The sequence below is a fragment of the Ceratotherium simum genome, chromosome 20, assembly GCF_057802395.1.
Source record: "Ceratotherium simum simum isolate JZ-2026a chromosome 20, ASM5780239v1, whole genome shotgun sequence".
NCBI lineage: Eukaryota > Metazoa > Chordata > Mammalia > Perissodactyla > Rhinocerotidae > Ceratotherium > Ceratotherium simum.
In genome coordinates, this window is record NC_141919.1 from 53,846,057 (window position 1) to 54,134,414 (window position 288,358).

General features: G+C 46.0%; 2 protein-coding genes across 3 annotated transcripts; one reads left to right on the top strand and one right to left on the bottom strand.

Moving 5' to 3' along the window:
* The first annotated feature begins 18,986 nt into the window (after positions 1-18,986).
* SHC3 (SHC adaptor protein 3) lies at positions 18,987-150,756 on the top strand. Its single transcript, XM_087444789.1, has 12 exons — positions 18,987-19,838; positions 58,806-58,876; positions 99,598-99,661; positions 102,029-102,148; positions 105,338-105,391; positions 109,837-109,888; positions 117,125-117,251; positions 125,973-126,123; positions 127,322-127,409; positions 130,602-130,760; positions 134,649-134,944; positions 145,189-150,756. Exons 1-12 carry the CDS (start codon positions 19,383-19,385, stop codon positions 145,315-145,317), a joined length of 1,767 nt encoding a protein of 588 aa, XP_087300915.1. The 5' UTR covers positions 18,987-19,382; the 3' UTR covers positions 145,318-150,756.
* Positions 150,757-153,185: 2,429 nt separating this feature from the next.
* Positions 153,186-167,636, bottom strand: S1PR3 (sphingosine-1-phosphate receptor 3). Of its 2 annotated transcripts, none has more exons than XM_087444790.1 (2): positions 167,312-167,636; positions 153,186-156,986 (listed from the first exon to the last, which is right to left on the bottom strand). In XM_087444790.1, exon 2 carries the CDS (start codon positions 156,842-156,844, stop codon positions 155,708-155,710), a length of 1,137 nt encoding a protein of 378 aa, XP_087300916.1. In that variant the 5' UTR covers positions 156,845-156,986; positions 167,312-167,636; the 3' UTR covers positions 153,186-155,707. The 2 variants fall into 2 exon arrangements, with proteins under 2 accessions (XP_087300916.1, XP_004428365.1); XM_004428308.3 differs by lacking the exon at positions 167,312-167,636 and adding an exon at positions 165,871-165,968.
* Between the last annotated feature and the right edge of the window lie 120,722 nt (positions 167,637-288,358).

Here is a 288,358-nt window from a genome sequence, read left to right on the forward strand (position 1 = left end):
ACCCCAGACAGCTTTGCTGTTAGCAAGGTGCAGTGCAGCTAACTTCATATAACATCTTGTACAAGGAACAAATGATTTTAATGCCAAACCTGTAATATTACTGGGAGAATCTGAAGGGAATGGTTTTACACAAAATCATGCCTTAGTTTCTTTTTTTTTTCAGGAAGATTGGCCCTGCGCTAACATCTATTGCCAATCTTCCTCTTTTTTTTTCTTTTTTTCCTCCCCAAAGCCCCAGTACATAGTTGTGGATCACAGTCACAGAGTTGTAGCCCTTCTATATGGGACGCCGCCTCAGCATGGCTTGAGGAGCTGTGAGTAGGTCCACGCCCAGGATCTGAACCGGCGAATCCCGGGCCGCCGAAGCAGAAAGCGTTAACTTAACTGCTATGCCACTGGGCCCGTCCCCTTAGTTTCTATTTTATTTTTTTGTGAGGAAGATCAGCCCTGAGCTAACATCTGCCAATCCTCCTCTTTTTGCTGAGGAAGACTGGCCCTGGGCTAATATTTGTGCCCATCTTCCTCCACTTTATATGGGACGCCACCACAGCATGGCCTGACAAGCGGTGCCTCAGTGTGCGCCTGGGATCTGAACCCGGGCCGCCAGCAGCAGAGTGCATGCACTTAACTGCTACGCCACGGGGCTGGCCCTCTTAGTTTCTATTTTTCATAAAAAAGTTGTTCTAAATATTTTTCTTAAAACAGATTTTCCAGGCATAATTGGCATACCATGAAATTTACCCATTCAAATATTCAACAATTTTTAGTAAATAATCTTCACAATTCAATAATTTTTAGTAAATTTACAGGGTTATACAGCCATCACCACAATCCAGTTCTTTTTTTTTTAAAGGGGGATTGTCACTTTATTATTTTTTTTGATTTTTGTTTATTGCAGTAACATTGGTTTATAACATTGTATAAATTTCAGGTGTACATCGTTATACTTCTATTTCTGCATAGATTACATCATATTCACCACTCAAACACCAATTACAACCCATCACCACACACATGTGCCGAATTATCCCTTTCGCCCTCCTCCCTCCCCCCATCCCCTCTGGCAACCACCAATCCAATCTCTGTCTCTATGTGTTTGTCTATTGTTGTTATTATCTACTACTTAATGAAGGAAATCATACGGTATTTGACCCTCTCCCTCTGACTTATTTCGCTTTGCATAATACCCTCAATGTCCATCCATGTTGTCACAAATGGCTGGATTTCATCGTTTCTTACGGCTGAGTAGTATTCCATTGTGTGTATATACCACATCTTCTTTATCCATTCGTCCCTTGATGGGCACTTAGGTTGCTTCTAAGTCTTGGCTATTGTGAATAACAATGCAATGAACACAGGTGTGCAAGTATCTTTACGCATTGGTGTTTTCAAGTTCTTTGGATAAATACCCAGCAGTGGAATAGCTGGATCATATGGTAGTTCTATCTTTGTTTTTTTGAGAAATCTCCGTACTGTTTTCCATAGTGGCTGCACCAGTTTGCACTCCCACCAGCAGTGTATGAGAGTTCCCTTCTCTCCACATCCTCTCCAACACATGTTGTTTCCTGTCTTGTTAATTGTAGCCATTCTGACAGGAATGAGGTGATATCTCATTGTAGTTTCGATTTGCATTTCCCTGATAGTTAGTGATTTTGAACATCTTTTCATGTGTCTGCTGGCCATCTGTATATCTTCTTTGGAGAAATGTTTGTTCAGGTCTTTTGCCCATTTTTTAATTGGGTTGTTAGTTTTTTTGTTGTTGAGATGCATCAGTTGTTTGTGTATTTTGGAGATTAAGCCCTTATCAGATGTATGGTTTGCAAATATCTTCTCCCAATTGTTAGGTTGTCTTTTCATTTTGTTGATGGTTTCCTTTGCTGTACAGAAGATTTTTAGTTTGATGTAGTCCCATTTGTTTATTTTTTCTATTGTTTCTCTTGCCCGGTCAGACATGGTGCTTGAAAAGATGTTGCTAAGACTGATGTCGAAGAGCGTACTGCTTATGTTTTCTTCTAGAAGTTTCATAGTTTCAGGTATTACATTCAAGTCTTTAATCCATTTTGAGTTAATTTTTGTGTATGGTGTAAGGTAAGGGTCTACTTTCATTTTTTTGCATGTGGCTATCCAGTTTTCCCAACATCACTTGTTGAAGAGACTTTCTTTTCCCCATTGTATGTTCTTGGTTCCTTTGTCAAAGATTAGCTCTCCATAGATGTTTGGGTTTATTTCTGGGCTTTCGATTCTATTCCATTGATCTGTGTGTCTGTTTTTGTGCTGGTACCATGCTGTTTTGGTTACTACAGCTTTGTAGTATATTTTGAAATCAGGGAGTGTGATACCTCCCGCTTTGTTCTTTTTTCTCAGGATTCCTTTAGCTATTCGGGGTCATTCGTTGTTCCATATAAATTTTAGGATTCTTTGTTCTATTTCTGTGGAAAATGTTGTTGGAACTTTGATAGGGATTGCGTTGAATCTATAGATTGCTTTAGGAAGTATGGACATCTTAACTATGTTAATTCTTCCAGTCCAAGAGCACCGAATATCTTTCCATTTCTTTGTGTCTTCTTCAATTTCTTTCTGAAATGTTTTATAGTGTTCAGTGTACAGATCTTTCTCCTCTTTGGTTAAGTTTATCCCTAGGTATTTTATTCTTTTTCTTGCAATTGTAAATGGGATTATATTCTTAATTTCTCTTTCTGCTACTTCGTTGTTAGTGTACAGAAATGCAACTGATTTTTGTATGTTGATTTTGTATCCTGCAACTTTACCATATTCGTTTATTATTTCTAAAAGTTTTCTGGTGGATTCTTTAGGGTTTTCTATATATAAAATCATGTCATCTGCAAATAGTGACAGTTTCTCTTCTTCCTTTCCAGTTTGGATCCCTTTTATTTCTTTCTCTTGCCTGATTGCTCTGGCTAGGACTTCCAGTACTATGTTAAATAGGAGTGGTGAGAGTGGACATCCTTGTCTGGTTCCAGTTCTTAGAGGGATAGCTTTCAGTTTTTCACCATTGAGGATGATATTAGCTGTGGGTTTGTCATATATGGTCTTTATTATGTTGAGGTACTTTCCTTCTCTACCCATTTTATTCAGAGCTTTTTTCATAAATGGATGCAGTATCTTGTCAAATGCTTTCTCTGCATCTATTGATATGATCATGTGATTTTTATTCTTCATTTTATTAATGTGGTGTATTACGTTGATTGATTTGCGAATGTTGAACCATCCCTGCATACCTGGAATAAATCCAGTTGATCATGGTGTATAATCTTTTTAACGTATTTTTGTATGCGATTTGCTAGTATTTTGTTGAGGATTTTTGCATCGATGTTCATCAGTGATATTGGTCTGTAATTTTCTTTTTTTGTGTTGTCCTTGTCTGGTTTTGGTATCAGGGTAATGTCAGCTTCATAGAATGAGTTAGGGAGCTTCCCCCCCCTCGATTTTTTGGAAGAGTTTGAGAAGGATAGGTATTAAATCTTCTTTGAATGTTTGGTAGAATTCACCAGGGAAGCCATCTGGTCCTTGACTTTTATTTTTGGGGAGGTTTGTGATTACTGTTTAGATCTCCTTACTGGTGATTGGTCTATTCAAATTCTCTACTTCTTCTTGATCCAGTTTTGGAAGGTTGTATGATTCTAAGAATTTATCCATTTCTTCCAGATTGGCGAATTGGTTGGCATATAGCTTTTCATAGTATTCTCTTATAATCTTTTGTATTTCTGAGGTGTCTGTTGTAACCTCTCCTCTTTCATTTCTGATTTTACTTATTTGTGCCTTCTCTCTTTTTTTCTTGGTGAGTCTAGCTAATGGTTTGTCAATTTTGTTTATCTTTTCAAAGAACCAGCTCTTGTTTTTATTAATTTTTTCTTTTGTTTTTTTTTTGGACTCTATTTCATTTATTTCAGCTCTGATTTTTATTATTTCCCTTCTTCTACTGATTTTGGGCTTTGTTTGTTCTTCTTTTTCCAGTTCCTTTAGGTGCATTGTTAGATTGTTTATTTGAAATTTTTCTTGTTTGTTGAGATAGGCCTCTATTGCTATAAACTTCCCTCTTAGGACCGCTTTTGCTGTATCCCATAAGTTCTGGCATGTCGTATTTTCATTTTCATTTGTCTCCAGGTATTTTTTGATTTCTTCTTTGATTTCTTCGTTAACCCAGTCGTTGTTCAGTAGCATTTTGTTTAATCTCCACGTATTTGTGGCTTTTCTGATTTTCTTCCTATAGTTGATTTCTAGTTTCATACCGCTGTGGTCAGAAAAGATGCTTGGTATTATTTCAATCTTCTTAAATTTATGGAGACTTGTTTTGTGGCCTAATATGTGATCAATCCTGGAGAATGTTCCATGTGCATTTGAAAAGAATGTGTATTGTTCGGTTTTTGGATGGAATGCTCTGTAAATGTCTACTAGGTCCATCTGTTCTAGTGTGTCATTTAAGACCAATGTTTCCTTATTGATCTTCTGTTTGGATGATCTATCTGTTGGTGTAAGTGGAGTGTTAAAGTCCCCTACTATTATTGTGTTACTGTCTATTTCTGTTTTTATGTCTGTTAATAATTGCTTTATATATTTAGGTGCACCTACATTGGGTGCGTAGATATTTACAAGTGTTATATCCTCTTGTTGGATTGTTCCCTTGATCATTATGTAATGCCCTTCTTTGTCTCTTTTTACAGTTTTTGTTTTAAAGTCTATTTTGTCTGATATGAGTACTGCTACCCCAGCTTTCTTTTCATTGCCATTTGCGTGAAGTATCTTTTTCCATCCCTTCACTTTCAGTTTGTGAGTGTTTTTAGGTCTGAAGTGTGTCTCTTGTATGCAGCATATATATGGGTCTTGTTTTTTTATCCAATCAGCCATCCTATGCATTTTAATTGGAGCATTTAGTTCATTGACGTTTAAAGTAGCTATTGATAAATATGTACTTACTTTCATTTAAAAAAGTTTTTTTTCTCCGTGTTTTAGTAGTCCTTCTCTGTTCCTTTCTTCTTCTATACAGAATTGATGGGCACTTTAGTTTGACCTCTGTCTGAAAGCTGTACTCTTTAACTCCCCTCCTCCCTCATGTTTTTGATATCATATCTAACCTGTCTTGTGTGCATTTTTATCCATTACGTTCTTATCATGGAAATAGATAATTTTTCCTATTTGTGGTCTTCTCTTTTCCCCTTAAATCAGTCCCTTTAACATTTCTTGTAGCACTGGGTTCTTGGTGACAAACTCCTTTAATTTTTGCTTGTCTGGGAAATTTTTGATCTCTCCTTCCATTTTGAATGATAGCGTTGCTGGGTAGAGTATTCTTGGCTGTAAGTTTTTTCCTTTTAGCACTTTAAATATATCATGCCACTCTGTTCTAGCCTGTAAGGTTTCTGCTGACAAGTCAGCTGATAGACTTATGAGGTTTCCTTTGCATGTAACTTGACATTCTCTTGCGGCTTTTAGGATTCTCTCTTTATCTTTAATTCTGGACATTTTGATTATGATGTGTCTTGGTGTGGGCCTCTTTGGGTTTATCTTGTTTGGGGCTCTCTGTGATTTCTGTACCTGGATGTCTGTTTCTTTTCTCAGGTTAGGGAAGTTTTCATCTATTATTTCTTGAAATAGATTCTCTGCCCCCTTGTCTCACTCTTCTCCTTCCGGGACACCTATAACACGGATGTTAGTGCGCTTCATGTTGTCCCAGAGGTCCCTTAGACTGTCCTCACTCTTTTTAATTCTTTTCTCTTTTACCTGTTCAGCTTGGGTAATTTCTTCTAGTCTTTCGTCCAGCTCACAGATCTGTTCTTCTGTATCCTCTACTCTGCTTTTGATTCCCTCTAATGAATTTTTCATTTCCAGTATTGTATTCTTCATTTCTGATTGGTTCTTTTTTATATCTTCCATTTATTTGTTGACATTCTCACTGAGTTCATCTATTCTTCTCCCCAGATCAGCGAGCATCCTTAACACTCTTTGTTTGAACTCTCTGTCAGGTAGGTTGCTCATTTCTGTTTCACTTAGTTCCTTTTCTGGGGTTTTGTCCTGTTCCCTTACTTGGAATGTATTCCTTTGCCTCCTCATTTTGACTCTTTCCCTGTGCTTGTGTCTACGTATTAGGTAGGTCAGCTACATCTCCTGCTCTTGGACAGGTGACCTTATATAAGTGATGCCTTAGGAGGCCTGCAGTGTGCTTCCCTCAGTTCTCAATGTTCCAGGGGTGACCCCTATGTGGGCTATGTGTATCCTTCTGTTGTGGCCTGTTTGCTCTCCCTGTAGGCGCCCAGGGAGGCCGAGTTATGCTCCTGGCCAGCTGTTGTAATGCTCAGCTGCTTGTAGTTGTTGTGGGCCCTTCAGTCTCTTTATCAGGTATGGGGAGCCCCAGCACAGTTGTCTGCAAGTTCTAATACCACATTTGTGTTGCAGTATTTCTTTTAAGTGAGTAAGCCCCCAGGGTGGCAGGTTGTTCGGCTCAGGGCCTTACAATTGCTGTAAGCCTCTAGCCTATTAGTTCTCTTTCAGCTCTCTGAGGATTGCAGCTGGGTGGGGCTGGCCTCAGGCACAGGAGCACCCAATCGTTTCAGGCTTTGGAAGGTGGGGCAAACCTCCTATGTGGGTCTTTGAGAAGCACAAGTCTTCTGCAGCTGACAAGCCCCACTGCCCACAGGTCCACACACACAGTCAACAGAGTCCTGCCCCATGTACCTGCCCCGACCTCCCGAAGCGGAGCCAGTCTCTCCATGGAGGGAGCCCCACACACTCCGCCACCGCCCCACACTCTCCACCCACTCCTTGTGCACACCCTGCCCCACTAACCTCGACTCAGTTGCCAGGCTGCAGAGAATCCAGTCACCAATCTATGCAGGCCCACAAGTTGCCTGAGGGCTTGTTGTTGGGTGGGGCCAGTCTCTAGGGTGGGCTGCCTGCCCTGGCTGAGCTGGATTAAATCGGTGCTCTAGCGGGTGGGGCAGACCTGGGCTAGCAGGCCCCAGGGAGAACTCCAATGGCATCTGTGTCAGCACGCCCACACCAGGCCACAACAATGGCCGCCGCCAATGTCCCAGTCCCTGGAGAGGTCTCACCTCTCACCGAGATGCACTCAGGGCCTATTAGGTGAGTCTCTTTTCACGACAGCGCTGTGCACCTTTCTTTCTGGTGATTTTAGGATGCTTTCTGAAATGGGTGAGTTTGTGTGTGGGCCCTTTAAGAGCCGGTTTTGGTTTCTTTGTGAACCAGCTTTTCTTGGGGTTCTCCCCAATGTTTTAGTAGCAGGCAAAGTCAGATATTATGCCACTCATCTCGATTGTGCTGGGTCCACAAAATGCCCCCAGCGGGGGCGCACCCAGCTCAGGGCCCCGCTCCTCCAGGGAAGACTGCGTACCTGTGAGCTGCTCCCGGCAGCCGTGAAGCTGGCGGCTTGTGAAGGCGGCATTTTTCCTCTCCAGAAGGGAGTCTCTGCCTCTTCCACCTCAATTAGGATTGTCCGTTGTTGCAGGAGTTCCTCTTATCCAGTTTTCAGTTCTGTCTCAGGGGTAATTTTTCCACAAGTAGTTGTAAATTGGCTGTGTCCGCGGGTGGAGGTGAGTTCAGAGTCTGCTTACACCTCCATCTTAAGTTCGCCCCCCTCCCTGGGCATTTCTAATACACCCACACCACACAGGCACCTCCCAGCCCTCAATCCTCCCAGCACAATTAGAGGGCATTTGGGTTACACTAACATTCAGTGTCTACATTATTCTGATTATGCAAATGTTACTGAGAACTGAGTCACACACAATACTGCGTTTATTCTTCCTTTTCTGCCCCAATTCCTTATATTCCTTGGAGTTGAAAGGTCGCCTATTTCCTTGGCTTAGCATTCTTTGGACTTATGAGTAGAACCCCAAGCCCCACCAGGAGCCTCTCACTGTGTCAGTCGCACATTCCTGAAACGTGCGCTCCCAGTGCTCTCTGCCTGCTCGTGCAGGGCCTTCTTGGGACCACCATCCTGGACTTTCCCCTTCCTGCGATCTTGGGTTGGGTGCAGTTTCCCACAGCCCATGCCTTCCTCTTTTAGGTATATGCCCTGTAGGGGCATGGGGGAGCACATATCCTAGTAGCTCCTGAGAAAAGATGCTGAATTTTTCGAGACTTTGACTATCTAAAAGTGTCTTTGTTCTGTCCTCACCGTTAGTTGACTGTTTGAGTATAAAAGTCTAGGTTGGAAATCCTCTCACCTCAGGATTTTGAGGGCATTGCTCTGGGGAAGTCTAGCTTCCAGTGTTTCTGGTTCCTGATTCTTTACATGTGACCTGCTTCTCACTCTCTCTCTCTGTTTCCCACACAAAATGGTCTCTCTGTCCCCAAATCCTCAAGTGCCTTCACTGATCGCGTTGGGCACCTGGTCAGTCTGGGACATTTTGCTGCCTTGTTTCATTGATGGCTTCCTCCCCTTCCTCTCTGCTCCCTCCCTCCATCCCTCCCTTCCTTTTCTCCTTTCTTCCTTCCTGCAGCTCCTGTAATTTGGATTACAGATCCTCTGGTCTGGTCATCTAATTTCTTATCTTTTCCCTCCGATTTTCCATCACTTTGTAATTTTGCTTTGATATCTAGATGTCCTCAATTTTATTATCCAATCCCTGTATGAAATGGATTTTTAAATTTCTGTCAGGTTTTAATAATTGAAAGATTCTTTTTTTAATTTAAATTATTTTATTTTTATGGTGAGGAAGATTGGCCCTGAGCTAATAATATCTGTTGTCAATCCTCCTCGTTTTGCTGAGGAAGATTGGCCCTGGGCTAACATCTGTGCTCATCTTCCTCTGTTTTGTGTGGGACGCTGCCGCAGCCTGGCCTGACAAGCGGTGTGGAGGTCCATTCCCGGAATCCGAACCTGTGAACCCTGGGCCACCGAAGCAGAGCGCTGTAACTTACGCCACTCGGCCGGCCCCTCTTTTTATCCTTTTAATGATATTTTCTTTTCCTTCCCTCCTTCCCCTCCTATCTTTCTTTTTTTGCATCGTGTTTTGTTTCACAGATGCAAATCTTACCTCTCTGAGCATACTTCTAATAGTTTTTGTTTTTTATGCTTTTCTTCTCTCTGCATAGTCCGTTTCCTCCAAGCTGCTTGTTTTCTGTTTGTTTCAATCACTACATTTCATGTGAGAAGTTTCCCCAGGTGTCTCGTGCTCTCTGCTTCTCCACCTGTACTGGGCACCATGTGGGGAGGTGCCTGGGGCAGTGTCAGCGGTCAGCCCTGCCACACGGTGACCTGTTGGCACTGTGTGCTGGGGCCAGTCAGTTGCCCAGGGAAGGAGCCAGCACTGTCCAGTCTGGATGGGGCAGTGCCGGGGGAGGAGCAGGAGGCCTTCACGGTAGACTTGTTGTAGGCAGCTTTGCCAGACCCCTCTCCCGTGGTGCCCTCACTCTCATCTGTGCTGCTGTCCCAGGGCGGACACCTCCCTCCCACCTTCTCAGAGCAAAACTAGCTTGTCTTCTGCAACGCCGGCAGGAAGCTGCAGACCGGACGCGTAGGTTGGGAAGCAGAGCTGGCATCCAACTACTTTTAGACAGTTGTTCAAACAAGCCTCCTATGTCAGCCCCTCCCCTCTGCTCCTACGTCATGGGCTCCTGTAGGGTCAGTCATCAACAGTCTGACCGTCTAGTGGGGCTGAAGCTAAGGCCTTGCTCTGCCTTAAGTAACCTGTGACTGTGAAGCTGTTACTTAACCACTCCGTGCCTCAGTTTCCCCACCTATAAAACAGAGGCAATGATAGGGCCTAAGTTGTTAGGGCATTTACAAAGGTGAAAGCACACCTAAAGGACTTAGAAAAGTACCTAACACATCTTTTTAGCTACTATTATTATTTGGGGGCTCTTGGTTTAAGTGTCTGGAAGTTCTTGAGGTTTCCAATGTGCAGCAAGCTTTGGGAACTCTGTTGCAGAGGGATTTCACATTGTATTCTCCTGAGCTCCAGGAAGACGCCATGCTGGGAATTCACCACGATTCTGTCTCACCAGCCCTCTCACCTCAAGGTCCACCGCCATGCTGTCCCCAGATTCTGGCAGATAGAACAGTTTTGGTCTGTTGTGCCTTGTGGCTGGAACACGCCCAGGGGTTTAGTTTTTAGTGTGGGATCACCGGCTTGCACAGCTGAGGGGTCAGCAGGCCTTATTTACAACTGGGCAGCATCGTGGTCACCCAGGAGCCGCCCGCACCTGCTGAATCAGAAACTCCAGGTGGGGCCAACGATCTGTGTGATGACAAGCCCCCCGGGGATCCTCAAGCCTGAGAACCACTGAACACAGCATGGCTGCTGGTGGCTGCAGTGGGAAAACCTACAGGCTTTGTGGTCTTGGCCTTGCTAACTGCCTCTGAGACAGCGAAGACCCTTCTGGGGTACCAGCTGTCTGCATATTGATGCCCCCATGTTGTTACTGAGTCTCCACATGAAGGAGAAATAATACATATAATTAATATGTATATTATACAAACATTAGTTGTATATGTATGTTAGTATTTATATAGCTATGAATAAATCATAAGACACAATACGTCCATGTGAAAGAGCAAGAATACCTATAATTAATATATAAACATTATACAAATACAGGCTATATAAGTATATTAGTGTATATGATTATGTATAAATCATAACACATATCCATATAAAAGAGAATAGTAATTATAATTAATATATATCAATATTATACCAATATAGATTATATAAGTATATTAGTATATATGATTATGTATAAATCATAATGCATAATATATTAGGTAATATGTAAATAATTACATAACATAATGTAACTATATTATACATAATTATATACATGCTCAAATATTTTTTTGTAAAAGGTAAAAACGGTAAATATTTGATAATTATAGTAAAAACTCACACAGAGTCTGGTAGAAATAATCTAAATTGAAAATAGCCGAAACAATACTGTGAGTCCAGAAGGATGAGTGTGAGGTTCAACGGGGGGTCTCCATCTGAGGGAAAGGTGTGGGTGAAGGTCCGCACAGGTTCATGTCCACAGGCAGACGCCCCCATCGAGGTCGGGGGAAGTCTCACCACTTTTGGTTTGGAGCCAAACAGTCAGAATGAAGGCAGAATTACGGCCCTCTCCACCAGGCAGGAATCCAGGCCCTTGAATAACCATCTTGCAACCATTAAATATGAGGAACCGTTTGCAACTATGAAAACCACAAAAATAACAAAAACCAAAGCTGGTGAGGTTGCGGGGACACAGGTTGTCTGCTCCTAATAATTGCGGCCTGCAGGGAAAAATGATGAAGGACTTCAGGAAAGCCACTCGGCAACACCAACCAAGAGCTATGGGAGTTTCTATCCCTGTGATTTATGCTGAGAAATAATTCAATGACACAAAATGAGGTGGATGTGCAAAGGCTCCCGTTATGGCGACGTTTACGGTCCTGATAAATTAGAAACAACCAAAGTGTCCAGTGATGGAGAGGCCTAAGGGAATTATATTTTCTCCACTCCATGGAACATTATTCAGCTATGAAACGTATTTGTGGAGATTATATTATAAAATAAAATGTCTTTAAAAATATATCCCAAAGAGGAAAAATGAGGAACACGAGATTGTTTTCACATAAAACCAGACATGCACACGGCTGAGGAATTGATGGGAACACAGAACCCACTAAAATTCTTCTAAGTGAGTTAATTCTTCTTCAGGAAAAGCTATAATTATTTTGCAGATGAAATAAGGTTCTTGTACACTTTAATCGCACAACTCCTTTCAGCACGCACAGCCTCCCAGCTCTTCCTAGTGTGCAAGTCCTGCGGTTCGCTCCCTGCTCTGAGGTTGTCCCAGGACTCCTCTTTTTGAAGGGACAAAAGGGCTGTTTGTTTTCCGGTGTGCCTGTTGTCAGAGAGCTTTAAAGCCTTGCCCTTCCTTCTCCACTTCCCCACCGAGGCTGGCGTGTCGACGGCTCACCCACAGCTGACTTTGTCCCCTTCTGTGTGTACCATGGGTGATGACCTGCCCATCTCCCCCAGAAATAATAAAACACCTCATGCTGAGCCTGCCAGGCTCCTATGTTTTGCTGTCTGGTCCCCATGACATGCGTGTAAGGAGGTCGTAATTGTGTTCCTATCCTCCTTCCACAGAGGTGGAACTGAGCAGTGGCAGGGCTGCATGAGGAGCCCCCGCTTTGTGGACTGTTCTTGTGGGGGCTGGAGTCAGTGGCTGTGATGTGAATCCCTTCCCCGCTAGCTGGGTCACCGCAGAAAGTCACTAAACCTCTCCCGCCTCCGTGTCCTCATCTGTAGAGTGGGGTGTAGGACCTTCAGGTTAGGGTCGTGAGGATCGTATGGGCCCACGTGAAGGGCTCAGCACCGCGGAGCTGCCGAGTGGCCCCCACTGAGGACTCCGGACGAGTGACCCCACCCCGTCGCTCAAGTGGGCGTGCAGGGCTGCAGCTGCCTGGATGGAGGGACGATGTTTAAGCATCAGAAATAAAGAAACACAGCACTTGTAGGGAGGCGCGGGGGCCGGGAGCTTTCCCTGGAGCTCGCCAAGGCTCAAGGCAGCCTCTGGGGCGGGAACCTGGTCTAGGGCCGAGGTTCCTGGGAACTGTCCTCGGTGCTGAACTCTGTGCGCACGCGCAGTTTCGGCACGCAGGTTTCCCCCCGCCGGGGGACCTATTACGGAGCATTCTTATACCACAGATATTCCCACACCCAGGAGGTGGGCGACGGATACCTGAGGGTCCCTGCAGACAGGACGTCTGCCTCCTCAGTCTCGGGACCCTCCCCCATGTCTGGCACCCATCCCACCCTCCACAGTCGGTCTAGGGTGTGGCTCTTGTTTCTTCCCTTCTAAATATCCCGTGCTCTCGTTCTCTTTTCCTCTAGTGCCAGGCCACGTCGTCGTGGGGAATGAGTTCCCTTCCGTCCCCAGCCTCCTACCAGGATGACCCAATCTCTGGCTTCAGTGAAATTGAGACCTCGTCTCCCTGGCCAGTGAGGCTGCCCCCTCTCCCTACTTATGCCTGGGGGCACCATCAGGGACCTTCCCTGCCACTTCCCTCCAATGTGCGCCCCAAATGATTCAGGCTGCCACCTGCCCAGGACGTCAAGACCTCCATGCCCACCTCCTTCAGCGGCCACTTCCATCCTGTCCTTCTTCTCTCCCCACAGCCCGTCACCCGCCTCTGTTGGCCCGCCATCTCCTCTCCCTCCCTCTCCCACTTGCATCCGCGCATGAACCCTCCACCTACTGACTCGCTTTCATCCAGCTCATACATAGGCAGATGAACACTGTTAGGGACACACCTCTGCTCTCCGGGCCACCACAGAGTCATGGCGGGTTCGTGATGCCAATACCTTTGCTCTTGCTCATTTGTCAGCAGCATCTTCTGTTCCCCTCAGCAGGCATTCTAAATGTTCACATCCAGCTCAAATTCCTTACCTAAATGGACCACTCTCACTTTTTAAGCATAGACTTGTCTTTTATGATACAGAGAAAATCAGGTGTAACATCTGAATTGGGCATAAAAATCTTTTGGCTTCTTACTGTGGCCACAGACAGACTTATGTGCAGACACACTCACTGTGCCAGCTCTGGTCCACCTCCCCTCACCCTGCCCAGCCTGCTCTGCGCCTGGGAGGCTGCCCCCTCGCTCCCCATCACCAGGATCCCTGGACCTCTGGCTTCCCGTGGGTTTGGCCCATGGGAGGCACAAACAGGAAATCAGAGAGTGAGGAGAGAGAGGCTGGGGTATTTCTTCACTTTCCCTCTCCATCATTGGTTCTACTTCTCTGTCAGTGACTTTATTCCTCCAAGACTACAGATCCTCCTGGCAGCCCTTCCTCCAAAATTTCAACTGGAATTCCACTGGCTCCCCAGATTCAATTGCCTTCCTGTTCCTTCAGCCCTAAAAGTGGGAATGTCTTCTGGCTCTTAGGAATCCCCATGTGTCACCAGCCCTTGGACTTCCTTAACCCCAACTCTGAACATGTTTGTTCACTAAGGTCTCTTCCTTGGAACCAACTGTTTCCTACTCAACTCCAAATCATCTGCTTCCCAATTCCTCCCTCTCTTCACCTTGCACCAGGGCGATAGCTCCACCCATACTCGACCCTCCCTCTTTCCCAGATCTGCATTTCTCCCATTCTGTTCTGCTCCCTTACCCTAGACACACCCTCACTCTTCCATCACCCGCTCTGTACTCTGCGGTACTTCCAGCCATCGCCCTCTACCTTCCCTTTCATTTCATTCCATCTTCTGGAAAGTATGATTTTTTTCATCCATTTTCTCATCTCTCATTCAGTTGGCACCATCCTGTGATGTAAGTGGTACCCCTCCATTCTCCCTGCTAAGGTGTCGTAATGGGTAATCACCACCTCCAAAGGTGATCTCAACACGTACCTGACTCAAGCTCTCTGAGTCGGGTGATGCTGTGGCCATAAATGTGGATTTGGAGTCAGACAGCCTGGCCAGTTGCTAACCCTGTGTGGCCCTGGCACGGTTTGTAACCCTTCTGATTCTTGGTTTCTTTCTGTGCAGAACGGGATGTAAACTCTATCTCACAGGTCATGGGATCTGAAGGAGATGATGGCTGTGCATTGTTTGGCATGTGGGGACGGTCGATGAAAGTATTATGATTACCACCCCTGCCCTTGTTAAATGCCACTGATTTTCTCTTGAAACAAATGTTTGTGTCCCTCAAAATTCTTATATTGAGACCCAACTCCCAATGAGTTGGTATTTGGAGGTGGGGCCTTTAGGAGGTGAGTGGGTCATGAGGGTGGAGCATCCTTATAAATGGGATTAGTGACCTTATAAAAGGGACCCCACAGAGCTCCCTGCCACTTCCATCACGTGAGGACACAGGGAGAAGATGGCCATCCATGAACCAGGAAGTGCGTTCTCACCAGACACTAAATCTGCTGGAGCCTTGATCATGGACTTCCAGCCTCCAGAACTGCGAGAAATAAATGTGTGTTGTTAAAGCCCCCAGTCTGTGGTATCTTGTTATAGCAGGCCGAGCTGAGTGAGACACATGGCATCCATCAACCCAGGTTTCCGTGTGTACCCTCCAACTCCTGACCATTTTTTCTCAGCTCCCACCTGGGAGGTCTGGCGTTTCCTAGGGATCCCTCCCTGTCACTCTTCCTAAGTTTGCACCAGCCATGGAATGGCTCAATGTCACCTGCACCCAATGACTTTCAGGTTCCAACCTCCAGCTCTGCCTGCCCTTCAGCACCAGATAGCTCCCCACGGAGGGGCCAGCACTCATTGCGCTCAGAACCCGCACTCCCCTCCCCTCTGGCCATCTGAGATCTTCATCCTGGTGGATGAGACTCACTCAGCCTCACCGTCCAAGTCAGAAGAGAGGCCTTTGCTCAGCAACTCTCTCTGTGGGAGGTGCAGAGGGCCTTGCCCAGGCTCCTCCATAGCAGGCCTCCTGCCCCGCTGCGGGGTGGATGGGCAGGCTGGCTCCACAGCCCACTCCTTCAGGCCTCAGCTTCAGGGGCTGCGTGGCTGGAGGCCATACTCCTGGGGCAGCTGAGTGAGTGAGGAGTGAGGGATGAGGGAACAAGGGGGACCCTGAGGGGGGCTCCCCGCTAGGCACACACCCCACTTCTCCCCTCTGCCCATCCTGAGGCCTCCTGCTGCTTTCCACGGAGGCTGGTCCCTAACAAGCATCTTGTTCCCCAAATTCCACCTGAGTTCTGCCTCCAGACGAGGCCCCCTGCCGCCCTGCCCCACCCATCTGTCATCCAGTGGGCTCACCTCCTCACCACAGCTCGAACCCACCCTGCCTTCCCTCCCGCCCCCTTGCCTGCCTTCAAAACCCCAAGAGTGGTCACCTGTACTGTTACCTGCCACCCTCTCAACTCCCCACAGCTGCCCTATGTCCACATAAAATGAGAACCTGACTGCCCCACCCCTCTCCAGCCCCTGCCAGCACCCCCCAAGTCCCCCCTCTCCCCTCCCCCCCCTCAGCCTCCAGACACAACACTCGCTTCCAACCCAGCCAATCTACACAGGATTCTGGAAATGCTCCGGGGCTCAGGCCCTGAGCCTCTCCTCACATGGTCTCCTCCTGAGGCGTCTTTTCCCCTCCTCCACCTGGAAGACCCCAGCCACCCCTCGCAACTCTGCTGGGGGTCGTCTCCCTGCTGACGTCAAAGTCACCCCTGACATCCTCAGGCCAAGCTCAGCATACTCCCCTCTGCATAGTGTGTGTATCACACATATCCAAAAATCGGCACAGCATACAGGCTATAATATTAATTTTAGATTTCCTGCCTCTCTTGCTAGAATGAAGCCTTCTAGGGGGCAAAGCCACCCTCCCCAGCCAGGAGAGGAGTCTCCCCTAGAAACTCCAGAAGGAGCCACCCCGCACACACCTTCACTTTGTCCACATGTCACCCGTCTCTGTGACCTACACGCTGGGAGATAATCAATTTGTGTCTTTTTAAACCACTGATTTTGTGGTTAAGACAGCAATAGAAAACCAATACACTCTTAAATTAACAAATTTAAAAAGGAAAACAGCAATATTCTGGAAAGGCTACCGTAAACGACCTGAGGCTGCCTGGCTTTCTTGAGTCTCAGGGCTGCCATTACAACGGCTTCCTTTTGTCTGTTCTCTTCTGTGTTGCCAGACTATGAAAATCTCATCTACCATCCACCTCTGTGTTGTTGCAGGCTGATACACCAGATCCTCCGGCTTTCGGGACAGTGTCTAAAGTAAGGAGCAAAGCCCCCAGGGAGGGCCCTTGGGGCTGTCCTGGGAGGGCGGGGCGTGGCTGCTGGGCTGGGTTTGCAGCTTCTGTTCTGGTGCTGGGAGACTTGGGGGTTTCTTTCTGCTTTTCTGCTAGGTTCCAATAAGCTGATCCCATCTTCCCCATACGTGAGATGTTTTACTGTGTTCTTGGAATATTAATCACTAGCTTTGATAACATATCTTCTTACACGTAGTAAATTAACATTGCTATTTATTTTGAAATGGCCAATCTTCCTCCACCTACCTCCTCATAGGAAACAAAAGTCTCCCGTTGGTTAAAGGGTTAACCGTGTAGCTGTGGGTTTTTTTTCTCCTTAGAGATGCAGAATGTGCCGCGTGTTCTGTGTTCCTTTCACAAAAAGAATCAAGGGCGAGGTGCCTGGGTTTTCAATGTGCATTCGCTGTACATTCATAATAAATGCTGAACCGAATGGCACATTCATGGCTTCTCTTTGATGTAAATGAACGGCTGAATGAAAGTCTGGGGGCACAGCTCACCTCCAAGGAGGCAATCCTGTTCACACTCGGACCTGACCAATGGTTCTTAAATTCCCTTGAAAATTAGTTTTTCCTCTCCTCATATCAGCGGTCCCCTTCCTTCCTGCATCTTTGTGATCAGGCTGGCTTTTTTCCCTTTTTTTCCCACACTGCCGTTGGATGAAAGATCCCGCCTTTGATTGAAATGGAATCTTCCACTATTGAGCAAGCTTTTGTTGAATGAGTCATTGGGGCGGCTGCTCATTGGCTGGGGCCGCTGGAACCAGGGGATTGCCTGGCGCGGCCCAAGGCCCCGCTTCATTCACAGAAACGCTGGCTCGCTCGCTAGCCCTTTCATTCACACAAACAGCATTTCATTCACATTTTGCTGTTTTTGTCTGCTTCTAATGAAGATCACGGTTTGGGAATGATAGGACATTTTTGCTTTAGATTTGGGGGGGCCTTGACAACCGTCACAACCATCTGTGGGGTGTGCATTTGCTGTTGCTATGCAAGCAAGGGGAAGGGAAAAACCAAGTGCCATGCGGCCGCTCTGCTAGGCCTGCGGCCCTGGGAGGGGAGCCGCTGCCCCTCTGCTCCTGCATCGCAGCGGCTGGCCTCCCCGGCTGCCATGAGTGGCCCTCGTTACACCTGCTCCATAAGGCTCTTCAAGGCTCGGTACCTCATGTGTCACATGTCTAGCCGTGGGTGTGAGAAGACTCAGGGCGGCCTGATAATGTGCTAGAGGTAAATGCATTTGCTTGCACAGAAGCAGCCGGGGAACCTGGACGGGAGCATGTCACAGCTGGGCAGGTTATCTCAACGAGTGACGCAGATGAGCAGAGCCCACAGCAACAGGGATCGGTGGGTTTGAGTCTTCGCAGACCTTCTAGGGGCCTCCAGGGCCCTGTTCTCCTACTGAGAGGAAAGAGGCCTGTGTGTTTCACTTGCAGCCCGAGTGTGACTCCTGAAAAGAAAGCATTTTTCCTGCGTATTTGATGTGTAACCAGAGCAGTCGCATTTTCTTCTTCCTTACTGCAGAGTTGCAAGCAGCAACTGAAGGGACACTGAAATGCATTGGGAGTGTTTCTTAGGCTTTTTTCCAGAGCTTGAACATTCAGTTGGAAGAAAGCTTCAAGGGCAGCTCCTTTTTTGGGATGGATTTCTGGAGCCTGGTGCCATTAATCACAGAAGCTCTCTTCTTCTATTCTGGAAGTAGGCATTCGACAACCCTGACTGAGAAAGGCTGCTGTGAACTAGCAGGGAGGGGGCCTAACCAGCTCTGTGCAGAAGTTCATGTGCAGGTTTTTTTTTTTTTTGGAGCAACTGCATTGCCACAAAGACACTTGTCATGGCTGCTCTGTGGATGTGAAAGGAAAAAAGAAAAATCCAGGAAATTGGTATTTTATGTTCACCCGGGAGTGAATATTCCCTTTTTTCTTTGCTATTTAACAATTCCTGCTGCTTTCCAAATCAGAATTCATGAGGATCCGCTGAAGATCTTATTCTTAAAAAGCCTTCGTCACATTTTAACGCATCACGGTCAGACACTTTTTGGCTCCTACAGATGGGCTGCACAGGGAAGAGAAAACCCCAGGCTAGAATAATGGGTTTCAGAAAGTTCACCTGTTCCTCTGAAGGGATTGGATTTACCTCTGGCACAAACGCTGCCTTGGTGGTGGTGGTGGGGAGATGGGGAGGTGAGAAACCAAAGGTTGGAAGAAAATATCTGGGAAGGTAGAAAAAGGAAATTTGAGAATTGATTGGCTCTTGTGTGCTGTCAGTGGGTGTATGTGTTTTTTTTCCTCTTTTTTTTTTGCTACAGGAAGTGATTTGCAGTGCTCACCGAGCCTTTGTTGAGAAGGGTCTCCTCTCGGCGTGAGTCATGCTTCTGCTGTGAGCAGCCCCGAGCAGCTGGGCGCTCATCGGAGGAAGCTATGACTTTTGCAAAGCTCACGCGCCGCCCTCAGCAGCCGAGCCCGGGCCCGGGGCTGCGCGGCCGCGGCGGCGCAGGCTGTTAGCGGTGGGCGGCCGGCGCCGCTGCCCCCCACCCGCCGGCTGTCCCGGCGCCGAGTCCCGCCCGGGACCGCGGCTCCTGCTATGCGCGGCAGCCCGCGTCGGGGCCGGCACCTGCAGCGCCCGGGCGGATGCGGCGAGCCCACGGAGGGGCATGCTTCCACGCACCAAGTACAACCGCTTCAGGAATGACTCGGTGACATCGGTCGATGACCTTCTGCACAGCCTGTCGGTGAGCGGCGGCGGCAAGGTCTCGGCGGCGCGCGCGGCCCCGGCGGCGGCCCCGTACCTGGTGTCCGGAGACGCGCTGCGCAGGGCGCCCGACGATGGCCCAGGCAGCCTGGGCCACCTGCTCCACAAGGTGTCCCACCTGAAACTCTCCAGCTCGGGCCTCCGCGGCCTTTCGGCGGCCAGGGAGCGGGCAGGCGCGCGGCTTTCGGGCAGCTGCAGCGCGCCCAGCCTGGCCGCCCCGGACGGCAGCGCGCCCCCCGGGCCCCGCGCCCCGGCCATGCGCGCCGCCAGGAAGGGCCGGCCTGGCGACGAGCCGCCGCCCCGTGCCCCGCACGCCAGCGACCAGGTGCTGGGAGCCGGAGTCACCTACGTCGTCAAGGTGGGTGCGGGCGCCGGCAGCCGGGGGGGAACCCGGGTGCAGGGCGTCCGCTACGGTGGGTCGCCTGGGAGGCCAGGAGGTGCGCACTCCTTCCCAGCCAGCTTGTCTGGCCGCGGGAACAGGGCACCGCCGATGCGCCCGTTGCGCATCCGTTGGGAGACGGTTTGAAATCGGTGACCTCACTCTGTCCTGGTTTCCCTTGGCTGCACTCCTTTGGCATGCCTTTGCCACCTCGTTTTGCCATGTGTCCGGCCAGTGCCCCTCCCGGCGTGGGCCCTTCTCCCCGGGGACTGTGCATCAGGCCTACCCCTGGGTAGGCACTAGGGGAGACCTGCGCAGCCCCTGCCATGAGAAATGCCGGTGGATCACCACCTCTGCTCGGTTGGCCCCGGCGGCAGGTGGGCGGTTTCCTTCCCCCACAGCAAGCATGTCCAGCTCCCTGCAGAGCAGGGCAAACGCGGCCTGCTTTATATAAGACAAGCTGCACTTTGTTACCCAGCAAGGCTGTCTTTGGGGTCTGCCTTTCGTTCCATACCTACCAGTTTTGGTTTATAGCAGCAGAGAGAGAATTCGGGACCGTTTTCCCCGGGGAATGTAGTCTGCCATTTAAATAGGCCTAAGGGGGCTGAGGTGCGTGGTCTGGAGCTGCTTGCTGGAAAGGAGAGTTTTCCTCCAACACAAAGACTTATAAGATCATGCTCGATGTGATCCACAAAATTCCTCCCTCATGCAACTATTTTATGATATTTAAAGAACAAATACTCAGCAGCGTCCATTCGGCCTGCACCTGATTATGCCCTCCTGCCTGTCAGGCAGCAGCCCCACCACAGTGCTCAGCTGTGCAGACAGCCACCAGGCCAGGGAGGAGGCTCAGAGGTGCATTATTTCAATCGGTCACTCCAAGGCTTGGCTTTTTATTTAAAGGAAATGAGACACAAACTCCATCCCCATGGTGTTGCCAATAACATTGACAAGCCTGCAGGATGCCCGGTCTGTATATATTGGCTACAGATCCAGTTTAAAAATTCACCAGGCCACATCCTCAAACCAAATGTTGTATCTTGCTAATCTTGGAAACAAAATATTAAAGGAAACAGTTAACTTTGTGGATTATTTTTAACTGTCTAAAAAGTCCTGACAAAGGAATGTGATCATCAGTGTTAAAAATGGGCCTCTTCCTTCTGAGGCTGCTTGTTAATTTAATCTTCATTTTAGCTTCTGAAAACTCATTAATATGTTTTACAAAGGGGATGTAGATCAACATAAAATATGCACATCTGATTGAGTTTATCATAAGAGAAAATGAATATTCTTCTTGTGTTCCTTCTTTAAATTATATAACCATGAGCCAAAAAGAAAAACAAAAAACAAAAACCACTACAACTTTGAGGTGAAGAAGTGACACCAGAGTTTGTTACTTCTAGTGTGTTAGTATAATTGCTATCTCCAAAAAAAAAAGCCTATGTTTAAAATAGATGAATAGACCTTGACACAGTTTTTACACCTGTCATGTTGAACATAAAGGGTAGTTTTCAAATGGAGGAAGAATTCTCAAATTTATGCCTCTAAAGTTTTCCTTAAAAAAAATCATTCACTTTGCTTAGGGCTTTGCTCTCGCTTTTTGAAGAATGAAGGCAGACATCCGTGCGGACTGTGACTCGTGGCTGAATCATGGTGGGTGACTGGGACCAGTCTGCTCTGCTGGGCCACTGTTGAGTCAGGGGTAACAGTCCAGCAGCAGTTCTCAAGTAGGCAGAGGGCTGGGTCTGCCCAGAGCCTTCTGGATTGTAGGGTCAGTTTGTCTAGCCTCAACTAAAGGGTGGCAGTGACCTGGGGCACATAGTGTGGCTAGTTAGTGCTGGGGGCCATTGCCTGGTCCATCCTCCCCTGTGGACAGTGCAGTCGTGTGAACATGAGCTCAGGCTTCCCTGGAGAAGTTTGACCTCACACGGCAAAGGAGACCAGACACTGCAGGGCATTTTCTCCTGTGCACATTCCATTCACATTATTGTGCGGCCCTCTCTTGGTCTGCGTTTCCGCATGGCCCATGTTGAGTTTAAAACCATGAACTTCTTTTCTTGAAAAATTGCAAAACTGAAAAAAAATCTTACTTTGGTATTATGTGCTGATTTACAAATAGTGTTATTGGAATCTTTGCTTTAAAAGATGTCTGGTAGACATAAAGGGGCAATTTTATAGTCTCTCTGTATGTTAATTATAAAATCTAATGGTTTAGGTGTGGGAAAGAACTTATTATCCCCTTTGATTTAAATTTATTTCTAAATTAAGGAAAATCCCCAAATGTTTTCCAGTTTCCTGGAAAACTCCTATGCTGTATAATTATAGATGTCCCCTCATAGAAATACCTACTTCCAGACACTGTTAGGATATCGCACACAAGATTTATTATTCTCAACTATTTCAACTTAATCTGCTTACATGAAAGTAGAAACTAAAAGATAGAAGTCTGGTACGTTTTGATCATCTAGGAAGCATCACAGTATTTGAACAGCAGGTTGTAAGATTAATTAATGAAGGAAGTAAAATTTGACAGTGGAAGAGTTCCTGAGCAACACTAGGGCTCAAAGCTCGGGGCATGTTTAATTAGCGCTCCACTTGGTCTGCTGCTAGTAACAGCGTGGGGTCATGCAGGGGAGAGGGCTCTGGGGCACGCAGCCCCAGGTTAGTATTTCTGTCAGGCGGCCTCACTGGCATCACCTTTGTACCCTCCAAATATGCCTGACACCTGGTTTTTTCTTTTGATGACACAAAAGGGAAAGAACAAGGAAATATGCCCTTGATAGAAAGAAAAATCCAACAGCAAAGAACAATGAATATTTTCATTGCAATTCAATTTTAAAACTATCTTAAATTTGGACCCGAGAGGCCAATAGAAACGCAGACAAGTAGGACTCCGCAGCTGCCCCCCTTCAAGTTCTATTGCCCAGAAGTCTGAGCTGGCCTGGACCCCGAGTGCCCATGGATGCTGCAGCTCATCCTTATCGAGTTCCAAAGGCAATATTGAGGTCTCCACTGAGAGATGCACAGAGCAATGACTCCAGGAAGGAAAGACAGATGTGAACCGTTGGGGGTCCATTCTTAAGGATAGCCACTGGCCGAAATCGAAGTGCCTTCCAAAGACCAGCGCGGCCTTGAGGTTCAGAGTTGACCACACCTGATGGCGGGCAATATTGTGTGGGCTGCGCGTGGGTTAGCTGCTAGCCCTGGCGGTCCCCCAAAGAAGGGCTCCACCTTCTAGCTCATCACACCCCAGACTCAAAACAGGGTAAGAATCGACCACATTTAGTACCCACCAAGTGTCCATGGCACGAATCAGGAGGCCCACGTGTACAGCAGTGCCTTTAGATGTTCACCCTCACCATCAACACCTGGAAGGCAGGTGAGGCGGTTCATAAATGCCTGTGATGGCCCCTTAGTCTCCCGAAGGGTTCAGTCTGCAGAGTGTTGTATCTTTACTGACAATGTACGTTACGAGCTATTTACAGGTGATTCTGACAATCAGAAAACTACTGAATTATTTCCTGATATGCTGGATTGTTTTTCATTTGGAAGGAAGCCTAGTTTTTACAAGAACTCTAAAAATTATTTTGTTTCTCTCATTTGTGAACCTGATGATATTTAGGTTGGCAGAAAAAAATTCGTTTTATTTATATATGTTCTATTGCTCTGTATAGATGGTCTTTATAAATTGCACTTACTCTAGAATTTATTCTTAATTGGTATTTTTCTTAGTGCTGTGTCCCTTTGATGACTGAGCACAGGTCACACGAAGCAGCCCTCAGCAACCTTATTTCAGGATCAGCCAGGATGTATTATTATGGTCGGGTTGATTGAATTTTGTGTTAATTCTAGATTAAAAAATTATTCCTTGATGTGGAGTGGAGCTTTAAAAGCTGATTTTTTTCTTATAATTGTTGAAAAAAATCTCATAATATGGATAGCTTACATGTAATTATTGCCCAAATGGTTTGAAAAACAGTTTAAGAAATTTTTTTGAGATTAACAGACAGAATTATTAATTTGATCTGGAAAGCATGTCGTCTCTTTTTTTGTGACGCAGGTATAGCAGGTGCATTAACTGTGCGTGTGCACACACACACACCACACCGTACACGCACCACACACACCACACACACCACACACACCACACACACCACACACACCACACACACACACACACACACCACACACACCACACACACACACACCACACACACCACACACACCACACACACCACACACCACATACACACCACACACACCACACACATACACACCACACACACCACACACACCACATACACACCACATACACACCGCACACACCGCACACACACACACAGGGAGACAACTTGTGATGACTTTGGCTGTTTTCTTTCTTGTTAGAAAATAGCAAATGTCATATTTCTAGAAATACCTGATTATCTCATTCATTTCTTTTATATTTACGTTTAAGAGGAAATAATTCTGCCAGGTGCGCCATTGATGAGACTTCAGTCCCGTGAAGAGCAGGCTTCTTGCTCCCCCACCTCCTCGCTGTGCTTTACCTTTGAGCATATGTCATATGTTTGAGGAATATGTGAAAAGTATCATTTAAGCAAAGTCCTGGTGCTGGAACCCCTGGGTAGCAGATGTGTAAACCCACGTGAGAGGCCGGCTTCCCAGCCAACGGCTCGTCCTGAGGGGCGTGGGAGCCGGCAGCCCTCACTTGGTTGTGGCGCCTTGGAGCAGGAACATGGCCTGGATGTGGGGTGCCTGGGTGGGGGCCAGGAGCCCCGGACCCCAGCTCCACTTGGCCACCTCAGAGTGTGGGGCTCGAGAGGTCAACCCTCTGTCTAGATGTTTCCATGCCTGCTGCAGGAAGTAGAGGCATGGGTTGTGCTGGGCCAGGCTCCTGTGACATGGGGACCTGGCCCAGGTGGAGGTGGTGGGTGTCATGGCTGGGGCAGTGCCTTGTTCCCATACCTTGTGTGACTGGAAGAAAGGGACCCTGCAGTGGGATGCACTGCAGTGTCAGGGGTGTGCGTACCCCGGTCAGGTGCCTGGGGGGTGGCTGCGGCCAGGGAAGACCCCACAGCACCAACCAGAAAATTTGCCGGGGTTCAGAAGGAAGTGCAATGAAGATGCAGCATTTTACAGGGAAACAGCCAAGGACGAATGAAGTTAAATGGAATTATTTACTTCAGAAATAATATGGTTTCAGATGTAATGGAAAGGAAGGACCAGTTGTGTGTACTTCCTGGGTAAAGGGCAAGAAAAAAATGTTTGAATTTTAGCAGAAAAGATCTACAATGTGTAATGGAGAAAGAATACCTTTATGGTGGGAGAGACGAAGCATAGGAATGGCCTACTGAACGGGTGGATGTTGATCCTGGGTGAGTGCGTGTGTGTGTAAGTGCACAGCAGATTGGATGCTGACCACGGGGTGTGCGTGTGTGTAACTTCATAAGATGGATGCTGACCACGGGGTGTGCGTGTGTGTAACTTCACAACAGGATGGATGTTGACCACGTGGTGTGCGTGTGTGTAACTCCACAACAGGATGGATGTTGACCACGGGGTGTGTGTGCGTGTAACTCCACAACAGGGTGGATGCTGACCACGTGGTGTGTGTGTGTAACTTCACAACAGGATGGATGCTGACCACGTGGTGTGTGTGTGTGTGTAACTCCACAACAGGATGGATACTGACCACGCTGTGTGCATGTGTGTAACCTCACAACAGGATGGATGTTGACCACGGTGGGTGTGTGTGCAACCAGACGACAAGCCTTACAAGTTGCTTTTGGTCCTGCAAGTTCACAAGTACCGATTTTCAATTGAGGTAAAAAAATAACACATTCTGTCCAGATGTGGTCTCTCCCTACCACCCACCACCAGGGCGACAGTGGCCCGTTGATGCACGTCGGTCTTTGCCCGCCAGCACTAGGGTTGGTGATGTTTCTCTGATGATCATCTCAGAGTTTCAGAGTAGTCTTGAGCATGAACAAACAGAATGGCACTTGTTAAACTTCGGTGGGGGGCCAGGAGTCTCTGCATGAACCCCCGGGTCCCAGCAAGATGCCGGCCCGAAGGCTGAGTTTCCAGGATTCGGGCAGGGCCGTGCTCTTCATCTTGTGGGGAGTCAGTGAGCAGGTGCTGCGTGGACCCCCGACATGCCAGGAAGGAGAGGACCAGTCGCTGCTCTTCTTGGGAAGCTGGCACCTTCTTGGATCTTTTTGCTTCTGCGCGGTGCCTCTGGCTGGAATCACCCTCTGCTCTTGGCCAGGCAGAGGCTGGCTGCTTCCTGCATCCACGGAGCCTCTGGCCCTCGGACTCTGGGCTCAGACTTGCCTTGCCTGCTCCACGGCTGGTCTGGCCAGTTCCGCCACCGTCTAGCGGACACCTGGGTTCTAGCCATGATTCCAGGCCCCTGCTGGGAACTGTCGGGAAATCTGGAAGCCGGAGGGAGAAGCTGCAGAGAAGGGAGAGCCGTGGGGGTGGACCGGGGCTCACCTCGTCACTGGTGTCCCCGTTTCTGACACCCCTGCAGTGTTGAAATATCTGAAACCACTCAAAGCCAAGGCTTTCTGAGAAAAAAAGGCTCCAAGAGCTCGTCGTTATGAGCTGCTTCCATTAGACTAGAAGCCTTCCTAGTGTGGCATCTGAAATGTGGTTTCCTAAAGTGAAAGCCCTCCAAGGAGCCTTTCCTCTCTTCTGTCTATTGAATGGCAGGAACAGCAGCAAAGATTTCATGGGTTTGTGGCTGTGGGTCGCCCACTTTCCCAGAGTGGAGGCTCAGACAGCCCCCTGCGCCTCAAGGAATGCAGGTGTCACACCTCGTGTTATCACCCGAGGTAGGAGAAGGTCCACTGGTGGGACACTCAGCCATCTTGTGTGTCTGTGGAACAGAATCTCAACCAGGGACAGAGGCCGCAGGAGGGGAAACAGAGGTTTCTATATCAAGGTGTGTCACCACTAAAATGGAAAAACCACGTGTTTTTTCTAATTTGCAAATACTACTAATAGCAATAATAGTAACTTTTAGATGTAGTGTTCTCAATTTAAGATTTGCTCTCATGGATTTTTTTAAAAAAGTATTTGAAATGTGCTTCTATGTGTTGGCTTTGAACAAGTTGAAGAACAAAGAGCAAGTAAGTATGATCAGAAAGCGGAAGTGGCCAGGGCCGGGCCCCCGCGGGAAGCTGGGCTCGGCGGGAGAGAGCGGGAGGCCAGCCAGCCAGGGCCTGGGGTCAGACGAGGCACCGTGGGCCCCTGAGCCCATCCTGAGTGCGCATTCTGAGAAGCTTCCATGCTTTGTCCACGTCCACGTGACTGCGGGAAGCTGGGGCGTATCCAGAAACGTTGGTCCAAGCAGGCGGCTGTCAACCTTGGCGCCCTGGCTCATTCTGCCGGCCTGTCCCCTTGAGGACCCCTCCCCACCCTCCTCCTGGTCTCTGGGCTGGAGACGCTGCTTTTTAAAGGATTGTCATTTGTGAGGCCGTGGCGGCTGCACTACGTCAAGAACTGAGCTGTGATTTTTTCCACTGGAAGTAGCAACTCCCGTGATAGATAATAACCTTGTTTGCAGAGTGACTTATCGACTCACATGGGAGACAAAAATGAGATTCCTCAAATGACGGCCAGAGGGAGGATCCTGATGTTCCAGGGTCGCCCACAAACTCTTGCACCCACTCTCTCCCTCTGGCTCTGTTTCCCAACTCGGTTAAGACCCCCAGGGCAGGGATGTGCTAGTTAACGGTTAACACCTGGCTCTCTGGACAAAAAAGTCAGGATTTCTAGTATTTGCCAGTCTTTGTGGTGTAAATAGCCACTGCCCTGTGCCCCTGGGAGGTGGGGGGCAGATGTGCAGTAACACAGAGTCTTAACTCCAAGAGTGTAGACGATAGTAAAGTGTCATACAAGGATTAGGAAGTGTCGAGTTTTGAGTATTTATTACCTTTTAAAATAATGTAACTGATTTCTGTAGACAGCCTCCTTCGGCCTCTTCCACCCTAAACCAGCCCCCCGCCCCCAGCATCCCTTCTTTCCCCTCAAATCCCATCCTTCCTCATTCCCTTCCTCTCATCTAATTCACGCTGACATGTGACAACTGGCTTCTTCCAATCCATGCACAGTGTCTGGAAAGGGTCTCTAGTGACCCCTAATTTTAGAATCTAAAACCCCGTTTCACTTCTTTTTCTGCTCGACCCCTCCCCACAGCACCTGGTGCTGTGGGCACACAGCATCACCCCCAGACTCCTGGCATCTGCCCTGGAGAGTCTTCCTCTTTAGTTTTTGTGTGGCCCTCTTTTCTTCTTTCTGTTTCTGGATTGTTTGTGAACAGTCTTACTCTCTCCATTCATCCATTGTTAATTCATTCCTCCATCAATATGCCAATCAATCACTGCATTCAGTTGGTATTGAGTTCCCATTCTGGGGTAGGCCTGTGCCAGGAGTTGGGATGAAGAGGTAAATTAAACAGGCATGCTTCCTGCTCTTTTTGTTTCAGTGGGGCAGACAGATGAGAGAAAATACCAAGGACCACATTGGCGGTGGGGATGCGGAAATCAAGGATGGCTTCTCCGAGGAGATGATACCAAAATGGAGCCCTAAACAATGAGTGGAAATTATCCAGGAAGATAGGTGGGGTATGTGTGCAGCTGTGCTAGTGCATGAGTGTGTGGGGAGCCCATTCTAGGAGAAGGAGATAGAAACTGAGAGTATCCAGCATAGCTAGAGTGTATGGAGTCAGAGGGAGGGTGACGGGTCCCCAGGGGGAGGCCAGCGCCAGGCAAGGGCAGTGAGAAGCCACTGAAGATTTGCTAAAGATTATTCTATCTTCTGTGTGAAAAGGTGGGAATGAAAATAGAGGCAATTAGGAGAGAATTAGGAGGGATGACGGTGGCTTGGGCCAGTGTCATGGGCCCAAAGCCAGTGGCGTCCACTGAGTCCAGATCTGCATGGCTTACTGTCTACGCGACATGTCCATCCACCGTTTCTGGGGCCTCTTAAGTGAAGCGTGTCTCAAAGTGAATTCACGACCTTTCCCACCTGCCTTCTGCTCCTTAGTTGATGGTGTTACTGTTCACTCACTTTCCAAGTTCAAGACTGAGTGCCATCCTTGAATACCTCCTTTTCCTGAACCCATTACATCTGTTCAATCGCTGAACCCTATTTCTACTCAGCAGGGTTTCCAGTCTTTCTTCTTTTCCTTTCCCTTTGTCCTGATTCATACCTTCTCCATTTCTAGCTGTGATCATTACAATAAACTAGCTGATCTTCAAATTATTGCTTTGGGAAAGACTCTTCTTTTTAAATTTAATAAAAAATGTGATATAGTCTCACTGAAATGTTTCAAACAAAGTTTCCCCCCACTCCCTTCCCAATACTTCTAATTTTCTTCCTCTCACAAATAATCACCATCCACTGTTTACTATTTATATTTCCAGATGCACACATACATACCTTTTTCTTTTTCTTCCTTTCTTTTATCTTTTCTTCTTCCTTTCTGTTACACTAAGCTAAGTATTCTACATATATTGTTCTGTGACATGCTCTTTTCACTTAGTATCCCTTGGAAATGTTTCAATATTAATACCTGTAATTCTGCCTCATTCTTTTTGGCATTTGCTTAGTATCAAATATGTGGATGTACTAAAATGTGTTCAAACAGTTCCCTATTGTTAGACATGTAGATAGTTTCCAATTTCTCACAGATACTAAAATAATGAACATTCTTCTACATGAATCTTTCCACTTGGTCAAATATTTTTGCCTGTGTGTACAATAAGTTTTACCTAATATTAATCCTTTTCTTTTCTTATCACATTGGCAGGACCTTGAGTAGAATGATCAATTCTATTGGCGAAGGTCACTTTTTCATTCTTGGCTCCAAAGTGAGTCCTTCTGTACTCAACTTATTAAGGCGGAAATTTATTGTTATAGACACCTTTACAAGTTAAGAAAAATTTCCTATAACCTTAGTTTTTCCAAATAAAAAAAAATCTGAAATGGTTGTTGAATTTTTCAAGGGTCTTTTCAGCATTTGGTGAGATGAATATATATTTTTCACCCTTTTCCTGTTGAAGTGGTGAATCATTTATCTTTGTAAAACACACGTCTCCTCTTCCTAATTGATAGCCCTCTGTGCTGCCTTTGTGTGCAGAATTCAGTGTGACTCATTATTATTATTATTACAAATGTTCACGGTTTGGCTTCAGCTTCACTCCTGAGCTTCCTCTCCTGCTCCCTAACCCCTGACACTCCAGCACCGTGAAGCAACTTGTTTCCCCCAAACCAGATGCACCTCTGGCCTTAGCTGGACTGTCCCGCTCTCGACCCCTTCTCTCCACCCCATCTTGGCCTAGAATAGTGCTCTGCTCACCTTCAGGACCCAGCAGCTTTTCCCTCCTGCCTCGCTCATGAGGACAGTCAGTGATCTCTTCTCAGGACCTCCACAGCTCTGTGGACTTGTCTTTGCAGTTATCGATTCAGTCCACACTAAGTGGGAGCCCACTGGCTGCCTGCCACTGGCCCCTGGGACCCCAAGATGAATTAAGTGGTCTCTGCTTTCGCGGAAATCATTCTCTAGAGGGGGTCACATGTGTGTGATATAAGGCCATGAGTTGTGGGAAGGGCGGTCAGCCGGCTCTTCCAAGACTTCCCTGGGGCAAGAGCCTGTGATTAACACTTAATATGTCACGATGCAGGAGTCGAGGTGGCTGCAGGACACTGGGGAGTGTGACAGAGCACAAGAGAGTGGTCAGGAGGGTACCCTGTGGCCCACCTGTGTATTGTTGGTCATTAAGAATGTAGCTCCAGAGAGGCACATTTTGAACTCTGTTCTGTTTAAAAATTCCTTGGTAATTGTCCTTTCTGTGAGCCGTGATGTATGACCCAGCCTGCCCAAAGTCTTTACAGGCTGTTCCATGAGGGGGAGCATTATTAGCAGACCCAGGAATTCTGTTTTTCCTGCCCTTTCTCTTTAAAGCTAATTACAAGAGGGTTTCAGTAAGAGAATCAACTTTAATGAGAGCCATGAGTGATCATTATTAAGTTAAAATATTGTATAGCAAAATTTCACCAGGACGTTCCAAACAGAAAGCTAAACTCCTGAACACTTCCCTGTACCCCACCTCTAATTAAAGTGCATGGATTTGTGAAAAAGAGCAAGGTAAATGAATGCACCAACAAGTATTTTTTGAGGGCTCAATTACGTGCCTTGTCCTGGGGAAGGTATTGTGGATTTTGAAAGAGATGCAGGGCGGCTTTCCAAAAGGAACTTGAGACCCAGTTGAGCAGGAAAAGCTGCTCCATTTTAAAAAGGAAGAAAGATTCGTGTTCGGTAAGGGCTAGTGACACGGTGGGAGATCAGAGGTGGGCTGGAGTTATCAGGAAAGGCTTCACAGAGGGGTGGGATTTTTTCTGGGTCCTGAAAGACTGTCCAGATCTGGGTAGGTGGAGACTGGAGGATGTTCAGGGCAGGAGAATCAGAGTGAGAAGTGCTTTGGAGGCAGGAGTGGGCACTGCGTTTGCCCAGGGGATGGGAAGACGCTGTACCACAGACTGGCACAGTCTGAGGGAGGCCGAGATATCAGCTGCCAGTTGTCAGTTGCACGAGCTGTAGCCTCTTGAGTCTGAACGCTTTCTGTTTAATGGAGGGACCAGTGCAGTGCAAGGCCCTTGCTGGACTGCTCTCGATGACCCCTCCATCTGGTGACGTTGGTAGGACTGACCTTCCTTACCAGGTGGCAGTCCTCGAGGGAGCTGGAGGTGTGTTCCCCTAGCCTTCTCCTCTCCGGGCTAAGCCTTTCTCACTCCGTCAATGGTCTTGATCTCACTATGTCCTGGATTCTCTTATCTATTTACATCCCAGTTTGTAAATTACATGTAAGAGATTCTGCTCATGTGAAGAATTTGGTGGAATTGCAGTTCTGGCTGGGTTGGTATATATTCTATTTTTAGAGTTTTGTCCTGTCCTAAGAATAATTTGGCCCTTAGTTCATATGCCTGCACAACTGAGAGATAAATTCATCTTTGTCTAAGATACAACTGCTCCTTTTTCCAAGAAAGAATGATAGGACTTTCTTTACCGCTTGTTTGTTATGACCTACAAGTGGTGTTATTGACAATTTTCAAAGTCACACTTCCTTTTATTAAAAGGCTCAATGTAGACTCATCTCTGTGACCCCCCTCCCACCTCTATTGCTTACTATACCGCATTCAACTACTGTGAGTTTCCAACCATCAGCCTCTGTCACCAAAACTCAGAACTGCAATTGAGAAGGCCAGTGGAATCATCACTGGGAATTATGCCACCCATCAAACAAAAAGAATGTCCCACAATAGAATGGTGGAATAAGTTCTGGTGCATTCACACCGTGAACTAATATGTAGCCATTTGAAACAGTGAATTAGAGTCCAATTACGATTGACTGGAAAAGATTTTCATAAGGCATCGTTGGGTGAGGAAAGTGTGATGCAACAATATGTGTGTAATATGAACACATTCTCGTAATGGAACAAATACAAAAATGCTTGTATATATCCACAATTATAGTCGGAGACTTCGACAGCCCACTCTGAGCAATTGGTAGGATACTATGCAGAAAATCAGCAAAGATATCCAAACTGAATGACCTTATCAACCAACAGGATCTAGTAGATGTACATAGAGTGATCTACAAAATCACAGCAGAATAAACATTCTTATCAAGTGCCTGGGGAACATCCACCAAGATGGACCATATTTCGAGCCATAAAACAAATCTAACCAAATTTAAAGTAACTGAAATCGTACAGAGTGAGTTCTCTTGCCATAATGGAATCACATTAGAAATCAGTAAGGAAAGACAACAGGAAAATCTGCAAACACTTGGAAAGTAAACAACAAGCTTGTAAATAACCCATGGGACAAAGGGGAAGTTGTACAGGAAATTAAAAAAATACATAGAATTGAAAGAAAATGAAACTACAACATATCAAAATATATGGGATGCAGCTAGAAGAGTGCTGAGAGGGAAATTTATAGCACCAAATGCTTACATTGGAAAAGAGAAAAGTTCTCCCACTGATAACCTAAGTGTCTATCTGAAGACACTAAAAAAGGTCAAAATAGAGCCACAGCAAACAGTAGGAAGGAAATAACAGAACAGAAATCAATGAAATAAAAAACAGAAATCAAAAGAAAAAAATCAATGAAACAAAAATCTGATACTTTGAAAAAAATAAGTAAGATGCATAAACCCAGCAAGACCAACAGGGATAAAAAGAGAGAAGACAACAATCATCAATAGCAAGAATGAAACCGGGCTGTCTCAACAGGTCCTGTAGTCATGACAAGGCTTCCGAGACAGTGGGCCCTATTCTCAGTTGCTGAGTCTAGACCACAGGCTGATGGCTGTTCCCTGAGAGCAAGGAGTGAGGCAGGCTCCAGCCAAGGGGCATCCAGATAGAGTCTGGTCCAAGAAAACTAGGCCTGGTGTTGGGGGTGCCCAGGCCTAGTGGGTCTGCAGGAAAGAAGAGGCTGCCTGGGCTAAGAACATGGCTGTTGGCTACACAGAGGGGTGCTAACAGACCATCAGGCCATCTTGTCCAATAATCTTTTTATTTATTTTTTTTGGGGGGGTGAAGAAAACCAATGCTCTGGGGAGAGCATGCATTTTCTAAGACCCAGCAGCTAGTTGAGTGTCAGAGCGAGGTTGGGAGTGGGAAAGGGAGCCACGCTAGAATAAAAAGGGCGGGTGTGCGAGGCCTCCTTTGCACATTAGCTGGAACGTGGCTTTAGCTGTAATACCAGTGTGTATTTTTGGACCATTTCTCTCCTCTTTTCCTTTGACTTTGAAGAGCAGATGTGGCCTATTGCGTGGCTGTGGTCTACTTTTAACCAAACCCCAGTCATATTTCCTCTCTCTGACTCAGCTTCCTCGTCGTAAATGAGACGGATGACACACGCCACCGGCTAACATTTCCACAGGCATCCTGGCTCTTTTGATGCAAGCTTATATGACATTTGTATTAATACAATTTTCTCTGTGAGATGAAAGATTAAAAGAGAACTGTCGCACTAGCTAAGGAAACTTAGGCATAGGGTTCGGATGTAAACAAATGGCTAATTTCTTCCCTGAATTAACTGTACGGGAGTTGAAAAAAATCTGACAAAGGAGGTAGGAGAACTGAAAGTGGGTCGTTGTCTCTGTCAATCCCCACCCATGTGTTCCCACAAGGCTGTCCTGTGGCGTTCCGTTCTTCACATGCCTTGTGTGCCCGGCCACACCGGAAACACATTTCTGGCTCAGAAGGAGTCAGGCTTCACTCTCAAGAACAGGTGCCCCGGGTCCTCTGGACACACGGAGAGCTTTGCTTAACTCTTAATCTTCCCCTCCCCGTGGTAATGCCTGCCATGTAGAGGCACCTGAGACTCAAGCCCCTTGTCTAAAATAGGGGTGACGGCAGCACCGTCTTCATAGGGTCCTCAGGAGGAGTAAGTGTGGGGGGATTGGCACAGTGCCTGGCAGGTGGCAGGCGCTTACTGAAGGGCCACTGTTAGAGCCATCACAGCCCTGTTGTTGAATCCACAGCTCACCTCTCCAAAGTCCCACGAGTCAGGGCCGGCCTCCACCTTCAGTCAGAGGCTGATTATTCACTTGCTTTATTCAAGAGAGAGCGTTGTCATGTCATAAGACTGTGACTCTGGCTCTGTGTCAGCTCAGCCTCCTCACTCATTTGAATCTGTCCCACGAGATGTGATGCTGCAGCGCCATTCTTGTTACCACCAGGCGGACGTGAGGTTGGGACTCGATGAGATGAAGGCTGGAAGTGACCGAGGGCTCTTCCTGGCCACAATTTTGGGTTCTCAGCTTCACAGCTTCTGCAAATAACCTGCATGGATGTTGGAAGCAGATGTCACGGGGGGTGGGTGGTGTCTATGTGGCCACAGCTTCTGGTGTCAGTGTCGAAGTTGACCAGTGTTGATGAAGAGCTTGCCAGCTGCCCTGTAAGCCGGTGAACAGAAGCTGAGCTGTTCTAGGGCTTCAAACAACATTTATCGTAATGCCAAGTTATTTTGGTGGGTTGATTATAAATGATTTTAATTTTTTGATGCTTGTTTGTATTTTCCAAATTTTTGGAATGAACATACGTTATTTATCAGAAAAAGATGAGCATTAAAAACAAAATAGTTTCATGAGTTCTGTTAAAAGCAATGATCTTTTATCCTTTTTATTGAGTACATAGAAGGCCATGCAACCTTGTGTTCAGCTCGGTGAGCACATACACACATCACACCCACTCAAGCACCTGACGGAGATCTAGAGCATATTCCCAGGTCCCGCTAGGCTCCCTTGTGCCCCCACCATTCAGTACCCTCCCAAAGGATCCACTATTCTGACTTCTGCCACCATTGATCAGGTTATGTCCATGACCTTTTAAGTGAAAAAATACTAGCAGTGTTGGCCAAATTAGCGCTATTGAGTATGACCCATTCCTTTAGTGTGGATAGCAACTTTTCAATAAATTCAAGGCTATTTTTAGAGGAAGTTTTATAGATACATAACTTTAATCATACAAAATCCTGTATAAAGTAGATTAGGCTAATTAGTTGATGGAATCGAGAGTTTTCCTTTTCTCAGATAAATGTAAATATTAGTAGCAAATAATTTTAACTTTCGTGTTACTAAATCAAGTCATTTTGGACCTTCAAATTATTTGATAGCAATACCAGACAGAAGTACGCTGTGTTCTACAAGTGGCGACTGGACAGTGGTGGACTTAAACATTGTGAGATGGTGAACGAAGGCCTTAGTGGTGGACTCACTGAGAGGGTTGGGCCACAGTTAAATTGAGCAATTCTAAAGGATGTTTCAAACCTAAAAATTCTGGAAAAGAATTTTGCTTGAAGTTAAAGTTGCCACGTGTTCTATAAGTTGATGCCACTTGAACTCTGTCTGATGGCGTGAGTAGTGGCACTTACCTGTGTTCAGGACCATGGTCACCACTGGGGAGAAGAGCCTGCTGAGGGATTTGGAGGAAAGAGGTGACGTTCGGAGCCCACCCTGGGCCTTGGGCTCTCACAGGCTGTTGAGTGACAATCTACCAAGTCAGAGTGAGATGCGGGTGGGGGCTCGTTTATAGTGTAGTTTACACCCCACATCTTAATCCTAGTTCCCCAGAGAACAGTTCATCACATGTGGCCACCTCCCCTTATAGAATCTGAATACATTCAAGTCACAGGGGGTCGGCTCCACTAACAACAAAATCCTAGGAAGAGAATGGACGGTTACTGCAAATCCAGAAGTCTATTCACAACTTACTGAATGGGGATACTTTTAGTTAATAATGTTTAGCTTTCTTTTACGAAAGCAACACATGCTAATAATAGAATAAGTAGAAAATAGAGAAAAACATAAAAAAAATTAAGATCACCTGTCATCACAATCTTCCATGATAACTCTATTAAAATTTCCATGACTTTTTTCAGCCCTTATTTTCATTTATGCAAAATTTAGATCAGGCTCAATGATTCTCCAAATCATTAAATGTTATTGAAAGACATGGTTTTTAATGGTTGCATAATATTTGATCCCATTAATGTATTATAATTTGCGTAAATATTTTTTAAATTTTTGAATATTTAGGCTGTTTTCAATATTTATGATTACAAAAAAACGAGTGTTCAATTATTTATTCATTTATTTAATAAATTGCATGAGTTTATGTAACATGTCAGACTTCGTACAGGTGCTAAGGATACAATTGGGGATTAAAAAACAGCTGTGGATTCTGCCCTCATGGAGCTTACATTCTGGTGAAGAAGTCAGAAACTAACTGAATAATCAAACAAACTTATTAAGTAGAGACAATTAAATAACTAATAAATAATTTAAAAATGCAACCATGCCCAGAATAGCCAAAACAATCTTGATAAAGAAGAGCAAAGTTAGAGGACTCACACTTTCTGATTTCAAAATTATGTGATAGTGGCCTGGGTATAGACATATAGATTAATGGAATAGAATTGAGAGTCCAAAAATAAACCCTCACATTTGTGGTCAATTGATTTTTGTCAAGAGTGCCAAGACCCTTCAAGGGAGAATTGTCGTTTCAACAGATGGTGCTGGGACAACTGAATATCCACATAGGAAAGAATGAAGTTGGACCCCTTCTCACATCATATATAAAAATTAACTCAATATGGATCACAGACCCAAATGGAAGTACTAAAAGCATAAAACTCATAGAAAACATACAAGAGTAAATCTTTGTGACTTTGGAGTAAGCAATGATTTCTTAGCTATGAGACCAAAAGCATAAGCAACAAAAGAAAAATAGATAAACTGAACTTCATCCAAATGAAAAATTTTTGTGCTTCAGAGGACACTATCGAGAGGTGAAAAGACAACCACGGAATGGGAGAAAATACTTGAAAATCATATGTCTGACAAGGGACTGACATTCAGAATATATAAAGAACTATTACAATTCAACAATGAAAAGAAGAATAACCCAACTAAAAAATGAGCAAAGGATTTGAATAGACATCTTTCCAAAAAAGACATACAGGTGGCCACTAATCACATGAAAAGATGCTCAACATCTTTAGTCATTTAGTTACAGAGAAATGCAAATCAAAAACACAGTGAGACACCGCTTCACCCCCCGTGGGACAGCGAAAATAAAAAAGATGTACAATAGCAAGTGTTGGTGGTGAGGATGTGGAGGAATTGGAACTCATACGTTTGGTGGGAATGTAAAATGCTGCATGTGCTTTGGAAAACTGGCGGTTCCTCTAAATGTTTAACGTGGTGTTACCACATGACCCAGCAATTCCACTCTTAGCTAGATACTCAAGAGAACTGAAACGTGTTCACACAGAAGCTCATCCGTGAATGTTCACAGCGGCATTCTTCACAGTAGCCAAAAAGTGGAAACAACTCAATGTCCATCAACTGCTGAATGGACAGACAGGAAGTGGTGTATCCATATCACGGAATAGTGTTCAGCTATAAAAAGGAGTGACGTGCTGACACATGCTGCAACATGGATGAAACTTGAAAAACATTGAGCTGAGTGAAAAAAGCCAGACACAAAGGGCACATACTGTATGATTCCATCTGTATAGAATGTCCAGAATTGGCAATACTGTAGAGACAGAAAGTAGGTTAGTGGTTGCCAGGAGCTGGGGAGAGGATGACAAGTGACTGCTAATGGGTCCCTATCCAGGTTTATTTTGGGGGCGATGAAAATGTTCTGGCATTAAATAGTGGTTGTACAATATTGTGACTATACATACTAAAAATGTCTGAATTGTACACTTTAAAGGATGAATTTTTATGGCATGCAAGTTATATCTCAATAAAAAATAATTGTAAAAGATGCAGCCGTGTTAAATAAAAGGAACCAGAGGCAAGTGGGGACTTGATTCCATCAAGGATCTGAGGTCTGAATGTAAGTAGCGATTGTGTAGATGAGGAGGGGAGGAAAGTGTTCTAGAAATCAGGGGCCTAGTGTGAATGGCCTCAGGAGGGGTGGGAGAGGCCGTGCCTTTTCTCATTACACCTCTCGTTATTTCCTAAGATGAGGTGGAAGGGACTTGGCATTAAAATGTAAATAAAATCTCATTTCTGAAGCAATAGAGTTCATTGTAAAAATGACAATATTCAGATAAATAACAAGATGAAAATAAATGACCTCCTGCAGAGTTGGCAAGAGGGAGGGAGAGGTGCTCCCACACACTGTGAGTGGACGTGTAAGTCGGTGCAAGCTTTACAGAAAGCCAGTTGGAAATATTTATCACAGGGGGTGCTGTGGATGAACAGTCGATGTTCAGTATACAGTCTGTATCTTTGCATCAATTATGCACAGTGTTATCCATGCCATCTCGTGTATTTCTCACAGTAGTCCCATTCTACAGATGAGCAAACAGAGACTCCACAAGGCCCGGTGGTTTGCTCAGGTTCACATGGGTGTTCAGCCACGAGGTGGGTCTGTAACCTAGGGCCATATAAGTCCAAAGTCCACTCTCGTCTGACTATCAAGCAGAAATAGATGCAGGCTTTACAAGGCCTTGTCGTTTGCCAGCCAGGGAAAGTGACGTGTATGTGCCTCTCATAGAACTCCGGTCTCGTGACTTAAAATAACAGGAGGCAGAGGAGTGAGATTTGAAGTCAGTGATTTTTCTTGTTCACTTGTGTATCTGGGTGCTTGGCACATAGAAGCACGAAATAAATTGTGCTTGAATCGTGTAATCATGGTAGACTTGGCTTAAAAGTGCAGTTAACATTTAGACTTAAGATTAGATAATTAACTCAAAGACTGTATATGCATCTTAATATTATAATTCATTGGAAACTCTAAGCATGTGATTCAATTGGGAAAATGTCAACTTACTGATCTTTTAGGAAATGCACGTGTAGCCCCAACTGAATGTGACCTGTACCCATTCCCGGTATTACTCTAGATGCGGAAAAATCGGCGCCTACGTTAAGCTGAGAGAAAATGTTGAAATTTATAGCAATAGTGTTATAGTTTACTTTTTTCTTTCCTGAATTTGTCTTTTTTTAAACTTTTTATTTTGAAATAATTACAGCCATATTTGTTGTAAATATAATGCACTTTTTGCTCCTTTCTTCCTCTGCTAAGATTGGCCTTTTTTTTTTTTCTTTAGCCACAAATTCACAGTCTCAGACACTCATTTGGATTAATATAGCTAAGGGGAAAGGCCTATTTAACAGCAAAATATCTAAATTCCAGTATAATTTCAGGGAAATGCTGTGAGAGAATGTTCAAGTACATTACATGTCACAAACCAGTACAAATTGGTGCTAATAAGTGAAATAAAAAGTTAATGAAAAAATTAGCATTCATGAGATTCCTGCATTATCAAATGAAGTGTTATAAGCTTTCTAGCTCAGATCGCTGGAGGGGTGTTGAAAGCTCCTTTAACTTCATTAGCCCTTGGTGAATACGTTCAACAGACATTTATTTTGTACCTGTTACAGGTGAGGCATTAGGAGTGCAAAGAGGAACAAAGACACAGTCCTGCAGGTTGCTTTGGGTGACAGAATGTGTAAACGGGTGCTGAGCCAGCGCTGGGTTTGGGGACAATGACGTAGGGCCCTAACAATGTTTTGGAGGCCAGTGGGGGTGTTAGGAAATTGACAGGTAGGGAGGGGATGGTAATGCTAGAGAGCCTTAAAGGTTTAAAGGTTCTCTATGTTGAATTTCGGCAACACATCCGTCTTACATTCTCTGTGCCAAGCATTGTGATGTGATAAAAGTGTGAAAGGCATTGTGCAAACAGGCAAAGAGTCCACGGCAACAGAACACAGAGAGTGCTCCCACGAGACAAGGCAGGTTATCACTCGGGCATGGAGGGGCGCTTTCTCTGTATCTGATATTCCATATGGATCATTAAGGACTGGAAGGGCTCAGAGAAGGGAAGAGCGGAGGGAGGAGAGGGAGGAAGGGATTGCAGGTAGGAGGAATCACATATGGGGACACGGGAGCTGTGACAGGCTGGGATGGAGAAGGTGGGGATGAAAAGTGTGGTTTGACAGGAGTATGGGTGGGGCGTTGGCACGTGAAGCCCAAAAGATAGGTGAAGGAGAGACCGATCATTTATCCACATTTATGACCGACTTTCCCGGCTAGAGTGCATCCTCAGTCGTGCAGGACCTCACCTGTCGTGTCGTCTGGCGTCCTACCCAGTGCCTGGACTAGTGTTTGGCACAGAGTGGAGCTCAGCCAACATTTACCAGATGAATGATGTGGTCGAAGGGCCTTCTTGGCCAGTTAGAGATGTGCTGTTGGGTGTAGTTGAGTTCTTCCATCCTCGCCTCACTGCCGTGTCGTCACCATATTTCACGAATATATCACAATTTATTTATTCATCACACTGTTGATGGATATTTGGTTTTCTTTCCAGTTTGGGGCTCTTGTGAATAGTGCTGCTGTAAATATTTTTTGCACATTTCTTTTGGACGTATGGATTCATTTCTCTCAGAGTGGGACTGCAGGTCATAAGGTATGCACAAGTTTAGCTTTGGAAGAAGATGCCAAACAGTTTTCCCAAGTGTTTGCTCCAATTTACACTCCTGCCAGCAGTGAAAGAGAGTTCCTGTTGCTCCACATCCTCCCCGCACTCGTGACTGTATTGCCACTTTACAGCCCTGGTGGGTGTGGAGCGCATGCGTCCTGGTTCACTGTGCATTTACCCGATGACTGATGACATCGGCCGCCTTTCATTTGTGTCTTTGCCACTTGAAATTACCTTAAAATATAATGCACAAGGTTAAACTAGTATTTTTCTAAAACTAGCTCTGATATCTGAAGTTAATCAGTGTCCCAGCCCAAAGGGGATGGGAGCCTCCCCTCCTCTCATTTCCCTTCTTTGCCATCCTCCCTCTCAATGCTCATTCTACCTCCCGTGTCAACACGGGACTTCAGTTCCAGATTATTATTATCTTAAAACACAACCACAAGACACTTAGACTTAGTTGATTTCATTGATTACTAAATATTGTGTCTTGTTTCCCATTTCTTTTTTTTTGGATTTTATTTATTTATTTGTTTGTTTATTTATTTATTTATTTATGTGAGGAAGATCGGCCCTGAGCTAACATCTGCCAATCCTCCTCTTTTTTTTGCTGAGGAAGACTGGCCCTGGGCTAACATCCATGCCCATCTTACTCCACTTTATATGGGACGCTGCCACAGCATGGCTTGACAAGCGGTGCATCGGTGTGTGTCCGGGATCCGAACCCATGAACCCCGGTCTGCCACAGCAGAGCAAGCGCACTTAACTGCTTGAGCCACCGGGCTGGCCCCTGGATTTATTTTAATTCTTGTTTGAGCACAACCTCAAGTAATTCTTTCAGAGTGAGTTTCTGTGCGGAAAACTTTCTGAATCTATGCATATCTGAGGATGTTCTCTACTTTTCCCTCACCCCTACAGTATAGGTGTTGAATTCTGGTTTCAAAAATTATCAAAAATTATCTTCCCTCAGAGTTTTGAAGATGTTGTTCCATTGTCTTTTTGCATCCAAAGTTGCTGATGAGAAGTCTGTTGTCCTTCTGCTCGTTCTTTTTATCTGTGTATATATGTATTTTATTTTGTTTATTTATTTATTTATTTTTTGCTTGAGGAAGATTCCCCCTGAGCTAACATCTGTCCAGTCTTCCTCTCTTTTGTATGTGGGTCACCGTCACAACATGGCTTGAAGAGTGGTATAGTCCGAACCCTTGAACCTGGGCTGCCAAAGTGGAGCATGCTGGACTTAGCCACTACACCACAGGGCCAGACCCCTGTATATATGTATTTTAAATTGTGGTAAAATACGCATAACATAAAATTTACCATTTAGCCATTTTTAAGTGTAGTTCAGTGGCATTAAGTACATTCACATTGTTGTGTCTAATTCTTTCTTAAGTAATCAAATACTCCTCACCTACATCTGAACCTTCTAGAATTTTCTCTTTATCATTGTTGTTCTGACATTACACCAAGACACAGAAGTTTTTGTCCATTTGTGCTTGTTTAGCACTTGGTGGAACATTTCAAAGGAGGACTTGGGTCTTCAGTTCTGGGAAAATTTTCTCTATTTCCTCTTCTCTGTATTCTCATGTCTGCATCTCATATTTGATGGGGGTTGGAATGTCTCCATCTACCTTCCATCTCTCCTAAGTTTTCTTCCACTCATCCCGTCTCTTTGTCCTTTTGTGCTGCTGGTGTCTGTGTCGTGGGTTCCCAGCATCCATCTGCTCCTCCCACGTGAGTAGCAACAATGTACTTCAGGGGTGGTCTTGATTGCTCTACGCCCATCACTGTAATCACTCTCCCCTGTGAACGACTGGCTCAGGAACCAGGATGAGGCCAGCACAAGGCAGCGAGCTCCCGGGGCGTCTGTGCCCCTGTGCCAGTCCTCTGCTGCGGGCATGGTGTTTGTGACTGCCTTCTTAGTCCTCTTCTGCTCAGCTCTCCTCTGTCAGGGGAGCCTTGATGTGGCTGGTCCACCCACAGGCCCTTTCTTCTGCTCTCCACTGTAATTAGGGATTCATCCGGTCTCTATAGCCCTTCTGCCACTACTGGGGACTGAGTGGAAGGAGGTGGTGCCGTGTGCATGCAGACTGCCAACGTTGTCCAGAACCTTCATTAGTTTTTCAAACAGAAATTTTTTTTCTCAAGTATAATGTAAATTCATTTCCTTCTTAATTTCCTTGGCTTAGTTAAGCCTCCTCGTATTTCAGGATGACGCCCACTGTTAGGGAAAGGATATGTCCTTGCCAGTGCCGTAAGTCCATCATAAATGGAGTGAGAACGTGTCCTCCACCCCGTCCTGTTCAGAGCTCAGCTCGGGTTCACACCAGGAAGTCCCCGTCTCAGGCAGATGCTTCATTGAGACAAAGGGGGCTCCTTATGTAATTTTAAAAAAATTACCAATGCCGTGAATTACCAAAGCTTATGAACTGTGGAAAATACAGAAAGTATAGTTTTAGGATTTTCAGGATGAGTTGATATTATATTTAAAAATCCAATAAGTATATTTAAAAAATATATTTTAAAAAAATGGTGAGGGGCCAGCCTGGGGGCGTAGTGGTTAAGTTTGTGCACTCTGCTTTGGTGGCCTGGGGTTCGTGGGTTCGGATCCCAGGCATGGACCTATGCACCACTTGTCAAGCCATGCTGTGGTGGCATCCCACATACAAAATAGAGGAAGATGGGCACTGATGTTAGCTTAGGGCCAATCTTCCTCACCAAAAAAAAAAAGAAAAAGGTCAGAAAATAAATCATCCTTAATCCTACCAAGCAAAGACAGCCCTGGGCAGCAGGCAATTGAGATCAAGAGCCAGGGTCTGACCTGAGGTGGTCGGAGTTCAAATGCTGGCTCCTCCTGTGATGCTGTAAGCTCAGCATGCCACCTCTCAGAGGCACGGGTTCTCCAAGGGTGGCCTCTGAACAGACGTCGGCATCAGGCCCCACCCAGACATACCAGTTGGAAACTCGGGGTGGGGCCCGCACCCTGGGCTTCACGAGCCCTCCAGGTGCTTGCAGCGACGCTCAAGTTGAGAACCTTCACTCTAAGCAACAATTTCTTTGATTTGCTCTTTAGTGATGTAATTATTTACATAGTAATGTACACGGATACATTCCTGTTGTAACACCTAAGTCATGTACGGAGTGAAAAAGCCCAAGTTCCTCTTCACCAGCGTCAGGTGTCAGATTCCTTCCCAGCGGTCCCAGCAGCTACCAGTTTGGTGCCGTTCTTGCAGACCTTTCTGTGCATACGTGCAGACTTGCAGACGTGTGCCACTAGAACTATGTAGTTTTGTGGGTTTTCCCTTTTCAGCTTTAACATAAATGGTATCATAGTGTGCATATTTTCCTGAGGTGAGCTTTATTATTATTATTATAATTTTATTATTATTTCACTTGCCTCAGAGATCTTTCCAAAGTAGATCAATCTTTTCCTTTTTAGTTATTGCTTGGATTGATCATGATTTATTTAATTTCTTGCTAATACAAATGACTACACAGTGAAAATCTTTGCACATGTCCTTTCGTAAAATATGTGAGAATTTCCCTCAAGTAATTTCTCACAGGAGAAGTTTTTGGATCAAAAGAGAAGAGTGCACATCTAAAGTTTTGAGTCATTCTCTGAAATGCTTGTACCGATTACGGTTCTACCGACAGTGAATGAGCACTGTTTCATCTCTCTTCCACCGACACTGATATCATTAAATGTTCCAATTTTTGCCAATTTTCAGTCTCTCGTTGTGGTTTTAAATTGCACAGCTTTGAGTACTGAGGAAGTTTAGCTCATCCTCCCGCGTTTGGTGGCCACCTGGGCGTCTTCTGGAGATTCCACATTCCTACTCCGCCTCCGTTTCCCCGTTGTGGAAAGGAGCTGGTGATAGTGCCTGTCGCGTGGGGCTGTTACAGGGATCACCTCTCAAGTGTCAGCACGACGCCGGCACACAGTGAGTGCTCAATAAATGTTCGCTCTCATGATGAACGTTTTGGTGTAATTCCTTCCATTTCTTTACATGTAGATTTTGAAAGGCTTGGTTGTAATCATGCTGTGTATATAATTTGGGTTTTTTTCATTGACTACCTCACGTCCTTTTCCCCAGTAATTGTGTAGTCTTCATAAATAGGCGTTGATGACGTAGTCCATCCAGTGGCTCGACAGCACTGACCGCCAGCCCCTGAGGGGGGCTTCGTTTGTGTCCTTCTTGTTGTAATAAATGACGGTTGATAGAGCATCTTTGTGCATGAAGCTTTGGGGGGTAGGGGTAATTAAGATCTGTTCCTTATGTTATAACTTCAGAAATGAAGTTTCGGGAGCAAAAGCACTGTTTAGACCCTCTTTCCATGTAAAGCGAAATTATTTTCTGTATGGTTATACAAATATTTTTAAAAATATTTTTATTATAAGAGTAAATGTGGGCCGGCCCCGTGGCTTAGCAGTTAAGTGCATGCGCTCTGCTGCTGGCAGCCCGGGTTCGGATCCCAGGCGCGCACCAATGCACCGCTTTTCTGGCCATGCTGAGGCCGCATCCCACATACAGCAACTAGAAGAATGTGCAGCTATGACATACAACTATCTACTGGGGCTTTGGGGGGAAAAAATAAATAAATAAAATCTTTAAAAAAAAAAAAGAGTAAATGCATACTTATTTCGAAACACCTCCGACAGTCCCGAAAGGTGTGAAATAAAAGTACAAGGCCACCTCCCTCCCTCAGCATCATCCCTGTGACATGCCAGCTGTGGGTCTTGCCTCATCTTTTTTCTATATAATCAAACATGCACACACACGCACACACACACACACACAGAAGCATGAATGTGTGTTTGGTTAGGCAGAGAAAACTTGAGGAAAAAGAAGGAATTTGTCAGTTTGGATTATTATTATTTTAAATAAATCCAATATTGCCTGGCTTTTTCTTTTCATTTCTTTTTTTTTTCTTTTTTTTTTTTTTCTAGCATTTTCACACATATTTTGTTATGATTTACCTTATGATTTCTCAGGTTCATGGAATTTCAAGCTATACTTTGTCTTTCTTTAAATCAAACCCTTGGGAATGGGTCAGGTCCAGCTGTGGTGCTGAACAGCAACACCGGGCTTGTGACGCAACCCAGCCCCAGGCCCCAGGAAGGGTGCCTCCGGCTCTGACAGGCTGGACGCTTCCCAGTGGAGGGCACGGTGCTTCCTCCCTCTCCCTGAAGAGTGAGGGACATATTTGTAATCTGTGTATTGATTTGCAGTTTTCGAAGCGCACTGACATGCTAAGGAGCACTGCAAAGGCTCTGCCCCTTGGGTCCCGGACGTTCCAAGCAGCCGCAAGAGTGGGGTTAATTTTGGGGCCTGGTGTCTTCGGGGCGGCAGAGTGCAGCAAGCGCTGCAAGGCCCCTCTGGCTCCTGGCTCTCCTTCGAGTCCCAAACGCTGGACAATTTTCTGCTGTTATTGGATCTGGGCGCCTCTGTCCCTAACTTCCCGGATCCCATGAGGACTTTCTGCAATTCCGGCTCCAACATCGTGTCCCCCTCTCGCCCACCTCCTTCACCCCCTAAGACTGGGGGGTGGGGCAGGGAAGGACAGACGTGCTGCCAGAGCCGCAAGGACAGTTCTGATGTCACCCTGGCCCTCGGGCTGCTCACGGCCGCGGCTCTCCCATGTCTGTTTCTGCAGACCCCTGAGACAGGAGCCACGGCTCTCCAGGGTGAGGCGAGGCCCACCAGGTCTGTAGAGGGTGACACGTCTGTGACGAATCCTTCCCAACTCTGTTTGGCTTCCTCCCTTTCCGTGCATTTGCAGCAGCTCAGACCCACAGTTGCAGAGAACTGTCTGTATCAAGACTCTTATAAAACAATGGCTTTTGTCTTAGGGCTGTTGGCGGTTATCGTTGTTTTCTGATGTGTCGAAGGAGTAGCATTTTCCTTTACTTTCCCCTTGCCCCAGTGAATAGGACTCTTGCAAGCTGTAGCTCTTTTCTGATGGCTCTGTTTCTTGCCCACACACTCCCCTCGTTTCCTTGAATTCTTGAACAAGCCAGCTCAGTTTATTCCGTCAGTGCCATCCCCCTTTCTGTTACGGGAACTCGGTCTCCGCCCCTCGATGCTTTTGCTTTTAATGTTTCTCATTCAGAAAGCTAATTTTATTCTGTGCCCTTGAGTTATTATTTTTAATAACAGTGCTGTTTGCCCATATTTCGCTGTTTCCTGAAGAAAGACCTCAGAAACTTGATTGGAATTCTTTCATTTTAATATGAACTTCGGTTTTCACAAAGTCCGTCTACCACCGTTATGCCATCGGCTTCCTAAGCTCTGGAGTTTCTGATGCCCTCAGACGGGGTTGTGTGTCCAGGGATGATTGAAGGAAGCAGGAGGCTCCTGAAGGTGTTCAGAACAGACCTCCTAGGATGTGCCACTTTGGCATGTGGACTATGTTGAGCTACAGGCGGGCAAGACCCTGCGGCCTCGGGAAACTTTTACCTCTCCTTTAAAGAATTTAAATTGGGGGCCCTGCCCATAAGAAGAGTTGTTACTGGAAATACATTTATGACTCATCTGTACGGCAGGGAAAACCTCTTATTGTCCCATGAATTACCTCCTCCCCCTGAAGCCTCAGGCCCTTGTCCCATTCCTCAGTGCAAGATGGCATATAGACCTCACTTTACCTTTATGTCTCTGACCCTCTCATGTATGTGGGGTTCCTGCACATATGCATTTAAATTTGATTTTCTCCCATTAATCTGCCTAAATTTAATTCTTAGATCAGCCAGAAGAACCTATAAGGGTAGAGGAAATTTTCTTCCTTCCCCACAATCTAAAAGCCATAACATTCTGGGACTCTCAATGTAATCTAGAGTTTGAAGAAATATAATACACCAAAACGTATGCCCTTTTTAGCTAAGTGTGAACTGTAGCTGAGCCCTCAGCCACGTGTTTGAAGGTGCCCCTAGGAACCTGGACTAACATGTGCATGTAATAATATTATTGGTATCTCAAGCCACATGGTGTGCCAGGTGTCGTTTGAGACACTGTACAGGTGGGTCTTATACCTACAACAAATCCAGAAAGTAGATAACATCATCCATGTTCTCATTTAGGGAAAGCGAGGCTCAGGGAGATTTAATTTAAGAAAAAGATACTAAAAATCTAAGGCTACAACTATTAAATAGAAGAACCAAGATTTGAACTTATGCAGCCTGCATACAACACTGATCAGATAAAGAAAGCTTGGAAAGTTAGATCAGTCCCTATACAGACCGATCTCAGACTTGAGTGGACTGGAGAATCCCTGGGTAGCTTGCAGGAGGTTCCGAGCCTGCAGGTCTAAGTTCCCAGATGATGCCAGTGCTGCTGGCTGGGGACCCCACTGAGATCCACTGCCCCAGACGTGCAGTTCGTATGGATGCTGCTCCATGGTCCCTTCTTCGATTTCCCAGCAGTTATCCTTTGTCCTGGCTTTGGTGCGTGTCTTTTGCCGCCCCGTGGTCTGGCTTTCACAGGCGTGACTTGTAAGCCACAAGATCCTCGAAGGCGCAGTGAGACCTGTTCAATTTCTCCTTACCTGAGCATCCTAACAGGTGCAGATAAGTGCCTATTAATTGCCACACAAACAATGTAGGAGATTCTACATGTAATTAGCAAACAAATGCTTATATTTTTAATAGCTGCAATTTAATGATTACTTAGGTATTTTAAAGTAATTAAGAGACACTTTTTTTGGTCCAGTACCAGAAGGCTAAAGGGCAAATTAGTACGCTAATAACAAAATAATCGAGATATAACAGGCTTTTCTACAGGTGTAGTATGGATGACATCCCTATTTATAGGCCATGCTTGAAAATAACAAGCCAGTTGTCGTTAGTGCCCACGAGTTGATTCCAACTCCTAGGGACACTGTGGACAGCAGAACTGAACCCTATCTGGTCTCTCACCTTCCTGCAGTGTGTCAGACAATGCTCCACTGCTATTCCTAGGGTATTCATGGCCAAATTTTTTGGAAGTGGGTGGCCACGTCCTTCTTCCTAGTCTGTCTAGTCTGGAAGCTCTGCTGAAACCTGTCTACCATGGGTGACCCTGCTGGTATTGGAAATACCGGTGGCATAGCTTTCAGCATCACAGCAACACACAGCCACCACAATGTGACAACCAACAGACGGGTGGTGTGGTGCCCTGACTGGGAAACCAACTGGGGACATGTTGATGAGAGCACTGGATCTTAACCACTAGACCCCCAGGGCCTGGGCACCCCATAATTCCAAATGAACTTTAGAAGGTGCCTCTAATAGTCACTGAGGGTAGAAATCACAGGGTTAATGATTCATAAATTCTCCCACCCTCTCTGGCTGGGAAGGTTTGGGACTGAGGAGCAGTTATGTCTAGCTGTGCAGCTCTCAAAAGCTGCGCTGTACTGTGTCACTCCTGGACGGGAGATGGTCCAGGCAGTTCCAGCAAAGCCCCAGGACTGTGGCTGGGGTCACACATTCATCCCTGACAGATTGCTTAGGCCGGGGGATGGAATTCAATGACACCTGTCATAGGAGTAGCCCACCTGAGGGACATGGCTGGTCTCACTAACCACCTCACTCCCCATGGCGTCTACAGAACAGGGTGGCTCTCCAGAGGATGAAGGAGGGTGGCTCCAGATCCCTTGTAATTAGAGTGACCAGACGTCCTTGATCACTTTGTGATCAATTCCGCGTCGTAGTGTGGAGGTCCAATTTTATAAAGCATTTTTTTTTTTTAAGTAAAGTAGCCAGGATTTGAACCCAGTTCTTTCTTTTTTTTTTTTTCCCTCCCCAAAGCCCCAGTGCATAGTTGTGCATAGTTGTAAATTCTTCTAGTTTTCCTATGTGAGCTGCCGCCACAGCATGGCTACTGACAGATGAGTGGTGGGGTTTCATGCCCGGGAACCAAACCCAGTCCACTAAAGCGGAATGCGCCAAACCTTAACCACTAGGCCATCGGGGCTGGCTCAAGCGTGGTCTTTTTTTACTGGTGGAAAATATCTTTAATTCTTCATTATTTTGTACAAGTAGTAAATGAACACATTTTGTTACAAAATGTTTAAACATTACAGACGTTTTCAGAGATAAAGCCCTCCTTTCCTGTTCCTCCTTCCCACTGCATCATCTTCCTCTCCTCCCTGTGCCCTCTGTCTCCAGAGGGCACCCAGTGAACCAAGCCCCCTCGTGTTCACACTCTTGGGTGGCCCCCTCTCCTTGAATCTGGGCTGACCCTGTGACCTGCTTTAACCAACAGAATGTGAAGGAAGTGACAGTGTCTCTTGGAGACTCTAAGCTTAAGTCATTTTCAAGATGGCTGCATTGGGAATCATAGTGTGGCTGTGCCCTGAGTGCTTAACCACACATTTATTGATAAACATTTGAGGACGGGGCTCAAATCCTCACTCTGTACAGGCAATGAAGTACTATTTTGTACATACAGTTTCCTGCACGTATGCATGACTAGAGTCCTACAAATACTGTTACTGAGTCCAAGGGCACATTTTCCATGTCCACAGATACTTCCAAATAGTCTTCTAAAAAGGTTTCACCAAATTACACTCTCTACAAGAACATGTGACACGGCACATTCTCCTACTTCTTCACCCAATTTGACCATTCTGCTGGATGAAAAATTGTATCTCTTTCTGGTGTTTATTTTAATTTCTCTGATCGCTAGTCTTTACAGATGCGTACTGGTGAGTTGCCTGTCTTCCTCGGTGAATCTCCTGCTGTATCCTTTGCCCATGTTTTCTACTGAGTTGATGGATTTACTTAAGGACTCATAGAAACTTTGAGTACCCTGCACATTAATTTTTTTTGTTAAATTTATTGCATTTTTCAGAGTCGTTCACTTGCCTTTTCCTGTTGTTTATGTCATTTGTCTTTTCCTATAAAAATTTCTAATTTTCATGAGCTCACTTTGAGTTTTAGGTCTTGTTACAGAAATATTATTCTCTGTTTTCTTGTAATGCTTCTATAATTCCGTATCTTAGCTTTAGCTCTTTCATCCTTTTGGGATTTATTTTTGTGCCTGGAGTAAGGTGGGCATGTTGGAGAGGGCATGCCATTCTACACCACAGTGTGCATAACACACACCTTATGCAACCATACACAACAGCCAGGGGCAGGGCTGTCTCCATCATTCTTTTCCTAACTTACAGCTACTCATATCCTCACTTTTGGCAACTGGCTCATCTTTTCTTCAGTGATTCCCACAGATACATACTTTTCTTCTGGGCTCATTCTAGTCCCTTGCATGATTTGTCTATTCCCATTTCAATATCACATCATTTTCATGAGTTCCTTTTCATTTTTGTGTTATTCACAAATTCGTTTGTGTTCTCAAGGATCTTTCTTTATAATATAAACTTTGGAATTAATTTTTCAAGTTCTGGGGGGAAAAATCCTGTTGGGACTTTCATTGGCATCACAGTAAAATTGTAGATTAATTTGGGGGAGAATTGGCATGTTTTTAGTATTAAATCTTCCAATCCAGAAATCATAATGTGTCTTTCCAGGTTTTCTTTTATTTATTCATCCTTCACTAAGGTTTTCTTCAAGTTGATCATGCACATTTCTCATTAAGTTTATTTCATTTTTTTTCTTTCTTGCGATTGCCAGTGAGTTATTTCCCGCCATTATATCCCTGCTTTCTTTTGCTAGCATTTGCCTGATTGAATGTTTTACCTTCTTGGTATTTTCTTTGTCGCCTTATTTAACACACACACACATATATTTTTAACCAATGTGAAAGGCTTTGACCTTCCACCGGGGACTGTAACTCATTCCTATTACTGGGATCACTGAGGTGTTTGGACCTGTGACTGATATTTTATTTTATATTTTTTCTTTGCCTTTCATTTGTGCATTTTCTCTTTTCCCTCTTCTTTTTGCTGGCTGGGCTGTCTAATTTGGAAATCGATCACCCTAGTCTTATTTTTACAGTGGTTCACAATTTTTTACACGCTTATGTAGATTTACACTTTTCTACTGCTTCCTAGAATTCCCCAGTTCAGGACCCACCTCCACACAGCGCAGCAGCCTGTGGCACCTGCCCCTTCTCCTCCCCAACTGCCCTTTCCTATCTGTCCTCCACCAGCGTGTGGAGATTGTCTGAGACTTCAGTTCCCTGTCACTGTAAAAGCAAACATATTTGAAGTTATGCGTCAAAAATTATCAAGGCCTGAGGTGTACTGTAACTTTCGTTAGTTCTTTTCTTATCAGTGTTTCTCGTAGCCCACATCCTCCTCTTTTGTAGTCATTGTTTCTCTGGAATAATTCTTTGAGTGTCTGTGGGCGGTTAACTTTCTGAGTCCTCGCTTTGCCCTCCCACTTGAATGCGAGTTTGGGTGGATATAAGATTCTTGGCTCAATACTTCTCTTCCTCAGTCTTTCAATGATGTTATTTGTCTTCAGGTATTTGGTGCTGAAAGGGAACTTCCTTTGTATGTAACCTGTTTAATCTTTCGCTTGTGGAATGCTTTCAGGATGTTTCTCTCTTGATTCTTTTGTGCTGAAGTGAAGTTATCATGTGTCCACAGGTGGATCTTCTTTCATATTTCTTTTAGAACCTTGAAAATATAAACACTCCTGGCTCCCTAAAGCACTCAACATTTCATTCTCTTTGTTATTGAATATTTCTTTCTCTCTATTTTTCTTTGCTTTTTCTGGAATTCCTATGAGGCAGATGCAGGAACTTCTGCATCGAACCTCCTGGACTTTACACTTTCTTTTGTGTTTCAGTCTCTTTGGTGCTGGCAGGTTTTCATAGGTTCTGGGAGGTTTTCTGGGCTCCATTGTCCAAGCTTTCATAATTCTTCAGTTTTGTCCAACTCTGCAGCCCATTGATTGAGTTTTCTATTTATACCTTAAGTCAGTGGATTTTCTCTCTGCTAGCTCCATGCTAGATATAAGATGGAAAAATCAAATGCTCATTCCAAGTGTGACCAAAACTTTTAAAAAAATGCCTTGGAATTCACTGAAGAACAAAAGTATAGGATATATATTATAAAGATCACAAAGTCTTATTAAAGGCAGTAACTAATATCTGAAATGGAGACAACTCATGTTTATGGATAAAAAACTTAATAACAAATATGAGTTCTTCTCAAGGTAAAATGATATTTTTGATCAGAATCCAAATAGTTTTCGAGGAGTGGGGGAACTTCACAAAATGATTTCAAAGTTCTTAATGAAAAATTCATACAAGAGACGCAGGAATTGACAAATGAAGTGTAACAGAATAAGTTCAGGTAAAGTCCTGTATGGAATTAGGAATTTGATATACGTACCGCAGAGCTGGCCCATCAATCAGGGAGACATGAATGAATTGCTGCGTCAGTGGTACTGATGTAAGTGGAGTCCATTTGGAGGTTAAATTGTAACTCATGCTATATCCTATGTGGACAAATTCAAAATAGATTAAAAAGCTAAATTAAAAACATTAAATAAAACACTTAAATAAGTGAATACATAGACAAATAAATAATAAATAAATATTCTTAAAGTAAAATTTAGGAAACTGTTATAAGAATCTGGGGACAGGGAGACCTTCTTAAACAAGGTAGACCACTCCAAAGCCACATGTGATTATAGTAATTACTCCAACATTACTACAGTAACAACTCATGTTACAGAAAATGTAGAACCATCAAAAGAAAAGTGATTGAATGGGAGATTAACATCCCATTAATCTATAAGAAAAAGAGGAAGAACATAATAGAAAACTGGGCGAAAGATATGAATAGTCAATTAACAGAAAAAGAAGTGCAAATGGCCAATAAACAAGTGAGAAAAATTACATAACCTTATTAGATATCAGGGAAATGCAAATTTAAACAAAAAAAGAAATACTCTTGCCCATGATAGGCAAAGATTCAAAAGACTGATGCTATACAGTGTGATGAAGGGTGGAGAGGAACAAGCTTGCTTAGACATTGGTGGTGAGAGGACACATTGCTACAGACCCTTGGGAGGGTTATTCAACTCTGGGACGTTGGGGGTGGTATTCACACAGCACTGTGAATGCGACGGTGGTGCTAACCGTGTAACTCTGGGACAGTGGTGGTGGTTGTATTCACATAAGTCAGTGACAGTAATGGAGGTATTGACATAGCTGTGCTGGTGGTGGTGGTGGTGGTAATTGCATGACTCTGCTATGTTGGTCATGGGATTCACAAGGCTTTGTGTTTTTGTTGTTGGTGGTATTCACATAACTGTGATGGTCATAGTGGTATTCACAGGATTCTGTGTTGGTCGTGGTACATACGTAACTCTGCGATGGTGTTGGTGGTACTCACATAATTCTGTGACACTGTGGTTTACACACAACTCTATGTTGGTGGCAGAGGTATTCCTATCACTCTGAGACATTTGTCATGGTTCTGACATAATTGTGCAATGCAGTGGCAGTGTTCACATAACTGTGTGATGTCGGTGGTGGTGTTCGTGTAATGCTCCATCGGTGGTGGTGGTATCCAAATAACTCTGTGATATGTGTCATGGTAGTCACATAACCCTGCTGTGGTGGTAATGATAGTCATACAACTACAATGGTGTGGTGGTGATGGTATTCAAATGGCACTGCAATGTTGGCCATGGTATTTACATAACCCTGTGTTATGGAGGTGGTAGTCACATAACTCAGTGGTCATGTTGGTGGTAGTATTCCCACAACCACATCATTGGCTGTCTTTTCACACAGATCTGTGATGTGGGTCACGGTATCCACATAGCCCTGTTGTGGTGGTAGTGTTTACATACACTCAATCTGCAGCTGTGGTAGTTGCATTTATGTAACTACATGACGTTGTTGCTGGTGTTATTCCTATCACTCTGTGAGGTTGGTTGTGGTATTCACATACCACTATGATGTTGGTAGAGGAGGTATTCAAAAAGCCATGTGGTGGTGGTCGTGTATTCACATGACCCTGCAGCATCGGTGGAGGTTGTATTCACATATGCTATGAAATTCATCACAGTATTCCTATAATGCTGTGACATTTATTTGTCATGGCATTGGAATGATTATGCAGCACTGGTGGTGATATTCACATATCTTCTGACTGTGGTGATGGTATAATTCAGATAACCCTGTGACTTGGTCATGGTATTTATGCAACTCTATGACAATGGTGGCATTGGCATTAACATGTCACTGCAAGGTGGTGGTGGTGGTAATCACATAAATCTGTGACTTTGGTCAGCATGGTCACATAACTCAGCCATATTGGTGGTCATGGTATTCACGAAACTCTGCAATAGAGGTGATAGTATTTGCATAACTCTGTGACTATAGTCATGGTGTTGACATATCTCTGTGACTTTGTTGGTGATATCCTCGTAGCTCTGCCATGGTGGTTGTGGTATTCAAATAACTCCATGACAGTGGTTGTGGTGGTCTTCACATAACTCTGTGATGGTGTTGGATGTGCTAATCCTATAACTTTGCAAAGTTTGTCATGGTCTTCACATAACTCAGGGATGGTGGTAGTAGTATTCACATAACTCCTCAGTACTGGTGTGGTCTTCAGTGGTTGTGGTAGTCACATAACTGTGAGGTTGTTGGTTATAGTCGCATAACTCTGTGATGTTAATGGCAGTATTCACATACCTCTTCGATAGTGTTGATTGTAGGCCCGTAAATCTGAGATGGTTTGGGTGGTGTATTCAAATAACTCTGTAATGGTAGTTGTGGTGGTATTTGTGGTGTTGGTGGTGGTATTCACATAATTCTATGATGGCCATGGTGCTTATATTTACATAACTCTGTGATGCTGGTGTTCAGATACATTCAACAATGTGACACTAGTCGTGTTATCCAACTAACTGTATGATGACCATCATGGTATTCACACAACTCTGTGATATTGATGGATTTGGTATTCACATAGCTCTGCAACTTCAGCCATGGTAGTCACATAACTCTGAGGCTGGATGTGGCATTTTAGATAATTCTGTGGTGGTCACGGTCATATTAATATAACCTTATGTTGGTGGTCATGGTACTTGAATATCACTACAGTGTTGCCAGTGGTATCCACATAACTGTGACGGTGTTCACAGTATTCACATTACTCTGTGATGGTGGTGGTGGTATCTATACACCTGTGACAGTGTTTTGTGCTGGAGTTCTGTGATGGTGGGCATATTATTTGGATAATCTGCAATGGTTGTTGTAGTCACACATCTGTGATGGTGGTCATGGGGTGTTCACATAACACAGTGACTCTGGATGTGAAATTTGCATAACTCTGGAATGGTGGTGGTGATGGTATTCACGAATCTCTGAGAGGTGGAGGTGTTGCTATGGACACAACTCTGTCACTTTGGTCATAGTAATTACTTCTTTTTGTAATGTTGCTAGATGTGGTATTCACATAACTCTAGGACATTGTTGTGATGTTCCTGTAACTGTGACAGTGCTGGATGTGGCAATCCCATAACTCTGCAAAGTGGGTCGTGGTCTTCACATATCTTAGCAACAGTGCAGTGGTTTTCACGTAACCCTGCTGTGGTGGTGATAGCATCCACACTACTCTATGGTAGCTGTGGTGGTATTCACGTAACCCTGCAAACTTGTGACATCGTCATGGTGTTTACACAGTTCTACAGTGTTGGTCATGGTATTCACCTAACTCTGCGATGGTGGATGTGCTGTTTGCATAACTCTGTGACTTTGGTGGTGGTGGTAGTCACATGGACTGTGATATTGGTCCTGGTATTCGCATGAATCTGTGATGTTGGTCGCTGTAATCACGTGACCCTGCAATGTTGGTGGTCGTCTAATTCATGCATCTCTGTGATGTTGGTCATGGTATCCTCATAACTGAAGGTGGGGGTGGTATTCAAATAACTCCTTGATGTGGTGGTAGTGGTTTCACATAACTCGCAATGGTTGGAGTAATAGTCACATTCTATGAGTGTAGAGACTTAGGCTCAGAGAGTTTAAAGTTTTGCTTCAAGTTACATAGCAAGACATGACAGAGTCAGGGTCAAATTCAGGTTTTCTGAATAATTCAAATTCCGTCTTTTCTGTACTACACCGTTCAGTCTCTTCCTGCTAAATCTAAATTTAAAGGCATTGTTATAAAACATTTGTAGCTTCAAACTCACTGAGGGCTTTGGAACACAAATATTGTATCTCATCCATTCTAGCTGTTTATCTACAGTTCTAGTAATGTCCACGTATTCACAAATACATATATATTATCATGTGTGAAACTGATAAAAAATTTAGTTACAAATTCAGATGTATGAATTGAATTTCTGGAAATTTATATTAAATAATGCAGAAGAGGGCTTTCCAGTAAACCAAAATAAAGCATCTTTGAGGGTAATTCATAGTTTGTTTGTTTATAGTTTATAGTTAACCCAAAATATATTTATTAAATAGCGAAGTTTAATGTTGGTGAAAATGTTGGTATTGTAGTGTTTTTGTTCTTTCTTTAAAAATTACAGACATCTAGAAGCCTGTAAAGGACTAGGAATCTGTTGTGAGGATGTTGGGGTCTGGGTGGTGGTTACACGGCAGGTATATGTTAAACAATCGTTGAATTATACATTTAAGATTTCTGCATTTTACAGTATATACGTTATACCTCAACAAATGTTTTTAAAAAGGTACTTATTTTTCTTACATCACAGCCTATCACCTTTATATTTATATATGACTGAAACAAAAGCTTCATTAAGTAGTATTTATTCTAACTATATAGACGTTTCATATAAATGGAATCCTACAATGCCTTTTGTGTCTGGTTTCTTTCACTTAGCATAATATTTTCAAGTTCATTTATGCTATAGCATATAACAGTACTTCATTCCTTTTTGTGGCTGAATATTCCATTTTATGGGTATACTACAGTTTTTTTATCCATTCACTAGTTGATGGACTTTTGAGTTGTTTCCATCTTTTGGCTATTGTGAACAATGCTGTTATGAACATTGATGTACAAGTTTTTGTGTGGACATGTTTTCATTTCTCTTAGGTATATACCTAGGAGTGGAATTGTTGGGTCAAATGGTAACTCTAGGTTAATTTTTTGAGGAACTGCCAGACTGTTTTCCAAAGTGGCTTCATCATTTTACATTCCTACCAGCAGTGTTATAAAGGTTCCAATTTTTCCACATCCTCCCCAACACTTGTTATTATTTAGCTTTTTTTTAAATAGCCATCCTAGTGGGTGTAAAGTGGTATGTCATAACAAATAATGCTTTCGTAAATATCTTGCATTTGATTTGCATTTTCCTGATGGCCAATATGTTGAGCATCTTTTCTTGTGCTGATTGACCATTTCTTTGAAGGAATGTTATTCAGATCCTTTACCAGTTTTTTATGTATTTGTTTATTTTTTATTGAGATAACATTGGTTTATAACATTCTATAAATTTCAGGTGTACATCATTACATTTCAATTTCTGCATAGACTACATCATATTCACCACCCAAAGACTAATTACCATCCATCACCACACACGTGTGCCCAGTCACCCCTTTCACCCTCTTCCCTCCCCCCTTTCCCTCTGGTAACCAACAGTCTAATCTCTGTCTCTATGTGTTTGTTCGTTGTTTTTATCTTCTGTTTATGAGTGAGATCATACAGTATTTGACTTTCTCTCGTCTGACTTATTTCACTTAGCATAATACCCTCAATATCCATCCATGTTGTCACAAATGGCAAGATTTCGTCTTAAAAAGGTACTTCTAAATATAATGAAAATATTGTGGGTTTCAGAAAAGTCGAGTGTAGTGCCAGTCTAAGCACTCAGGATATGTTCTTATAGATGTGACTTATTGCTTTTATAGAAACAGAACAAAGAGTCACCATTAATACAGAGTTGAAGTTTAAGAAATGTGCATGGCTTCCAGAAATGTCCTTGATGTGGTTAGGAATTGTCTCCTCACCCCATTTCCCAGGCTCATGATTTGCGTTTGTTCCCCTTGCAGTACTTGGGGTGCATTGAAGTTCTACGCTCCATGAGGTCTCTTGACTTCAGTACAAGAACGCAAATTACCAGGTAAGCCCTCTTGAAAATGGAATCCTGTGATTTTATTTCAGAAAGGAATTATTTCAGAGGTTAACAGCCTAGAAATTTCCAGAGGAAAAGGCTGCCGCCTTGAGTGCTGGTGACTGGTGACAGGGAGTCAGGACACGCTGTGTCTCAAGACTTCTGCATGGTCATCCGTGTTTGTGACGTGTGTCTCTTGATAGAGCACCCTGGAGGACACTCTCCACTTCCAAGCCCTTTCTGTTATTAAGCTGTAGACAAATGGAGTATTTATGTTTGTTTCTCTAGTATATGAAACCCTGATACTAAACTGATATTTTAAAATTTACTGAACTGTGTTGTTTCTTTTTAAAAAGAAAGTCGAGGTGTCAGGAGAGAATTTTCAACAGTTTACACAAAGAATAAAATGCATAGAATTGCAAGTAGAAATATGCATGGGAGTAGTAGTTTAGAAAGTAGACTAAGGGGTCAATGATTTTGAACAGGTGAGTATATTCTCCACCATCAACTAGATTCTAAACTTCGGGAGGGCTGTTCTGTATTTAAGTATTGTTTTTATAAATTCATAGCCAGTAGAGCTTATACCTTTAGAAAAATGCCGACTTTGAGTCATCTTGAAGAGGAGAAGTGGAAAGCTAGGACTGGGTCTGTGAAGTAGCTACATTTCTGTGGACGATGAGCTTGTGTTGCTTTGGCAGTTGTGGAATTCTTTAATCTAAACAATGACCTCGGAAAATACCTCATGTTTATTTCATTGAAATTGCCCTATTGTGTATCTTTGGGTTAGCCAACCAAAGTCTAAAGATTGAGCTTTAGAAAGCAATTATTTGTAGTAATTAGCTGCTAAATAATCTACACACCTCAATTATGTTTTAAGCACCACTGTGATGCCTCTTCTTCATCACTGAAGAAATTTGTGCTCAAAAGAGTTGATGTTTCTCTCTGAAGGGACTCAAGACACACATGGTGGGAATGAACTGACATTAGTAATCTACACTAAGGGAAGAATTCATCTTCATATATTTGTAGAAAATGGTTTAAGAAAATTGCCAAGGCAAAGGAATGGTATTTTGTAGTGAGAGCATTTAAAAGAAAAGTCTGAACATTAACTTAGTCAATCATTCATTCATCCGACCCATGAAAAGTCACATGCAGTGTAGCCTTGTGGGCAGGGCACTCTGCCACATGCCTGGGGAAATGTGGGAACGTATGACACTATTCACCTTCTCATGTGTGGTGGTTGTTGTCTCTAAAGAGAATTGTTGACAATTTCTACTGAATTCCCTTTATAGATACTACAACTTGAGATGATTTCATGTCATTTCAATTCTCCTGACAGATTTATTGAGCATTTGCTGCTGGCTGTGCACACACAGTGTGCTGGCCAAAGCGGGCTGTCCTACTTTGCCTGGCCTCCCAGTTTTGGGGAGAAAGACACATATACAAATGACCAAGGGGCATGCGAGGGGCACAGACCAAGTCCTGTTCCTCAGGAGTGGCGGTAGGTGGAGGACAAGTGGACAATCCCATTGCTCCCTTTGATGAGGGTCTCGACACTCTTTGCATTAGATTCTAAATGGGCAGAAGTAATAATAACATTGTACAAGAAAGCCATGGAACAGACATTAATGGGTTTGGAGATCCGGGTGTCTTTCTCCAATCCCATTCCATTTTGATTTTAGTGAAGTCGGAGCAGCAAAATGGGTGAAGTGGAGCGCCATTCTTGGACTTGGGAAACTTGGTGTTGAATTCTGGTTGTACTAGAATTGCCTTGGGTTTATTAGACCTTTTGCAAACTAAATTTTCTTGTCTCTGTGATGCTTTCTGTCTCTTGCCTCATTTTTTATCATGTGACATTTTTCTTATTTTAGTGAATAGTCAGAGACCACTTGTAGGAAACCATTTGACAAATCAATGTCAAAAAGAAGCCTCTGCATCCAGAAGAAGAATCCTCAGCAACGTCCTGCAGATGTGGTACATGGTGGAGCTTTTAAGGCCTCCGTGGAAACTGAGGGTTAAACATGCCCGTGATTGAACTCTACCACTATGGTTTACTTTATATACTAAAGGCATTCTTGAAAGTTTATAGGGAAATCTAATGTTGTAATTATATTATACAGGCACCAAGAAAACCCATTTCCAAAGAGTTCTTAGCCAAGCCTTTCATAAAAATATATATTTTTATAAGCAAATAACCAATTTCTACTCACCTGTTCTGCTATTCCAAGTTTTGGATGTAAGTGTCTTTTGGAGGCTCTGAGAGCTGAACCAAGTGTCCTTCTGTTGAGGTCAGTTTAGTTTATGCTGTTCTTGTGTCTGAGTTCAGATTGATTGTGTACTTTCAGCAGCACCACCCCTGGATTACTGATCTTTTACTAATTGGTAACTTTTAAAGCTCCCCAGGGAAGCTGCTGTTGATTCTATAGTTAGTTGCGATGGTGGCCATTAAACGCCTTCTACTCCTAATATGTTGGGCAGAGGAGCTTGGTGTCTTGTTCACACTGATCAGTGCCCACCATGTGAAGGAGATGGCCCATATGTAGAGCCCAGCTCTGCCAATTCCCACCTCAGTGGTTGTTGTGGGAAATAGAAGTTTCTGCATCTGAAGCCACAGGACAGGGCCTCAAAGAGGCAGCATGATTGTTGGCTCTGGCTTGTTGCCCGAGCCAGTATTCAGCACAGTAGCCACAAGACCCCAGTGTTCAAAGAAGCAGTGAGTGTCCACAAGCATGAGAGCAATTGAGGTCGCAGAGATGATAGCCCTCGGCAGCCGCTGCTTCCCTGGGTCAGCCTGCTGGTGGGGTACAGAGAGGAGCCTAGAGATCCGGTATTTGTGAGAGCCTGCCCAGGAGACAGAGATGCACGCCAGAAGAAGAAATAGCTTCTGCAGAAGGAAATAGCTTCCCAGCATGCCCTTGGATGTTAAACCAGTATGGCCTTATCCCCTAATGTGACCTCTGTCCAGTATGGTTGTGGAATGTGGCATGTGAGACCTCCCCACACCCTTGTAGATTCTTGATGACTTTGTACTATTAAAGGCTATCAGAAAACCCACTGCTGAGAGCCATACAACTTGGCTACTAGTGTTTCCCAGACGTGCTCAACTGGCTTGTGGGAAACTGCCCTCCCCACCCTCCCCCACCACCAGCGCCACTTCATAGTCTGTAAAACCCACTAGGAAACCACTATTCTCCCCGCGTGGATTTCACACCATGCTGTTCGGCCCCTGAGGGGTGTGAGGGAGGGTCTCAAGTTGGTGTTGCCCTGGGTAGTTGGGGTCCCCAAGCAGGGAGGACCCGTCTCCCCAGCCGGGGGTCAGTCAGAGACCTCTGCTTTCATCTGAGTTAGGCTGCTGGGTTTCCACACAAGGTACTGTGGCCAACAAGGCTGGACAACTATTGCTGCAGCGACTGGCCCATCCTGGCCTGAGCCTGAGCGTCACATGACTGCCCACAGGACCACACCATGTGCCTGCCTGAGAATTCCTCTCCTTCTGCTCCTCCCGTCTCTCATTGGGGGACTGGCTGAGCTGGGTTACAATATTTCCTGTAAGAGTGAGACACACCACATCAGACAGGAGGATTCTGGGGAGACTGTGCTCTCTGCTCTGACACCCAGGGCACACCTGTCTGGCCCACCCTGCATAGGGACAGAAGCTCCCAATGTGCCCTTGGTTACTGGACCAGCACGGCCTTACCTATTTCCCTCCTTTCCTTTGATTTTCTTGTCTGCTCATTTTTATTTCATTTATTGTGTTAAATTTTATCTTTTATTGGAAGTCATCTTAAGCTATTTTTAGGACATGGAAGGCTGTACATATACACAGAACAAAGCCCAGAGCCCTCAGCAAGGTGGTCCTTCTCCAACAATAGATGCAAACATCTCACCTGTATATTTGGTTCAAATGACCCCAGCTGACTTCCTGCACTGCTTGGATTCGTCAGATTGTGGCCAAGTTTGTTTTCCACTGAGGGTAACGTAGACATGTGGACTCAGCTACACTTCCAGGGTGAGCTCAGGTGGATGTACGGTCACGAGTTACTTAATGACAGGCATATGTTCTGAGAAATGCGTCATTAGGCGATTTTGTTGTGCGAACATCACAGAGTGTACTTTCACAAACCTAGGTGGCACAGCCTCCTACTCTCCTAGGCTGTGTGGTACTCATCTTCTGGGACCATTGTCGTACATGCGGCCTGTAATTGACTGAAACATCATTATGTGGCACATGACTATATAAAACGTTGTCTAGAACCCAACATAAACACGCTTTTTCCAAATTGTAGAGAGTGAACAATTGAATCTCGTTTAGGTTTTTTTGTTTCCCTTATTTGAAAAGTTGTTGTAGGGGCCGGCTGGGTGGCGTGGAGGTTAGTGTGTGTGCTCTGCTGCGGCAGCCCAGGGTTTGCAGTGTCCCACATAAAGTAGAGGAAGATGGGCACGGATGCTAGCCCAGGGCCAATCTTCCTCAGCAAAAACAGGAGGATTGGCAACAGATGTTAGCTCAGGGCTAATCTTCCTCACACACAAAAAAAAGTCATAGTTTCAGTGGGTCCTAAAGACCCTGGTTTGGTTCAGACCTTCACCAGCAGTGCCCACGAGTGTCATTTGCTCCCCAGCATTCATCCCACTTTGCATACACACGCCCAAGGGTTCTGCTTCAGAATTGGGGTGTTTTGAAAATTCTCCAGGAACGTGCATAAAATCCCTTTGGTTTGAAACCAAAATCAAAACCTGTGAAAGGAAAACATGTTTCTTTGGGGAAGTGTCTCCCTTTGTTCTTGTCTAGCGTATTGATGGGGTTTCGGAAGACTTGTGTTGCTGACGCTAGCATCTGTGTTGAAGCTCAGGGTCCCCTGGCCGCGCGCTCCTCACATTACTACAGCACGAGGCAGAGGTGTAAATGAAGACAGAATCAGCCGTCCGCTAGGGAGTGGGCCTGAATGCTGTGACACTGGCATCTTTTCTGTCCGATGGTTTCACGGGGGGACTTTGGTTAGAAGGTAGAGTGTGACCACGTGGTATTGGTCTGACGGGGCCGGGCAGTTGGTAGTTATACGGCCTTGAGTTTGAACAAAATAGCAAGCGTGCCCTGGCGATGTGAAGAAGGGAGCAGAGGCAGGGAGACGTGGCCTTCCGAGCCGCGGGTGCTCGAGATACGGTGAGAACGGCGGCCTGGCACGCTGGGGTGGTCTCTCCGCCGGCCCTGTGCACAGAGGGGTCCACCTTATCCCGAACGAGGGCAAGCTAGATATCCTCAACTTGGCGTCTCAACTCTGTCCACTCTCTCTTCTCCAAATCGACCTGGAAGGCTTGGGAGTGCTCGCTTCTCCAGTCACTTCTGGCTTCCCACGTTCTATAAATGCTCTCCAAAAGAAGTCCAAGGTAAAACCTTTCACCACGTAGTCTTCAGCTCCATCACATCCCTGAGCATCCCCATACTTGTGCACCCATCCCTGAGCAACCCCATCCTTGTGCACCCATCCGTGAGCAACCCCATCCTCGTGCACCCATCTGTGAGCAACCCCATCCTCGTGCACCCATCCCTGAGCATCCCATCCACGTGTACCCATCCCTGAGCAACCCCATCCTCGTGCACCCATCCCTGAGCATCCCATCCACGTGCACCCATCCCTGAGCAACCCCATCCTCGTGCACCCATCCCTGAGCATCCCATCCACGTGCACCCATCCTTGAGCAACCCCATCCTCGTGCACCCATCCCTGAGCATCCCATCCACGTGCACCCATACCAGCTCCGGTGCGTGTCCTGTCGTGTGCATGAAGACCTCCCCGAGACCACACACCCTCGTTGGACTTCCTGCAAGAGAAGGGCCGACCAGGCTGTATGCCGGGCACCTCCACCTCCTCCATCCACACCACATCCTTGGGGCCCTTTACCATCTCGCCTCGAACATTGCTGTGTCCCATGGCCATGTCATCACGAGTTCATGAGGGATTCGCACAGTGCACATAGAGGGGGTTGAAGGAAGGCCACATTTCCTAACAAGATATCTTGTTGTTTATAGAGGCCTCCCCATCCTCAGGCGCCGCTCAGGCTGTGAGGAGCGGCGGTGGCAGAGGATGGATGAGGAGGAAGAAGGGCAGGTAAGGCGCTGGCTTCCCAGCCTCCGGGAGAACCGTGCACGGTCCAGGGAATGATGTGGGGTCTGATAGTAGAATGACGGAAACACCCAGAGGTGGGGTCTGAACGTCTTCTGTTTGGGGTTGGGGTAATTGCTTCCTCTTGGAGAACAGCGACCTGACCTCTGCATGCTGCACCAAATGGGCAAGACTTTGGTTCTGTCGCTTTCTCACTTTGCAAGCGCACAGGAAGCAATTTGGAAGGTCCTGAGTTTGGAAATCCACTGTATCAGTGGTGTTGAGATGTGCCCTTTTACATCTGGTACCTGACGTAGGAAGTGAGGCTGACATGCTCAGGTGAACTTGGGGCCACACACATCTGATCTTTCCAATTACACTGCTCAATTGTGCTGTTCCAGAATTCCTTTTCACTACGAAATAAACACTTCTGATGTCGACTTAAGTTCAGCGTGCCAGGAAAAGGAGCAAATCTGTAAAAATCTTCCCCGAGGCCGGTTGAGTCAGAATTAGAACGGAGAGCAGCAGGTGTGAACAATCGGCCTACCCAGCCCTGTATCCGGGGGGTGCAGGATGGCTAACTTGTGATTTTAGCCTTACTGGTTCATTCTAAATTTACTTGCTCTAAACACGTTTCTCAGGCTGAGCCTCCCGCAGCCCTGCACCCCCCCAGGGGCGAGGCCTGGCAGGGAAGGAGTTAGTGTTTTCTCAGCTTAGAATTCTTTTTGAAAACACCAGCTTGCCTGTGTGCAGACGCATCCGGGCTTTGGGATGAAGCAGGCTGAGTCCTTCCGCTTCACTTCCCCATCATGACTCGGGTTTTAACACCAACCAGAATAATTTTGTGCCCTGTGTCTCCTTCACTGGCATTTGTGTGCAAGAATGTGCTAGACACAGGGGTGCATGGATCACAGATGCCCAGGAGCTATGGCCTGGGAAAGAGGCCCAGAACCACAGAACCAGAGAGGCAGTGGGACATATGTTCAGTGCAGGCATGAGAAAAGTACCACAGAAACTTGGAAGAGGGTGCCCAGGCCTAGGCGAGTCCTGGAAGACTTCCTGGAGGAGGGAGCATTTAAACCCGGGGTGGATTTCTCCCCCAACCACGTGGCAGACCCAAAGGAAGCAGGACTGAGGCAAGCACTTCCACTTGGCTGGGCTCTAAATCCAGACCACAGGGCAGAATCACTTCTGAAAGCCCCACATGGTGCTGCCTGTCGGACTCTGTAGTAATTATAGTGCACACTGAAGGGTGGGGCCCTGAGCTGGACACCGAAAAAGAACATGGGCCCAGTCTGCACCAGAGGAGGGTTAAAAGAGATTTTACCTGTGGACACGTCTGGCACAGGCAGAGCACAGGGAACCTGCCAGGGCCATTTCCTTGACCAGACCTGCATGCACTCGCGCTTTAATCTGCCCTGAGCAGCCCCCGAGACTCAACTGGGAGGGTGTTGTAGGGAGTGTGGGGCGGAGCGGGAACGTGAGCTGGGAGAGGATCACTGACACAGCAGGGTCCCACCCTCACACTGGCTCAGTCCCAGGTAGAATGGCCTCAGAGCCCCCATGGAGGGATGGGGACGCTGGTGTGTTTACCCAACGACTGCCTCCGGCTAAGTTAGGTTAAATTAAGGATTCTCCTGGGTGGGGACAGAACTCTGCACTTCAGGGCATCCTGAATGGGGTGAGGACACTGGAGAAGCCTCCATCAGAGCTGTGGCGGAGGCCAGACCCAGCCCCAGCCCTAGAGGTGGTGTGGTGGCATTTACGGGGACATCCATGGTGCTCAGAGTGGGCTGGGGGCTGCAAGATGCCAGCTCTGGCTGAAGACACACAGGACCGGAGCTCCCGGCTCCCAGGCCTGTCTCCGTGCATCAGGTGTTTGAGGCCCCTCTGAGCAGCTGTCTTGGTCTGGTCTTTGGACAAATCCTGACCCCTCACAGCAGAGCCCTGGTTACATGGGAAGGGTCCTATCTAGCAGGACAGTAAAGAGATCCTTGGGTACCAGTCCAGCACCACCTCTTACCAGAGAGGCGCGATCCCCTTCTCATTAGCTGTCTGGGCTTGGGAGCCTCGTCCGTGGAGCAGGGATTGAACCTCCACTTGCAGGCTTGTTGAGTCTTAGAAACGAGACCTGCAAGGTGCTGGGGCTGCACCTGGCACGTAGTGGGTGTTCAGCAAACCTGGACAGGGTTATTGTCAAGAATTTAATTTTGCAGGTCACTCCTTCCAAATTTCTGTATATGATAATATCAATTACTAATGATATCATTACTAATTATCAATACCAACCAATTCAATCCAGAGTATTTTTTCTAGAAGAAAAGAAAGACTGGTTTGATGCAACAAACTGAAATTACTGAAGAGGATAAAATATTTGGTAATGTGGCACTGATTTTCACTGGAGCCAGTATTGTCTAGTATTTCATTCTGTGCTCCCGCTTTGCCAGTTGCCAATAATGGTAATAATGACGACACTAGACTGAAGACTTACTATGTTGCAGGCATTGCACTAATAAGCATGTCATCCATTTATTCAACAAGTGTTTATTGATTGTGTACTGTGTCCAGTCACTGTTTAGCTACTGGGAGTAAAGCACTGAATAGGAGCTTGCCTTCTGTTGTGGGGAGAGAGAAGACAGACACACAGACGTATTCAAAAGGAGGATGTTAAGGCAAACCATATGAACTTGCCGTTTTTGTAGATGGAAATGGTCAGTGTCAGTAATTTCCTGTCGTTCGGTGTAGTGACTTCAGAGAGTGACGAGAGCGTGCGGGCTCTTCTCTTAGGGACCCCGGGAGGCAGGTCGTTTGCACTTTGGAGATGAGGAAACTGACGTCATGAGAGTTTACGCCACTGGGCGAGGCCACACAGCTGGGAAGTGGCAAAGCTGAGACCGGAAGCAGGGCAGTCGGGGTCCAGTGTCTGTGCTCCCAGGGGGCCGCTGCAGCGCTGCCTGAATAAGGGGGCGCATCCTTCAGGAAGCCTCGCGTGCTGGCAACCCCCAGACACACGCTGGGCCGCGGACGCCACTGGAAGGTGTTGAGTACAAACGCCCTTCCTGACTGCAGTGAAATGGTGGCCTTGAGCAGGGCGCAAGGAAGGTGAACGGACGAGGGTCAGCGTGAGGCGCTCTGGTTGGGATGAGCGGGGCAAATACACGCGAGGAAAAAGGTCAGGCGTGGATTCTGCAGGCTCTGCTGCTTACTTCTGCTCACTGTGTTCAGCAGAGGAGCAGTGAGAGGAGAGATGAGATGAGGAAGGGTGGGTGGGGTGGGCTGTGGCGAAGTGGAAAGGACGAGGTGGTCTGGGGGAGGTCTGTCTTCCTTCTCTCGCCTTGGACGTCTGGATAAACCAGTCTGATTGTGACTTCCCCCAGCTGGAAAGTGCAGACACCATTCTGCTTCCTTGTCCCCTTCCTTTCAGGCACTGGTGAACGCTCTGTCAGGGTGGCCCCGGCCTCCTAGTCTTCTGACAGCTGGGTGTGGGGTTCAGGTGCAGGTTGTAGTCACCGCCTCTGTGTGACAGTGTGGCTGTCTCTACCAGGGACAGCGTTTGTTACCCAAGAGCCTGAAAACTTCCAGCCTCGGGGCCTGTCCCTGAGAATGGGGGTGGGAGATCTTCCTAGGGGCAGTCTCCGGCGGGGAGTGTCAGGGTTAACGGGCATGCATGATGGACAGCAGGCCCAGGGCCTGGTGTGGGCTTGGGCCGGCCACTTCACTGCACAGGTGAGCTGGGATCTGGCAGGATGTATGGCAAGGAAGGGCCAGTGGCTAGGATAAGTTCCAATGTCATTGAAAGGCCCAGAGAGGGGTTAGACATGGTATCTAAGAGCTTTAGCAGGGCAAGTTGGGGACTTTCAGAGCCTCACACGCAAAGCCTCCAGATTTGTTTATTTGGTTATTTATTTACTTCTTTGGCAGTCTATTAAGCCTACCCTGTCTCCTGGTGGAAGTTTCTGGTTGGTAGAGAGCCATCACTCTTTGAAGCCTGAAGAAACAGGAAGCTTGTTAATTACATGATGCCCTCCCATGGAGATTCTGCTATGGTGGACGAGGGTAAGGCCTGGACCATCCCCAAGGTGATCCTGCCACTGTCTCTGGAGGGTGGCAACAGGAAGAGAAGATCTTCGTCTTTTCTCTACCATGTCACACCGGTGGGAAAGGACTTCCCTCCTCACCTGGCCTCCGCTGTAGTATGAATTCCTTTAAGAGTCCAGCAGGCTGGGCATTGAGGGACCACAGGGATGGTGTGTGTCCTATCTGCTCTCTGACCTGTGCCAAGGTCCCTGAGGATATAATGCACACACGTAGATCATCTCATTTTCTAGGGCACTGGTTCTCAAACTTGGGCACATATCAAAATCACCTGGAGAATCCGTTACAACAGAGAGCAGGGCCCCACCCCTGGAGGTTCTGATCCAGTAGGTCTGGGGTGGAGGCCGAACATTTGCATTTCTAATAAGATGCTGAGTCTGCTGGTCCAGGTGACACACTGTGAGGAGCAGTGTTCTGGAGTTCTATTTTTAACTTCTGAACCGTTTGCAGCTACCATCTATGGAACCACAGTTTTGAAACGGGTCCATTTATTTTTTCAAGTGATCCCACTCATCCAAAATTTTTAAAAATGGAGAGCAAAGATGACTTGGGGGCTTAGCATGGTTTAAATAGAATCCATAAGATGAATGTGTGGCATTCATTCCATACTCTCCTTAAGGCCCATCTGGCATGGTGTATATTTATAATCCTCATGCCAGAAGCACATTTGTGTCAGAATGTACCTCTCTGATTGCTCCTTTTCTGTCTCTTTCTCTGAGTTCACTTACCCCCCAAATATATCATTTCATGAGAATCACTTTGCCCTTGACAGAGGGCAGCCTGGTGTTGCAGGTTCTGGAGTCAGATTATCTGGGCTTCTGTCCAGGCTGAACAACTTTCCAGCTTTGTGACCTTGTGCAAGTACCTATGTTCTCTGTGTCTCAGTTTCCCCATCTTTAAAATGGGAATCATAATGGTACCTCCTGCATAGGGTTAAGAATTGAGTTAATATCTGAAAAACATTTAACAGGCTGACTAGTACATGGAAGGGCTCAAGGCATGTTAGCTAATATTGATATTTTCACTTTTATTATATCTTCTCCATGGTGGTAATTTGAATGCTTTCAATAACACTTCCAGGTGTATAAGCCACAAATCCGTATCTGCACCCCTGCATTTTCTCTTCAGTCCAGTCTTGTGTTTACAGTGGCCCACTGGACCTACGTCGTCTTGGAGATGCTCAGTCAGTTGTGAAGTCCTAAGGGTCTCGTCTCTGCTTCTCTGTTGTGTTTCCTTCCCCTCATTCTCGCCTCTGTTACCGCAGTCGGGTCCAGCTCACACCTCCTTGAGTGTCTGTCATGACCACAACCCACACAGTCTCCTGGAGTAGAGACCGCGGAGTCGTCTTGTCTCATCCTTTTCCCTTGTTCCATTACCAGTGCTTGTCGAGTCTCCCTCTGGAGCTTCCCTAGTAATTTCTCTCCTTTCTTCTGGTCTCTCTCTCCTTCCATCCTTTTGTATCTGCTAATAGGTTAACACGCCTGAAACATATTACTCCCCGTTAAGTTTCATTGCTTATCCATTGAGGCAGAATACAATGAAAAATTCTTAACTGATCATTCAGTGTTCCACTTGACTTGCCTCACCATACCTTTCCAAATATATTTCTCATAACTCCCCCTTATGCTTTCTTTGCACAACCATCCTGACCCATATACTGCCCCATTCTCCTGGCCCACTGTCCATGCCTTAAGGTTAAATATTCAGCCACACAAGTATGTGCTTTTGCCCCAAGCTATAAGACCACTGTATCTGAATTTCTGTAGAGGCTTTTACCTCCTTGCACATTGTGCTGGACTTTTAAATAAAGACACAGAACATATTTCATCTACTCTAAAATACCACCTCCTGTAAAAAACACTTCATTATTTTATAACCAAGGAAAAAAAACCCACTGCCTATTGAAATATGACACAATGCTTTCATATCACTTAGAATCAATTTATATATATTGAAAAAGCTATTCATTTTGCTATAATTTTGCAGACACAGATTTATATAATTATAACACTTGTACATCTGTTAAAAGGAAAATATAAGCAATACGACAAAGGTATTCCTAAAACTTTCTTCTAAATCGGAGTCTGAATATAGTGAATCATTTCTTGAGTCAGAATCATTGCTATCCATATTTTTTCTAAGTTTTAGTGTCCTTTAGGCCATTTCAAGAGTATTGGAAATCAATGAAATTGGAATCAGAAAAAGAGTAGAGAAAATATTTAAAAACAAAAGGTGGTTTTTAAAAAGCACCGAAATTGATAAACTGCTAGTTAGACTGATCAAGGAAAGAAAGAAAATTCAAATTACTGATAACAGGAATGAAGGAGGTGATATTACTGTAGATACTACAGACACTGAAAGGATAATAAGGGAACGTTATGCCAATAAATTGAATAACTTAGATGAAATGGACAAATTCCTTGGAAGATACAACTACAAAAGTGGCTTAAAGAAAAAATAGATAGTCTGAATAGGCCTATATCTGTTAAAGAAATTAAATTCATAGTAAAAGCAAACAAACAATCTTTCCCGTAGAGAAAACTCTAGGGCCACATGGATCCACTGATGAATTCTAACAAACATTCAAGGAAGAAATAACCCAATTCTCCACAATCTCTTCCAGAAAATAGGAGGGAACACTTCCCAGTTTGTTTTATGAGACCAGCGTTATCCTGATGCCAAAACCAGACAAAGCCATTACAAGAAAAAAAGAACCTCATGAACTCAGACATAAAACCCTAACAATACAGTAGTAAATTGGATCCAGCACTGTATAAAGAAGATAATAATACATCAAACACTGGAGGGGTCATACAAGGATTTTAAGGTTGATTCAACATTAAAAAATCAACCAAAGTAATTCTTCTTATCGGCAAACTAAAACAGAAAAATTATATGAAAATCTCAATAGATGCAAAAAAGTCTCTGACAAAATTCAACATATATTCATGATAAAAATTCTCAGCACACTAGTAGGAATAGAAGGAAACTTCCTTAACCTGATAACAGGACATCCACAAAAACCTACAGCCAACATCATTTTCATGGTGAAAAACTAAATACTTTCCCTCTAGTATCAGGAAGAAGGCAAGGATTTCCAATTGCTCACCTCTAACATTGCACTAGAGATCTTAGTCAGTGTAGTAAGACAAGGAAAAAAAAAGCAAAATCCAGACAAATTGGACAGGAAGAAATAAAACTGCCTTTATTTGCATATGACATAATCATCTACATAGAAACTCCTGAAGAATCTACATAAAAGCTACTAGAACTAATAAGTGAGTTTAGCAAAGTTGCATAGTATATTTTTATATACTAGCAAAGATCAATTGGAAAATGAAATTTTAAAAAGACCATTTACAATAACACAAAAAACGTGAAATAGCGTTGAATTTAACAAAATATGTGTAAGATTTATATGCAAAAAACTACTAAACATGGATGAGAGAAATTAAAGAAGATCTAAATAAATGGAAAATTATACTGTGTTCATGATTCGAAGACTCAGTATGTTAAAATGTTCCAAACTGATGTATATAGATTTAATACAATTACAAAGTCCCAGTAGGCTTTTTGTCGAAATTGACAAGCTGATTCTTCAATGTATATAGAATAATTGAAGACCTAGAATAACCAAAACAATTCTGAAAAAGTAATACAAAGAGAACTCACGCTTACAATAATGAATATAGTGTTATGTCAGCATAAGGACGTGAGGACAGATGTGTAGAGTCCAGACACACACCCACACATATGGTCAGTTCATTTTTGACAAGGGTGCCGAGATAACCCAATGGAGAAAGGATAGTCTTTTTGACAAATTCTGCTGAGACAACTGGATATCTACGTGCAAAAACCAACAGCACCACCACCACCAAACTTCTACCACCATGTACAGCAAACGTCCTCACATCGTACACAAAGGTTGACCTGAAATGGCTCCTACACCTAAATCCAAATATTAAAACTACATAACTTCTGGAATAAAACATATGAGATAGTCTCTGTAATCTCGGGTTAGGCAGAGATTTCTTAGGACACAAAGAACACAAATCATAAAAGCAAAAAAGGACAAATTGGCTTCCTCAAAATTAAAAATTTTCTCTTTAAAAGACATTGTTAAAAGAATGAAAGACAAACCACTGACTGGGGAAAAATATTACAAAATACGTATCTGATAAAGGATTTGTATCTGGAACATAGAAAGAAGTCTTGCAACAAAGCAATTTTAAAAATAGGCAAGTGATGTGAACAGTATTTCACCAAAGAAGATGTATGGATGGCAAATAAGTGCTTGAAAAGATGCTCAACATCATCAGTCGTTAGGGAAATGCGAATTAAAACTGTATTGAGAGACCACTACACACCCACTGGAATGGCAAACAGAACCCCCTGACAGTATCAAGGGCTGGCCATGGTGTGGGGGAGCAGCTGAAACTCTCAGACATGGCTTCTGGGCGTGCAAAATAGTGCAGTCACTCTGGAAAAGTTTGGCAATTTTACAAAATTAAATAGTCACTTACCATATGACCCAGCAATCCCACTTCTTTTTGCAAGAGAAATGAAAACATATCCATGCAACATACAAAACCCTGTATTCAAATGTTTATAGCAACTTGATTCATAACTGCCTTAAATTGGAAACAACCCAAATATCCGTCTACTGGAGAATGGACAGACCAGTTGTTGTACGTCAATATAATGGAACACTGCTAAGCAACAAAGAGGAACAAAATCTTTTAAAAATATTTTTTATAGTCACCCTACTGTCACCAATACATTACATCCCCAGAACTTATTTATCTTATTACTGGAAGTTTGTACCTTTTGACCCCCTTCACGCATTTTCCCCTCTTCTCAATCCCCACCTTTGGCAACCACCAATCTGTTCTCTGTTTCTGTGAGTTTGATTTTTTTTTTAGATTCTGCATATTAGTGATATCATACAGTATTTGTCTTTGTCTGACTTATTTCACTTAGCATAATGCCCTCAAGGTCCATGCAAGTTGTAACAAATGGCAGGATTTCCTTCTTTTTATGGCTGAATAATATTCTACTGTATATATACCACATTTTCTTTATCCATTCATCCATCTATGGACACACAGATTGTTTCCATGTCTTGGCTATTGTGAATAATGCTGCAGTGAACATGGGGGTGCAGATATCTCTTTGAGATACTGATTTCATTGTCTTTGGATTCCACCCAGAAGTGGAATTGCTGGATCATAAGGTAGTTCTATTTTTAATTTTTTGAGGAACCTCAATACTGTTTTCCATAGTGGCTGCACCAATTTACATTCCAACCAACAGTACACAAGGGTTCCCTTTTCTCCACGTCCTTGCCAATAATTATCTTTTGTCTTTTTGATGACAGCCATTCTAAAAGGTGTGAGGTGATATGTCATTGTGGTTTTGATTTGCATTTCTCTGATGATTAATGATATTGAGCACTTTTTCATGTACCTCTTGGCCATTTGTATGTATTCTCTGGAAAAACATCTATTCAGATCCTCTGCCCATTTTTTAAATTGGATTGTTTGTCTTTTTGCTATTGAGTTGTATGTGTTCTTTATATATTCTGGATATTAATCTCTTCTCAGATATATGATTTGCAAATATTTGCTCCCATTATGTAGGCTGTCTTTTCATTTTGTTGATGGTTTCCTTTGCTGTGCAGAAGCTTTTTAGTTTGATGTAGTCTCACTTGTTTATTTTTGCTTTTGTTACCTTTGCTTTTGGTGTTAAACCCAAAAATTATCTCCAAGACTGATGTCAAGGGGCTTATCCCCTATTTTCTCTTCTAGGAGTTTTCTAGTTTCAGGTCTTATGTTCAAGTCTTTAATCCGTTTTGAGTTGATTTTTGTGTGTGGTGTAATATAGGGGTCCAGTTTTATTCTTTGCATGTGGCTGTCCGGTTTTCACAACACTATCTTTGAAGAGATTACACTTTCCCCATTGTATGTTCTTGGCACCTTTGTTGTAAATTAGTCAAACATATATGGGTGGGTTTATTTCTGGGCTCTCTGGTCTGTTCCATTGATCCTGGTGTCTGTTTTTATGCCTATACCACACTGTTTTGATTACTATAGCTTTGTAATATGGTCTGAAATCAGGGAGCATGATGCCTCCAGCTTTGTTCTTCTTTCTCAAGATTGCTTTGGCTGTTTGGGGTCTTTTGTTGTTCCATACAAATTTTAGGATTGTTTTTTCTGTTTCTGTGAAAAATGCTGTTGGAATTTTGAGAGGGATTGCATTCACTCTGTAGGTTGCTTTGGGTAATATGGACATTTTAACTATATTAATTGTTCCAATCCATGAGAATGGAATACTTTTCCATTTATTTGTATCTTCTTCAATTTCTTTCATCAATGTCTTTTAGTTTTCAGTGTACAGGTCTTTCATCTCCTTTGTTAAATTTATTCCTAGATATTTTATTCTTTTTAATGCAATTGTAAATGGGATTTTTTTTTTTAATTTCTCTCTCTGGTAGTCCATTCTTAGTATTTAGAAACACAATTGATTTTTGTATATTGATTTTGTATCCTGCAACTATACTGAATTTGTTTATTAGCTTCAACAGTTTTTTGGTGGAGTCTTTAGGGTTTTCTGTATATAGTATGCCATCCACAAATAGAGATAGTTTTACTTCTTCCTTTCGGATTTGGATGCCTTTTATTTTTTCTTCTTACCTAATTGCTTTGGTTAGGACTTCCAGTACTATGTTGAATAAAAGTGGCAAGAGTGGGCATCCTTGGCTGGCCCGGTGGCATAGTGGTTAAGTGCATGCGCTCTGCTGCGGTGGCCCGGGGTTTGCGGGTTTGGATCCCGGGTGAGCACTGATGCACTGCCTGTCAAGCCATGCTGTGGCGGCGTCCCATATAAAGTGGAGGAAGATGGGCACGGATGTTAGCCCAGGGCCAGTCTTCCTCAGCAAGAAGAGGAGGATTGGCATCAGATGTTAGCTCAGGGCTGATCTTTCTCAGGAAAAAAAAATTCTCAAAAAAATAAATTAAAAAAAAAAAAAAAAGAGTGGGCATCCTTGTCTTTTTCCTGATCTTAGAGGAAAATCTTTCAGTTTTTCACCATTGAGTATGAAGTTAGTTTTTGGCTTGTCATATATGGCCTTTGTTATGTTGAGGTACGTTCCCTCTATACCCACTTTGTTGAGAGTTGCTATCATGAATGGATGTTGAATTTTGTTAAATGCTTTTTCTGCATATATTGAGATGATCATATGATTTTTATCCATCATTTTGTTAATGTGCTGGATCACATTGATTGACTTGTGGATGGTGAACCATCCTTGCATCCCTGAAATAAACCCCACTTGATCATGGTGTATGATCCTTTTAGTGTATTATTGAATTTGGTTTGCTAATATTTTTTTGAGGATTTTTGCATGTATGTTCATCAGGGATGCTGGCCTGTAATTTTCTTTTCTTGTAGTGTCCTTGTCTGGTTTTGCTATCAGGATAATGCTGGAGTCATAGAACAACTTTGGAAGTGTTTCCTCCTCTTCCATTTTTTGGAAGACTTTGAGAAGGATTGGTATTAATTCTTCTTTAAATGTTTGGTAGAATTCACCAATGAAGCCATCTGGTCCTCAGGTTTTCTGTATTGGGAGGTTTTTGATTACCGATTCAATCTCCCTACTAGGAATTGGTCTGTTCAACAAAATCTTGATACATGCAACAATACGGATGAATCTCAAAAGCATTGTGCTGAGTGAAAGAAGCCAGACACAAAAGACTACATGCTATATGATTCCACTCATATGATATTCTGGAAAAGGCAAAACCAGAGACAGAGATCAGATCACCGGTTGCCAGGGTCTGGAGGTGGAGGATGGGGATTGATGACAAAGGGTTATGGGGAAACCTTTTGAGGGTAATAGAAATATTCTATCTTTTGTTTTGGTGGTGGTTACTTGACTATACATGCTTTTCAAAACTCATAGAACCGAACATCTATAAAGAGTGAATTTTACCCTATGTAAATTATATCTCAATATAGTCTTTAAAAAGGTGCTCCACTGTTGTCTCTAGAATTTTCTTTTAAACTAATGATACCCATTCTGCAAGTTGTGATGCCTGTATGCAGGAAGTAGTAACTACATCGTGACTGCTGCTTGGCTCACAGTGGTTTCAAAAATGTTAAAATCTGAAAAAATGTGCATCTTAGAATCAATTCAGTGTGGTCCCTTCTCTTCCCTAAGGGCCCTTTAAGGCTCTGAGACACTTGCTGGCATAATCTGAGACTGGCTTTCCCTTACACCTCACAGATTTCGATTAATATTTATCAGGTCAGTTAATGAATTTTACACCAGAGAAGCTTCTTAGACCTGAACTAATAGGTGGAGAATTTTGTACCCTGGGAAACAGGGAATTCACAGATAAAAATCAGGCATAAAATTTCAATAAAACAACTATATTCTGTGGATCAAAATGTACTCTTTTTTTCTGATTATAAAAATAACACCAACAATTAGTGTGTGCTTATTGTACAGAAGCAATGTAACCTCCCACCCACAAACCCAACACCATTATATATTTTAACATATCACATTTCAGCTCTCAGATGCACTCTTTTCACATTTTAATCTCTCTGAAGTCTGGATGGATCCTATGTGCAGTGGCATCTTAACCTCTTCCTGTAGGGCAGGCAGCAGCTGTGTCTGTGCTGTGGTTGCTGAGCACGTGGACACCTGGTTGTTGTTCGTGTCGGCTCAGTTAGATAACCTTGATCCTTGATGGTCAGCTGCCAACCATTTAAGGGAACACAAGTCCTCATAGTTGGCCAAAACCCTTCCCCTGACCTCTTCTGGAAAGGCCAAGTATTAGAGCTTGTAGAATGGGCTTCAGTGACTTGGAAGAAAGTACTGAAATAATCATGGAGCATCCTTTTGAAAAACTGCCGTGTCACCTACATTCTTGATGGCTCAGAGGGTGACATTGCGTAAAAACGCATTGATACCAACAACTGAGTCAAAAAGGGATTCAGAAGTGTTGAAACCAGAATGCAAGGAAGTTGGAGGAATATTTTAACCTATTTATTTCACTTATACCTATTTCTTTTTATGTAGGCAGAAGAGTGATACATAATAAAAATCTATGCATTAATAAGAATATGAATTCTCTCAAAGTATAAAAGAAAAATTCTAAGTGATAAGAAAGTATTGTGTCATAGTTTAATTGGCTATATTTTTTTCTTTAGTTGTGGAACATAAAATACGATCTATTTTTCAAACAGTTGCATCTCCAATTTGACAAAGTATAGCATTTCCTTTACTTTTTCTATGCATTTTAAAACATTTTGTATGATTTTAAACTAATGGAAAAGGTATAAAAATAGGGCAAGGGTTCCTGAAAATCTCTAATTTTTTTCTGAACGATTTGACAATAAATTGGAGATATTGTGCCTCTTTAACCCTAAGTAGTTGAGTGTATTCCTTGAGGACAATGACATTTTCTTACATATCCCCAGTACGATGACCTTTAACACTGGTAGAACACTATCACCTAATCTACAGTCCGTGTCCACATTTGATCAGTTGTCCCAACAATGTCCTCCATGGCTGTTTTTTCCCAGCCCAGGATTCGCTCAGTATCATGCATTGATTCAGCCATCACCTCTCTTTGGTCTGCTGTAATCTGGAACAGTTCCTCAGCATTTCTTTGTCTTTCTTGACATGGGCATTTATTAAGCGTACCCACCAGTTATTTTGTAGAATTTCCCTCAATTTTCATTTGTCAGTTGCTTTCTCATGATTCATTTCAGGTTATGCATTTCTGGCAGTAAGCAATAGAAATGTAGCTCCTTGTCAGGGCATCATATTAGGAGACACGTGATGTCACTGTGTTTCAATATCGATGATGTCAACTTTGATGAGTTAGTGAAGGTGGTGTATTTTTCATGTGCATTGTTGATATAATAGTGTTCAGACTCTATATAATATATTATATATATTATATTCATCTTTCTTCCCTTAGAATCATAAGCATTTTCTCATTATTAAAAGCTCTTAATGTTTATTACTATTGAAAAAGAACCAAGTCTAAAATGACTAAATGCGAGCGGGTTGAGCCAAGTTGTCTGTAAACCTGGGCCTCTAGTTTCCTTGATGAACTCTGGGTAGGGTGTTCTCGTGGCCCGCAGGCGACAGACGGCCCCTAGAAGAGCCCTCAGGAAGCTCGTGGCCCCCCACGTAGTAGAGGGCCAATCAGTGTTGGTTGAAATCTTAAATTTTCAGGAGTTCAGGGAAATGACTAAAAATGAAGCATCAGAAAAAGCAAATTGCTAATAGTGGAAGCCCAGAAGACGTGATTAATAAGACAAACTCCATGTGGAAAAGAGATATTAAATAATTTTTCCTTCCTTTCCGCCCCCGGGGCCTTTTCTTTGAAAATCAGGCAGCTGCCTCTGTGGAGCAGCACGGAAGTCCCTTATTTTAGAAGACACGTCTTCCCTTGTTTGAGCGTAGTGTTGTGGGATAGGGTCCTCTCTCTTCACATTTTTATCTGCTACTTATAACCTGGAAAAATGAAGATGCGTTGGATAATTTCAAGATTAGCAGTTTATAACTCCTTTTGAAGTAAAGCCTGTAAGCACTGGAAAGTAAATTCAGTTAGCCAATGTGCAATTGCCTATAATTTAGTTCAGTGCACTTTAAGAGAGAGACGTTGTTGAGCAGTGAATCTGATCCTGCCTCCTCTTCTGGGGGATGTGGTTTGTGGCTGGTGTTCTTTTAAGAGAATGAACCCTTCTCCCTTCCCCGGGGCACACTGGTGTCCTAGCTCCGGGGCATCCTCTCAGGACCTGGGGTCCCTGCAGCGCCCCCTCTGGTGGAGCTTCTAACTCCGCCTGTCCCACCTGGCTGGGAACACCTGTGCCAGAAGACAGCGCTGCAGAGCTGGAGTGACTGGCTCCCCGCTGCCTCATGCAATTCCCTTGACACCCCGTGAGGCCCTGGTCGCTCCTTGTCATGCTTTCTTGTTTCAACAAAGCAATCTTCACTTCCTCAGGCCCCGAGTCTAGCAGGACCAGCCTCCTGTAGGTGACCTCCAGACCCGTGTCCCACTTCCACTCTCTCCAGAGCCTGGGACCCCCGCCCTGGGAGGGCAGCCGGTGGGCAGCTTCTGGGGGTCTGGCTTTCAGACCCTGCAAGGAGGCATCTGAGGTACCAGCAAACCCTCCTGTGAGCGCCAGAGGCCCAGGCTGTCCTCGCCCTCGTTTCTTCTCCACCCCCTTGGGACCTGCAGGTCAGCCAGGAGACGGGGAAGGTGGGGCCAGGCCATCCCTGTGGCCTGCACACCAGGCGCCTCCTGAGTGTGCACCGGGAGGGGGCGGGCACCTCAGTGATTTGAACACTGAGCCTGCCTTCGCGGCCGCCTTTCTCTTGTGTGAATAGAAGAGCGTCCCCCGTTGCTCCTGGGAGAACGCACACAACTGTTCCTGCTACATGCATGCTCACTAGAGACATTTTAGAAAGCAAAGTATGAAAAAAGGGAAGGAGAAGTCTTCCCTTAGTCTTTCACATAGTTGCAATCACACTTCATGCAAAGTTTTTTCTTAAATGTAATCTTCAGTTACCAGGTTCATGTTAATTTAGTTTTATGTTATGTGCGAATATTATCTCTAGGTCACCCCCTCCAATCTCGCGTTGCTCTGTATCAGTGGAAGTTCACTCCACCCTTCACGTTTGGGGGAGCTGAGTCAGAGCAGAGACCCCACTTGGGGGTGGATGGGACGGGGCTGCCTAATGGTCTCGGGGTTCTTGAACCCAGGACACAGGCGAGTAACGATGTCCCGGTTCTCAGGAATCGAGAATCATCTCATGCCCACTTCTTAGTGGGGAATATTTCGTGTGTTTGGCTAAATTCTTGTTTTCATCTGAATACGACTCTCGTCTGAATTCAGCATTATTGAGTACAGTAGAGTAGAGTCTGATCCTCTGAAATGTATGTGCCTAAATACATGTTGTTTATTATTTCTTTGCTGTGGTTTGTTTACACCTGAGGCAGCGCTGTCTGACATGTGGCCAGGCGCCCACAAAGCCTTTTAATAGCTGGCGGAGCCCAGCACCCTGTGCTGAAGGGTGTCCCACGAGAGGAAGATGAACATTTAGGTGTGAAAGGGCCTGAGCTCAGTTGTTTACAGCCTCAGGCAGAAATTCCATCATTATAGGCATAAGAATACATCAAAAAAGGATGATGCCTTTGACAGGAAATACTGAAGGTTTAATTAGGCCCAGAAGGAAGGAAGGGATTAAAATCAATATCAGTCTCAGGCGGTCAGTCGTGGCCAGCGGTGTAGCCCGAGGTGGGAGACTTACTGTTGCCAGGCCCTGGGGATGGAGCACACAGCCCGCGGGGTCTGGCTCTGACAGCAGTGGTTGGTTTTTGGCTTCTACTTAATTGCTACTTTTTTTTTTTTTATTGTGGTAAAATATACATAACATAAAACTTACCATTTTAACTATTTTTAAGTGTACAGTCCAGTGGAATTAAGTACTCTTAATTCACACTCTTGTACAATCATCACCATCTCCAGAACTTTCTCACTGTCCCAAACTGAAACTCTGTCCCCATTAAACACTCACTCCCCATCTGCTCTCCCAGTCCCTGGCACTCACCATTCTACTTTATGTCTCTATGAATTTGACCACTCTAGGAATCTCATATATGTAGAGTCATATGGTATTTGTCCTTTTGTGACTGGCTTACTTCGCTGAGCATAATGTCCTCAATCTACATCCGTGCTGTAGCAGGTGTCAGAATTTCCTTCCTTTTTAAGGCTGAATAATATTCCACGGTATATGTATTCCACATTTTGTTTATCCGTTCCTCTGGTCAATGGACACTTGGGTTGCTTCCACCTTTTGGCTGTTGTGAATAATGCGGCTGTGAACATGGGTGTATAAATACCTGTTTGAGTCTGTGCTTTCAGTTCCTTTTTGAGTATATATGCAGAAGGAGAATTGCTGGATCATATGGTCATTCTATGTTTAATTTTGGGGGGAAATTCCATACCATTTCCCACAGTAGCTGCACTGTTTTACATCCCCACCAACAGTGCATCAGGGTTCCTATTTCTCCACATCCTTGCCAACACCTACTATTGTCTGTTTTTTCGTTTTTCATACTAGTCATCCTAGTGGGTTGACGTGGTATCTTGCCGTGGCTTTATCAGGCATGGTCATTTGCACTTGTATAGTGCTTTGCTTTTTTATCCTGGAGTCCCTTTGCATGTGAGTTCACATTGATCTCCTTGTAGGTAGTGAGTGTCTGCTCATGACTCTAATGCCAGGTGACCCGGACTGAACTCATCTTCTTCCTTCCAGCATGCAGGGCTGATGCTCCAAACTAGATGCACTTTCCACCCCCACCTTCCGGCTGTGTGACCTTGGACAGGCCACGGGACCTCTCTGGTGTTAGGTTCTCACCTGTCGAATGGGAATCATAATGATTTCTACCATAGTAACAGATTGCTACCCTCAAAGTCGTAGAACGGGCCAACACTTAGTAAACACTCCATAAACGTCAGTTGTGGCTATTATTATCACTTTTACAACCTTCCTACCTCGGCAACGACCCAGCCCTGTCACCAGGCACAGAATCGTCTTCAAATTGTGTGTGCCCTTGTTGGAAATGCCTCTTGGGTTCCCTCCTTCCTTCCCTCCCACCTCAGCGTCCTCCCTGAGATTCTTCACCACAAGGATTCACTTTACACCGGTCTGCTGAGAATTTGCCCAGTTTTTCCTTAAAAATTCCACATTCCTGTTCCGAAATGACTTTCATCATGCTGATCTCTAGCTTCAAAAGTTGTGATGGCTCCTAATGACATAGCAGATTACATCCCAGTCTTTCCGGCTAGTTTTCTTGTTTTCGTTTTTATTCTTGTTTTTGTTTCTAAGAATGAATTTGTTGAGTATGACATTACTCCAGTAGAGATCACAAATCCTGTATGGAAGGCTCACTGGGATTTTACACATGCCTGCACCAAGTCCTGTCACCCAGGTCGAGACTTAGACCATCTCCAGATCCTGGAAGGACCCCGTGCCCTCCCAAGCCAGTTCTTGGAGAACTGGTGGAGAACCTCTCACCAGTTCTTGGACTTCTCATAAGTGGGAGGGGACCATGGATCCTCTGCCTGCCTTTTTTCTTTCCCTTGTCCTTTGGAGTGCCACCTTCATTCTTGCTGTTGCCTGCCCCACTAGTCTGTTCTTTTTTACTCTGAGCTGTACCCAGTGCCTGTGACACCATAAAGCTGCTATGCACACTCGTGTGTGTGTCCGGGGAAAGTGTGCATGCATCCTCTTGGCTATATACCTCGGTATGCACTCGTGGGTCAAAGGGTAGGCTATGTTTCTTGTTTCATTTAAAAATATTTTTTGTGACTATAAATTTTCCCTTAGCTTTGTTGAGGTCTGATTTACATAAATAAAATCTACCCATTTTAAGTGTTCAGTTTGATGAGTGTTGGCAATTGTATAGTCATTTACTTACCACCACAAAGAAGATATAGAACATTTCTATCCCCGCACAAATTCCCTGTGCCTTTTGCAGTCGACACCCATCCCCAAATCTGCCCCAGGCGACTGTCATACTTTCTGGCATTATAATTTTGCCTTTTCTAGAATTCCACATAAATGGAATCATGCTAAATGAGGTCTTTTGTGTCTGCCTTCTTTCATTCAGCACGATGCTTTGAGAGGCACCCATGACATTGTGTGTCATTGCTGACAGGGCTGCAAAATGGCCCAGCACTTTGGAAAACAGCTGGATGGTTTATCATCAAGTTAAATGTAAATTTACTGTGCCACCCAGCAATAGAACCACAAGCCAGCAGTATGTCAATGCTCATAGCAGCGTTATCCCTAACAGACCGAGCCAGAGACAGCCCAGTCGTCACCCAACCAGCGAACAGATGAACAGACGCTGTAACTACCACTCAGCGATGAAGAATGAAGTACTGATGCCTGTGGCAACACGGACTCATTTCCTGTTCTATTTTTAAAATGTATTTTTCTTTTTAAAAATTTAATTAAAACAATAGATGCTTATTGTAACGAGTCAATCAATACAGAAGTAGAGAAAGAAAAGATAAAGTTTCTTCCTGTTCCAATCACACCTACTGGAGGTGAAGTAACAGGTTACCACATCTTTTTTCATTCATGCACACACACCCACACAAACCACACATACATACCATACGCGCACACCACACTCACACCACACCCCTCACACACACACACTCTACACACACCACACATACCACACATACCACCACACATGTGTACCACAACACACACATCACACACCAGACATCTCACTACACACACCACACACACACCACACACACACACACACACACACCACACATCTCACTGCACACACCACACACATAGGAACTCCCTTTCTTTCTGTTAAGAATGGGAATCATACCACACCCATTACTCCACAACTTGCCTTCTCCATGAGCAGATCAGTTGATTTGGGTCTAACTCCTTTTTGTTTATAGCTGCAAATCATAAGGCTATACGATAACATAATCGACTAATCCCATTTTTGTTATGTTTTGCTGGGCGAAGCGGCAAGAACACGTGGCTTCCGTCCTCCTGGCTGGAGCCCCGGTCTCCGTGGGCCTCCTTGGAGGGGCGGCAGGCTCACTTCTGAAGTTCACCCCAATACGAGCCCTTACGGAAGCGGCCCTTTCTTCAGCACTTTGCAACACTGGGCCTTAATGTCGTTGATTTTGACCAGTTTAATGGTCAAAACAACGTTGCTGTTGTTTTCTTTTGAGGTTTTTGTGCCATAAAGGGCACCTTGTCACATATCTGCTGGCTGGTTTCATTTCCTTCTTAATGAATTACCTGTTTACATCACTTGCCCATTTTTCTATTGGGGTCTTTATTTTCTCATCAATTTGTGGGATTGCACAATTTTTGCACATTTTATATGTGCTGGAAATATTTTGCAATATAATTATCTTTTTTATTAGAGAGCATCTCTCAGAGGTTCCTTTATGACTGCAGTTCTCCTGTCTTGAGTATCTCCTTCACAGTGAAGTTATACTGATGATTTTCTAATATTTTTATTTACTTTACCTTTTACACTCAGATTTTTATTCCACCTGTAATAAAAGAGCCAGCTGTCCCCAAATCAGAGATCCCCACTGAGTTGAAATGCCACCTTGTCATCTATTAGGTTCCCGTATACGCGTGGCTGTTTCTGGGCGCTGTTGCGGGCCCCCGCTGGATCTGTTTTCCGTGTGCCCATAACTTGTGGCTCTGACCTTGGCTCTGACCTTGTGGTCGTGTTTCTGATCTGGTAGGAGGTGTCACCTCTTGCTGGTCTTCCTTGTGGTTCTGAAAAATTTCTTCCCAGGTTTTGAACTTTCTTGTGCATTCTAACACCGTATCATTCAGAGCAAAGAGATTTCACTAGGATTACAATTATAATCAAATTAACTTATTGCTTGGGGAGATTTACATTTCATGATATTGTGTCTTTGTGTCTGGGACCTGGCACAAGTTTCCATTTGTGGGATCTTGCTCACGTCCTTCAGTGACATCTACACTTGTCCCCACACAGGCCGTGCCTCACTACCCTGTCCCATGTCTTGCACAGTGTTGGCCTTGATGTGCATGGGGCTCCCCACCCTTCATCCCGACATTTCCATTTCTATGTGCTCACTGCTGTTAGAGGGAAAAGATGCTTGTTTCTCTCCCCATTACCAAACCCTCATCTTAGTACCTGGTAGTTTTTTCTCCCTTACGTCTCTTCAACAACATAATCTCTGCCAGCATTCATGACACCATCTATGTGTGTTTCTTGCCTGTTTTCTTGGTTCCCCATCGTGGATCCTGCTTGGGGTCACCCCTCTGTCCTCTGTAGCTGCCCCTGAGCACCTCCTGGTCCATGTGGGCCTGACCTCCCTTCTCATCATTTCTATGTCTCTCCTTCCCTCCCGTTGCTCAAACCTCCCCAGCCTCCAAGGCCTCGTGTGCCTCACCTCCTGGGGAAGCCTTCCTCTCCATCACGGACGCAAACATGTGGCAGGTGTGGCCTTGCCCACCCTGGGCTCGGATCCCCTCAATAGACAGCCCGCCAAAACTGCCGGGGCATCACACTCCCCGTCCCATCTGGATGTGCCCGGTAAAAGAGGATTACCTTTACACACGGCAACCGCCTACATAGTTCTCTGCAGGTTTATTCCGTGTCTTCTAATGTTCCACTCAGGACCCCACTCGTCCCTCTTGCCCTTTCTCCTCCCCAGATTCAATCAGAGGGACTTTCTTTCACAGTCCGTAGAAGCAGATAAATATGGACGGAAAGTCAGACATGAGGATTGAGAAGGGGACTCTCCACCCAGAACAGCCTGAAGTGAACAGACCTCGTGATGAGGAAAGGGAGCCATGTGTGTCATGGACCAGGAGAACGTGTGGCCCCACCGCAGGGACACTGTGAGCACACTCACAGCTGAGGAGGAGTCACGCCGGCCTTTTCTCTCTTGCCTTGCAGACGTGCGCTCACGGAAAGGCACTTTCTACAGGACTCGCGGGGGCTGCCTGGCGACCCGGGAGCCCCTCGCCCTCTGCAGGCCCACCGGTGCTGACCCCGCACTCCTCTGGAGTCTCCAGTTCTCCGTTTGGTCCACACCTCTGCTGGGTGTCCGCCTGCTCATCTCCTCCTGCCTGCCCCACATCCCAGTGTCCTCCCCCATGTTGTCCCCCAGGGCCTGCCGATCGCCCTTTTGACTGACGGCGTTGTCGCCCTCTCTCTGACATTAAATGTCTTTGTGAAGAAAACAGACCCACTGTGTCCATGGAGTATTTGTGTCTGGGAGTTGGTACTCTGGCTTCTCCCATAGTTCCATGTTTCTCGTCTTCTAGAGTAGTTTATATACTAATCTGTGGTGTCTTATTGTTAATAAAACGGTGACAGAAGGAAGGACATCTTTGGACCAGTAACATGACCACCAAGAGAGGCGGGAGTGTGGGGAGCTGCTGGCTCTCCCTCCCTTCTCTGACGACGGGGCTCCCTGGGCCTCTCCTCTCTGACCCCCAGCAGCTGCCCGGAGAGCTAGAGGGGTGGCCGGCTGATGGCCCCCAGGAGCAGGAGAGGGGGAGCAGGCTGAGATGCTCCCAGGAGCAGGAGGGGGGGCCGGCTGATGGCCCCCAAGGCGCTGCGAGGCCGAGGCTGTGTGAGCTCCACCCAGCCCTCCCCCGCGAGCCACTTGATGGCGGCGGCATTTGCCGTGATGCATCTCGGAGTATTTCCTTTTCACTACCCCTAACCCGATGGCCAGTGCTGGAGACAACCGAGCTGAGGCGAGCTGGTCTTCTACCTCAGGAATCGGGGAACGCGATGTGGCTTCCCTGGGGAAGGAGCCTCTGGCGTTTGCTGTGCTCACTGACGACCGTTTTACTGTCACGTGTTGACTTGGTCAAAGTCTTCTGGGTTGGAAAACAGGATAATTGGTTTTAATTCTGCTTCTACCATTGACCTCCTGGGGGTTTGAGGGTTTGTGCATCGCAGCCAAGAACATCTGGAGCTACTTGCACGCACGTGTGTCGGCGTGCATGGACAGGCGTGCGCGTGCACACGGAACCCGTGCAGGAGAGCAGCACGAGATCTCATGCCCACAGACCCTCAACATAGTCTCTGGCACATAAGGATAAAAATAAAACTGTTAAACGCATCCAAAAATGGACTGTTCAGCGGCTCATGCTTACACGTGGATCTACTTATTTTCCTGTAATTTTCCAGAGACCATATGTTTCTTGGGACCATATGTCTGTAAATGAATAGATTATGGTCAATGTGAATGTACGTCGTGTCAGAGCCAGAATTAGCTACCAGGGCTTTACAGTTCTCTCTGTCTGTCTCCGTCCCTGTCTCTATATGTGTATGTATGTGTGTATGCACATGTGTGTGTAGTTATATATATGTAATCAATTTTAGGATCAGTCCACATGCCTCCATCGATTAAAGCTCTGCTTCCCGTTCAGAAGAAGTGCTTTTTTGATCTGGACACTGACGATGCTCACATTGATGGTTATTGTGTTTGCCCCGTGCCAGGTACTGTTAGTGTTAAGAGGCCGTGTGGACTCATAGGTGATCTCTTTTGATCCTTGCAGAGAGCCGATGAGGTAGGTCTGGTTGCTAACCCTTCTTGCACACACGGCTCAGGTGGGGGTCGGAATTCACCCAGGGGCCGTTAACCCCCACCCTGTGAATCCCTGCGGGCCCAGGACCCAGAGGAAGGAAGGAAGGCGTGTGTCTGTCCCTTGCCAGGGCTGAGGGTGCAGGGATGCGGGAGGCATTTCTGTAACTAACGCCTTGAGGATGGATGGAGCCCCGCGCCCTTATTTTGGAAAGTCAGCGTGTGTCTTTGGGAGATGGGTCCAGACTCCCCTCCCGTGGGTTTGAGCCCGGGGTAAGGCTTGTGCGAAGCTGATTTACACAGAGCAAAGGCCTGCCCCGCCTGCCCGCCGTCCAGCCCGTCGTGCCCCTCGTGCCGTGGGCTCCTGGCAGTTTGCTGACTGAACATTTCACGTCATGTTCCTGCAAATCTTCTTTTAATGAAAGTCAGAAAGTAGAGGTGTTTGGTGCAGTGATCAAAACGCTCTTGGTTTCAGATTTAGGGGGAAAATATTGGCCAAAATAGGGAGTCCGTAATGATGGGATTTTCCAGGACTTACCAAACCCCCCAATCCTAAATATGCGCCAAATTCCTGAGTGGACGCTGAATGTTTGACACCCAAAATGTAGTCACTTAGAAGGCAAATAACAGCCTAAGCATTAGGTTTGTAATTTTCAGCTTGGCTTTGTGAGGAGCAAAGCCTAGGGGCCAGGGCCAAATTTTATCTGAGTGTACAGGAATTTAACACACAGGTCAGGCATAAAAACAGAAACCACTTCATCACCCCCAGAGGGCAATATGTGCTGTGGCCCTGAGTCTCTTTTGTCCCCACGTTGGTAACATGGATGGTGGTTTACCATTTTTGATCTTGTTTCTTTGGGGGTCTAGACATGAGGGATCTGGGTGGAGAGAGGGAGAGCCTGTGAGGCGACCCCTCTGCACCGCCCCCCCCACAAGCCCTGCCTGTCCTGGGGACAGTTTCCCCAGTCGGGAAATGGAGCCCCTAGGTGTGGACTATGCTGGAAGCAGACCCGACAGGACACACAAAACCTGAGCAGCCCCCTCCATCCCAGCTACAGGAGTGCTTCTGTCCACGAGGACGTGGCAGAGGGGGCTGTGGAAAGCCTGGTTCTCCTTTCCCTTATTACAGATAGTGCTGTGTATTCTCCACTTCTGGCCCGTCTCTCCTCAGACGGGGCAAACCCAGAGTCTGGAGCCTGAGGACAGCAGAGAGATGGAGGAACTTGCTTGTTTTTTCCTTAAGATTTTTAATGAAAATATTTCAAGAATGTTCACCAACACACAGTTAATCGTGGAAAGATCGAACCCTTTTTTTCTTTCTCTAAAACTTAATGGAAACCAATTAGGCCCCTGTTTTGTATTCTTTTATGTGACGGTCAGTCAAGTGTGGCCACGAGAGAGACACAGGAGAGGCTCAGGAAAACACAGGTTATCATACTCCCGGGTCCTAGAGACAGGAGGGACAGCACACCATGCAGGGCCGTGTGGGGAAGCACCAGTGTGGGCAGGAGGAAGAGGACGGGGGAAAGCCCAGGCCAGAGCCTTTGTTGGGGTTTCCGCAGGAAAGACAAGGCAGGGCCTGGTGAACACTTAGGACTGGCTGGTTTGAATAATTCTGTGGGCTCTGAGCTATAGGGGTGGTGCCTGGTTGCCTGGCACCAGTCCTGGGATGATCAAAGCAGAGGATGTTGCCTTCTGGGTGCACAGGTTGGGCAGAGGAGGCATGGCTCTGGAGTGGTTGGTTTACGTGTCGTGGGCATGGTCCAGGCTGGGCCCTTTGCTGTCTCTAAGGATTGGCTGAGGCAGGCCCAGAGGGGTGGTCTCTCCCCAGCTGGAAAGGTTTTGAAAGATATCAAAACATCACAATATACAGAAAATAATGACAGGATAGGTGTGTGTTGCACGGGACTGTTAAACAGGGCTGCATTCGAAATCCTCCTGTTGTCTGCGCCTATTTTTAGCTGCCGCCTCGTAGACCTGCACCTATCCGCCCGAAGGATCCTAAAAGGAGAGATCTCGTTAGGAAGTGCACCCTGGGCTCCTGGGCGTTAGAGAGCACGGCACAGGAGCAGGACGGCCTGGGTGTCTGAGCCGCCCAGGGTAGAGGGGCAGCCAGGGGATTCAGCCGCCACTGCACAGAGTGACGTGAACGCAGGACTCTGAGGGAGAGCAGGTGTTTGGTCCGGGTTTATGCGGCTTGGTCAAGACTAGAGCCAAAGAGAGACTGCGGTGGAGGCCTGCCCTGAGCCTCGGGGACATCGTGGGAAATTCTGGACCCGTCCGTCTCCCCGGGGGGCTTGCAGCAACCCCTCCGCTTCCTGTAGCCCCCAGTCCACCCACGTGCCAGTGGCTCTCTGGATTGGTTTGCATTTCCTGCAGGTCCTAGATAAATGTCACAGGGCGGCGGCACTCTGATTTTGTGTTAAGACTCGTTCATGTTGGCGTGTGTCCATCGACGGCTCCTTCTCACTGCTGAGCAGGGTTAACACTGTTTGTCTATCCGCTCACGGCAGATTTGGACGTTACGGCCCTGGTATCTGGCCCCCAGGGCCCCCACGATGTGCACCCTTCCGGCTCCAGGTGGGTTAGCATTGGCATCGAGGATTTCAAAGGCCTCATGTGGCTCTGTGACTGTAGGGATCTAAGATCCTAAGTCCCGCTGTGGGGGCCTTGTTGGGGAATGTGCGGCGGGGCTCCTTGGAGGTCTGCAGGTTGGAGCTCAGAAAAAGCGCCTTCTCTGTGGACCTCCTGCTTGGCCTGGCTTTGTAGACATGGGTTCGTGGCATCAGTGTCCCAACCTCCTGGCTCCCAGCGCTCGGTCACTTCCTGGCTGTGTGATCTCGGGCATGCTGATCAACTCCTTTGTGCCTCCGTTTCCTCCACTATAAAACTGGTATATGTGGTCCTGCCTTCCAGGTGTGTGAGGACTACGTGAGGCCATACCTTGAGAGCACATAGAACAGGGCCCAGCACACTGGCCAGCCCTGGTCCCCCCTTGTTTTTGGAGTGTGTGTCCAAAGGGTCAGAGACTTTGGGGGCAGGTGTGCTTGCTTCCCCTGTACTCCTGCTTTGCTAGAGGAAGCAGACTTCAGTGGAATTGGGTTTGTTAAACCTTGCGGTATTTGATCTCAGAATATGCATCTCTCCAAAAAGATAAGTGACTCTTAAAATCGGGCAGTGAAGATAGACACGCGCGGGTTTCCACGGGTCTGTGGATGCCACGCTGCCTTGGATGGCCGCGTTCAGCCCCCGGTGGCCTCTGAAGGCAGCAGCACCGTCTTGCCTGGAGCGCAGCGTAGCTGGGAGGACCCATCCTGAGTGCCTGAGAACTTGGCTCATTTATACAATTGCGCCTGCCTGGGAAAGCAACTGCAGGGTGGACTTTCTCTCTTTGACCGGCTGATCAGCGTCGTGAAGCAGTTGAGTTGGGAGCAGAAGACTTTTTCTAACTGGGTTAGAATTTAAAAGGGAACAAAAAGAGTCAGTGAAAGTGTTCAGAAGAATGAAGTGAGTCCCTGATCTGTCAAAGATGTCGGTGACACCGCTGTGACCTTGGGTGAAGTTTAAAGTTAGGTATTTAAACCACAAAGACTATTAGCTTCACTACTGTCTCGGCGGGCTGTCCTCTGGTCTGGACATTCTTAGCAAGGGCTTATCTTTCATTTTGTGGGATACCTTTCACGATGGAGGAATCTCTTTTCTACTTTCCCATTGGGTTTTTATGTGAACTTACAAGATACTATTTTTTTTGCATCTGTTTAATAATCATTTATTTCTGTACACCTACTGGGTACGTGTCTCCGAGGCATTGGGTTGATGATGGCCTGGGCGGCTCCGCAGTGACAAACACTGACGGAAGCTGCTTCGGCGTCTCACCGATTTCTCAAGCGGTGCACAGATCTTGAAGTTCGTGGCTCTGGTTGTGCTTGCAATGTACTTGTTGTTGGAAGATTTAAGCGGTTTCAGCCCATTCTGGTGAAGTTACTTTTTAGAAATTGAAGTATTTTTGATGCCTAAACTGCATGTTGAACTCTGCACGCTTGCCGAGTGGTTTGGGGATACCTGGACGCTTCAGACTGCAGGCGCCGGGGAATTGTGATCTGCTTCCTGTGGACAGGACTGGGAGGAGCCGTTTGCTCTAAGTGCCCCACTGCTGGCTCTGGGCTCCTGTGTGCCCTCTCGCCCCAGCTGGCCTCCTCCTGGCTCCGTCCTTGCTGGCTGTCTGGCTCTCAGACATCTCCCCCCGTGTCTCATGGCCTCAGGATGGAGATTATGACCCGCTTTCCTGTGTCCTTGGGAAGGGAGGGAGGCCGTCCCCACGGAGAGAGTGAGCCACCTCTGACCCCATCCTCAGCGTCAGTGGTGTACACTTCCCAGTCAGGCAGGCCTGTGGGTTTCTTCTCCAAATGCTCCTCTCTTCATTGTCGCTTTCGCCACCGAACTCTGGGCTGGTCTCCCTGCCTGCTGTCTCTCAGCCCTCTCTGTGCCCGGCACACCGCTGCCAGATTCATGTCCGTTCCGTTCCAGTTCTATCATTATCAGACCTACTGAAGAGGCCTCTGTCGTTTCCTGCTCCTCAGTGCCTCCCTGAGGGCGTCCCTGACCCAAGTCTGAATTCTAAACTCGTGCGCCTCTTTATCACGGCTCCCTGCAAATCTGGCCCCAGCCCGCCACTGCCCAGCACACCCACTGCTGCTCCTCGCACCTCCACATCCCTCCCTGCTCCTTTCTGGTCTGGGTTCCAGTTTGCATCTTCTCATAAGGTCTTCCACCACCCCTTGGTCTCCGGCCCCTTTTGCACTGAGGCTCCTTGGTTGGCCAGGTGTACCTGCCCTCTCGTCTCTCCGAAAGGTGGGATTGCTCTCTAGTAATCAGTAGCACACAAGGTGCTCTGGCGGTTGTCTTCTCTAGACTGTTCCACGCGTTGTCCTTCTCCTCCGCTGCTCTGAAGGTTTCCTGGGAACACGGACTGTCTTGCCTTCTCCACGGCAGTCAGGGCTGTGATGGAGGATCAAGGACAGCTCCTGGGTGTGGGGTGGGGCACAGGACTGTGGCCCTGTTTCTGCCCTGGGAAGATGGGGGGGAATGTTTCTGGTGGGGACAATCAAAGCCTGAAAAGTTTGAAAACCTTGAGTCCAAGAAGCTTTAAGACAGTGATGTGGAGCTATCAGATGGCTGTTGTGACTGTCCGTGAAATCCTGGCACTCGGAGGATGCTGAGACTTGAGATAAAGACGAGTGAGGCCTCCAGAGCCAGAGACGATAAGCCCCTTCAGGCAGGAGTGGATGGAGGTAGCCGCAGAGTGACATGGGACTCTGTCTCCATTTAGCTGAGGTCCGGGGAACACGGCTCCAGCTGTCCTGAGGGGCTACGGTGCGGGATCACCCACAAAGAGCCTGGGAAGACGAGACGGGGTGTCCAGCACCCACCTGGAAGGTGTGACAGGATGAGGTTAGGAATTATGGAGAGGATTTCTCCGTACAGAGTCAGGTGCCCCCTGAGCCCCACACCCCCCATGGGAGGGGCGGGTGGTTCCCTCTTGCTTCAGACAGAGTGAGGGGCTTTGGGGAGACAACACAGGCTTTTGCACAACTCACCCAGGGTCTGGGGGGCCCAGTGGACCGATGGACTCACGCCAGTGAAACCTGCAGCAGAAATGGGTGTATTTGGAGAGAAACTGCTTCCTGCTGATGGCCAGGCAAAGGTGCTGGGGGCAGGGGGCATCCTCTGTGGGCTGTGACCCCCTGGTCCCTCCCCAGAGGGCTTTCTGCTAAAGATTGGAGCCGTGTCAGCAGCAAGAGGCTGGAGCCACCCAACGAGCATGGATGCTGGGAGGGGGCGGATGAAGAACAGACGCTGTCCGTTTCATGGCACGGACACCCAACTATTCCCGGGGGAGGAGCCTTCAAGGAAGTAAGGGGCGTGACTGTGAGGGAAGGGGCTGTGTGCCCACCGACTTCTCCATGTCTACCCCCCACACACATCCACCCCAGCCAAGGGTCAGAAGCTGCGGCCTAGAGGTTGGAGACCCCTTCCTTGCTTGGCCACCTGGAGGTTTTCAGCCCTGGGCAGCTCTAAGAGACGGGGGAGGAGAGCCCTAACCTTGAATAATGTTCAGGGCTTTTACTGTTGTGCTGGGACTGCGCTTTTTTATTACTGAAAATAGGAAAATGGGGTAGGTTGTAAGTGAATGAGGACATTTTCTTGTCTGAAAATGAGCGGCCTAGATATGGGGCCTCATCCACGCCAGGGAGGAGCTGGGCCTCCCCAGTGGATTTAGACAGAAGGAGTTGGGGGCAGTTACCTCATCCTCGGATTGTACCCCACACGGCCACTCATTGAGATCACACAGAGGACAGAGAGGAGGTGGGGGGGACAGAGCCCTGGGCTCTCCACGATTTAGAGGCTGCATCACCGAGAAGGCAAGAAACTGACCAGGACTGATCACCCAGGAGGGCAGAGGACGTAGGAGGAGCGTGGGGTCTAGAAAAGCAAGTGTGTCCAGGGAGTGAGGGCAGCAGATTGCCCCTCGATTTGGTGCCATGGAAGGGGCAGCTTGTGGGAACAAGAGCTGGCCTGGAGGGAGCTGAGGAGGAAAGGGGAGGTGAGAGGGCACAGGGCGCCATCAACAACGCCATGTTGGCGGTCAGTTTTGTGGCGGTACCATAATCTACTGAACTGGCCCCTACGATAGACGTTGATTGTTTCCCGTCAGTCTACTAAAGACCTTGCTGCAATCACCGGTGGTGTTGCTGGCCTGACTCAGAGTGTATTTAGAGGGTGCATTCCCATAAGTAGAACTGCGGGACCAGGGTCTGTGCGTCTTCTGTTTTGTTATGGATATGACACAGCCTGCCCGCATGGAGTCTGTGCCAAGCTATCTTCTCACCGATGCAGAGTACTATCCTGCAAAGTCTTATCTAGCTTAAATCTTTGGCTGTGAAGTGGAATTTTAATATAGGCTTTAATTTGTATTCTTATTATGAGTAAAGCTAAGAATCTTTTCATATTTTCAAAAGCCGTTTGTATTTCCTTTCCTGTAAACTCTGTTTATATCCTTTGCCCATTTTCCATTGGGTTTTTGATGTTTTCTTTAATGACTTCTATTATGACAATTATTTCTTTGTGAAACGTTACTATATTTTTTCTTGTGCATAAAGTTTTATTTTTATGCTATTAAGTGAGTTAATATTTTCTTTTATGGTTTCTGGATTTTGTGTCATCCCTCCACTCAAAGATAATAAAAAAAAAAGTCTTCTCAGTTTTCTTTTAGTACTTTTATGGTTTCTTTACAGACAAATTAAATTTGCAATCCATCTAGGATTTATTTGCATATAAGGCACAAGAGAGGTACCCAACTTACTTTTTCCTGGATAGCTGCCCAGGCACTCCCGGAGTAACTCTTTCCCCTCAGTGACATGCATTGTTACCACATTATCACTCTAGGGGATAAAACTCTAGGGGAAAAAACTTTTTTACTTTGCCTTCCTATGTCCTCTGGCTGGGGCCCAGCAAATTAGACTGACAAATACAGATGAACAAGAGAAAAACAAACAGTTGATTAATGCATGCAGTGAGCGTGCATGCAGGGAAACTCAGGGATGAGTAACTCAAAGATATGGTTAGAATTTGGGCTTATTTAACATTTTAACCAAAGAACAACAAATTTGTACAGAAGCGGTGAGACACAGGACAAGGACTCTGAGTGTCTCGGGGTGGCACAATGTGGGCAGGTAAATGCCTGGGGGACTGATGGAAGATGAGGGCTAGTGACAAGGTTTGTTGTGCAGATCCCTCTGGAGTGTCTCAGAGCAGGTCAGGGTCTACGGTTGTCTCCGGTGATTAACTTCTGTCCTTCCTGTGGAGAGGGGAGGGAGACTCCTTTACGAATTTATGTCTTGCTTTTAGGCAAATAGGGGCAGGGCAGAGAGCCTTCTTTCTTTCTTTTCTTTTTTGGGAGGAAGATCAGCCCTGAGCTAACATCCATGCTAATCCTCCTTTTTTTGCTGAGGAAGACCGGCCCTGAGCTAACATCTATTGCCAATCCTCCTCCTTTTTTCTCCAAAGCCCCAGTAGATAGTTGTATGTCATAGTTGCACATCTTTCTAGTTGCTGTATGTGGGATGTGGCCTCAGCATGGACGGAGAAGCGGTGCATCCGTGCGCGCCCAGGACCCGAACCCCGGGCCGCCAGTATCGGAGCACACGCACTTAACCGCTAAGCCACGGGGCCGGCCCCAGGGAGCTTTCTTATATCTTCTTCTCTGCTGTTTCTCAGTTGCCTTCAGCTCAGAATAATCCTCATGCCAAAGTGGTCTATTTAGGGTGGTGTGTTCTGATCCTCTTCACCACGTGTCTTTCCTTTGTGTTTCTTCATGAAATTGATTGCACTTTGCCATTATATGTGTTTGTTTGTTGCCCCTCCCCCTACTAGAACATAGTCCTGTGAGTGCAGATATTACCCAAATGTCCTCCTTTTTATTGTTGTAGTCTGTAAAATGTGTGTGTGTGTTTGGGGAGATCTGGCGGGCAGCAATGAGATAGTGAGTAGGGAGAAAGATGGTGCCATGTGATTTCAAAGAATCCAGTTCTAAAATCGTACATTCCAATGAAAAACTTATTAAATGTGAAAGTACTGACTCTAATGGTGAGAATTTTATACTGAATGGGGGAAGATGGTGAAATCATGAGAAAGTGAGGGCTAGCATTTGAGGCTGGCTTACTTTCAGATGCCCGGGGAGGTGCCAAATATTCCATTTTCATATTAGCTGAGCTCTGAGGTCATAGTTTGCATGTTGAAATGGGGTCAGACTGAACAGAATGTTAAGAAGCAATCTCTATTATTAAAAACAGGGCAAAATTGCTACCTGAGACTCAAACTGGGATTGAATGGAATTATACAAAGCTAAATAGTTATTGCTAAATGAACAAATTGAAACCACACTGCTCATTAAAATGCACTGTGCTAAATGGTAAGGAGGGACAATGAGAATTGTTACATTTAAAATTAGACTTTGGAGTTAAAGTTACTAATTTCAGTCATCTAAATATTGCAATTATTAATAGTTATGTCACATTTCTATTTCAAACAGAAATAGAAACAACAGCGTGGTTGAAATGAGAATTCATACACACGTTATCATGTCAACATTAGAAACAAATGCATGTCAGTAATGGAGGGAGAGCATTTTTCTGAAAAGCAGCTTGATTTGCAAACCTCTTTGGGGAGTCTAAAGGCTGGCTCACAGGGGGATCCTTAGGACTTTCTTGAGTCTGTGAGCTCTGAGAAATTTCTGGAATTTCTTAAATTTGCAAATTTTGAGGACAAAGATTGAGTCTGTGAATGTTCCCTGAGATGCTTGCATGCTTCGCTGGGGAGGACTCCTTTGATAGAGTGGGTTTATTATTTGCAAAGCCTTCTTCACAATCTCTCTCTCTCTCTTTCTCTCTCTTTTTTTTGGCTTATAAACAGCAGAAGTTATTGCTTACAGTTTTGGAGGCCGGAAGCCTGGGATCGGAGAGCCAGCGTGGTTGGGCAAGCCTGCTTAGGGTAGTGAAAAAGAGAATTTAAGCACAATCTCGTTTTTAATGCTCATTTGTCGTTTCCACTCCGTCCCCCAGAAGGGGCACATCAGCAGCTTGTGGCCCAACTAGATCAGGCTCTTGGTGGCGTCTGACTAAACAATAGGGTAGACATTTAACGTTTCCTTTTGGAAAACTGTCATCCAAGACTGATTTTTTTTTTCTTATCTTCCGTGTCGGCGGATGGGAAAAGAAATCGGATACTTATGAGGGGTATTTACGGAATGACCTACAGGAGACTTTCCACGATGTAAAGTCTTCCTAGCCTGCTGGGACCATAGAGATTTAGCTGCTTTCTCAGCTAAATATATCACTTAATATAACCAAGCACAGTGCAGAAAGGCAATGAAATTTTTTTTAATTAAATAGGTAAGATATAGATACTGAGGTTTATATAGTTCTCTAAAGAGGCGACTTGACCTGCCTCAATAAGGAATTTACTTTCAGAAAGTACTTTGGATGATCATTTTGATAGAACCACAGTTAGAATATTATCATAAAATAAATGATTAAGCATAAACATCAAATAAACTTTTCCTGAGTCATGGTGATTCATAGTCTGCAGTTTTCTGGCATGTGAACTTTGAGAAGAGTGTTTCTTTCTCCACTCTCCACAATGAATTGAAAGGCAAATGTGAAGCTTATCCTAATTGTCTCTAACCTAGTTTGACAAGGTCATATTTCTCTTAAAAGCATTGCATTGTGATGGTAATTATTTTTCTACATGATGGAAGATAATTTCAAGAAGTATTCAGCTGAGAAAGCGAGTGGAATGTTTCTGAGGACCCATTATCTTCTTTATGGTTCAGCGTGTCTCCAGATCCCTGTTCGTTTATTTTTTCCAGTGTTCTCTTATTCATTTGTCATTCCCTGTGTGGGAGTTGGGAAGGTCACCCAGCTCTTTTTTGGGCTCTGACTCTGGAGCCACCTTCGGCGTATCTCCCGTCATTTCTTACTGAGGCCAGGTCCCAAAGTTGGGCTGTGCTTCCTTCCAAGCGCCTGCCCCAGCCGAGTCCTCCACACCCTAGGCCCGCAGCCTCCAGTATCTGGATGGTAGCAGCCTCCCCTGCCCCTGTGCTCTCCTGCCCTGTGCAGACCCATGTGTCAGACCCTCCACAGTTGGTCCTCCCGTCAGGCCCCCTTGATACGTGGGATACCCCTTGCCTCCTTTTGGTGCCCAGCACATAGTAGCCACTCAATAAACACTCGTCTGTGGGCCTGCCCTGCACAGATCCTCGTTTCCAGCTCATTTGTACACCCCTGGGGTTCCTCTCCTCCTTCAAACCCTCTCGATTTTGTGATATTTACTAACTGCAGGCCCTGGGCCTAACACTCATATGACCAAATTTCTCTTAATTACGTTCTGACGTGCTTCCAAGTATCTCCATCGATAGCAGGCTTGGTCAGGTGTGAGCCTTGTGCCACGACCACGGCCAGGAGGACAACACCCAGAAGAGCACCTTTCGGGGTGTGGGTTTTCTAGAATGGAATCTTGACCAAACATGAAAAAGAAAAAGTGTGGCACTGATACATAGCATACCATTAGGATACAAGCACCGCCACAGAAAGAACCGGGCTGCTGCCAGTCAGAGGTCTAGGAGGGTCTTTGTGTTTCCCCAGTTCTGTTTTCTAGAGGAGAAATTGGAAGCCGCCGGAATGGGCGGGCCTGTGTTCTAAGCTGAAATAACGGCAGTCCTTCTCCCTGGGAAGTGCACGCGTGGAGTCCCGGGGTTACATCATCCTGGTTGACCCGATGAACTGACCCCTCTCCTGTCCTCTCCAGGGAAGCCATCAGCCGCGTCTGCGAAGCCATCCCTGGCACCAAGGGAGCCTTCAGGAAGAGAAAGGTATGTCCCCTGCCTCTCGTCTCCCTGCGTCTCCTCAACTTCTCCGCTCTTCTGCTCAGCATCTTCAATCACGCAATTGTTCAGTTTCCTTTTTCCGCCGCCTGGCTCTCGTCACTTTTTCTTTTTGCTGGGGGAACCAAAAGGCGTCCCTTAAAGAGGGTGACTCGCAGTGGCTCTTGTCACTTTTAAAAACAGAAAGCGCTTAGGTTCCCTCCCTCCACCACGTGGTTACAGAACTGTTAGCTCTCGCTGCCACCCAAAGAGACCCCTGCTTACTCACCGTGGGCCTGAAAAAAAGGACGATGATGACTACAGACACGTGAACAGGGACAGGCGTTCTCCTAAGCCTTATAGACATTGACTCCCTCCACCCGAGCAACTCTCCGTGGTAGGTGTTCCCCGTCGTGTGCTGGTAAAAGTTGATCAACCGGCTCTGGGTGGGAGGGCACCGAGAGGCACTAGATTTGTGGTGTTTGCCAGTTTATGTGGCGCAAATACTTCCACCAGGGCCAACTTCAAGCTCTGACGTGACGCCCCTACAATGGAGTCCGGAAGGGACGCACAGTAGCACACAGCTGTATGGCATGTCCAGGTCCCATGGACGTAAAGAACCTGAACAGCACAGATAATAGCGAATGTAGCGACAATTACCAAGTGATGAGTTTTGAGCATTTATTGTTTGTTTTTAAAATGTAATTTATTTAATAGTAAGTTTATGTAACTTAATTTTTAATAGCAGTGTTTTTAATAGCCAGCTCACAAAATTCTTAAAAACTTAATAGTTTTCTCTCGTTAGAGGGTACAAGCCAGCTCTAGAACACCGTTGGCTATCCCCCCATTTTACAGATGGTAAAAACTGAGGCACGCAGATGAGAACCCACAATGTGAGAAGGTGGGAGAGCTGAGCTCCAGCCCAGACCCCCTGCTCCGGGGCCTGCGTGTTCAACCCCTGTACTCCACCTTTTGGTCCTGGAGGTGGTTGGACCAGAAGGAATAAAACCACAGATGACAGAAAGCTCAGAAAAACTCTTTACTCGACTGTCTAGTAAACCCATGACTGAATCCCACCCTCAGGGCTTTCTGTGCCTGGACCGCACGGTGGGGAGGGCGTCCCTCTGAGTCCCTGAATCTGTCCTGAGGCTGAGGTTTGGGGCAGGCTGTGGCCTTGCCCCTGCAGCTCCCTGAGCTGCCGGCTGGTTCTGTCTTCGTAGCTTGGGGACATTCGTGCACCCACAGGGCGACTGGGTTTCAGGCAGAAAACTCTGGGTGAAGGTTCCAATGTGCAGCCTGTGTTCTGGTCGGCTCACAGGGGACGCAGGGCACCAACAAGGCTCCAGATTCTTGAACAGAGGAACCGGGAGGGCCTCTGAGAACAGAGGTGGGGAACCTCCTCTTTCAGAGCCAGGTGGCGCCCGACCTGCAAGTCTTAGGGTACTCTCACGGTTAGTTCTCCTGGTGCAGGTGTGGAAACAATGCCAATTTCTGGGCTCCACCCCAGGTATTCTTCATCAGAGTTTCCCGGGGGGCAGGCATCTCTGTTTTCAAATAGCTCAGGCAGGATAATCAAAAACATTGCATGGTCGTTAAGAGCTGGTGTTGATTGACGTGTCATAAGGGTGATGTTCTCATCTGAAGAGGAAGGGGAGTTGCTCAGCAGTGGACAGAGAGAGACAGGTGTCGGCAGTGCCCATCCAGGTGCCCGAGGAGAAGGCGCCTGGCTGGAAAATGCAGTCCATTGGTCCCTGTGCCAAGGACGTTTCTGGCAGCTGATGGATGCGACAGTCAGAGCCAAACCAAGTCTGTCCATCCTTGTGCTGGCTCCAGGCCCGTCGGATTCTAGTTGGACCATCCATGTGAGCACTGATCTGGGAGGATGTTCCAGCCTAAGGATTTGTGTTCCATCCCTTCAGCAATGAGCGTTCTCAGGACTCTGTGGGGTTGCCCATAAGCCCCAGGAGCGGTCCGTTTTAGTGTGGCCCTGAGTCGTTTGGCTCATGGGGGGCTGAAAGCAGTCTCTGAGTCTGCATTGCTGTGGGCCCTGGGGCACTTCCCCAGGTTGACGAGTGACCCCATGTGGCGCATCCCGGCACGAGCTGCCCGGAACACTGACACCTCTGACTTCCCCACAGGGGGCTCATCCCAGTGTGTGCAGATCAGCTGTTCTACAGTTCGCATATTGCGTTTTCTAGAATTTGTATTAGTGTCGGATCCCACCCTCCTAGCTCGTTCGTGGCATAATTGTCTTCACATGTCTAATGAGGGTGGAACGTGGAGGTTTGGGGGTGTGACGGATAGGAACCACGTGGAGGCCCCGACGGTGAGGCTCCAGTGAGTGGAAAGCTAACATCACACTGCTTGATTTCACAGCCTCCGAGCAAAATGCTGTCCAGCATCCTGGGCAAGAGCAACCTCCAGTTTGCGGGGATGAGCATCTCCCTGACCATCTCCACCGCCAGCCTGAACCTGCGGACACCCGACTCGAAGCAGGTCTGTAGGCGCTCAGGCCCCCTGCCCTGCCCAGAGCCCCCCACACGATGGGTGTCTCAGGGCGGCACGCTTCCAGCTTCACCTAGCGTAAAATCTTCACCAGTCTACAAACTTTGGCCACTCCCAAGGGTTGCCAACAGAATGATAGATGGAATTGGTTCTCTTTAATTCTGCTATAAATTACCTTTTTTGTGAGGATAATGCACGAAGTCATTGCTTTACTTGCAATGTGGAAAGAGGTGTACGCATGTGCAAAAGTCTCCTCGCGATGTTCTTGCTCTATTTTGTTTTCTTTTGTGCCATGTTTCATTGGTTCCACAGCCCACATCTTATTTCACATTTTATCCTCTTTGAAATGGATGGCATGTCATGGTTTAATGGGCAGTATTTTCTTTCTCAGCGGGTCATTATTTTGGAGCCTCCCACTGCTGATGGTGTCGTGGGTTTGAAGCGATGTGCTGTACCTGTGACATGTCCAGTGTGGGAAGATTTCCTTCTGACAGAGGCGGCACAGCAATGATGTTTATTGAGGCACATTCTGTTTAGGATGGTGGGGTTTCTCTGCAGTGTCTGTCTTTTAGGTTTCTCTGATCGTTAGTTCCTTCAGCTGGAAAAGTGGGTGTATGCGTAGCTGTCCTGTGTACCAGCAGGGCAGTTCTGAAAGCCAAAGGAGGCGAAAATGCTCATAAACCATGTTGGAATTGTGGAATGTAACCTTCCTTCACCTGCTCTGCTCAGCCGGGGCCTCTGTTGCTGCCAGTGTAAGCTGGGATTTGGATGTGTCTACACGGAGAAAGATGGGCAATCCACAGACCCCCTGAATGCCACTCTTCTTGACTGGCAGTGTGTTCCTGAGGATGCCCAGGGTTGCCTCCATGTTGTTATACATGTTCATAGTTATTGATTTCCATTTTCCCCGGGTAGGCAAGCAGCACGCTCAACTTCATTTATTCCCCTGCCCCTGCGTGAGATGTTGAATAGATTCTAGATCCAGCATGGAAAGGAGAGGCAGTGTCCGGGCTTCACTGTGACACACTGGGTGCCACTTCCCACTCCATTGCTTTGTCCTCACTCGACTGGAGGCTAATCCCGTGTCTTTTCTCGTTGGCTTCTCTAAGGGATGGGTTGACTGGTCATTTGGGTGATGGATTAAGGACCCTTGACAGGCTCGACCTCTCCTGGAGCCGTCTCAGGACTGAGGCTGCCTAGGCCTCCGGGTTGCATGGGCCCACGTCCTGCGAGGGAGCTCACAGAGCGGGTCCCCTCAGCTCTGCGCTCACACACCATATCCATTCTTGTCCTGTGTGGCTTGGCACCTTTTGTTTCCAGGAATACTCAGACCATGGCCCTCATTTCTGTGGGATATATGTCCTAATTCCCCCTCTTACCTCATTCCCCACCTCCAAAAAAGAAGGAGAAGCAGACTCAGAAAGAGTGGAAAGGATGAGACACCGAGGTTGGCCCTCTCCGTCCTGGGCTTGGGGGCTGGCTGGGTGTGTCCAGTTCCCATCGTCCTGCACTTGGTTTAGGGGGATGGGAGTGAGTGCTGGGCTCAGGAGCCATGGGGACGCCAGCTCGGACGACACGCGCTCAGTCTGAGGAAGGTTTGGCAGGAGTCTGGCCGAGCTTAGGGCCTGGCTGCTGCAAATGAAGACCAAGCCTGCCTGGACACTTCTTTCCCAACGAAGAGACAGCAGAGAGACAGCGCCCACTCCCCTCTGCCGAGCTCTCAAGGAGAAGGAACGAGATGAAACACCCTCAGAGCAGAAGCTTGTGTTTTCAGTTACTCAGCTCTAATTTCTTACTCCCTTTTCAATGTCTGTCTTACCAGAAGAGCTGAAATACAGTCACACAGTAATGGTCAAGCATCGTGTTGACCAAATAAGATTCCCATTTTTCCCCCAAATCGTAGTGTCCACTTTCGTTTCCAAATCCTGGTTTTAGAGCTGCTTTATAAGCAAAAATTGAATAAGCAAAAAATTAAATGAGCAAAAATGAACAACTTTAGAAGCCATAGTTTACCATCACTTAGGGATGCCACATCCTCATTGGTCTCCAGGAGCCCGTTACCGGGATAGAGGCTGGATTCCAGAGAGCGGTGATGGGCAGCTGTTAGAGGCTACAGAGCCGGCCCCACTGTTGTCATTCGTTTATATGCTCAGGTTTTTCTAGATCCTGAGTAGTTTTGCAGGTGCCAACAACTGAAGTAGGCATTACAAAATACCTTATTTTACCTTATAAGTCAGTTATAGTGTTGCTTCGACTTTTACAGGAGCAGGGCTGGAAAAAAATCCCTTGGCTGGTAGGATTATGGCTCCGTAAATTCTGATGGCCATCAGCAAGGGCCTGAGGGGGCTGTGCAGAAATAACCCTGGTTATGTTGGGATGGAGACTAGAGTGCTCTTCCCACCCCCAGAAATTTACTTCAATGTCATTACCTTGTCTTTAAAAAGAAAACAATAGCATGGAAGACTTATGTAGCTTTTTAAAATTTAGGGCAGCTTCTCATTTACCCAGTGTCTACTGAGTTCCCCTGTACGCTGCAGTTTATAATGCTAATGGAAATTTCCCATTTTAAAATTAGCTTGGAATGTCCTCGTTGGTTTGTAAATTGATACATGACATGAGCGCCTGAGGCGGCAGGGATTTGGAATCTGGGATACAGGCTTTCTGGTCTGTGTGCCCGGGATACGAATGGGATGAGGTGGGGGACGGCCACACTTCCCTCCACGTTAGCTGTGGGGTCTGCATTGAAGACCCTTATGTCTTTGGAAACAGGAACTGCACAGTTGGAATGTTTGGGGGTATGGGTGAGGCTGTTTCCTTCTCAAAGAGGCATGGTTGTTAAGACCCCCCTGTGTTCGGTCCCAGCTCTGCCCATTAGAGCTGTAGTACTTTGAACAAGCCACTCGGCTCCTCCGACCCTCAGCTCCCCATGTGTAAGTTGGGGTTATGGTAGTTCCCACATCACTGGGCTGCTGTGAGCTCATTCTGGCAAAGCGGCTAGACGAGCAGCTGACACGTTGCAAAAGGTGTTATGACTTTTATAATTGTTGTTTTCATTGGGTACCAGTTTCACCAATTTTCAGGAAACCTTGTTGATTCGTATTGCCTGCCAAAGACAGTTGGTTTCCTGAGCCCTGGGAAGGGTGCTAACGGACATCTCGTTTCTTGTTTTGGGTCCCGCAGATTATAGCGAACCATCACATGCAGTCCATCTCCTTTGCCTCCGGGGGAGACCCGGTAAGTGCCCTTGGCGCCGTTTTCTCCCGTGCTGGTTGGGAATGCTGAGAAGGGGCCCTGCTCCAGAGCTGTGCCTCTTAGGACACTATGAAGTTCACTGTGACGCCAAAGGTTCCCTCCTGGTCTTGTGAGAGCTTCTTGGCTGTCATTCTTGTAGGGGTAACCCAGGACAAGGACCTACCATTAACTTCCATTTCGTTAGCCAGAGCTGGCAAGAATCCTTGAAGCCGTGGTGTTCTCAAGAGGCCGTGAAATAGCTCCCGAGTTTTTCAGAGCTGCGGGTTGTCCTTGTCTCATGACTCTGCACGCTCTCCTTTGTTCCTGTTTTCCTAGTGGACCGCCGCTGGGTCTTCAGTTTTTGTATTTTAAGTCTACTCAAAGGCAGTGATTTTACTTAGTCTGGTTATTCACAAATATTTGAAACTGGCATTTTTCTCTCCAAATCTAACACTGTAGTCTTTAACGGTTTGCTGTGCCCACAGGGAAGGAGTTGCAGAGATCAGGAGAGAGAGAGAGTCGAGAACAGATGGGAATGTTCTTTTTGCACTGCTTCTTGTGTTAAGAGGGTGGCTCACCAGGGAATTTGCTCCCGCGTCTGGTCGGGAGTGCTCCGACGCGGCGCCAGGGTCAGCTTTGGGGTCATGGGAGGCAGGTCTCGGGCCGCTCCCGCACGCCGGCTGCCGTCCACTGTTGCCACTCGCTGGGCTTGTGCAGGGAGGGAGGCGCAGAGGGCATCGGGGAGAAAACACCGTCAGCGCTTTCCAGCAGAGACGGGGACGAGGGATCCCCCCAAGACTGTTATCACACTGTTTATCATTGGTCTGAGTTAAGTTTTCACCAGTCCGGAGAAACATTTAAAAATTAGGGCAACAGAGTGGGTTTTTCTTGGAGCTAAACATACTCAATTAAAAAAGATTATTCTATATCCTGGGATGATGTCCTTTGGCTGTTAAATAGTCTTTTTATAATAAAAGAATGGTGGTTTACAGGTGGAGTTTTTGTTTTTGTTGTTGTCTCCCATAATTAAACCCATCCATGGTGCGTTTCTGAAGATCATGTCTGTACGTCTGTGCACACCTGTGCCCGACCTGCGCTGCCCCCACACACGTCTGTACTCGCCCTTCACCTGTATCTGTTTCGGGCTCCAATCAGCTTGCAGTGACTCTCTACTTGCCTGCTCAGCGTGATGCTTAGAACCACAGCTTCTTAAATTTGGAAGGTAACCCAGCTTGAAAAATCACAGGAAGAGAGATTGCTCACCTGCATCAAGAGCTCCTTTCAGAAACCTGTCTCAAACCTTGTCTTTGTGATGACATTATGAGTGGAGATACAGACATCTAGAAAATGGGAACCAGATACGTTGGCTTGTGTTAAAATTATTTTGTTGTCCAGGATGCACACAGGTCTGTGAACGGTTTTCAAATTTCCCCATTATTAAAAAAAAAAAAAGAAAGCATTCAGTCATTCAGTGAACCTGAAAGTGATTCATAACCTTTTATATGTTTTCTGATTTTTTTCTGATACAGAAAATGTCCTGATACCAGGGGATAGGGAGCCTTGTCACTTTCCATTTCAACCAATCCAGTGCATATTGCATTGTGCGTGAGTTCCCATTCTAAATTGGTTTGTAACCGTTACAGTTGATAGATGTTTTAAATAAGACCAACAATTCTAGGTTCTATTCCTTGCTCTGCTGCTAAGTGTATATCTACTTATTGCTTTGTGCCTCAGTTTATGTGGTGAGAAAATGGTATTTTGAAATGTCAAGTAAGATAGACTGGAAAACACTGTTAATTTCTCCAAAAAAAAAGGCACACTATAATTATAATCTACTATTATTAGCAGTATTAAAAGATGACCAAAAGAATGCCAGAATAATGGTCAGGCTCGGAAATTCTTGGGAAGTGAGAACAGAGATGGGATAAATACAGAACAGGTGCTGGCAGCCCCATCTTTGGAACTTAGTATGCTCCCTGAGTGATGTCAAGAACATAGTTCTGAACAGCAATCCACTCCCCCCGTGCCAGAATAGGATCGATACTGGCACCAGAGCGCTGTGTCCTGGCTCGGCCCTTGACCATCTGAGTGACAGGGACACATCACATCTCTTTCCTGACCCTCCTTCCTCAGCTTTGAGCCGGAACAGAGTTTCTCAGACTGGAGTGAGAATTTAAAAAGAAGAATCTCCTTGTATATGCCACTAGTGTTAACTCAAATTAATTTTGTTACCCAAATATGTACAAAAATAAAGTACAGACTCCTTATGTTTATACTTTTTATTGAACGGTAAACTCCAATCAAATTTGGAAGTTAGATACTGATAAACACAGTAAAGCCAACAACATTCAAAGTAATATTAATTTACTGTGATGGATACATTTTTCCAGAAGCTACGTGTCTGCCCCAGTGTGGCTCCAGAACTGGCCGCCTCGGTGCCCTCGGAGTCTTTGAGGTCAGCATCTCTCCACCACCACAGCCACCGGATGACTCAGTCCTTCCACTGATTCCTCCTATTCAAGCGAACACTTCAGTCCTACGTCATTGTGTACAAATGCGACATTAATTTGCTTCAAGTGGGGCAAAGGCATCTAGCCTGACTGTTCTTTTCTAATTCTTTAAAAACTTGGCACCCGTAGTGTTGGAAGCCCAACTGCAAATCTTGGCACTGAAAAGGCGGAATGACACGGTGGTCATGCAGATGATCCCGGATGTTCCTATGTTAATTTTTAAGATGATCATGGAAATGAAAACACAAAGTTAAAAAGAAATTCTAGTGATGTCATCTCAAACCCTGGAGAATACACCTGCCCAGCCGTAGGGTTCCAGGGATCTCTGTTAGGGAAACGCTAGTGCTACCTCAGAACCTTTCTGGCATTAATTTCTCCTGAATCCAGGCAGCGTGGCTATGATTACAAGCTACAGTCCTTACATCTGCCAATAGCTTCAGAGTCTGGCCAGAGCTTCCTTGGAGGAAATGACCAGAATGCAGGTGACCGGTTTGACCGTCTCCCACTCCCTTTCCCTGGTCAGCCTGTGAATATACAGTGGACAGTGGCCTGAGCAGGCAGAGGAAACAGCTAAGGCAGGCTGCATGCTGGAGAGCGACCCCAGGGTAGCAGCCTGTTAAGTCAAGAGCTGCTGGAAGCTCTCCTCCCCCTGCTTGGTTTTAGTGGGTCACTGTGAGTTCCAGGGAGAGGGGTTTGGAAAAGTGCCTGTGCACACACTCCCTGCAGTGGGCGCTCATACCGGTGCACGCCCACCCACCCTCACCTCGACCCCTCCCCTCTCTCACTGGAGGGTTTTCTGGAGCACTGTAGAGGGAGCAGGGGTGGTCTGCTCTGCCCATGGAGAGTAGCAGGGAAGGAACTATGACAGAGAATCGCACAGATGCTGAAACGGGAGGAGCGAATCAGTGACCTGGAGCCTTCGACGCGATAGCGTTTGGGGAATACCTGCAGCAGTGGGGGAGACCTCTCCCACTTGCCCCCTGAGACTATTTTGAATGTTGCAAGTGTCAACTTTGCAGGGCAGTCTTTTCCACTTTCAAGACCTGAGTTCCTCTGACTGTTTAGAAACTAAAATCCACGTGCTGCTTGAGGTCACGGTGTCCTCTGTGCACCGAGTAGATGAGGAGGCAGGGGACTCAAATCTCACTGTAACCTTGTGCTTTCTACATAGAACTCTAGTTTGAAACATCTTAAAAGGATTGAAATCACTACTTGCTCAAGAAGAAAAGAGCTGTCGTATCTCATCCACCTGTGAGGGGTGTTTGCAGTCATCCTTTGAACATCCACTTTGATTTTCTCCAGTGCGGCCCCCAGCCGGCCAGCAGCATCACCTGGAAACTGGTCAAAAATGCACATTTGGGGCCACACCTTAGACCCACCCAGTTGGAGACCCCGGGGTGGGGCTCAGCAATCTGTGTTTTAACAAGCCCTGCGGGGATTTTGACACCAGCTCAAGTGTGAGGAGCGCTGTTGTAGACCATGACTGGCTCTCAACCTTGGTTCACGTGAGAATCATCTGGGGAGCTTTCACAGTTCCCTGACGCCCGGGCCTCACACTCAATCCAGTCAGATCAGAGCAGCTGGGAGCCGGGACTCAGGTGTCAGCGTTGCTGGAGCTCCTTGGGCGAGCCGGCACGCAGAGAGCGGGTGCCCTCAGTGTCCTGGCTGCTCGGGGTGTGGGTGTGGAGGAAGAGCATCAGCACCCCGGGCGAGCTGGCTGCAGAGGCGGACCCGGGCCCTGCCCGGACCTGCCGGGTCAGAGTCTGCACTTCACAAGAGACCCATGATTGCTGCCCACGGCACAGTTTGCCAAACGCCGTCTTGCAGGGCGGTGACTTGGGTGGCATTTGGTTGCTGGGCTGGTGTGTGCACCGTGTGTCTGGCTGTGCTGTCTCCGGCTTGTGATGAGTAACGTGGACGTCTCATTTTTCTCCACAGGACACAACAGACTACGTCGCATACGTAGCTAAGGACCCTGTGAATCGCAGAGGTGAGCAACACTTGACCCTTGCAATCTGTCACTGTATACAGCGGGCTGAGCACTGGATACCAGATGTCCCTCATCACCTCAGCCCCCTTCACCAAAATGAGCAGGTCGGATGGGACTGTTGAGGATAATTGAGGCTTGCAGGCAGTTAAGTGTGACAGCACGCCTGGCCGGGTTAGGGGACGCTGGCGTCTGTGAGCTTCAAGCACATACCTGTACCCAGACGGCCACAGCGGGGTGCACCTGACTGCACAGTGCAGCTCCCACTCCCACTCTGAAGGTGGCCTCGGTGACACACAGAGCATTGCCTGGCTCCAGCTCCTTGTGTGTCCGCTGCCGTCTAGGCTCCCCTGAGAAGTCTCCGCTGCCCTTCCCAGCCCTGGAGGCCCATGTCCAAGCTCGGGAGCTGTTCCCCGACGCCCCACGAAGCTGCTGCGGCCTCAGACGGGGCTGGGTGGGGGATCCGAGGCATTCAAGCACTGTACGTCCTCATGGGCACTTTACTCCCAGACCCTCCCTCCACACCCGCCGCCCCATTTCTTTTATCACTGACAAACCGAAGCTCCACCTCGGATGCCAACAAGCCTGGTGGGTGGGCTGACTGGGGTGCAGCGCCCGTGACTGCCAGGCAGCCGCCGATGCGCTGCACAACCCTAGGTGAGAACTTGAAGAAGGCGCCGGTGGGGTTTGCAACAATGCAAGACAGCGCTTCCCCCGACTACCCTAGGCTCTGCTCCTCCCACCCTCCCCCAGGTGCCAACTGTTAAATTTTCTAGTGTGCTTTGCAGAATTTTTTTATTCGCATACATGCACATATTCTCTCCTCTTTTCATTTCCATACAAATGAATCTTAGACTTCTGTGTGCTGCCCCCAAACACTGTGTCTTGGACATATCTTCAAGACAGCCCACAGAGAACAGCTTCACTGATCCAAGACGTGGCTCCAGTGACGAGATCCGACTCCAGGTCCACCGACCCCAGGGCCCTGGGTACAGACCACTTGTTCTTCCCCACCATGTTGCGTGGCCCGTCCTAAAGAGGCAGAGAAGCAGGGTTAAGTGGTTAATATGTCAACAGACTTTGCAAGTTGCCTCCCAGTCTGGCTGTAAACACTTGCATTCCTGTGGGAGTGTGTGAGGGGATTTCCTGCCAGGCCTGTTCCAGCGCTGGGTTGGGAAGCAGTGACCTGGTGGACTGTCTTCCCTGTCTTTCAGTTGAAGGTAGCACAGTCCTACAGGGAATGTCAGCTGTTATCCCAGGTGCGCTGAAGCGCCCGCACATGCTGTCATTGCAGTGGCTGGTATATTCCCGACATGAGATGTTCTGATACAGATAACTCCCCATTTTATAACCGTCACACTGTCACTCCTGAAGCAGAGGTGGGTGATCAGAGTCTTGAGGGTAGATGGGAAGAAGAGACAAAACATCTCATTCACTGCCCACAGGACCCGAGGCGAGCTCAGTCCCGCTCTGTCCCCATCTCATTTCCTCCCATCTCCCCGGCCCTCCAGCCCCACTGACCTCTAGCTCTTCCTTGAACATGCCAAGCAAGCACCTGCCTCAGGGCCTTTGCACCTGCTGGGTTCTATGCCTGTGACATTCTCACACCAGACCTTCACATGGTTCCCTCCCTGACTTCCTTGAGGCTTCTTCTCCAACGTCACCTACTAGGATGGCCTTTCCTGGTCATGCTATATGTCGCCCTACACCACCATCCTCTTTCATCCCTTGTATTTTACACTATTGTCTTCATGGTTGTGGTAATTTCCCAGGGTCACTGGAGCAGATGACCATGACCAAGCAGTGGGAAACGACAGAAGTTTATTCTCTCCCAGCTCTGGAGGCCAGGGGTCTGAAATCAAGGCATCGCAGGGCCACGCTCCCTCCAAAGGCTCTAGGGGAGGGTCCTTCCTGCCTCTTCCAGCTTCTGGTGGCCCCAGGCATCCCTTGGCTCGCGGCCACATCACTCCACTCTGTTCTGTCTTCACGTCACCTCCTGCTCCTCTGTGTCTGTGTCTTCTGCTCTTCTGTTTCTTATGAGGACACTTGTCATTGGATTTAGGGCCACCCTAATCCAGGATGACATCATCTTGAGATCCTTAACTACCTCTGCAAAGACCCCTTTTCACAGGTTCAGAGGGTCAGGATGTGGATATGTCTTTTGGGGGCCACCATTCCACGCACGATCATGGTCTGTTTTCCTCTCTAGTTTTGGTGTCCACCCTCCAGACTGTAAGCTAGGTGAGAGCAGGCCTCTGCCATGGTTCTTGCTCTCTCCCTGGACCCAGGGCAGGGCCTGGGACACAGTCAATGCTCAGCAAGCATCTACTGAGTGAGCAACTGTTTCCTACATTTGTCTGGTGCTCACGTGCAGGGGTCTTCCTAGGGTACGTGCCTGGAGGACGAATCACTTTGTCTTTGGGATCCTCAGCTTTCCTAGAACGGGTATTTCGCCTTCTAATCCCACCCGTGGCGTGGGAGGGCTCTTTTGCTTCATACCCTCTCCAACCCTTGGCATTTTCAGACTTGTCAATTCCTGCAGTCTGCTGGGTGGGAAATTATCTCCTTATAGTTTTCGTTTGCCCCTCTGGGGCTAGGACATTTACTAAACGACTGTTAACTAACAGCATGGGCACTGAACTGTGGAGTTCTTGCCTGCCTCTGATAAAAAGACGTGGAACAGTGAGGAACAAGTGGACAGACTAGGGTGGGCTGATGACCGTGCTTGAGTTGGGAGGGTCTCCATTTCTCTGGTAAGAATTCACTGTATTCAATGGTTCGTTGAAGGAGTGAGGGTTGTCAGCCCACTCAGAGGAAAAAGCAGCAGCCATTGCTTTGTAGGGCTTTTTCTAATTGGATTTGGACTCCAGGTGTCTCCAGGGTTCCCCTAGTCACCAGTGGGTGGGGAATGTGGCTGTGAATTTAAACTCTCGGAGCGTCTGTGGATCTTGGGTAAGAGGACGGGGGAAAGCCCAAGATGGGACCCCTTCAGGGCTGGGCTGCCTTGGGCAGGCAGATGGCAGTGCAGTGTGAGTTGAGGGTGAGAGGGTGGGCGGGGGTGTGACTTCTTAAAAGGGGAGCACAGATCCCGAGAGCTTTTCTGCAGAATCCTCTCATGGAAACACTGCCCACCGAGGTGGGGCAGCCCACCCCCAGGATGTGAAGCAGTTCACTGTGGTGGGAAACATGCTGGAGCCTGTTTACAGTCACTGGTGACTTGGGCTTGAGGGGGCATTAACCCACAATCATGTGTAAAGGGCCAGTGACTCAGTGATGCCCTTTCTGTGTGTCAGCTGCTCCCGACCACAGAGGATGTAGGGGAAGGGAGGATTTGCATTTTCAAAGTTAAAAAAACAACGATGATCTAATCAGATGATAAGGAATCAGCCCCTCCAAATTCAAAATGATTAAGAAAAGTATTTCAAAGCTGGAAAGATGAGTTTCTATCCATCGTCATTAACGACGAACCTCACCCGAAGTATTCGCTGTGCTTTGAGATCAACACTGACAGCGGGGGGCTTTCAGGGCCAACAAGACATCTCAAACTTGTGTTCATTTTATCTTATCTTTTTTAACATCTTTTTAAAGATATTTTTATAATATATATACTATGATATTAATACAGGAACACATGTTCATAACTTATAAGTAAGTGGACACGTGCTCAGTACAGTAGAGAATTCTTCACTGGTGGGCATGAGTTAGAAAGACCTTGGTGACCCCTGATGTAGAGACGTGAGGATGTTTGGGGGTTTGGGCGGTGCGATGGGCATTGCTAGTGCTCACCGATGTCCTGTCCTCCACTCCTCCCAGACCACAGGAGACTGCCCGGCCAGCCCTCCCGGGTGGGAGGAGCCAGGTGACAGTTGTGTGCAGTGGTGGGGGGGAGCAGGAGGGATGATGTGGTTAGAGCTGGTGCGCCTCCCTCTCTCTCTCTTCCCTGGGTTGTGCGGAGGCTGTGGGTTGAGATTCAGGATTGAAAGATCAAAGCAGCCTGGGTCACTGGGTCACCACCTGGGAGAGCTGCCTAGAAATGAGTGAGCAAGAATGAAGTTGTCTTCAGCCCCTGAGATGTTGGGCTGTCTGTTACGGTGGTGTCACCTGCCTGTGCTGACTGAGCAGCTGTCCGGGGCAGGGCATCAGGGAGCACGCTTGGATGAGTGGAGGCCCCAGCTGGCCCGCAGTCCATTTAGCAGGCAGATTGCCGGGCAGTCTTGAGCGCTGATGGACAAGTGCAGCCGATGCCTCTGGCCTTATTTGGAGCGCTGGGAAAACCGTGACCTGGCACCCTGATGGAGTGCCTGCTGCCCCGCCAGCGTCTCCCGTGAGTGGGAGACGTGTGGGTTCAGCTCTCGGGAGGCCGCCATATGAAGAAAGACGCCGCTGCCCAGTTCTGTCGGCTGTGATTACAAGGGCCATAGCGCACGCTGCTCTGAAGTGGCTCGTCCCCGGGAGGGAGTGGCCTTTGTGGGGTGGCCTGAGGAAGCCCCCTCACTCGTGTCAGGGCGGAGCTGGCCGCTCTGGGAATGAGCCAGCTCTCCTGGAGAGTGACCACAGCCTGCTTACTGGTCGAGGAGAGAGACCAACATGGGCAAACGAGCCCCATGCTGAGACCACCCACACTCCCGCACTTCTACAGAGAGCACCCATATCCTCCCAGAAGGGGTGGGATGAGGGATGGCCCCATTTTGCTGCCCCTGTTTTGGTTTGGGACACACTTTAGGATTCACAACATCATTTTGAGTCTCGACTCGGCCCCACCCCCGTGTACATGCCTCTCGTCTAGTGACGCCTCTGGCTCCGTCCTTTCCTTGTGGGGGTGAAGCAAGCAGCCCTGATGGTCACCTGGGCGTGGTGGCCTCATTGTTCCTCACACACACCAGGTAATCAGGTCAGGTCAGAAGATGGCAGCTTTTGGCTGAAGAGCATTGCAGTCCTCTCAGAGAAATACCAGGCCCAGAGAGACCGTCAGCCCAGGCTCAGTGTTGGATTTGGAGGGAGTTTCTTGAACACAGAGAGGCCATTCTGCAGGAGGATCCTCAGACCAGCCAACAGCTGGCGTTTCTCAGTCCACTGACGGCTGAGCCAGGTACTAGAGCCTGGAGTCCTGATTTAATTCTGCGTCTGCAGGTTCTGCCCTCCTCTTGTATCTTAGATGACAGGCTCGACGCTCACCAAGCCAGATGCTTCTGCCCAGAACCCTACAACTTCCAGATGGCCCGGAAACTGACTTAAAAAAGGCCCCTTTCAGGCCTTGTGTTCTTTGGTGAAGATGAGTGGGCCGCGTGGATCCATCATACAGCTCCTCTGCAGAAACCTTATTCTTCATTCACTCTGTTAAAGGTTAGGGCGCTGCTTTTCTCCTTAGAAGAAAGATAAACTGCACTTTCTTGACCCGCGCCCAGTCTATATTCTGGGCCTCCCTTAGCTGGAGCCCATGCTGGTGAGCAGCACGGTGGAGGGCACGTGTGGCTGGAGTCTCAGGGCAGGTGGCAGAGCCAGGCGTCTGCCCTCACTCCGGCCTAGACTCCTGCTTCCTTATCGGCTGGAAACCCCATTCCTATCAGTTAACAAACAACTGCGCAACTGTAATAGCTGTAAGATGGGCTCGCTTTGTGCCTGCCCGGGTTGACACCTAATAAGTACTAATATCAACAATAAAATAAAATTATATCAATAATAAAAATACAGCTAGGACATCTGTCTCCTTGGGACAAAGCCATTGGCCATACCTGAGATAGGATGATGTATCCACAGGGTTGCATTGCCATCCGAAGCAACAGCACAGTCACGCCGCTCTTTCCAGGAAGTGCTTTTCCCTGTATCCTCAGAAGTGCACAGCCCCCTCAAGCTGGGGGAAGAAGGAGCCTGAGGACCCCAGGCCTGGCATGTGCCGTCAGGGTGACTCCACGAGCCTGGCTGGCTTTGTGCGTGGAGAAGGCAGCGTCGTGATGAGAGAGAGAGAGTCACCAAATTGCGGAGGCGGTGGTGTCTCTGTCCCTTCCTGCGCAGTTTCCCATCTCAGCGCGTCCTCTTTCCTGTGTGTACTGGGTTCTCCTGCAGCAAGGGGGCAGTCGGTGTCTCTGGTGCTGGGAACAGCTCCCCTGTAGAAATGCCTCCTCCTGCCCACCGGGCACCCCCCGCGCGGCTGGAGGAAGCTCCTGGAAGCTCTGTTGCATCCTAACCTTAGGAAAGGAAAGGTGGAGTGTGATGTACGCACCTGTCATTTTCTCCAGGGAGAATGCCTTTATCCCGTTAGTAACAACACTGTGTCATGCTGCTCACAGTATCACGCGGAGGGGCTGGGACTCTTCTGAGGGACGCCGTGGACATGACTTGGGGGGGAGACGTTCTGCTTTCTGGTAGAGCAGAGGGGGGACCTTCTCCCACCTCCCCCCACTCGCCCCTCTTTTCTCTGAAGGTTCCACGTGGATTATGCCCAGCCTGGCCGCAGGACTGTGTGTCCTCGTGGGACGGTGAGCGCCCACCCCAGAGCAGTTAAGGGTTGCTCCAGGCCCTGAAGGGCCCTGGTCTGGCTGCTGACACCCCTGATTTTGATCTGCTCTCTAGCACAAGCTGCTTTTCTGAGAACCTGCATGAGTATCCAGCCTCAAATTAGAGTAACTGCAGGCGGCATGTGGAGGCGTGGTCGTACTGGTCCATTAACGTCCCTTTAAATTCATCTTAAAAGGCTACTCTTCTTCCTGCTTCGAGCTGCCGCATTTGGCGAGGACACTTTCCTCCTGCTCGGAGGTGAGCCAACAACTTTCTCTGAGTCCACCGAGTAGCTCAGGATTCATTCAACAAGAGTCCGTTTAAGTCCATTTTTTAAGTCTCACGAGGCCTTAAAGGGACTCATTTCTTGTTACAATCAGGTTTTGTTGCATCGAGGTTTCCTTCCAAACTCTGTTTTCTCTGTTGCATTCTGAATTCTAAGGAAATTGAAGAGTGATCAAATTGAAATTTAAAAATTTAAAATGTACTTACAAATAGAACCTTTAATTTTGGAGGGCACAGGCTATTAAGAAATGCATCCCTACGGTGACACTGTACAGCAAGGGGTCCTGAGGGATAAGCTGCAGGTACACTTGCCAGGACATATTCTGAGGACACGTGCACCTCCTTGTCCCTCTGTTCTTTCCACGCCTGGCGGGTTTCACCCTCAGGAAGGGCTGATGGAGAGGAGCCTGGGCAGCGCCAGCGTCTGTCTCTAATGGCCTGCGTCCTTTGCTCTCACAGCTTGTCACATTCTGGAATGCTGTGACGGGCTGGCCCAGGACGTCATCGGCTCCATCGGACAAGCCTTTGAGCTCCGGTTTAAGCAATATTTGCAGTGTCCTTCCAAGATCCCCGCTCTCCATGACCGGTGAGTAGCACTGTGACACGGCTTGCAGTGGCCTTTCTGCATTTTATCACCTTTCCTCTTAAAAACACGTGAAAAGAGAAAACCACAAAACCTCCTCCCTGAGGTGTGCTCTGGACAGACACAATTAATCACAGCGCTTCCTGGGCTCAGAGGCACCTGGCCGGTTCTGGACCATGGCTCAGGGAGCCAGCAGATGGAAGCCAACATATGGGCGATCTCCCAATGTTTAGAAAAACATTTTCTTGAAACTATAGTGACGGTAGCCAAGGTTACAAAAAAGCATTGTAATATGTTTCCATTCTGTTTCCTCTGCAACCATGTGATGTTTCCATATGTCGCCTCCTGTGTCTGCATCACCATGGGTTCTACGCATCCCGTCGTCCTTGTCATCATGGTTAGCCAAAGTGCTGGTTTAGAGGCTCCCCCCGGAGGCTCTGTGCTTGGGAGGACCACCATTGGCCTTTGTAGCTTTGAGACGCGATGGCCTGTGTGGCTCTTGGCAAGTTCTTTAACCAGTCTGAGTCTCAGGGGCTTTCTCTGTGAAATAGGAATAATAGTGCCTTGATAGTTGTTGTTGTTTTTAAGTGTTAAATGAAACAGTAAATGTGAACAGAAATTGCGAGATATTTCATTTTTTATAAGAAATGTTCAGTATCTCCCATTGAGTTTCCTTAGGACATCATAATATTCCATATAACATAAAGCATTAAAAAAAAAGCAATATGGGTCATTGTTGTCCTTCAGTGTTTGTCCTTGGTTGAATTTGCATAGTGAAAACCTATTACAATGGTGTGTTCACTGTAAATGAAACTTTATTTCTCCTAAATTTACTTTTTACATTTTTTCCCACTTCTACAGCCCCATTCTGTGACTGATTCATGAAGGCAGTCTACCTTCACCTTCGTTATTATGGAGGCGTCTTTTATCTCTCTGGTCTTCAACTTTCTTAAAAGAGATTTTAAATTTTTTTCCTTATCCACTGTGAAATTTCTTTTAAGAGATTCATTTGGAGGTGCCTGTGAAGGGCCCACATTTTCCTGGTTATAGAAGCTTCCACAGGTTCAGACAAGCGTGTGTGTGAAGGGTTAGAGTTAGAAGGTGGCAGGGACCGGTTAGCCCCTGGTGGGAGAACAAATGTGTCAATTTTATATATAATGGGACATCGTTGTTAAAAAGAATACATCGTACATGTGTATTACCAGAACAAATCTCAAAAATTTTAAATGGAGTGAACAAGGATATGAATGATTTATGAAAATTTTAAAAACACACAATGGTATATATATCACTTATGGATAAATGTGTGTGTATAAAGAGTATAAAAACATGCGAGAATATTACACACTAACTCTAGGATATCTGGGAGTGGGGCTTGAACTGTGTTTGTCGAGTGTGTTTCCTCCCTCGCATTTTATAATAAGGATGTTCTAATGTACACGAAGGATTCTACAGCGACACCTGTAAGCCCACTGTCCAGATTCTACCCTTAACATTTTGCTGTTAATATCACATAACTGTCCGTCCAAAGTAAATCTGACCAATTTTATTTCTTTAAAAACGAAAGCAAATATAGCAAAATGTTAACAAATGTTTAATCTCAGTGGTGGATGTGTAGGTATCTTTTATATCAATTATTATGTTTTTCTGTACTTTTGAAATGTTGCATAAAAGTCAAATAAATGCTATTAAAATAGTATGTACAAAATGGGTAGAGGGAGTTAACTGAACAACCAGGTTCTCTGGGAATGGACTCAAGGTATGAAGTCTTGTATATGTTTCTATGTAATAAAGTTTGAAGACGTTTTTGGGAAAGAAAATGAAGTAGACAGATCTTCTCTACTGAGAAGACCTTCAGCTCCAAATGCAGGTATTGGCAGATTTCTAGAGCAGAGCACTCACAGGGGGACCACTTCTGGCTTCGCTTGTGGGTGGGTCCCTGACATCCATCTCACCTTGTCTGACCTGTTGTGTCCATTGGGCAGGTCTGAGAGCGAGGGAGCAGGGGGGACGTGCCTTCTGTCCAGCTGGGACAGCCTGGGCCATGAGAGTACCCCCCTGCCTCCTCTGCTGTGCCCCCTCCTCCACTCCCAGCCCTGTTCCGGGGACCCTGGACTGCGGAGGGCGCAGGCCAGTTTTCCTTCTGAGATCCTAGGGCCCAGCAAGGCAGGAGCTTCCATTGTGAGGAGTGCTCCTTGGGGTTTCTGCTCACTCCTCATGCCATTTCTCTCCAACTGGGACATGTGAGCTAGAAGTATGAGAAGTTGGGACAGTCAGCTTCTTTGCCCACAACGCTTGGAGTGGAGAGGGGACAGATGAGCGTGGAGTGAGTGTGGCAATGTTAGGGCCTACCTAGCTGCCCCAGAATATCCAAGCACCATGTTTGTGGTGCACAGCTTCCTCTTTCCTTCCTCGCTTGCTGCTGGTGAGTGGAGGGCTTTACTTACTTGTGAATTAGTTTTTCTTCGTTGTGTTAATTATTGGGGGAGAGACTCTGTGATCTTGATTCATCACCCATCTCCAACTGGACATCAAAAATAGTGCTTTTAAATGAATGGGCTTTTTGGTTATAGTCTGATTTTCCTTAGAAGATTTTTCCTCTGATTTTTCTTGCAGAAGACCAATGTCAGTCTCAGTAGAGAACACAATGAAAAACAAATGAAACGTGGGTTTGTTTTTGGACTGTCATTTCTATTCCATTGATCCATATATCCATCCTTATGCCAGGACCTCATAGTCTTCAATACTGTAGCTTTGTAGTAAGTTTGAAATCAAGACGTGTGAGTCCTCCAACTTTGTTATTTTTCAAGATTGTTCTGACTCTTCTGGGCCCCTTGCATTTACAAATAAATTTTAGCATGGCTTGTCTATTTTTGCAAAAAAGACAATTGGATTTTTATAAGGATTGTGTTGAATCTGTAGACCAATTTGAGAAGTATTGCCATCTTAACAATATTAAGTCTTCCAATCCATGAACACAGGATGTCTTTCCATTTATTTAGATTTTCTTTAATCTCTTTTAACAGTGTTTTGTAATTTTCAATGTACAAGTCTTGCACTCGTTTTAGTAATTTTTATTGCCAAAATAAATATTTTATTCTTTTTGTTACTATGATAAATGAAATTATTAATTTTATTTTTGTTTTTTTCATTGTTAATGTATAAAAATACAATTGATTTTTGTATATTCATCTTGTATCCTGCAAACTTGCTGAACTCATTTATTGGCTCTAATCATTTGTGTGTGTGTGTGTTTGTGTGGGATCCTATATATAGGATCATGTAATGTGCAGATAGGGACAGTTTTTCTTCTTCCTTTCTAATCTGGGTGCGTTTTATTTCTTTGTATTATCTAATTGTCCTGGTTAGAACCTCCAGTACAATGGTGAACAGAAGTGGAAAGAGGGGACATCCTTGTTGTGTTCCTGATCTTAAGGAGAAAGTGTGCAGTCTTTCACCATTAATTGTGCTGTTAGCTGTGGACTTTTTTGTAGATGCCCTTTATCGGACTGAGAAAATGCCCTTCTATTCCTAGTTCCTTTGGTGTTTTTATCACGCAAAGGTGTTGGATGTTGTCAAATGCTTTTTCTGTGTCTATTGAGATGAATATTTGGTATTGTTTTTTTCTATTGATGTGATATATTACATTAGTAGATTTTTGGAAGTTGAACCAACCTTGCATTGCTGGGATAAATCCCACTTATTCATGGTGTATAATTCTTTTTATATGTTGCTGGATTTGGTTTGCTGGTATTTTGTTGAGAATTTTTGCATCCACATTTGTAAGTGGCATTGGTCTGCAGTTTTCTTGTCTTGTGGTATCTTTGTCTGGTTTTGGGGTCAGGGTAATATTGGCCTCACAGATTGAGTTTGGAAGTATTCCCTCCTCTTCTATTTTTCAGAAGAGTTTGTGAAAAATTGTTATTAATTCTCCTTTAGATGTTTGATAGAATTCACCAGGAAGCCATATGATCCTGGGCTTTTCTTAGAATGTAAGTTTTTTGGTTACTAATTCAATATCTTTTACCTATTACAGGTCTAGTCAGATTTTCTATTTCTTCTTGATTCAATTTTGGTAGTTTGAGACTTTGTAGGAATGTCTACATTTCATCTAGGTTATCTAATTTGTTGGCATGCAATTATTAATAGTTTCTCTTATAATCCTTTTTATTTCTGTATGGTTGGAAGTAATGTCCCCTCTTTCCTCCTTAATTTTGGTAATTTTCTTTTTTCTTGGTCAAGCTAACTAAAGATTTATCTATTTTGTTGATTTTTCCAAGAATCAACTCTTGGTTTCTCTTGGTTTTATTTTCTCTATTATTTTTCTACTATTTCACTTATTTCCACTTCAATATTTATTATTTTCTTCCTTATGATTGCCTTGGGTTTAATTTGCTCTTATTTTATTAAGGTAGAAGGTCACATTATTGATTTGAGGTCTTCTTTTATCTTACAGGCATTGACAGCTACAGATTTTCCTTTAAGCACTGCTATAGCTTCATCCCATAAGTGTTGGTATGTTGCTTTTGTTTTCATTCATCTCAAAATATTTTCCCTTGTGATTTCTTTTTTAACCCATTTAGAAATATGTTGTTTAGTTTCTACATATTTGTGAATTTCTCATATTTCTTTCTCATATTGATTTCTACTTTGATTCCATTATGGTCTCAAAACATACTTTGTATGATTTAAATCCTTTAAAAATGTTAAAACTTGTTCTATGACTTAGCATATATGGTCTAACCAGGAGAATGTTCCATGTGCACTTGAGAAGAATTTGTGTTTTGCTGCTATTGTGTGCCATGTTTTATAGGTCTGTTAGGTCTAATTAGTTTATAGTGCTGTTCTGTCCAAATCTTCTGTCCAGTTGTTCTATGCATTATTGAAAGTGGGGTATTGATGTCTCCAGCTATTAACGTTGAATTGTCTATTTCTCCATTTGATTCTGTCAGTTTTTACTTCATATATTTTTGGATCTGTTGTGAGGTACATATGGGTTTATAATTGTTATATACAGTAGATTGCCCTTTATCATTATAAAATGTCTTTCTTTGTCTCCAATAACAATTTTTGTCTATAAGTCTATATTGCCTGATATTAGTAGAGCCATACAGCTCTCTTTTGGTTACTGTTTGCATGGAATATCTTTTTACATCCTTTTACTTTCAACCTATTTGTATCTTTAAATCTAAATTGTGTCTGTTGTTCATAGAGACAGAGATTGCGTTGGTGGTTACCAGTGGGGAAGGGAGGAGGGAGGAGGGCAAAAGGGATAATTAGGCACATGTGTGTGGTGATGGATTGTAATTAGTATTTGGGTGGTGAACATGAGAACGTGATGTAATCCATGCAGAAATAGAAGTATAATGATATACACCTGAAATTTATACAATGTTATAAACCAATGTTACTGCAATAAATAAAAAATTTAAAAAAATTAAATAAATAAATTGTGTCTGTTGTAGAAAGCATATAGTCAGAGCATGGTTTTTTTGTTTTTGTTTTTGTTTTTTTTTAAATCCATTCTGTCAATCTCTGCCTTTTAATTGGAGTACTTAATGAATTTACATTTAATGTAATTATCGATGTTAGATTTTTGCCTACCATTTTGCTATTTTTTTCCTATATATCTTATGTCATTTTTGTCCCTTTATCCTCCATTACTGCCTTCTTTGGTGTTAAATAAATATTTTTTGAGTGTACCATTTCAATTTCCTTATTATTTCTTTAATTATTTTTTAAAGTAATTTTTTTAGTGGATGCTCTAGAGATTACACTTAGCGTCTTAATTTATAGCAATTTAGGTCAGATTAATACTAGTTTAATTTCAATAGTATACAAAAACTGCTCCTAAGTAGGTCCATTCCTCCAGCCTCCATTGTGCTGTTATTGTCATGAAAATTACATGTTTATACAGGTGTGTCCATCAACATGGACACTGCTTTATTAAGCTGTCTTTTAAATCAAAGAGGAGGAAAAAAAGTTGTAGGCAAAACTATATTTATGCTGTCTTTTCTATTTACCTATGTAGTTAACTTTACTGTTATTCTCTATTTCTTTATGTTGATATGTATTACTGTTTAGTGTTCTTTCATTTCAGCCTGAAGAACTTCCTTGAATATTTCTTGTAGGGCAGATTTGCTAGTGATAAATTTTCTCAGTTTTTGTTTATCTGAGAATATCTTATTTCTACTTCATTTTTAAAGGATAGTTTTACTGGATATAGAGTTCTTGGTAGACAGTATCTTTCTTTCAGTATTTCGAATATGCCATCCCACTACCTTCTGGCCTCTATTGTTTCTGATAAGAAATCAGCTGTTGATATTATTGAGGATCCTTGTATGTGATGAGTTGCTTCTCTCTTGCTGCTTTCAAGATTCTCTCTTTCTCTTTGGCTTTAAATAGTTTGATTATGATGTGTCTAGGTGTGAATCTCTTTGAGTTTATCCCACTTGGAGGTTTTTTTTTTTTTTTTTGAGCCTCTTGGATGTGTAATTCAATAATTTTCATAAAATTTGGGAAGTTTTTGGCCATTATTTTTTCAGATCTTCTTTCTGTCCCTTTCTGTCTCTCCTTTCCTTCTGGGACTCCATTATATATATGTTGGTATGCTTAATGGTGTCCTATAAGTCTGTGAGGCTCTGTTCATTTTTCTTAATTCTTTTTTTCTTTCTGTTCTTCTAATTGGATAATCTTAATTTACCTATCTTTAAGTTCTGTCATTATTTCTCTGCCTGCTCTAACCTGCTGTTGAACCCCTCTAGTGGATTTCTTATTTCAGTTATTAGACTTCTCAACTCTAGACTTTCTATTTGGTTATTTTTAAATTTCTATCTCTATATTGATACTCCCTATTTGGTGAGACAATGTTCTCATGTTTAGTTTTTTCGTACATGGTTTCTTTAAGTTCTTTGAACATATTTAAATTAGCTAAGTTAAAGTCTTTTTCTAGTTAGTCCAAAATCTGAGTTTCCACAGGGACAGTTTCTATTGATTGCTTTTTGTGTGTGTGTATGAGCCATGCACATGTTTCTTGGCATGTCTCATAATTTTTTGTTGAAACTGGAAATTTTAAATAATATAATGTGTCAACTCTGGAAATCAGATTTCTCCCCTCAGGATTTGTTGTTGTTGCTGTTTATTGTGGTTGTTTGTTTTAATGACTTTTCAAAGCTAAATCCATAAAGTCTACATTCTTCATCATTTATGGCCACTGACAGTTCTGCTCAGTTCACTTATTAGGCAGCCAATGATTAGACAGAGATTTCCTTAAATGCCTGGAACCATTAAGTCTCCCAGTCTTTGCTGAGCATATCTGTTTGTGTGTTGGGGCACTCCTTCAACACTCAGCCAGGCAGTTGACAACTCTGCCTTAGCTGTCACTTCCTACTTGTGCAAGGCTTCAAGGTGAACCAGAGGTGAGAAGTAGGGCCTTTTCACATCTTTGCTGAGAAGGCACACATCCTTGGACATGAACACAGCCCTACACATACATGTAGCCTTCTAGATTCCTGGAAATATGTTGAAACTTACCAAAGTTCCTGTGGAAATCCCGTTTTTCAGCTTTTCCTTTTAAACTTTTTTTTTTTTTTTAAGATTTTATTTATTTATTTTTCCCCCAAAGCTCCAATACATAGTTGTCTGTCATAGCTGCACATCCTTCTAGTTGCTGTATGTGGGACGCGGCCTCAGCATGGCTGGAGGAGTGGTGCCTCGGTGCGCACCCGGGATCCGAACCCGGGCCGCCGGCAGCGAAGTGCACGCACTTAACCGCTAAGCCACGGGGCCGGCCCCCTTTTAAACTTTTGATTAGCCTACTCTGCCTCAAAAGTTATCCACTGCCTCAGGGAGCCTCAATTGCCTCTAATTGTTTTTGACAAATGTCCCTGGGGAAGAAGAATTTTTCCCTGTGCAAGCTCTGAATCAGGTCAAATAAAGACAGCTTTGGGAGTGGGGTCTTCTAGGGAATGATCAGACAGGTTATATAATGACTGTTCTCTGGGAATGGGAATGGGGCTTTGAAGGAGACTCAATGCTGTTTTGCCCCCTCCTATGGCTGTCAGGCTGCTGGTTTTCACTGTGATTGTGGGCTCTTGGTTTTCAAGACTACCATGGAGATGAGAATAGGGCAAGTTAAAATGCCACAAAGCTGCTGTTCTTACAGTTGTGTTTTTTTTGTTGTTGTTGTTTGTTTTTTAATAAACACTCCTTAGGTTTCTGCAAGCTTCTGGTTATTAATTTCCAGGGTTCTCAAAAGTTGATCCTGAAAAATTTTTTTTTGCTAGTTTTCTTGTTGCTTTTCTGGAAGAGAAAATTTTTAGAGGTCTTTGCCATTTTCCCTGATTTCACTAAATCTCCATTTTTTTTCATTGATTTTGCTTTGGGTAAACTTCATGACTTATTGAAACATGTCTGTGCCTTGAGGAGCTGGTTATCCTTAGATATAAATTCTTTCTTTCCTAATAAAAATGTATTTTTAAAAAAAGAGTTCTTTCTTGTTTCAAATATGACTGGAATTTTCCAAAAGGTAGAACTGTCAATAAGGCAGGGATATTTGGCCAAACCACTCAACTGCTTTTCATATGTGCCTGAGACCTAGAGGTTGAGGGGACAGTGATTAAACTCTCTTTTCCAGGGTAACAGGTACTATCAATTATTAGATTTGTTGTTTTTGACTGAAAGCTCAACTTTTGGCTAAAGCCCTTAAAAATTCTCTTTTAACAGAATGCAGAGTCTGGATGAGCCCTGGAATGAAGAGGAGAGTGATGGCTCAGACCGCCCATACTACAACAGCATTCCAAGCAAGACACCTCCTCCAGGGGGCTTTGTTGATGCTCGACTCAAAGCCAGATCCCACGCCCCTGACACAGCCCAGGTAAGTCTTACGCTTTTTTCCTTGGTTGGTGGCTAACTGAATTTATTTCCTTTTATTTTCTTCAATTTTATTTTTAGACTGTCCAGTCTTTGACAGAATAACTCACAAACTTTCTCCCTTTGGATTTCACAGAGCAGACCAATAGGGAAGGCTTTTTTTTGTGTGTGTGTGAGGAAGATTAGCCCTGAGCTAAAATCCAATGCCAATCCTCCTCTTTTTGCTGAAGAAGATTGGCCCTGGGCTAACGTCTGTGCCCACCTTCCTCTGCTTTATATGGGACGCCGCCACAGCATGGCTTGACAAGCAGTGGGTCGGTGCGTGCCCGGGATCCGAACCTGCAAACCCCGGGCCTCTGAAGCGGAGTGTGCATACTTTACTGCTATGCCGCCGGGCCGCCCCAAGAAGACTTTTGTTTTAACGCCACAAGGCGTTAGTCAAATGCCTTGGAATTTTATTGTGATTCCTGAGATATGAGTCTAGGGATCCCCTCTCCATCCTAGAACAAATCTCATTATACTGTGATCTTAATGAGAGGAAGAGAGAGTCTAAGACGTTTAAAAGGCCTAGGGTGCTTGAGGTTCTCTGAAAAGACAGTGGATATAGGCCTTTAAAATGGTGAGAATTTTATGATTTTTTTCTATTTTATTCATTTCTCTGATTTTCCCTCTAACTCAAAATTCTAGTAAGGCAATTGCTTTCTAGAGTTATGGGACCTCTAGTCTGTTACACGGAATTTTTTGATGTCACTGACCTTATGTGAATGACATTGACACCAGTAAGATTGGCAGAATAACATTGAAATCAAGTGTAAATAGCTCTGACACTGGGAGGAAATCAACTGGTGGACTTGCCCAGGTGTGAGTGATTATGGGCGGGAAGTATGTTCTGGCTCATAGAAACTCTCTAACAGACTTATTTGGGGCATGATGAAACATGTGGCTGCATGTGGAGAGCTCAGTGTACCTTCACACTTAGGGAGGGGGTGGGGGAATGGAAACAAGGGGTGTGTGTGCAGCTTTGGTGAGATGCAGCCTCTTCCTCACACCCACACAAACTTATTTCCCAAATCTGAATGCCAACCGTGAGGCACCAAGGGAAAATTGGGTGCGATTGGGGAGGCAATCGCCCCGCCAGTGAACTCCCTCTGCATGGCTTTCAAAGGTGGGGAGAGGAGAAGAGGATAATTTTTTCTCTTTAGTTTGCAGGAAATGAGCAAACTTATTACCAGGGGAGACACCTAGGAGACCCGTTTGGTGAAGACTGGCAGCAAACACCTGTCAGGCAAGGTGAGAGGCCAGGTGCGGCGGGCGAGACACCTAAGACACACAGAGCGAGTGTGCTCCCCAGCGGGCCATTCCCCTCCCACAGAGGAGCAGAGTAGCCCACCAGAAATACCTGCTGTGGGGCAGGGGGCTGCTGGTTGTGACCAGATCACAGGACCAGAAACGACAGTGGTGGGGGATGCTGCTCCCCACATCAGAGGATGCCTCCCTGGCACCAGCACCAGCTGACACCCCCTGTGCACCTGGACACTTTCCACTGAAGGCCTTTTTCTGGCGGGAGGGGCTGAGGAATTGACCTCCCCAGGGGCACCTGCACCCATTTCAAGCTGGAGTTGGTTGGGAGACTCTCCATGTGTTCTCTGCAGTCCCTAAGCTCCCCAGCAGGGCTGAGCCCCCGGGGCTCCTATCAGGACCCAGTAGCTTCCCTTCCTTGCCTCACCTCACCTCCCCGGTCCAAGGTCAGCTTCAGGAGGAACGGAGTGACCCCTACCCGGGGCAGAGATGGCGGCAGGGGCACAAGTCCCTCACAGGCCCCGGGTGCTTGTGGGTGACGCTCCACATCTTATCAGACCGATGAGCATGCACCGACATCCCACATTAAACATCACTCGGACATGACTGTCTAAGCACCAACTGCCAACTGCTAATAAGTCTCTTCTCTAGACAGTTGTTTCGGTGTGTACGTATATGTGCATGTGTGGATATGTGTGTGTATGTATATTTTAAATATTTCTTTTAATTTTAAACTTTTTCCCTCCTCCAACATTTTCAAAACTCTTTCAAATAGCTCTGGGCCCTTGGTTACTAACTCTGTAGGGGGTCTGAAGGAGATGGAGTGGCAAGTGAATTAAGATCCAGTTTACGCTTCTCTGTATATCAGTGTAACTTTTATTGCTTTAACATTAAGACATCTCCCTTCATTATTGTCATTTGTGCCAAGGAGTAAATGACAATAATTTCTTTAAATTTCCCCTTGTGAGGGCCGGCCCTGTGGCTTGGTGGTTAAGTGCGCGCGCTGCGATGCTGGCGGCCCGGGTTCGGATCCCAGGTGCGCATCGAGGCACCACTTCTCTGTCCATCCTGAGGCCGAGTCCCACATACAGCAACTAGAAGGGTGTGCAGCTATGGCATACAACTATCTACTGGGGCTTTGGGGGCAAAAAATAAAATAAATAAAATCTTAAAAAAAAAAAAAAAATTTCCCCATGTGAGAGAATTTCGTGCCTTGCCTGCTGCAGCTGGAAGATGACCATCCGTGCTACCCAGTCAATGAAAACAAGGCCTGGCACAACCATCACTTGGCTCTGCCTCCAAACAGGATGGAAATAGCAACCCAAAGTCAGAACTTTCCCAGACGCACTTTTTCGCTATGTTTTTGTCTTTGCTCTCTATGCACTTAAAATGTGTTTATATAACAGTTGTGTACACAGAGATATCGTAACTCCTGATAACTAAAGCAGACACATTATTTACATGAGATATTTACTCTCTTGAAAAATATGTCATATTTATTTAAAAATGAGGCCATTTTTTGAATTCAAGTTATTCCGGCCCGATCAAGGACAGACAATGTTAAGAGACTGACCAGGGCAAAAATGAGCCTCATGCAAGTTCTCATCCTGGAACTTGAGACTCATAACTCTCAATAAATTTCTAGTTCTTTTTTTTTTTTTTGGTGAGGAAGAGTGTTGCTGAGCTAACATCTGTGCCCATCTTCCTCTATTTTATGTGGGACACCACCACAGCACGGCTTGATGAGTGGTGCATAGGTCTGTGCCCGGGATCCAAACCCATGAACCCCAGGCCTCCAAAGCAGAGCGCGTGACCCCTATGCCACTACACCACCGGGCAGACCCAAGAATTTCAAGTTCTTATTTGAAAGCAGCAAATATTTTTTCCATAGAACAGATAAGAATGCCCCTTGTTAATCTGCTAGTGGCTGTTCCCCCAAAATGACACTTGACTCTGGGCGCTGCCCTCGCGTGTGTCCACCTGCCCCCCCTCAGCACCTGCACCATCTGAGTGGGGAGGGGCCAGCGTCAGGAAGGTTATGCATTGGGTTTTTGATCTTCTCCTCTTAAAAATTAGTTTGTAAATTTCTTTTTACAGACTGATTTGTTTGCAGTACATACACACGCGTGAGCTGCAGATAGCCGTCACTAAGGCAGGATGTGTGACCCAGGAGCAGCCTGTGAAACAAGGAAATCGTGTTCAGGAATAGGAGGAGACACCGTCAGGACTCAGCTGGAGCTGCTCCTGGTGAAGAGATTTTAGCAGGACACCTGCCTTCTCACACTTGCAGGCTGGAGACAGTGGTGTGCTGCCAAAAGTCCTACAGTGGGCTCCGGGGAAAGCTTCTTAAAAAGACCTGAGCTGACTATTAGATTGAGCTGGGTTGAGCTGGCTTCAACACCCCATCGCCCATAGCGGGTGAAAGATAACATGTGAATGTCAGGAGGTGACCATGAGAATGTGTCTTAGAGTGTTGAGACAGGGCCACCGTAGAGAGAATCCGATGGTGATCCTGTAGGCGTTCCTGCTCAACACCCTTCACTCTCTTTAGGTGACAACAGCAGGGACTCCCTAGCCCACCCTCCACACACTCTTGCAGCTGGGAAGTCCCATGGGGGCACTGTCTCGGGCAGGGGGGTCCTCAATCACACCCACCCTGGGCCTCCTGCGTGGAGCCAGGGGCAGCAAGGCCGGCTCCGTGCGTGTCTCAGGTCGTTAAGAACTAACTTTCTAAAAAGAGTCACAGCACCTGCATTGCGTTGCTGGAATGGACTTACTTTATAAAGTGTTCACCTATGATTTAAAAAAAAAGCAATTAAAATAAGGCTTGTTGCTCTTCTGCTGGGTTATTTGATCTCGGGGACTTTGTAAAGGGGATGAGGAGATTGAGGCAGCTTCTGCCGCAGGTGTGGCTGGCTCGTTCCCCAGGCCCAGGTCAGGCAGGCCCCAGAGTCTTGGTAAGGCTCCTAACCATCACGGGTGTCCATCGTTGTGGACTGGCAGGTCCCGTTTTGACAGGAATGACTGGAAAGTATCCTGGCCAGAACACAAGGGTATCTACAAGAGGAATTTTCTTATCGATGGGCCGAAGGAGCTTGTGTCTGAAACACTGGGTGCTCAACTACGGATGGGTGAACAGCATTACCACCAGAAGAGACAGGAGGGCTCGTCTTCTTGTTGCAGGGTCCTTGGACGTCTACAGCGTGCCAGAAGGGAAAACGCACGTGGCCTCTATGGGAGAAGCCCCCACCTACGTGAACACCCCGCACGTCCCGCCACAGACCGGCCCGGCCGCGGACAGCAGTGCAGAGAGCAGCCCAAGGAAAGACCTCTTTGACATGAGTGGGTTCCCATTCGCCTCTGGTTTTCTTCTCTTTTGAGGTTGCTTTTCACACTGTTTTTTTTGAAATCTGTGCAACTATTGACTTTTCTGCTAGGGGGTTTTGACTAAGGTGATGACTAGCTGCACTTTCCTGGGTTAGGGCTGGGCTTTTCAAGGCTTTGAACTTGGCCAACCTCTGCTTTGGGATGGCTGTGGTCCAGAGGCAAAGCAATATCCCCTCTCTTTGGAACTGACTTTCCCCTTGAAGCTTTGCACATGTGTTGAGACAAACAATATACATAAATAAATGCACTCATTTATTTATTCCCTTAAATATTAGTTGGCAATTGTGTGCCAAATACTGTATCGGTTGCTATGGATGCCAAGATGAAGTGGCCTGGGCCCTGTTTTCACAGAGCCATCAGTCTGTTGAGCAAGACCAACACATAAGCCAGACATTGCAGTCCACCCTCTAGTGTGCGTGCACACGCTCGCTCTCCCTCTCACTTTTCTCTCTTTCTCGCCCTGCTTCTCCCCGCTGAGCACTGACTGGGCGTCAGATGCTGCTTTACTTACTGGGGATGCGCAGGTACACAGAAGAGACCGAGTCTCTATGCCCACAGAGCTTCAATAACCACTATGGAGTACCAGGTGGTGACAAGTGCTCTGATGAAAAACAAACCAGGATGAGAAGAGTGACTTGGAGCTACTGTTGACAGCACTGTAGTGTGAGGGATATTATGAACCTTGTGCTCGTAGTTTAGAGGGAGGAAATCAAATCATCCACGAACTGGTTAGTGAAAATGGAAGTTGTGGTTAAGGAGTTTTGAAAGAGATTCCCAAACTCACCAAGAGCTTTACGTCCCCAAATTTCTCTTTCAAATTCCTTGAGAATTTTACAGGCAGAAGAGGGAGGGAGAGGAGATCAGCATCTAATGAGTTTCTACCACATGCTAGGCACTTATTATTTTGTTTAATTTTAGCTACAGTCCTGCAGGTGGATACTATTATTATTGTTATTACTGTTACCATTTTACAGAGGAGGAAGTAGAGACTCCTAGAAGTCAGTAAGTTTACGGCTGGTCCAACACTTGCTGTTTGTGCTGTTGCATGTGGTGAGGACAGTGTCGAGTGCTTTTATGATTAGGCAGCACCATGACAACCAAAGTCTGCTTCTCCTCAGCCACTTTGGTGTCCCAGACACTGACCCCCATTCTGACTTACAGTACTCACCAGAGCCAGAAGAACTGTAGAATCTCAGGGCCTGGAGGCACCTTAAAGATCATCTAATCCAATCTCTTCATTTAAAAAAATGTGGAAATAGCCTAAGAGGTATGAAGTGACTTTCCCAAGATGCAGAGCAAAGTGGTGGCTCTCTGAGCCTCTGTTCCAGTTGTAACCAAAGCTCCCAACTACCAGTCAGTGGTTGTGTTTATGGCCAGACAATTTTCACTGGTTAATTTCACCAACTTACCAGTGACTCCTGGCCCCGGAGCCTGAGGGGAATTAGATTGTGCTGGGGTTTGAGATGGGAAAAATGGGAACCAGAACCACCCTTTTCTATTCCATTAATTTCTTCTCCTGCTCCCCAAACTAGACAAAAGAGTAGAAAATCAAAAGGCCCTGGAGAGGCAAGTATCTATTGAAGAGTGTGGAAAAAATAAATCCAGCACTCTATTGTTTGTCTTGAACCACTATAGCTAAATAATGATGGTGGTGGTGATGCTGATGGTAATCGCAATGGTGCTGATAGTGATGCTGATGCTGATGGTGGTGGTGATGCTGGTGGTGGTGGTGATGATGATGGTAATGGGGGCTGTGATGTTGATGATGACAGTGGTGATGTTGGTGCTGATGGTGATGGTGGTGCTTATGGTGGTGATGATGGTGGTGGTGATGATGGTGATGATAATTCAGGATATGATGATGATGGTGGTGGTGTTAGAGATGATGGTGATGATGATGGTGATGGTAATGATGGTGATAGTGATGGTGATGGTGGTGGTGATGGTGATGGTGGTGATTGTGGTGTTGGAGATGATGGTGATGATGACAATGGTGATAGTGATGGTGATGATGGTGATGATAATGATGATGGTGATGGTGGTGATTGTGGTGTTGGAGATGATGGTGATGATGATTGTGATGGTGATAACAGTGATGATGGTGGGAATGGGGGTGATGATGGTGATTGTGACAGTGATGTTGATGGTGGTGATGGTGATGGTGGTGGTGATGATGATGGTGGTGTCGGCGATGATGATGCTGAGGATGGTGATGATCATGATGGTAATGGTGGTGATGATGGTGATGGTGACAGTGATGCTGATAGTGGTGATGATGATGGTGGTGATGTCGATGATGGTGATGATGATCATAATGGTGGTGATGATGATTATGATTGTGGTGATGATGGTGGGGGTGGTGAGGATGATGGGGATGATCATGGTGGTAATGGTGGTGATGATGGTGGTGTTGGTGGTGATGGTGGTGACAGTGATGCTGAGGGTGGTGATGATGGTGATGGTGGTGATGATGATTCTGATGGTGATGATGATGGTGATGGTGGTGATGATGGTGATGATCATGGTGGTAATGGTGGTGATGATGGTGGTGGTGGTGGTGACGGTGGTGACAGTGATGCTGAGACTGGTGATGATGATGGTGATGGTGGTGATGATGCTGTTGGTGATGCTGGTGATGATGATTGTGTTGGTGGTGATGGTACAGAAACAGTGTAATACAAATTTTTAACTACTCCAGGTAATCAGGAAAAAAGTAGGATAAAAGGAGAAAATCTACACACATAATTTTAGTCAATAGTTTTAACCTCTTTTTCTCCTCACATCTGTAAATGATTTAACAAGTGTTAAAATGACTTAATTTTGGTTTCATTTATTCACCTCACTTCTGCCCATCTTCTAGTAACATTTGACAAACTTGTCGTATTGTGTAGCATTCATTGAATATTTATAGGGTACAAACTGTGTCCCAGGAAGAATGTTGGGCTCTGGAGACGTAGTGGTGCCCAGGGGAGAGCCGTTCCTGTTCTTGTGGTCTTGCATTGTACTGGGTTAGCAGTGTGATCCTAAATTATCATCATAACGATATGATGATAATCATATGCTGACACTTGTGTAGCACTGTGTGCATTTTTGAGAGTGCTTTTGTACACGTTACCTTATTTGAAAATTGAACACTGAGGTTTAATTAGGCATGCCTGGCGACTTCTTTTGCCACTATTTGTTGCTGTTAGAGTGGCAGTCTTAGCATTCACTGATGCCCTGCAGTGAGAAGTGTGCTCTGAAGGTGAGCTCCATCTCAGACACTCACACACTCCCCAGGGAAACAAGTTCAGGTCCTGGCTTGGGGCAGGTAACACAGAAGACACCCAATAAGTGTCAGTTTTCTTCTCTTTTAAAAATTCGCCTGATACAAAGATTTTGAAATAAACAGTTGATGGGTTGGGTTTAGGTTTTGCATGAAATTAAAGCCTTGCAACTTGTCTTTTCCTCGTGTACATCCTTTGGTATTGGCAGGCTTTTATTCAGAAGAGAACAGATTTGTTAGAGGCTGGCCGACGTTCCAGAGAAAGTAGATGGCATGTAATGTGCAGGGCCTCTTGCAGTGTGCAAAAATGAAGTCATTCTAACCAGCTAGACAAGAGTGTGCTTGAATCCCTGGCACAAGGCACACGCCTGGCTGTCTTGCGAAAGCAGACTCATCAGAAAGAGTCATGCCAAGATCTGGGCTATGCTTCAGATGCTTGTTATGATGATTTTCGTTGTATCAGCAGCCAGTCATTTTTCTCTAGCTCGTTATTCTGGTAGAAGTTGCCTTTGCGTTTGCATCTCTCACATTGTTCTGTTTATCATTTGCTCTTCTTGGGATTGACTTGTTGTTGGCAGAACCTTTTGAAGATGCTCTCAAGAACCAGTCCTTGGGGCCTGTGTTGAGCAAGGCGGCCTCGGTCGAGTGCCTCAGCCCCGTCTCCCCCAGGGCCCCGGATGCCAAGATGCTGGAAGAGCTGAAAGCAGAGCCTTGGTACCAAGGAGAGATGAGCAGGAAGGAGGCCGAGGGGCTGCTGAAGAGAGACGGAGACTTCCTGGTCAGGAAGAGCACCACTAACCCTGGCTCCTTCGTCCTCACTGGCATGCACGACGGCCACGCCAAGCACCTGCTGCTCGTGGACCCAGAAGGCACGGTGAGCACGGGCTGGGCGGGGCCTGTGCCACCGGCCCCCTTCTAACGGCCTCCCCTCAAGTCACTGCCCAGGCGCCCACTTTCCCTCCTCCACCCACACGTGCCTGCTGGAATCCTGACGCTCGCTCCACCAGGACCCTGGAGCCCAGGCACAGGGGACTGATGCTTTCAGAGCCGGGCCACGGAGCCCACAGTCAGGGCCCTGTGCAAGGTATACAACAGGGAAAGTCGCCAGGGCCCAGGCCGAAGGCCTTAATTCTCACGTCCTTTAAAATAGATAAATACAAAAACTGAGGAAGTTTTCCTTCCAAATACACTCATAGTGGACAAGGAAATATGGGGCTCCTGGGCTTTTAAGATTTATCTCAAATATCTCTAAAAGTTGGATCACTGAGGTTTTCATTCTTAGGTGATAAAATGTGATGAAGCAGTAAATAAACCCCCTGTTAATTAGCCTCTGGCTTTCCCACTCGGGGAAGTAATGCTTCGTGACGGTGAGTTCACTGTTCCTGGCAGTACGGCTGTGTCGGAGTCACTCTGTGGGTTTGACTGAATACCCCATCTTCTCGTCAATAAATAGATTCGCCTGCACCCTGGCACAGTCCAAGAATTGCTAAGCTTAGTAAATACAATTACATTTACCTAACCGTTGAATAAATTCCAGGATTGCTCTTTAAAATCTTTACTGCAGTGAAACAAAGGAGCAGGTGGAGTTACCTAGAGTGGATAAGAACCTTGCATTTGTTGATTGACGGGTAGGATGAAGCCTTAGTCTTCAGCTGGATTTGAACTCCATCTCACTGTGTGTGTCTGGGGGCAGGGGGGGTGGGGAGGCAGTGTTACCTGAGAGAATTTGCTACCTCAGGTGTCTGGACTGAGTTGCCCGCACATCTCAGCTCTCGAGACATCCGTCTCTGTGCGTCCTCGTCCCCTCTCCACCTGGGCAACCACTCCCATGAACGTAATGTCTAACCTCCCAGCCACCTTCTTTAGTTGTGTGGATTTTTTTACTTACATCAGGGAAAATATGTATTTTGTGTTTGTGCATTTTAGAAATTTACAGACGTGATATTGTTCCACAAATCCCATATCATGTCTTTCCTTCCCCTTCGGTTCCTGTTGTTGAGCTCCGTCCGTGGTGCTTTCTTATCCGGAATCGTTACTTGGGTGTGCTGTGCTGCCTGGGGCTCCCCGTATCCGCGGTCCACACGTCACTTCTGCGCTCTCTCGTGAAGGACTTCTAAGGTGCTACAAACCCTCGTGCATGTTTCCCTTGTACCGTGATGGTCTCTCTGGGGCACATCTCAGATTTTGGTCACAGGATGTACATACATTTAATGTTGCTAAGGGTTTCATTTGCTTCCAGAATGGCTGGACTACCGATGTGCACGGCAGCAGAGCGTGAGGGTCCACATCCTCCTCTTCCCTGATGTTCGCTCTCGTTTTGCTGATCTGGTGGGAGTGTGGAGTGCAGTGACGCTTCGTGTTTGCTGTGCACATCATCAACAGGTTCTCCTGTGAATTTTGTGTCCCGATCTTTCCCCATTGATCCTCTTATTGGTCTTTCTTGTTGAGTTTTTCGGCCATCGAATTTCCATATGTGCTTTCCCGCTTTTTCACCCATTGGATAATTTTGTCTGTGACGTTCTTCATCGAATAGACGTCTTTCTTTGGAATGTAGCCAAATCCATCAGTTTTCTCCTTTACGACTTATGGCTTTGAGTTTTAAAAGATTTCCTCATCTATAAATCACAGATATATTGTATTCTTCTATATTTTCTCCTATTAGCTTTATAGTCTTATCTTTCACATTTATGTTTCAATTCCAACCAAAGTTACTTTTGAAGATGATATAAGATAGGGACCCAACATTTTTAAAATCTCCATGTAGTGAGCCCATTTTTCCATCACCATTTACCAAACACTCCGTCTTTTCTTGTGGCACGGATGATCCTGGTGTTACATACCAAGTTCTCAGGCCCGTGGGTCTGTTTCGGACTCTCAGTTCTGTCCTGTTGATCTGACAGTTTATGTCTTGTACAAGTCCCACACTGTTTAGTCCTTACGGCGTTGAAACGTCTTAATATCTGGTGTGTGACTGTTTCCTCTGATTCTCCTTTTTACAAGTTCTCTTAGCTGTTTTCAGACCTTTATTCTCCTCTGTTCTGATTCTAGATTCAGTTTATCAAGTCACCAAAAACACATGCTGGGGTTTTGATAGGACTCGCATTGAACTTACAGACTCACTGGGGGGAAAGCTGATATTTCAATACTAAGTCATCACATCCATGAACACAGCGTAAGTCTCCACTCATTTAGTTTTGAGATGTCCTTTGTTAAAATTCTAAAATTCTCTCCAGAAAGTTCTTCTGTTTCCTTTGTTAGCTAGGTTACTTCCTAGAGTGTTGGTTTTAGTTCCTCTTGTAAGTGGTCTGTTTCTGGTTACTTTTGCTCAACAGTTATTGCGGCAGGGTGAGGACTGTGGTGTGATCCTGTGCCCAGAAATTTTGCTGATTGCGGTGGTTTTACTGGAAGAGTGGTCATGCCACGTCAGACAGTGACGGTCCTGTGTCCTGCCTTCCAACCCCTGCCCTCGCACGTTCTAGCCCCCCGGTGTGCAGACCAGGGCGCCTTGGAGCGTGGGCCAGGAGAGGGCACCTGTGTCTGTTCCCAACCTGAATGGGACTGAGGTTTTGTTCCATTAAGGATGATGTGAGCTTTTAGCAGATTGTCCTTATCAGCCTAAAGGACGTCATTCATTCATTCATTCATCCACTCCACAAATGTGTACCGAAGGACTTCTAAATCCAGGCATTGTTTTTGGCACCTGCGATATTTCCTTGAACCACCTAAAAGGACAACCTCTGCTCTCGTGGAATTCATCCATATTAATTACCTAATTACTTCTCTCCTGTGTAGGTACTGAACTTCATCAAATGCTTTTTCAGCATCTTTTGAGATAACACTATGATTTTTTCTTTCCTTAGGTCCATTAATGGGGGGAATTCCACAGGCAGAGTTTTCTGATGTTGCATCCTGCTGTAAAATCTGCTTGGTCCTGACATAGGAAACCTGAAATCCGTTGTTGGGTTTGGGTGCCCAATATTTTCTTTAGGATTTTTTCAGTCGCTGTTCATGAGTGAAATCCATCCTGCTGTCCTTGCTGCTGTCACTTGTGGGCGCTCATCTGCTTTGGGCGTCAGAATTATGGGGTCACACTCACCCCTTACAATGAGCTGGGATGATTCCAAATCAGAGGAGCCTTCCCTCACCACCTTATCTCAAATAGAAGCCCCTGGAGACCCTCTATTTCTTTACCCTGATTTAGTTTTACCCTGAAGCACTTATCACAAACAGACACCCGTTTATTTGCTAGTTTGTTTACTAATTGGTCCCCCAGACTATAACCTCACGAGGGGAGCAGTCTTGTTCAGTGCAGATCCCCCAGCACCTGGATAGGGCCCGGCACACAGTAGGTGTTCAAGGAGCGTGGACAAGTGAGTACACAGAGCAACCTTGGCTTTTTCAGGTTAGGAGTTGAGAGCCCGAGAAGGGACATGAGGCACTACAGGTTACGTGCAGAGGTAGAATCACAAATAAGGTTTTCTAAACAGAACAGTCCAGAGTTCTTGTATTTGCACAGGCTGTCTATTAATTCAGTTGTTGTTACCTAAAAGAAAATAGGAGAGAAAAGAACCACAGAATTCTATGAGAATAGAAATATTTCAGTTGAAAATTTTAGGTATTTTTAAAATATGAAAAGTTAAAATTTAGCTAAATTACACCATCTTATAGATGAAAAATGATGAATTTTTTTGTTCACTCAGTCTTTTTAGACAAAAGGGTGATTAAGAAAAGATTTATACCACTATCAATGTATCATACATTCACCAGCCAGGACAAGAGCGTGCGGAAGATGAGCAGGGAATGCAGTGTGGTCTCGCGGGGAAACCAGGTGTCGGCGCAAGCCAAACCCCAGGCTGCGCTGTCAAGATGACTCCAATTTTGGAGAAGAAATTTGTAGTACGGTTGAGAAAATTTGTAAGTCACGCCTACTAATAACTGTTCTTTGGGGGGGCTTTGTGCCGGATCTGATCTCTAGTGTAATTGATCCAACAGAGGACAGCTTTAGCTGAAAAAGAAAATGGAAATGAAAGACTTAATTAAAAATGTAATGTCGCCTCCTTGCCGTGAGGACACCAAAATAGACGATGAACACATTCTCTTTAATATTTATTCATCTGATTTTCATGGTAATTGGTTGGTCCCTGACTATAACGGGGGAAACTTGGCAGAACAGATTACTCAGAGAAACAAAGATGCAAAACAGTCTGTGTCTAAGTTTACCCCAGAGTAGACCAACCTCTGTGCCTTCCTGCTGTGCACCCGTTGTTCAGGATGAGGGCCCTGGGTGGCTGCGACCTTGGGGACAGGGTGAGGTGGGGCTCTGCGCTCTGGGGAGTGTTGAAGACTCTGGCCCTGAAGCAGCACCTGGAAAGAGGCCAGGGCGGGTCTGTGGAGCAGCCTCAGAGACGAGTCTGGAGCACTTTTGTTTCTTTTCAACATCTTCAGAACCATTCAGTCAGCCCACTTGTGTCTAAAATTATCCCCTGAGTCATCAGACGTTGATTCGGCCTTTGGACTTGAAGGACAGCGGAGTGAGGGGCCTGTGCCTCTGAAGAAGCTGCTGCCACACCGTGGCGGGGGTTCCACGGGCTTCACTGACGTGGTCTCGGGTTGTGGCACGTTGGAGAGCACATACCGGGGCTTTGCATTCACAAAATCACAAAACAGTGACAAGTGCCTCCACCTCACATTTATTAGGTTTTTATTTTATTCTGAGAGTAATTAAGAAAAAAGAAATTTCTCCAATCCCTCCACTTAATAAAGCCCTTTGTGTCTGTCAGTCTAGGCTGTGCTGCTGTAACAAAGAAAATGTGAATTCTGGTGAAATGTGTTTTGACCCACAGAGCCTCTGTCCCCACTCACGCAAGCCTGTGTGTGCCCGGCAGCCCTCCTGGCCCCTCTGGTCCTCGGTTGGGTGGCTCAGGGATCCAGGTACTTTGAAACTCCAGAAATACACTCTTGCCAATCAAACTTTCAATCCATTCATTTATCTGTTCTTGTCGGTGTGGATTTGTGGTTCCTGTTTCATTCAGTGGGTTATCACCGGCTACTGTATATGTGTTGATGCTCCTTCAAGCTGCTTCTGCATCCTTTTGACACGTTGTCACTACTCTTTCAGCATCTTCTTCCTTCTGATAGAAAACAATGTAACGGGCTTGTGTTCCTCTGCCCTGGTCGTGCGCCCAGCCATTTCCCCGAGGGAGCCCTGGCTGGCTCTTTTTCCTGAGGAGACCAAGGCCTGGGCACTACGTGTGCTCATTGCTGGTAGGGAGTTGCACTCCCCCTCCACGTGGACAGAATTAGTGTACACACACACATGAGCACACATTTATTTCTATGTCTATTTCTATTCTCTGTGTAGATTAGAAACATGAGTTCACGATGGTTCTTCCAGCTCCGCTCTGATATCACAGGGCTCACTTTACTTTTTCCCTTTTCCACATTCATAGCCCCCTCCTCCAGCAATAGAAACCTGACTCCCACTACCCTTCATATTTTCACCTATTTGATGGACTCCCCTCTACATAATGCATCTCCCGTCGTGGCTGCTGCCTCCCCATCCTCACCCGGCCTGGGCTCCGACTTCTCTGTCCAGCCAGTCCCCACTTGGGCTCCTCCTCACCCCGTTCCTTCTCTGACCCCACACTCCTCCATGCTCGCACATACGTGCCCTCCCCTCCTCGGCTCTGACATCCATGCTGGGCTGCCCGCCTTCCTCCTGGCACAGATGCCTCCCACACCCTGGGCCAGCCGTCCATCCTGTGGGCACTCGCCTCACTCTGCCTGCACTCCAGGCTCCCCTTAGGGGCCATCGTGGCTACTACCCTGCCCTCACAGCACAGACACCTAGCTTGCTTGGCTTTTGGACTAGTTGTTGGTTCAGGAAGGAGAGGAAGGGGAGGGAAGAGCTTTCCAAAGTATTTTATAGCATATCCCGGGCTTCCTGCATTTCTCCTGTGAGTACTTTAGCACGCATCTCTACCAATAATGACGCTTTAAAAACATCAACAACATATCATCATTGTTATATTCAATAAAATTAAAAATAACCACCTAACATAGTCAAACTTTCCTGATTAGCTCAAAGATGTTCTTTTTATGGTATGTTTGTTGGAATCAGACTCCAAACATGATCCATGTGGTGCATCTTGCTTGTTCCACTGCGGCTCTCCCGCCATTGCCCGCACCGCTGAATTGTCCGAGCACCCAGATGCTCGTCTGCAGGATATCCCACATTGGCATTTGGGTCCTTGCTTCCTTGTGGCACTGTTGACCTTGGTATTTTCTATGAACTGGTAGATAGAGATTTTTAAAACTGCTTTATTGGGATATAATTTACATACACACCCATTTAAAGTGTACAATTCCATGGTTTCAGTATATTCACAGATATGTGCATCCAACACCACAGTCAGTTTTGGAACATTTTCATCACCTAAAAAAGAAATGCCATAACACCTAGCTACCACCTCCCTATCCTCCCATCTTCAGTCCTCAGGAACCACTCATCCATTTTCTCTCTCTATGGATTTTTCCATTCTAGACTTTCATATGATATGTAGACTTTGTACCTAATTTCTTTCACTTAGCATAATGTGTTCAAGATTTATCCATGTTGTAGTTTATGTGTCAGTATGTCACTCACTTTTATGGCAATAATATTCCATTTATGGATATACCTCGTTTTATTTATGCTTAGTCTGTTAGTGGACATTTGGCTATCCTGAATAATGCTGCTGTAAACATTATGTGCAAGTTTCTGTGTGGACATATGTTTTCATTTCTCTTGGATGTACACCTAGGTGTGGAATTGCTAGGTCATATGGTAACTCTATAATTAATCACTTAAACTGCCAGACAGTTTTCCAGAGCAGCTGCACCAGTTTACATTCCAACCAGCAGTGTGTGAGGGTTCTGATTTCTCCACATCTTCACCAACAATTGTTACTGTCTGTCTTTTTTTGGTGTGTGTGAGGAAGATTGGCCCTGAGCTAACATCTGTGCCAATCTTCCTCTATTTTGTATGTGGGACGCCACCACAGCATGGCTTGATGAGCAGTGTAGGTCTGCACCCGGGATCTGAACCAGCAAACCCAGGCAGCCAAAGCGGAACGTGAGTACTTAACTACTGTGCCACCAGGCTGGCTGGTTGTTTGTCTTTTTGATTCTAGCCATCCTAGTGGGTGTGAAGTGGTATACCACTCTGGTTTTGATTTGTGTTTTCCTTGATGACTAATGATGTTGAGCATCTTTTCATATGCTTAGTGGCCATTGATATATCTTCTTAGAAGAAATGTCTGTTCAGATCCTTTGCCCATTTTTTTTCCTTCTTTTCAATTTTTTTTTATTGTGGCAAAATATACATAACATAAAATTTACCATCTTAACCATTTGTAAGTATACAGTTCAGTGGTATTAAATACATTCACATTGTTGTACAACTATCACCACCACCCATCTCCAGAACTATTTTCATCTTGCAAAACTGAAATTCTGTACGAATTAAACACTAACTCCCTGTTCACCTCTCCTTCTAGCCCCTTGCACCCACTATCCTTCTTTCTGTCTCTATGATTTTGGCCACTCTAGGGAGCTCATATATGTGAGATCATATATTATGTGTCCTTTTGTGACTGGCTTACTTCACTTAGCATAATGTCCTCAGGGTTTATCCTTGTTGTAGTATGTATCAGAATTTCCTTCCTTTTTAAGGCTGAGTGATATTCCATTGTATGTGTAGACCACATTTGTTTATTCATCCATCTGCAATGGACACTTGGGTTGCTTCCAGGCCTTGGCTATTGTGAATAATGCTGCTATAAACATGGGTGTACAACTATCTCTTCCAGACCCTGCTTTCAATTTTTTGGGTATATATCCAGAAGTGGAATTGCTGGATCATATGGGAATTCTATCTTGAATTTTTTGAGAAATGATCATACTGTTTTCCACAGTAGCTGTACCATTTTACATTCCTACCAATAGTACATAAAATTTCCAATTTCTCTACATCCTTGCCAATACTTGTTATTCTCTGTTTTCTCTTTTTCTTTCTTTCTTTCTTTCTTTCTTTTTTTTGTGAGGAGATAAGCCCTGTGCTAACATCTGCCAACCCTCCTCTTTTTTTGCTGAGGAAGACTGGCCCTGGGCTAACATCCGTGCCCATCTTCCTCCACTTTATATGGGACGCTGCCACAGCGTGGCTTGACAAGCAGTGCATTGGTGTGCGCCCGGGATCCAAACCGGTGAACCCTGGGCCGCCGCAGCGGAGCGCACTCACTTAACCGCTTGCGCCACCGGGCCAGCCCCATCTCTTTTTCTAATAGTAGCCATCCTAATGAGTGTGAGGTGGTATCTCACTGTAGTTTTGATTTGCATTTCCCTGATGATCAGTGATATTAAAGATCTTTTCATGTGCTTATTGGCCACTCGTATATCTTCTTTGGAGAAATGTCGGTTCAAGTCCTTTGCCCATTTTTGAATTGGGTTGTTTGATTTTTTTGCTGTTGAATTTTAGGAGTTCTCTATACTCTGGATGTTAATCCCTTTTCAGATACATGAATTGCAAATATTTTCTCCCATTCTGTGGGTTGCTTTTTAACTCTGTTGATAGTGTCGTTTGATGTACAAAATTTTAAAATTTTCATGAAGTCCAATTTGTTTATTTATTTTTGTTGCCTGTGCCTTTGGTGTCACATCCAAGAAATCATTGCCAAATCCAACATCTTGGAGCCTCTGCCCTGTGTTTTCCTCTATGAGTCTTGTAATTTTAGGTCTTACAATTAGGTCTTTGATCCATTTTGAGTTAGTTTTTGTATATAGTGTTAGCTAAGAGTGCATCTTTATTGTTTTGCATGTGGATGTCCAGTTTTCCCAGCACCATTTGTTGAAGAGACTGTCCTTTCCCAGTGAATGGTCTTGGCACCCTAGCCAAGTCATTTGACCATATAGGCGAGGGTTTATTTCTGGGCTCTCTATTCTATTCCATTGGTCTATATGTCTGTCTTTATACCAGTACCATACTGTTTTGATTACTGTAACTTTGTAGTAAGTTTTAAAATCAGAAAGTATGAGTCTTCCAACTTTGTTCTTCTTTTTCAAGATTGTTTTGGCTATTCTGGTCCTTTGAGATTCCATATGAATGTTAGGAGGGATTTTTCCATTCCTGCCAAAAATGTTGTTGGGATTTTGATAGGGATTACATTAAATCTGTAGATTGCTTTGGGTAGTATTGATATCTTAACAATATTAAGTCTTCCATGAACACAGGATGTCTTTCCATTTATTATGTCTTCTTTAATTTCTTTCGACAATGTTTTATAGTTTTCAGTGTACAAGTCTTTCACCTCGGGAGGCTGGGGAACCCCAGGGACCAGGACACAGGTCAGCAAGCAGAGGGAAGCAGTGAGTCGCCTCATGGCACACCACCCCCATCCCAGGCATTCATTCATTCAGGAGAAATTCGTGGGCAGGCACTGTACAAGGCTCTAGAACTGAGCGACCAGGAATGTGCAGCACTGTCCCTCCGTCGCAGCCAGGCTCACCCTCCAGTGGGAACTTGAAGCTCCTTCAAAGAACTAGGGGCTCCCTCCTGGTGGGGAGTCAGGATGCTGGGGGCTGGCCTGGGGAGGGGTGGTGAGGAAGGGACATGACCTGAAGGTGCTGACATGGAGGTGGAGCTGGGCTCCCAGGTGGAAGAAGCATGTTCTGGACCCGGGTCCACCATGCAAAGGCCTGCAGGTGGGAGGGGCACGGGGTCCTGCAGACCCCAGTGGGGTGATGCAGGACGGCTGGACAGAGGTTTCTGCGATGGATCCTGTAAGGGGGGAGAGAAGCAGGAGAGAGAAGGCTGGCAGAGGTTGGGGAGCTCACCATGGCCCCTAGTTGCTGAAGGACAGGGGTAGACTGTGGCTCAGTTCTGGAGGGGTGAACAGAGGATCGGACTGGATTGACTGGTCATGGAAGGTAACTGGGGACTTTTCAGACACCATCTCTGAAAGCCTGGGGAGCGCTGGGGAGGCTGCCCCTCCAGCTCAGATGACCCGCTGACTCCGAGTGGAGTGTGTCCTCTTTCTCCTGCCTGTGGGTCGTGCTAACCTTCCCTCGCGTCCCTCACAGGTCCGGACGAAGGACAGGGTCTTCGACAGCATCAGCCACCTCATCCACCACCACCTGGAGAACAGCCTGCCCATCGTCTCCGCCGGGAGCGAGCTCTGCCTGCAGCAGCCGGTGGAGAGGAACCTGTGACCCGCCAGCCGCCCTGTCCTGACCCTGCGCCCTGGTCAGGGAGACTCGGCTCTTCCTGGCAGATGGGTGTCGGGCTCTGGAGCTCAGGCAGCTGTGTGCAGGCTCAGAGCCCTGTTCAGAAGCTCCAGGAGGAAGCCTTCTGACAAGTGCAAGTTTCATAAACTTTTCCGATTTCTCATGTGCATATTAAAGGTGTACATACCTATACATCCTGTATAAATTAGCCCTCTATATTTATATTTTTTAAGACTAAGAAAGATGTAAGATTAATGTTCTGTGCTGTATGTTTTTAATGGAAAAAAAGGTAGACTGTAGTTGTCCAGGCAAAAACTTTCTTCAGCTGACCCATTCCATGGGAAATTCCACTGGGAAGGTGTGACCTGCAGTTTTACCCAATAAGCACAACATGAGGAGCAGAAGCCAGCAGGAGGGTCGGTAATAATCACGGAATTGTGACAGGATGAGGTCACAAGCGCCGGTCCTCATGGCCGCCCCTCCGTCGGGACGCGGGTGGCCTCGTCCTCACTCCCAGGCTTCTGCCTCGCACCTGTGTGCACGGGTTTCCAGCAGCAGACGGCTCGTGCAGCTGCACGAAGGAGCAGGCGTCACGCCAGCTGTTTCGGGCTGTGCTGACCACAGGCGTGCTGTCCCCCCGAGCCCTGTTGTCCAGGGGTTCTTGGGTATTCACTGTACTGCCAATTATGGCGCAAAATAAGCCTCTCTGATCAGGATCTTGACTGGCAAATGCTTCCCTTGTTTTTATCCGTGTGATGACCAAACGAGTACGTGCACAGGGGTGGTGGGGGCAGAGTCTTGGTCGTATGTCCTTCTAGCCAACGGGCTGCTTACAGGCTGCTGTGGTAGCTGCTAGTAAAATTGTCCCCCCTTATAGTCAGTAGAGGAAAAAGCTCGTGTACGAGGTATGCTGAGGACAGATGCAAACACGTGTGCTCAGGGTTTAGTCCTGGAGATATTCGCGTCGGCCGTTCCTCCTGGGTCTACGTTTGCCTGAAGCTGGGGCCCAGGCTCAGCAGTTGGGGGAATGAATTTGAGGTTCCACTTCTGGAACCATTGGTGGGTAGAATGAGTGGTTGTCTCTACAGCAAGTTTACCGTTGCTCCATGGAAAGGGCAGGTGCCCCACGCAGTACTTTGTCTTGGCTCCTTCCTTTGAGATAAAACCCTGTGATTTCCCATTGGGTGTTGGGTGTTGGGAAGCTGATGATGTTTATGACTTTTAAGAAATATCTGGGTTGAGATTACCATGTGATTTAACAGAGGCTGTCTGTTAAAAGATAGAAGGATTCATTCATTCATTGGCGTCTTCCAATGGATGCAGCGCTGGCTCCTGTCCCAGTGAAGCACCGTGGTGTGCGACACCCCTAGATCAGTGCCACGGAAAGACGTTCCATGCACACTGAGTCGGTTAGTCATAAATATGATGCTTCGAGAATGAGGAGCTAAGGGTAGATTTTAAAAATTCTGATGAGTACTAATTCTGCAAAGTTCTAGTGCTAAGTGTGCAAACCCCATTTCTACTTTGTGGGTGTGTGTGTGGCCAGGATGAAAGGATGGGATAGAGCTGATGGGTGACGATGCGTCAGGGCAGGTTCAAGCTTTGTATATAGCCTTCTGTGGAGTTTTTGCCCTTTGAGGGTCCAGCGAATCCAAGCTGACAGGGGCTTCAGTCTTCTAGAATGTTCTGCAGTAGAATGAAGTTAATCTAGACCACCCTGCCTCTTCCTGGAACGGTTCTGTCTCAGGAGCAGTGTGGATACCCTGCTCCAAGTTACCCAGAAGCAGTGGGCACCGAACGGGGATGCGAGGCAGAGCTGGCTCAGACTCCTGCCCTGCGACATCGCAGACTTTGGGGTGACTGCAAGAGCATCCTAGCCCTCCAGCTCCTGGAGGCCCGCAGCCCTGCAGGCGTGCATAAGGGTCTGACCTCTGTGAGGACACCTGGTCCTTCTTTGTGTGTGAGTGAGCACACACATAAAAATGGATGAAACGACTTTGCGTCCAGCAGTCTTGCATGCCCTGCTGTGTGAGGCCAAGATGCTGATGTTAAGGGCAATAGCAAATTAGGAAACGAGAGTTCAGAACCGTGAGCGCCTGGACGTTTGATCTGCTTTCTTCTTCCTCTTGGGGATGTGAGAAATGGTAATCTGTGGTTTTAGTAGCTCTCTGCTATGAAGTCATGTTTATCTCCGTGGTGACAAGCAATATGTATCATGTTTTTTTGCATGGTAATCAATTTAGAAAATTAAAAGTATTGGGGGATCAAATTTGTTTCAATATTAATTCAAAATGTGTATTTTTGAGCTCAGATGACAAGATTGCTTACAGAGGAACAGTGCCGATGGGAAAAGTCAGCAAGCAGATCTGAGACAGAGCAGAGGGCGGCGACTTTCCAATCCCTGTTCCTGCCGGTTTGTAAAGCGTGTTAGAGCTCACGTGAGTCATTTCACCTCTTCCTTCCAGTGCCCTGTGGTGGGCGCTACTGTGAGCCTCACTCACAGATGGGGAAACTGAGGCTCAGATCTGTGACCCCCTTGCTCAAGGCCATGCGGTCGGCAGGCAGCAGAGCTGTTCCCCTCTTGCAGTGTTCCCGACTTTGCTGCACTCGGAGTTCAGGATTCCCAGGCTGATGCCACAGGGCTGCTCCCTGCCCAGCCTGGGTCTCTTCCCGTGGTTTCTGGGACGGCATCCCTGTCTGGGCAGGGCTATGCCCTCCAGGACCTCCAGCTCCCAGGGCACGGTGGCTGTGCCCTGTGCCGGGCCACCCTGGGCCCACGGAGCCCAGGGCCTGCTGCCCCTCTCATGGACCCCCAACTCAACCCAGGCCTCCTCCAAGGGTGCTAGGAGTGCAAGGCGGGTCCTGCAGTCTACAGTGGCCCCCCTTTCAGCGTGGCCCTGAGGACCACCACACATGCCCCCCCTACACACCATCCAGTGTGAATTAGCTGTCCTTCAAATGATACTCGCATCCTGGTGAGAGCCCACAGGGCCCTAAGGGGCTGCTCACCGCTGGTTTCATCAGCTTGGATGCTTGACGACCAGGGAGCCTGGACGGCCCGCGGGCAGCCTGACAGACAACAGGCATTCAGACAACTCCCAGTCTAAACCCTGTGCTGAAGCTTCACTCTTGGGCTTGTTGTATTTGAGAAACCAAAGGAGCAGCTGCCCCCTCTGCCTTGACTTGTGTTTCATCTGGGCAACGATTCTGTTTCAGGCCATCTTGGGTGTTGGGGTAGCCAGACAAAAGACCAGTTGGGGCACATGTGGTGCCCTGAGGGTCTCCCGCTGGAGGGGGGCACCACAGATGATTTCCAGTGAGGACCCAAAGTGACGAGCCGTGTGCGGAGAAAAAGGCCTGGCTTAGACGGAAGGGCAGACCCGGGGGAGGAGGAGTGGATGGAGCAGCACTTGTGTGGCCCCTCAATGGGCGCCCTCAGTGCTAGGGACACTGTCAACATGTGTCTCCTGGCTCTGTGCCCGTCCTGGGGTCCTGAAGATGCCCCTGACCAGTCGCCACGTGAAGGCCAGTCCCACATTTCCTCGGACAGGCTCCCTGGACAGTGCCGCAGTGGGTGGACGCCTCCGTCCAGCCTCGGCTCCTGCCCGCACAGAGCCGCCTGGCCTCGCGCTGGTTGCTGGGTTTCTCTGGGCAGTGGCTGGTGACCTGCACTTCGGGGCTGTGCGGTCCCCGTCATGAGAGGGGGTGGGGTTGGTGAGTATGTATAAGCGCGGAGGACAGGCGTTTCCCAGGGCTGCACTCGCAGCAGCGCACCGGCTCTGTCTCGTCGGTGGAGTACATACGGCTGCCATCGACACATGCCCGTCTGTGAGTGGTGACAGCCCGATGGGAAGTGGAAAGAATTGTGGAAAGATTAAAAATAGTAACCGCAGGACGCAGACAAGTCTTGGCCCTGGGTTTTAGAATAACACTCTGGTTCTGTAGGCAAACTTTAAAAATGGGTCCTGAGCATGGTGAAGGGGAGAAACCGCCTTGCCAGAACGTGAACTGTCACGGGCCCCAGAGAACAACAAGCAAGGGAGTGGCATGGGGCGGTGCAGCTGGAGGGACCCGTTTTCCAGTGAGGAAGCTGGAGCCAGGTGACGTCCTGGAGGGTCAGTGGCTGAATCTAGGACAGATTGCAGGACTTATTGGGGTCCTTGAGGGCTTGTACATAAAGCTCAGCCCCCGGTGGAAAGTGGCAAGTAGCTCTTCCCTCTTTGGGTTTGCCTTTCTCCCTCTCCTTCCCAAACGCGTGCAAGCGTGTCACTCACACTGACGAGGAAGTGTTTCTAGTCCTCTGTTTAGTTTGGGGTCCTCAAGAAACAGACTCCGAGAGAGGATCTGAGTGTGTGTCGTGTCTCTGGGTGATGACCCAGGGGTGGGGAAGGGAGAGAAGCTGACGAGGAGGGCGTGACCGGCAAGTCACCAGGATGTGGGTAATTCATCGCTCTGGGGGCTGCGGGGGGAGGACCGGACACACCTCAGAGCGACCCACGGGGCGGGCAGGGCGCTGGGCATTTACCCACCTGCCCAGCACTGGTGGAAGCTGTTTCCAGCCACAATGTCCTGGCCAGCCCTGTGCACACCTGGGCACACTCCCTGAGCTGGGGAGTCCTCCGGCAGAGAGATGAGCCTTCACGCTAAGCAGATGGGGTGGAAGGCAGCGTCAGAGCCATCAGGGTGCTCCCCAGAGTCCCTGACTCAGCAGGTCTGGCGGGGGCCTGAGAATTTGCATTTCTAATAAATCGCAAGTGATGCCGGCGGGCAGTCTAGACTTTGAGAAGCTCCATCAGGTGGGAGCTGCCAGCCCTTCCTGCCCTTATTGATGTCTTCCCCCCTAATTTATGATTACGTTTTCAGGCCACTTCATGTCATAGACCCCAGGGTCCATGCTGGGAGCTTAAAGGTGGAGGATTAATAAGCATTTATAAGTCCATGCAATGGCTGCTGGCAGATAAAATGCCATCTGCCAGCCACAATTTATTTATAATGGGGTTTATACATATTTATAAGTTTGCAAGCAACAAATGCACAGTTTTAAAACTGGCACATTTTATAGCAGCCAGGAAAATTGCATCTTTATACCAGGACTTGTGAATGTCAATTGCATATGTACATACACACACGTACACATTCCTTCACTGACGGCGATGCACGTGCTGCCGTCTGTACGGTACGTGTGCACACGCAGGACCGCCGGGCGATCTGCACTCGGGACTCCTCCTGGGTATTTTAACTAACAAGGACAAATGAAAAGTTTGGGGACTGACATGTCCTGGCATCCGCAGATGCACAGAGGAGGGTCTGGATGCTGCAGGACTTGGGGCCTGAGTGCAAAGGGAGCAGAAACAGGGCAGGAGGGCCACAGGGGCCACTGTGGGTAATGACAGAGGGACACGAGGGAAGAGAAGGCAGTGGGGGAAGGCGAGGAGAGGAGGGGACAGGAGGGTGGAGGAGGATGGGGGTCAGAAGCAGGGCTTGGGGGACAGGCAGGTCCAGACCTACGTCCTGTATTCATCCAGCAGCGCGTAGCATCCGGGATGCCAGCGAGGGAGCATGGGGAGGGGCCCGCGTGGCAGAAGCTGTCCCCGTCAGGCGTGCTTAGCCAAGCCTTGTCTTCCCCTGGGCAGCTGTGTATGGGCACAGCCTTCCCTAGGCCCCGTCTGTGCACTGGGTCACGTGCACAGGCACTGTGCTGGGCTCCTGGGACAGGGAGGTGAATGGATGAGGTTATATATATAAATATATATAAATCCAGCAGGAAATGAACACACACAGGGAGCTGCATCGAGACAAGGCTGACGGCTGGAGTGGTCAACTTCAAGAGGACCTCGGAGGCCAGCGCCCCGGGTGGTCTGGGGAGTCTGAAGGCTTTGCCTACTGGGTGGCAGATGGGACCAGGGTGGTGGAGCAGGCAGACAAGGTGTGGGGGCCACCCTCGTGCAGGCACTACTGCCAGTGTTAGGAGGGATGCTGGGGGTGGGATGAGGCTGCCCCCACGTCACGTCTCTCTTCCTTCCTGCGTTCACAGACACCCCGAATAAATGACTCCCTTGGGCCCACAACACAGGGCTCCCTCCTAAGGGGTGGGAGAGCCATTCTCACAGAAGAAAGCACCAGAAATGAAATCTCAGACAAGTGTAAGTTTCTGTTTTGTTGTTTCACTGTAAAACACTGTAGGTAGAAAACTAGGCACATGAGGGACACGCTGTGGTCCTGAGAGTCTGAGGTAATTAATTCACACTCATCTAGGACACTTACCACAACCAAAGCTCCTAACCACCAAACCAAGCAACAACTAACCCAGCAGAAATTAATGGGCAAATCCATCTCTGAACACGGAATGACCTTTTTGTGTAACAACTATGTGTCGGTTGCAAGTGGAATGTTCTCTGTTCATTCGACTTTTGAATATAACTTGTTCCAGAATAAATATTGTAAAATTAAGTAAGTGAATGTTTCTTTGTATTCAGAATTAAACATCTGATGTTTAAATCCAAGGATTAGGAGAGAACTCTGTGTAAATTTAATGTGTAATGATAAGGTATTTACTACCTTTTAAAAAGCATTTAGATGGCAAATTATACATATTGATAAATATTATTTGAAAATTTTGTGTTTTGTTTTCCATTAACTTTTGTGACACAAGAAAGAATTGCTGTAAAGGTCTCTGTCTGGGTTTATGACCGGTTCACCACTTTCTACTTTGATATTGGAACAGAATCGGCCTTTGGACATTCCCGAGGAGTGGAAATACAAATCAATTTCAAGTTTTCTAATCTTTGTTCTATGAAAAACAATAAAACCTAAGTTATTTGGCCAACATTTGGGAGATGTGACAATACAACAAGTGAAGAGAATTGGTTTAAATTCCCTCCTCACCTTCAACGAATCCACTTCACCCCTTCAGGAGATGATGTGGTTTCACTGTGAGGCCGTCATGACATACCTGGCCTGTCCCTGAGCTTCTGGGGTAGCAAGTGAAGGTGCCACATGGCATCCCCACGTGTCATCATGCAGCCCAGGAGCGGAGGTTGTCACACCCATATAGGCAATGCTGTGCTTCTCCTCATCACTGGTTATCGGAAAACGTGCCTTCATTTTCGGAACAGTGGTATGTGCATCTCTGAGTATGTAGCAGACCCTTTGATATTTGACTTAGATACTAAAAACATTTGGGTGTTGAGGTTTTGCACTCGTAGATACAATGTAAAAGCATGGACTCGGTAATTTAATTAGAAGTTTTCTATAAAATACACCTTGCTCCATTTCTGTGGAAGGCTCTTCACCAGCACAGAGTAACCCTGGGTCAGGGCCGGAGAGAAACGGCTGTTTCCTATGGAGTTTGTTGTTGAAGTGATTGTCGGTGTAAGTCTGTGGGCAATAAAGGATTTCATGAAAAGCCTCTCATTTGGATGGTGGATCTGGTATTGCCTCACCAAGGAGAGGAGGGGGCTGAAACCTTTGGATAGAAAGCAGATATGCTGTTATTCCCCTGGAGACTTCTTAGACCAATCACAGCAGAGCCCCCCATCCTCCTAGGGTGTGGAATGGAACGGTGGCCTGGCAGACGCATTCCTGATGGGGATTTGAGTTAACTCCTGCCTTGTCGGCTGTGCACAGAATCAAAGGTGGCAGAGGGCTGTGGTCCCCGGCTGTGCTGGGGAGATTTCTTCATGAATGTCACCACCAGACTAGTTATGCCCAACACAGGCCTCTCTCTGTAGAGCACAGGACAGACACATACACACACACACAGGCTAACACTTACCCTTTGTGAGGGGAAAAGCTGGGGCAGGGCGGGTTCTGACCTATTCCCTCCTGTCGAAGATGAAGCAGAGCCCAACATCCCGTCTCTTTGGCTCTACTTTGACACAACAACTCAGACAATTTTCCCCCATCAGAAAGGCAGTCATTGACCTTCCTCTAGTCTGATCTCCCCAAATTGGTGGGGTAGCACCCCGATATGCCTCAGTTCACTAGACAGCAGCTATGCTGGTGGAGAAGTGTAAGTGGAATGATTACTGGGGTTTCCTTCCTGGAGAAACATGGCACCAGGTGAAGCCAGGCTGCCACCTCGCACATCCCCAGGGGTGGCCCTGGTGCAAACACCCCCTACCCCGCCACAGACTGCCAACAACGGGTTTATATGAAGGCTTTTGGTTTTATTTTTTTAACAGTCACACGGGACACAGTACAGGTTCCTAAATGAATGAGGTCTAATGCATAGGTTCTCTGTGGCTCTGAAACACTCAGCTTCTAAACGATCCCCAGCTAGCTAGTTAGGATGCACACACTGGTATTAAAGTTGATTATCTCTGCATATAGTGAATGAATACAATTACTTTTTTTGGATTATTTTTCATTCCTATTGCTTGAAAGTTTTGCGTCATCTCAGAGGGAAGTTGGAGTTATGGCAAAAGGTTATTAATATTAGTGCCAGAGACGCAGGGCCCCCAAAGCAGCTCAGAACCATGATCTGAAGTTCTTAAGACATTCCATTACCCGTGTGAGAACGCAATGCCCAATATTTTGGCTCTCAGATGCATGTTTTTGTTTTCTTAATCTAGTACCTTAATGCTTCACTTTCCTAGAAATGCCCTGGGTCTTCTCATGCTATTTGATAGGAGAAGCAGCTCCTTTTCAGTGATGTGAAGAAGGCAACAAAAATGCCACCAATGAGCATCTCCTTACAATAGGATTTGTCTAGTTGGTACCAAAAATGAGGGACGTCTTTGGTCAGTGCATGGAGATCACCTAGGACCCATGGAAATGTTCCTCGATAAGAAGAACTTTCATCAGATAACAAACAGGAGTCAATTTCTCTTCTGAAAAGTTACTGTATTAAGACTACTCTTCTAGTCTTTATTCAGGCAAAATTCTCACCAAACCTAAAAACCTTCTGGGGCTCTGGTGTGAGGTTTACTCAAGTAAGAATCTTTTTGAAGTTGTTTTGTTTTTACAAAGAACAAAACACGTTCTTTGTAACTATGAGCTTATGAGAGCTCTGCAGACGCGTGTTTCATGAGTTTGCATTGCATGTGGAATCCTCGGGACTGTTCTCAGCCATCCCCTTGTAAGGTGGACAGAGTGATACAGAGGCAACCCGTGTGAGAAGTAAGGTTACAGTACCGCGTACAGTATTATTACATTTCTTTGAAAAATGCACAACCGACAGAGTTCAGCTCCTCTCCTGACAATTCAACTGCTCTACTGGTTACCATCAGGGCCTGCTTTCCAGGAGCCATGCGACTCTGACGGCCCCAGCTCCTCAGCTGTGATAACACTGGGGTTATGGCCTTGGTGCTTTTCTGATACAGAATCAAACTCAATGCAGGATCAAAGTGCTGTCTGGGAAACTCGCCTAATTCGACAGAAATCTTCCCTTAAACAGACCCCTGCTCTGGCCAGGGGTCTGTCCTCTGCTCTCCTGAGGGGTTCTTGGTTGGTCCGGGGCACAGCTCCTGGAAGACCTCAGGTGGCTTTTCTGTGATTTGGAGAAACTCCTGAACAATCACATAATTTGGCTAACGTGGTTTTTGGATGAGCTTCAACCTGTGCATGGATACGTGATGGAAGAGAAGCAGGGGCCCCTCAGGAGACCTGCACCCGCAGAACTCGCTCATTCTCCCCAGGGTCCTTCAGGTGCTGATTGCTCAAGGGCACGTCTCTGGACTGCTTTCCATCAGACCCACACATCTGGGAGCAGCCCTGGACAAGGCCTCTTTGGAAGGTAAGCATTCAAAACCTGCTTACCCACGATTTCATGTCAGTCTGAGGAGACCAGACGGTGTGCCCCCCTAGCTCCCAGCCCTGTCCGTGCACCTGGTGTCTGGTCAGAACGCAGCTGTCCCACCTGTTACAGAACCACGCTGCCTGCTGCAGCTACGCATGTACCAACGGCAGATGTTTAAAACACAAGTGCTGTGCAACATAGAGATGACGAATATACAGCACCCCTTCTGTGCACAGTCAGTGTCACGTAAAGTCACCAAACAGCATCCCTCTGTCCTGGGAGACTCATTGTACATTGTGTGGCCCACGACCTTCCCTCTCGAAGAACAACGGAGAGTGGCTGGTGGGATTCAGGGGGAGGCAGCGTTGATGACAGCAACTTGGTACCTTCAGAAGACTCTGGAACAAGGTGAAACAAGACACGCTGTCTACACTGAAATGAGTCAGCAATTTGTTGGGTCCCCTCCTTAAGAAATGTCCACAGTGGGCAGGCAGTTGGTAAAAGAGATTTCCAGAGTCACAGCTCCAGAAGAGCCACGGCAGGTGAGGCATGCAATAAATAAGAACGTGGCTCCAGGGCTGGGGGCTGCTCCTCCCATGGAGATGTAAGGAACCCCGTTCCTTGAGGCTGGCGCCCTCACTTGCAGAGGATCCCGTTCTGCAGGGTTTTGTTTCTGTTGGTTATGCAGGGCGGGGCAGCCACTGGAGGAGGGTCTTCCTTGCTCTTTGAGGACGGGCTGCTGTTGTTGCTGCCACTGGATTTGCTCCTGCTTGGATCGAGAGCAGGCTGGATGGGCAAGGAGCGGGGGCCCCGGCGCTTGACCAGGCAGGTGCAGACCAGCCGGAAGAAGGCTCGCCGCATCTCCTTGCTGGCCAGCGTGTAGATGACGGGGTTCATGGCGGAGTTGAGCACCGCCAGCCCGATAAACCACTCGGCCTCAAACAGCACGGGGCACTCCTTCACCTTGCAGGCCACGTCAATGAGGAAGAGGATGAAGAGCGGGGACCAGCAGGCGATGAACACGCTCACCACGATCACCACCGTCCGCAGCAGGGCCATGGACCGCTCCGAGTTGTGGGGGCTGGCCACCCTGCGGCTGCTGGACTTCACCAGGCAGTAGATGCGCGCGTACAGGATCACGATGGTCGCCAGGATGGCCGTGAAGACGCTGATGCAGAAGGCGATGTAGCTCTTGGAGTAGAGGGGCAGGATGGTGGAGCAGGAGGGCAGCTTGTGCAGGCAGTTCCAGCCCAGGATGGGTAGGGCGCCCAGCGAGAACGCAATGAGCCAGCACATCCCGATCAGCAGGAAGACGCGGTGCTTCTTGTTGGCATCGTACGGCCTCATCTTGATCATGGTCAGGTGCCGCTCGATGGCAATGGCCAGCAAGCTGCAGGTGGACGCCCCGAGGGCCACGAACATGCTGCCTTCCCGCAGGAACCAGACCGTCGGAGACAGGCTCAGCGTCCTCTTGCCCGACATCAGGATGTTGACCGCGTAAGCGACGCCGGCCAGCAGGTCACAGAGAGCCAGGTTGCCAATGAAAAAGTACATGCGGTTGTGAAATTTATTGTTTTTCCAGATGGCAATCAAAACCATCAGGTTCTCCAGGACGATGAAGCTGCAGACGATCAGGAGAAGCACGTTGGTGACGGTGCTGCCCTCGGTAGCTTCCCTCCGCCGGCCCTCCAGCTTGCCCACATAGTTGTAGTGTGTGTGCAGGGTCTCATTCCAAGGGGAGGGTGCGGGGCCCGGCGGGAGGACCATCGCCATCGCGAGGAACTCACGGTCGGTTAGCTCCAGAATCCACCAGAGGGCGCCCTGGGCACGTCCATTTCCCGGGAAACAAAGACTGCGGCTCAGGCTTCAGTGAGGACCCAGGGCAGCCCCCAGCGAGGGTGCTGAGCACAGGCTCCTGCAAGAGACAAAACAGGGGCACCCAGTGGTTAGCTAATGCCACCCCAGAGCAACGACAGCAACAAAGCTGGAGGACGGCACCAGAAATGCTGCAGCATCGGGACAGCCTGTCAACCCAGCCCTAGGTGACTGAGGAGACCGAGGGATGCGGTGTCTGCAGCTGCCGGGAGGGAAATTCAGTGCATGGACCACGGCCATCAATCGTGTAACTATAGCGAGGACACACAGACCCAAATGAAACTTCTGTCTGGAATCTCAAGGCACTTCGGAATGCCAGCCGGCTCATCCCCGTCTACTGCATGGGAGCTGGTAAACCACTATTCCCAGTCACCGAGAGAGAAACAGGATTATCTCAGGTCAGAAAAATAGGACAGAATCAGAACGATGCCCCCCTGATGTGTGAAGCCTCCCTGGGGGGTTGGGGAGCAACATTGTGGGACGCACCCACACTTCCCGGAAGGCCTCCCCCGGTACCAGGGCTGGGGCCAGAAATCAGGTCCAAAAGGCCCAGAGGTGTGCCCAGCAGAGAGCCCTGAGACCAGACCACGTGGCCACCTTCCCAGCGAGCAGCTGAGCATGGAGCCAGGAAGGAACACACAGCTGTGAAAGTGGAATCAACTTGTCCTAAGATTACAGGACAGAAAAGAGAGAACAGGCACACACGTGAGTTTGGCTTAAAATTCAGAGGCCTGAATTAGACAGTTAACTGTCTAAAACCTAATCCTTGCAGGGAAGCCGAGGGACAGTGAAGGCGGTGAACCCGGGAGTCAGGCCCTCCACAGCCCTGAGTTGTATTCCTTCCCCCTCCCGAGCTGGATCCTTCCCCGCCTCTACTGCGGCCACATCAGTCGGCCTCCTGTGATGCTGACAGCCAAGCAGACCCAGCCACCAAGGCAGAAATGGCTTTTGGTGGACCCACTGATCTTAAATATAAATTATTTGAATATTTAAAAGCTAATCAAGATCAAATGAGGTTAATTTAAAACAGCCCAATGTGTGTATCCAGTGAAGATTTTTTTTTCTTTTATAATGTTTAAATCACCACTCTAAGTATGGCTCAGAGGCAAATGGACCCTCTCCACTGATATGGGGTGTGATGGAATCTGAAGGCCTCGTCCACCACTGGGCTCACTCTCAGAGACGGCCTTAGTCCCTAGAGGACGGGGGTCAGCGTAGGTGGCTGCTCTGCGGGTGAGAAGTAGGGGAGACTCCAAGCAGGGTTCCCCGCCCACGGGACCCTCCAGGTAACTGATTTCCCGCCACGTGGGCACTGGTCCAGGGCCCTGTGGATGCTCTCAGACCCTGCCCTCCCTTAATTTGAGGGACTCGGGTTCTCTGAGATGGCCTCACTGCTTCTTTGCAGAGATTTCTTCCACCATCCGGGAGCTGTCTTGTGCCGCTTGTTCTGGAAGCCCCGTGGGCCCCCGCACCTGAGCTGACCCCTGCCCCTGACCCTTCCCGGCCCTCCATGACAGCCATCTGAGGCCATGGAGGACTTGGGGGTCAGCTTGAACAAGGGTGGCAGACACCTCTTCTAACTTCAAAAGGGAAAAGCAGACAGGTTCTGAGGCTGGGCTCACGGTGAAGGACTGGGGGGCACATGCTGAGGTCCCCCCATCACTGAGGAGCCCTTGGAGGCAGCACAGGGCCCTGGGACTGCTCCCTGACCACGACCCACGCAGGCCCAGGGCACCTCGCTGCCTCACGCAGAAGGCAGGGCCACCACACCCGGCCCCGACTGCCCGCCCGCCTGGACCGGGGCCCTGCAAGGACAACAGCCTTGTCCGTAGGTTCTCCCTGGTCAGCTCGGTGGCCAGCTTTCCCACCAGCCCCATCTCGGGCTTGCCCCTCCCCCATTTTTATTTAAACCTTGTCCGTCCTTCAAGTCCCAAGTCAAATGCTACCTGCTCTGTGATGTTTGCTGGAATCAGCCCAGCCCGAGGACTTTTCTCTGAGGCTGCATATCACTTTTCACAACAAATCGCAAGCTGTCTTTTTCAGAGCAGAAATAACAGCAGCTGCCCCTCCCCGAGCCCTGTGCCCGAGTGCCCTCTGTAACCCTCCTGCCGACGCCCTGACGCTCACCGCACCTTGAACATCCACGGGGCCTGAAAACGCGTGTGCCCTTCATTACCACTGGTCTGTGGGCAGCGGACGGAGACTCCACGCCCCCACGTTGCTGGCCCGGCCACGGCCGCCGTAGGACACCAGGCACAGGTGAACTCAGCCCCCTGTTGCCCACCCACCACTTCCCACCCTGCAGCACAGCCGCTGGGCCAGTGCCCGCATCCCCGGGATGGCGCCACCACTGCGCCACGTGTGTCCTCGTTCGTGGACAAGGCGCAGCATAGGGCAGGGGACAGAAACACACGTGCTGCTCCACCGACAGTCACGAAGGAGCCTTGTCCTGAGAGAGGCTACTTCCCCAACGGCTGCGGGTTCACACAGCCGGCCCAAGGGCCCTCCTCATGCCTCACGCCAGGCCGCCTGCTGCCGTGTCCAGGTGGCCGCCCCTTGGTCCACTACACCTCCATGTCCAGCTTACCTCCAACTGTCTCTGGGATATCTGCTCCCACATCGGGGGTTTCTGTATCCGGAACCGAACATATATGGTTAACATGATGAGTTACGATCGTAACCAAATTGGCCCCTGAGCAGTCTGAATTATAAAAATATTTGAGGAACATGAACTGTGTGTGAAGTCATCCACATACAGGGGAGAAGGGGCTTCAGGCATCCACATTGGAGGGGTTTTTGAAACCACGGTTTGTCTAAAGCTTGTCTTCTGTGCCTCAGTTTCCCCATGATAACTCTTCACCTCTTTGTATCTATTATAAACCTCATGGCTCCCTCTGGGCATTCGCTCCCTCTGACTGTGCCGTGCAGCACGGAGAGAAGGGAAGTGAGTCCCTGTAAACTGCTGGATCTGGACTTCTCTCGAGGGTAAAGAGCAGAGGGCGAGCAGACCACAGGCTCTGCAGACTCACATCTTTTCTTTCTTCCCTGCATAGAATTTTCCCTGCAATTGATAAAATTGAGCAGAGCGAAAAAATAACCAAACAGTAAAAACTAATAACCAGCAATAAAATAACCCCAATAACAGTAGTGTAAGATGTGCTAGAGGCCCATCAAACCATGACTTCTGAGGGTGAATATATTTTCCCATTAATGCTAGATTTATCATTTCCCTTAATTAAATATTCATCGCTCAAGGAGCATGTTTTTTCAGAACATCTTTTGTTCAGTGCGATTGCGTTTTGCGTTAAGTGGGAGATATCCGGCTCTCTCTGGAATCTGAAAGCTTATTTTCTTTGGATTATCAGCACTGAAAAGTAGACCCATCCCGAGAGTTAAGTGCTGGGCTAAAGGCCAGATTGATTTTGGATGTGTCTGAACATCGCCGTGTGGGGTCAGTCATCTCACGGACGAGTCCCAGCCTCCACCCCGCAGGAGCAACGGTGCCTTCGAGGTTCCAGAAGAGAGCCCTGCCCCTCCCCTGCTCTTGGGGCGAGGTGGGCATCAGCTGTCCCTGAACGCCCATCCTGCCACTGCTGGTCACTGCACGAGTGCTGGGCACTGCAGGACAGTGCTCCTGGGAGGCCTGCTTGTCCTGCCCACAGAGAAGGGTCCCGACCCCAACACTCGAGCTCCACCTCCCCCAGGGAGAACTCTGTTTGGGCTTCTCACCCCCTAGAGCAGGTCAGCCTGTTTCCGACCTTCACATAAACAGAGCCCTATGGCACACAGTCGCACTGGTATCTTCCTCCCAACGTGATGCACCTGCGAGTCACGCATGGAGTAATCCCTCCCCGTTGCTCCCATAGTGTGGATGGAGGCAGCACCCCGAGTCACGCATGGAGTAATCCCTCCCCGTTGCTCCCATAGTATGGATGGAGGCAGCACCCCGAGTCACGCATGGAGTAATCCCTCCCCGTTGCTCCCATAGTGTGGATGGAGGCAGCACCCTCCATGCATTCTTGTTTGTGAGAGAGGAGGAGGCACGCAGGGAGGTTTCCACGGGCTCGTGGTCCTAAGCAGTGATGCTAGGACTGGGTGAGGAGGTCCTCCTGGCGAGCACGTGCCTGCGCGCCAAGGGGCATGTGGATTTCCTCGAATCGTGCTGTGTTGGTGTCGGGGTTGGGCTTTGGTGAGGAGTCCCTGCAGAGGCTTATAAGGCTCAGCCAGCTGTCCTACAAACCAGTGTTTGTGGGAATGGGAGAAGTACGCATGGAGAGCGAGATTACATATTACAAATGCTCACATTCTGTTTTATTTTAAAAGACAAGTGTCTGGGGCTGGCAGGGACCACCATCTGCCTTTGCACTGTACCAGTCTGGTCACTGCTTAATTTCCATCTGAATGCTTAAAAATAAAGCCCATGCTGAGAAATGTGGCCGTGTGCCAGCCAGTCTTGTACATCTTCAGAAAGCGAGGGCATATTACAGAAGACGCACTGGTACAGAAAAGCTCAGGACAGAGATGCTCCTGCTGACTGCCAGTGGTCCTCCAACAAATCCAGACCCTTGCAGAGTTGAGCCCTTGAGTGGCCCTGCTGTCGCTCCCACGAGCTGTGCTCGCTGGGCCCGGAACCCACAGACCCTCCCTCTCACCCACTCTGAGTGAGACATGACTGCATCTCAAGTGAACAGGTTAGAACCCCCTTACATCCACCCAACAGAGCCCAATTAGAACCCCCTTACATCCACCCAATGGAGACCCATTAGAGCCCCCTTTACATCCACCCAACAGAGGCCGGTTAGAGCCCCCTTACATCCACCCACAGAGCCCAGTTAGAGCCACCTTACATCCACCCAATGGAGATCCATTAGAGCCCCCCTTACATTCACCCAGTGGAAACCTGTTAGAGCTTGTCTTACATTTACCCAATGGAGATCGGTTAGAACCCCCTTACATCCACCCAAAGAGGCTGGTTAGAGCCCCCCTTACATCCATCCACTCAACAGAGACTGGTTAGAGCCCCCTTACATCCACCCAATGGAGACCAGGTATCTAAGAGATTTCACTAGACCATCACTCAGCTGGGATCTTCAAGTCCACTCAAGGCATTTCAACAGCAAGGCTTTTTCTTTTTCCCGAAAAGGAATAAGATGTTTTCTAGAAGGTGGTTCCGTCACCCAGGTTAGGCCCAGGGATGCCAGCGACACTTCCTTCCCTGCATTCGAGGAGGAGCATCTTTGGGGAGGGGCGAGCCCAGGATGGGCCGAGGGATTCCAGATGTGCTTTCTATAACAGTGATTCACTTTCTCTACACATGTCAATTTGAAAAATAAACAAACTATAAAATAAGGAAAAGGAAAAAAATAAGGGAAAATATTTCCACAGAGTCTGGGGTCTGTCTCTTTCTCCCTCTCTCTCTGTAATGGCAGAAAAGAAAAACACAGCAAGTTACAGTATCGAGAATTTTCTCCTGGTTGGAGGCAGGATGCTGTGTTTTTAAAAGGCATGTTCTCCAGCGAAATCAAATAGCTCATTTTCCAAACTGAATTAAAACACCAAGCATTTGCCCACAAGCAAAATTTCTTGGAAAGCAAGATTTTTTTTTTCCACTTATAAGAATTTAGAAAGGAAATAATGACTTGGCCGTTTCACGGCCCCGGCAGATTCCTTTGCTAATGAGTATTTTCCCTGGCTCGGGAATCCTTAGGTGACTTCACTGTGCTGTCAGAGATGGTTCACGGCACGAGGCTTCACACACACAGTCTCGCCCACCTGCACTTTGCTCTGGGCCCATTGATAGAGCTCCTGGTGGGATAACAGCGGTCTTGAGGAACCAGCGAGGATTCCACATCTCTTCTTTGGAGCATGGAAGTGAATGAGCCCCTAGTTGGTCTTCTTGATTCCCAGTGGATTTCCTGCAGGCCGTTCTCTTGGGGACACAATGCTCAGAAGCTAACTAGACAGATCTGGGTGCCGTCCGGGGAGCCCCAGGCATGCAGGTCGTGCAGCAGGAACCCCGGCACAGGCCCAAGTGCCTGCCTCTGCACACTCTCCAGGCGCCAGGCTTGTCCACTGGAGGCAGCTGCTTTCATTCGAGAGCTCTTGATTCTCTTGCTTTTCAACCAGGCTCCCACCTTTCTCCTCCCCGCGTGTTCTTAGGAAGCGCCCAGGATTGAACTCCTACCAAGGCGGCCACAGGACGAAGAAGGTGTGTGGCAATGAGCTCCCGAGGCATCTATCTGCAAATAGGAGACGTCCCAACTCCGGGGTCCCTCCGTCTGTCCCCAAAGCAGTGCCCCTGCTCGGTGACACGGCACGGGCACCACGCATTGCACCTCTCAGGTACCATGTCTGGGCCCCACCGAAGCATCTGCCTTCTGAATGTACAGAAGGAAACCGAGGCTGGGAGCGGGATCACTGTCCCTTGGGGCACAGCTCGGAAGAGGCCACACTGGGCCGGATGTCTGTGTCCTCAGATTCGGGTGAGCCACGTTAGGGACAAGCTCTTCCGGAGGCTACCACCTCTCCATGTGTTCTTCATCTGACAGTGATAGGAGCTTCGCCAGCGTGCTTTAGAACTGAATCGCTTCCAGCTACTGTGCTAGCAGAATGCCGGAATGCGAATCAGGGGCTTTACTGAAATATACGGAAAGCTCTGACGCCAGCGAAATGGAGCAGCATCTTCAGGGTACTCGTAGACGGACTCAGGACTCCCACTCCAGCTCACGGTGCCCATTGGACGCCAGACCCACCCCCCGGGTACTGCACTCTCCTGCCAACAGTCTCGGCCCTGACTTACCTGACTGGCCTATTGCCTAGCCTCCTACAGATGCCACTGCGATTCCTCAAAAATAGAAGGAAAACGAAACAAAAAGTGACTTTATGCCCAGTGTCTGTAATAATGACAACTAAAATGCATTATTAACTGAAACAAGATAGGATTCCACTCAGTGGATCATGTTATTTTCAAAAGCTTATGGAAAATCTCTTAAGGCGATTAACTAATTCAACAGAATATATATGGCAAAGGAATAATGTGAGATAGCTCCAAAACTGATAAGAAAGGAATTATGAAGCCAAATGAGAGGACACAGACAGGCTCGTGTGACCCATAGCACCATGGTTCCAGCTAATTTGACAGATGGCCTGATGGGGCCTCGCCGGCTGTGTCAGCACTGGAGTCATAGTCCAAAGTCCTGGCAGAAAAAAAGGAGTTCTACAGTAGGGTCACCGCAAACTTTTCAAGATTATGGTGTGCCTAATTCTCATTTCTTCATAATAAAAATGTATGCATACATTGTAGGTACTGAAGTATCTCTAGGAGATGGAAGATTACCGTGGAATCTAATTAGTGTCAGAATTTCCAGAGAAAGGAAAAATCAGTCCCCGAATTTTGAGAAATAAAGTCAGTAGGCCAATATGTAAGGCTCCTTCTACAAGGAATGGGAGTTTCTGCTATCCACATGTGGTGGAAGACTAGGAGAGGCACGCACTTAAGGAAATTCACAAACGTAAAGAGGAAAGTGGCATTTTCAAAGATGAAACCTGGTTGAGAAACCATTCCATCTACATCTTAAGGGAGGCTCCTAAGGGCCGACTTTGTGTTGTAGCTCCCTGGTGTCAGGTGACGAGAGCGACTAGACAAGCAGGCCCACTGTGAACGTTTGCTGATTCAGAAGACCCAACCTGTGGTCCTTCGACGGCAACAAAATTCTTCACACTGGCATTGAGCTCCGCATCAATTAAGTGAGAAACCGTACAGATCCGGACACTTCCACAAGTCCTCGAGCAACACACACACACGCACACACACACACACAACCACCGACACCAACACCAGCCATAGGCACGGCCATCCTCGTTAGTCATGTGCCCACAGAACCTAATCCTGCCTTGTATTTTCTGCAATTACATTTTTCTTAACCGTGCCTGCAAGATTTTCATCAATGAAGAAAAGAATGTTTTTGAAATGATAAATTATGAATGTGATTATATATACTGCCTGCAACCTCTATTGCCCAGACTTCAGACATACGCCTAATTCTGGGGGTAACCAGAGCTCCAGCTGGGGGTGGGGAGAAGGGGGCTATGCGCAGGGTGGACCTTCCACTTGAAATAACCTTTCAGAAGAACCAGGCTCTGTTCATGCTGCTACCCTTTCTTCATCTTCAAAACAAAGTGTGTTCCCTTTAAAAATCCAACAAGAAGTCCCTCTCTTACATCCAAATATAAAAACACCACAAAGAAATATGTCATTGGGAGTGTCCAATGCCAGAGAGAGCGAGAACAGAGAGAGACCATTTGGAGACTGGGTGGTTAGACGTGGAAAGTTAGCACAAGCTTCCGCATCAGACCACAGGACTCCTGCGCCTCTTCCAGGCTCCATCTCAGTTGTGAAGGTAACACACTGATGTTGCCCGGGAACCTTGTTACTGCATTGTAGGGACTTTATCTTCCAACACCGCCCCCCAAGCCCGCCCGCCCCATTCTGACAGCCCTCATTGCCTAGTTTGAGAAACAGAAAGAAAAATGGAATTTTGTGGAGAATATAATTTAAAAGAATGATTTTCCCAGTACAACGACCACAATCACACACTCCCCGAGTCCCAGGCCCTCATCGTCATCCTGGGAGGGCGCCTAACTTTTTAATTGTCCAAAGAAAACGACGGATGGAACTTCTCCGTGAAGAGCCACCTCTCTTTCATTCAGGTTAAGACGCAGCTTGGTCTAAACACTCCAGTGGTAGTTGAGGAAACCATCCCGTCTCCCCTGCCGCGGTCACCGAAATGATGGCCGGGGAGCGGGTGATGCTGATGCTGCGAGCTCGCCGCTCAGGTCACGGTCGCGCCCGGGATCGGCTGGAATCTTGTTAGGAAAGTGGGCCCACTGCCCCCACCCCGCGGGCCCCCGGCCCGCCGGCTCACCTCGGTCTGGGAAGGGCGCTTGGGCCGCCGGCATCCTGGCGCCCCTGCCTCGGCTCGGGTGGAACACCGCGGGGTTCCGAGCCTCGCTCGGTGCCGGCTCTCTCAGCCTCTGCCGGCGCGAGCCAGAGCGCAAACTTTTCCAGCGGTTCGCGGGGCGGGGTCTGCGCTCCGCCTCCCGCCGCGCCCCCGACCTCCCGGCGCCGGGTCCCACCTCGCCGTGCCCCACCCCCCTCTCCCTTCCCCGCATCCCTCACTCCGCCCCATCCCCCTACCCCTGCCCCAAGCCGCGAGGCCGGGCTCCCGACCCCGCGCCGCCCCCACCTCCCTGCCCGGCGCCGCCCCCTGCAGCCGCCCCTGGCCGGTGCTGGACGTCCTCCCCGCCCCTCCGCAGTGCCTTTGGGCCGGCTCGCCCCTCGGCCCCTGCCCCAGGCCGCCCTCCAGACCCTGTGCCCTCGGGCGAGCCAGCTCCAGGCTGCGGACTCCGGGGCCCCAGGACCCAGCGGGGGCAAGTCAAACCGCGTCCGCGGCTGGGCTAGGGCCCGGCGCGCTGACGTGGGGTACAGTGGAGGGGGAGTGTTTGGCTGATGATGATGATTATTATGGTTACTATCATCGCGATGATCACGATCGTTTCCGTGTGAAACTGACCGGCCACCGGCTCATAGGGCAGCGTACGCGCCCGGCAGCGTTTGGGTTTGGACCTCGCTCCTCCCCTCCGAGCCTCCGGCGCAGAGGGCGCCTGGGCGCGCACTCGCTCGGGACCCCCAGATCCCGGACCCCCCAGACCCCGGACCCCCCTGACCCCAGACCCACCACAGCTCGTGGACCCGCAGCGGGTAGATCTCAGCGACCTCTCCGCTCCGCATGGATTCGCCCCTTTTTTGCGGATAAATAAAATAATCCACGCGATGCACTTCCGAAAGGAGGAGAATCCTCAGGGAGGGGACTACCAAATTTTCAAATGGAAACGGAAAGTGAAGGCCCGGAGTGAGTGAGCACAGCAGCCAACCCTCGAAACCAGGGGGACGGGGTGGGGGGGTGGGGGGGCGGACAGAAAGAGAAAGCAGGCGGAGGGAAGGGAGAGGGGCGAGAAGAACTGGAAGGACCCAGAGGCCAGCTGTCCAAAGCCAGGCTGCGCTTCCCTGGGCGGACAGGATTGGGCCGCAGGGGCCCCTGGAGCGGGGCGGGGACCTGCGAAGGGTCTCGCTCAGCTACCAGCTCCTGATTTGCCCTCTTGTCTCCAGAGGAGGAGCCCGGCGCACCCTCCCCCTGGAGCTGGGAGCAAATGCTTATTCGGGTCGGTTTGAGCCCTGATGGGCACCAGAATGTAAACTGCCGGCACTTTCGCTGACCGTCTCTGTTGTTCCCTGGAGAACGTGGTGGGGGCCTGCAGCCTGGGGTCAGCGGGGGGCTGGCGCTGCGTGTCCCCGTCTCCACTTACCTAGTCGGCCTGTGCTGCCGTGACCCCCTCCGCACCGTGGCCTTACAGACTGGCTCACAGTGTCTCCCGCAAGCGCCGACAGGCCATTTCTGTCCCAAATTGCAAGTGGGACCGCATGTGCCTTCCTGTTTGCGCTCCTACAGCGTCGGGTCAGGAGAAGGAGAGGCGTACGTTTCTTCGGCCACTCGCCGTAGCAGGGGACAGGACAGAGGACTGGCCCATGTCCGCAGCCTCTAGAAGCCCTGAAAAATAACGGGGCTCTTCAAGGCCGGTGCCCTAAGGAGACACGAGGATTTGACACACAGGCCTTCCTGACGCTCCTCTTCAGACAAGGCTCTTGGGGAAACCAGATTCGCGTCCTGGGCGGCTCTCCCTGACCCGGCGCCCCGCCCCCGCCTGCTGCCTCCTTCCTGGGCTTTAAAGCTCAGACCCCGGATCGTGACCGGGGCCCTCGGTGGCCCACACAGCCCCTAGAGGCCGTATTCTCTCACTGTTGCTTTAGGGAGAACCAGCCCTGCCTGAGAGCCTGGTGAAGAAGTCTCCCCCTCCGCATCGCCGGTTAACGCGGGAAAGCTCTTTACAGAGGAAGGCCAGCTCAGGAATGTGGAAGGAATGGGAGACTTAGGAAGAAGGAGCTCAGTCTTCAGCAGCCCCGATGCTTTGAGTCAAGTGAGTCTGAAAGAGTGCCTGTCCTGGTTGATGGCACACCTGGGAAATTGTGGTGGGGGCTGACCTGCCGGAGCGTTCACGGAGGACTGTTTCTACACGCCGTCCTTGGTGTAATTCCACAAGAATGGCCCGGGTGTTTGTCCAGCCACTCACACGCAGTGGACGCGGTGGTTGGTGCAAGTCTGCTGCCCGCCCCCCGTGTCGTCGTGTCGTGCCCCCCACCCCCGCCCTGGCACGGCTCTGTGTGTCCCCTGCGCACCCTGGCTTCTTGAAGAAGGGCCTGCAGCGTCGTTGAATAACGTGGCTTTTTCTGGGCTGCGGAGACTTTGCTTGGGGGTGGGGGTGGGGGTGGGGAGAGAGGATCCTATGAAGACGAGTAATGGCTGAATTCCTTCTCCTCCAGCATCGGGCTGGGGGCTTTAGGCAAGACTGAAGGAATTCTGATGGGGGCAGGAAGAGCAAATGTCTGCGCTGACCTGGTGCTCGTTCTTGCCGGGCGCTGTTCCGAGAGCTTGACACAGAGCAACTCCTTCCTCCGCACAGCAATACCATGAGATCAACACCAATATTATCCCAGTTTTCAGAGGAGGAAACTGGGGTACAGAGATGATTGTACATTTGTCCAAAGTCACACAGCTGGTAAGTGGCAGAGTGGGAATGCCTCGTGCATTTGGAGTTTGTTGATCCGTGGAGGTTGCAACCCTCCCAACAGATGTTGGACCCTCCTTTGTGCATGGACAAGCGAGACCCTTGGCACCTGCGGAGAGGCCCAGGGCCTGGCTCCCTCCACCTGGCTTGGCTGGAGCCTGAGGACAGGAAGGAGAAGGACGGACACCATCAGCTGACTCTTGCCCTTGCCAGTCACCGCATCTACTCTGGGTTCTGGACTGTGCATGGCTGGTTTGGGGGAGACTGGATGGAACCCGCCCAGACCGCTTATGGACAGCCTCTCTCAGCCCATGAGGACGGCTAGTGCAGACTGGAATGCTGCGGTGGGAGAAGAGTGGGGAATCTTGCTTCCACTGTCATTATTAATAAAGAAACACTTGAATTTCTGAGTGTCAGCAGCATCTGGAAAATGGTGCATTGTACCACGTTCAGTGGGTACACTGTTAACTGTCTGGGCATTTAAATGGATCATAGAAGGTCCTACAACTTTTCACGATATACACATGCGAAGTTTTTCCTTCCATATTAATTTAATTGAAGCCATAAACAAACCTTTCTTCTTGATTAAAAAACATTTTAAAAAGCTGAGATTAGAAAAGAAAAAAGTCTCAAATCAGTCATCTAAGCTCTCATCTCAGGAAACGAGGAAAAGAAGAGCAAAATAAACCAAAGCAAGAAGAAGGAAGGAGGCAAGAAAAACAAGAGCAGAAATTAATTAGATTAAAACAGAAAAATAATCAGTGAAACAAAAAGTGCTTCTTTGAAAAATCAGTAAACTGACGGACTTCTAGCAAGACTGGCAAAGAAAGGAGAGAGAAGAGAAGTTACCAGTGTCAGGAATGAAACAGGCTGTCGCCACACACCCTGCAGACTCAGAAGGCTGATAGGGGAAAACTGTGAATACCTCCACAGACATACATCTGATAACTTAGATATAATGGACCAGTTCCTGGAAAAGCACACACTACCACAATTCTCACAATGTGAAATAAACCATTTGAATAGCCCTGAAACTATTAAGGACACAGAATTCATAATTTATAAATCTTTATAGAAAAAACCTTCAGGCCCAGATGATTTCACTGAAAAATTCTACCAAAGCATATAAAGAATTAACACCAATTCTGCACAATTCTTTCAGAAAATAGAAGAGATGGGGGCACTTTCCAACTCATTTTATAAAGTGAGTATTATCCTGATACCCAAACCAGACAAAGACAGTACAAAAAAGAAGACTACAGACCAATATGCCTCATGAATACAGACCCATTCATTTTTTAATTGAGGTAACATTGGTTTATAACATTATATAAATTTCAGGCATACATCATTATATGTTGATTCACCTCTTTCACCCTCCTCCCTCCCCCCTTCCCCTCTGGCAACCACCAATCTAATCTCTGTATCTATGTGCTTGTTTGTTGTTGTTGTTTTTATCTTCTAATTATGAGTGAGATCATATGATATTTGATTTTCTCCCTCTGACTTTTTTTCTTATCATAATACCCTCGAGGTCCATCCACATTGTTGCAAGTGGCAAGATTTCATCTTTTTTATGGCTGAGTAGTATTCCATTGTAACCCATTCATTCTTATCAAAATATTAGCAAATAGAATTCAGCAGTACATAAAAATAATTATTACCATGACCAAGTTGGGTTTTTTCCAGGGATGGAATACTAGTTTAATATTCAAAAATCAAGCAATATAATCCATAATGCTAATAGGCTAAAGAAGAAAAATCGTATGATCACAACAATTGATGCAGAAAAAGCATTTGATAAAATTCAATACCCATTGATGATAAAACTCTTGGAAAACTAGGAGTAGAGTGGACTTTCCTTAACTTGTTAAAGAGCATCTGCAAAAACCCTACAGCTAACGTTATACTTGATGGTGAATGACTGAAAACTTTCCCCTAAGATTGGGCACAAGGCAAAGATGCCCGCTCTCACCACCTCTATTCAGTATAGTACTGGAAACCCTAGCCAGCGCAATAAGGAAATGAAAGGCATATAGATCTGAAAGGAAGAAATAAAACTGCCCCTATTTGTATGTGGCATGATCTTCATGCAAATCCTAAGGAATCTGCAAAAAACAAATATAAAAAATTCTAGAACTAATAAACAAGGTTGCAGGATACAAGATCAATGTATAAAAATCAATTGTATTTGTATATACTAGCAATGAGCATATGGAAACTAAAATTAAAGATATAATACAACCTCCAATCACTAAAAAAAGTGAAATTCTTAGGTGTAAATCTAACAAAACATGCACAGGACTTGTATGCTGAAAACTACACAGTACTGAAAAGAGAAAGCAAAGATCTAAATAAATGGAGAGATGTACCATGTTCATGGATTGGAAGACTCAACTTGTTAAAAGGAGTCAATTCTCCAAAATTAATACACAGGTTTAACACAATTCCTAACAAAATCTCAGCAAGATTTTCTGTAGAAATACAGAAAATTATTCTAAAATTTATATGGAAAACCTAAGGAACTAGAATAGCTAAAACAATTCTGAAAACAAAGAGTAAAATGAGAGGACTCACTTTCCCAGATTTAAGACTTATTATATAGCTACATTAATCAAGACTCTGTGACACATACTACATGATTCTACTTATATGAGGGGGAAAATAAGACTCTGTGGTATTGACAGAAAGACACATATACCAATGGAACAGAATGGTGAACCCAGAAATAGCCCTACATAGGTATGGTCCATTGATATTTGACAGAGGTGCAAAAGCAATTCACTGAAGGAATGATCCTCTTTTCAACAAAGGGTACTGGAGCAATTGGATATCCATGAGCAAAAAATGCACCTTGACCTAAACCTCACATCTTCTTGTAAAAAAGCTGACTCAAAGTGGATTGTAGATTTAAATATAAAGTATAAAACTATAAAATGTTTAGAAGGTACATAGGAAAACATCTTTGGGACGTGGGGATTGGTCAAGAGTCCTTAGGACAGCAAGGCAGGATCCATACAAGAAAAACATCAATAGATTGGACCTCATCAAAATTAAAAGTTTTGCTTTGCCAAAGACCCTGGTAAGAGAGTGAAAATAGAAACTGTAGACTGGGAGAAAATATTTGCCAATCATATATCTGACAAAGAGCTCATACTAGGGTACAGTCATGCATCAATTAATGATGGGGATACATGCTGAGAAATGTGTCGTTAGGTGATTTTGTCATTGTGTGAACATCATAGAGTGTACTTACACAAACCTAGGTGGTACAGCCTACTACACACTGAGGCTATATGGTACTAATCATATGGGACCACCATCGTACATGCAGTCCATCACTGACTGAAATGTTGTTATGTGGCACATGACTGTATATAAAGAACTCTCAAAACTCAGCATTAGAAACACAATTCAAATCAAACATGAGCAAAAGACATGAAGAGGATATATGGGTGGAAAACAGGTACATGGCTAGCTATCAGGCAAATGCAAGTTAAGGCCACAATGAAATTTCACTGCATACTTATAAGAACAACTAAAACAAAAAATAATGCCAATGCCAAATTCTGGTGAGGATGTGGAGAAACCACACCACTCTAATGGGGATATAAAATGCTATAGCCGCTCTGGAAAACAGTTTGGCCATTTCCTAAAAAATTAAACATGCAATACCACATGATCTAGCAATTGTACTCATGGGCATTCATCCCGGCAGAATTAAAACTTGTGTCCAGAGAAAACCTGCACATGATTGTTCACAGCATTGTACTTGTAATGACCCAAAACTGGAAACAACCAAAACATTCCTCAATAGGTAAATTGTTAAACTGTGGCACATCCATATCATGGAATTTTACTCAGAAATAGAAAGAAATCAACTGTTGGTACACACAATAGTTTGGATGGATCTCAAGGATATTAGGCTGAGTGAAAAAAGCCAGTCTCTTAAGGTTGTCTACTGTATGATTCCATTTATATACCATAAATGGAGATGGAGAACAGATTAGTGGGGGCCAAGAGTTAGGTTGGGGTGCTGGTGGTGAGAGAGGTGGGTGAGGATATAAGAGAGTATCATGAGGAACAGCTTTGTGGCAATGAAATAGATACTCGTGGTGATGGAAACATCAAAAAAATTCATAGCTACAGAGAAAATGTTGTGTTGATAAAACAAGAACAGGATCTATGAAAAAGGAACCATCAGAGGAACAACCTGGGGTGGGGAGGAGATACATATGTAATAGCTGGAACTTTAAAAATGCATTGAATGGGATTGGAAGATAAAGTAAAAAACAACAACAGCAAAAAACCCCACAGAACTCCCAGGAATTACAGTAAAAATACAAAGAGAAGTTAAATAGGGGATAAAAGAGAACACAATTATTGAGTAAACCCAAGGAATTCAACGTTGAGAATGAGGACAGAGAAAAGGGAGGGGAAGGAAGATTCTGAGACTGAAGTTCGAGAGTCTCCAGCCTGTAAGCCTCACGAGGTGCCCTGGACATGGACTGACCAAGTGCCACGCCAATCATCGAAATGTTTCAGGGCGCTGCGATGAAGACCAGACCCTCACCGTGTCCAGAGAGGAAGGAGAAACTAAGCCAGGCCACATGGTCATCATGACAGCACCAGACTTCCCAACAGGGGCTCGGACGGCAGAAGACAACAGAGCCTGGAATTCTACCCCCAGCTGCACCATCAACCAAGTCCGAGGGTATTACAAAGATGTTTCAGGCAAAGTGAGGATTGAAAACAGTGCCTTCTAGGCTTCCTTTCTTGGAAAGTTACTTGAGAATGGGCTTCAGCAAAATGAGAGAGTAAACTAGGAAAGAGACAGAACAAGCCCTGAAAGTAAGGAATCTAACTCAGGAGAGCAGACCAGGATGTCCGGAGGGAAGTCTCTGGGACGGGGTGGACAGGAGGCCCGTCGGCGATGATCTTTACCCTTCCTCCCCCACGTCCTTGCCACCGGACAGTTTAGAGGGTCTTCTTCCATCAGTTTCTGGTTTGGCTGTTCCCACTTAGGGGACGGGAGCGTTTGGGATGAGCAGAGGCTCGCTGGAGGAGCGAAGCCAGGAGGGGAAAGAGGAAAGACATTCCTGTGTTGTTGGTAGAGGGAGGGGGCTGGCTACCAGGGGAATATATTAGATGGAACCCTGGGAAATTGCCACTCTTCACCACTTTTAACTACTAAAATGGTAATTTTGTAAGGTTTGTGCTAATAAAAATACTGCTACGAAGCACAGAAGCTCTTCTGTGTAAATGCCCTCAATCTTCTGTAAAGCAAGGACACAAGTCCCCCCTGTCCTCCCTCTCTGCCTCTCCTGCTCCTTTCTCTATTCCAAACAACAGGGAAGAAATACAGCGATCTCTCCACGTCCCTCAGTCCCCAGAGTCTGTGAAGGCATGGGATCCTTGCTTCAGGGCTGCAAACCTCTAAGTGGAAAAGCCAATGAAGGACCCTAGATGCCTAGTTCTGTGGGCCGTCATAGCCTTAGGATCTTGCAAAGTCAGACAAAAGCAGAGGCAAATCATAAACAGGAATCAACCCTGCCTGTGAGGCTACCCTGCTGCATGAAGCCCACAGGTAACCAAGAATCCTTGCCACCACCTGAAGACAGATGCTGTCACAGGACCAGGAATCGCCTTTGATTCATGAACAGCAGAGTAAAAGAGGGAAACAACCTTTGGGGCATTTTGATTTGATGAATAAATGAAAACCAATGAGGTATACTGGAGCACATGAGGAAGCCATTTGGTTTAAAACGAATTCAACCCGAGCTTGTTTTTCCAGGGAGGCCTGACGTGGCCTGTTGAGCATGCACTGTACATCTGCTTTAAACATTTGCAATGTCCCGAAGCCGAGAATGATGCCCTTAAAGATGGGGATGTTGCCTCCCCCATGTGAGCATTTCTTTAAGGATAGGCATTTCTTCCCAGAGACTAAGGATTAGTTACTGGCCTACTGTGCTCATCTCGTGACCACTGACCTGATGACCGCAGACCTGCTGTGCCAGCTGAGCATCTCGTGACTGTAATATAAGATATAGTCCTGTCATATGTGATGTATGTTCCTTGTTCCAAGACGGTATATACCCACTCTGTACATCCTGCTTCTTCAGAGTACTTCCTTCCTTGAGGAAGGAGGCTCCCGGGCTATAGTCCTCAAACTGGCTCATATAATAAACTCACCCCAATTTTGATTTATAGATTGATTATGGATTATTTGTGTCAGTGGATTTTAAATTTGGAGGCTCAAGCTAAGCCCGAGGAGAACAGCGGATAAACCCAGGAGAAGCAAACACTCCAGCTGGGAAGTATGCAGTTATCTGAAAAGCTGAGTCAAAGGAACGAGCCCCTTGAGAAGTGGCAAGAACGGCAGGGCCAGGCTTTGTGTCTGGACGGAGGAAACGGCCAGGCAGACGTGGGCTCGGAGCGCTTCTCCCTGGGCACCAAGAGCTTGCAGCTGCATGGCTTCCTCCAGCTTCCCCGGTCAGTGTGGGATCCCAGGACTTGCTGGCTCAAGGGCTTTTAGTTCTATGAGCACTGTTGCTTTGTCCAGGAAGAGGTGTCTCAGAAAAAATGCATTCCCCTGAGATCACAAGCTCAAAATGCAGCAAGCCCGTGGGACTTCTACATGGGGTTTTTCTGCCCCCTCCCCATTCTTCAGGACAGAGAGTGACCAGCTCTTTCTCACTGGGGGTCTACACCCCAGTACTTGTGTATGGTCATTAGAACACATTTCCTCTTCAATTTTCCCATTGGAACAGGGACATCTCATGTTAAATCTTTCACAGAAGGAATGGACTTTCTAATTTTTTTTTTCTTTTGGTGAGGAAGACTGGCCCTGGGCTAACATCCGTGCCCATCTTCCTCTACTTTATACGTGATGCTGCCACAGCATGGCCTGATAAACAGCGTGTCAGTCTGCACCTGGGATCCGAACCTGCGAACCCCGGGCCACTGAAGTGGAGCATGAGAACTTAACCACTATACCACAAGGCCAGCCCCTCTGATTTTTAATTACTTAAAATTTTAACTTTTATTTTGAAATTATTATAGATTCATAGGAATCTGCAAGGATGGCACAGAGACGTCCCGTGGACCCTTCACCCAGTCCCCTGGTAGTTACGTCTTGCATAATTTTGGTACAATATCAAAACCAGGACAGACAGTGTGTGTGTACGGTTCCGTGTCATTTTATCACTTGTGTAGACTCATGTAACCACCATGGGCTGTGCTCCAGGAGCAGGTGGGAGGGGACCTGGGCTCACAGGCCTGTGGGATTCTCCTGTGTCCGCCCAGCTCCCTGATCCGGGGGCTCCCCGGGGCTCTCTGTAAGCAGCTTCTCCCACCTTTCGAAGGAGGTCCCACCCCCTCACACAGTCTCCTCTCCCGGAGTGTGCTGAAGGTCTCTTTCCCTGATGGCTCTGGTCCATTCCTCTTTGTCCCTTGGCCTCCAAACCTCGTCGTGAATGTACTGCCCCTCTGGTGGGGTCTCAGGAGGGAGAGAGGGTAGGTGTGTTCCATGCAATACGCTCAACAGGAAAGCCCACTGGCATTTAACCACGGGAAGTCGTTCTCATTTTAAACAATAACAACAACAACAAAACCACCCCTCCCTGGACAACTTCCTCCTCCCGTGCCGCCCTCTCTCCTTTCCCTAGAGAGTCACCGTTTCCTCTTTCTCCCCTCAGTTCACTCTCATTTAGCTTGAATCCTTGCTCCGACCACAGCCTCTCTTGCTCAGGTCACCGAGGACCTCCATGCTGCTAAGCTCGGTACCTTTCCTTTCCCTGGCCCCTCAGCCCACTGCCAGTGGTGACCGCCCCTCCCTTCCGTCTCCGTGTCCTCCTCTCTGACACGCCCCCAGTACTCGGGCTTTCCTGGAGGTAACCCGGGGCCCTCCTCAGGGCTGGATCTAGGGCCCCTCGTTTCTAATTTCCACGATGGTCACAAACATGCACACTCAAGTCTCCCTACCCCTCCCTTCGCCCTGCAGCCGAAAGGATCTACTTGTGATCATCTCTCTTCACCTTGGCCCCTTGCCGGCACCCACTCCTGGGGCAGAGCCCCCTGTCTTTCACCCCTAGGCTCTGCATCTCCTGGCTCCAGCCCGCCTCCCGTCGTGTCACACCCACGCTCTCAGCTCTCTCCTTTCTACCTGTGGAGACCTCTTCCTTGCCCCATTGCTGCCTACCACAGGGGCTTTGCACATGCCGTCCCCCTCCCCACCCTAGTGTTTGCCTCCCTCCTTGTCTCATTCGACCTTACACACACTATGGCTTCCAGATGAAGCGACCCTTCCCGCAGGAATTCCTCAGTGATGCATCTGATTTCCTCCCTGTCCCCTCCTGGTCGTGGAAGAGCTCAATGCTCCCCCAGCTCCCCCAGCTCCCCCTCACCACCTGGATTCCACATCTGCCTCCAGACCCTGGGTTCTTTTATGGACAGGGCTCTGTGGCCTTTGAGCAACACATGCCTGCGGTTTTTGCATCATTCAGGCCATTCCCAAGGAGAGCGGAGGGCAGTCTGTTCTCCCGTGTAGCGGAAACACAATTTGCATTCGCTCTGCCAGCCGGCTTTGAAAGTACGCGTTTCCTGACCTCCTTATTTTTGGAGGAGGGGGTGAGATTTCTAATTTTTCAAGAAACGATATTTTTATTTTCTAAATCCATATAATGAAGATGCACATGTAAAGGCAGTGAGCTTTCAGGGTGTGGAGAATATTCCGATCTCACACTGGCATGCCACAGCCACCTCTCACGCTGGGACCTGGTGCTCTGGAGCCCCAGGGAGCACCTGCTAATCCTGGCGCCCCCAGCCGCTCACCGGGGTGGGGGCGAAGCCCCAGAGGTGGGCCAGATGCGCAGAGGAAGGTTTCATTGCATTTATAGCATTCCAGGGTCAAGAGGTTTTTATTCACCAAATTAAAATGACAGTTGATTGCTCAATATAAGTGGGCAGGAGGGAACTCTACACTTGGAACTAGCGCTCTGGGAAAATAGACGGCCCCTTTGGATGGATTCCAAACTCCGGAGACGGGAGAAATGTCGGCTCAGCAACTCTGTGCTCCAGAGGCTCAGCAAGACCCAGGGGAAAGCACGGAGTGTACGCGTGTGTACCTGTGTGTGTGTGTGCACGTGTGTGTCTGCATGTGTGTGTGTATGCATGTGTATGTGTGTTTCTGCATGTGTGCATGTGTGTCTGTGGGTGTACCTGTATCTGTGTGTATGTGTGTGTCTGCGTGTGTGCATGTGTGTCTGTGGGTGTACCTGTATCTGTGTGTATGTGTGTGTCTGCGTGTGTGCGTGTGTGTCTGTGGGTGTACCTGTGTCTGTGTGTACGTGTGTCTCCGTGTGTGTCTGCGCATGTGTGGAGCAGCCGTCTCAGGTCCAGACAACAGCGCTCTCCGGAGGCCGAGTCAGAAGCGGCCGCCCCGTCGCCCACCGAGCCCCCTGCGTAGTTGTCTCTGATTCAAGGTGGGTCCCACAGTGAATTCTGGATGTTTTATGCCAGTTACCACTTTGGTCTCTAGTAGTTTCACCCCGTTTTCAGTTAACGGTGTTGAAAGAGGATTGAAGATGAAACCTCTCTCATTTTCTTGCTCACTCTCAATCTTACTTGATTTGGATCACAATGAAGCAAAGTGTTTTCTGTTGACCTAGAAGTTTTAAATATTCCTGCTGGCCTTTACCTCAGGCCCGGGTGAGCTTGCACAACAGGAACCAGGCTGTGAGCATCCGCCAGGTGAAGATCAGGCCGCTCATCACTGGAGCAACACAGATTACACTCTCGTCACCTGAACGGACTCTCACAGAGACAGACACCCGCCACGTTCACCAGGCCCTCCTTCCCGGGCCCGCGTCATGTAGAGGAAATTCCAGGGCCTTAAAGAAACAGACAACAGGGCTGGGACAACTAAATGCTTTATTTCTCTCTCCCTTCTTCTCTCCCTCCCTCTGATCCATCATTCATTTACTTTTTCTTCAATCCACCAACTCGTGGGCGGGTGCCCAGAGCAGGGCTGCAGCGGCCCCACGGCCCCACGTGCCTGAGCAGCAATGTGCTGCGCCCAGGGCTCGGCTGTCCTAACTGGGGAGAGAACACTGGCCGCTGTGTCACGAGGAACCACGGGTCCCAAGTGAAGGCGAAAGGTCTTGGCTAGGTGGCAGGTGGGGACTCCACCAGGGGACAGACACGGCTGTGTGGGATCTGGTGACAGGACCTGGGTGGCTCCCAGGAAGGTGCAGGGGTCCAGATCAGTGCCCCACCTTGGGGCAGAGGGAAGGAGCCTGCCTCCCCTCCCAGGCTGGACCGGTTGCCAGGAACTGAGATCAAAGGTCCCAGAATGGCCTGGGCCAGGGCAGGATGTGGTCAGCTGTGGCGAGCAGGGTGGGTGGGAGCCTATGCCGGCTCCCTCCTGCAGCCCCCGCTTAGTTGGTGCTGCCAGACAGCATTGTATGGCTCGCAGACCCCTTGGGAGTTCCCGGAGCCGGCCGGCAGGAAGGAGGTGGGTGAACCCTTAGGGTGGCGGTCTGGGGAAATCTGCTCTTCATAATGACGATTTGAAAATGAGCTGCTTTCCTGGTATGACTTTCAATGCAGGAGGAAAGGTTATAGACAGTGGCTGGGAACAAGGTCTTATTAATGTCAAAAATGATAACAAAGGAACGTTCAAGACTGTTTTCTGACACCATGAAGACAGCCACTCTTCTCTTTTCCAAGTTTTCAGGCACTTTGAAATGACAGATAAGAACAATGTGATCAGGAGAAATAAACAGCTTGAGGAAAAATTGCATCAGGGGACCAGGACAGCCCCCATTCTGGGGTACTTTTCAGGGACGATCCTCAAAGCAAGGACATTCACAACGCTTGGCATAGGGTTTGTTAAATGAAAAGCTGACATTCAACCTAATCTGTGGGCTTGTTTATGGGGTTCTCCTTCTGGGCGCTGGCGCTCTCTGTCTCTGAGAAACGCAGACATCTCCTGCATCGGAAGGAGGAATTTCTGAGTAGTTCTCTCTCCCAGTCCCTCTGCAAAAGCTGGACTACAGGGTGCGCGTCAAGATAGAGCCTTAACAATTAAGAAAGCTTCCTCAAGTTGCTCAGCCCTTCTAGAGACGCCATATAGATCCAAGCTCGGAGAGCAAGAACAGAGACCTGGAAAGAGGGTGGAAGCAAAGGCTGTGATATTTCAGGAGGCCTCCGGGAGATGTTTAGCCTCTGAGAACACCGAGGTCACCTGGCCGCTGACGGCTTGTTCCACTGTGCTCTCCAAGCAGGAGCGGGGCAGGCACCCAGGGGGGCCCGAGTCTACACTCTCGGGTGGCCCACCTGAAGGATCCAGACAGAGGAAAACGATGTCACAAGTCGCCTTGCAGAATTTGCATGCATTCACCAAGGGGCGGGCAGTCAGCGGGGCAGGAGAGAGGCTGTCCACTGCTGTCAGCGACGGATGCTTCATATGCTGACTCCGAGAGGTTCGCCCCAGGAACCTAACCACTGCTGACCCTCCCCAGGAAGCCCCAAGACTCGCTTCGGCTTGCTCCACAGCCCTCATCTGAAGGGAGAGCCTTTTGGGCTAGTTGACCTGGCCAGCTGAGAGACCTCTGCCAGGGCTTCAGTTCAGCTCTCACGATTTAGGAAAGGCCTTTCCAACTTCTCTCTTGTATTTCAGAAACTCAACTTACATTTATAACCAAACTTGATTTTATAAAAAATCTGTCACTATTACTGGTATCTTGACTTTTACCTTGGATTTTATTTTAATTTTTCATTAGATTGATTCTGCCTTTGACTGAAGACATCGGTGTCAGTGCTCTGGAGGGCCTGGTGGGCAAGCCCATCCTCTCGCCTGCCAGGTTGAAGCTGGCCCCACTCCAGGCCTGGCGCAGGGTGAGGGGAGAGCCCACCGCTTCCCCCGCCAGGTATGTGGGGGACAGCTCTCATATCCAAGATCCTGGGAGACTTTAAAGTGTTTGGTTTTTTTTAAAAGCGTTAATTGCATGGCATTAATTTCAAATATGGTTGTTATAAGAGTAGCCATCTCCGGGGAGTAAAAAGTTTCCAATTCTAAAACGACACACCCCAGAGCTCTGGGGAACCACTGTGTCTCTGGGAGAGTGAGACTGTGGGGACCACCAGGGACCTCCGGGAATCACCTCTCCGGGGGTATTTCATCCCCAGGCCACTTTGAAGCCACCTGGGTACCCAGGGAGTCACAATGGAGCCGAGGATCTGTCTTTACTAGGTTCAGGTCTTAAGGAGCCTGTGAAGCGTTTAGGTGTGGGTGTCAAACCACCAGCGGAAAAAGAGAAAAAAGGGAGAAGTGCAAGGAAGAAAAGTGACTCTGGGAATAAGGAGAAATAAAAGTGACCAGAGTGGCAGCATTTAAGGCTGTGCACTCACATGTCTGTGTGACATATGGGCCGAGTTGTCGGGCGTGTGGCGCCTTTTGTCTAAATCACTTCAGGTCAGAGCGGGAGCTCTGAGGATGCAGGGCAGATCCCTCAGGGTGTGCTCATCTGCGCCGTGCCCAGTGGGCGGGGAGGGGAAGCCGTGCGGAGACTGGGTGGCCACACGGTGCCAGCAGAAGGAGCAGCCAGTGTGAAGGCCCTGAGGCAGGCACCAACCTGGCACATTGAGGAAGAGCGTGAAAGTCATCTGCCTGGAGCATTTTGGGCCAGGATGAGAGGGGTGCAATCCAAGGTAGGAGCAAACCCTGTAAGCCTCTGCGTTGGTTTCCTGTGGCTGCTATAACAATGACCACAGAGTTGGTGGCTTAAAACCACACAGATGTGCGGTTCTGCAGATCAGAAGTCTGACACAGGTCTCAGCGGACCAAGATCAAGGTGTCTGCAGGATGCATTGCTTCTGGAGGCCCTAGGGAAGAATGTGTTTCCGAGCCTTTTCCGCTTCTAGGAGCTGTCTGCGGTCCTTGGCTCGTGGCCCCTTCCTCCATCTTCAAAGCCAGCGACGTCGGCCGAGTCTTTCTCATGCTGCCTTCTCTCTGGTTCTCTCCTCTGCTTTCAAGGACCCTTGTGATCACACTGGGCCCGCCTGGATAACCCAGTGTGCTCTTCCTTTCCCAGAGTCCGCTCATGAGCGACCTGTATTCCATATGCAACCTTTGCCATGTCAGGTGACATATTCTCAGGTTCTGGGGACCAGGTCCCTCCTGTGTCTCTGGCACGGGGGGAAGGGAACCAGAGAGGGATCGTGTCTGCTGTCCAGGTTCCTCTGGCCGAGGCCTCTTCCCTCATCCAGCCCTCACTGCACTCCAGAGTTCTCCAAGGTGTCCATTCAAGCAGAGAGTGAGACGGTGAAATGGCCACGTGTCGGGCTTTTACAGCAGAAGAGAACCCAAAATGCCTTAGAATTTAGTACGAGCCTGGCCTTCCTCACAGCGCAGCAGAGAACTACATAGTTTTGAGATTCTCATCTTTATTTTTGGCACCCTGTGTCTCATTTGCTTTTCCACTCAATTTAAAAGTCATCTTCGATATAATCCCTAAATTATCTAATCGTCATACTAAATAATATACTTACTGTGATCAGTATTCTGGGACAATGGAAGGTCGTTAGGAAGGAAGTGGAGACACTCGTCCTATTCAATTGTTTTATAGGCTGGTGTTTGCAGTGGCAGGGAATGACTATAATCATCAAGCTGTTTTTGTAAATTAGCACAAGTTAATAAAAGTCACTGGTAAAACTAGAAAATCTTTTTTTAAAGATAATCTTCACCAAAGCCCGAAAATTCTAACAGCTTTCACTCACATTACACTTACTTTGTCTTATTCTGTAGGAGCTGTTACAACATCTGACAACCACCACAGACCAGAGAGTGAGAGGACGCTGCCTAGAGAAGGCCGTTTCTAAGGATGCCGGGAGCAAGGGATGGAGGTGTGACCCTAGTTAACATTTCTGCACTGTTTTCAGTGGGGGAGGATGTGCGGGGACAGGTATCAGTGCCGCTGGAAACTTTAGCTAATGGGATTTCTCGAGCATCGAGATCTCTCGGTCTCCTGCGAGGCTGATGAGAACACAATTGTGCCGACCGTGTGCCGAGCGGCAGGGTGAGCGTGGACTGGGCCTCAGCAGACAGCAGCGGCGGCGGCCCAAGGGGTGCTCACGCTCACAGGTGCTGCAGATGGGACAGAGAACTTTGCGGCTGTGATTCTGGATTCTCACCTCTCCCTGCGATAATCCTCATTGTTAGAAATCCTTTGGCCTTCCTTTTGTTGTTGCAATCAAACAAACACAAATCACTCTTTGATTTTGATTAAGCTCCTGGCAGACGGTAACAATGACGATAAAACCTCGGTAACCTTGTCCCTGCTGTCCTGTTAGGTACACAGAGCTTGTGGTTTAATATGTATTTTCTTTGTTCTGATCTTTCATACTATCAATAGTTAGTTGCTTATTTACATTTTGTTTTGTTTTGCCTTTAACCTAGGTTTTCAATCATTCTCCTCAATTTTTACTGATTCATTTATTTCTCAGAAGCCTTGTATCAATGCAATCAGCTGAGGCAAAATTCAACCCACGCTCCCAAATGCCAGGACTCGTGGCCCCTTTCCACCATCGTTCTGGCGTCCATTTTCCCAGGGGAACCAGAAGGCGTTTCATCTCTCGAGCTGTCTCTTTCCAAGCTGGCTTTTCTCCTGCCAGAAACGTTCACATCCAAGACTGGCTTATGTCCTTCTCCTCTTGGCTCCCAGGCGACTCTATTCCTTATTTCCTTCTCTGCGTGGGGACCCTGCAGAGCCAGGACTGGGTCTCACTGCACGGGCCTGGGGCTGAGAAGATACAGCATGAAGTTCACTGAATATCACTGATGGGGACGTTGTCAGATTCTACCCAAGAGAAAGGTGCCGTGAGTCTGTCATCCGGAGTATCAGTCAGGGTTCTCCAGAGAAACAGAACTGAGATAGATAGATAGATAGATTGATTGATGGATAGATTAATAGATAAGAGATTTATTCTAAGGAATTGGCTAATTCAATTGTGGAGGCTGGCAAGTCCAAAATCTACAGGGCACGCCACAGGCTGGAGACCCAGGGAATAGTTGATGTTGCAGTTGGTGTCCAAAGGCCATCTGGCGGCAGAATTTCCTCTTCCTTGGGGATCTCAGTCTTTCTTCTCTTAAGGTCTTCAACTGATTGGATTAGGCCCACCCACATTATAGAAGGCAATCTGCTTTACTCAAAGTCTACTGATTTAAACGTTAATCTCATCCAAAAACTACATTCACAGCAGACATTTGTCCAAACATCTGGGTGCTGTAGTCTGGCCAAATTGACACATAAAATTAACCATCATGCCAGTGACACTGTGGGAGCAATGCTCTTTATGGAACCACATGGAGAAGAGCCAAGTGGCAACCATCGTTAAGCTGGGTTAGATGCCCATGCATCTGCTCAGGGACACACTCATGCACACACACACGTACACGGGTCACAGAATGTGGCAGTGACCGCCCATAGTGCCCCTGAGCTGAAATCCTGACTCTGATGTTTTGTTTGCACCGTTTCCTGAATATACACTTCTCTTTGTAACACGAAAGCAGGTCAGAAGCCGAGTTATATTTACCAAAAGCCCAGAGAACACTGCTGAGAACCCACAAAGGTCAGGGAATTCAAAATCCATGGAATTAAGCTGGTTTCTGCTCTGACCCTCCTGATCAGCTGAGGACTAGCTGGGAAAATGGCCCTCAGTTTATGAGGAATTAATGTTTCAGTATCTGGGGCTAATTCATGCCATTTGCCATCACTAACCAGTATGACTCACTCTTTTTTCCCCGTGGTGTTTACTTCACGAAAAGAACTTCTCCGTGATCGATGGGCATCTGAAGAATTCAGGCTCAGTGTTCTGACCTTCGGTGAACTACCATTTCCTTTTGGCTGTGTCCTATCTTTTTACCGCCATCCATCTCTCTCCATTCTTAAAAACCGTGGGGAAAATAAAGGTGATCCCAGAGCTTCGTCACTGAATTCTTGTCTCCAAGTGGACCGCTCACACTGGTGCATGCTTTCTTGCAGGCAAATGATAGAGGAGCCTGAATTTTCCCGAGCTTTAAATGCGTGAAGCTTTGGATCATTTCAAACTGACAAGCACAGTGAGTACGTTTAAGTGAAATTTTTTAAAAAGTTTTTGTCTTGTGGCCTCTGTCTGGGATGTGTTTGTGCAGCATGTTTCACGAATGTGTTACTGTGAAAGACAGATGATGGCAGGGCGTAAATAAGCTCCTGTGGTCCCAGCTGACAGTGATCGTGTGGAAATCAGGGGTGTGAGGGGAGCCAGCCTAGCCCCGGGGGACATCTCCAGAGCAAAGTCAGAGGTAACGGGGGGCTCTGGGGGGCGAGGAAAGAGAAGCAGCAGCTGCTGAGATTGGCTGGGAAGATGTCACTGGCAATTTTCGGGCAGGTATGCAGAATGCTTCCATGAACAAGCGCCTTTGTTCTCCTGGCTTTCACAGAAGTTTCAGAAGGACCCCTGACCCGGCGGGGGTGAACCTCATGGCTGTAGGGAGTGAAGGTTTGGTCAGTGGGGTTGAAAGTGAGATTGCAGGGCCTCGAGGGCGGCGCCACTGGTGCTGATGACACCATGAAGGGTCTCAACCTCCAGCTGAGCTGCCAGGCCAGTGGCTGGAAGGGGCCTCTTAGAACGAGCAGGCCAGGTAACAAGACTGTTTTCCAGTGTGTATTGGCCTAATGGGCCGGCCCTAACGTGGACAAGTCCTTTCACACTCATGTCTGCATGTCTGTGAAATTACATCTGGACTTCCTCTTTGAAATATTAGGTAAATTCTTTTTGGGAGAAGGTACAAAATAAACCTTTTAACAGTCTTGAGCACGAACACACTCACGTCCACAACGTGCCAGAATCGTGGCAGGCACGTTGGGAATGTGAAAGTTTCACTCGATTTCTCTCAGATAATTCATGTAGACATTGAAAAAATCACGGTGCATTTTTAGGACTTCGTGTCACAAATAGAGTTCTGTGAACAAGACTCTTGTTCATCTGCCGTCCGTGCAGGTTTCGGGGACCTGGTCTCAGTGTTAAGGACGGAAAGGCTGCACCTTCCTCGCACGTGACCGCGTGCAGGTGGGGCCAGGAGGGCATCGGCGGCCTGGCTGGGACAGTGCGGCATCAGTCATATAGTGGGCGCTGCTGGAAGCACAGAGTCATCGTTTCTATTCTGGGAACGGTCTGCTCCAGCTTTGAACTCCGCCTTTCGGTCGGGAGTGTGTGGACATTGTTGAGTATCAGAGTCTTCAAATAGACTCGCAGAGTCTCCGGGGTCAGATTCCAGATGCTGGACAATGAGGAGAAAACCTCTCGGGAAGCGATGCTGGAGCTCGGTTGCTGAATGAGGCCTGTGCCCAGAAGTGACGGCTTCCGGCTGCGCAGCAGCTCGGCCACCTCCCACAGGTCCCCGGATGCGTCCCTGCAGAACATGTGCCCACACAGGACGCCAACATGCTGTCGGCACCCACTGGATCTTTTGCCTTTTCAACTTTCTAGAAACTCAAGGGTGCTTCCCTGACAAACTTCTTTTATGTGGATGCTAATATTTTTTGTCGAATTCTGTTTTTCTCTTTGAATGCTTTTGGGTGTGAGCGCCTCAGAACTGCTCTGAAAAACGTGACCGCACCCTGCCGCACCCAGGCCCCCTGCGTAGGCGACAGTGCCACTGGTGGAGGGCAGGCTGGCTCTGAGCAACTGCCTCGAGAGCATTGAAACCTTCCTGATAATTATTTTGAAGGAATTGAGGCTAGTATGCATCAGACAAAGTCAGAGGAAAGCGGCCAACACCCCTCTCCCATCACAAAGGAAAAAGGGTAACTTGAAAATGTCGGAAGAGGCAGACGGAAAAGTCCACCCAGCCATATATGAGGAGCAACATCTGCAGATGACACCTTGCCCGCCCCCACGCACTTGCTCACACACACCCCCCCACACACACACATACACACACACTGCTTATGGCAGCACCCCCACCGTCCCCCTTGGCCAGTCACCCGTCTTTGGACCCGACAGTGCTCCAGGCCCCACGACACGGGGTCGGTGGCAGGCCGCCCAACATGGTTTCAGGGCACAGAAACCATTCACTCCCCACCTTCTACCTCCCCCCCCGCCCCTCCCCCCGCTGACCAGTGCCTCAATTAGAGGCTCATTTCATTAGAAACCAAGTATGATTCTTATCCTTTGTGGAAAAGCCCCAATCTCAGAGCCTAACGGAGATTTGGTCACTGTGAGTCACTGACCCTTCGTGTGACTGTGTCTCACAATCCACTCCTGAAGGCACGTGGGAAGCTCCGGGAGGGGAAATTCAGGCCGCAGGAAGGTCTGGGAGCTTGGAAAGCACCTTCTTCTCATCTGTGATAAACCAGGGAATTTTTTTGATATAGAAACTTGAAAAAGCAGTATCTGCCATGCAAACCCTATGACTTAGCAGTTCTCCTCTTAGGTGTGTATTCTAGAGACAGTCTCCTGCTCAAGCAAGAGACACACAAGGATCTTCACAGCAGCAATTTAGAAACCAGCCAAATACCCATCCACAGGAGTAAACGGTGGTCTAGTCACAAAGTGGCAAAAATGAATGATGGTGGCTTACCTCTAATAACGTGGATAAATCTTCCAGGGGGCTCAAGGAACAAACCAGGATTGCAGAGGAATGCCTGTGTTGGGATACAATTTAGATAACGTTTAAAGACAGAGAGAACAGACACACAACAGTTGGCCTGCAGTCTCATGGATGCACATGGATGCGTCATCCATGAGATGGATGACGGTGCCCAGGGTGGGAACGCCCCGGGGAGACCCCGCGGGGAGGGTGCTCGGGCAGCGATCCCAGCTGGGGGATGTACTTGCATGTTTATTTTATTATCTGTTCTTCATTTCTGTATTTCTGGAATATCTAATAATGATGAATATGTACAACTATATTTTTATGTAGGGGTAAATATAAATAGAATAAAGAAAAAATAATTGGAAGTCAAAGTGCGCTATGAGTATTGATTTTTCTACACAAATCATGAGTGTTAAAGGAATAAAATGTTTACATCTTGAAAAAAACATTACTCCCTAGTGGCAGGGCTGGAGTGGAGAGGTGATGGCAGCTGGGGTCAGCGTGGTGACATCCACGCTCCATGTGGCTCTTCTGTCAAGCCGGTGAATCCTACAGGGGCCGCCTGTGAGCTGGCTTGGTTTGTAGTGCTTATCTGTCTTTCACACATCACTCCTGCCCTGTCAGGGTTCGTGGCCAACATGGATGTAACTGATCTGCAGGTGGCCGCTTCCCGGGGCAGTTCTTACAATGAAAGGGACAAGAAGTATTTGCTGAGATGAATGTGGTTTATTTGTGTTTTTTCAAGGAAACTATGCTTGAATCTCAAAGGACGACCTAACTCTATTTGAACAAGAGTTTTTTTTTTTTTTTTTTGCAGGGAAAGATTTGCCCTGAGCTAACATCTGTCAATCTTTCTCTTTTTTTTCCCTCCCCAAAGCCCCAGTGCATGGTTGTATATCCTAGTTGTAAGTCCTCCTAGTTCTTCTGTGTGAGCCACCACCACAGCATGGCAACTGACAGACAAGTGGTGTGGTTCTGCAACTGGAAACTGAACCCAGGCTGCTGAAGTGGAGCACGCCGAGCTTTAACCACTAGGCCATCAGGACTGGCTCTGAATAAGAGTTTTTATACCACTTTAAGTTTCCTCTAAACATTTCCTCTAAGCATTTTCTTTAAAAAGCGCAGGCTCACTGAAGACTAAGATTTTTACGCCCTTGAGCTCAAAGGAGGTACAACTAGAAACTCTCATAGAGTAAGGAAAAACATTAAGGGAGGTGGGAGAGGGGATTGGGATTGCAGATGGGTCTGAGGGAGGAGAGTCTCCTGGAGGCCCAGGCTCCCTGGGGCCTCACAGCCAAGCCCCAGGGACGGGCCTCGGGTGTGGCGGGTTTGAGCGTGGAGAGGGATGGCTGGGCCATGGCCAGAGCCTTACTGGAACTCCCTGGGGAGGGCACTTCTTCTGTGGGTCCTCTCAGTTACGCGCCCCACTCTCAGGAACCACTCCCACGAGCGTTGATCCTGGGGTTCCATGTAGCCCGTGGAACCTCCCAAGTTAACCTCAGGGACTTAATTGTTGCTGAAGTTTTCATAGTTCAAGAATACTAAGTCCTAGAAAATATGGATGAATAAAAAAAGAGGCCAATAACAATCACTTTTGTTCCCGACACCCAGAGCCACGGACACTGCGGCATCTTTCCTTCCAACCACTTTCCTCCAGTCTGTGCGTGTGCGTGTGTCTATGTGTGCATGGGTGTGTATATTTTTGTTTTTTGTAAAAATAGTATATTTTAAGTACTTTTTTGCAATCTGCTTTTTTCACTGACTATGTTAGCTACATGCTTCCATGTGATTTCAAATTCTTCAATATCTTTTTTAAAATTGTACTAAAATGAACATAACGTAGAATTGATCATTTTAGCCATTGTAAGTGTACAGCTCTGTGGTGTTAAGTACATTCACACTGTTGTGCAGCCATCACCACCATCCATCTCCAGAACTTTCTCATCTTCCCAAAGTGAGACTCTGTCCCCATTAAACACTAACTCCCCATTGCCCTCTTTTCCCAGCCCCTGGCGACCACCATTCTACTTTCTGTCTCTATGGATTTGACTACTCTAGGGACCTCATATGAGTGGGATCACACAGTATTTGTCTTTTTGTGACTAGCTTACTTCGCTTAGCATAATGTCCTCGAGGTTCATTCATGTTGTAGCAAGTGTCAGAATTTCCTTCCTTTTTAAGGCTGAATAGTGTTCCATTGTACTTCAACATCTTCTTAAATGACTGCATAGTATTTCTTTTGCAGATGGACCACGATTTATTTAACTAACTTTCTGTTCTCAGATGTTTGGTTTGCTACCATTTCTTGACTATTATAAGCAACACAACAGTGGATGTCTTCATAGGTAAATGTTTGCACGTACACGACTTTTCCCTTAGGATAAATTCCTAAGTGGAGGTGGAATTGCTGAGTTGGATGGTGGAGCCCACATTCTTAGTAGCTACAGAAGGTTCTGGCCTTTCCCTTTGGTGAAAGTGGCCCCGAGCTGGTCTCTGTTGCCTGGATTCCACGTCTAACAATTTATCCTCTCCAGTGATAGCTACAATCCTTCTTTAGGAAAAAATGCATCCAATGGCTAGCTTTGGGCTGAATTAGGGTGTCCATTCTGCTTCCTCAGCAAGAGGAAGAACTTAGGATGGGAAGGGACAGGGACAAACGTTTTTTGAGTACATCATAATACCACGCCTTTTCCATGGCTATTTTCTTGATAGCCTCTCACCTTCTAGCCTTTGATGGTCCACCTTCCTGTTTTAAAAAATTTAATTTTGTATTTTGAGATAATTTTATTTTTACAGAAGGGTTATGAATATAGTGCAAAAAACAGTTGTCTTCACCCAGTTTCCCTGATGTTGAAATCTTACATAACCATAGTACATTTGTCAAAACTAAGAAATTAGCATTGGTCTACATTATTCACTGAAGTTCAGACTATTCAGATGTCACCCATTTTCCCTCTGATGTCCTCTCTATGCACCAGATCCCATCCAAGATTCCACACTGTGTTTATTGTATGGCTTCCCACTCCCCTGGGGTCTAGGACAGTTTTCAGTCTCTCCTTCTTTTTGTGACTGTGATTGTTTTGAAGAGCACAGGTCAGGGATTCTGTAGAATGTCCCTCTGTCTGAGTTTGCCAATGCATCCTTGTGGTTAGGCTGGGGCTATGGATTTGGGGAGAATGTCACAGAGGGAGCGTCCTCATACACTCGTATCAGGGGTGCTGGTCACCTGGATCTCCTGGGTCAGGTGGGGGCTCCTTGAAGGTTCTATTTTTCTGTCAGTGAGTTAGAAGCTGGTCATTAAGTCCAGCTCACACTCAAGAGGAGGGGACAGAAGATCCACCTCCTGGAGATGCATCAAAGAATCTGTGGCCCTATGTGAAAACCACCACAGTAATTAATAAACATTTAGCAGGAGACGTTCTGAGGCTGCGCCAATATCCACGAACTTCAGCATCCTCTGTGGGCCTTGCTGCAGCCATTATTACTGTCGTGTCCTCGTGGTGACTTTCTCTTTCCCTCAGTCCTTCCACATTTATTATTTAGAATTCTTGAAGGAAGATTTGTCCCATTTCCCCACTTATTTGTTTTTCAAATGTTTATTTATGTCAGTATGTACTCACAGATATTTATTTTCTTTTCTGGGTTACAGTCTAAAATTCTCCTTATTTGTTTTGCTGCTCAATTTGTTCCAGCTTGTGCCGTTGGGAGTTTTTCCAGGGTGATTCCTGTGCTCTTTCAAAATGCTCCAACTTGTTATCTTTCCACTCTTTTTCTGAGTACTTTCTTAATTTCTGGCACCACAAGATGTTCCAGGCTCATCTTGTGTTTTCCTTGCCCCTGTCCTAGAATCGGCCATTTCTTTGGGGAGCTGTGGTTCCATTTATTGGAAGTTGGCATTTAGAAACTAAGATCTGCACCTGGGGTGTCGCTGCCTCGAGCCCCTCGTGGTGGACAGAGCCAGTGACTGTGTGCGTGCAGGCTGACCCTCGTGTGCACACAGACCCGCACGCCTCTGGGACTCCATCTACTCCCACCTGTATTAAAACAAACATGAGTTCATACCAATGTCTTCAGCTTTATTCCATCGTCAGTCTACTGATTTTGTAGTTAGATTTAGAACAGGGAATAAAAAAAATACAATTTCTTCTGGTTCATACTAATGGTGTTTCTCACAAATCCTTTCCTTTCAGACTTGGTTTTCTAAAGTCAAGAAGAGACTAACCCCCCACAGCCCGTGCATGTGCTGATAAGCAGTGGGTAGGAGGTTCAGACACCAACTCAGGTGGGCAAGATGTAGTCATTTCTTCATTTTTCATGAAATCTGACTGAATCTTTATGCTTCTTGGCTGGTGGGGAACTGGACCTCTGGCGGGCTTGGACTCTCCTGCTGTCCAGGATGCCATCGCCGCTGGAGGTCTGTGGTGGGAGGTTCACGTGATGGGAGGGCCTCTGGGCTGACATCCATCCTGGCATTGCCCGCGTCCTCACTGTCTTAGCTGGCCTTGACCTGTGAACCCGGGACCTCTCTGCCCCAGGCACCAAGCAGAAACAGGAACTGTAGCCAAGCTGAGGCCACAGTGCTTGGGGCCATTCCTCTCCACCCCCACTCCTCTGGGTCCCTCCTGTCCACTTCCAGCCTGCCCCCATCTCTACCTGGTTGCCCACAAGGCTCTGAGGATAGTTTCTTTAATACACTCTGGCCTTAGGAAAACAAAGGCCTGAGAAGGGAGAGCCTTGCTGGCACCTCTGCTCTGGACGGGACTCAAAAGGCCCCGAGGAGCAGCCTGGCTGTCTTCACAGAAGGGACAGCGAGAAGTTCGGGGAGGGAGAAAGTGACAAATGACGTCAATCTTTGCACCTCCCTACGATCTGTCACAGGCCTTGCTGGTGCATCCGGTGTGTCAGATGCACTCTCGGGCAGTTGCTCTTGTGTCACAGAGGACTGACAGCGAGCATTGTGTGTCTGCTTTTTGTCTCCTGCGTGGCTGATCTTCCAGAAATTCTGGTGACCTTAGAGTGGTCTCGATAATAGAGAAAGTTCCATTTTTGTGATTCTTGTTTTAGTATTCACGTCTGGGCTCCTACACATCTCGATTTTGTGAAAACGTTTTTAAGCTCGTCTGCTTGTCTTGCTCTTTCCCATCAGCCCAGCACATCACTTTCATAAGTAAATGTTGTTGCTTCATTAGTTTAAAGTGCAGCTGATTTTTGTGCAAAAGTTTTTGGGGAAGAAATCCACTGTTAATTTCTGCTAAAAGAATTAATCTAGCCAAGTTAGTACAGGGGAGGAGAAGAGTTGGAACCTAAGAAATGATTCTTGTGTAAATAGCTTCTGTACCTGTTGGGACGCTTTCAGCTGCAAATAACAGAAGACACAAATCCTGAAACATGCCTGAAATAATAGGAGTGAGGATCAGGTGAGTGTTGATCCAGGAGCTCTGTGATGGCACCAAGAGCTCTGAATACAGGATGTGGGGTTCCTTTTAAATCTCATTCTTGATAATATTTTCTGAAAGTGTAGATCCTTGGGAATAAAGTTATTAGAAAAATAGCTTGATGGTCTTCATTTTACGTTTCTCCAGCTCTTTAGATTTTGAATAAATTCCACATTAAACGCAATTCTCCCACCAGCTGGGGCACTCCTGCCAGCATCGTGGATCTCTCCAGTGTCTGTGAACAGCCAGTGTTCCCACAACCTTCACCCACCACATGTGGTACCCATGCCCTGTGGTCATCTTGTCATTGCCTGAAGCCATCCACCTCTGACTCTCTGAGCATAACCTCAGCCCTGGGCTTCCTCTGTCTGTGAAGTGTTCTTGGACTTCATGGAATTTCCCTCTCCTGTGACCCCCTGCCCAAGGTTCCCCGCCTCCCTCACAACCCAGGTCTCCTGGTGCACTAGTTCACCTCTTTCCTACACCTCCAGATTCCTCGCCCTCTTGTCTGTCATAGCTGCCCTGCCGGTGTCCCACCTTGAATCTGTCCAGCGCCTGCCTTCTCTCCAGATAGTGGCGTCCTGCAGGTGGGCACAACCACAGCTTTATGGCCTCTCACCGAGGCGGGGCCCTCAGAGCTGATGGCTGTGGGTTCTGGCCCCTCTCCTGGTCCCCACGCATGCTGTCGCAGCATCACCTCTCCTCAACCAAATGTCTCACCAGAGCCCCTCTCGAGAGATGCCCGCCCTGTGCACGGAGGAGGTTGGGTGACACACCCCACTGCACTGCCTGGACTGACACAGCCCTCGCCTCCTTTCTCTGAATCCCTTAGTCAAGGATGCTTTGTCCACCATTGACTTCCTGCCGCCTTTCTTCCTTGAGGGCTGAAGCCAATTTCCATGCGATGTCTCCAGTCAACCATACTTTCTCTAGTCCTCTCTACCAGCTCCTTCTCGCTCTCGTACATCTCACCTAATAAATCATTAGATAGATGAATGATAAGCCCTCTTGGCCTGCGTGCCCCAGGTGAGGCTCTGATCCCGTCTCCCGCCACCACTGCCCAGAGCCTCCCCAGTGCCTCTCCTTGCCCCCCGCACCCCTGCGGAACCCTCCAAACTGGCTTCTGCACCCATGCCTCTCCCAAGACGTCCTGACTCCCTCCTGCTTCTCTTCCTTCCACTTCTTTACATAAAGAAGGAAGAAGTGAAAAAAGCCTGTCACCCCCACAACACTCCTCTAAAGGGCTGCTCACCAGCCGTTAAAAGCAGGAGAAGGTTCTGCGCCCTGTCATTTGCAGGACAGTTAACAGGAGGCGGTCTGGCCCTGCTACCAGTTAAGGAGATTGAGCATTGTGGTGGGCTTCTGGTAATGTACCACTGTGATTCAGGAAAGTGTTCCCCTTCGGCAAGTTATTCCCTTAGGGCTGACGGTCCTTCCTTACTGTCCAGATGTTTGGAGAACTCGAAGGATGCCGATCAGCCTATTGCCCTCCTTCCTGATGTCTCCGTTTTCTAATGAAAACTTCCCAGTAGGAAGTACTCCTACATCACTGAATGGACCTTCCTAAAACAACACGTGTGCGAAAGCAGGCAACCACGACATGTTCGGTTTTATTTGAATGATATTGGGATGATATTTACAACGATTGAAGATGAAGAATCCTGTCCTTGGCAGGTGGGCTCAGGCACCTTTCAAGACAGAAAGAAAGGGATTAACTCTGAAGCACTCTCTTTACTGGATACTGAGAGCCAGGTTCAGTACGACTGGGGAATCCTCTCAGGCTTTGAATTCACGCTGAGTACAAAGTTAGGAAGGACTCTCCCCTCGCCCCTGAGCTGAGCATCCCTATTTCTTATTAACACCTCTCATTGCCCACATGTCGCCCCCCTCCCTGGTGTAGAATCATATCGCGTGGAGATGATAGGTATTCGGAGGAACAATAGAATTACTTATTTTATTACCAAGAGAAAGAGACAAGAATTCTCTGTTAAATAACTGTAAATATCATAATTGCTTTGTTCAAACAAAATACTTTCACTTCATTACTCCACAAGATATCATAGAAGCTCCACACTACGGGAAGTCTCTTCTCAAAGGAAGCACCCAGAAAAATCTCTCATGGGCACCAGCAAGTAAATAGAAACTGAAATGACACATTTTCTCAGTGGAGAAAACCTCAAGGGGCAAAGTATTGCCTAAAATTGTGATTTGCTAACTGCAATATTGCCTGACTTACCCAGAAAACGGTTAAGGAATAAACCGAGTACGTGTTTTCAGATAACGCAACTTCTGCTGATTTCTTCAAGAGCTATATTCACTCTCTTGAAATTTGTGCTTATCAACCCTTGCTTCCTAATGAATTATTTGTATGCCTGAACTGTACATTGTTTCGTTTGGCTTATTTTTGAACTTGATAAAAGGATATCACATTGCATATAGTCTCCCGGGTCTTGCTTTTTGTATACAACTTTGTCACTGAGATCCACGCTGTTATGTGTAGCTGTTGTTCAATCATCTGGGTGCCTACACGACATTCCGTTTTCAATAGACCACAATGTATTCTTCCATTCTTCCATTCGTGGACTTTTTCATGGTCTCAGAGTCTTAGCTGGCATGGACATTTTTGTGCAGGTCCTCTGGGGCATGTGTGTAGTAGTTTCTCCTGGATATGCACTCAGGGACAGAGTTGCTGAGTCATATGTATATGGTTACCTCCCTTTAACAGATAATGGTCAGTTCAGTTCTAAAGTGGTCACTCTGATTTCACCCCCTGGCCTGTGTCCCGGGGCCTGGCCATCCACAGCCTCCCCCACTGTTGGTGTTCTCGGGCTCCTTATTTTTTACCAGTCAAATGTGAGTATATTGGTATCACACTGTGGTCTTAACTCCCATTTTGTAAGTGACAACTAACTGGGTGTCCAAAAGTTCAGTTCAATCCAATCCTGATACTATCTAACCAGAGTCAGTGCAGACCCCATAGGTTAAAGGCTCAGTCCCACAAGACTGCTCCCACTTCTGACACCAGAATGTCAGAAGCGCTAATGGGCTGCCCAGGCCACCCACACTTTTGCCCAGCCAACTGCAAATTTGGGAGCTCCCATGAACCCCTTAGATTTGATAATTTGTTAGAAGACTCACAGAACTCAGGAAAACAGTTTATTTACTACTACTGGTTTATTGTAGAGGATACAAATGAACAGCCAAATGGAAGAGGCATGGGGCAAGGTACACCAGGGGCAAGGGGCTTCCGTGTCCTCTCCAGGCAGCCACACTCCCAGCACCTCCATGTGGTCATCAATCTGGAATCTCCCTGAACCCCACTGTGAAGGGTTTTTTATCAAGGTTTCATTGTGTAGGTGTGATTGATTAAATCATCAGTCTTTGGTGACTGAACTCAACTTCCAGCCCCTCTCCCCTCCCAGGAAGTCAGGGTGTTGGGCCGAAAGTTCAAACCCTCTAATCAGGCCTCGGTCTTTCTGGAGACCAGCCCCCACCATGAAGCTACCCAGGGGCCTGCAGCCCCCAGTCTCCTCATTAGCAAACAAGAGACACCCATCACTCTAGAGATTCCCAAGGGTTTTGGGAGCTCTGTGCCAGGATCCTGGGACAAAGACCAAATATATTTTCTAGTTATACTACAGACAATAAATTTCATGTTCTTATTGACTGTATCTTTGAAATGTCTCTTCACTTATTTTGCCCATTTTCCTACCAGAAAGTTTGTCATTTGGTCAAATTTTCTTTATTCCCTTTTTTACCCTTTCGTGTTGGAATTTCTATAAAACACTTTTCAATTCCACATCTTGTTTTCAAGATTTGCAATTAAATCTTTATTTATTAATAAACATAAAAACATGAAATAATTGTTTCCCTAGAACATTTTAGTTGCCTCCTTCCTCTCCCCGAACACTGATATGAAACCCTCAAAACACTACCCCGCTCCTCACTTCAACCCAACACCCAAAAAAAAAGAGTTAAAAATGTGGAGTTCTAAGCATTCACTAGATTTTGAAATACAGCATATCTCTTCATTTTAAATCATTCTCAGTGCCTATGTGACCAAATTCAGGCACGTCATCACCTTCACCCTCCATTCAACTCACAGATCTGCTGGACTCTACCCACACCCGCCTTGACGGCTCTTCTACTCACCCCGCTTTGCTTTGAGACCCAGGTCCTCGTCTCAGCATCCTTTGGTTGGAGTACTTCCTCTAGGATTTTCTTCAGTGAGGCCACACGGGCCGACACACTGGTCATGTGAATCTTGGCTGGAGGCAGGGGAAGAAGCAGTGATCTTTTAGGCTTAGGGGATGGGGGGCAGGAGACTGTATTATTCTGCCCTTGGGAACTGAGAGCCATCAGCCCAAGAGGGCGCCTGCTCCAGACCTCTTTAAGGTCTATGGGAGCACTCAGGTGTGAAGCAGAATTCCCCTGAGGCCTCAGATCAGGGAGTGCTTCTGGGGAACCCAGGCCTTGAAGGATGCGCTCCGCCTTCTCCTGGAAATCCCACCCAATGCTAATTCAGAATTATCCCGGGAGATGAAGCCACTAGCGGTTTGGTGGCCCCACTTGGCTGGCTGTAGGGCTTTCTCCTAGGAGAGACATCACTGCTTTCTGGATTAGCCTGAACTGGCTCCCCGGGGAAGCTGCTAAAATGGAAAGGTGAGGAGGTGTCCTTCACCTGTGACCACGGTCTCGCCCGGCTTGGAGACATAATTCTTTAATAACAGTTCTTTTCTTTGGATTATAAACATTATATATGTACACCATGAAAAATTGGAAACTACAAAAAAGTACAACGAAGAAAATTAAAATCATCTATTGCTTAAGTATCCAAAATAAGTGCTGACATGTTTAAAAATTTCTTTCCTGTGAAATTTACCAAAAACTGGGAGGCTGCATGGCCTGTGGTTCTGGGTCCCTCAGGTACCACTTTACTTGCGTTTGAATTCTGTCTCTACAGCTATTATCTGGGCGACCTCAGGTAATTTCTTAACCCTGCTGATTCTAGTTGTCTTGATGTAGTGAATGGGGGTAAACATACCTTGTACTAATTTTCTAGGTCTGCTGTAATCAGGTACCACAAAGTACCACAAACTGAGTGATTTGAAACAACAGAAATTTATTCTCTCACAGTTCTGGATGCCAGAAACCCCAAATCAAGGTGTTGTCAGGGCCGTGCTCCCTCTGAAGGTTCTAGGGAGGATCCTCCTTGGCTCTTCTAGCTTCTGATGGTTGCCAGCAATTCTTGACATTCCTCCTCTTGTAAACACATCACTCCGATCTCCACCTCTGCCTTCACGTAGGCTTTCCCCCCATGTGTGTGTCCAAATTTCCTTCTTCTTATAAGGACACCAGTCATTGGATTTAGGAACCCCCTTAGTCCAGTATGACCTCATCTTAACTTGATTACACCTGCCAAGACCCTGTTTCCAAATAAGATCATATCCATAAGTTCCAGGTGGACATGAAATTTGGGGACACTCTTCAACCTAGTACATACCTTCCTCACAGAGCTGTTGCAAAGAATAAATGAGATGATGTTTCTAAAGCACTTAGCACTGTGTATGGCAGGGCATATGGTGTGTGTGTATGTGTATTTCTATGTGCGTGCATACACACAATATCTATGTATGCAACATATAGAAAGAGGCCATGTACTGTCTAAGTGTTTGTATGAGGCTGTAACTCATATGTATGAAATCTGTAGGGAGCTACCATGTGTTGTACAGTACAAATTAGGGTTGTGTGGCACAAAGTCCTTGTCTTACTTGTTGGGCTAACTGGTATGTTTTTCCTTATGCCATTAAAATATGACATAAAATATCAAAAACATGATTTTCAATGGCTGTTTTCCACCGTATGGAAGCACAATTGTTTATTTAACCACTCCGTGGCTGTCTGACAGCTAACGTGTTCTGACCCTTCACAGGCATCAGTCCTCCTGTAACAGACCTCCTATGCAAATATCTCTGCAGCCCCACTTGGAGGCGCATTTCTGCCCTTGGCCCTCCCAAGAAGGGCAGCAGCGATCTACTGCTTCTGTGCCTTGTCTGGGCCTCTCATCCTGTTTGTTTCCATCCTCCGTGGTGTCTGCTTCACCTGAAGGTCTGGAGTCACACCACCTCTCCAGAGTGAGTTAATGGTTTCCCCTGGGGTGGATGGCTACAATTCTCAGATGTGTAGGTTGGCACATGCCAGTTCCTGGAAATGAGGTTGAACGATTCTTCTCCAGTGGTTAGGTTACTGGAAGTGGTCTATCTTACATCTATAAGTGTAAACCTTGCTCTAAAAGAAGACACAGGAGTTTAGTGAACCCAGTCATAGCTAGGTATAATTTACCAATAGTCTCAAATAGGATGATTAAAAGAAAAATAAATCCTAATTATTTGCTAAGAACTTTTAATTAAGTTTAATAACAGTTATCTAGTCTCTCTTAAAATCACACTTGCATTTAATGTCTCAAGTTAAGCAGTTACTTCATCCTGAATATTTCTTCTTGGAGATAAGTTGCCCTGAGCAGAGGTGGGCTTCAGGCTCAGAAGCTCGGCCGTGGTGTTCCCCAACACCCTGGGCTGCTGGGCAGGAGCAGAGAGCCCCCAGGGCCTGTGCTGCCCCCGTGCTCCATCCCAGGCCCTGTGTGCTTGCCAGGAAGAGGAAGGGAACTCCAGGGATGCGTGTCCTCAGCCTCTCTGCTCCCAGGTGGTGGCCCAGATGGAGAACTCTTCCAGAGAGCCATTGCTCCCGCACACTTTTCCGCAGCTGCTCCTCCATTTTCTTTTTTTTTTGTGAGAAAGATCAGCCCTGAGCTAACATCCGTTGCCAATCCTCCTCTTTTTTGCTGAGGAAGATTGGCCCTGGGCTAACATCTGTGCCCATCTTCCTCTACTTTATATGGGACACCACCACTGCATGCCTTGACAAGTGGTGCATTTGTCCGTGCCCAGGATCCGAACCTGCGAACCCCGGGCCACCGAAGTGGAGCGCGCGCACTTAACTGCTGTGCCACGGAGCCGGCCCCTGCTTCTCCATTCTTGATAGAATGGCAACCAGAATACAAACCACACTTGTATTATTTTTCTATTGCCTTGTAACAAATGACCATACATTTAGTGGCTTAAAAAAAAAAAAAAAAAAAAAAAAACTAGAGAACCTCTGGAATGACCAAGTAAGGAGTTCCGTGGATCCTCTCTCCAACAAAACCACAATTCAACTGGTGAAATTATTTAGAAAAATCATTTAAAGTCTCTGGAAATTGTCTTAAGGCCGTACAGTAAATGGTAAAATATTTATTTAAGAAAATCTACTAAATCTCGAAGACTAGCGAGCATCATGGTGTTTGAGCTATGATCTGCTCCATTAACCCTCCTCCCCTGACAGCTCCATGTGACTGAAGCTCTACCCCAGGCATATGCAGCCAAGAATTCAGGGGCCCTTCTCCTCCAGAATCGAGTCTGGGGTTACTAAGGGTCCATTTTGGGATGAGCAAGTTGTAGTGTTTCTCATACCCCAGCTCTTTGTGCAGAAACTCTATTCCAGGCAGGCACAGATAAGAAGATCTGGTCTCTGCCTCCATGCAGCCCCCACTTGTAGGGTGGACCTTCTACTCCAGGTGTGACAGGCTGAGTATACACGAGCTCCAATCACTCCCTGCCCTAGATCACTTCTGAGGTGGAAGTGCCATGCTGGGAGGAGCAAGCAGAGAAGACCAGGGGCTGCCACCCCCCATCCTAGGGCCCACCTGTAAGGTGGGGTGTCACTCCCAGAGAAGCATGGTCTGACCCCCCAGCTCTGGTGCATTGATACAGGGGTTCTGTCCAGAGGACAGGCAGGCCATAGGTAGCTCTGCATCTCTGCCAGAGGGGACTATTTGGAACAGAGAGTGGAGAATCCATGCCTTAGGATGTTGGGGAAAATGGCTCACATCTTGGTGAAGAACAGTTAAGAGGAGGCTGGTAACTCCAACATACAGCAAAATGAACAGAACTGCAGGAAAATGTGGGATATCATTCAACATATCAATACACAAGTACAGGGAGTACCAGAAGGAGAGGAGAGAGAGAAAGGAGTAGAAAAAATATTAAAGAAATAGTGGCTGAAAACTTCCCAAATCTGATGAAAAACATTTTTCTATATATCCAAGAAGCTCAATAAACTCCAGTAGGATAAACACGAAGAGATGCACACCCAGACACAGACAGTCAAAAATATTGAAAGATGAAAAGAAAATCTTGAAAGTAGCAAGAGAAAATGACTCATCATGTACAAGGGAACCTAATAAAATTAATAGCTGATTTCCCAGCAGAAACCATGGTGGCCAGAAGGCAGTGGGATAACATGCTCAAAATGCCCAAAGAAAAATCTCAAACTGTCAAACCAGAATCTTATATCCAGCAAAAACTACCCTTCAAAAATGAAGGTGAAATTAAAACATTGTCAGATAAGGAGGAACAGAAAACTCATTGCTTGAAGATCCACCTGATAAGAAATACTAAAGGAACTTCTTTAGGCTGAAAGCAAGAGACACCAACCAATAATTCAAATCCACATAAGAAACAAAGTATGCCAGTACAGGTAAACACTCAGGTAAGTATAAAAGTCAGTAAAAGTTTCTGTTTTTCTCTTTCCTTCTCTGAACTGATTTGAAAAACTATGTATAAATTGCTGCATATATTATATATGTATACATAATTTGTATAAATGGTTGTATACATATTATATAAGTATATATAACTTGTATTGTTGGACCTATAATGTATAAAATGTAATATGTTTGAAAATAATACCAAAAAGGAAGTGGTTGAACCAGACTAAAAATATATACGTGCTCATCTTTTTTCTCTAAACTTTAAAAATGGTACAAAATTATATAAAGCAGTAATTATAGCAATGTATTGTTGAGTTTGTAACAAAATATAGACATAATATTTATAATCATAGTGACATAAATGACTTACAGGGAATATATATATCTCACTGGAATTAAGTTGCTGTCAATCTGAAGCAGATTATGATACATTAAAATGTATATTATAAATCCTATAGCAACCACTAAGGAAATAACTTAAAAAATAGTGAAAAAATCATTAAAAGAATTAAAACGTTACAAAAGAAAATATTCACCAAATGCAAAGAAAGTAAAGGAGAAATAAAGGAACAAAAAAGCATGAGATACATAGAAAATAGAAAGTAAAATTGCAGATGTGTTAAACAATCAATCATAGGCAGAGACTGTCCAAGTGGATGAAAAAAAAGATCAAATTTAATGCTTTCTACAGTAGACACACTTTAGATTCAAAACTTCAAACAGGCTGAAAGTAAAAGAATGGTAAAATATACACCTTAAAAATAGTAACCGTATGAGAGGTGGAATGGCTAAGCTAATATCCCAAAAATAAACTTTAAAACAAAAAATGTTACTAAGATAAAGTGAGACATCATATATTTGATAAAAGGGTCAATCCATCAGGCAGATATAACAATTAAAAACATACATGCATCTAACAACAGAGCTCCAAAATACATGAAGCAAAAATTGACATAATTGAAAGGAGAAATAGACAATTTGACAATAAAAGTTGGAAACTGTAATACCCCATTTTCAGTAATGGATAGAACAACCAGGCAGATGATCAACAAGGAAACGACTTGAACAGCACGATACACCAAATACATCTAATAGACCCGTAAAGAACACTCTGCCCAACAGCAAGAGAACACACATTCTTCTCAAGCACACATGGAATGTTCTCCTGGACAGACCATGTGCTAGGCAATAAAACAAGTCTCAATAATTTTAAAAGGACTGAAATTATACAAAGTGTGTTTTTTTTGCCACAATGCCTGCAATGGAATAAAATTGAAAATCATTAACAGAAGGAAATTTGGGTAATTCAAAACCAGGTGGAAAGTAAGCAACACATTCCTAAATAACTAATGATTCAAAGAAGAAAAACATAAGGGAAATTAGAAAACTCTTTGAGATGAATGAAAATGAAGACATAACATACTAAAACTCATGGATGCAGCTCAAGTAAGGCTTAGAGCGAAATTTATGGCTATAAAGGACTATATCAAAGAAAAAGGAATAACAATCTCTAATGAATAACTATTAAGACACTGGAAAAAGAAACTAAACCTAAAGTGAACGAAAGGAGAGAAATAATAAATATTAGAGCAGAAATTAATGAAATAGAGAAAAGTAAAACAATAGAGAAAATCAATGAAACCAAAGTTGGTTTCTGAAAAGATTAACAAAATTGACAAACTTTTACCTACAATGATCAAGAAAAAAAGAGAGAAGACATGACCTTATACAAATAAAAAGGATATAAGGGACAATTATGAATTTTATGCCAGCAAATTAGTTAACTTAGATGAAATGGACAAATTCCTAGAAAGATACAAATTATTGAAACTGACTCAAGGAGAAATAGAGTATCTGAATATACCTAAAACAAGAGATCAAATTAGTAATTTAAAAAACTACCCACAGGGGCGGGCCTGGTGGTGTAGTGGTTAAGTTCACGCGCTCGGCTTCAGTGGCCCAGGGTTCATGGGTTCAGATCCTGGGCGTGGACCTACGCACCACTCACCAAGCCATGCTGTGGCGGCATCCCATATATAAAGTAGAGGAAGAATGGCACAGATGTTAGCTCAGCAACAATCTTCCTCAAGCAAAAAGAGGAGGATTGGCAACAGATGTTAGCTCAGGGCCAGTCTTCCTGACCAAAAAAAAAGGAAACTACCCACAAAGAAAAGCCCATACCTAGAAGACCTCACTGGTGAATTCTACCAAATATTTAATGAAGAACTAATATTAATCCTTCACAAATTTATCCAAATAATGGAAGAAGAGGGAACACTTCCAAACTGCTCTATGAGGCTAGTGTCATCCTGATACCAAAATCAGACAGACACCAAAGAGAACTATAGGCCACTATCTCATACAAAAATAGATATAGAAATCCTCAACAAAATACAAACTAACCAAATCCAGCAACATATAAATAGTATTTATCACCATGACCAAATAGGATTTATCTGAATAATGCAAGGTTGGATTAATCATCCCAAAACCATTTAGTGTCATGCAATATATAATGGAACAGAAAACAAAAAATGTGATTACATCAATAGACACAGAAAAATCACTTGACAAAAATTCAAAACCCTTTCATAATAAAACCACTCAACAAACAAGAAGTAGAAGGGCACTTCCTCAACCTGATAAAGGACATCTACAAAAAACCCGCAGCTAACATCGTCGTAATGGCGAACAACTGAATGCCTTCCCTCCAAGGTCAGGAACAAGACAGAGATGTCTGCTCTTGCCACTTCTACTCAACCTGGCACTGGAAGTTCTAGTCAGGACAATTCGGCAAGAAAATAAAATAAAAGGCATCCAGACTGAAGAAGAGGTAAAGCTATAGTCACAGATGGCGTGACATTGTATATACAAAATTGTAAGGAATCTACCATAAAAATCCACCATTAGAACTAACAAAGGAGTTCAGTAAGTTGTCAGAACATAAGGTCAATATACAAAAGACAATTGTATTTCTATATACTGGCAATGAACATTTTGAAAAAGAAATGAAAGGAAATAATTCAATTTTTAATAGTATCAAAAAGAATAAGATACTTAGGAATAAGTTTAACCAAAGAAGTGCAAAACTTTTGCACTGAAAGCTATAAAACATTGTTGAAAGTAACTAAAGTAGATCTAAATAAATAGAAAGGCATTCCATGTTCACGGTTTATGACTTAATATTATTGAGATTGCCATACTCCCCAAAATCATCTACAAATTCAACCTGATCCCTATTAAAATCCCAGCTGGCATTCTTGGCAGATATTGAAGAACTGATCCTATAACTTATATAGAAATGCAAGAGACCGAGAATAGCCAAAACAATCTTGAAAATGAAGAACAAAGTTGGAGGACTCATACATCCCAATTTCAAAACTTAATACAAAGCTGCAATAATCAAGGCATAAGGATCAACATATAGATCACTGTTTATTTAGAATAGAATTGAGAGTTAAGAAATAAATCTCTACATTTAGGGTCAATTGATTTTTGACAAGAGAGCCAAGATAATTCAGTGGGGAAAAGTGTAGTCTTTTCAACAAATGGTGTTGGGACAACTGAATACCCACATGCTAAAGAATGAAGTTAGTCTCATACCTCACACCTTACACAAAAATGAACTCAAAATGAACACAAAAATGAACTCAAAATGAATCATCAGCCTAAATGCAAGAGCTAAATATGTAAAACTCTCAGAAGAAAACATAGGAGAAAATCTTCATGATGTTGGCCTAGGCAATGGTTTCTTAGATAATGACACCAAAAGCACAAGTAACAAAGAAAAAATAGATAAATTAGACTTCATGAAAATTAAAAAACTTTTATACTGCTAAAGATACGTCAAAAAGGAGAAAAGACAACCCACGGAATGGGAGAAATTTGAAAATCATATATCTGACAAGGGGCTTGTATCTAGAAAATATAAAGAACTCTTACATTTCAGTATTAAAAAGACAATCCAATTAAAAAACAGGCAAAGGGGGGGCCGGCCCGGTGGCATGGCAGTTAAGTTTGCATGCACTGCTTCGGCAGCCTGGGGTTCACAGGTTTGGATCCTGGGCGCGGACTGACGCACAGTTTGTCAAGCCATGCTGCGGTGACATCCCATAGGAAGTAGAGGAAGATGGGCATGGATGTTAGCCCAGGGACAATCTTCCTCAGCAAAAAGAGGAGGATTGGCAATGAATGTTATCTCAGGGCTAATTTTCCTCACACACACACAAAAAAAAAGGATTTGAGCAGATGTTTCTCCAAAGGAGATATATCAATGGCCAGCACGTACATGAGAAGGCATCACTAGTCATTAGAGAAATGCAAATCAAAACACCTCACATCCACTAGAATGGCTATAATAAAGACAGATGCAACAAGTGCTGGCTAGAATGTGGAGAAGTTGGAACCTTCGTACCTTGCTGTTGGGAATGTAAAATGGTGCAGGCACTTTGGAAAAGTCTGGCAGCTCCTCAAATGGTTAAAACATAGAGTTATGATATGACCCAGAAATTTCACCTCTAGGTATATACCCAAGAGGATTAAAACATGTGTCCACACAAAAATCATGTACACAAATATTTATATATCATTATCCATGATAGATAAAAAGTGGAGACTACCCAAATGTCCATCAACATATGAGTGAATAAATAAAATGTGGTATATCCATACACTGTAATATTATTCAGCCATAAAAAAAGAATGCAGTAATGATACATGTTAGAACATAGATGAACCTTGAAAATAATATGGTAAATGAATGTATCCAGTCACTCAAGACCTCATATTATATGATACCATTTATACGAAATGTCCAGAATAGACAAATATATAGAGATAGAAACAAGATTAGCGGTTACTTAGGGCTGGGCAGGAGTTGGGGAAAAATATGAAGGGATAGCCATTGGTTATGGGGGTTCTTTTAGGAAGGATCAAAATGTTCCAGAATTGGATAGTGATGATTGCATGACCCTGTGAATATACTAAAATACACTGAATTATACACATTTAAAGGATGAATTGTATGTATGTGAAATATATTACAATAAAGCTGTTTTTAAAACCAAAAAACCACTCACTTATTATCTCCCAGAACCCGTGGGTTAGGAGTCCGGGTATGTCTCCGCTGAGTTCTCTGCTCAGGGTCTCACAGGGCTGCGATCAGGGTGCCTGTCAGGCTGCATTTTCCTCTGAAGTTTGGGGTCGCCTGCCCTCCTCCTGTGGTTGTTTAGTTCCTCGTGGCTCAGTTTCCAGAAGCCTTCCGAGTTTCCCTGCCACGTAGACCTATCCTTAGGCAGTTCACAAGATGGCAGCTTGCCCCCTCAAGGACAGCAGGAGTGTCTCACGTATGGACGCAGCAAGATGAAGATTTCCCGTACACGTACTGTGACCTACTCAGGGCGGTGACAGCCCATCACTTCTGCTGTGTTCTCTGGGTTGGCAGCAGGTCCCAGGTCCCCTAACAAGGGGAAGGGGACACACAGGTCACAACATGGGGTGTGGTGGGGGGGTCACGAAGCCCCTCACAGATGTCCATTACGAAGAGATATTTTTTTTCTGAACTGAGCAACTTATTTTTGAACGGGATTTTCTCCCAGAAACTCCTTGAAGGGGCCAATCTCTCTTTCTCTCTTTCCCCTGCTCTATCCCTTCCTCACTGAGCTCTCTCTGTCCACATTTAACCCCTTCTGGTTCAGGTTGAATGGTTTGAAGAGCTACAGCACAGCGCCTCCCTAACAGCTAACGGAGAAGGTGCCTGCTGAGAGAGCAGGGCACTTAAACTAGATAGCTGTGGGGACGACCAGACGCCTCAAAGCATTTCCATTGTGCGCTCCATAAAAATCCCCACTGCCTTTTAAAGGCTGCTCGTAATTAATACGGAAAAGTTTTTATGTGAGCTGTTTCATGTTTATGAAGACATGAAATGACTGAGTCACTTTCGGGAGATTCATAGAAAACCTTCACTCTGTGCCCTTTCTCACGTCAAATGCTCACACACAGCTTGCTCTAGATACCCTCCTCCATCCTAACCCACAGCTCATAGCCACCCTCTGCCTTTGTGTGTCCTACACACCCCCCCCACACACTCTCCACACACTCCCTCCACCCACACACCCTCCACACACCCCTCCACACACACTCTCCACACACTCTCCACACACCCTCCACACACTCCCTCCACACACAACCCTCCACACACCCCTCCACACACAGACCCTCCACACACCCCTCCACACACACACCCTCCACACACCCTCCACACACCCCTCCATATACCTCCTCCACACACTCTCCACACAGACCCTCCACACCTCCTCCACACACCCTCCACACACTCTCTCCATACACACCCACTCCACACCCACCCTCCACACCCACCCTCCACACACTCTCCACACACGCCCTCCACACCTGCCCTCCACACCTGCCCTCCACACACGCCCTCCACACACACCCTCCACACACACCTCCACACACACACTCCACACACCCCTCCACACACACCATCCCCACACGCCCTCTACACACACCCTCCACACATACCTCCACACAGACCCTCCACACAGACCCTCCACACACTCCCTCTACATCCACCATAACCACCCTCTACAATCAGTTTCCTCATAGGAGATACACCTGATTCAGATACACTCTGAATCAGCAGTTTTTATTGTCTCGGCTCACTTGATGTTTCTTTCTGAGAACGAGCTTATACAACGCACAATTTTAGAGTCCACAGATGCTATGCTCTGCATATTAGATCAGTATTTGGTGTGAATAAGAACAAAGGAAATGTCCCTCTGAAACTCCTGCCTTGGTGCCTCCTGCTTGGCAGGAAGTAGACCCATGGCCTGGACGGCTGCTCCCCTCTGGGGGCTGCTGGCACTGGTGGTTTCTCCGGTTCCTGAAGATGGTCTGGCCCACGTTTGCCCTGCCACAGCAGGGTTCTTTCCTCCTCGGTGGGGGAGAACTGGGAATTGATTTCAGATATCTCCAGGAATAACACTCTCACTTGGAGGTCCAAGCCCTTTGGCAGGGTGGCCCGCAGGGAGCAAGGACATCTAGGCAGCAGACGGGCTTCACGCTGCTGGTGAGTTTCTGCTGAAGGAGCAACTCCTCCTGGTCACCAGCTGTTCACCTGCCTCCAGTCAGGAAGAGAGCTGACCAGTGGGGAGCAGGGGAAACGAGGAGGGGCACACGTGGAGTGGTCCATGTGCCTGGACATGGGCGTTGGTTAGATGGGCGCTATGGAGACAGAATTTGCTAAATAAACGATCTTGTCTTTATAGAAAAGACATGAGACGAGGTTTGAGCCATTGGTTGGCTTACGTCTTCCCAACAGAAGAATGAGGTTGATAGTTTGGGATACAGATGGATGAAGGGCTAGAGGGTGTTCACAGTCCAAGAAAGAATCCCTTACCTGAGTCACTGAAGCTGCTTTCCTCTGCCTTCCTCAGAGGATGCTCCAGTGAGGGAAGGCCCCCCACAGAACACACAGCTCAACCGTCCCAGTCAAATCCCACTGAAAACACCTCTAAAGCACATTTTGCCAAAGACAACTTGAGGTTGTTTATCTTAAGTGTTTTAAAAGGTTTTATTAACCAAGATGCTATAGACCTTGACAAGAATTGTCTTAAACCTGGAATAACAATAAAAACTGGGTTGATGGAGCTCTGAACGTGGTTATCCCCCCAGCCTGAAGGCAGGCTGTTGGAGCTGTGGGTCAAGAGGGGGTGGGAAGGATGCTGCTGGTGCTGTTTACCCAAGAACCAGTGAGAAGCCCCCCTCTCTGGGTGTCATGGACTGCGGGGCTTGGGTCCAGGGGCCTGACCTGGGCCCAAGTGGCATTTATTGGCTCTGTGTCCCTGTGTCCTTGGGGAAGGAACCCACAGCCTCTTGGCGTTTGAGTTCTCCCATGAATGAGACAATCTGTGTGAATGTTCTTTGTAAGCTCAAATACTCACTCAAAAGTCTGCGGAGCACCCCCAAAACAGCCCATCAGCCACAGAAGGAATCCGAAGGGCACCTGGCTGTGGTTTCTCAGAGGGGCAGGAGAATGAATCACCTGGAGATGGGTTTTCAGAAACACAAGCCTGCCGCTCTGCAAGGTTATGACTCAGCCATGAAGCCCCAGGAGACACCTGAGCAGGTCTGACCTTCTCATCTGACCAATAACCGTGTGAAGGACTCATGGGATTGCTCGACCTTGCAAGCTGATCAGCGGTAGCTGGTTAGCAGCACAGCTGGCTGAGCCAGGTGGCAGCTGCTCATTCCTCTGCAGCACTTTGTAGTCATCTTCAGCTCCTGAGCCAAAGAGAAGCCCCACACCCACTGAGTACCAGCAGCAGCCTTTTCAGTGGTTTATCCAGGGATTTGTGCAAAATCAGCCTGGGAGCTCCCGGGAGACAGTGTGAGCACCAGCCCAGAGCTCAGGCTCTGGAACAGCCCTTGGCCCTGCAGCTCCCACTAGCCTGTCCTGGGCAAGTGGCTTAACTGCTGTGTGATTGTCTACACTGCGCTTATTCCTGGTCTCTTTGATAGTCATGTTTTTCATGGTGACTCGGTCCAGTGGCTTCTGGCCATGCCTTGGCTCTCGGGCAGCATAACTGCAGGGCTGGTGTGAGTGGCCCACGCGTACGGTACTCGCCTGAGCTCCAGGCGGGTGCTTCAGTCTCAGGAACCTGAAGGAGTGGAGCTGGTCTTTCAGAGGCTGACTGACTCCGCACCCTGGCAAGCGAGCGCCTACCCTTCAAAGGCAGTGTAGACGTGCTGGCCCTGGACACAGCCACGTTACTTCCCCATCTGATCATCACACGTGCCGGAGACACTGGGCGCCCAGAGGGCGGCTCCATGGCCACCCACCAGCTCCTCCCCAGCACCATGAGCAAAGGGAAGCCACAGCGCCTGCATCAGCTACCCGGAGCCCAGCATTCCGCCCTGGCGATACACCAGGACACACAGAGGTCACTCCTCACAAACAGAGCAGTGAGAGAAACACATGTGGAGTGGCCTGGCCTGGACTTATCCATGATTAATGGGCGATGTCCAGTTTCAGAGATCCAGGAATCTGCTGGCATTCCTGAGGGTAAAGAAATCAGCTCTCTGCAAACGACTGAGAAGAGAAAAACAGAAAGAAGTGAAATGTGTGAGGGAAAGTGAAAGGGACAGGCCTGCTTTGAAGCTGTGTTAGGAACTGTATTTAACAACACCTGGGAACATACGAAGGAAAGCCAGCCTCCTCAACCAGAATCCTGTGAAGAAGTGTCCTTTTTCATCTCGTGCGCTCTGAAGCTGGCATGACTCCGACGAGCGTGAAAGTTGCTGTGAAGACGGTGAGGGACCACAGCTCAAAACTGCCCCGTCCCCACCTTGCAGCTCTGGTCACCAGTGAGCCAGGCTGCGTGGACGGCATCTCCAGACTGGGATTCCGCACTTCTGATGTCCTGAAATCTTGTTGCCACACCCTAGTGTATCTGTGTCTATAATCCAATGAGGGGGACACACAGAATGACAGAAAAAGACAAAGAAAACAACTCTGTTTGCCCTGAATTTTATTAACTAGTGTTTAGTCAGAACAAGTAAAAGGAAAAGATGGGAAATTACAAGGACAAAAAAGGGTCTGAAAATTAAAGAAAATTAACAACATGAAGCAATCCACACAGCAGGAAGAAGAACGAGACAGGAGAATAAGGAACAAAAATGGAAGCGTACTGGAGACGAGGGGATCCTGTTAGCAGAGTTAAACACTGAAAAACAAATAGCTCTTTTATACATCTTCATTTGGGAGAGTTCCTGGACATTTTGTTTCATACATATAAAAAATTCGAATGAGCCACATCTAACCACACTTAGTTTTCAGTTCTTCTGTTGGGCTAGATGAAGTTGGGGATTCTCAGAGTTCCACTTTGTGATCTTAGGTATGAGCTTGCAAAAACCTACATTATTGGGGCCAGCCCGGTGGTGTAGTGGTTAAGTTTGCCTGCTCCACTTCGGCAACCTGGGGTTCGCAGGTTCAGACCCCAGGCGCAGACCTACGCATCACTTGTCAGGCCATGCTGTGGTGGCGTCCCATATAAAGTAGAGAAAGATGGGCACAGATGTTAGCTCAGGGCTGGTCTTCCTCAGCAAAAAACCCCTACATTATTATGTTTAATAGATTAGATCAAAGTGAGACAATTGGGCAGAAGACTGAAGCTTTCATTTGTTTTTAAATTTTCCCAGGTAAACAGTGGTGGAATAGATGTGAGGTGGATAGAAAGGAGAAGCAAAGGTGGCCGGCCAAGGAGCCCCAAGTCTGCAGATGACAATAAGCCCTCTGCTGTCTCTCGTGCTGCAAACCTGAAGGACTCTTGCCTGTGAACTTTCTAGGCTGTGGAAATTGTAGGTAAACCTCAAAGGTCGAGGTGCAGGGCCTTCAAAGTTCTTTGTCACAAAAGGGTCATTTACAGCCTCGCACCAAAGTAAGCACTTGTGGTCCATTTGTTCTGAGGCAACAGCGGAGAAAGAAGGGGTCTGGTGTGCAAAGGGTCCCAGCAGAGCTTCCTGGTGCATGTGGGGCAGATCCGTTCCAGAGGGTCTTAGTGCTTGCATTGTGCAATATCTCTGGGCTGCCCTGACCCCACTTTTCAGGGTGTTATGGGCTGAATTGTGCCCCCTCCCCTAAATTCAGACACTGAAGTCCTGATCCTCAGTATCTCAGAATGGGACATTATTTAGAGATGGTGTCTTTGCAGGCGTAATCAAGTTAAAATGAGGTCGTTAGGGTGGGCCCTAATCCAGTATGACTGGTGTCCTTATAGACAAGGGAAGTTTAGACACAGAGACATAGGGAGAACACCATGTAAACGTGAAGAAAGTCACCCACAAGCTGAGGAGAGGCCTGGAACAGATTCTCCCTCACAGCCTCAGAAGGAACCAGCCCTGCCGACCCCTCCATCTCTGCTTTCTCACCTCCAGAACGGTGAGAAGCTGAATTTCCGTTGCCTAAGCCACCAGTCTGCGGTGCTCTGTTACAGCAGCCCCAGCAACCTCAGCCACTGGGACTGTATATTTGGGGGCAGAGAGGACCTGTGGTCATGTAAGGAGCCCAGTGCTCTGTTTTCCTGCGTCCCACGTCCCTCTTCCTTCTGCTTGTGTGGGAATCACTTTTGGAGATTTGTAAATGTAGAGGCTCTAGGCCCTCCCTATGCTCACTAAATAGGGATCTCTTGGGTGGCCGCCAAATCGCATGGGGATACTGCTACAATGCCGATTCTGATCAGAACATCTGGGCAGACCTGGATGATTGGAGACCACCAGTCCGTGGTCACATTGGGGAATTCAGTGCCTGTAACTTTGCTATTCAAAGCCTGGTCTGCAGACCGTCAGCACGGGGACCACCTGGGAGCTCCGTAGACATGCAGAACCTCAGGCCCCACCCTAGACCGGCTGGATGAGACTCTGCCTGGGCCTTTCTCATGCACTGTCCTGAGACCACACTGGAACTAGTTTCCTAAGCCAGTGTCAACTATTAAGCCAACAAAAGGAGAACTCTTTGCTCTAATAAAGCAACTGAATTTCAGGGATTCTCTAGGGTCTTGAAGCTATTTTTTTTCCTACTGAAAACCATTGTCAGATTTTGCTTCTTACATATATCATCATCATCACCATCATCTTCACCATAACTTTCTTTTTTTTTTTTAAAACAGTTTTATTTATTTATTTATTTATTTTTTTGTGAGGAAGATCAGCCCTGAGCTAACATCCATGCTAATCCTCCTCTTTTTGCTGAGGAAGACCAGCTCTGAGTTAACATCTATTGCCAATCCTCTTCCTTTTTTTTCTTCCCCAAAGCCCCAGTAGATAGTTGTATGTCATAGTTGCACATCCTTGTAGTTGCTGTATGTGGGATGAGGCCTCAGCATGGCTGGAAAAGCGGTGCGAAGGTGCGCGCCCGGGGTCCGAACCACGGCCACCAGTACCAGAGCACTCGCACTTAACCGCTAAGCCATGGGGCTGGCCCCACACCATCACTTTCTGATTCATAAAAAGAAAAACTGCAGTAGAATAAATCTTACAGTTGACATGGGGGTTCCAGGGTGTATCTAGTAAGAATTTGCTGGGAAGTTATACGTTCCCATTGGGATTCCCTTTTTGCTGATCATGGAAGTTCTAAATCTTCCAGGTGTTTGTGTGTGTGCGTATGTGTGTGTAAGATTAAAATAAAAGATTGTATTCAAAGATGTAGTCAGTTTGAAACGTTGAAAATTCACGTTTCTCTTACCGCCAAAGCAGTCAGATGTCTCGTCTTTGCCATCCCAGGGCCTGGCTCTCTGCAGAACACTTGCAGAATTAATCCACGGGTCCCTCCTTCCACCAGACACCATCAGTCAGTTTCCCACCTTGAACCTTCGGCCTCTTTGGAGGCAAAGAGATTTGTAAATCTCTGGAGATTTCTTCAACACAAGAGAAGACATTCAATGTCATCATTACATTGTAGACTTAAAATCAACATGGACCTCATTACACTGACAGACACCCCCCCGCCAAGTGGAGATGACTGAGGCTCCTGGAAGCAGGGCTGGGTCTCTGGGAAGGGGAACAGCAGGAAGTGGGACCTCCAACAGGGGCTGAGGGTGTCAATGCAGCCTCACCAACTCCTTAGCTGTGCTGGAGGTAGGGCTATTCCAAAACATGATTTCTCCCCCCCAGTTAGGAGAGGAGCAGCCCTCTTCTCAGCGATGCCTTTTCGTCAGAGCTGGCTGTTCATCAGTTTACCCTTGAGTGAGATCAGGACATGCAGGAGGGCCTTCTCCCTCCTTCCCTCACTCAGGACGTGGGCAGACCCTTAGCCCGCCCCAGACCCTGTTTCCTGGTCAATGACACACAGATGACCACACCTACCATGGGGTTTACAGTCCTTTAGAACAACTTTGATGAAAATGTCTGGACTTTTCAAAACACATAAAACCTTTATTTTAGAATGACTCTAGAATTTCCCAGAGATCCAAACAGACTCCAGGAAATCTGTTAGCTTTGGATGGTCAGGACTGTATATCTTCTTAGTAGCTTGAGAACAAAGAGATTGAGGTTGGTGAGGAGGAAACATGTGAGAAGTAAGGTTTGGGACCAAAAATAATTGGAGTGACCATTTCTGAAAGACTTATGGCCTCCAGAGATGGCCTGCTCCATATGCACACATTTTTTTTAATTGCTGAACTTGTCTGTGGGCACATCCTGTGAAGCCCTTCAGCTTCAATCTTCTCATTTATATAACAGAGATACTAACACCATTTGGATTTAACCATTTGGAGCCACCATCATCATCACCACCACCATCATCATCATCAATGACTGGGGAGGGGCTTCTGGAGGGGCACCTCAAAACCAGCTTGGAGTCCCTGTCATGAAAACCAGCTCCACAATCAGTGTCCACGCAGCCAGCATGGCCCCGACCCGTCACTAATACGGCAACACACGTCTGTACAAGGGTGAAGGCAGACAAACCCATAGTCAGCTCTTTCAGCATCTTTAAAAACTTTTAATTGTGGGGCTGGCCCGGTGGCATGGCAGTTAAGTGCACGCACTTAGCTTCAGTGGCTCGGGGTTCCAGATTCGAATCCTGGGCGTGCACCAACGCACCACTTGTCAAGCCATGCTGTGGCTGCATCCCATATAAAGTAGAGGAAGATGGGCACAGATGTTCACTCAGGGTCAATTTTCCTCAGCAAAAAGAAGAGAATTGGCATCAGAGAATTGGCTCAGGGCTGATCTTCCTCACAAAACAAAAAAAGAAAGAGAGAGAAAAATTTCCAAAACCTATAGAATTAAACTTTAAGATCTGGGCTGGTTTGGATTTGAGAGAGAGTGGGAGCAAGCCAGTGGTCGCCTCTCACTAGCAAAGAGAATGGCTCTAATTATGTTTTACCACCCAAAGTCGTAGGCACTGTATGACACTGTCAACGCTGGTGGAATATGGCCCATGAGACCCAGACTCCGCCACGTCTCGCTTCAAGGCACGAGTGTATTTGAGGTTCTTTGGGAGGAGTCACTCACTATAAGCCCCCAGTTGTCAACTTCAAGTGGAGAAACAGCGCTGTGTCGGAGCCAAGGGCTCGGGAGCACCCTGAGAGGAGCCGGCAACACAGGGTTTGCTGCAGCTGCATCTACTTCTCTTCCTTCTCTGTCTTCTTTTCATAAACTCTTTCTTGTAGAATAGTTTTAGATTTAGAGAAAAACTGCAAAGACAGTACAGAGAAGTCCGTACACCCCTCACCCAACTCCCCCGTTGTTAAGTATCTTGGTACCTTTGTCACGACTAAAGCACACACTTTACTCCGCGTCACCAGCTTTTCCATTAACGGCCTCTGTCTGTTCCTGGATCCGGTCCAGGGCGTCGCGTTCCATCCAGCTGTCATGCCTCTCCAGTCTCCTCCGGCCCATGATAAGTTTCTTAGTCTTTCCTCATTTTTGATCACCTTGACCGTCTTGAGGAGAACTGGCCAGGTGTCCTGTAGAATGTCCCCCAATCTGGGTTTGTCTGATTTTTTCTCATGATTAGACTCAGGTTATAGGTTTTCAGAAATAAAACTGCAGAGGCGAAGCTCCTGACATCTTCTCGGGAGGTCGTGACATTTGCTGGACGTCGCGGGTGATGTTAACCTTCAGCGCTAGTTAAGGTCACGTCTGATTTCTCCACCGTCAGGTTACTACTTTTCCCTTTTCCAGCTCTATTCTAGAAGTCACTAAGTCTCACCCATTCTCAAGCAGAGAGGGAAAACAGAATTAACCTTACCTCCTGGAGGAGAACTCCAAATACTCTTTGGACTTCTTCACTGCAGTGACTTTTTAGGCTTACGTTTACACACGGTTCTTGAGCATTTCCACTCCTCCAAGGACATGGAACTGTGGTGGGTAAGCTGGGACTCTGGGGCAGCGGGGCCTTGGTCAGAGCCACAGACCTTAAGCACATAGAAAGGATTGAAATCTTACAGCGTATGCTCTCTGGCCACAATGGAATTAAGTTAGAAATCAACAGTCGAAAGGTAACTCAAATGTTCAGAAATTAGGAGACACATTTTTAAATAATCCATTGATCAAAAAAATTCAATGAATATTGGAAAATATTTTAGGTGGAATGTTAATAATAATATGTCATATCAAGACGTGGGCTGCAAAAACAGCACTACTTAGAGGTAAAATTATGGCCTTAAACATATTTATTATGAAAGAATCAAGACCGAAGTTAATTACTCACGTGATTCTCTCAAAACGTTAGAAAGAGAATAGCAAGTTTAACCCAAAGAAACCTGACGGAAGGGAATAATGAGATGAGCAGAGCCAATGAAATAGAAACAAACATGCAGTACAGAAAATCAACAAAGCCAGCAGCTGGCTCTTTGAAAAGACTAATAAAACTGATAGAGCTCCAGACAGACTGGGAGAGAAGAAGGGAGGAAAGAGGGGAGGGAGGAGGAGGAAGAGGGAAGAGGAGAAATAACTAGTAACTGGATTTAAAAAGGGTCATAAACACAGACTTTTGTCCATCAAAAGACAATACTAAGAGTATAAAAGGCAAGTTAGAGAGTGGAGAAGATATTTGCTATTTCTACAAATACCCCAAAAGGGCTTATAGCCAGGATATGTAAAGAACGTCTACAAATCAATAAGGAGGAACAATATTGAATAATAAATAATGAATAATGAATGTATGGAACCCTCATATACCACTGGTGGGAGGATAAATTAACACAACTACTTTAGAAAACTGTTTGGCAACACCTGCTAAAGCTAAATGTATGCCTACCCTACAACCCAGCAGTTCCCCGCCAGGAATATGCCCAACAGAAGTGTGTCCATTTGTCGACCTGGAGACATGCACGAGAGCACGTGGATGCACAGATGTTCACCAAGAGACACGCCCAAGAGTGTGTGTGGATGCACAGATGTTCACCAGGAGACATGCACGAGATCACGCGTGGAAACTTCATTATGAAAGCTCCAAATCAGAAACTGCCCAATGCCACCTGAGGATAGGAAGCTTGCACCAGCGGTGGTCTGCTGACACAAAAGAACACCACTCAGCAGGAGAATGGCGGAGCTCAGCTCCGTGCGGTGACACGGGGGAATCTCGCAGACGTGATGCTGAGCCAGAAGATCCAGACACGAAGGAACACACACAGCATGGTTGCATTTCCAACACTCAGAAGCCAGGCAGACTTATGTACGGGGATAGAAATCAGCAGAGTGGGTATTTTGGGGGGATAGTGATTGTGAAGGGGTCGCTAAGCGGCGTTTGGAGCCTGGTCACACTTTATTTAATAATCCAGGTGCCAGTGACCCGAGGGTGTTCTTCCTGTGAGCATTTAATGAGCTGGGGCGTGTTTGTGCCCATCGTGCAGTTTACCGCCTCCTCTAGGGTACGTGTTCTCCCTGCGGCTCCTGTGTGGCACAGGAGGGCTTTCCTCTTACAGTCTCACTCGCTTGTTCTTGCTTCTATCTCAAAGCACAGAGGTCAAAAGAGGGCGTGTGATAAGGGGTTGTCCCCTGGTCCCCCACGGGCTCCCATCACTGCACATCAGCCCATCACGAACGGGCTTCGTGATCCTGTGGGCTGGGTGCAGAGCAGGACCCGTCTCCTGGTTGTCAGGAGGATTAAATGCTTCCTCCCAAGCACAGAGCCTGCCACTGAGTAATAGCCACAATTCAACAAAAATGAGCTGAATTTATTGTGAAAACGAATTTTAAATCCTGCTTGACTATAAATACCAATGGATATGAATTTCTTTTTGGCTATTCAAACCTTTAGCTATCAACTCTCTCTTTTCATTATTAAGAAACAGTGCTAACAACAGTTAAGATTGAATTATTTAAAAATAAATACTTGCATCTCTACAGAACAAAACAGTTTTTCCAACGAAAACTTGTTACGAATATACAGTAAATGGTAATAACAATAAGGTTTTGCCATAATTTTCTTTCTACTGATGAAAACGACATCTCTCATGACTTGCTGTTGCTAAGAGCTCATTCTGAGTTGGTGAGAGAAACAGAAGTAACACCATCTAACTGCAGGGCAGCTGTTGGATGGCGTCTTAATACGCCATCAGGGTCCAGGGTTCCCAGACACAGACACTCATCAGAACCTCAGGTCTGGGGACCCGTGTTTTCAAAAGCTCCTCAACGTTCTTGAAATATCTTTCCAGGTGATTCCAACAATCAGCCAGGATTGGAGACCACTGGTATGGTTTACCTCCGCCTTCAGAAAGAACACTCAGCCCTCAGAACACGGACATCTCCCCTCCTATTAAAGGCATTTAGGTGCAGATCTGCTCTGACCTCATTTCAACGTTTAACCTTTTTCCTTGAGTGGCCGAGGTCCTCTGTGCTCCAGGGTAAGCATCTCTTTCAGGTACCTCCTGTCTGAAGGTAGATTATTTGGTCTTTGCTTTGTCCTGGGGGGGCAGCAGGGTGGCAGGTTTCCTGCCAAGGACCAGAACAGCAGATGCACAACTGACTTATGGGGCAGGGCGGGAGGGAGGGGCAAACACAGAAATCCACAGATGGATGGGGAAGCCAGCGAGGTGCATGGCTTCAGGGTCTCCTGGGCTGCCATTTTAGGGCCAGAGGTTGGGACGGAACAGGCGGGGGCCCTAACTCAGCTGGTGAGTAGGCGGGGGCTGGGAACATCTCTCTCCATGCCAGCCCAGGCTTCTCCTTGCCATGGATGGGGCTTCCCCTTGTTGCCTCTGCACCGGATCTCTCCATCAAGCAGCCGTACTTCCTTTGGGGTGGCTCAGGCTGCCAGGCCTCTTGGGGTTTAGTCTGGGATCTGGCATTGCTTCACTTCTGCCACATTCTATTGGTTAAAGCAGGTCCCAGCCCAGATTCGAGGGACGGGCCGCCGGAGGACATGGATCCTGGGAGGGCTGGTCACTGGGGCCGCCCTCCACCAGGCCAGCCACAGTCCCATCTCTCTCCATCTTTGCACCCCACAGGGAGGACCCAGAGCAGGGTCTGGGCGCTGTCCAGTGCGGGAGGGAAGGAGGGGTGAGCCAATAACAACCCAGCCTGTGTCCGTGCTCCGGGCCGGCCTCCGCCTCCCAGGGCCGGGGTTTGGAAGGCGCCTCCTCAGTGTGCTGTGTGGAACTCGGGCCCACCTCAGTGAAGACATGGGCGTGTGGCACGTTTCCTCGGCTGGCCCACACCAGCGGTCATTTTGCCGATCCACCCTGCAATCATAATGTCATTTCCGATACATGGTGTGATTAAAAAGGTTTGTGTGCTGGTCTGAAAGCGCTGCCCCTCTAACGCCGTTCACACGAGGAAGAGGAGTCTGTGGTTTCCTGCGCGGGAGGCGGCAGCACAGCCTGTCTCCCCGCAGTGGGGCCTGGCTTCCCCTGTCTCCCCACTGCCTCCCCCTCTCCACTTCCACTTACCGGCCCTGCTCGCCCACTCCTGGACGCAGGCTGGGCTCTAAGTCTCCTTGCCATCCACCCCCCGGCTGACGGGTGGCCTTTGGACCTCTCTCCCGTCCCCGCGGAGGGAAAGGACAAGGCAGCACACGCAGAGCCCGGCTCCCCCACCTTCTCCTGGAAGGGGCCCAGGGGAGCCCGGGGGCTTGGAACTGAGCCCCGGTCCTTGGTGGAAGGGACCAGACGAGGGCCAGCCCTCCGGCCAGCTGTCCTCCAGACCCCTGGAGTTACTGGCCCTCCAGAGCCGACGGCAGGGGAGCGAGGTTTCCGTTGTGCTCAGCTCAGCTTTGCCCGAATATCTCCAGATTATGGTTTAAACCTGGCATCACTGTGAACGCTAATTGCCCAGTGGAGTCCAAGTTTGCATTTCCAAGGCTTTGTCTTCTGAACCTCAATAATTTTAAGGCTTTCATTAAGGGGTGAAAATTCTTGAGCACTGAGGGTTCACTTCAGGTTTTTACATTAAAATAAGTTATACATATGCAAAAAAGCAGAATATACTGAGTAATATGTGCACTGTGACACACACAGACACCACACACACACCACACACACCGCACCACACACACACATCACACACATCACACACACATACCACACCACACATACAATTATATAGTTAGCAGAGCCTTATCGTGGAAATAGGATATTTTTTTAATCTACATTTTATAACTTTTCTACAAGGCATATGTATTAATCATGTCATTTTATTTTAAATAGACAGAGGTCTCTATGGCCTTAAGACAAATTCTCCTTGCAGAACAAAGTAGAGAAGCTCTTCCAAATGGCTTCAGGGACAGGACAGCCCCTGTCCTCTCTTGGTGTGGACCGCTGCTCCCAGGGGACCTTCGCCACCTGCAGGGGACGCTTGACAAAGTCCATCCCCACCCTCCTACACCTGGGATCACAGCATCTGCCTTGTCAACCCGGGGTTATTGTGGGTCTCAAAAGGGATTTTATCTGCTAACATGTAAGCTATTTTTAGGTAAGCAAATTTGCAGGAAGTAGATTAGGCTGAAATTGCCAACTTCACCCATTTTGGATGGAGGCAAGATGTAAACTCGTGCTTGCTTTCTTGCGGGCCAACCAAGAGGCCTGTCCCTGCCCCGGCACCAAGGAGTGTTGTCGCAGAACAGGACAGGTGATGGGTTCCTCGTCTCTTTTTTCTGGGAGACCCGGCTTCAAACCCCACTCTGCTGATGGGTGACGAGGTACTTCTTGTCCCGTTTTTTCTGGATGGGGCAACGGGACGTTAGAAGAGACTTGATTGAATGGCCCGGACCGATTTGAAAGGTCAGGTCCTGGGGCTTTGCTGGGTCCTGAGTGTCAAGAGCAGGAACGTGGTCCTTTCGTTGCGCTTTCTGCTGGCCGTACACCCAGGCAGAGAGCTCGGGCTCCTGCAATCTGTCCCCTTTGTGACTGTGCAGGCCCATCTCCCTGCCACCCTGGCAGGTGGAGCAGACCCCTGATGGAGACGTTGGGGAGTCTTGTAGCCTCGGGAACCTTCCGGATTCCTCCTGTCCCATCCACCTCCTTCCGCCAGTGGAGTAGGGAACTGGCCCTTCACCAGCTCGGGTGGCCCGAGATGAAAGAGAAACAAAGGATTCTCTTGTTTAAACCACTGTTTCATGTTTGTCTCCCTGGGGAGAGGGGAAGGAGATGTGACATGTGGGTTTCTGTCATTCACAACCAAATGGTACTAAATGCTTTAACAGCCAACTGATTTGATAAAACTTAAATGTCATTATTCAACATGGATTTTCCCATCGTGGTGAACCGCCAGGAACCCCCCACCTGTCACTTTTCCCTGCACGGTTTGTCTGTGGCTACATCCCTCTCACCAGCATCTCTGCGGAAGACTGAGAAGAGAGATGATAATGGCCCTCGGCGGTTGGGCTGGTTGAGTTTCTACTGAGTGGCTACTGGATTTCTCATGGAAGGATTGGGTAGAGGAAGATAGTGTCAAGAATTTGATTTCTGAATTGTCAATGTGTTTTCAGCTCTAAACAGGTGTAGAGAATATATTGTTTAAAAACCTTCCATTTCAAGCACACAAATGTAGAGTGAATGGTATAAGGAAACCCCACAGACCCCAAATCCAGCTTCAAAGATTCTCGACATTTTCAATCTTGTTTCTTCTATACAGTGGTTCTCTCTGAGCCGAGAGCGTCAGCATCACCTGAATTCATTAGAAATGCACGTTCTAGACCCTACCATGGCCCTGCGGCATCAATAGGAAGCTTGGGTGGGCCCGGACGTCTGCGTTGAACAGTCCCTCCAGGGGATTCCGACATATGCCAAAGTTTGAGAGCCAGGCATCTGCCCCTCCACCTGACCTGGGCGGGTCGGTGGGTTGATTTGTTTCTGTTGAAGTTTATTCGAGAAAATAACGGACTGCATGTGTTGTTACTGCTAGGTCCCTCCGTGCACATCTCTAATCCCAAAGGACACTTACTCTTTAATGTAACAGACATGATGCTACCACCTCTAACAAACCCTTTAATACCATCTGATGCCCAGTGCATATTCAAACTCCCTTGATTATCTCTAAAATGACTTTCTACATTTGGCATAAAATCTGGATCCAAACAAGGGCTACACATTGCACTAGGTTGTTAGTTCACTTAATTCTCTTTTATTCTAAAAGCATCTTCTATCTCTATGTATTTATCTACTTATTTATCTTTGTTTAGAGGAAACACGTGATTTGTCCCATAGAATGTCCCTGTGTTCAGATTTCTACATCTCCGTGCTTCCGTCTCCACAGCTACGTGACAAATTGTTCTGTGACAGCGTAGCCAAGTATTAGGGCCCCTGTGAGGTGCGGGCAGTGAGCTACGTTACCACCCTACCTTGCTCTCCGCCTTGCAGAAGGTGACCCTTCTGGTTTAAATGGCACCACGACCAGCATCATTTCAGGATTGGAGGACAGCTGAGGCTGGAGGTGGGGAGCAACTGGGGGGAGCCTGACACTCCAGTGGCGTGTCTGGCACGCAGTAGGTGCTCAGTCTTATTTGATGCTTAAACAAATCAGTGAAACAGAAGGACCTATCACCTGTGCCCACAGGGTCCCAGAGGCGACACTGTGCCCACTGCTGACTTAGGACACCAGACACTTTTTCTGGGACCCCCTGCAAACATGACCAGGTCTGATACCCAGGGGTCCCATCCCTGCAGTTCTCAGCAGGTGAAGCTCGGAGGAGAGGCTGTCCTCCCGGTTTATTCCGGCTCTGCTGGGTTCCCGCTGAGGCCTGCCTGGTCAACAGGAGCTCCCATTCACTGCTGGTGTGAATGCCAAATGGAAGACAGTTAGCAGTTTCTTATAAAACTAAACTACTCTTCCCATATGACCCAGCAATCCCACTCCTTAGTATTTACCCAAAGGAGTTGAAAACTTATGCACACACAAAAACTGCACACGGATATGTATAACAGCTTTATTCATAATTGCCAAAACTTGGAAGCAACCAAGATGTCCTTCAGTAGGTAAGTGGATAAATAAACTGTGGTTCATCCAGACAGTGGAATGTTTTTCAGCACTAAGAAGAAATGAGCTATCGAGCCATGAAAACACGTGGAGGACCCTTGAATACACATCACTAAGTGAAAGAAGCCAATCTGAAAAGGTTACAGACTGTGTGATTCCAACTCTATGGCATTCTGGAAATGGCAAAACTATGGCGACAGTGAAATGATCAGCGGTTACCAGGGATTGGCGGAGGGAGGGATGAACAGGTGGAGCACAAAGGATTTTAGGGCAGTGAAACTCCTCTGTGTGATATTATAATGGTGGATACACATCATACACATCATTATAATTTGTCCAAACCCAAAGAATGTCCAACACCAAGAGGGGACCCTAATGTAGACTGTGGACTCTGGGTGATTGCGTCGTGTCCATGTAGGTCCATCTATTGTAACCAATGCACCACTCTGGTGGGGATGTTGATGGTGGGGGAGGCTGTGCGTGTGTGGGGGTAGGCAGTATGTGGCAAATCACTGTACCTTCTCCTCAATTTTGCTGTGAACCTAAAACTGCTCTAAAATGAAGTCTATTTTTTTAAAAAAAAGGATTGAAAAAGATGCCTGGGAAGGGGCAGTCCTTCTGCCCCTGCCCAGGGTTCCCCTGGTGGAAGTTAGGCAGCAGCGAGGACTGGGAGTGTCTGCGGGGTTGCAGGGACTGGGCTGCATCGGTGACAGGTGACATTTGCCTGCACAACCACTGTCTCTCCCCGTCTAGAGTGGGGAGGGGCTGCTCGTCCTCTGGGGTCATGCAGGTCTGTACGGTTCTCAGGTGCTTTTCCTTTTCTTCTTTAGGCAGCATTTCTGCATTTGATGTGTATTTCACAACAGTGTCTTGTTTCTCAGGTTGCTACAAACAGAAACAAAATAGTAGGTATGACAACGTCTTTAGATCTTCAGAAGAAAGCCATCCTATAAATCCAAGTCATGACTCCTAATAAAATGATTCAGGACTTCCATCTCCTGTTCGTCCACCCCATCAAATAAAAACTAACCCCCATTCTTTCCCCCGCCCACCCTTCCCCACACCTCTCTCCTCCCACCTCCTCTGGAGAAAATAACTATCTGGTTTCGGTTACGTCTGAGACATAGAGTTTATAGCCCCGTAAAGTCTCAGAGAGTTCTCCCATTTTAAACAACTTTGTAGCTTCCTGGGTAGAAATAAAGGAGGCCTGGGAAGTGTTACCTCACTTTCCCCTCGAGATTTAGCACCTCTCAACTCTAAGTGTACAACGGCTCTGTATTGGGCTCTCACTACAGCTGGAATGTTTCCCAAAGAAACTGAACCAGATTTTTCTATCTAATCACTGCAATTTTACAACTTTTAACCAGTCTGGCTATGGAGTAATCTCTGATGTTTCAGGATGTATTATGGGAGATGAATCACCGCAGCCTTGGAAGCTGTGGCCGTGAGGTCTTGAGTCTTAGACACCCCGCCTGGTGACCGGCTCAGGTGACACGTCCTGGGGTCTGGGCTCCTCGTGGCTCAGCTCATGCTGATCTCCCTCACTCAGCACTATGGGGTCCGGCAAACCGGGGGCTCTTTTCTGTGGGAGGAGCGTCTGAGCAGCTTTGCTCCGAGGGGAGAGCCTGTTGAAGGTGTTACAGTTTGCTGCAGGGTTTCCTCCCAGACTGAGAGGCTGACAGAGCCGGGAGGCGTGAGATGTATTTTCTGGGCAGACCAGTTTCCTCAATAAAACAGAGATAACACCACCTTCCTTTTGAACTTCGCTGGTGAACTTGGAGAGCGTTAGGGGTGGGTAGAGTCTGAGGCTGTCCCTGCAATACGACTCCTCTGCCAGGAGCAGGAGGGCTGAAGGTCTGTTCTAGAGCCTCCAGCAGTCCGACTGTTATTCCAGGTTAGAGCAGGTCACACTCTGAAACTGGCCTCTTGGAGCCCTGCAGGTCCCTGGTCGTGCCCACAGTCTCCCAGCTTGCCCTCAGTTTTATCAACAACCTCCAACAGAACCGCCTCCAGTTCCGGAAAGTCTTTGAAACTTGACAAGCGACCAGCCTCCCACTTCCCCTGCATATTTATGACACCTCATCTGAACTTCTGAAAAAAAGTTCTTTTGAAACAGTAGACTTTTTTTTTCTGCTGGGATTCAACAACTTTATTTATTTATTTTTTTATTGATGTTTAATAGTTTATAACATTGTGAAATTTTGGATTGTACATTTCTGTTTGTCCATCACCATATATATGTCTCCCTTCACCCCTCGTGCCCACCCCCAACCCCCATTGCCCCTGGTAACCACAATACAGTTTTCTCTGTCCATGTGTTGGTTTATATGCCACATATGAGTGAGATCATACAGTGTTTGTCTTTCTCTTTCTGGCTTATTTCACTTAACGTAATACCCTCCAGGTCCATCCATGTTGTTGCAAATGGGACGATTTTGTCTTTTTTATGGCTGAGTAGTATTCCATTGTATATATATACCACATTTTCTTAATCCAATTGTCAGTCGAGGAACACTTAGGTTGCTTCCACTTCTTGGCTATGGTGAATAATGCTGCAATGAACATAGGGGTGCATAAGCCTCTTTGGATTGTTGATTTCAGGTTTGTTTGATAGATTCCCAGTAGTGGGATAGCTGGATCATAGGGCATCTCTATTTTTAATTCTTTGAGGAATCTCCATACTGTTTTCCATAGAGGCTGCACCAGTTTGCATTCCCACCAGCTGTGTAGGGGGGTTCCTGTTTCTCCACATCTCCTCCAACATTTGTTGTTTCTTGTCTTGGTGATTATAGCCATTCTAATGGATGTGAGGTGATATCTTAGTGTTGTCTTGATTTGCATCTCCCTGATGATTAGTGATGTTGAACATCTTTTCATGTGCCTATTGGCCATCTGTATATCTTCCTTGGAGAAGTGCCCATTCATTTCCTCTGCACATTTTTTGACCGGGTTGTTTGTTTTCTGTTGTTCAGCTGTGTGAGTTCTTTATATATTATGGAGATTAACCCCTTGTCAGATATATGTTTTGCAAATATTTTCTCCCAGCTGGTGGGTTTTCTGTTCATTTTGATTCTGGTTTCATTTGTCTGGTAGAAGCTCTTTAATCTGATAAAGTCCCACTTGCCTATTTTTTCTTTAGTTTCCCTAGTCTGGGTAGACATGTCATCCAAAAAGTTTCCTTTATGACCAATGAGTAGACTTTTTTTTTACAGTATTTTTATTATCATTGTTCTCTGTTTCTCCTTTATTTATGTCAACCTAACAGCACTTGCATGTACCTCTCAAGGATTCAAGGCCCCGTGTTGGTTTGGTGGCCTAATGACTCTTGACAACCCCACATCCTCGCCACTTTTTTACTTTGTGAAGTAAAACAGTGTTTTTGCTTTGAAGTGGAAATTTCTCTCCACTTGTAACAGTGTGACAGGCTAAGAAAAATAAGCTCAAGTCATCTTTTTAAGTATGGACATCCAATTGTTGTTACCATTTATTGAAAAGGCTATTGTTTCTCCATCAAGTTTCCTTTGAAACTTGGTCGAGATCAGTTGTCCACATAGTGTGGCTGTGTTTCTAGACTATCTATCCCATTCATTGATTCTTTTTGGTCTGTATTTTCAACAGATTTACACTGTCTTGATTACTGTAAGCTCATTATAATCTGGAAATCAGGTAGTGTTAGTTCTCCAAATTTGATCTCGTTTTTAATGTTGTTTTGCCTATTGTAGGTATTTTGCATTTCTGTATGAATTTTAGATTCAATCAGCAAATTTTAAAAAGGCTGCTGGAATTTTGATTGCGATTGCATCGATTTTATAGATCAATTTGTGGAGAATTGACATCTTAGCAATATTGAGTCTTTCACTCGTGTACACACTATATTTATTTAGGTCGTCTTTAATTTTTCTCAACATTATTTTGTAGTTTTCGGTGTATAGTTCTTTCACTTCTTCTGTTAGATAATCCCTGAGTATCTCATGTTTTTTAGGCTGATGTCAATGGTATTATTATGTTTTCAATTTCCAATTGTTTGTTGCAAGTATATAGAAATACAGTTGATTTCTATATATTGATCTTGTATTCCGGAGCCTTGCTAAATTCACTTGCTAGTTCTATTAGCTTTTTTGTAGATTCCATTGGATTTCTGTATAGATGATCATGTCATATGCAAGTAAAGACAATTTTACTTTTTCCTCTCCAATATGAATGCCTTTAATTTCTTTTTCTTGCCTAATGGTACTGGCTGGAAACTCTAGTACCATGTTGAATAGAAGAGTGCTGTTTCTGATCTCAAGAGGAAAGTGTCTGTCTTTCACCATTAAGTACCATTCCATCTGTTGATGTTTGGGAGATGTCCTTCTAGTCTTTGTTTGATGGGGGTTTTTATCTCGAATAGATGCGGGATTTTATCAAATGCATTTTTCTATGTCTATTGAGGTGATAAAATGAGTTTTCTTTTCACAGTTTGTTAATATGGTCAATTACATTGATTAATTTCTGAATGTTAAACCAACCTTGCATTCTTGAGGTAAACACTGCTCAGTCAAAATGCCTTTTGCTTTTGAAATGTTGTCAGAGAGATTAGCTAAAATTTTGTTGAGAATTTTTGCACCTATATCCATGAGGGATATTTGTCTGTCTTTTCTTTAATATCTTGTCTGGTTTTTGAGTCAGTGTAGTGCTGGTCTCAGAATGAGCTGGGAAGGATTCCTTTTTAATTTTATTTTATAGAATTGTGAATCTTTATTCCTTAAATATTTTATAGAATTCACCAGTGAAGCTACCTGGGAGTAGAGTTTTTGTGTGTGTTTGTGAGAAGATTTTTGGTTACAAATTAAATTTATTTAATTTAGGGTTATTTGGGTTATCTATTTCTTCTTGAGTGAGCATTGACAGTTTGTGTCTTTCAAAGACTTTGTCCATTTCATCTAAATTGTCAAATTAATTGGCATAAAATAGTTCATAATATTCCCTTATTTTCCTATCATTGTCTTTTGATTCTGATATGATATCACTTTTCTCTCCTGATTTTGGTAATTTGTGACTTCTCTCTTTTTTTTCTGATCAGTCTTGCTCCATGTCTATCAATTTTTTTGATCTTCTTAAAGAAACAGTTTTGATGTTATGGCTTTTTTCTGTTGTCTGTCTGCTTTCTGTTTCATTAGTTTCCGCTCCGGCCTTTATTATTTCCTTTCTTCTACTTACTTTGGGTTTAACTTGCTCTTCTTTTTCTGCTCTTAATGTGGAAGCTGAGATCTTAAGTTTGAGACTTCTGTTTTCTAATATTGATGTTTAGTCTCCCTATTTCTCTCTAAATGCTCTAGTGACATCTCATAAATTTTGATTTATTGTGTTTCTGTTTTCATTTAGTTCAAAATATTTTCTAATTTGATTTCTTCTTTGACCCATGGCTTATTTAGAAATGTGTTGTTATAGTTTCCACGTGTTTGGAGGATTTTCCAGAGATCTTTATGTTACTGATTATAAATTTAATTCCACTGTGAGTGGAGCACAAACTTCGTATGGCTTGGAACATTGTACATTTTTTGAGACGTTTTATGGCCCAAAATTTGACCTATTTTGGCAAACATTATGTGTACAGTTGAAAATAATGTATATTATGCTACTGTTGGGTGGAATGTTCCTTAAATGTCAATTAGGTCAACTTAGGTGATAGTGTTGCTCAAATATTCTATTTCCTTACTGAGTTTTTGTCTACCTGTTCTGTCAATTATTGAGAGAGGGTTACTGAATTCTCTGACCATAACTATGAATTTCTATATTTTTCCTTGCAGTTACATCAGTTTCTGCTTCAATTATTTTGATTTTCTGTTATTAGGTGATATTTAGGATTATTATGTCCTCTTGAGGAATTGACCCCTTTGTCATTATGAAAACCCTTTCTTTATCCCTGGTTATTTCCTTTGTTTGAAATCTGCTTTGTTTGGTATTAATATAGTAGTTCCAGCTATATTTGGTTAGTGTTAGCATGGTCTATCTTTCTCCATCACTTCACTTGTAATTTAGTGTGTCTTTATATTTAAAATGTGTTTTCTACCGGCAGCATATAGTTGGGTCTTGCTCCTGCATCTAATCTGAAAAAGTCTGCCTTTTAATCGGAGTATTTAGACCATTTACATTTAATGTTATTGTTGATACATTTATTGATATGGATCTGATCATCTTGGTATTAATTTTCTATTTGTCCCCTCTTCTTTTTCCCTGTTTTTTTAAAGTTTCTTTTGGATTAATTTGTTAATCTAGATTATTATAATCCAATAATTATAATTAATTGTTAAGATTAATGTTTTCATTTTATCTCATTTGTTGGCTTTATTAGCTGTAACATTTTGTTTTATTATTCCAGAGGTTGCATTTTGTATACATCTTTTACATATTACGCACTAGTTTTTAGTGCTATTACACTACTTCACATATTGTAGGAACTTGACAATAGTATACTTCTATTTTTTTATCCTCAACTTTGTTTTATTATTGTTATACTTTTTTTACTTAATTAATTACATAATTATTAAACCCCATATACATTGTTATTCTTTGTTTAAATAGTCAACTATTTTTAAAAGATATTTAAATAATAAGAACAAACCCTTATATCTTTACCCATGCAGCTACCAATTCCGGTACTTTTCATTCTTTCGTGTATCCTCTGGTATCATGTTCCATCTGCCTGAAGGACATCCTTTACCATTTCTTGTAGCACAGGTCTGCTGTGTGTGAATTCTTTAAGCTTTCACATGTCTGAAAATGTCTTTGTTTTGCCTGAATTTTTGAAAGACATTTTCATGGAGCATGGACTTAGAGTTGACAGAATTTTTTCTTTCAGTTCTTTAAAAATGTTACTGCACTGATTTCTCACTTGCATTATTTGTGACAAGAACTCTGCTGTCACTCTTATCTTAGCTCCTCTGTACACAGTGTGTCTTTTTTCCTCTGGCTGATTTTAATATTTTCCCTTTATCACTGGTTTTGAGCTATTTCATAATAATATGCCTATATGGTTCATATTTCTTGTGATTGGGGTTCAATGAGCTTCTTGAATCTGTGGGTTTATAGTTTTCATCAAATTTGGTAAGTTTTTGGCCATTATGTCATCAAATATTTTCCCTGTGTCTGCCTCTCTTTTGAGGACTCTATTTATCTATATATTAGGTCACTTGAAGTTGTCCTACAGCTCACTGATGATCTTTTCATTTTAAAATTTATTTTTTCTCTCCATGTTTCATTCCTCATGAAAAACATTTTCTAGCCCAGCTGATGGGAACAGGCGTGATTCCTGGACGTGTGTGTGTGTCAGGCACTGCTCCCTGTAACTCTCTCTGTACCTATTTCAGCACATTCTCCTCACATACGAGCTGATCAGTACTCAGCTGAACACTCAAGGAAGCCCAGGGGTCCCTTGCCGCGCATTTCTCCTCTCCAGTTCTCTGTCCTGTGGCCTAGTCTCCCAAATGCAGCTCCATCTCCTCAACTCAGGTGCTCACTGGCCTCCCTCTGGAACGCTCCTCCAACCTGAAAATACTATCCGGGCAGTAGGCTGGGAAGATTGTTGGGCTCACTTCATTCATTTCCTTTCTCTCAGGGATTACTGTCCTTTGCTTCCCAATATCCAGTGTCTGGAAAAAAATTGTTTCATGTATTTTGTTAGTTGTGTGTGTGGGGGGGGGGTGTAAATCTGGTGTCTGTTACTTTATCTTGGCTAGAAGCTTATGTCTTCTCAAACTTTTATTTGAAAACCTGGATAAAATAGATAATTTCCTAGGAATATATAAACAGACTTGAAAAATATAAAGAGACAGATTTCCAGAGAGAAAATAGAGAGAGTTGTCAATTAAATCTCCAGAAATCACTAGCTTCAGTTTTTTTCATGAAGAATTCCCCAAACCTATATATAACAATTCCAATGCTGTTAAATGGTTCTATTCTAGAGCTTAGGAAAACAAGGGAGGCTTCCGAGTCATTCATATGAAATGGGCATAGTAATTAAATTTGACAAAGATGGCACAAAAGAAAATTACAGACCAATGCCACTTATGAATATTGATTTAAAATTCATAAGTAAAATATTACTAGCTAGAATCCTGCAGTAAATAAAAGTAGTAATTCACCATGACCAAGCATGTTTTATTGCAGGAGTGTAAGAGTGACCCAGTGGTAGGAACTTATTGATACGATTACTACGTTAATAAAGCCAAGTTGAACAAACATGTGCTTACTTCCTTGGATGCTGAAAGGCATTCAATAAAGTGCAATATTCATTCATGATAAAAACTGCTTAATAAAGTAGGAACATATGTATGCCACATTTGTAAGATAAAATGTACCTATTTCAGCCTAAAAGAAACAGCATCTTTTTTTTTGGAAAGCTCTTCTATTAAATTAAATAATAAGGCAAGAATGTCTGCTGTTGTCATAATTATTTGGATTTGTTTTGGAAGTACCAGCCAATACGGTTAGAAGTACTAGTAAGAAATTAGATGTGTAGAAATTGGAGTAGGGAAAATAAAATCATGATTAGTTTTACATAATATATAAATTATATTTTATGTATTAATTCATTATATATCTGGAAAATCAAAGTATATTTTGAGGAAAATTATTACAAACAATAAGAGAATTCAATAACATGGCTTGGTACAAAATTAATATACAGAATTCCACAACCTTTATATATAAAAGCAACAATCGATTGTAAGAACTAAATGGAAGAAAAGAATCCTTTGAAAATATAAGGAAAAATAATAAATGTACTGAAAATGTGGAAAATCTATGAAAAAAACTAAAATTCTGGTAAAGATAATTTTAAAAAAAACCTACCTGAACAAGTGGAAAGATGGCCCATGTACTTGACCAGAAGACTCAACATCACAAAGATGTTAATTCCTCTGTAAGTTAAACTCTTAACACTATTTAGAATCCAATAAAAATATCACTAAGAGTTTTTTTTTAAACTAGGCAAAATTCTTGTGGAAAAAATAAATATAACAGAATAGGGACAAAACTATATGAAATATGAAAATGATGATCAGGGAGTAAACTTATTAGAAGTTCAAACATACTATGAAGCTTCAATAATTAAAATGGTGTGGTATCGGTACATGAATGTGCAGGCCAAGGCCAGGGCATGGACCCTCCATGGACTTGTGAAAATTCACTAGTTCACAGAACTGGCATTTCATAGGTGAAAAAAAAAGATTATTCAATAAAAGCTTTTGGACAAATAGGGGGCCACCTGGAAAATACAAAACTCTTTCTGTACCTCACAGTTTACACCAAAATTCTAGGTAGAACAAAGATTTCAAAATTTTTCTTAATTGTTAAAAATACTAGAAGAGATGGTCCAACATGTAAGGAGCTTGGAAGTCATCACTCCCATCCTCACACCAAGAAAATAGCTGAAAAATTGAAAATCAACAGCTCTTCTTAGATCCAACAGAGAACTGAGGTCACAGGAAAAACCACCCCCCTGAGCACTGGAGAGACAGGCAGACACAGAGAATCACAGCTTACCTGGAGCAGGTACACCCAGAAACCGTCACTGCAGCCAGCATCAGGTAGGAGTTCTTAAAGTGTAATTGACTAGTTGCTAGATCCTGAGCATTGACTAGGTTGAGAGAGAAAATTTCCTGAAGGCCAAACTTGTGGAGGGGGCACAATTTCCTGAGTTTTACCTCTGGGAGCCCCATCAGGTTCTCAGGGTGGAGATCAGAGAAGAGTCCCCTCAGGCTCTCAGCAGGGGGAGCAGAAAAGCCACCATTTTGAAATATGTCCAGAGCATTCTGTTATTAATAAAGCCTGCCCTCAAAGGACAATATTTCAGCAGAGCCACCAATGTGGCTTTTACCAGAGCCTAACAACCTAAGGAAAGTACATACCCAACTTCAGCCCTCTCTAGCCTCTCACATGGGAGAAGGGAGGTACCAACCCAAGCTCCTCTAGCTGTCCTGACTCATCTAAAGGTGGGGGGACTGAGAGGCACTGGTGACAGTCACGGCCAGGGGCACAGGCTGACTAAAAGACTAATCAAAGGACTACAGAACACCTCCCTCCCCCCTCTACACCTCACCATCACATCACTAAAGGCCTGTTTATCACAGTTCCTTTAACCCAATGCATCATGTCCTGCTTCCAACAAAAATTTACAGGGCATACTAAAAGGCAAAAACAGAGTTTGAAGAGACAGAACAAGCATCAGAACCAGACTCAGATACGTCAGGGAGGCTGGAACAATCAGACCAGGAACTTAAAAGACGTGTAATTAATACACTGAGGGCTCTAACGGAAAAAGTAGACAACATGAAAAACAGATGGCTAATGTAAACAGAGAGATGGAAAGTCTTAAGAAAGATTCAAAAAGAAATGCTAGAAATAAAAAACACTGTAATTAAAGTGAAGAATGCCTTTGACGGGCTGATTAGTAGACTGGACATGGCTGAGGAAAGAATCTCTGAGCTTGAGGATGTGTCAATAGAAACTTCCAAAACTGAAAAGCAAAGAGAAAAGATTGAAAAAAACAGCAAAATATCCAAGAACTGTAGGACAGTTACCAGAAGGAAAAGAAAGAGAGAAAGGAGCATAAAAAATGTTTGAAGCAATAATGAGTGAGAATCTTAACTCCAGGGGTTGGAGGATTGCTGATTTAGTACCTGTCTGCTTGTGAATGTGATGGAGATGGGAAGGAAATCTATGACTCCACGGATTACTTGGTCCATAACAACGAGATTCTGAAGACTATGTGACAGCATGAAAGTGTGTGGGATATATTGTTAAGTGACATCTGTAGGGTACAAAAGTGTATGTATAGCTTAATTACAGTGACTATTAAAACAGGTGCCTGTGTGTGTTCACATGTTTGCACTTGAAAATCTGCATAATGTGTGACTCGACGTTGCACTTCTAAGAATTTAACTTAAAATATTTTTGAACATGTTCAAACATTCGTCTAAAAGTATAATCATACCATTTTTCATCGTAGCAAAAACCTAGAGTAATAGCTTAACTGCCCAACTACATGGCGTGAGTTAATTTAACTACATTTGTTTATAGGATGAAATAGAGAAAGACACTCAGAATGTGGTAGTTTTTGTCCATGGGATTTTGGTTTTGTGTTTTATGGCCAATTTGGGGAGACAGGGTGTCCCTGTCATTTTATCTTCCCAGAACAATTTATGTCTCCTTTTTAAAGTTAAACTACCATATTGGGGGAACTTCTAGAAGATTTGTCAACAGTAGTTGTGTCTAAGTTGGGATTGGGGTAGATTTTATTTTCTCATTTCTGTTTTTATTGTTTTAAAAGAATCATCTACGATGAAAATGCATTACTTTTGAAATCATAAATAATATTTAAAATAAGTTATATATGTATATCAAAATATAAACAATATATACAATGCAATATAAACAGTACTTTTGCTAGGAGGTCAGGGTTATTGGAGACTTTTATCCTCTCTTTTATTCCTTTTCAGTTTTCAGCAATATTGCTCCCATAGTGGAGGTATATAATAATTTGGAAGACCTACAGGAGGGAGCGGTTGATGGCAAGCACACAGAGATGCAGCGTGACATTGCTGGAAGAGGCTGGTAAACAGCAGAGGCTGAGAACCAGTCACAGATGTCATATCAAGGCCCTTTGGGGTTTGAATTGCTCCTTGAAGCTCATGTAGGGTTCACATTTTTGGACAGAATTTATGTCACCAACATTTCACCAGAAAGAGTTTTAAATAGAAAGGGCTGCATTAGAATGGTAGAGAGTCTTGTGTTCTTTTCTTTTTTTTGAACTAAGTTTAAAAAATAAAGCAAAACTACTTTTTTTTTTTTTTTGGTTTTCTGTTTTGCAGAGAATGGCTGATGTGCCTATATGAGCCTTTAGGGCTGTGTAACAGAACAGCACAGACTGGGCGGCTTAAACAGCAGAAATATATCATCTCACAGTCCTGAGGTTGGAAGTCTGAGATCAAGGTGTCCACAGGGCTGGTTCCTTCTGAGGCTTTGAGGGAGGGTCTGGTCCAGCCTCTCTCTTTGGTTGGTAGATGGCCATCTTTTCCCTGCGTCTTCATATCATCTTCCCCCCATGGGTGTTTCTGTGTCCAAATTTCCCCCTTTGATAAGGACACCAGTCATACAGGAGTCACACCTAATGACCTCACTTTAATTAAGTTACCTCTTTAAAGGCCCTGTTTCGAAATATGGGCCCATTCTAAGGTGCTGGAGCTCAGGACTCCAGCATGTGAATTTTGCAGGACCCAATCAGACTGTAACAGCACCACGCTTATTTGTGGAGCGTTCATGTTTGTCAGTTTAGTTTATGAGAGTTATAGCAATCATTTATGATCAGTATGTTCCGCTCCCCTGTCCCCTAGCATCTGGTTCACAGTAATGATCCTGTGGTAATCCGCAATATGACCAAGACCTCTGACTGGACTGTGTCATGGTATCTTGATTTTCATTTTCTGGGCCCTGATGTACTCCTCATGGAGATTGGCTCTCAGTGGACTTCACCTTCCAGAGGTGGGAAATCATTCAGACTGGTAGGACTTTCGTGATGGCAGATCCTAGAATTGTTGCAAGGAATTCTTCTCTCCAGATCATGACGTAAATTGTCAAAAGCATTGAGCATGAAACATAATAGCTGGTACCCATTATAGCCTTCATATGTGTCAACCACCTGCTTTTGTCCTGTGGGTGCTCAGTGAGGTAGAAGATGAATGCATCCGAGATGAGCTGAAGGGTTACAGTGTGAACACCGGGGCATGGGAAAAGCAATGGCTTCCAAAATATGGATGAGTTTTTAGCACTGAGATAAACCTTAGAGATGAACTGGCCCTGCTTTCTCATTTCTGATAAGAACCTAAATATCCAGCAGTGGGAGAATGATTTCATAAATATGGCAAAGTACTTAAATTCAAGACAGGAGGGAAATCCATTCCCGGGATAATGCCCAAGAGAATTGAAGCATATGTCCACACAAAAACTTGCACACAAATTTTCACAGCAACATTATTCATAATATCCAAAAAGTGGAAACAACACAAATGTCCTACAGTGGATAAATGGATAAACAAATGTGGTCCATCCAGACAATGGGCTATTATTCAGCCATGAATAGGAATGAAGTTCTGATACACACTACAACATGGATGAACTTTGAAAAAATTATGTTAAGAGACATAGGCCTAGACACAAAAGGCCACATATTGTATGAAATATCCAGACTAGGTGAATCCACTGAGACAGAAAGCAGACTAGTGGTTGTCAGGGGCTGAGAGGAGTAGGGACGGGGAGTGACTGCTTCTGGGTATGGGATTTCTTTCTATAAAATTTTCTAAAATTATGGTGGTATTGGTGGCACAACTCTGTGAATATGCTAAAACTACTGAACTGTACACTTTGTAGGGGTGAATTATTTCTCAATAAAGCGGTTACAGAGGAAGGAGATGTATGGGAAGACAGAAGAGAGCTGTGGGCGAGGCTGTGGTTTGGAAGTGGGTGTTCACTTCATGATTTAGGTTTTCCTCTGGGTGCTGGAGTGGTGCAGCCTGTGGGCCGTAGGGCAGGTGGAGAGAACGGGGTCGGGGGGGCACTGCAGGGGCTGAGGCTGCATTGCTGGAGGTTAGATGGGTCAGCCAGTGGATGCTGCTCAAGTCACCGGGAGGATGGCAGAAGTAGCAGACAGGCAGACTGTGAACCTGGATCCAGGGTCTTCCACAAATGAGCGGGAGAGAGGAGGAGGTCAACCCAGGCCTCATCCGCCCATGTAGCTCCCCAAAAGCCACGGTGACTACACTAAAGAATGTTTCACTCTAAACCTCTGAAATTGTATGCCAAATTCTAGATGTGTAGGACTAATGTGTACTTTTTTCCCCTGGGGAAGAGGGTTCATAACTCATCAGATTTTCGAAGGAGTGATAAAGAAAAAAGCCTAAGAATCTCTGCTGTCAAGGGTTTGTGTGTGGAGTCACTCAGTGAGGACGTGGGAGGGGCACACACCTCTCCGCTGACCTGTCTCTCTATGCCTGCACCAGCCCAAATGGGGAGCTGGAGACTGCGGGAGCGTGGGGTGTGGGGCCGGAGCAGTGAGGGGAGCCTGGCACAGGCTTGGTGGTGCCTCACCAGGACCAGTGGACCAAAGAGCCCAGGGAGGCTCCAGAAAGCCCAGAGCAGTCCTCGCTGGCAGAGGGACTCTGGCTGGTGATGTCTTCAGGGGGCAGCTGCTACCAACAGAATTAAGTGATTCTGGTTGCCCGTTTTCATAAGAGCAGGTGTTTCTACGGAATGTAAGGGATGCTCAGCTCTCAGCAGACTATAGGAACCAGGCCTGGTCACTCCGTTCAGGACGTGCTCAGCTGGGTGACGAGGACTCTTGACTGTTCAAGACCCTGGTGGTAAGTTGCCACCTGCTGTGCCAGCTGTCTCAGTTTCACAACCTTGAAGGAATTAATAAAAGAAAAAAATAAGGTAAAACCTACAGATCTTATTTAAAAACAATAAAACCGCATGAAGGATACTCCCTGATATCCTTCCAAAAATCAGATGTGTTACCATCCTGCGGTCCCTGAACCGACCACTCGCCTGCCACCCACCCTCCCTCTCTCCCCGGATCCTCCTCCCTCCACCTGCTCCCTTAGGTTGCTGCCTAGTCAGATGATCTGTTACTGACTGCCCTTCTCTTTTTATTAATAGCATGAATTTTTCTCATTATTAAAGCAACGCAAGCTTATCCTAGAAAATTAGAACATAAGAGAAAGTAGAAAATAAAACCATGACCTCAAAACAAGAGGAAGGATGCAAAACTGTGTATAAAGTATCACAACTTCACTAAAAAACAGGAATGATTTTCATCTGTGACTAGAACAAAGGACTGAACGGCGATGGCACCCTCGGCCCAGAGCCTGGAGGTGGAAATGAGGTTGCTAAGTGCTCCCCTTCACCTTAATTTTGAGGCTCGGGGCCTCCAGCTGCGGGGGAAGCATCTTGACCATGATTGTCTCACTTCCTTCCCTGGTTTGGGGTGTCCAGGAAGTGCTCTTGTGCCCTAAGGAACGAGACCCCACAGGGCCCTGGCCCAGTCAAGGCCCTGTGCTACTGCTCCCCACACCACCCTTGAGAGACGGCTGGGAAGGGGCAGCAGTCTCTGGTCCCTGTGGGCAGAGGAGCAGAGCCCAGCCTGGGGCTTGCTGGAAGGGAGGCCCATCCTTCCATCCTTTCCCACCTCCTAACAGGGCCCAAACCCGTCTTCCCCAGGCCAGAGTGAAACCTTCCTGCACATCGCCCCTGCAAAGAGAGGCCCCGGGGGCCAGCGTCCAATGGCTATGCCATGAGAAAGCGTGGGGTCCCCAATGTCACACACCTGCCCCCCCTTGGGTGCTGAGATTGCCATTAATTACAGCCCTCCTTTTTTATATCTCTCAAGGCTTTCTAAACTCTCTACAATTCACCTTCTAAAATAACAATAAAAAACAAATCGAGAACCAAAAAGTCTTAGTATGCTACATTTGTTTGGTGGGATGGTTGGTAAAAAGCTCTCATTTCAGAAATTTCCTGTCATTTATGCAGCTCTGTTTAAACCCTGCTGAGGGGTCAGGAAACAAAGTTTATCAAACTTGTATTCACCCGGAAGCTTCTATCCTCCGGCACGGGCGCTCAGAAGCAGCCTGAGTGGCATCAGCGCCGGGCCTGTTCGCCGTCCTGCAGAAGACCCAAGTAATCACACCAGGTGACTCTTCCCCATCCCTACGTTCTTTCATGGCTGAAATTACCTGAAGTGAACCAAGGATGCCTCGTGATGGCACAGTGCATTCAAGAGGAGAGTGGAGGCTGCTTGCCTGTGTTCACGCCATAGAGTTGACTTTTGGGAAGACGGGGGCACACGTTCTTCTCTCCAGCGGTCACTGGGGCAGTGGGGCTGTGGGAGCCTAAATGCACCACAGCACCATCCACGCCCCTTAGACACAGTGGGTTTCTGGATCTGTCCACACCATCCTCTTCCAGGACCTGCAAACCACAACACGCGTTGTGGGTCGTGAAGCGAATACCACAGCTCTTCCGGGCTTTCACTGGGTCTCAATGGCCGGCACCACCTCCGTACGGGTGTGGCACTCAACTTCCCCCACGGGTGATGGTGAACCATACCTGGGAAGTGCTTCTGACGTGGGAGGGCTTTGCATATGTTATCTCATTTACTCTCCACAATGGGCCATGCTGTCTGGGTTTTCTGGTTTCCTTTCTACAGACAGGAAGACTGGAAGCTTTGACAGGCTGAATGATTTGGCCAGAATCGCCCAGTGTGGAGCTAGGGTTCGGCAGGGCCTCTGAGTTTTCCTGGGCAATTTCATCAGCATGGGGAGCGACCGCAGATTACACAGCGGTCCCTTGTGGGTGTGGATGGTGTGCCAGCTGGCAGAGAAGGACTCACTGGGGGGTTTTCTGCCTCAGAGCTGGGAAGTGTCTCGGGACGCACCCAGGTGAGGAAGCGCCGGCCGCCCTTTGGCAGGACAAGATGAATCGGAAGCTGGGCGAACAAGGAGTTGTTTCCGAGCTTCCCAAAAAGCTTTTATATTGACACCTAAGGTGCTCACTTGTGGGGGTCTTTCTTAATAATGGATGATATAGATATTCCTCCTAGAAAACTCACTCATGTGTGCATGTATCACTCCCTGGCAAGCCGGGGAGCTACCTTGCACATTACACTGGAGTATGCCATTGAAGAGCCTCGTCTTCCCGCCTTCTAGGTCACTCACGTTTTTCCCTGTGAGTCTCTTGGGGAGACATCCACACCCTCCCCCACCAGACCACCACACCTGCAGGGAGCTACTTTTTCAGACCTGCCCGGAGCTGCCTCAGGTGATGTGCATGGCTCATTGTCTGCAGAGTCGGGCCAGCCCTGGAAAGGCAGGCTCGCCGAGATCTCAAGAGAAGCATGGGCACATGAAGAGCACCTTTTACTCCAGTGAATATTTAACACTCATTTTCTGACGTAGAGGACGTCTCCAGCCGTTTACCTGTGATGTATTTTTGATGATCGCTCTGTAGAAGTGTTTCCTCTCTGTTCACAAGTGCTGTATGAGGACAGCACAAACACTCCAGCTGGCTCCTCCAGGGCCATCTGGGTCACACACACAGGTGAGAATGCAGAAAGTGAAGAGTGTCACATTGAGAGGTGCACAGAAGATAAAGAAAAGACAAGACTCTGTTTCCCAAGAGAATTTGCAAACCACAGAATGTTCCCTGATGCTGCTTTGCATAGTGAAGTCCCCATGATGCCAGATTTAGGACAAGTTCCACTCATTCTGCCAATGCCCAGATCTGGGAACACGTCTTTTGCAATGAGAACAAACATTGAGGTATGCAAGTCTTAGATGGGTTTAGTCATATTTCTTGGAAACATTTAAAAATCTTTCTAAGCTGAATGTTCAAGCTATGACTTCTCAAATCTCCCCAGATGTCTTCAGCAAGACGGTTGGAAGTGGTTCGCTCCTAACTGTGGGCTGGGCCTCCACGGGGACTGGAAAGTCAACTCTTCTGCAGGAGCGCCTTCCCAGATAAGAACTGCCCGGCTCCTTGGGAGAGAGGAGGGGCCTGGCTGGGAAGCTGAGAGCAGGTGGCTGGTGCTCCAGGGCGTGACCAGCTGCGGCCAGCTGCAGGACTTGGGAAGTGTCAGGAAGGGAGGCTTGGCAGATGGAGGAGCCTGAGTCCACCGTGGTTTGCAGCCTTTAAGCCTTGTGGCCTTAGGAAGGTGGCTTAACCTCTCCAACGATCAGTGCCCTTGTCTATAGAACTGTAACAATAAAAATAATAATTTCATATTCGGTATGTCACTAAGAGGCTCTAACAAGATGATGCATTTAAATCACTTAACACAGAGCCTGACCGATGGTGAGTGAACATGGAATGGACCTGTAACTGTCATTGATGAGTTGGTCGTTTAAACTCTCTGAGCCCTGTTTCCTCAACTGTAAGTAAGTAACAGTTGGAAATTTTGTGTGTGAAGGGTCTGGAGATAGGGGTCATCGTTTTATTACCACCACCACACCCTCTCCTGTGACAAAGACTTCCCGGTGTCCCGCCTTACATGGAACTAAGAAACTCTGGGTTTAGAAGGGCCCGGGGAGCGGGCTACCCATGTGCTGTCAGATTCTAAGAACAGCCGCCCCAACTCCTGGGGGATCTTCCCACCACAGTTCACCCCGTAAAGCAGTCGTCTTGTTTCTAAAAACCAGGCCACCCTGAGAGTTAGATTGCCCACCACTGAGGTGATTCAAAGAAGGGTGGCTCATTCTGTTAAGCAATTTCAAAAGATGTCTGGAGCAGTGGCAGCCTTCTTGAAATGCATATGACCTCTGAGGTGACCACTTCAAAGATGGCAACACTTACTGAGTTCAGACACGGTTTTATGGGGGAGAAAAGGTCATTATTTACTTTACTGTTGATGAAACAGCAGAGAGAAAAGATGAATTGGGGTGATCCTGGAAGTAAATTGTGATGAGCCATTTGAGGAAAGAGAAGGACCCAACCCCTGGGAGGGGGCTTCCCTGTGATGGACACAGGGCTCCAAGGGCTGAGAGGCAGAGGAGTGGCCGGGATAGGAGGCTGGCTCTGGGGCAGACCTGGGAACAGAGCCTGGGGCCAGGACCAATGGTGGAAGCTCATGCTTGGGAAGTTGTATCAGTCAGCCAGGCTGCCGTAACAAACAACACAGAGGGGGCAGCTTAGGCGACAGGAGTTTATTGTCTCACAGTCCTGGAGGCTGGGAGTCCAAGATCCAGGCGTGGGCAGGGCTGGTTTCTCCTGAGGCCTCTCTCTTTGGCTTGCAGATGGCTGTCTTTTCCCTGTGTCCTCACATGGTCGTCCCTCTGTGTGTCTGTGTTCTAATCTCCTCCTCTTATAAAGACACCAGTCATGTTGGATTAAGACCCACCTTACTGACCTCATCTACCTTAATTACCTCTGTAAAGACTTTATCTCCAACTACAGTCATATTCAAGGGTGCTGTGGGTTAGGACTTCAACATATGGATTTTGGGGGGACACGATTCAGCCCATAACAGAAGTCAAGCTTGGTTCATTGGCCTGCGGTTGTCCCAGACAAGGGAGGATTGGGACCAAGGACAGACACCTTTGTCAAAGATCTGCTTGTTGCCATGCCATGGTGCCCAATTCCTGCTGCCTGCTTCCTACCAACTCCTTGTATGGGTCTCACGTCCGTTGTGGGAGCTCTGAGTCCTGCTCTGCAGCCAGACTCTTCAGTAGCAGCTCACGTCCAGCGTCGATGGCACAGACACAGTCCACCAGTGCCCAGGGTGTTCCGTTTCACAGGTTGCTTGTTTGCTTGTTTGCCAAAGCCATGTGAGGGGAGATGTCCACTTTTTTTTTGACATGATCTGTGCAGATGGCCATGGTCACACCCATTTCGTTGAGAACTGGAGCGAGGAAGGCGATGGCCGCTGCTCAAGCCCACCCTCTGGCTGTGTAACGGACATTTTACATCCACGTCAGGAAGGCAGGTGGGGACTTTTAACTTAAACCTGTCATTTTAGATGCTTTCTAGAAGCTACAATAAATAGCTCGACGGGCCTTGTCTTCTACATTATCAGCTAAGACGAAAAAGTGCCGTTATCTGCAAAGCCCTGTTTCCACACAGCCTCTCTCTTTGTCCCTGTGTTGGGAGAGAAATGACTAGGTTTGGGAAGTCACATAGAGGGTTGAATGATACGCATAGCCCAGATGTCTGAGAAGCACAGGCTTCCCTGATGGCCCACGCCTGGTCTCACCCAGTTCGGTGGCCCCAACATCTGGTGGGGGGAAGCAAACGCCCCCATGACAGCTGCCACCCGGGGACGTTGAGCCAGGAAGTGACAGCGTGCCTCTCTCACATCCAGCGTCTTTGCTCCTGGGCTCAGTTGTCCCCCTCTCGGAGACTCAGCTGCTTGCCTGGGACCTGGGGGTGACCAATAGCACCAACCGAATGGAGCTGTCCCGAGGATTCTTATAACAGGGACTGGCTCGCAGTACACACTCAGTGAGTGTTAGCAATGGTTATCGATTGAAGGCAAGCTAGCCCCTTATGATTTGAAACGCACTCTTCCAGGTAAATGCCCCCTGTGGGTAACAAGATTTCAGAGTTCAAGCTCTCAGGGCCATTCCTCACCCCCCTCATGCTGGCATGGGTACAGGTGGAATTTGGTCTGTGTCTGCATGGCCTGAGCTGAATGGCCTCCACTGAGGGGTTCTTAGTCTTGTCCCTGAGGTCCTGGTGCTGGTGTCAGCAAATCAAGTCTCCTCCTACTTCTGGGCTCCCTACTGCACCTCTGTCATGTCGCTCTCCAATCACTGGGGTCCTCACACCCCACAGTGACCCTAAGCCTCTGACAGTCCAGTGGTCCCTTCGTTACCTCCTACCCCTCGTCCAAGGGATTCAGAAATCCTGGGTCACCTGCACTTCACAGGTGTGTCTTCAAGAGGTCGGATAATTATCTCACGTCCATTTTTCTAGGCCCCTTCTCTGGTCCTGCTGCTCTGCCACCCCCAGACATCCTGGGAGGGCAGCTCTCCCTTAGCCCACCTGGGCTTCCATGGGAGTCTCTCTCACAACCCACCTTACCCAGATGTGGAGGATGGGGCGCTGGGCCACTTCTCAAAGACTCAGGGAACATCTCCAACTTTCTCTTTCTTCCTTCCCTGCTCTAAAAGGACACCCCATTCCTATCTGGTGGGAACGTCCCCTACATCATATTTCTTACTTCCTTACCCCTAGGACGTCTCCATCTCTTGTCTCATCCCTTCTCCTGGGAGATAAACCTCATCCCCTTGATCCTAATGACAGAGGGGTGCAGGGTGAGGGAAAAACTGATTGACTGGCAGAGAAGAAATATTGGAAAAGTATTATCTCCATTAATATGATAAATACTCAGAGGATGGAAACAGGGCTCGTTATTACAGAGATGTCAACCCTACACGATAATTAATCCACTATGATCAATTAATGATGGAAAATCCCTTCATTTGCATGACAGAAAATTATACCCTCTTAGGGAAAACATGTAAAGAACTCTCACCTTCTTACTCCTGCTAAATCAGAGGCCAAAGAAGGTAGAATCTCTCTCTTTCTGGCAGCTGGTCTGCGTGAGGACTTCGTGCATCAATAAGAGTATAAGTTTGACTTAAGAATGTATTTCCAAACTTTCCTTCTATTTAATACCTGGGCTGGCATTGAAATCAAGAAGTTAATATTCAGTGAGCAAAACCATGCCTTTGAAAAGGGCGGACTTTATAAATAGACAGACTTTACTTTCTAAAATTCGGTAGGGGCTTTCATTGAGAAATAGGGTATAGGCAGAGGAGCACTCAAAACTGAGAGGTAAATCCCTGTACCATGAAGGCCAGCACACGGCCAACACTGTCCCAGTCTGGATCGCAGCGGACAGAGCTTCTGGAGCTCACGCCTGCCCAACTCCTGAATTTGGGTTCTTTTAATTCAGACCTTGACGATCATTTAGATTTCACTGGTAATAGGGTTCGAGTTGGTAGAGATAAAGAAAGTGTTTGTTACACTAATTAATGTTGTCTCCCAGGTTGTGGAAATAATGTTTGGCCTTTGTGAACCAAACTGCTTAAGTACTTAAAGTAATCTGTAAACAAATGAAACAACTTGTCCAATAAAATGTTTATGTACATACGAAAGCAGATCCCATGAGAAGGAATCTATTTTTATCAATTTGGATATCTCTAAACATGCAATGTTTTTACGTCAATGGTTGAATTCAAGCAACGAGTTGTTTTTAAAATTACTAGTCATTAACCACTTAGTATACAAATAAAATCCAAAATATAATGAAAGAACATGGAGAAAGTTGTATTCCAATATTTTACTGGAAAAAAGATTACCTTGATGGTGTAATTGACCAGAAGGAGAAGATACGCTGCTTGAAACTTTTCTTTTTAGAAAATTATATCATTTTATTTGTTTTCCTATAATGAAAGGATATGTCTCTTGAATGTAGCCATCGATTAAATCACCCCCAACATGGGCCAGGGAGTGAGGCTTCTGCTCCCAAAATTTACGAGGCATTCTGCTACCCCTATGGTGGGTGAACTCCTAGCAAACTGAAACTCTTGCAGATGACAACTATAGACTTTATAAAATACGGAAAACAATTACCTGTGGTGTCTGGGGGGGATTTGGGGGGAATTAGAAGACAAATAACCTATTCTTTTAAAAATAGGCAAAAAATTTGAACAGACATTTTTCTAAAGCAGAGATACGGCGGCCCACAAACACAGGGAGAGAAGCTCAAGGTCACTAGTCACCAGGGAAATGCAGATCACACTCAGGATGAGGCCCTGCTCTACGGCCACCGGGATGAATAAAGGAGAAAGACTGTCCACACCAAGTACTGGCAAAGATGTGGGCCAAGCAGAACGGGGCAACCACCCTGGAAAACGGGCAGTTTCTTAGAAAGTTAAGTGTACAGTGAACACATAACCCACCATTCCATCATCAGGTGTCAGTCCACGAGAAGCGTCCACACGCCGAGGCACACGTGGGTGTTCACAGCAGCTTTACTCATGATATCCCAAGACTGGGGCCACCCAGATGTCCACCAGCAGGTGAGTGGATAAACAAAGGAGGCACACCTGCGTGATGGGCAGTGCTCAACACCAACTGGACGCACTATGGGTAGATGTGTGAGTGTGGGTGAATCTCAGAGTCACGATGCTGAGGGCAAGCGGCCAGTCACAAAGGGCTGCAGACTCTGTCATTTCTGTATATAAAATCCTGGGAAGTGCAAACTGACTTTCAGTGACAAAAAGCAGATGCCTGGGGCAGGGGCAGGGGGAGGGATGGACAGCAATGAGGCAGGAGGAATCTTGGGGGTGATGGAAGTGTTCTGTCTCGCTCACATGTGTACAGCTGTCAAAACCCACTGGGCTGTAGAGTTAATGTGTGCAGGATGGTGTGTGTAAATTGTACTCCCCTTCATAAGGTCGGTTCCTAAAATGGCTCCAGGCTCCTCTTTAATCAAAAAGAAGAAACAGCATCAGGGGGTCTGTGAAGATCCGTTATCTTTCAGGTGAGACTGGAGATGGGAGCCTTCTCCCAGTCACTGATTTGAGAGCACGTGGAGCAGGACCCGGCATTTTCAGGCACCTTCCGACCCCAGAGTAGACACCCGCCCAGCATTTCTACGGGGCAAACAGGACAGCGAGCTGTTAACAGGCTTCAGCCCCTGAGTGTGAAAGATTCAACACCAAGTTCACTCTGAAAAGTGGAGCTCTTTCCCCCAAGAAGGGAATAGTGCCCCGAAACAGCATTACAGTCTCCGAGGGGACCGGCCACTCTGGGCACACGGACCCCAGGGCCGTCTAAGCGCTCAGTCGCCGTGACAACTTCTCTCCCCTGTCCCCACACTCGCACTTTCAGTTTCTCCCGAGAGGACTGAGTCCCGGGCTGACCCTTCCACCGGCTCTAATCCAGTCCTTGGCTGTAGCAGCCCGCAGCCCTTTGCAAAAGACCCGATCCCGAGGAGCTGGGTGACTGCCATGTCCCGTCAGCACACCCCGGGCTGTCAGCACCGCGCCCAGCGGAGTGCCCAGCCCAGCTCCGGCTCCGGGAGGGGCCAGGCTCAGCCTGGCAAACTCAGCCCACCCCCGCCCGGCCTTCACTGTTCGCCGTCAGCGCTGCACACACACAGCACAGTAACTGGAAAGCACTTGCTATTATCCAGTTAAAAATAGAATAAAGTAAAAGGACTGGTTTGGGGTCCTTATCTTCTATTAATTCCTAAGTGCCTCTGTCACTCATAAGACGACAGCAGTGACGCGTATTTATCCGCGTTGTTCATGTCTGAATGTATGTTACAGAATGAAAGTCCTAACTGGCATCGCAGAAAGCCTTACAAAGAAAAAAAAAGGAAAAGAAAAAAGAACTCTTTGGCCGTGACCCAGCCATCCAGAATGGCTGAGGACCTCCCGAATGAGCTCTGTCGCATGGAGGCCCTGGAGCCTGGTGGTCCCCATCTGCCTGGGGCCCAGGAAACGTCCTCCTGGGAGCTGCAGGCCCCCTGGGAAGTATGCTGGGGCAGGGGACAAGGCGGACCTCAGCCCTGACTGGATCAGTGGAGTGGACACCGGGAATCAACCCCCCCGCTGGCCTGGCCTCAGAGGAGGCGGGACGACCCCTGGCAGCACGAACCAGCTCCTCAGGGCTGCCCCTGCTACGCTGTAACCAGCCAAGAAAACTGCCTCCTTCATGCTCAGCCTCAGTAGTTCCCCAATTAAGATATGAAAGAGGATCATTGATGAGGAAAGACCAGCAGGTCCAGACACATCTGTTCAGCGTTTCCTAGGTTCCAGTCTGGCTCTCCTCTGCTTCTTCCTCTGCCCTCTGAAGCTGGGGTCCTCAATGCGTGTAATCTCGTGCTCTCTCCCTCCCTCCTCTCTCTCCCTCCCTCCTTCTCTCTGTCTGTCTCTCTGTCTCTCTCTCTGCCTGCCTATCTCCCTCCTTCCCTCCCTCTGTCTCTCTCTGTCTCTGTCTGTCTCTCTCCCTCCCTCCCTCTGTCTCTCTCTCTTTCTCTTTCTCTCCCCCTCCCTCCCTCTCCACCCCTCTCTCTCTGTCTCTCTCTCTCTGTCTCTCATTCACTCTCTCATTATCTCTCGCTCTCCCCCACCCTCCATCTCTGTCTCTCTCTCTCCGTCTCTCTCTCTCTCTCTCTCTCTCTCTGGGAGCTATGAGTCCCCTTCCATCGAGGGCAGCTCAGAGGAGGGTGTGGAGAAAGCAGTGAAAGGTCACTGAGGACTTGGAGCAGAACCAGCTCTGAAAGACCAAATTCCAGGCCCTCAGAATGTCACATTGTATCAGATCAAGGTTGAGAGCAAGAAATCGGGGCTGACCTCTGAAGGGTTGATGGGGGCGAGGGTGGAAGAGGAAAGTGCGTAGAGACCGGTTTTCAGATTTTCACTTTTTGCTTGACATAAACATATTGTTTCCCCAGATCCTTGTAAACAAAGAGCAAAAGAACAGAAGCTGAGACGTTGTACCAGTAACTAACTTATTGTGCGTTTGAGCGTGTGCCCAGCGGAGATGGACGGCGGCTCCGAGGAGAGGGTGCTGGAGCACTGACGAGGGGATGACGGAACAGCGATTTCATTCCCACATTAGAGGAGAATTTACACCCAATTCAAGAGCCCTCAGAGGAATGTCTTGTCTCTCGTTTGGCCCTGTGAATTTTCTGGCTGGGACTATCCCTGGGCAGATGCAAATGTCAGCAGGAGGAGATCTGCTCCACAAAGAGGCGGGCTTTGTACCTCACTGCGGTATTTAAAAAAATCAAATGCCTAGTTTCACGGGCACGACTGCACCTTCATCACAATCAGGGACTGGGGACAGGCTGGGGGTTGAGTGGAGGGGGCTCTTCATTCAAAAAGGCGTCATTTGGAGACTTGGCTAAGGCCCAAGGAGTGGGGCACACAGTGGGACGCGAGGGCAGCAGACACCCTCCTGCGGGGAGGATGGCAGCTTGGGGTGAGCACAGCTCTGGAAGTAGGAAAGGCTGCTCCTTTGAGGCCCAACTTACAACCGAGCAAAGAGAACACAGGGCTTCCTGCTGCTTGATCCCCTGTGGCTCGTCCCTCCAGATGTCCCCACCAGTGGCCCCCGGCGCCAGGCTGCAGGGAGGGCCGTGGTTTCAGGGGCCTCTGCTGCTGAGAGTTTCCACGCAGCTTCAAGCAGGATCCAGTTTCTCCACATGGAGGTGACCACTGAGATCTGTGACTGCACCCGAGAGAGAGAGTGGGAGATACGCCTCTAATCCTTATCGTGATTGTCAACAAACATTCATGTGCAGCTCCTGCTCCAGGTCACGCTCCGTGAAGGCAAATAAGGACAACATATGGTCCCTGTCCTGGCTGTCCCGTATCTGATTAGCGGGGTATGTACTTTTAAAAAGGATGGAACAAGGGGTGCAATATCTTAGGGCCACTCAACCCAACTTATTCTTATTAGATATGTGAGTGTATATGTGTACACTCCACACTTTTATGTGAGTATTTAAATACCTAAATATATTTACATAAAATATGTATTATATATGCATATATATATGTATATAAAATTTCATACAGACAGTGAAATTGGAAAGTCTTTCCTTAATTGACTGACTCAGCTCTTTAGACGAGTTATTTCACAACGTGCATTTTGCTAACTTCTAAAATTCTGAATTCAGGAACACAAAAGAACTCGGAATTGGTCAGAAAGAAACTGGATTGGTCAGCAGTAAAAGCGTGTCTGGGGATCCCGCTGTCACTGAGGAGTGTGCACCTTTGCTGGGTGAAAGGAGAGCCATCGCGGGGCCCTGACAGCTGTCCGGGTGGTGATGGAACAAGAGCAGCAGCTCCTGTGAGCCCCCAAACAGGGACTCTGCCCCCACAGCAGCCGGAGACCAAGGCTACCCCACGACTGAAACAGGTCCCCTCACTCGTTCTTCATAACAAAGGGAGCTGGTGCCTCACTGGCACAGAGGAAGAAGCCTCTCACCTGGGTTGAGGGTCTTCTACTAAACACAGGTCCTTCTGCACAGGAGGAGTGGCAGTGCCGGCTGGAGGCAATTTCTCAGGCCAATTGTGCGCTGTGACACAATTCTTAGAATTGCATGGCTATATCATGCCTCAGGAGATGGCATTTGTTGTTAGAGCCTGTGTTTTTTAATACGGACTTTAAAAAAACCTAGGAAGGAGACTTGCATGCACTTTGAGTGCTGAGCAGGGTAGTCATAAGGGACTGAGGACACAGATATCTGACCCAGCCCCATTCGACAAATGGGGAGGGTTCATCTTCTTTCACAAATTCCCGCCTTTCAGCTCTACCTGACAAGCTCTTCTCCCGAGCTAGCCCAGTCAGAAGCTTGTCTACACTCTACTCTTTCATTACTAAAACTCTATTTTCCAAGTCTTCACTAACAACCAACTGATTAGAAAGCTCTTAGTCTCTGGCTGCTGATACAATTCTAGTAGCAAACGATTAATCAGGAAAAAGAGGCTGGGTAGGGTTTTAGGACTGAACACAAGTATTACTTCTACAAGAGGAGGCTACGGAGTGTGTATTTTTCTGTCTACCTGGCACATGAGAAACAAAGCCATGAGATTCTTTTTTTTAATTTTATTTATTTATTATTTTCCCCCAAAGCCCCAGTAGATAGTTGTACATCATAGCTGCACATCCTTCCAGTTGCTGTATATGGGACACGGCCTCAGCATGGCCAGAGAAGCAGTGCGTCGGTGCGCACCCGGGATCTGAACCCGGGCCGCCAGCAGCGGAGCACGTGCACATAACCGCTAAGCCACAGGGCCGGCCCAAGCCATGAGCTTCTAATGCTCAGAGCCTATGCCTCACCTCAGCTTAACTTTGTTCAGATCAACGGCAATTTCTTTTTTTTAAAAAGCTCACACTTCGTGTTATTGTGAAAAATCCTCAAGTTACTAGGTTGGTACTTAGAGATTCTAGTTCCTGAACAGGCAGCTGTTCTGGAAATTTATTCTCAATCAAGTAGAGAAATGGACCCCCTGTCAGCTTCAGTATCTTCTGCACAGACATCCATTTTCATTGGTCCTGGGCGCTGGTGAATTCCTAGAATGGCACAGTGTTGTATATGCTCCTAATCCTCCAGGATATGAACACACCAAGATAATTCAAGCCCATGAATCAGAGCTGTTCACTGATTGCTGTGTGGTGGATTTAAAAGAAGCAAAGTGGGGGCCGGCCCAGTGGCATAGTGGTTAATTTCATGCGCTCCACTTTGGTGGCCCAGGGTTCACGGGTTTGGATCTTGGGTGCCAACCTACACATCGCTCATCAAACCATGCTGTGATGGTGTCCCACATACAAAGTAGAGGAAGATGGGCACAGATGTTAGCTCAGGGCTAATCTTCCTCACCACACACACACACAAAAAAAAAAAAGCAAAGGGAAGAGAAACTCCAACACAAGATGTTCCCATCGAGGTAAGCAGAACTACAATGGCAGCTGCTAGCACACGCTGCACATGTAACAGGGACACACAAAATACAAACGAAGGAGTTAGCAAGCACACGGACTAATGTTGCTCATAATGGAAATGGCACAGACTGGCCTGAATTCCATCCACCCGACACTGGCTCTAAGGGAAGGCTCTCAAGCCCCAAATGGACTGCCTCTTTTCTTTTGTTTCATGTCAAAGTATAATTTTCAGAGAGATAAATACCTGACTCTCATACTGTTGTAGATTGAGGATGTGTCAAAGATTTATTTAACTCATTAAAGAGAAAACTAACAGGCAAAGGATGGCAAAGCTGGGTTCCAAGGAGGATGTGAAGAGTGTAAACACACACACATTCAACAGGGAAAGAATGCGGCTTCGGGCACATCATGCCCACCACACAGAAATTATTTTCATCTCTAGAGGACAGAAGTCATTGACAGCTTATCAATCTTGTATTCAATGAACACCTAACCTTACAAAGTCTGGCAGGAAATAATAGTAAACAGTAAGTCCAGCAGTTATTGTTCTCTAGAACACCAATGATCCTTAAGTGGGCTTGTTGGACAGGTTGAATTATGACATCTAATCCCTGTGGCTTTTTTCCTCTCTTTTGATGTTTTTTCTTAACAATCAAAGCATACAGGATATACTCTAACTCTTGGAGTGCTGAGGAAGGATAACCTTAGGCAGAGCAAAATAAAATGAGCCATTATCCTAGTTGGACTTAGGATTTACCATCAATAAAATGATGATCACATTTGATCTTTCCCAAACCCTTTGATTTACTGTACATCAAAAACAATCCTTCTGAATCTAAGAACTTTCAATAAAAACATGTTTTGTAAAGCCTTTCTCCTGCTGCATGTGTTTGGACAACATGAATAATTCATTAAGGAAATAATTTGCGTTTAATAGGTGGTTATAGTAGATAGGGCCCGCCCCGTGGCTTAGCGGGGGTTCAGATCCCAGGCGCGCACAGACACCGCTTCTCCGGCCATGCTGAGGCCGCGTCCCACATACAGCAACTAGAAGGATGTGCAGCTATGACATACAACTATCTACTGGGGCTTTGGGGGGAAAAAATAAATAAATCAAATTAAAAAAAATAATAATAGGTGGTTATAGTAGATCATTATTAGGATCTGCTACCTGAATCTGGAGGGAGAAGATGAGAAAAGAGGTCCCTTATTTGGATGGCTTTGTGCTTTCTTTACTAGAACAAGGCCAAAGTCTTGGCAGGAATGTGTCAGAAGCCCCTTGCTAAGGGCCATGCTGGTGGTCCTAGGGAAAGAACATCCTGCTCTTGGGTGGGAGGCATTCAGTCGTCCACCATTATTTTTCATACACATCCTTTATCAAGTCAAGGAAGTTCCCTTTTCCCAGAGTGTGAGAGATTTTACCCTGAATGGATATTGTACTTTGCTAAATGCTTTTCCTGTGTCTAGCGAGATAATCATATTTAATTAAACTTTTTACTTTGAGATACTTGTAGAGTCACATGAAGTTGTAAGCGACAACAGGGGATCTCACCTACCCTTTACCCCATGTTTCCCCCATGGGAACATGTTGCAACAACATCACAGCCAGGATATTGAATTGATACAGTCAATATGCACAACATTTCCATCACCACAGGACCCTCCTGTTGCCTTTCTATAGCCAAACTCACTTCCCTCAGCTATTTTTGGGATCTCCATTTTGTTCCATTGATCCACATGTCTATCCCTCCACCAAAATCACACACTCCTGATTACTGTAGTTACAGAATAAGTCTTAAAATTGGGTAGACGGATTGCTCTGCTTTGATTTTTTTTTCAAAATTGTTTTACCTTCTCTTGTTGCTTTACCTTTCCATATAAATTTTAGATTATCTTATCTGCACTTATAAAAAATGTTGCTGGGATTTTGGTGAGAACTGTATTGAACCTGAATACAAATTTGGTGAGTACTGACATCTTTACTATGCTGAATCTTCCAATCCATGAACATGGTATGCCTCTCCATTTATTTAGGTCTTCTTTGATTTCCTTCATCATTTTGTAGTTTTCAGCATATGAGTTCTGTACATGTTAGTTAGATTACACTTAAGTGCTTCATTCTTTCTTAGCAATTGTAAATGGTACTGTATTTTTAATTTTAGTGTCCATATGTTCATTGCTAGTATATAGAAATATAATTAAATTTGGAGTGTTGACTATATCATAAGATGTTATTGAATTCACTAGTTATTGTAGTTTGGGTTTTTTTGTAGATGCTTTGGTATTTTCTATATAGACAACCATGTTATTTCAAAAGGGAGACGGTTTTATTTCTCCCTTTCTGATCTATATGCCTTTTATTTCCTTTCCTTTCCTCTTTGCACCAGCTAGAAATTCCAGTACCATACCATACAGTGCTGGTGAGAGTAAACATCCTTGCCTCATTCCTGATTTTAGGGGAAAGCATTCAGTCTTTCACCATTAAGTATACTGTTAGCTGTATATTGATTGATATGATCATATGTTTTTCTTCTTTAGTCTGTTAATATTGTGTTTTACAATGATTGATTTCTGAATATTGAGTCAGCATTGCATGCCTGGAATAAACCCCACTGATGATAGATTATAATTCTTTTTTATATTTGCTGAATTCTATCTGCTGATATTTTGTTAAGGATTTCTGCATGCCTATATTCATAAGGGATATTGTTCTGTAGTTTTATTTTTGTACTGTCTCAATCTAGTTTTAGGATCAGGGTAAGATTAGCATCATCAAATGAAGTGGGAAGTGTTTCCTCCTTCTCAATTTTCTGGAAGAGATTGTGTAGAATTGGTGTTAAATCTTCTTTACACATTTGGCAGACTTCTCCAGTGAAAGCATGGGCCTGGAGATTTCTTTTTTGTGAGTTCCATTTTCTTAATAGTCATAGGGTTATTCAAATTGTCAATTTAATATTGTGTAAATTGTGGTAGATGGTACTTTATGAGAAATTGGCCCATTTCATGAAAGTTGTCAGATGTGTGAGTGTAGATTGTTCATAATACTTCCTTATTATCCTTTTGACATCTGTAGTGTCTGTAGTGATATCCCCCTGTTTCATCCCTGATGTTGGCAATTTGTCAGTCTTATTAGAAGTTTTTCAAATTTATTGATCTTTTCAAAGAACCAACTCTTTGTTTCATTGATAGTCTACATTGTTTCACTGTTTTCAATTTGATTGATTTCTGCTCTTATCTTGATTGTTTCCTTCCTTCTGCTTGCTTTGAGTTTACATGGCTCTTCTTTTCATATGTTCTTGAGGCAGGAGACTTTTCCTCTTTTCTAATGTATGCATTTAGTGCTATAAAATTTCCTCTCACCACTGCTCTAGCTGTATTACACTGATTTTTTGGTATGTTGCATTTTCATTTTCATTCAGTTCAGTGTATTCTTTGACTTCCCTTCAGACTTCCTCTTTGACAATGGATTAAAGTGTGTTGTTTAGTTTCCAAGTGTTTGGAGAGTTTCCTGTTATCTTTCTGTTAGTGATTTCTCCTTTGTTTCTACTACGGACAGAAAACACACTCTGTATGATTTCAATATTTTTAAATTTCTCAAGGTTTGTTTTATGGTCGATGATACGATCTGCCTTACTGCACGTCCCATGGGTGCTTGAATAGAATGTGTTTTCTGTGTTGTCAGGTGGAGTGCTCTAGAACATCAATTAGACCCTGTTGACTGGTGGTGTTGTTGAGTTCCTCTATATCTGTGCTAATTTTCTGTCTAGTTGTATTAACTGTTATGAGAGGGGTGTTGAAGTCTCTAATTATCATTGTGGATTTGCCCATTTCTTCTTTAAGTTCTTTTTCAGTTTTTTTTCACTCTTTTGTGTTTTTTCTTCACATATTTTCCTGTGGTCTTGTTTAGTGCATACTCACTTAGGACTGCTGTGTTCTTGGTGATTGACCCTTATGATGATGGTTTCACAAGGGTATACCAATGTCAATAGAGTTCTAAACATACATTTTAAATATGCATTTTATGTCAGTTATGCCTGTTTAAAGCTACCCTTTTTTAAAGAGATAACTTCAAAGGCTATGGCTCTATCGCCATGTAAGGCATTAACCTTTCCTCTTCATCTAACTCAGAATTCTCATCCCAGCAGCCTTTCCTTCACTGACAATATCCACCTGAGATCCTCAAATTCTCCTCTGAATCACACTTGTCATCCTGCTTGTTCCCTCATTAATAAGTTAGGCACGTGCTGCCTGTGTACTTGAAGGGGAGTTATGTTTTTATTGTTTTGCAAGGTATCTTTTGACAACATTTATACCTATAAAAATACCTTTATTTAAAATATCGATAAAAATTCTTCAAGAGAAAATATCTATAAACTTTAAGTCTGAAATACTCTGTCTCTTCTCTCCCTTCCTCTACCACTGATCCTGTGGAAGCAGTTGTTTTATAAATAGATTTTTGACAACTTGTAAGATTCTTAGACGTAAACTGTGAACTTAAGGAGAGCAAATAAAAAACAAAAAAGGACCTAAGGGATGATGTGAAAAGGAGGATGAGACAAAGAAACACCTGTATATTTCAAGGTAAACATCAAGATCTGTCTGGGAATTTGGGGGATGGTACAGGATCCAGGAAAACCATATAAAACAGAAAGTACATGGTCTATAAAAGGAAGTGCACATGAGAGTTGAGGGTACAGGTGACTTGTACTTTGGTACTTGGGCTCATGTATAACTGTCACAGGAGTAATTATCTCTATGCTATGCACCCAAAGGCATAAGACAAAAGGACAAAATGATGGACAGAGATGATGTCGAGAGAAAAGGGACTAAAAAGAAAATTGGACGAGAGAAAGTGCAAGAGGGTTTGGATAAATATATTCATGTTGACTTACCATTAAAGACAGGGAACAAACATCCCTATATTGGGGCAAGTAGTGCTCAGCTGTGCAGCTGAGGACCATGGTTGTCTGAGGAAACACAGCAAGCAAGGATTCTGTGAGGGGTGCAGTCCCCCTCCCCAGGGCTGCTGCTCCACCAGGATGGGAGGATGCTAGAACACACCCTCAAGGGCAGATGACTCAGCAGACATGCTGGAAAAGTATTCCAAAGAGGCAGATCTGAAGTCTCGATCTGACCCAACTTACTCTCCAGCATCTGGCAACTCTATTCAGGAAAAAAAAAATTATAAACCTAGATGGAATCTCCCTCTTTCAGAGATGATATATGGGCAAAAAATGTTCAACATCAGATCTGTACATGAATATTACCCTCACATCTATCATTGCAACACCCCTTGGGAAAGAGAGAGAGACAGAAAGAGAGAAAAGGGGAGAGAGTAAATAAATATAATAATAAAGAATACATTTCAATTGTCAATCATACCTCAATAAAGCTGGAAAAAATAAATCTAATATCATGAATAAAGGCTACTTGCTTTATAATATATTAATAAAGAATGCATTTCAGGACAAGAATTGTTCCAAGCATAAGAAAAAATTCAAATGATTGTAATCTAAATGTCAAAGAAATTAAAGGAAAAAATGGGAAAATGGGAGAAAAAAGAGCTCAAGGAAGAGATTACAGAAATTTTTAAAAAGACAAGTTAATGAGAAAAGGTTAAAAGTGAGTTGGAAGGTTCAAGAAAGGAAATTCAAGATAACAGAACCATTACAGAAATAAGAACCACATTAGAAGCAGCAAGCAGAATGGAAAACTAGAAAAAGGTTTTGAAGAGAATAAAATACGTAGGAAAGCAGGTTGAGAAACGTCAACATGTGTGTAATTGGGATCCTAAGGAACAGAAGAGGAACATGATGACAAAAAGATTTAAAATTCTGGTGGTGTTCGGAACTTCGAGGATAAAAATGTGAGGGAAAAAAAAAGGCAAGTTGCTTAGAAGAAGGAAAATAGACTGACCTCAGAACTCCCCAAATAATTATTTTCAGTGGCAGAATACAGTGGAGAAACATACCGATGCTTCTGAAGAGGAAAAATCCCACTCCAAGTGTTGTGTGTAGTCAAATCATCCTTCATGTAAAAGACAAGAGAAAGACATTCTTAAGTCTGTAATCTTAGTGCATACAACATTTGTCCTCCCTTAGAAAAAAAAGTTGACAAATTCAATCAACTGCAGGATTTAATGCAGAATTCCAAAAGTGAACCATATTGGGGAATATTGCATCTATTAAGATTAAATATCTATTCTTTCATGGTATAAAAACAGTCGTGAATTAATAAAGATGTTGGCATATATATCTAAATTTACAAAGGTACCACTAGAATAAATAACAAAAGACAATAACACTTCCAAATTACCAGGAGAAAAATAAGTACACCCCTCTGCACACACACCACTCACCTTAAAAAAAAAAACAAACCACACACATGAAGCAAAGAAAACATTAAATTATAAAATATTGTAAATATATCAAGCATATATTTTACAACTACAGATATAAAATTTGTTAAAAAGAAATAACTCCTTTATTGGATCCAAAAGCTAATTCAATTACATGCCAAAGTAAAAAATGCAGTAAAAATTTACAAAATTTGAAATGAAAGGTTATACAAAGATAAATCAAGCAAATGTTAACAAAAGTAAGTGGAGATCATTATATTAACAGTAGCAAAATTTGAATTTAAGGCAAAAGACATTAAAACTTATAACTCATTTTTTAATGAAGCAGGGTATATTCTACAGTAAACATAAAAATTTCAGGGGTTTTATGGACCAGATAAAATATCAACAAAATACACAAGAAAAAAATACTCAAAATACAAAAAGAAGTAAATAAAAATATAATAGAAAATGATGACGCATCCCTTTCAGTCGATCACAAAGTAAGAGTCCCTGCCAAAACAAGTAATTTAGAGAATTTAAACAATACTTTAATATTGTTATTGTATGTGATATAAGGTTATGTACTATATATACATAAATTTCTGTATCTTACAAACAAACAATGTCTACTTTTAAGCACCTCTTCAACATTGAACTCATTAAACATTTATAAAAATTGACCACAAAGAGGCCACAAAGAATTTTTAAATAAATCACAAAAATGAAACTGGTACAGAACACATTCTTCATCTAAAAGGAAAAAAAGCAAGAAAATTAATAATAAAAAAGAGAAGCTGCCAAAATCACTCCTTGAGAGAAATAGTAGTCCCTTCAACAAAAGGTGCTGAGACAACTGGATCTCCACCTGCAGAAGAGTGAACCTAGACCAGTGCACACCAGACATGAAAAGGAACTCAGAACGGACCACAAGCCTACATGTAAGAGCTAAACCTATAAAACTCTTGGAGGAAAACATAAGCATAGGTCTTCATTACCTTGGGTTTTGGCAATGGATTCCTAGATATGATACTGTAAGTACCTGGAACAAAAGAAAAAATAGGTAAATCGGGCTTCATTAAAATTAAAAACTTTTGTACATTAAAGAACGTTATCAAGAAGGTGAAAAGACAGAATGCGAGAAAATATTTGCAAATCAGATATCTGAAAAGGGTCTAGTATCCATAATATATGAAGAACTCTTACAACCCAACCACAAAAAGACAAACAGCTCAATTAAAAATGGGCAAAAACCTTAAATAGACATTTCTCCAAAGAAGATATGTAAATGGTCAATAAGTACATGAAAAGACTCTCAACATCCTTAGCCGTTAGTGAAATGCAAATCAAAACCACGGTACAATGCCACTTCACACTCATTAGAATGGCTTTAATGAAAAAAGAAAAGAAGGTAGCAAGTGTGTGGGGAGATCAAGGAAGCTAGGCTCTATAGGGCAAGAGTACAGGAAAGACTGTTGCACAGAAGGAAAACTCCAGACATCTGTAGAGGGTCCCCTTGGCGTATCCAGCTAAGTGCTGATCAGTGCACGTGTGTGAGGAAACTAACAAATGCTGGAGTACTCCAAAAAATTACCCCCAAATCAGAGGGAACAGGGCAGAAATCTAGCGTGCCCACCATCCTGCCTGAAAAACTTTTGTGATTCGTGAGGCATTGAGGGAATTCCCAGAAATGTTCAACTTAATAATAGAGAATAATTAGCTCTTAACTATATATGGATTGTGTTTTCCCATGTGTCTTAAAAGGAAGACCCAAAAGGATCAAACTGTTACAAGTAATTTAACTGTATCGCAAAATGAATCTTAGAAATATTTACAAGAATATAAAGAAAATCCAGCATCCCAGGCAAAACTCATGATATCTGACTTCTAATCAAAAACAATCAAACATGAAAGTAGCAGGAAAATGTGATTCATAGTAAGTAGTAGATCAATCAATCAAATCCAACCCAGAACTTACCAAGATTTTAGAATTAGTGGATAAGAACATTAAAGCAATTATTATAACTATATTCCATATGTTCAAAAAGTTAAGTAGAGACATAGAAGATATAAGAATGACACAAATAAAACGTCTATGGATGAAAACTACAGTGTCTACATGGCATTAATTGCAGATTAGACATTGCAAAAGAAAAGATTAATGAATTTGAAGAAAAGCTATAAAAACTATCAAAAACATAATCAGAGGAAAAAAGAATAAAATAAATGAACAAATCACAAGTGATCTGTGGGACAACTTCACATGGCCTACACATATGGACTTGGAGTCCTTGCAGGGAGTTAGAAGAAGAAACAATATTTGCAGAAAAATGGCCAAAAAATTTCAATTTTGATAAAAACTATAAACTCACAAACCCAGGAATTTTAATAAACCCCTTCTGGTTAAAGAAGCTTCCTTCAAACATGAGGCATAGTGCTGTTGGCTGTGAGTTCAATATTAATGTATCAACAGTATATATTAAATAATGTGTCTTTAAATAGAAACACACAAAATTAGGTTATGTGTCCACTGGTTGATGAAAATATTGCGATCAGTGACTCACAGGAAGCTAATCCTTTATTGCTCCTAAGAACAATGGTTCAGTGTTTGCTAATTTAGTGTTTGTGGTGACTTTATAGAACTACTCAAATTTATTTAAGTTCAATGCAACCCCAATTAAAATCCCAGGAAGATTTTGTAGAAATTGACAAGTTGATTCTAAAATTCATATGAAATGTGAAGGACTTAAAATAGTCAAACAGTATTAAAAAAAGAACAAAGTTGGAGAGCCTACACTACTTGACTTCAAGGAGTATAATACTACAATAATCAACATAGATAAATAGATCAATGGGACAGAAAAGGGATCCAGAATTAGACCCACACACATATATATGAACAATTGATTTTCAGCAAAGGTACAAAAACAATTCAGTGGAGAAAGGATAGTCTTTTTAACAAATTGGATAATCACATGCAAAAAAGAAAAAAAAAAGAAAGAGAAATTTTCTCTATACCTCACACCATATAAAATAATCAATTAAAATAGATCACAAACCTAAAGGAAAGAGCTTAAACTATTAAATTTTTGGAAGAAAACAGATTTTTGTGTTAGGTAAATCTTTCTTAGATATGACACAAAAAGCATAATCTATAAAAGAAAGAAATGATAAATTTAGCTTCATCAAAATTAGAATCTTTTGTATTCTTAAAGATACTAATAAAAGAATGAAAAATCTAGCCACAAATTGGAAGAAAATATTTGTCGAGCACATATCTGATAAGAACTTGTATCCAGAATATATAAGGAACTCTTAAAATTCAACAATAAAACAAACAACCCAATAAAAATTGGAAAAAGATTTGAATAGACACCTCACCAAAGAAGATATATGTATGGGCAATAACCATATGAAAAGTTGTCCAACTTTATTACTAATTAGGAAAATGCAAATTAAAACTGCAATGAGGTACCACTACACACCTATTAGAATAATTAAAATTAGACAGATTGATTATACCAAGTGCTGGTGAGGACGTGGAGCAACTGTAACTCTCGTGCACTGCTGGCAGAATGTCAATGGTAAGACCAATTTGGAAATGGGTTTGGCAGCCTCTTCACAAGTTAATCACACATCAGTGATCCAACCATTTCACTCCTAGCTATTTACCCAAGATAAATAAAAGCAGATGTCCACACAAAGATTTGTTCACTCTGTTCATAGCAGCTTCGTGTGCAACAGCCTCAAACTGGAAATAACTCAGATGTCTATCAACAGATGGACAAAGTATGGCACGTGCATATAATGGAAAACTACTTAGCAATGAAGAAGAATTAACTATTAATACACCATAAAACACGGATGAATCTCAAAATAATTACGATGAGTGAAAAAGGCCAAATCAAAAAGAATACATAGGGTATAATTTTATGTATTTAATATCCTAGAAAATGCAAACTAATCTATAGGATGGAAAACAGATCACTGGTTCCCTTGGGACATGGGGGTGGGTGAAGCAGACAGGAGGGAGCAGCTACAAAGGGGCAAAAGGAGACTCTGGGGAGTCATGAATATCTTCATTATGTTGATTGTGGTGGTGGTTCCACAGGGGTATATGTCAAAACTCACACTGTACACTTTAAATATATGCAGTTTATTCACTTATATATGAATGTCATTACTTCCCTATATCTCAATAAAGCTGTTGTTAAAAGTCTATGAGATACCACTAAAGCTGTTCCCTAAGTTAAATTCAATGACGTAAATCTTTACATTGCTAAATGAGAAATAATAACATAAATTAATAACAAATAATCTCCAGAAATAACAAAAACAAATAATAACAAAAAAATTAATCATGAAAAACCAAAGGAAAAAGTAAATACAGGAAAAAAGCAACAACAAACGCTGGACTGACAAATCTCAGCGTTAGTTCATCGTGGATCCCAGGGAAAAGCTGCTCCACTCACCCAGGCTCGTTAACACAGAAGCAGGAAAGGCGTCACCACGGAAAATGAGCCCTGTGCACAGAGACATCTCCACACGTCCAAAAAAGAGATGAACAACAGGACACATTTACTGATCTCTGCTAATAAGTTTGAAATCTTTATTAAATAGATGACTTTCTAGGAAAATATAAATTACAAATTTTGACTTGAAAATCAAAAGAGACCAACAAAAGCAAAAGAACTTGCAAAAATTCTTGAAGTGATATTCCTCAAGTCCTTTCCTGCTTTCAAAGAAAATATGATTCTGATGATATTTCTGTTGTTTGGAGCCTATAGAAAGACAGGAACCTTCCAAATTTATACAATGAAACTGACGTGATGTGATTTCAATACTTGACAAAGAGAACAGAAAAAATGAAAACAGAGTTTGGCAGTGTTAACATCCCCATTTAACGGATGGAGAACTTAAGATTTAGAAATGCTAGGAAATTTGTCCCAAGACACACATCAGGTCAGAAACAGAGTTGGCATGTGAGTCCAAGTAAGGCAATTTCCAAATTCTCAGCTGCTCTTTAGTAGTGAAAACCAGAAGTATTCGCTTTAAAGTCAAGACAAGACAAAAGACAGCCACTTGGACCTCTATTGGTTAGTGTTGTTCTACATACTTTGCCAAGGCAATTAAATAAAACAAGAAATAAGACTAAAGTGAAAGGGAAAAGATAAAATGAATATAATTAATTGATGGGACTCTAGGCCTGGAAAACCATGATGGCAACTATGTGTCCAAAAGGTCTGGCAAAAATAATAGTGATGACAATGGTTGTAAAATGCACTAAGGGGTATGCGGGACTAGCCAGAATATGTAAGGGAAGAGATGTGTGACATGAGTCTCGTCACATCTGTTAGTCACCACATCCGACAATGCTAATTTCTGAGGACCTGGTGACCTGCGGGAACAGACCTATAGAAGGTCCTGCACAACCCCACACCCTGAAAGGCTGGAAGGAGAGCCACAGACTTGTGACAACTCTGTCTACAAGAGCTGGTGTTTCAAGTGAAAGCATGTTTGTGTGGGGGAAGATAGCTTGTCATTTGGAAAATCACAAAAATGCTTTGTTACCTACCTTATTCCAAAATAAATTTCAGATAAATAAAAAAATTAAATGTAAAATTTAAAACAAAAAAGCACTATAATCCAAACAGGTGAATTTTATAGATCTTCCCAAATGATGAAAATACTTTCTAAATATGCCATAAATTCCAGACATCACAAATGGAAACACTGGTACATTTGGCTCTACAAAAACTTTCCAGAGTAACAAAGGAAATGCACAAATACCATACCACCGTGGAGGGAAAAGTACTGGCATTACATATAACAAAGAGAGGTTTCCTTAATATATAAAAGGCTCATACAAATCCATAAGAAAAAGATGACGAATCCTATAGAACACGGCCTGCAAAGGACTTGAACAAGTAGTTCACAGGAGAAGAAATCACAGTGACATGAACATATGAACAGTGGCTCAAAGTCCTCACTGATGTAAAAGATGCAAATCTAAACAACGACGAGATACCATGTAAAAGATGCAAATCTAAACAACGACGAGATACCATGTAAAAGATGCAAATCTAAACAACGACGAGATACCATTTCGCGTCAATCAGGTTAAAAGTTTGACATTACCCAGTGCTGGCAAGGGTGTAGGTGACCTTTTCGATGGTAATGTAAATTGGTGTCACCTCTTTGGAAAGCCGTTTGATAATACTTTTCAAAATTTTCAGTATGTGTGGGCTTTGACCCAGCAACTCCATTTCTTAGGAATTTATCCTACAGAAATCCAGTATTGGCATGATTCTGCAAACACACACACACGCATGATTGTGGTAAATACATTGATTTCAGGAACTACTGAGTAACTTACTATTTTCCTTAGATGTGAAATTTTCAGTGGCGTTTGAAATGAAATTGAACGCAAGCTGCCCTGTGTTTCTCTGAAGAAAGGTGTCGTGTGCTTTAAAATGATTCCTTACTTGCATACAACCTGTTGATGACTTCACCGGAGGTCCGGGTTTGCCAACAACTCCTTTCGTGCAAACTGAGAAAACCGCCAGCGCTTCCTGGTCAAGCAGAGGACACTAATTTATTTCTGGGAAAAGAAAGACGCAGCATTTTATAACTGCTTGCTCAGGGACCGCAGACACAAGGAATGCTTTTGTGAAACACTCCGTGGGTATCCGGCAGCAGCTGTGTGGTCCTGGCGCCTGGGAATGAAAACCGGCTCTGAGGCGGGCGAGCGTCTCTGAGACAGAGCAGCGGGTTAGTCACGGGCTGGTGCTCAGCAGCAAAGCCTGTGTTTTTTCTGGGATGAGAATTCCTGCAGGCTGAGTTCATTAGCAACGTAATCCCAGAGACCTGAGTCGGGTCTAGAGGCCTAGGCCCACAAATGTGGAGGGAGACAAGAGAACTCTTTGCATATTTAGGGAAATTAAAATATGTTTTCCCTTCAGTCATCACGGTAAAGAAAAATGAAATGTGCAAGGCAGTACCTACGGTCTTTAGAAGAGTTCAAAATAGGAGCCTGTTGAATTTGCTGGACCTTGATTTTGTTTAGACGTGAAATCAGTAATAACCGGTTCTAGCGGGCAAACATCACAGGATTGCTGTATTCTCAAAGCAGGGTCTGGAACCCTATCACATTTTCTGCAAAGTGGACTCCTGGCCACGTGAGCCTTTGCCGCTGTTCCAGGTGGCCCTTCATGCAGGCAAGGCAACAACTGAGCTTCTGTGATCATTTATCAAGAGTAATTCAGTTCTGAAGGAAGCGCCATCATTGCATCCACGTGCGAAGGATCATGTCCTCAAGCACTTGGTGATCGTCACCTGGACTCACGAGATACATAGTGACGCTATTACTGGACTCCAGACTTTTCGTGAACACGAATTATCTGCTGACAGTGGGTAAGCTTTGGCCATGATGAGGCCACACATCCAGGGACGGCAAATGTGAAGGACTGTAAGATGGAAATATCTGTAATCCGAACAGACCTGGCCATCCTGCTCCTAGTTTTAGGACAGTCTCCCTGAGCACCCAACCGCCCACCCGCACTCGACCACCCCACTCCAGAGCCCTGGTGCCTAATGTGGGTCTTCAACCTGGGCTTTCCTAAGAGGGCAGCAGATGCGCAGAACAGAGCAGAGCACCAGAAATCCTCTTTTGACACTTCATCTCAAGGCCCCATCTCTTTATCTCTTCCCTCCACCCACAAGTGGCCGGGCCTCCTCCACCAGGTACAGGAACTGTGACTGGCCCTTCTCGACTTCCTCCTCAACCCACCGCACCTCATTCTCCCCCAGATGGCTCCACCCCATTTCTCACGGAGGAGCCCCCCATCTTTCTCATCTTCTTCAACTCAGCACATCCACTCATTTCATATCTTTGCCAAACAGACGGGCTGATGAGGAGGAAACGAAGACTGTCCCATAGAGGGTGGGGAAGGGCAAAGGCTAAACATACAACTATTTTCTTTTTTTACCTGTCAGAGAGTAAAGAGCTTCTTGCCTTCCTTTGGTTGTTTGAACTCTTGCTGCGTGGTAGGTACTAGGGAGGCAGCATTGACTAGACATGCTTCCTGTCCTCGAGGAGCTTACCGTTTGCAGCTCTGACAACTCGGATGAAATTCTCTAGGACAAAAAGAAGAAAGGAAACTAGTTGTTGGTCTAAATAAAGTTGGTTTCTATCCTACTCATTCTGAAGAGCACACACCTTGGTGCGCGCTGCAGGAAGATGGTTCTACTTGAAGATGCTGCTCTGTCATTCAAGTTTCCCACCGACAGACTCTCTACACTGGCAATCTCAAGAGCGCCTCTGGAGTTCCGGATAGAAGGCTTCACCTTAACCTTAAGACAGGATCTATGTGCTCCTACCTTGAGCTTTGTGTACGACACTACGATGTGGTTTCCCAGGAGTTGAGATTATAGGCTATCTGTAAATCAACCAAAACAGATGGTAAATTCCAGGAGATTGCTTCTCCCCTTCTATTACCTTCCAACAAAAGAAGGAACATAAATTTATCTTCTAACCTGCTGGCAAACAGTTGGCTTGTAAAAAGGTTCTGAAGGTTTTAAACAAAAAACAGATTGAAGGTCTGATGTTCGTTAACAGTTGAACTTCCATTGTCTCCCTTTTTAAATATAATTCACAAGGACCAGTGCATACAACATTTCTTCAGTAGTGGCCATTTGCTCATTGGTACAATTACACATTCTGCTGGTCAAGAAGCATACATGAGCGATTGGGAAGAGTCCCAGACAGGAAGCAACATGAGACCACAACTGTGCCTTGCCCCCCACAGTGTTCCCAGCTCTGAGCATCCACTTGGCACGTGTGATGTATTCAATAATTATTTTATTTAATGAATGAATACATGAGAGAAAAGGAATCTGGGAATTCTACTCTCTGTTTCCTTGCTTTTCATGATCCCTACATGCTCCATGCCAAGAGAAATCTTTCAAATGTAAAAGAGAAAATGCAATTTTTGTCCTTCTCACATAGCTTCTTAGATATGTCATTGAAGACACAGGCCGGCATGGAGAAACTGCTCTAGAATGAATTGCATGCTGAGTGTTGTGGTTTATCCCAAAATATCATGGGTTAGGATTCTCTTCCTGTGGATGATATGCTCAAAGAATGGCGATGATGAAAGTTATGTTGGGAAGCTCTTCCTGCAAAATGGTCTCATTTTGCCACAGTCTTCCCCTTTGAACAGGGATGTGGTGCCCTTGGTCACTAACTCTGTGTGTCCCCTTAAGCAGTACCGGGCATGGTCTTGGTCAATGTACACTGGTGGAAACTATGTAATGCATGGTTACAATTGCTCAAATTGCAAATATTATAGACCCAAACATCTACTGCATTGCTTTGCCATTTGTAGGTCATTCTTCCCAAGATTTCAAGGCTTATGTAAATTTTGAGATGAATCATTATGTTTCCTGCATGTAAGTTTTGAAATTCTGGAGATGGCCCAGATGGGGGTGTCCGCTTGGCTATCTGCTTTCAGAGTGTCAGTGAAAAGACCCCAGGAGTACCAAACACGATAAGAGACTTGATCTTTGCTCAAAAAGGAAAGAAATAGTAACAGTAACTTAAATCTTTGGGTTAATCACCTTTTAGTAAATAAAGACAATTAAAAAAAAATCAAAACCCATTTTAAGCTCTGGTTACGGATTGGTAAAATCAGTGATTAGGCTCAAGAAGTGTCGTGATGGTTTTGTTCCTGTCATTCTGTCTAGACTCCCTGCCGCCCGGCTGCTTGTATGGAATTTGAAGCCTTTCAATGATTTCTGTCTCTTTCATCTGTAAAGGACAATGGGAAAGGAATTTATTACTAGTGGGAGTGTTTTCGCTTCTTTTCTACTGTGAACTTTGAATATGAGGTCAGCCACACCAGGAATTTGGAAATTCGAAACCTTAAGGCAAATGCCCCCTCAGTAAAGGAGTGTGCCCGTGGCAGAGGCTGTGAGTGGGACAAGCAGCTGCCGTGAAGAGACGGGTGAGCTCCCCATGAGCCCCTGTGAAGTGGGAGCAGAGAAGAGCCCGTCACGTTGCTCTCTATCCCTTCCTCACACCAGTTGCTACCAAAGCTCAAGTCACAGAACAGACGCCCCAACCATGCTGAACAAATGAATGAAGAATGAATGAATGGAAATGCATTGTGGAGAATAGCCAGGCTTTAGGAAACTTACTTGATGTTTGAAATTTCCCAAATGGAATGATTTCCTTCTGATTCTGATTTGTCTTATTTCCTTCCCACTTATTTCAGAAAAGCCCATGTTCTTAAGAACAGTTTCAACCTATATACGTCCTTAAAGCTAAAATGAGTCTCTTGTAAACACATATGTTTGGATCCCTTTGTTTTTTTTTTAACCATTTGGCCACTCTATGCCTTTTGACTGGTGAGTTTAATACATTTACATTTACAGTAATTATTGATAGGTGAGGACCTACTATTGCATTTTGTTCATTGTTTTTCCAGTCTATTTTGCAGCTGTTTTGTCCCTTTACTCTTGCGTGCTGTCTTCCTTTGTTATTTGATGATTTTTTTGTAGTGATTTGCTTTGATTCTTTTCTCTTCATCTCTTGTGTATCTATCACAGGTTTTTTCTTTGTGGTTAGCTGGAGGCTTGCATAAAATATCTTGTAGTTAAAACTATCTATTTTAAATTAATAACATCTTGATTTAAATTACATACAAAAATTCTACACTTAACTCCCCTGCCCCCGCCACACACATGCACTTTGTGTTCTTGTTTTCATAGTTTGCTTCTTTTTGTATTGTGTATCCATTAACAAATTTTTATATTTCAACTTTTATATTAGGGCTAAAAGTAATTCACATACCACCATTACAATGTTACAGTATTCTGTATTTGTCTGTATTTTTACCTTTACTGGTGTGATTTATACTTTCATATGATTTTGCGTTGCTGTTTAGTGTGTTTTCAATTCAACTTGAAAATCCCCTTAAGCATTTTTTGTAGGGTAAGTCTAGAGGTGATGAACTACCTCATTTTTTTTGGAATGGGGGAGATGTCTTAATATTTGAAGGACAGTTTTCCCAGATGTAGAGTTCTCTGCTGAGTTTTTTTTCTTTCTTTCATTCAGTAATTTAAATATATCATCCCACTGCCTTCTGACCTCCAAGGCTTCTGATGAGAAATTCACTGATAATGTTATTGAGGATTCCTTGTTCATGATGAGTTGCTTCTCACTTGTTGCTTTTAGGAGTCTTTCTTTGTCTTCTGACAGTTTGATTATACTGTATCTCAGTGTGGGACTCTGTATTCATCTTGCTTGGAGTTTGTTGAGCTTCTTGGGTTTGTAGATTCATATGTTTTATCAAATTTAGAACTCTTTCAGCCAATATTTATTCAAATAATCTTTCCACCTTTTTCTCTTTCTCATCTTCTGGGACGTTCCTAATACATATGTTGGTCAACTTGATGGTGTCCCCTAAGTCCTTTAGGCTCTCATCACTTTTCTTCATTCTTTATTCTTTCCACTTCTCAGACTCAATAATTTCATTGTCTTATCTTCAGCGTTCACTGAAATTTTCTTCTGCCTGCTAAAATCTGCTCTTGAACCCCTCTTGTTAATTGTTCATTTTTGTTATTGTACTTTTCAGCTCCATAATTTCTGTTCAGTTCCTTTTTATAATTTCCATCTCTTTGTTGATTTTCTCCTTTCGTTTATATATCATTTTCCTGATTTCCTTTCACTCTTTTTAAAATTATTATTTTTTAATTATTTTATTGAGGTCACATTGGTTTATAACATTTGTAGATTTCAGGTGTACATTATTATATTTCAGCTTCTGAATAGACTCCATTGTGTTTACCACCAATAGTCTAGTTTTTAATCCATCACTGTACATGTGTGCTCCTTTACCCCTTATGTCCTCCCTCCACCCCTTTCCCCTCTGATAACCACCAAGCTGTTCTCCTTATCTATGCATTTGTTTGTTTATCTTCCACATATGAGTGAGATCATACAGTATTTGTCTTTCTCTGTCTGACTTATTTCACTTAGCATATACCCTCAGGGTCCATCTATGTTGTTGCAAATGGCACCACTTTGTCTTTTTTTATGGCTGAGTAGTATTCTGTTGTGTGTATATGTACCATATCTTCTTTATCCATTCATCTGTTGATTGGCACTTGGGTTGCTTCCAAGTCTTGGCTATTGTAAATAATGCTGCAATGAACATAGTGGTGCATGTATCTTTCTGAATTAGTGTTTTTGCGTTCTTTGGATAAATACCCCGAAGTGAAATAGATGGATCATATGGTATTTCTATTTTTAACTTTTTGAGAAATTTCGATACTGTTTTCCATAGTGCCTGCAACAGTTTCTGTTCCCACCAGCAGTGTTTGGGGGTTCCCTTTTCCCTACATCCTCTCCAACACTAGTTATTTCTTGTTTTTTTAATAATTTCCATTCTGATAGGTATAAGGTGGTATATCATTGTAGTTTTGATTTGCATTTCCCTAACAATTAGTGATGCTGAACATCTTTTCATGTGCCTTTTGGACATCTGAATATCTTCTTTGGAAAAGTGTCTGTTCATATCCTCTGCCCATTTTTTGATTGGGTTGTTTGTTTTTGTTGTTGTTGATTTTTGTGAGTTCTTTATATATTTTAGAAATTAATACCTTATTGGGTATATGATTTGCAAATATTTTCTCCCAGTTGGTGGGTTGTCTTTTCATTTCTTTGATGGTTTCCTTTGCCTTGCAGTAGCTTTTTAGTCTGACGTAGTCCCATTTGTTTATTTTTTTCTTTTGTTTCCCTTGCCTGATGAGACATGGTATTCAAAAAGATACTACGGAGACTGATGTCAAAGAGCATACTGCCTATGTTTTCTTCTAGGAGCTTTGTGGTTTCAGAGCTTACCTTCAAGTCTTTAATCCATTTTGAATTAATTTTTGTGTATGGTGTAGGATAATGGTCTACTTTCATTCTTTTGCATGTGGCTGTCCACTTTTCCCAACAGTGTTCATCAAAGAGACTTTCCTTTCTCCTTCATATGCTCTTGGCTCCTTCATCAAAGATCAGTGATCCATAGATGTGTGGTTTTATTTCTGGGCCCTCAATTCTGTTCCATTGATCTGTATGTCTGTTTTTGTACCAGTACCATGCTATTTTGATTGCTAGTGCTTTTTAGTATATTTTGAATTCAGGGAGTGTGATGCCTCCGACTTTGTTCTTTTTTCTCAGGATTGCTTTGGCTGTTCAGGGTCTTTTGTTGTTCCATATACATTTTAGGATTCTTTGTTCTATTTCTATGAAGGGTGTCGTTGGGATTCTGATTGGGATTGCATTGAATCTGTAGACTGCTTTAGGTAATATAGACTTTTTAACTATGTTTATTCTTCCGATCGATGAACATGGAACATCTTTCCCTTTCTTTATGTCTTCTACAATTTCTTTCAATAATGTCTTATAATTTTCAGTGTATAGGTCTTTCATCTCCTTGGTTAAATTTATTCCTGGGTATTTTATTCTTCTGGTTGTGATTGTAAATGGGATTGTGTTCTTGATTTGTCTTTCTGCTAGTTCATTGTTAGTGTATAGAAATGCAACTGATTTTTGTAGGTTGATTTTGTACCCTGCAACTTGACTGTATTCATTAATCATTTCTAATAGTTTTTTGGTGGATTCTTTAGGGTTTTCTATATATATATATACAATTATGTCATCTGCAAATAGTGGCAATTTTATTTCTTCCTTTCCAATTTGGATACCTTTTATTTCCTTTTCTTGCCTAATTGCTCTGGCTGAAATTTCCAGTACTATGTAGAATAAGAGTGGTGAGAGTGCGCATCCTTGTCTTGTTCTTGTTCTTAGAGGAATAGCTTTCAGCTTTTCACGATTGAGTATAATGTTGGCTGTGGTTTTTCATATATGGCCTTTATTACCTTGAGATACTTTCCTTCTATACCCTTTTTATTGAGACATAAATAGCTTAATGGATGTTGGGTCTTGTCAAATGCTTTCTCTGCATCTAATGAGATGATCATGTGGTTTTTATTCTTCATTTTGTTAATGTGGTGTATCATGTTGATTGATATGGAGATGTCGAACCATCCCTGCATTCCTGCAATAAATCCTGCTTGATCATGGTGTATGATCCTTTTAGTGTATTGTCGTATTCGATTTGCTAATATTTTGTTGAGGATTTTTGCATCTATGGCCATCAATGATAGTGGCCTGTAATTTTCCTTCTTTGTGTTGTCCTTGTCTGGTTTTGATATCAGGGTAATGTTGGCCTTGTAGAATGAGTTGGGAAGCATCCTGTCTTCTTCAATATTTTGGAATAGTTTGAAAAGCATAGGTATTAAATTAAATTTCTTTGAATATTTGGTAGAACTCACCAGAGAAGCCATCTGGTCCAGGACTTTTGTTTTTTGGGAGGTTTTTCATTACTATTTCAATCTCTTTACTTGTGATTAGTCTATTCAGATTCTCTATTTCTTCTTGATTCAGTTTGGGAGGTTGTATGATTCTAAGAATTTATCCATTTTTTCTAGGTTATCCAATTTGTTGGCATATAGCTTATCATAGTATTCTCTTATAATCCTTTGCATTTCTGTGGTATCCATTGTAATTCCTCATCTTTCATTTCTAATTTTATTTATTTGAGTCTTCTTTCTTTTTTTCTTAGTGAGTCTGGCTAAGGGTTTGTGAATTTTGTTTATCTTCTCAAAGAACCAGCTCTTAGTTTCATTGATCCTTTCTACTGTTTTCTTAGTCTCTATTTTGTGTATTTATTAGTCTCTATTTCATTTATTTCTGCTCTGATTTTTATTATTTCCCTCCTTCTGCTGACTTTGGGTTTTGTTTGTTCTTCTTTTCCCAGTTCTTTTAGGTATAGTGATAGATTTCTTTGTTTGAGATTTTTCTTGTTTCTTAACTTAGGCCTGTATTGCTATAAACTTCCCTCTTAGTACCACTTTTGCTGTATCCCATAAGTTTTGGTATGTTGTGTTTTCATTTTCATTTGTCTACAGGTATTTTTTGATTTCTCCTTTGACTTCTTCATTGATCCAATCGTTTTTCAGTAACGTGTTGTTTAGTCTGCACATATTTGTGAGTTTTCCAGCTTTCTTCTTGTAGTTGGCTTCTAGTTTCATACCGTTGTGGTCAGAACAGATACTTGGTATGATTTCAATCTTCTTAAATTTATTGAGGCTTGCCTTTTTTCCCAAAACATGGTCTATCTTTGAGAATGTTCCATGTGCACTGGAGAAGAATGTGTATTCTGCTGTTTTTGGATGGAATGTTCTATATATATCTATTAAGTCCATCTGTTCTGGTGTTTCATTTAAGGCCAATGTTTCCTTGGTGACTTTCTGTCTGGGTGATCTATTCATTGATGTATGCAGAGAGTTAAAGTCCCCTACTATTATTGTGTTGCTGTCAATTTCTCTCTTTAGGTCTGTTTAGAGTTGCTTTATATACTTTGGTGCTCCTGTGTTAGGTGCATATATATTAAAAAGTTTTATGTCTTCTTGGTGGAGTGTCCCTTTTATCATTATATACTGCCCATCTTTGTCTCTTGTTACCTTTTTTGTTTTAAAGTCTGTTTTGTCTGACATAAGTATAGCTACACTCACTTTCTTTTGCTTGCCATTTGCTTGGAGTATCATCTTCTATCCCTTCACTCTGAGCCTATGTTTGTCTTTAGATCTGAGATATGTCTCCCGGAGGCAACATATTGTTGAGTCTTTCTTTTTAATCCATCCAGCCACTCTGTGTCTTTTGATGGGTGAATTCAATCCATTTACATTTAGAGTGATTATTGATATATGAGAGCTTAATGTTGCCATTTTATCTTTTGTTTTCTGGTTGTTCTATATTTCCCTTGTTTCTTTTTCTTTGTATATCTGTTTGCCATTTCAGTATGGTGGTTTTCTGTGATGTTTTTCTCAATTTTCTCTTTATTTATGATTTGTGACTCTGCTTTGTTTTTTTTTAGTGGTTACTGTGAGGTTTGTATAAAAGATCTGATAGATGAGATAGTCCTTTTTCTGTTGATGGCCTCTTATCTCCATTAGCCAATGCAGGTTCCATCCTTTTCTCTCCCCCTTCTATGTTTTTGCTGTCACACATTATTCTTTTTTGTGTTGTGAATTTGTGACCAAATTGAAGTGGTTATAGTTATTTTTTGATGCTTTCTTTCCCTTTATCCTTTATGTTATTGTTAAGTGTTTACTAACTTATTCTGATATAGAGCTGCAATTTTCAGATTCTATCTGTCTATTTATTACCTTGCTCAAAGCTTTGTAAAACTTTGACTTTTTGTTTCAGATAGGAAGTCTCCTTTCAACATTTCTTGTAAGGCAGGTCTAGTGGCAATGAACTCCCTCAGCTTTTGTTTGTCTGGGAAAGCTTGTATTTCTCTTTCATATCTGAAGTATAATTTTTCTAGAAAGAGTTTTCTTGGCTGATAGTTTTTGTGTTTCAATATTTTGAATATATCATTCCACTCTCTCTTAGCCTGTAGGGTTTCTGCTGAGAAATCTGCTGAAAGCCTGATGGGGACTCCTTTGTAGGTTGTTTTCTTCTCTCTATCTGCCCTTAATATTCTTTCTTTGTCATTGACTTTTGACAGTTTTAATATAATTTGCCTCGGAAAAGGACTTTTTCTGTTGAGATAATTAGGAGTTCTATTAGCTTCGTGTACTTGGTTCTCCAGTTCCTTCCCCAAGTTTGGGAAGTTCTCAGCTATTATTTGTTTGAATAAGCTCCTTTCTCCCTCTCTGCTCCTTTCTCCCTCTTCTCCTTCTCAGATACCTACTATCTTTATGTTACTTTTCCTAATTGAACTAGATATTTCTCATAGAATTTCTTCATTTTTTAAAAATCTTAGTTCTCTCTCCTCCTTCACTTGACTCATTTCTAGATTTCTATATTCGAGCTCACTACTTCCCTCTTCCATATGGTCAGCTCTATTTTCAATGCTTTCTACTTTATTTTTCACCTCGTTAACTGTGTTCTTCATCTCCAGAATTTCTGTTTGTTTTTTTTAGAGTTTTAATCTCTTTGATAAAGTACTCCTTCTGTTCATTAATTTTATTCCTGAGCTCATTGAACTGTCTTTCTGAGTTTTCTTGTAACTCATTGAGTTTCTTCATGACAGCTATTTTGAATTCTCTGTCAGTTAGATTGTAATCTTCTGTGACTTCAAGTTTAGTTTCTGGGAGTTGTCATTTTCTTTCTGTTCTGCCATGTTATTGTAGTTCTTTGTGAAGTGCATAAGAATATCTGGATTTTATCTGAGCCAGCAAGCACCCAAAGGGTCTAGGCAAAGGAGTAAAAGATGAAACGTGAGTTTCCAAAGCATCCCTATGATGTTGTGTAGATGGATGATGGATTGGGGGGGCATAGTGATGGGAGCCATGTTAGAGTGGCCCCACATCACTGTGAACGGTGGGTGTGGGCTTTGAGGTGGACTTGTGTTCTTGCTCTGGCTCTATCTATTAGTTAGGTGGACTCTGGCAAGTAACTTACTTAGCTCTCCAAGACTCATTTCCCACAACCATAAATAGAGTCAATCATCCAGAATCATCTGCATGTGTGAGTTCCTTCCTGTGCCATTATTAAGGAACAAGTCTTACTGTGGTGAAAACCCCAGAAGCAGCCCTGGGAACACAATTCAGCATGGGCCTCCTCTCCTCCTAGAAAGGAAGTGACCCATTTGGGAAATGAAACATCCCTTTGAGCTTCACCTTGGCCTGCTGGAGTGGAAATGTGTGGCATTCCGGAACCCCGGACCCTCCTGGAGTGAGCAGAGAAGCCTTTGCTGCACATGTGCTGTGCATTTGTGTGTTTGTTCTACATGAGGCCCCCTTTGAGGGCTACAACGGCTAGGTTTGCTTTTCTGCCTGGTGGGGCTGCAATATTGTGTTCTGGAAACCACATCCAGATGATGCTGTTCTAATGGCTTTTGCAGAAGGTCAGTCATCTTCTGAGAATCTGATATCTGCCAGTGAAGGATTCAAGACTTCCTCAAAATATGATGGGAATAACTGTCTTTGGATTTCCCCTAGGAATTTAGGGGGGATATTTTTTCCCTTATTAATTTAAAAAAAAGAAAAGAAAAGAGAAATTGCAGCCTGTCTTGTGCTTGGAAAGGAGGAAGAACTCCCAGATGTTCTTTGTTCTTAGTTTCGATGCAGCAAGTACAACCTCTTTCGGGCTGTTCTCAGGGCATTGCTTAGTGTGGAGGAGAGAGATCCCAGATAGGGTGTGTGGGGGTATGGCCTCTGTCTACCATGGGGGTGGGAGAGCCTGTGACTCTGCCCCTCAGTGGCCATGTGGACCAGTAGGTAAGGATAAACAACCCTTCCAAATAAGTAAGATAGAAACATTTATTTAGTGCTTACTGTGTGTTAGACAAGGGGAATTTATTTTTCTGTGATTCATTTAGTTATCGTGCCTGCAGGCAACTTAAGTGCTCAAGGCCCCAGTTTCTTCATCTGTACAATGGGCAGAGCAAGAGAACCAAGCCTTTTGGGTTTTTTTGTAAGCATTAAATGAATCACAGAAAAATAGGTTTTCATTGCCTGACATACAGTAAGCACTAAATAAATGTTTAGATTTTCCTATGTGGACCCACTAGCTGAGTATTAATGTGTTTGGAGGGTCGGCATGCCCCGTTGGTCTTCCATGTGGCCACCACCCTCCTCAGAAGCACAGACACACATTGCTGAGTGAAAAGTGTGAACCAGGCTCCATGCAGGGTGCCAGGGGTCCTTGACCACAGGGCAGTGATGAGAGTGAAGATAGATGAACAGTTGGGCAGATCATGTATATAAATTCCTCCTCCTGCCATTATAGTTTCTGGAATGTCCTCCTTTTTCCAGGTACTATGCTAGGGCAAAACTTATATTTTTCACTCAAATAAATACTCATTAGCACCTATTATAGGCACCAGGCCAGGTCCAGGTGCTAGGGAGACTGCCGTGGACAGAACTTGCATCCCCCGTCTAGCCTGTGATCCAGTGGCCATAGGTTGCACTTGCTCCTCATGGCAGCTCTAAGAAGCCGTGGCAGCCACCCCACTTCACACAGGAAGAGCCAAGACAGAAATCACCCAATGTGTCCAGAGGAGACCTGGCACTGGCTCTGGCCTGGAGTTCTGGGTGTGAATTCAGCCACGCTGATCACAGGATCTGCAAGCCTGCAAAGTCCCTTCCTGAGCCATGGTGACGTGAGGATAAAAATAACTTAAATTGTAGGAAGCTCAGTGTAGCATAATCTCAGCAAATGAGAGTTTTAGACCCTTATCAAGTCACATAACTGCCAAGTGGTGGAGTAGGGATTCACCATCCAGGTCTGACTCTCCATCCCGGGTCCTTGCACCAGCGCCACGGCCCCCGAGGTGGGTGCCACACCACACGGCCACGCAAAGAATGAATGAGCTCAGTAACGATACTGCTGGCTTACTGGGAGGTTTCGGAGGGAGATGCAGGTAGAGAAGACTCATGGACCTACTCATGGAGAGAAGGCAGGAGGTGGGTTCCCTGCAGGGACAGTGATGGGAGGAAAGGAGCCCAGGGGGCATTTGCACAGCCTGATCAGTCAGAGGCTAGGGGAGAAGAGGTAGGGAGCAGAAATGGAGATGAGTGTTGGCTCGGGTGTGGAGATGAGTCCAAAGACTGGGAAACAGGGTGTGCCCACGCATGAGGGCCAGGAGAGAGTACCAGCTCCCAGGGGGCCCTCTCACAGTGGTCAGGGCAGCACTGGGGTGTCAACCACACATTGCTGTGTCAGAATTCTCATTTCTGTGACTTTCATTTCCACAAAGGGAAAAAATGCTGGGTGTTGTTTGTTTCCTGACCCAGGAGAAGAGACTTGGGCATAGAGATGGCCCAAGACCCATGAGTCCTTTCCCTGGGGTCATCTACATTAGTGATGGAGGGGAGATGGCCCAGAACCCATGAGTCCTTCCCCTGGGGTCATCTACATTAGTGATGGAGGGGAGATGGCCCAGGACCCATGAGTCCTTCCCCTGGGGTCATCTACATTAGTGATGGAGGGGAGATGGCCCAGGACCCACGAGTCCTTCCCCTGGGGTCATCTACATCAATGATTACATAGGAGAGCTATCTGGGCTCCTAGCAGTTCATCCCATGGTGAGCTCTTCAGAATGTTTTGAGTGCACTAGAGACAGATGATAACAGAGTCCTTCCTCACAGAGTCATGGGAGAAGGAATTCTGCCCAGAGGACGTTCCAAGTTTGCCTACAGGAGCCCATGCAGGTCCGGGCTTGCCCAGTGCTTCAAGAGCTCCCGTTCTCCTCATTCTCATGGTGACTCTATGTTCTGGTGTGTTCTGGTGACTCTATGACCTGACACTTTTAGCAGAACTAGAGGAATGTAAGCTAATAATCCTGGGTGCCGAATCTACACTCCAGGGGGACTGTGCACCCCTAACTTGTGCACGTGTGTGGCCTGGTAGAGTACAGAGTGCTTTTGTATTTGTTATCTCGGTTCATCCTCCTGACAGCCTCCCGACTGGTGGAGACCAGGTGCTGTTAGACCCCCTCATAGGTGCACAGAGATTCAGCGTCTGCCTGGGAACCGGGGCTAGGGCTGGACTTCAGGTCAGCAGACCCCAATGTCGTGCCCCAGCTGTGACTTGGGTTCTGTAGGGTTTTTTTCTTTTTAATAATAATGATATAACATGTTGGAAAATGCTAAAGAAAAATAAGTAGTAATGATCGCTAATATTTGTTGACCTCAGTGCCAGGCTGTGCCACAGGCTTGAAAAGCATTGTCTCATTTGAATGGGCATCAGCTCCAGGAATGACCTTTTATCCACCCCTTTATTCGTGAGGAAGGGAAGTTGAGTCAGTTACTAAAGGCCACCCAAGTCCTTAGGCCTGACCTGAGCCGGTGCTCAGGGGTCGACAATGCCGTCATTCCCTGATGGGAGTGGATTTCAATGGAAGCCAACAACATGTGCTTTGACTGCTTCCTTCGCCCGCGTCAGCCCAGAATTTGCACAAGCGGATGCCATAAGCACCTGTTTCCGCAGAGACTGAGGGCTGCAGGTATCACTCTGTGAGGGGAAGAGGGCTGGCTCAGTCAACCTGGTGAACGTGCTGGTTAAACAGCCCTCAGGCCCTGCCTGTGCTGTGGCCGTGGGCTGGTGGCGAGTCTCTCTGGGCTTGGATTAAATACAAGTTGCAGGATCTGTGTTTCATCAGTACTTTAAAAAAAAATCTGACGTGGGGTCTAAGAGGAAATGGTTTCGCTGAGTATTTTGAAATACCGAGGGAATTAAATACTTCATTTTGACTTTCTTTTTTAAATTTGGTGGGCCTGTAAGGTTTTATGAACACAGCACATTTATGACTTCAGAAGTCCAGACCAAGGTTTCTCATTTGTCCTTTCTGTCCCTGGGGGAAGTTGTTCTTGAACATGGTCTCTTGGACAATATTCTGGGATGATAACAGTCGCGGGCGTCCCTGAAACCACCTGGGCAAAGAGAACGAGGGAGCAAATGCTCACTGCCTGCTGTGGCTCTTCCCCTCTTCCTTCAGACCCCACCCGCCCCTTCTCTCCCCACTCCACAGACACCCTGGGCTCCTGGGCCATTCGGTGCCCGTGCAGATTAGGGAGCAGTCCCCCCATCATAAAACCATGCAAACGCACGTCACCTGCTGCACGAACGATGCCTTTTCATCACGATGAGGCACCTTTGCACTTCACAACCTACGCAACTAGACATGACCACCTGGCTGCCTCCATCTCAGCAAGAAACTCAGAGTGATGCTCGTCAGGTCCCATCTGCCTCTGGAGAAGGTGCTCTTCTCCTGATGGGCCCATCTTTGCACTGGGCAGTGAATACCCTCCTCTCCCGCTTCCCTTCCTGTTTCTCTAAAACTATCCGTGTTGCCACCTCTGTGGGCCCTCCACCCACAGCACGTGCATCTGCGACCTCAATTCCACCTGTGGCCCCGTCTCTCCCCCAGTCTCAGCCGTGCTTCCCGGAAGCCTGCGCTTGCTCTTCACCATCTGCACCCCACGCCACTGCTCCCCCCGCGTGACTCGGGACCCCTCCCTGCTATACCCGCGTCCATCCTTGCCTCCTCGCTCTTGTCTCTTCACTCTCCCTGGTGAGCATCGCTTAGATACTCAGGATAGGGCCACAGCCGCCCCTCTGGCCCCTCCTCTGCCAGGTGCAGAGCCCAGCGACGGCTGCGAGGGCGTGCGTCTCCACAGCTTCCCCAGGGCCCAGACCACCCGCTCCTCCACCGCATTCGCCCTGCCTGTGGGCTGCCAGAGTCGGAATCAGCACAACTCAGACTCCCCGCTTCTCTTCCAGGACCACTGACCCATCACTTCTCAAGGGTCCTCGGCACGGCCTCCGACAGCTTCCCGGCCCTGCACACTGCTGCTCCTGGACCCTCATGCAGCGTTCCGCCAAAGGAAAGGCAGGGCGCCTACCCACTGACCAGGAGGTGGTCAGCACTGCTGCTGTCCTGTCATCTCCCGGCCTGTCTGCCGACCCCACGTGCTCTGCACACTCCCCGACTTGGCCATGACCCTAGCCTCTGTGCTGCCAGCAAGTGGCACCCAGTCCATCCCTCCGTCCACTGAGGATGGTCTCACTGGCTCTACAAAAGCCCTGAGGCGCCCCGGCCTCCTCCTTGCTCTGAGGACGTTCAGGTCCTGTTTCCTTGCTCCCACGGTTGCCCAGGCATCACGGTCACAGCCCAAGCAGCTGTTCTGAGATCCCTGAAGTCCACCTGTCCACCTGTGCCTTCTTTGTGCGCTCCAGCCGCAGCCCTGGGCTGGCCCTGTTCCCTTGTCCCCAGCGCTCCACAGAGCCTGCAACCATGCCCAGAAATAGCTTTGTTGGGTGAATGAACGAGGGGGGCATTTTTACAATTATGCCCTGCAACGCGTGTTTTTTCCTTCCCAGTCCTTGTCCTCGAAGGTTTTTGCTGCATTCTCAGTCCTCCGCCTGCTCGTTTGCAAGCCCCTTGCTCAGGTGAATAGAAGAGGGTTCAGAGCAGGGTAACCACTTTGCAGGGCTCAGGATGCCCGGAGACAGGAGCTCCAGACACCGCCTCCCCCACACGGGGGTCCACGCCCCTCGGGCAGACCGCGGCAGTGGGGGAACCTGTTATTTCCTTCTTAGATTGCAGCTCACAGATCCTTATTTTGCCAACATATATTTTTCTGAAAACAAACAGAAGTAGCCACAGCATGTAACTAACCAGCGCTTGTACATTCTTTCTGCTCTTACTGTTTGTCTAACGGGAACTAGAGAGAGGGGACAAGGGGATTATTAGAACCCCCATCCAAGTTCTTTGCTGGGGATTAAACCTGTTAGGAGATCGGTGGGATGAGCGTGGGAAGCCTGATTCAGCTCACAGCTTCCCACCCCCGACTTTCTGTGTGTCCCTGAAAAAGCCGGGTTTATTTTGTTTTGTTTTTGCTTTGTAATTGTATGATTTTAATTACATCCACGTTGCAAGGTTTTCATCCTACAATCCCTATTTCCAAAGAGAATCTTCCTGGAAATCTGCACATCGTATAGCAGGGAAGAGCCCCTAGCGTTGGTCCCCCCCTGCTGAGAAGAGCAGTGGGGTCCAGTGCCCTGAATCGGAGGTCCGTCCTCCCCGCCTCATTCCTCCAGTGGCTCACAGGGAGAGGATTCCTCAGGTTTCCTGGCCTATGCTACTACTACTCTGATCTCCCATCCTGGTGGCCAAAGGAGTGCAGGGGACGCATGCCTGGTGACTGGTGTCTTGTCCCTTCCTCTCCCCCTACCCCAGCCAGGATCTGGGGGTCTGGCCCCAGTGGCACTCACTGCCCCTGGAGGTCACACTGGCTTTGGTGGCCTCAGCTCGGATGGCTGCCCTGCCGTCCTCACATTTAGGGCCGTTCCCCATGATGACCCCTCCAGAGAGACCCTCAGCTGCCTCCTCCCTCTCAAAGTCCTGTGGATACAAAGTCCTACCATGCCTGGGGACACTGAGGATGGCTTCAGGGCCCCTCTGCTCTTGGATGGAGCCCCTGTGGGGCTCAGATGTGGCCAAGCGCGGCTGGCATGAGGGTTGGGGTTGGTATATTATGATTTTTGTTCCAATCATCAAATGTGACTTAATAAACTCGTGAGAAGGGTAATCTACTGTATTGAGCCATATTTCTGCTCTCTCTGGTGTTCTTTCTTCCTCCCCGATGTCCCAGGATTCCTTCTCTGTCAGCGCCTTTCTGTCTGAAGAACTGATTTCAGCCATTGTCTAAGAGCAGCCTTCTCCACGTGGACATGAAAGGCCCCCAGGCGGCCTGCATGCAGACCCCTGGGTTCCAGGGCTCCTTCTGCAAGACTCGCACAGCCCCGGGGCTCCGGAGGGTCCACACAGAGTGCTGCTCCCTCTGTAAACCCTCCTCCTCATGCAGCCCGCCTGCTTTGACGTCCTTCTCCTGGGCCTGCAGACCCCCACACGCCCGCCCCACTGGGTGCTGACTGCCTGCTCCCTGTCCGCACTCCTACATTAACCCCACAGCTCCAGTCCGCCTAAACCAGCGAGCTCCTCTGCTGGGGGTGCCAGACCACCCCTTCCTCAGGGAGGTCAGAACTCCTCCCAACTTTGTCCTCCTTCTGGTTTCCCTTTCAGCCTTAGGATACCATATCGATTTCTGTGTGTCCTACAGTTATTCTTTCATCAGAGGTGATGATTCTTGGATTAAACTTCCCCTGTTTAACCTACAGCTTGGTTTCTATCTCCTGCTAGCCCCAGACTGATACCTAGGCCCAAAGGGGTGCTGACAGTGTGCAGAAGGGATTCAGTGGAGGAAGGACACCTGTTCTACAAGCGGTGCTGGAGTGGTTGGCTACCTACAGGTGGAGAAGTGAACCCAGCACGAGCCTTACACGGCGCGGGAGAAGCATGTGCAGACCACATGGCCGTCAAAGCGCCGGAATCCAGACGATCTATGGAACTCTCAAATGCAACAGTGAAAAAAACAAGCAGTCCTGTTAGCAAATGGGCAGAAGATATCAACAGACATCTCACGGAAGAGGATGTACAGACGGCAGATAAGCACGTGGACGCTGGTCAGCGTCCTCAGCCACCGGGGAGATGCGAAGTGAAACCACCGAGGGGCATCACCACACAGCTACCGCCATGGCTAGCATACAGAGTGACGACGCCAAATGCTGACGGGGACGCGGAAAAACCAAATCACTCAGATGTTCTGGTGGGCGTGGAAAATGGAGCAGCCACTCTGGAAAGCAGATCAGCATTCTCTTACAAAATTAGACCTGCTCTGACCAGATGACCCAGCAATTACATCCTCAGACGTTTGTCCAGTAGAAATTAAGACACATTCATGCAAAAATCTGTACACAGATTTTCATAGCAGCTGTATTTAATAGCCAAAATGTTCAAAGAAACGAAATGCCTTTCAATGGGTGAACAGTTAAACAAACTGATGTCCCTTTACCGTGGACCATCACTCAGCAATAAAAGGGAGCAAAGAGTTGATTTACACAACTTGGATGGATTGCAAGGGAACTATGCTGAGTGAAAAAGCCAGTCCTAAAAGGTTACAGACTCCAGGATTCCATTTGTATAACACTCTTGAACAACAGAATTATAGAGACGGAGGGGAGATGGGTGGTGCCAGAGTTATGGATGGGAGTGGGAAGAAGGTGGGTATGGCGATAAAAGCACAACATGCAGGATTTGGTGGAGATGAGGCCAGTTAGTACCTTGACTGTGGTGGCGGATACATGATCCTACTTAGAATAAAGTTGCATAGAACTAGATACACACACAGACACACACACACACACACACAAATGAGTCAGTGTGGTGTGTATCAGAGATTTCTGAATAAGAAGGGTGGCTTGTATCAAGGTCAATTTCCTGTTCTGATAACTTACTATAGTTTTTCAAGATGTTCCCATTGGGAGAAACTGAGTAAAGGGTAAACAGGATCTCTCTGTGTTGTTTCTTACAACTACCTGTGAGTCAAAGTTTATCATCAAGTGAAAATTTTAATTAAAAAAAATCTCTTGTGACCTTATATCATCTTAGGTTGGGTCCAGCATTTTAACGGTCATTTAGCAAACATTTGCTGGTGCTTTCCTGAGAGGAGGTCTCGTGACAGGGCTGGGAGGTGGCCTTCCACAGCAGGTGCCTTCTGTATCAGATATCCGTTGCTGCACAACAAATTACCGCAAATTTAGTGGTTTAAAACACACATTTATTCTCTCACAGTTTTGTGGGTCATGAGTACCAGCACGTCCTAGCTGAGTCTTCTACTTCAGGATCTCCTGTCAGCTGCAATCAAGGTGTCAGCTGGGCCATGGTCACCTGAGCGCCCGGCTGGGGAAGGATCTGCTTCCAGGGTCACCTGGTTGTTTGGGGGATTCGGTTCCTCAAAAGTTGCCTGACTGAGGACCGTAATCCCTCACCAGGTGGCCTCTCCAACACGGCAGCTTGCTTCATGGATGTGTAAGCTGGGCAGGCAAGAGAGAGGCTGCCAGCAGGACAGAAGTCATGGTCTTTGTAACGAGTCGTGGAAGTGACAGCCTTTGCCATATTCCATTGGTTGGAGGCAAGTTATTCAATTCTGCCCACACTCCAAGGGTGAATACCAGGGGGCAGGATTGTTGGGGGTCCTTTCAGAAGCCAGCCTCCCCCCAACCTCTAAAGCAGAGTTTGGAGGGACATGGAGGGGCAGGGACAGTGGTGTCCCAGACAACGTGAATGCAGTGTAGTCAAGGGGAGGCTCCGCCTAGAGGAGGCGGGTGGGGGGAGGCTGTCTATGGCTGCGTGTGCCAGGACCCAGGGGTGGGGGGAGAGTAAGCAGTAAGAAATGGTCCTGGAGAGTTGGCCAGTGAGAGGGCAGGGGGCCGTGCCACTCCAGGCTGAGGGTTTGGACTAGAGCAGGGTGGAGGACTTGAGCAATGAAGCACGTGGGCACAGCTTGAGGCCATCCTGGTCTTTTTTTAATGACCCTCCTGCTGTGTCTGAGACAGGCCCTGTGGTGCGGCATGAACAAAACAGCTTTCTGAACCTAGGGGAGAGCAGATCAAAGAGATGGGGAAGGGGGAGACGCCAGCGCCCCGTCGGGCCCGCTGTCCGCTGTGCTGGCTGTGAGGGCCAGGGCGTGCGGGCTGCCAGGTGAAGGCGGAGAGCCTCTGGGAGCACGAGGCAGCGCCGGGTCTCCGGTGCCAGGCAGAGTGTGCCGGGCCGCCCAGCCCTAGCTTCCGCGAAGCTTCTCCTCTTCTTGGACTTTTACCTTACTCCTGCCTTATTTATCTATCCTGCTGCTGACAGATGCTTGTCTGGCGAGTACTAACGTGCAATATCTTGGCCAGGGTAAGAAGAGGGAGATGATAGCTCGTTGTTTTAATCTGCGTTTTCATTTGTGGCTCATTCTTTCCTGTATTTGCCCACTTTCATTGGTGTCTGGGTGTTAGGCCCTCTGATTTATCTATAAATGCTTTCTCATACAGAGGAAAACATGGTTCTTTTCGTCATTTGTCTCTCCAGTTTCTTAGGGGTATGTCATCTACACACTCTATGCACTCATCTGCTGTTTCGGGGTGGGAGAAGAGAGGTCAGATCCATCATTCTTTAATTGATGGTCTCTGCCTTGGAGGTCCTGTGTGGAGTGCCCTTGTCACCTGAGATGGGTCTGTAGGCTCACCTGTATTTATTTTCATTACTTTTATGTTTTTTAGAAGTAATTAAGTCTTTCATCCATCTGAAATTTGTTTATCTGCATGGTATAAGCTCTTTAACATTTTTTCCAAACGGTTAGCAAATGTTCCCAATTACCCTCTTTTAAAAAAAAATATTTTTTGAAGTGCTTTCTTTCTGCTATATTAAATTCTTATATATACTTGGATCTGTTCCTGGAATTTAGGTTCTGTTTTATTCATCTATCTGTCCATTCCTCAGCCATCACAACAGTTTTGAATTATTGTAGTTTTCAAATATGATTCCTCTCTTGGACACTGTGACTCCTTCTTTCATTACTTTGATAAAATTTATTAGCTATTCTCAAGCATTTTTTTTTCTCCTGGATAAAATTTAAGGTAAGGAAACCACTGTGGTTGCTGTTTTCAGCACAGTCCTGCTGTGCTTCTCTGCACACCCCCTGTTCGTCCTGGAAAGACATAAGGGGGACATCTCAGACCTGGGGCCATCCTGCAGAGCTGTCACACTGCCAAGCACGAGGCTGAATGGCAGCCCAGCCTTCTGTCTGGGGTGTGTGCCTCCCTTCCTGCACCTGACAGAATTAAAGTAGCATGAAGGAAGGAAGAGCAGACGCCTCAAGTCGCCGTGTGCCACCCCAGGTGCTCAGCCCGCTCACACGTAATCACAGCTCAGCAGAAGGCAGCCCACGGGAGCTCCCGCGTGGAGAGGGCCAGCGCCGGCCAGGTCGGGGCAGTTTCATCGGAATGCCGTCCACAGGGGAAGGTTGTCCAAGGTCGGCCGGAGGGACCCTCTGTGGAGATTCGTCAGGATCCCGCCCAGATCTGAGCGCAGGAAACTGAGCTCTTTGGGCCAGGAGCCAGGTTAAACAGGACGGACTCAAGATGATCCCCAAGGCGGAAGCTGAGGAGGTGGAGGTGGGAGGTGAGCCCTCCACTCCTCCCACAGACCTGTGCAGGAGGGTGCAGGTGGGCACCCTCCTCCTCATGCTGCAATGTTGTGATCGTTTCCTGGGGCAAAGACAATGCACTTCATATACGAGAAAAATTAGTGCAAAGAGCAGAGAACAGATCAGCAGGGCGGCTTCACTGCAGAGCGACCCGGGCAGGTGCACACACACCTGGTTGAATGCTCTGCGGTCGCCATCTTGAAATTCTTATCAATTTTGAACCAGGGGCCACACTCCCTCATTTTGCACTGGGCCTGCAGATGACGTAGTTAGTCCTAATAAGAAGTAGAGAAAAAAATAGGATATTTAATTCTGGTCAACTGGCTTGGAGCCTTCTCCAATTCAGGCCCACATCTGCTGGAGAGCATCGTTGATTATTCCTCTGTTTTTTGCTTTGGCCCCTGAATGCTCTCATTTCTCCTAATTTTCCTCCTGCTCTCTTTCTCTAATTTGTTACTGATCTGCCTGGATCTCCTTTAAACCTGAGGTGAGCACCCTGAACAGGCCTCTTGAACGTTAAGTGAGAGCCCCAGAGTTTGAGACGGAGCCTTAATTGGGAAGTGCTCTCTCAGCCATCACAGGGAAGAGAAGAAGAATATTCCAGCTAACAATGTCTTTCCCATAAAGCCCTTGATCAAGTGACTCAGTTTTAATTGGGGGCCAAAAGCTCTTGAAAATGAATATGGATTTAAAGAGATAGATAAAGAGTACAGTGTTATCTGATGGAAAGGTCATGTTGAGAAGTTATGGTGACACTTGTCTAAGAAGCAACCAGACAGGCTGAGCATGGGCCAGCTCTGGTCCAGGCCCACTGAGGGACGAGGGGCTTACATGACACCCTTGAGACAGCAGGCTGAGAACAACTGGGGAGAGGCCAGCGTGAAATGGCTGAGGACCACTCTCACCAGTGAGAAGAGACTGCGACAGGAGTGAGGAAGCAGGCAGTGACAAGGTGTGACTCTCAAGGGCACGCTGTTTGCCAATGAGCATCCCCAAGCAGAAATAGAAATGGTTGGAAAGTGAGTGCTGGACCTGAAATTTCTGCTAAGAGTTGGGGGTCGAGCATGGTGGCAAGCAGGAGGAGGAGAAAGATAAATTGAAGGAAGAAAGCTCTGTAAGTCTAAGAGATATTGTTTCTTAGCGTCAGCTCATAGATGACACACACAAAGGGCACCTCATCAGGCTTCTCGCTGCCCCTTGGCCCCTCTTTACGGCCCTCTTGGACATCATAGTCCTGAGAAGAAGGAGGGGAAAGTGCGTTTCCCAAGCTTAGGCCTTAGCCGGAGCCTCTAATTTTACTTCCATGAGTGTGTGCTGATGGATTGAAAGGGAGGAGGCGGATCGTAAATAAAACACAGCCCTTAGCTGAACCATAATCAGCTGCAGCTGCTGCTGGGACAGAGGCCTGATGGGCACATTGCATAATGATGAAACATTCTGAGACGTGCCACATTCTGCTGCCAGCATGGGTGTGGGGTGAGGGAGCAGTCTATTATTAGGACTGGCCCTAAGACGTGAGTTTGCAGAATTCATTGCTCTGGATTAAAACCACATTTGCAGGGAACAAACATGGGGGGGTGCATTAAGACTTCCTCCAAGGATGCAGGAAGAGGGTTGGACCACCCATTTGCAAATTCCTTTATAATGTTAGATTTTTATATTTTTCATCTAAACCTGACCCCTCCTAAAAGCTGACCCCTCGTCTATAAGAATATGGTCGTTAAGACACCAGAAAATGCCCTAGAGCAGAGACTGTTTAACAAAGGCACATAGGAAACATGGCGCTCTGACCCGAGCAGGGTCCTAGGGATGTGCTTCACTCAGGGCTGGGCGTGGAGTAGGGAAAACCTCTCTGGTTGTGTTTCTAGACATTACAGTTCTTTACACCTCAACTCCCCTTGTTTCGCTTGTTAAAGAGAATTATAAATCTCATTGCTTCTTATATCTAATACTTTCAATTGAAATGATTCCTTTCCAGACATGAAGAGAGAGGAAAATGAGTGTAACAGAGTGTTACAATGAAGCTGCAGTCCTAAAGGAAAAGCACCTTAATGGCTACATTTCTTTTTCTTTTCAAACCACTTTATTGAGGCATGATTGACACGTGAAAAGCTGTACATATGTCATGTATACAACT

Excerpts from the sequence above, each read along its gene's own strand:
- SHC3 (XM_087444789.1), top strand. The coding sequence starts at position 19,383 with ATGCTTCCACGCACCAAGTACAACCGCTTCAGGAATGACTCGGTGACA. Across the intron at positions 58,877-99,597 it reads ACAAGAACGCAAATTACCAG|GGAAGCCATCAGCCGCGTCT; the intron begins GTAAGCCCTCTT and ends TGTCCTCTCCAG. Across the intron at positions 102,149-105,337 it reads GGACACCCGACTCGAAGCAG|ATTATAGCGAACCATCACAT; the intron begins GTCTGTAGGCGC and ends TGGGTCCCGCAG.
- S1PR3 (XM_087444790.1), bottom strand. The coding sequence starts at position 156,844 with ATGGCGATGGTCCTCCCGCCGGGCCCCGCACCCTCCCCTTGGAATGAG.